This window comes from Salvelinus alpinus, chromosome 14 (assembly GCF_045679555.1).
Source record: "Salvelinus alpinus chromosome 14, SLU_Salpinus.1, whole genome shotgun sequence".
In the NCBI taxonomy this organism is placed as follows: Eukaryota; Metazoa; Chordata; class Actinopteri; order Salmoniformes; family Salmonidae; genus Salvelinus; species Salvelinus alpinus.
In genome coordinates, this window is record NC_092099.1 from 33619141 (window position 1) to 33867039 (window position 247899).

General features: G+C 43.2%; 3 protein-coding genes, 1 long non-coding RNA gene and 1 pseudogene across 8 annotated transcripts; 2 read left to right on the plus strand and 3 right to left on the minus strand.

Annotated features, from left to right (window-relative positions):
• Window positions 1-13429: 13429 nt before the first annotated feature.
• Window positions 13430-15095, plus strand: LOC139538816 (BTB/POZ domain-containing protein KCTD4-like). Its single transcript, XM_071341288.1, has one exon. The coding sequence runs from the start codon at window positions 13443-13445 to the stop codon at window positions 14364-14366; it is 924 nt and encodes a 307-aa protein (XP_071197389.1). The 5' UTR covers window positions 13430-13442; the 3' UTR covers window positions 14367-15095.
• A 30566-nt stretch (window positions 15096-45661) lies between these two features.
• Window positions 45662-110356, minus strand: LOC139538817 (uncharacterized). Its single transcript, XR_011667815.1, has 4 exons — window positions 109079-110356; window positions 50589-50723; window positions 49590-50430; window positions 45662-46853 (listed from the first exon to the last, which is right to left on the minus strand). It is a non-coding gene; the product is annotated as an uncharacterized lncRNA (long non-coding RNA).
• LOC139538815 (TSC22 domain family protein 1-like) lies at window positions 76522-175639 on the plus strand. Of its 5 annotated transcripts, none has more exons than XM_071341282.1 (3): window positions 76528-79869; window positions 172647-172698; window positions 174015-175639. In XM_071341282.1, the coding sequence occupies exons 1-3, from the start codon at window positions 77234-77236 to the stop codon at window positions 174288-174290; spliced, it is 2964 nt and encodes a 987-aa protein (XP_071197383.1). In that variant the 5' UTR covers window positions 76528-77233; the 3' UTR covers window positions 174291-175639. The 5 variants fall into 5 exon arrangements, with proteins under 5 accessions (XP_071197385.1, XP_071197384.1, XP_071197383.1 ...); XM_071341286.1 differs by lacking the exon at window positions 76528-79869 and adding an exon at window positions 159805-160078; XM_071341285.1 differs by lacking the exon at window positions 76528-79869 and adding an exon at window positions 171779-172107.
• Window positions 175640-184004: 8365 nt separating this feature from the next.
• Window positions 184005-189652, minus strand: serp2 (stress-associated endoplasmic reticulum protein family member 2). Its single transcript, XM_071341289.1, has 3 exons — window positions 189434-189652; window positions 184680-184752; window positions 184005-184475 (listed from the first exon to the last, which is right to left on the minus strand). Exons 1-3 carry the CDS (start codon window positions 189515-189517, stop codon window positions 184435-184437), a joined length of 198 nt encoding a protein of 65 aa, XP_071197390.1. The 5' UTR covers window positions 189518-189652; the 3' UTR covers window positions 184005-184434.
• A 50554-nt stretch (window positions 189653-240206) lies between these two features.
• On the minus strand, window positions 240207-246682 carry LOC139538246 (purine nucleoside phosphorylase LACC1-like; annotated as a pseudogene).
• Between the last annotated feature and the right edge of the window lie 1217 nt (window positions 246683-247899).

Consider the following 247899-nt stretch of genomic DNA (forward strand, 5'->3'; position numbering starts at 1 on the left):
CAGACATGTGACTGACAGAAATGGAATAATGTGTTCCTGAACAAAGGGGGGTGTCAAAATCAAAAGCAACAGTCAGTATCTGGTGTGGCCACCAGCTGCATTAAGTACTGCAGTGCATCTCCTCCTCATGAACTGCACCAGATTTGCCAGTTCTTGCTGTGAGATGTTACCCCACTCTTCCACCAAGGCACCTGCAAGTTCCTGTACATTTCTGGGGGGAATGGCCCTAGCCCTCACCCTCCGATCCAACAGGTCCCAGACGTGCTCAATGGGATTGAGATCCGGGCTCTTTGCTGGCCATGGCAGAACACTGACATTCCTGTCTTGCAGGAAATCATGCACAGAACGAGCAGTATGGCTGGTGCCATTGTTATGCTGGAGGGTCATGTCAGGATGAGCCTGCAGGAAGGGTACCACATGAGGGAGGAGGATGTCTTCCTTGTAACGCACAGCATTGAGATTGCCTGCAATGACAACAAGCTCAGTCAAATGATGCTGTGACACACTGCCCCAGACCATAACGGACCCTCCACCTCCAAATCCATCCCGCTCCAGAGTACAGGGCTCGGTGTAACGCTCATTCCTTCGACGATAAACGCGATTCCGACCATCACCCCTGGTGAGACAAAACTGCGACTCGTCAGTGATGAGCACTTTTTGCCAGTCCTGTCTGGTCCAGCGACGGTGGGTGTGTGCCCATAGGTGACGTCGTTGACGGTGATGTCTGGTGAGGACCTGCCTTACAACAGGCCTACAAGCCCTCAGTCTAGCCTCTCTCAGCCTATTGCGGACAGTCTGAGCACTGATGGAGGGATTGTGCGTTCCGGGTGTAACTCGGGCAGTTGTTGTTGCCATCCTGTACCTGTCCCGCAGGTGTGATGTTCAGATGTACCGATCCTGTGCAGGTGTTGTTACACGTGGTCTGCCACTGCGAGGACGATCGGCTGTCCGTCCTGTCTCCCTGTAGTGCTGTCTTTGGCGTCTCACAGTACGGACATTGCAATTTATTGCCCTGGCCACATCTGCAGTCCTCATGCCTCCTTGCAGCATGCCTAAGGCACGTTCACGCAGATGAGCAGGGACCCTGGGCATCTGTCTTTTGGTGTTTTTCAGAGTCAGTAGAAAGGTTTCTTTAGTGTCCTATGTTTTCATAACTGTGACCTTAATTGCCTACCGTCTGTAAGCTGTTAGTGTCTTAACGACCGTTCCACAGGTGCATGTTCATTAATTGTTTATGGTTCATTGAACAAGCATGGGAAACAGTGTTTAAACCCTTTACAATGAAGATCTGTGAAGTCATTTGGATTTTTACGAATTATCTTTGACAGACAGGGTCCTGAAAAAGGGACGTTTCTTTTTTTGCTGAGTTTATATGCAGCTCTTTAGTATGTAGTCTGATGTCTCTCCTGTTTGCAGTTACTATTAGCAACTTGTTTTTCAATTAAAATGCCTGACTTAATGCATCAACAGTCACAGTATTGTAGAAATTGTTTTTATTTCTTTTTTAAAATTTATATTAATGAGTATGTAAAACAAATAATTAAGTTGAGTTGTTATAGAATTAATTGAAATGTATTTAACGTAACTTTTGACACACAACTTTAATTCATATTGGGAAATCGACCATGTGAATGGCATTTGACTGGCCAGTTCATTCAGCATCTTCATGAATGATATCGCCACGCAGGTTACACAGGGCAGCACAGATTCAAAGTATTTTGTCCATTTTAGATGAGAGGTTGATTGGCAGTGTCTGTGAGATGATTCTAAACCGTTTGAGCCTTTGAATTATGCGTTCCACATGAACCCTCATGTTAGCTATCCATCTTGTACATGTGCTGTCCTCTTACAGCTGTGCGTCTCTTTTTGTGAAAGCTGGAATTGTTAATTTGACCTTCCTCTCATGTAGCAGATCAAGGATTGTGAAGCACCGGTCAGCCATGACCTCATTTGATTTTTGCATTTGATTTAACTTCACTAGGGTAGAGGGCAGCATTTGTAATTTTGGATGAAAAGTGTGCCCAAATGAACCTGCCTGCTACTCAGCCATAAAAGCTAGAATATGCATATAATTAGTAGATTTGAATAGAAAACACTCTGAAGTTTCTAAAACTGTTTGAATGATGTCTGTGAGTATAACAGAACTCATATGGCAGGCAAAAACCTGAGAAAAAATCCAACCAGGAAGTGGGAAATCTGAGGTTTGTAGTTTTTCAACTCATTGCCTATCGAATATACAGTGTCTATGGGGTCATATTGCACTTCCCAAGGCTTCCACTAGATGTCAACAGTCTTTAGAACCTTGTTTGAGGCTTCTACTGTGAAGTGGGGGCGAATGAGAGGGGATTGAGTAAGGTCTCTCCCAGAGTGCCATGAGCTGACCACGTGCGTTCACGTGAGAGATAGCTTGCGTTCCATTGCAATTCTAAAGACAAAGGAATTCTCCGGTTGGAACATTATTGAAGATTTATGTTAAAAACATCCTAAAGATTGATTCTATACATCGTTTAACGGACTGTAACGGAACTTTTTGATTTTTCGTCTGCACCTAGTAATCGCGCCTCATGAATTTTGATTACTGGGCTAAACGTGCGAACAAAATGGAGGTATTTGGACATAAATTATGGACTTTATCGAACAAATCAAACATTTATTGTGGAACTGGGATTCCTGGGAGTGCATTCTGATGAAGATAATCAAATGTAAGTGAATATTTATAATGCTATTTCTGACTTCTGTTGACTACACAACATGGCGGATATCTGTATGGCTTGGTTTTGTGTCTGAGCGCTGTACTCAGATTATTGCATGGTGTACTTTTTCCCGTAAAGTTTTTTTGAAATCTGACACAGCGGTTGCATTAAGGAGAAGTTTATCTAAAGTTCCATGTTTAATACTTGTATCTTTTAGCAATGTTTATTATGAGTATTTCTGTAAATTGATGTGGCTCTCTGCAAAATCACCGGATGTTTTGGAACTACTGAACATAACGCACCAATGTAAACTGAGATTTTTGGATATAAATATGAACTTTACCGAACAAAACATACATGTATTGTGTAACATGAAGTCCTATGAGTGTCATCTGATGAAGATCATCAAAGGTTAGTGATTAATTTTATCTCTATTTCTGCTTTTTGTGACTCCTCTCTTTGGCTGGAAAAATGGCTGTGTTTTTCTGTGACTTAGCTCTGACCTAACATAATCGTTTGGTGTGCTTTCATCGTAAAGCCTTTTTGAAATCGGACACTGTGGCTGGATTTACAACAAGTGTATCTTTAAAATGGTGTAAAATACTTGTATGTTTGAGGAATTCTAATTATGGGATTTCTGTGGTTTTGAATTTGGCGCCCTGCAGTTTCACTGGCTGTTGACGAGGCTAGCGTCCCACATACCCTAGTGAGGTTAACCTTTAAATAAATAAGGCAAGTCAGTTAACTTCTCTGGGATAGGTGGGACGGTAGCGTGCCACTTGGCCAAAATTCAGAAAAAATGTAGCGCGCCAAATTCAAGTATATTACTATAAAAATCAATCTTTCATGAAATCACACATGATAGACACCAAATTAAAGCTACACATGTTGTGAATCCAGCCAACATGTCTGATTTCAAAAAGGATTTACGGGGAAAGCACACCAAACAATTATGTTAGCTCAGTACATAGCCACAGAAAAACACAGCCATTTTCCCAGCAAAAGATAGTAGTCACAAAAAGCAGAAATATAGATAAAATTAATCACTAACCTTTGATGATCTTCATCAGATGACACTCATAGGACATCATGTTACACAAGTTTTGTTCGATAATGTGCATATTTATATCCACAAATCTCGGTTTACATTGGCGCCATGTGCAGAAATGCCTCCAAAATATCCGGAGTAATTGCAGAGAGCCACGTCAAATAACAGAAATACTCATCATAAACTTTGATGAAAGATACATGTTTTACACAGAATTAAAGGTACACTTGTTCTTAATGCAACCGCTGTGTCAGATTTAAAAAAAACTTTACGTAAAAAGCACACCATGCAATAATCTGAGACTGCGCTCAGATTTAACAAAATTTCTCCGCCATGTTGGAGTCAACAGAAATATGAAATTACATCATAAATATTCCCTTACTTTTGATTATGTTCATCAGAATGCACTGCCAGGAATCCTAGTTCCACAATAAATCGTTGTTTTGTTCGATAATGTCCATTACTTATCTCCAATTAGCTACTTTTGCTAGCATGTGTAGTACATGTGTCCAAACGCTCGAGCAGATGCAGACAAACGTCGGACGAAAACTTCAAAAAGTTATATTACAAGTCTGAATAAACTGGTCAAACTTAGTAGAGAATCAATCTTCAGGATGTTGTTATCATATATATCGAATAACGTTCCAACCGGAGCATTTCTTCAGGTCTGTATAAGTAATGGAACGCAAGGCGATATCATGAGGAAAGCGTGTGAGCAAGAACTGGCAATTTGCCAGACCAATGACTGAAACACATCCCATCCGGCCCCACATCACACTAGAGGCTTCATTCAGCGTTCTACAGACTGTTGACATCTAGTGGAAGGCGCAGGAAGTGCAAACAGATCCATATATTACAGGGAATTGAATAGGCGATGACTTTAACATTGACCAGTCTCAGAATTCTCACTTCCTGTTTGGATTTTTTCTCAGGTCTTTGCCTGCCATATGAGTTCTGTTATACTCACAGACATCATTCACACAGGTTTAGAAACTTCAGAGTGTTTTCTATCCAATAGTAATAATAATATGCATATATTAGTATCTGGGACAGAGTAGGAGGTAGTTCACTATGGGCATGCAATTCATCCAAAAGTGAAAATGCTGCCCCCTATATCAAAGAAGTTAAGAACAAATACTTATTTACAATGACGGCCTACCCCGGCCAAACACTAACCCAGATGACGCTGGGACAATTGTGCACAGCCCTATGGGACTCCCAATCACGGCCGGTTGTGATACAGCCTGGAATCGAACCAGAGTCTGTAGTGACGCCTGTAGCACTGAGATGCAGTGCCTTAGACCGCTGCGCCACTCTGGAGCCCCCTCATCACTTGGACAGAGGTACTCCAGGAACCCAGAATCTCCATACGCTGAGGAGATGAACATCACTAGACCACAAGGTGCAATGGACACCAGGTACTTGATAGTGCTCTGGGCGTAGTAATTTTCTGAATGACTCCCCCCTTGAATGCAGATTCTTGCACTTCCTAAAGAGTTTTCTGAGCAGTCAATAATGCAGGTTGTTCCTGGGTAGTGGTCCTTAAAACATTGGGGAATTGTAGCACATATGGTCTCCCTTGGCAGCCATGGAATGTACTCCCTCAGATTCTCTTCCATCATGTCAATCCAATAACTAATCACAAAAAAATTCTAGGTTACCCCAAACTTTTGAACGGTAGTGTACATCTCGTGTCTGAGCCGTTGAATTGCGACTTCACTTTGTCTCTGTACTGACATTTTGCCTGTTTGATTGCCGCACGGAGGGAATGACTACACTGGTTCGTATTCAACCATATTCCCAGTCACCTTGCCATGGTTAAATACGGTGGTTTGCGCTTTCAGTTTTGTGTGAATGCTGCAATCTATCTACAGCTTCTGGTTTGGGTAGGTTTTAATATTCACCGTTGGAGCAACATCCCCTATACACTTCCTGATGAACTCAGTCACCGTGTCCGTGTATGCGTCAATGTTAAGCGTAAATGTTATTCTCAGAGGCTTATCCCAGTCCCCGTTATCAAAACAATCTTGAAGAATGGATTCCGAATGGTCAGACCAGCGTTGAATAGACCTTAGCACGGGTACTTCCTGTTTGAGTTTCTGCCTATAGGAAGGGAGGAGCAAAATGGAGTCGTGATCTGATTTGCCAAAGGGAGGGCCTTGAAGGCATCTCGAAAAGGCGAGTAGCAATGATCTAGTGTTTTCCCTAAACGAGTATTACAGTCAATGTGTTTATAGAACTTCGGTAGCATTTTCCTCAAATTTGCTTTGTTAAAATCCCCAGCTACCATAAATACGGCCTCCGGATATGGCTTCCAGTTTGCATAAAGTCCAGTGTAGTTCCTTGAGGGGTCGTTGTGGTATCGGCTTGAGAGGGAATATACACGGCTGTGACTATAACCGAAGACAATTCTCTTGGGAAGTAATACGGTCGGCATTTGATTGTGAGATATTCTAGGTCGGGTGAACAAAAGGACCTGAATTTCTGCATGTTATCACAATCACACCATGAGATGTTAATCATGAATCATACACCCCCGCCTTTCTTCTTCCCGGAGAGTTTTTTTTATACCTGTCTGCATGATGAACTGAGAACACAGCCGGCTGAATGGACGGGGACAGTATATCCCAAGAGAGCCATGATTCTGTGAAACAGAGTATGTTACAGTCCCTGATGTCGCTCTGAAAGGAGATCGCCCTGAGCTCGTCTACTTTATTGTCCAGAGACTGAACATTAGCGAGTAATATACTCGGAAGCGGTGGATGGTGTGCCCGCCTCCTGAGTCGGACTAGAAGTCCATCCCGAATCCGTCTTTTCCGCCGACAGCGACTTGGAGCAGCCTCTGGGATAAGTTCAATTGCCCTGCGAGCAACGAACAAAGGATCCAATTCGGGAAAGTCGTATTCCTGATGGTAATGCTGGTGAGTTTCCGCCACTCTGATATCCAAAAGCTCTTTCCCGGCTGTATGTAATGACACAAAAAAACGTTCTGGGCCAATAATGCAAGAAATAATGCACAAAAAAACTAAATATTGCAAAGTTGCCTTGGAGTTAGAAGCAGACTTGCCATGTCTGTTGGCTCCATCTTACTTGATCATCCCCACAACATGATGCTGCCACCACCATGCTTCACCGTAGGGATGGTGCCAGGTTTCCTCCAAGCGTCACGCTTGGCATTCAATCTTGGTTTCATCAGACCAGAGAATCTTGTTTCTCATGGTCTGAGAGTATTTTAGCTGCCTTTTGGCAAATTCAAAGCGGGTTGTCATGTGCCTTTTACTGAAGAGTGGCTGCCTTCTGGTCACTCTACCATAAAGGCCTAATTGGTGGAGTGCTGCAGAGATGGTTGTCCTTCTGGAAGGTTCTCCCATCTCCACAGAGGAACTCTGCAGCTCTGTCAGAGTGACCATCGGGTTGTTGGTCACCTCCCTGACTAAGGCCCTTCTCCCCCGATTGCTCAGTTTGGCCGGGCGGCCAGCTTTAGGAAGAGTCTTGCTGGTTCCAAACTTCTTCTATTTAAGAATGATGGAGGCCACTGTGTTCTTGGAGACCTTCAAAGCTGCAGAAATGTTTTGGTACCCTTCCCCAGATCTGCGCCTCGACACAATCCTGTCTCGGAGCTCTACGGACAATCCCTTCGACAATCCCATGGCTTTGTTTTTGCTCTGACATGCACTGTCAGCTGTGGGACCTTATATAAACAGGTGTGTGCCTTTCCAAATCATGTCCAATCAATTGAATTTACCACAGGTGGACTCCAATCAAGTTGTAGAAACATCTCAAGAATGATCAATGGAAACAGGATGCACCTGAGCTCAATTTTGAGTCTCATAGCAAATACTTTTGTAAATAAGGTATCGTTTTTTTATTTGTAATACATTTGTAATACATTTCTAAAAACCTGTTTTTGCTTTGTCATTATAGAGTGGTGTGTGTAGATTAATGAGGAAAAAAATCTAATTTAATACATTTTAGAATAAGGCTGTAACGTAACAAAATGTGGAAAAAGTCAAAGGGTCTGAATACTTTCCAAATGCTGCCAAAATTATAATATTTGGTTATTCTGTCTGTGCCACTTGACTAAATCAACACAGAAAGAGGTGAAATAGGTGGCACCACCCGAGCTGAGTACTCCACAGCCAACACTCCAAAACCCCACTCATCAACTGCCATTGGAATGCTCATCAACAGCTTGACATTTCAAACTGTAGTGATTCCTCTGTTTGGGTTTTTCTTTGTCATGAAGTGTGTGTGTGTGTATGTGTGTGTGTGTGTGTGTGTAACAAGGGGGCGGGGATAGGTTCACAAGATGGTATGACACACTTTCATACAGAGATAAGGAGATGGATACATTCTGTCGAGACTTCGCCCAACACACGTTCAAGAACAGCCAACAGCCACTGAAGTCCAGTTGGTGTCCGTTGGCGTTAGTTGGCTAAACTCATGTTTTGTTCTACTGAAACAAAATGTCCAGTTTTCGTTTGCTGGTGCAGTTAAAAATCTGCAACTTTTACCAGGTGGCTCCGGATAAATCACTTTACAGTCAAATGTCACAGATCTCACTCACTCACTAATATCCATTACTCACTGTTTTCACAAATGGACACAATTATGTGCAATTACTGCATGATAAGTGCTGGAACACTTGTCGGTGCATCTCCATAAACACACCTACACACAAACGCATTTTTCAACTTCAGAGCAGCCTGCCTCCAACTATCCTGCTAGTTACCCACAGTGGCTAGGGTCACCTGGGTCAGGGTCATATAGGAGAGAATAGTATAGATCTCCTCTAAAGGCTCACTCTTATTTTCACTCTCTTCCCATCTTCTCCCTCTCTCAAGGCTCCCCCTCTCCTTTTCCATCCTTTCTTTTCCTGTCTTTTGTCTCTAAATCTATCCCCCTCTCACTAGACTGCTCATGCCTCTTCTCATGTAGGATTGTTCAAGACTGGGAGTGTTACGGATTTATGTCAGTTTAGCGTGGAAGGACATTGGTATGTAGGAGAGCAAAGCTGCACATGCAGAGATGGAAAGAGGGATGAAGTGGAGCAGAAAGAAAGGAGATCAGAATGAGAGGAGGAGTAGGAGTAGGAAGACTCAGTGAGGTGGAATTGCCACAGCACTTGTTGCTACAGGCTGCCGAGCAAAGAGGGAGAGGAACGTGAGGAGAGAGAAGAGGGAGAGGAACAGGAGGAGGGAGAAAGAGGGAAAGAGAAGAAGCTTCCGCTCCCTCCCTCATCTTCTCCCACAATCTCTAACCTCTTATCTGCTCCAAGGACCTTCCTTAAAGCGCACGCACACACACACACACACACACACACACACACACACACACACACACACACACACACACACACACACACACACACACACACACACACACACACACACACACACACACACACACACACACACACACACACACACACACACACACACACACACACACACACACACACACACACACACACACTGCCCCCACTCCCACCACAACCTAATACTTATCCCCAGACACCTCCCTCTCTGTATCTGAATATTCCAGAAGAGAATGAAATTGTGAGCCTTCAGATTTCTCAAGCCTCTGGTGAATCTCAGATAGACTACCAAAAACCATCAGATAGAAAAGTGTCTCAAAGGAATATGTTGAAAACTGGTAAAGGTGATAGTCAGATGATTGCGGTATTTATCCTTGAGGTGACAAGAAAAGAGATAGAGGAAACCTGTTGACTAGATCGACTACTACCATCAGCCTGCGTACAGGAATAAGAGACAGCCTTATGATCTCTCAGATTACACAGTAGTGTCTAACCTGAACCCTAACCTGCACCTGCTCATTATTCAGTTTAAATGTTGTTTTATTTAAACAGGGAATCCCATTGAGACCAAGGCCTCTTTTACAAAGGAGTCTGCACACAATCATACAAATTCCAAATATTTACAATTCCAACACAATAAAAACATTTTAAAAACAACTTAAGAAAAGTAACTTACAAAACACCATCTTGAAGAAGAAAAAAAACATTAAAAAGCGGCACCAAAACATCCGTGTTCTGGAGATCGTTACACAAGGTGCAAAACCCCCCCGCAGATCTAGCTAACTCAGTGGAGACCAAAGGGAGTTATCCATCCCTGTGATCGGGTCTTGTCTGGTGACTCGTCTGTAATTTAACAATGAAGTAAGGTATGGCAGAAGTTTGCACAAGAGTGATTTATAAACTAAAAGAGAGAAGTGCACTGATCTACGAGACTTTGAGAGGGTCAGCCTACTTCCTGATAAAGAACGTAGTGATATGTACTGAACCCATCGCCCATAATAAGAGTATGCTCTTATAAACTGTGTCCAATTGCTTCAATAGTGGCAGCTGCATTCATACAGACAATGTCGCCATAGTCTAAAGCCGGAATGAATGTCGACTGAATTATTGGTTTTCTGCTATTTAACGAAAGGCATGCCCTATTTCTGAAGGAAACCCATCTTAATTCTTAATTTCTCAACTAACTCATCAATATGCTTTTTGAAAGATGGCTTTTCGTCAATTCAGATATTCATGAGCGGGGACATGATCAATGTGGGCACCATCCAATGTACATATGCTTTTTGGAAAATAACAGTTTTACCTGCATTAAGTACCAATTTCAGTTCAACAAAGATGTTAGCCATATTGCATTTTTTTGTTCTATTGACAACCCACACAACACTATCTTACTATCCTACACAACACAGCCTTGGAAGAGCAGCACTATTCTTAAGGCTGTAATGTCTCTCAATAGTGGAAGAGATGTAGGGTGACTGCATGCCCAAAGCGATCTCTCTGTAAATACACTATCTATAAATGATTGGGGGGGGTACTCAGAAGAGGGAAGAGAAGACATCTTTATCAACAATCTGCTGTGAAGGGCTATTAATTTACTCCATTACCTGTATCAAAGATACTAGACAACATTTTCAGCACCCTAGGAGATGTTTCCTAAAAAATAGCCAACATCAGAGCGTGTTTGACATAGAGAGAACCCATGTGACTGACAGAGTTTGAACCCAGGTTGTCTGTACATATCTAAACCGTGTTAGCCTGCTGAACTAAAGCCTAGGCATTAGCTTGGGGAGCTTAACGCAAGTCTACAGGTCTCAGGCAAGGCTACCTTACCACCTCCGCTACACACACACACACCACATCTATGTTCCTCAAGTTTACAGGTCTCAGGCAAGGCTACCTTACCACCTCCGCTACACACACACACACCACATCTATGTTCCTCAAGTTTACAGGTCTCAGGCAAGGCTACCTTACCACCTCCGCTACACACACACACACCACATCTATGTTCCTCAAGTTTACAGGTCTCAGGCAAGGCTACCTTACCACCTCCGCTACACACACACACACCACATCTATGTTCCTCAAGTTTACAGGTCTCAGGCAAGGCTACCTTACCACCTCCCCTACACACACACACACACACACCTCATACACCACATCTATGTTCCTCAAGGCTACAGGTCTCACGCAAGGCTACCTTACCACCTCCGCTACACACACACACACCACATCTATGTTCCTCAAGGCTACTGTTGCTATGCGAGCTTCACTGCAGTTTGTGTTATAGCTCTGTCTTGGCCAGTAACATTATGAATAATTCAATATCTTTAATGAAAAGAGACAAAGTGATTTTACTGATGGGACAATACCGTTCTCAGTACTTTCTGAGGAAAAAAAGAAAAAGAAATGAAATAGATTCCGACATGAAGTTGAACAATTATCCAGGGTAACAATGGTGTGAAAGGGCTGGGAAGGAAAGCAGTTCACCCACCCACCATCTCTTCTCTGCTGTTCTTCCATTCGCTGTTCCACTGTCTCATTTGCAATTCTAATACAGGGATGATTCCACTAATCATATTATGATTAAAAAGCACCACGGTACGGTAGAGCCGCCTCGTTGATCGCCGACGTGCCACTCAGACGTCACCATGGTGAGCTGTCGCACCGGAAATGAAATGAACGGAAAGGGTTGTCAGACTGTCACACTGATTGTCCACAGGTACGTTCATTGAAGGGGACGGGTGAATGGAAGTCGGGCCTCCACTTCTGGAGATAAGACAGAGGGGATATTCTATTTGATAGGTTGTGTCTCTATCAAGGCTGTGTGGGAATGTTCTACACCTGGATTCTGGGGTGATTGCTTGGTTTAATTACAATTTTAACAGCAGCATACACACACCAAAGCCTTCTGTATAACTGTGGACAACACCAGACCAGCTCCATCAAACAGACTTCACACTGAGAAAAGACAACCTAATTACACATCTATCTCACTGTTTACTATAATGACACTTCTGCTCCCAAGGGAGAATGTATGCTAAAGGGAGAGAAGGAGGGGTTGAGAAACATCACTGTCTGTCTGTGACAGCCCATCACCTGCAGGACACTCTCTCACCTCTGGGAGCAAAACTGTCAAACACACACGTCCCTATTTGTTACAATAAGTGTCAGGCGAAGACATTGTCCAGACAGTTTGTCATGGTCAGCCCATGTAGAAAGAAATATTGTACTGTATTATACAGTATTGATTTAAGCTCCTTGCACCATGTTCTGGAGCCTAACAATATGAGTCTATGACTCACCATAATAATACACAAGGCCTTTATACACATCACAAGCCTCTCTTCCTTATAGAGAAGTAAGAGACATTACCCTCAGTTTAGACCTAATTACCTTCCAGTCAACTTCCAAGGCTGTGGGTGGATACAGGAAGATGTGGACTAATCAAAGATCCTGCAGGCTCAGACCCTGCCTGCCTGCATTCACCAGTAATTAGGCGCACACACACACACACATCTCTGAGGGGTTTACTCTCAGGGAGATCTTAACCAACTGCATGCAATCTTTGAGAGAAATCAGGCATTTGTGTAAATACACTCTCATTTACATAAATACCCACAATCTGCCCACTTATCCCTATCTCTCTATCACACTGCCAGTGAATGTGCCCACCAAGCTGCCAGTAAATGCCCACAAGCTGCCAGTAAATGCCCACCAAGCTGCCAGTAAATGCCACCCTGGACAAAGCTGTAAACATGGTTTGTAGCACACTGCAGAAAGTCTCTACAGCAGAGATACTTACACAACTACAGTCTATCTACACCAACAGGTTCCTAGGATGGGGTTGGGGAGAGAGGTTCCCTGCCACGACAACCTCCTGTGTCTGTGTGTGTGCATATAGGGTGTGTGTGTGTGTGTGCATATAGGGTGTGTGTGTGTGTGTGTTCAGGGGCCTCCTGTTGTCTCACGTGGGGAAGCACAGCTGGGGAGCTTTTTCATCAGCGAGAAAAGAGGGCTAATTACTAAGATTGGGAGAGAGAGAGATGGGTAGAGAGAGAAAGAAGAAAGAGGGAGGCTGGAGGAGAATGAGAAAGGGGGAACGAGAGAAGATGGTGAGAGAAAGGGGACAAGACAAAGGGGAAAGAAAAGAGGGGGTGTAGAGAGTAAGGAGAGAGCGGTAAGGAGAGCACCTGCCACCCTTTCTACTCATCGCTTTCTCTCTCTCCAATGCACACACACTCCCTCTCCTCCCACCCTGTGACAGAGGGTGGCCCCCCTCTTCCTCCAGCATAGATGCAGAGAGAGAGAGAGAGAAATAGAGAGAGGTAAAAGGGAGGGAGGGATGTAAGAGGGAGGAGAGAAAGGGAGAGGCAGACTCATTATGCTACCAGTGCGCTCTGCGCTCCTCTCTATGCCAGTACCTCTCCGAGTGGCTCCCACACACACACTCACTTTTTACTGCACGTTACACACACTTATCCTGAGGACCGCAGACACAGACAAAGAGACTGTGCGGTTGTTGAGCGGGAGCGGCATGGAATGGAACCTCAGAAGGATGGACAGTGAACTTAGACAGATCAACTCGGACCTGCTGCAGCCCAGTAAGAGCATCAAGAAGCCCTCGTCAGGCACCATCACCCTCAACGTGGGGGGCTTTCTGTATGCCGCGCACCGCACCACTCTCAGCCGCCACCAGGGGTCAGTGTTGGAGGAGCTGGCCAGCGGCAAAAAGACCGTCCAGCACACTGACTCCATGGGCAACCCCTTCATTGACCGTGACGGCCCTGTGTTCCGACACATCCTCAACTTCCTGCGGACCGGAGACCTGCAGCTACCCGACGACTTCCGAGAGGCAGGCCTTCTGAGACGGGAAGCAGAGTTCTACCGCCTCAGCGGATTGGTGGAGGCCATTTTGGAGTGGGAGGAGCTGCGGGCAGTACAGCGGGAGCCCGCCTTCCTGGAGGTGACTGACGAGAGGTCACAGGGCTTCAAGGTGTATTGTAGTGACCCCACTTTCATTGACAAGGTCAAAGGTCGCCTGGTTCAGATCTCAAAGAGCCGGCTGGACGGCTTCCCGGAGGAGTTTGAAGTGTCGTCCAACGTGATCCAGTTCCGCCACTTCATCAAGTCAGAACCGGGCTCCAGGCTGGTGCTGAAGCAGGACAGTACCTTCGTGTGTACTCTGGAGTGTCTGAAGCTAGAGACGGTGATGCTGGCTCTGAAGGCTGGCTTCTCTATCATCACCTCTCTGGACAGCAGCAAGGGATCTGTGGTGGCCGCAGAGGCACTGCACTTTGTCAAGTAAGAGAGGGAAGAGAGGGGAAGAGGGAAAGATGGGGGAGAGGGATCTGGTAGAGAATGGACAGGGAGGTGCAAAGAGAAGGGAAGAGAATGGGGCAGGTAACAGGCAGGTAGAGGGGAACTAGAGGGAGGAGAAAGGTGTCTGATTCCAGATTGAGCCCTAACCCCTGGGCTGGAACTGATGCAGGACAGCCCGTTTCTCTTCACTGCTGCAGGACAGAACACACACTCTCAGAGGAACAGTCTCCTACTGGATTGCATCAAGCTGCTTTTTCCATCCTGTCTGCTCCCCCTTCAAACCAGCCTTTGTGTGCACAGTGAGGTATTACAGTGTGTGTGTTCAGTTGCTGTGTTTAGTTGCTGTGTTCTAGTATTTAGTTGTGTGACCAAGCCTTTTTCTGGATCCTGAGGGGAGTGGTAGAGTGGAAGAATGTACTGACTGACCTACTGACGGTTGCTGATTATTGTACAAAAACAATTGTTTTATTCCAGAAACTTCTCACACATAGCCTGACTGGATGAGAGGTGTGCTTTGGAGAAAATATACACGTAGGGTTTAGACCCAAGGGTTCAAATCTAGCATGATGCATGTGCAGTGAAGATTTTCAAATCAGAAAACAACTTTGTGATTGTTTGATCGCCTGTGCAGTGAGTGAGTAAGTAACAATGTGTTCATTTGGATATGTGAATGTTTTGTTTTACACACAATAAAAGTAATGAATATTGTCAGTCATTACATGATTATCTTGTTAAATATTACAGACATATAGCATCTGCAAATTGGTTTGGAATATTTCTTCCACAACACATGGAATTTGTGTTCATTCTATTATATAGTACAAGGGGACTTGGAAATACAGTGCATTCGGAAAGCATTCAGACCCCTTCCTTTTTCCACATTGTGTTACGCTACAGCCTTATTCTAAAATTGCTTAAATTAATTATTTTCCTCATCAATCTACACATAATACCCCATAATGACAAAGCGAAAACAGGCTTTTAGAAATATTTGTAAATTTATATTTAAAAAACTACAACTTAAATACCTTATTTACAAAAGTATTCAGACTCTTTGCTATGAGACTCAAAATTGAGCTCAGGTGCATCCTATTTCCATTGATCATCCTTGAGATGTTTCTACAACTTGGAGTCCACCTGTGGTAAATTCAATTGATTGGACATTATTTGGAAAGGCACACACCTGTTTATATAAGGTCTCACAGTTGACCGTGCATGTCAGAGCAAAAACTAAGCAATGAGGTCAAAGGAATTGTCCATGGAGCTCAGAGACAGGATTGTGTCGAGGCACAGGTCCAAAAAATGTTTGCAGCATTAAAGCTCCCCAGGAACACAGTGGCCTCCATCATTCTTAAATAAAACACGTTTGGAACCACCAAGACTCTTCCTAGAGCTGGCCCCCCAGCCAAACTGAGCAATCGGGGGTGAAGGGCCTTGGTCAGGGAGGTGACCAAGAACCCGATGGTCACGCTAATAGAGCTCCAAAGTTCCTCTGTGGAGATGGGAGAACCTTCCAGAAGGACAACCATGTCTGCAGCACTATACCAATCAGGCCTTTCTGGAGAAACCTAGTAATAGCTGTGCAGCGACTCTCTCCATCCAACCTGACAGAGTTTGAGAGGATCTGCAGAGAAGAATGGGAGAAACTCCCCAAATACAGGTGTACCAAGCTTGTGGCGTCATACCCAAGAAGACTCTAGGCTGTCATCGCTGCCACAGGCCCTTCAACAAAGTACTGAGTAAAGGCTCTGAATACTTACTGTATGTGAAATTTCAGTTTCTTTAATAAATTTCAAAGAATTCTAAAAACCTGTTTTTACTTTGTCATTATGGGGTATTTTATGTAGATTGATGAGGGAAAAAACTATTTAAAATCAGTTTTAGAATAAGGCTGTAATGTAACAAAATGTGGAAAAAGTCAAGAGGTCTGAATACTTTCCGAATGCACTGTATTTATTTGCATCAATATTATGACAGCTCATTAATGCAGAAAGATTTTACCATATGGATTTAATAGAACAGACAAGTAACTAATGCTGTAGACGTAGAACTATAATAGAGTTAACTACTTCTACTTTCCTTATTAACTGTAATGTAAGCTTACTGTGTTGGAAAATGCATCAGCGCCCAACAACCCAGAGCAGTTACTTCTAGCCAAACCCTCAGACAGGTTATTACGTCATGTCAAAAACAATGCATATTTATAAGAATCTGAATTTGATCAGAATTCCTATATTAATCTAAGACTCTTGTTTCCCATTTCATGATTTTTATAATCTAACATTTCTTATAGGAAGTGATCACTGGTGAGAAAGATCAGTGACTGACAGTTGCGCTGGTGTGTCTTCTACTCCCCAGAGTTTGGAGACTGGTGATATTTAAAGAAGTGGGTCAGAAAGGCAATTCAATAAGCGCTGCTCTCTTCCCTCAAGGTGGACCTCTTTTTAAATCCATGTCTCAATGTTTTACATTTGTAGTACTATCAATTACTTCACTTTCAATTTGGGCCATGTCTACATTTGACAACAAGACTAAACATATTGAATATTTCATTGTGTAGTTATTTTCCAAAACTCTGCAAAAGGGGTTGTTGTTGATCAGTATGTACGTATTGTATTCTATTACATTGTTGTACAGAGCACAAGTGGTAGAGTATGATATGGTGTGTCTCTGCCTAACCAGACACATTCCCTTTAGTTTGGACTTAGAGTTAGGCTACTTGGTAATCCCCTGCCTCCCAGTGCTAATTGCTTTACCATCTTGTAATTAATCTCTGCCAGAACCCTTCTGACACAAGGAAACAGATGGTGCGAGACTAGAACATTAGGAACTAAAATAAGTCAACTCAGTCTATGCTTGAAAAACAGTAGCTGTAGTGTTTAGCACATATGGAGTCGCCCACCTCGATTCAGCCTGAGTCTCAAACACCCCAAAAACCATCTGTTGCAGCCAGGGCTCTAAATTAACATGAGTCATTGGTAGCATTGGTGCTCCCAATTCTTTTAAAGTTAGAAGCACAAGAAAGTCTAGCAGCGCCAGATATATTATAGGATTCTAGCTTCTTTTGAAGCACATGTTGTGCTCTAGAATCTAATATTTAACCCTGTAAAAACATTTGTTTATTATAAAAAGCTAAAATATTGATACAAAAACAGTTGTGGTTTCCACTAATGCAATGCTGCTGATTGTTGGGAACCACCAAGACTCTTCCTAGAGCTGGCCGCCCGGCCAAACTGAGCAATCGGGGGGAAAAGGGCCTTGGTCAGGGAGGTGACCAACAACCTGATGGTCACCCTGACAGAGCTCCAGACTTCCTCTGTGAAGTTGGGAGAACCTTCCAGAAGGACAACCATCTCTGCAGCACTCCACCAATCAGGCCTTTATAGTAGAGTGGCAAGACGGAAGCCACTCCCCAGTAAAAAAGGCAAATGATAGTCCGCTTGGAGTTTGTCAAAAGGCACCTGAAGGACTCTCAAACTCTGGTCTGATGAAATCAAGATTGAACTCTTTGGCCTGAATGCCAAGCATCACATCTGGAGGAAACCTGGCACCATCCCTACGGTGAAGCATGGTGGTAGCAGCATCATGCTGTGAGGATGTTTGTCAGCGGCAGGGACTAGGAGACTAGTCAGGATTGAAAGAAAGATGAACGGAGCAAAATACAGAGAGATCCTTGAAGAAAACCTGCTCCAGACCGCTCAGGACCTCAGACTGGGGTGAAGGTTCACCTTCCAACAGGACAACAACCATAAGCACACAGCCAAGACAACGCAGAAGTGGCTTCGGGACAAGTCTCAATGTTCTTGAGTGTCGCAGGCAGAGCTCGGACTTGAACCCGATCGAACATCTCTGGAGAGACCTGAAAATAGCTATGCAGTGATGCTCCCCATCCAATCTGACAGAGCTTGAGAGGATCTGCAGAGAAGAATGGGAGAAACTCCCCAAATACATGTTTGCCAAGCTTTCAGCGTCATACCCAAGAAGACTCAAGGATGTAATCAATGTCAAAGGTGCTCTAACAAAGTACTGAGTAAAAGGGTCTGAATACTTATGTAAATGTGAAATTGTTTAATTTTTAATACATTTGCAAAAATGTAATACAATTTAGAATAAGGCTGTAAAGTAACATAATTAAGAAAAAGTCAAGGGGTCTGAATACTTTCTGAATGCACTGTAGATCCACAATATGACAGATCAGTCTATGAACTCTGTTTGTGGCCTCGCTCTCCCTCCTCCTGTCTGTCCATGGATATCAACATGGCTGCCTCTCTCTTGCATGAAGTTAATACATGCAATATATCCTCTAGACCAGGGATGGGCGCTGAACATGGAATGAGAGAGTGATCTACAAACTACAAACAAAAAAATATTTATTTAAAAAAAAAAATATTAGCCTACCTGTTTAATTTGGATCCCGCGATGCAGTTGGCCTCAGTTGCTGGGACCACTACCATCTGTCCCGGGATACTGCCAAACCGGAAAGTCTGAAGAGCTGCTGCTTGGCAAAGCAGCTAGCCTAGCTGCTCACTATCAAGCTAGCCAGGCTTCCATGATAGTTTGAACACAACATGTGAAGCAGTTAGCCCTTGTGACTGGGACTACATATAGTTTCAGGCTTCTGGCTGTTTAAATTCTTGCTGTTTATATCCCTGCAGTTTCAATCGACCCTGCGATTTGTGCTGGCTGGAACTGCATGGAGTACCAGCATTAGCCTACGTTGCTACCATCATGCCGCCCAAAGTTAAAGAAGCTTGGAGTAATGGGGATCACAGGTGCGTGATCTTTTAAATCAACAACAAGATGTCTACAAGCAATTGTTACAGCAATAGGAAAATAGCTTCAAGAGCGTTGTCCAAATAGTTGTGGACTCAACTAACAAAAGAATGGACGATCTGACCAGAGAGGTCCAAGACCTTAAGAAAAGTTTGCAGTTATCCCAGGGAGAGGCGGACGTCATGAAAGAGACTTCCAGCAAGATGACAACTAACTGTAAGTCCATGCGAGATGACATGAGCACTGTCTGTGAATTATTATTACAGATGACTGGGAAAACAGAATATCTAGGAGGGACAATCCAGTAGGAATAACATTGTTGTGGATGACATACCAGAGAGTTCACATGAGACCTGGGCGGAATCTGAGGAGAAAGTGAGAAAAATGTTCAAGGAAAAGCTCAAGGTCTGGAAAACCTGTAACGAGCCCAAGTGACAGACCCAGGGCAATAGTGGTCAAGTTTCTAAGATTCAAGGACAAGATGGCTGTTCTGGAGAGAACCATCTTCCTAAATGAGGACTTCTCTGAAGCTGTGCGCCTGAGGCGGAAAGAACTTAGCCCAGCTATGAAAACGTCCAGAGAGCGTGGGGACATTGCTTACATCCGCAACGACAAGATCATTGTCCACCTTCCCTCCCAAAACCCTGGGAGGAGTGAGAGAGCCAAGCTTTTGGGTCAGTATCTTCAGACCAACACACACACACCAACCGACATTCACAAGCACCTGATTGATTGACTATTAGCTAAACATGTTTTTGTTTTTTAATAGCCATATAATGTCTGTCTATCTCCAGTAAGCTACCCAGGAAAGGGCTAAGAATAGCCCATATTATTATACTGTATATAGCCTTAGAAATAAGGTTAATGAAATCAATAACTTGCTAACATCGGATAACATTCATATACTGGCTATCTCTGAAACAATAGCATTACAAGGATATAACATTTACAGAAAAGACAGGAATGCCTACGGGGGAGGTGTTGCGGTACTGTATATGTTCAGAGTCATGGTCCTGTAAAGCTTAGAGAGGATCTCATGTCAAATGTTGTTGAAGTGTTGCAGTTTCAAGTTCACCTGCCTCATCTAAAGCCTCTTCTTCTGGGGTGCTGCTATAGTCTACCAAGTGCGAACGGTCAGCATTTGGATAATATGTGTGCAATACTTGATAGTGTGTGTGTGATGTTAACCGAGGTTTATTCTCTGGGTGAACAGAACATTTATTGACTGCATAGCAACTAGCTGTCATCTCAAGAGGAAGCGTCTAACTGTGACGAATACCTGTAATATGACCCAAATTATTACTCAACCAACTAGAGTGCATAGCAACATTTACATTTAAGTAATTTAGCTGACGCTCTTATCCAGAGCGACTTACAATTTGGAAAGTTCATACATATTCATCCTGGTCCCCCCGTGGGGAATGAACCCACAACCCTGGCGTTGCAAGCGCCATGCTCTACCAACTGAGCCACACGGGACCAGTGTTGGATCTGTGACATTCACTTGTATTGATTATATTGTGGCAAAGGGGGCTGAGTGATAAATGGCAGATATGTGAGGGCAGAACTAATAAACGGGCTCTGTCCTCTCACTAAAATGTCCACCCTGACAAGAACTACAGATCACAAAATGGTCGATCGCCCAAAACTACAATCCCGAGAGGCAATGGAACACTCGGAAAGTGGGGCCGACCCACAGATAAGGGGTCAGGACAAACCAGGAAGAGAGAGAGAAAGGGGCTTGGGGATCTGTGAACCATAGCGAAAGAGACAATATATATCGGCTGGATTTACCGTGCATGACCTTTACTGTTTGGACTTACCTGTTGGCATTTGGACCTGGACCTACCGAGAACCTGATTTGTGTACCGAACCCTGCTATGCTTGACCACGACGGAGAAACCAACATACAGGTACTGTCCTGTTCAAAATAACTCTCATTCTGGGGTGATTTTGGTGACGCTCTCCTGCTTAATTTGTGACAAACTCACATAACTTTGTAAGTTGTGGCAGGTGAAACAGTTGAGGACATCGGTTTAGCATCCTCAGACGGACGGGCTGGTTGAGAGATTCAACCACACCCTGAAGTCAATGCTCAGAATGGTAATCGATAAGGATGGGAAAAACTGGGATTGCATGTTGCCGTATCTGATGTTTGCCATTAGAGAGAGGTTCCCCAAGCCCCAAGGTTTCACCCTTTGAGCTGGTATATGGGAGGCACCCCCGGGAAATCTTGGAGCACCAATCCACCCCTTATACTAGTGTTATAGAGCATGTCACGGCAATGCAAGACAGGATAACCACAGTCACGCCGATCGTCAAAGAGCACGAGGCAAGCACAAGAGCACCAGCTTATAATCGGCAGGCTACCCTGAGGGAATTTCACCTGGGAGATAAGGTGTTAGTTTACACTCTACCGTGGGGAACAGCACTACTAGCCACATGGAAAGGACCATATGAAGTGCTGGAGAGAATAGGAGAAGTTAATTATCAAATCTGACAGCCAGGTCGCCGGCCCCCGGAACAGGTCTATCACATTAACCTGTTAAAAGCATGGAGAGAGAGAGAGAAACACTAATTGTCAAGTACCCCACGCCCACTCAGGAGGCAGCCGAAGTGCATGTTTCACCTACTCTGTCCCCAGCACCAGTACAGGAAGTAAAGACCCTGATCCCGCAAAACAGAGATGTGTTTTCAGGGATACCAAGCCAAACTGAGGTTATGGCTCATGATATTGTTTCCTTACCAGGGAGAAAAGTGAGCATGAGGCCATATCGGGTACCCGAGGCTCGACGAGCCGCGATTACAGCAGAGACTGAGAAAATGTTGGCAGATGGAGTAGTCGAAGAGTCACATAGTGAGTGGTTCAGCCCAATTGTGATGGTCTCCAAGCCCATTGGTCTTTGCGGTTTTGTAATGATTTTCGGAAAGGTAAATGAAATCTCCAAGTTTGATGCCTATCCCATGCCTCGAGTATATGAATAGTTGTAGAAAATTGGTAAAGCTCGGTACATTATGACCCTGGACCCAGCCAAAGGTTACTGGCAAATTCCTCTGACCCCCAGAGCCAAAGAAAAGACAGCATTTGCAACCCCTGATGGTTTGTTTCAATACACTGTCATGCCATTCAGCTTACACGGGGCCCCAGCCACCTTTCAACGGCTAATGGACCAGGTTCTAAAACCGCAGCAAGCTTACTCCACAGCCTATTTAAATGACGTGTGGTTCTACAGCCCAGATTGGGAATCCCACTTACCCCGGGTACAGGCAGTGCTAGACGCCCTTAGGAAGGAAGGGCTCATGGCGAAACCTGCCAAGTGTTATGTGGGGTTAGAGGAACCCGATTATCTGGGAAACACTGTGGGAAGAGGGTTAATCAAACCCCAACTTAAGAAGGTTGAGGCAATTAGAGGATGGCCGAAACCAGTAAATAAGAAGCAGGCTCGAGACTTCCTAGGGTTGACCGGTTACTACCGGAAGTTCATCCCAAGTTATAGCACAGTGGTCGCCTCACTCACCGACATGACTAGAGCCAGAGGGCCAAACATGGAAAAATAGGATGAAAAGGCCACCAAAACATTTAGAACATTACAGGAGGCTCTCTGTTGTAATCCAGTGCTGGTGGTACCAGATTTGAATGCAAGTCATTGTTCAGACAGATGCATCAAAGGTTGGCTTGGGAGCCGAGATGTAGAAGGGGTGGAACACCCCATCCTGTTTTTTAAGCAGGAACCACACAAGACCCACTACTCAGTTGTTGAGAAAGAGGCGTTGGCAGTAAAGTGGGCTCTAGAAAGCCTGAAATACTCATCAGTGACCATGTCCCACTCACCTGGATGCATGGGGCTAAAGAGAAGAACGCTTGGGTGATGCAGTGGTTTTTGAGTCTCCAACCGTTTCACTTAAATAAAACACAGAGCAGGGAAGGAATTGTGGATGGGTTATCCCACATGTACGCCTATTTTGCTGCGGTAGCCTGACCTAGGGGGTCGAAGCTAGGGGGGAGATGTGTGGCAAAGAAGGGGACCGGGGGATAAATGGCAGATATGTGAGGGCAAAACTAATAAATGGGCTCTGTCCTCTCACTAAAATGGCCACCCCGACAAGAACTACAGATCACAAAATGGCCGACCACCAAACTACAATCCCCAGAGGCAAGGAGAACACTCGGAATGTGACCCACAGATTAGGGGTCAAGACAAACCAGGAAGAGAGAGAGAAAGGGGCTGGGGTCTGTGAACCATAGAGAAAGAGACAATGTATATCGGCTGGATTTACAGTGTATGACCTGGACTGTTTGGACTCGGACCTACCGAGAACCTGATTCGTGTACCGAACCCTGCTATCCTTGACCACGATGGAGAAACCAACATACAGGTCCTGTTTGAAATAACTCTCATTCTGGGGTGATTTTGGTGACGGTCTCCCGCTTCATTTGTGACAAACTCTCCTAACCTTGAAGAGGCTTGTCACAATAGCTTCACTAATGATGCAGAGAATCACTCCATTGTAGCAATAACAAGGAAAGCCAAAGTGCCAAAGGTTGGGCCTAAAGCAATTTATAAGAGATCGTACAAAATGTTGTTTCTCATGACTCTTTTGTTGAATAATGTAGGTCTGATGTGTATGAGGAGGTTCATCTAGATTCTAGATGCAGCGTTGGTAGTATTTGTAAAATTATTAATGCCAATTGTTGAGAACTATGCACCTGTTAAGAAATTAACTGAGAACTGTTCGAGCCCTCTGGATTGATGATGAATTAAAAAATGGTATGGTTCAAAGAAATTATGCAAAAGAGGTGCCAACAAGTCAGGCTGTTCAGCTGATTGGTTGACATACTGTACATTGAGAAATGTTGTGACTAAACTTAACAAAAAGATTAAACGATTACCAAACCAAGAAATGACATATACTTAACAAAAATATAAATGCAACATGTAAAGTGTTGGTCCCATGTTTCATGAGCTGAAATAAAAGATCCCAGAAATCTTCCACACGCACAAAAAGCTTATTTCTCTCAAATTCTGTGTACAAATTTGTTAACATCCCTGTTACTGAGCATTTCTCCTTTGCCAAGATAATCCCTCCACCTGACAGGTGTGGCATATTAAGCAGATTAAACAGCATGATCTTTACACAGGTGCACCTTGTGCTGGGGACAATAAAAAGGCCACTGTAAAATGTGCAGTTTTGTCACACAACACAATGCCACGAATGTCTCAAGTTGAGGGAGCTGTTGCCAGAGAACTGAATGTTATTCTCTACCATAAGCCGCCTCCAATGTCATTTTAGAGAATTTGGCAGTACGTCCAACCGGCCTCACAACCACAGACCATATGTAATCACGCCAGCCCAGGACCTCCACATCTGTTCTTCACCTGCGGTATGGTCTGAAACGAGCCACCCGGACAGCTGATGAAACTGTGGGTTTGCACAACTGAAGAATTTCTGCACAAACTGTCAGAAACAGTCTCAGGGAAACTCATCTGCATGCTCGTCATCCTCACCAGGGTCTTGACCTGACTGCAGTTCAGCGTCGTAACCGACTTCAGTGGGAAAATGCTCACCTTTGATGGCCACTGGCATGCTGGAGAATTGTGCTCTTCCCGGATGAATCCCGGTTTCAACTATACCAGGCAGATGGCAGACAGCGTATGGCGTTATGTGGGCGAGCCGTTTGTTGATGTCAACGTTGTGAACAGTGCCATGTGGTGGTGGGGTTATGGTATAGGCAGGCATAAGCTACGGACAACGAACACAATTGCATTTTATCGATCGCAATTTGAATGCACAGAGATACCGTGACGAGGTCCTGAGGCCCATTGTCGTGTCATTCATCCGCCGCCATCACCTCACGTTTCTGCATGATTATGCACGGCCCCATGTCGCTTGGGTCTGTACACAATTCCTGGAAGCTGAAAATGTACCAGTTCTTCCATGCTCTGGATCGACGTGTACGACAGTGTGTTCCAGTTCCCGCCAATGTCCAGAAACTTCGCACAGTCATTATAGAGTGGGACAGCATTCCACAGGCCAGAATCAACAGCCTGATCAACTATGTGATGGAGATGTGTCACGCTGCATGTGGCAAATGGTGGTCACACCAGATACTGACTAGTTTTCTGATCCATGCCCCCATCATTTTTTTAAGGTATCTTTGAAATTGTTGCATGTTGCGTTTTATATTTTTGTACAGTGTAAAACAATGGAAAAAGACTTGAGTAGCTTAAATTATATCATAGGCAGAATTCACTGCCAGCTTTCATTGAAGTTGATGGATCATTTATAACAAAACCTTTCAATATTGCGAATAATTTCAATGACTATTTCACTAGTAAAGTGGAAAAACTCATGCTGTTTTGAATTTGGTCAAGTTGGTGTAGGAGAGGTGGAAAAACTATTGTTATCCATCACTAATGATAAACCACCAGGTATAGACAACCTTAATGGGAAACTATTAAGAATGGTAGCAGACTGTATTGCCACACCTATTTACTATATCTTTAACCAAAGCATAAAGGAGGTTGTGTCCACAGGTGTGGAAAGAAGCTAAAGTAATTCCACTGCCTAAAAATTGTAAAGCACCCAATCAGTTTGTTGCCTACTCTTAGTAAACTGATGGAGATAATTGGTTAAAAGAAATGGATAATAACATGATAGTTGGAGCTGTATTGTTAGAGGATGTTATTGACCCAAAAAAAGAAATTCACTTGCTATGGCGTTACATCACCTGCCATCACATGGTTGGGGAGTTATTTATCCAATAGAACCCAGAGAGTGTTCTTCAATGGAAGATTTCGAACATCAGATATGTACAGTGCGGTGTCCCTCAAGGCAATTGCCTTGGGCCATTCATCTTCTCTATTTTTACAAATGATTTGCTACTGGTCTTACACAAAGCTATAATGACTATGTATGCGGATGATTCCACACTCTACATGTCAGCACCTAAAGCCAGTGAGCTCACTGAAATTCTAGATAAGAAGTTAGTCAGTATCAGAATGGGTGATTAATAATAAACTGGTCTTAAATACATCTAAAACTAAAAGCATTTTATTCTGTTCAAAACATTCTCTATGACCTAAACCTCAACTGTAGTTGTGTATAAAGGGTGTGACCATTGAACAAGTTGAGGAAGCTAAACTCCTAGGTATAACATTGGATGGTCAATTATCATGGTGAAGTCATATTGACAAAGTTGTTGTGAAGATCGGTAGATGTATGTCATAAAAATATGTTCTGCGTTTTGACAACTGTGATAATTGTTACGGCTCTGGTCTTGTCCTGTCCAATTTTGATTACTGTCCGTTAATATGGTCCACCTTGCAAACAAAACATTTTAGCGCCCTCCCTTGACATCGGAGAGAAATTGTTTTATTGTTAATTTCCTGCAATTCTACACATTGTGCCATGGGCCATAGAGAAAATGTTGCATTTTTAAATCAAGTTTGCTGCAGTTCGACACATTTTGACATTAGGTGGGGAGAAGTTTTAGCAATTTAAATACATTTCATTCAATTCTACTCATTTTGCCATGGTGCGGAGAGAGATCTTTGCAGTTTTTAATATATTTGAGTGAGAGTGACCCCCAGTCAGTAATTTGACCATGATTGCTACAAGTTTAGATAGTCAAGCAAGTTATTTTACCAAATTAAGAAATGTTAGATAATTGAGTGACTGTCAGTGACTGACACAGCAAAAACAAAAACTTAAGATGCACAACCAAATTTTGAAATTGCACCAATAATTTGAGATCCTGATTAAATCTGGGGGGGGGGGTGGCATTTCACCTGCTGCTAACATTGGGGGAAGGGGGGTGCATGTCCCCCCATGGCTCCTACACCCTGTTTTTGTGGACAGATTTTGGGTGGAGTAAACCCTCTCTTCCTTTCTGACAACATGCAACAGATCAGTCATTCATTCATTGCTATGATCATTGATCTTCTAAAGAAGCTATTCCTTTTACTTTCTTTCTGTGCCCCCAAATGTTTGGATATACTGGTAAAGTAACCAGGTTGTTAGCTAGCTAGCAAACTAGCTAGGTAATGAGGTAACATGACTGAACAAAATGTAAACAAATGCTGTGAGTGGTTTTGGAACGACCTGCAACATGGTTTATTAACAGGACCTAAAACAAACGTTTTGGTCCACCCGCCACTGTGGCAGGTACAGTACATTCGGAAAGTATTCAGACCCCTTTTTCCACATTTTGTTACATTAACAGCCTTATTCTAAAATCTATTACATCGTTTTTTCCCCATCAATCTACACACAATACCCCATAATGACAAAGCAAAAATGGGTTTTGAAATTTTTGCAAATGTATTAAAAATAAAAACTGAAATAACACTTACATAAGTATTCAGACCCTTTACTCAGTACTTTGTTGAATCACCTTTGGCAGTGATTACAGCCTCGAGTCTTTTTGGGTATGACGCTGCAAGCTTGGCACACCTGTATTTGGGGAGTTTCTCCCATTCTTCTCTGCAGAGCCTCTCAAGCTTTGTCAGGTTGGATGGGGAGAGTCGCTGCACAGCTATTTTCAGGTCTCTCCAGAGATGTTCGATCTGGGTTCAAGTCCGGCCTCTGGCTGGGACACTCAAGAACATTCAAAGACTTGTCCTGAAGCCACTCCTGCGTTGTCTTGGCTGTGTGCTTAGGGTCGTTCTCCTGTTGGAAGGTTAACCTTCGCCCCAGTCTGATGTCCTAAGCGCTTTGGAGTAGGTCTTCATCAAGGATCTCTCTGTACTTTGCTACGTTCATCTTTCTCTCGATCCTGACTAGTCTCCCAGTCCCTGCCGCTGAAAAACATCCCCACAGCACGATGCACCATGCTTCACCGTAGGGATGGTGCCAGGTTTCCTCCAGACGTGACTCTTGGCATTCAGGCCAAAGAGTTCAATCTTGGTTTCATCAGACCAGAGAATCTTGTTTTTCATGGTGGAGTTTGACAAAAGGCACCTAAAGGACTCTCACAAGTGGGCTGCCATGTGCCTTTTACTGAGGAGTGGCTTCCGTCTGGCCACTTTACCATAAAAGACCTGATTGGTGGAGTGCTGCAGAGATGGTTGTCCTTCTGGAAGGTTCTCCCAACTCACAGAGGAAGTCTGGAGCTCTGTCAGTGACCATCGGGTTCTTGGTCACCTCCCTGACCAAGGCATTTCTCCCCCGATTGCTCAGTTTGGCCAGGCAGCCAGCTCTAGGAGGAGTCTTGGTGGTTCCAAACTCAAGAATAATTGAGGCCACCGTGCTCTTGGGGACCTTCAATGCTGCAGGCATTTTTTGGTACCCTTCTCCAGATGTGTGCCTCAACACAATCCTGTCTCGGAGCTCTATGGACAATTCCTTTGACCTCATGTCTTGCACTGTCAACTGTGGGACTTTATATAGACAGCTGTGTCCCTTTCCAAATAATGTCCAATCAATTGAATTTACCAGAGGTGGACTCCAATCAAGGATGATCAATGGAAACAGGATGCACTTGAGCTCAATTTTGAGTCTCATAGCAAAGGGTCTGAATACTTATGTAAAATACACATTCTTATCATACATTTGCAAGAATTTCAAAAACTTTTTTCGCTTTGTCATTATGGGGTATTGTGTATAGATTTGAGAAAATATTTTTAATCCATATTAGAATAAAGCTGTAATGTAACAAAATGTGGAAAAAGTCAAGGTCTCTGAATAGTTTCCTAATGCACTTTATATATTTATATACAGTGAGGGAAAAAAGTATTTGATCCCCTGCTGATTTTGTACGTTTTCCCACTGACAAAGAAATTATCAGTCTATAATTTTAATGGTAGGTTTATTTGAACAGTGAGAGACAGAATAACAACAAAAATATCCAGAAAAATGCATGTCAAAAATGTTATAAATTGATTTGCATTTTAATGAGGGAAATAAGTATTTGACCCCTTCTCAATCAAAAAGATTTCTGGCTCCCAGGTGTCTTTCATACAGGTAACGAACGGAGATTAGGAGCACACTCTTAAAGGGAGTGCTCCTAATCTCAGTTTCTTACCTGTATAAAAGATACCTGTCCACAGAAGCAATCAATCAATCAGATTCCAAACTCTCCACCATGGCCAAGACCAAAGAGCTCTCCAAGGATGTCAGGGACAAGATTGTAGACCTACACAAGGCTGGAATGGGCTACAAGACCATCGCCAAGCAGCTTGGTGAGAAGGTGACAACAGTTTCTGTGATTATTCGCAAATGGAAGAAACACAAAAGAACTGTCAATCTCCCTCAGCCTGGGGCTCCATGCAAGATCTCACCTCGTGGAGTTGCAATGATCATGAGAACGGTGAGGAATCAGCCCAGAACTACACAGGAGGATCTTGTCAATGATCTCAAGGCAGCTGGGACCATAGTCATCAAGAAAACAATTGGTAACACACTATGCCGTGAAGGACTGAAATCCTGCAGCGCCCGCAAGGTCCCCCTGCTCAAGAAAGCACATATACATGCCCGTCTGAAGTTTGCCAATGAACATCTGAATGATTCAGAGGACAACTGGGTGAACGTGTTGTGGTCAGATGAGACCAAAATGGAGTTCTTTGGCATCAACCCAACTTGCCGTGTTTGGAGGAGGAGGAATGCTGCCTATGACCCCAAGAAACCATCCCCACCGTCAAACATGGAGGTGGAAACATTATGCTTTGGGGGTGTTTTTCTGCTAAAGGGACAGGACAACTTCACCGCATCAAAGGGACGATGGACGGGGCCATGTACCGTCAAATCTTGGGTGAAAACCTCCTTCCCTCAGCCAGGGTATTGAAAATGGGTCGTGGATGGGTATTCCAGCATGACAATGGTCCAAAACACACGGCCAAGGCAACAAAGGAGTGGCTCAAGAAGAAGCACATTAAGGTCCTGGAGTGGCCTAGCCAGTCTCCAGACCTTAATCCCATAGAAAATCTGTGGAGGGAGCTGAAGGTTCGAGTTGCCAAACGTCAGCCTCGAAACCTTAATGACTTGAAGAAGATCTGCAAAGAGGAGTGGGACAAAATCCCTCCTGAGATGTGTGCAAACCTGGTGGCCAACTACAAGAAACGTCTGACCTCTGTGATTGCCAACAAGGGTTTTGCCACCAAGTACTAAGTCATGTTTTGCAGAGGGGTCAAATACTTTTTCCCTCATTAAAATGCAAATCAATTCATAACATTCTTGACATGCGTTTTTCTGGATTTTTTTGTTGATATTCTGTCTCTCACTGTTCAAATAAACCTACCATTAAAATTATAGACTGATAATTTCTTTGTCAGTGGGCAAACGTACAAAATCAGCAGGGGATCAAATACTTTTTTCCCTCACTGTATTAAATGACTGTTTCGGCATCGCTAACAGTACAAAAGCATTCCCATGCCGCTACGTCTTCAGAAAGTTGCAAGAAATACAAATCACTGAAGTCTTTACATGTAGGCTTTGGAGTGAATCAATCTGTGCTCGCTTTTTTTCTCTACAGCCCCCTACTCATGACTCACACACACACACACAATCCCTCATGTGCACACACACACATTCTTCTGGCGCAGGGCAAACATGAAGCTGCCGAAGCCAGCAGTGTGCTGAGGGCGACATCAAACCTGAGAGCTTTTTAATTGCAGATCAGACCCATCCATATTTGATGATACCACTGTGCCTATTAGCTTTTGGCTCAGACTGATGAATATCTAACCCACAGGTGGCAGGGAGAGAGATTAAGGGAGATGGATGGAGAGAGACAGAGGGAGAGGAAAAAGTAGGGGGAGGAGAGAGAGGTGGGGGTTAATACAGAAAGAGAGAAGAACAGAGATAGAGAGAACACACTTAGCTTATTCAAAACAGAGGCAACTAGGGCTGTGGCGTTCATAACATTTTGTCAGCCGGTGATTGTCAAGCAAATAACTGCCGGTCTCACGGTAATTGACCGTTAATCAACAAACACGTTTTGCATTTCCTGGCTTCCACACATAGCCTACAAGCCACTGATGCAGACCTTTGGAACATCTACATTTTTAAAAGTATAATAAATCCATTTTAATAGAGCATACACCATCACAATACATAAATTATTTATTTTAAGCCTAAATAAACATGATATGAAAAAAATGTACTCTATTTCAAAATAACAGAATAGGATACTCTGAGTTGTCCTTGTTAGGCCCTGATCTGGCTATGCCATATGGCTGTGGGCTACAATAGTTAATTTAGCAGACAAGATTTGCTTAGAATTCTGTGGCAGTATTTTACATTATTTCATAGTATGACGAATACAATTGAGCTGAATAAAAGAAAGGATATTTTCTCCAAACGATTTCAGAGGTAGTGCGTACATGCAGCTATTCTGTGTTGAGCAGTTAACAAAGAAACAGGTCCTCCTATATGCTTAATTTAGAGTTATTTATGCAACTTTAGTTGTGATAGCCCAACGTTTGTATGCTTTGATTTTGAATACATTCTAAGGCTGCATGATGCGACTCTAATGATGAGCTCTGCCTTGTTTCAGCCTGCACACACTAAATCAGTCCCTGCTTCACAATTTGACAAGCGCTTGATAATATTCTCACCAGGCTTCGAATTTCGTTGCGGCATCCTCCTTGTGTGGCTGTAATACCCCGAAAAAAATCCATGCCTTTTGCGGCCAAAGTGGCCAATGTTCTGAATATAATAATTATAAATTCCCTTCTCCCGGCTGGCAATTGCCTCTCACTCACATAGCTTTCTCAGATATCTCAATTCTTATTAGCCACCAATACCCACCAGGTGATCGGGTCCTTCTCACAAGCATCTCAGCTCCAAAGTAGGCTACAAGTGAAGACAGACACGTCGGGAACGCAGCTGCTCGGTCCTTTTAAACAAATTCTGAGGCGCATATTGAAGATGTTAGAACTGTCCACACTTACTTTTTGCCAGCCAACAAGATGAGTAGGACTAACGAACAGCAATGCACTAGTCTATGTCAATCTATCCCCCCATAGTACACTGGTTAACCTATTCTATTGGTCAACTTGTCATTCTGTGAGAGAAAGAAATATTCCAAACATAGTCTGGGACAGTTGTGGGATGTGATAGATCCCAAATCAATACCACCACTCGCATCAAAAATCTTTTAAAAGCAATGAGGCTGACACAACAGATCGAAACGTTTCGGCTATTTCTACACATTAAAAGCGTAGCAATGCGCACACGCCTAAGTAGGCTATAAGCACAAATGTTTCAAAACGCAATCAATTAGTGGGAAAACACTGTTCTCAAAAGTGACAGCAAATCCGATTATGCATGTAATGCTTTTATTATAAAGGTGCATTTTTATGGTGAAAATTATCTTCCCCAAACTTGAAACTCATGTGTTGCCTATGTAGGACAGTTAGGCTCTACACCAGTTGTAAAACGGAATAATGTGCTTAATTTTAAGAAGTTATTTGGCAACTTTAGTTGTGATACAACCCTTATCAAAACATATAGGCCTATGGGCTAGGCTACATGAGGTGTGCGACTATGATTTTGAAAAAGTTGCAAAAAAAGGCATGCACTGTTTCTTGCCTTACTGCACGCTCTGGGAAACAATTTGGCTGTGTGCTCATTCCACTTCCTCAACAAGCAACCCACCATGGAACACCCCTATCTGGAATTGTACCTCGGGTACGACTGACCTGTTGGGAAGAAGAGGAGGAAACTTGATAGTCTGTCCAGCGGAATCGGTATCAACAGGTAATTATAGTTATATGGACATCATTAACAAGTGATTGCCTAATACATCATGCACAAGTGATAGGCTAATGTCACCCATCAGACTATGCTAATTTAATCAGATCTTTACATCTACTAGATAATATACACTATGCGTGAAATTAGTTTTGATTTAGAATGGACCACTGTCATGCACCTGTCTCGGAACAGGGCAGGGGAAAAAATACATGTCATCTATGCACTTAAATAGAAAATGGAGGACGCTTTTCCCATGGTTCATTTTCATGCCAGCCAGGTAGGCTATACTCCGACTGTAAAGTGAAGCAATGTGCTTAATATTAGGAAAGTTGAGAAATAAATATAGTAGGCCTAGCATATAGAAAGAGGATGGGATCCTCTTTTTAAGAGGCCATCAAAACTCTGTTTTCTCACGCAATTACATAGCCTATAGAAATGTTGCGCAACATGAGCTCATGGATTTTCTATCACATTTGCATTGATGAGTGATTAAAGGGGCAATAGAGTGCTGAGTACCAGGCAGTTAGCAAGTTAGGTAGGCTACTAACGACCATCAGCATCAAAGCTTGGAAAAGCCTAGTTAATGTGAACGGCCACGTGGAAATTGACTGCGGTAATAATGTCACTAACAGCCCTAGAGGCAACGCATTAACAGATTAATGTTCACCGATTTTTTTTTTTTTTTTTTAAATGTTGTATTTTTATTTTTGTATTTTTTTTGCTCTCACCAGGCAAATTAAACTCCTACATCACACTCCACGCTGACTTTCTTCTCTCTAATACACACACACACATACACTCCTAGCCTGTTCCCTGTGGCAGTAGGTGTCTCCATGGCTATAGGAATCTTAGTGGTTTCCCTTAATTTACATAACTATCAATACATTCCTCATCCCTGGAATGACTCTTTTAATGGATGGGTCAACTACAGCTGACCTAGACTGAAGAGTAGCCAAGGCTAGGCAAGGGTAGAGGGAAAATAGGCACAGAGAGAAGAGGAGAGGCAGAATGAGGCGGGGCATAGAGAGGATCAAGGGAGAAGAGGCAGAAAGAGGAGAGGCAGAGAGGAGAGAAAGAAGGAAGAGAGCGAGAAATGCAAGGAGATAGGAATGGCAGAGATGACAGACAGAAAGAAAATAACAAGAGAAGAAAAGAGAGGCAGGGGGAAAGAGAAAGATGACAGGCAGAGAGAGGCAGAGAAAAAGAAAGCCAGCTGACTCAATCAATCCGCTCCTCTCCCCCGACAGCATGGCTGAGAGGAGTGAGTGCCACATCTCAACAAGCTGAACTAATAATATCAGCTATTATTCTGACGCTATAACAGATGACTGTTCACACACACGACCTAAAGACCAACTGAGTGTTTTGACTTAAGAAATAATGCAAATTAGACTTTCTCTTTCTTGTAGCCAATGACAACCAAAGAATAGGAATGGACTGACGTCACCCTTCCCTGGAGAACACTGCAATACAGAATTTCACCATGGTCTTACGCCAGATTGTGGCGATTCCGCCTGCAATAATTGAGGTACGAGCGTTGCGTAGGAGTGATGCCATCTGACGTAAGACAATGGCGTCTTACATTATATTCTGCTACTGTAGTTAGAACACAAATCTAATGACAGTCGAGACACTGAAGCCTTGACAACAGTTCTCTTAGCAGGTTGAATGAGAGATGTGACATTGTAGTTGCACATTCCCCACATGCTGTGGTCTCTCAAATAAATCATCAGCCTTCATTCAGCACTCTACAGAACATCTGTACATTCTAAAGAATTTCTACATTCCAATTAATATCTCTGTACATTCCAAATAATATTATGTTCTAAACATACCCACTATCTACTTGTGCATTATCTGCATTATCCACAGATAATGCACCTGTACATAGCCCATCTGTAAATAGCCCATCCAACTACCTCATCCCCATACTGTTATTTATTTTATTTATTGTGGTCGTTTGCACCCCAGTATCTCTACTTGCATACTCATCTTCTGCACATCTATCACTCCAGTGTTTAATTGCTATATTGTAATTATTTAGCCACTGGCCTATTTATTGCCTTACCTCCCTTATCCTACCTCATTTGCACACACTGTATATAGACTATTTCTATTGTATTATTGACTGTATGTTTGTTTATTCCATATGTAACTCAGTGTTTGTCGCACTGCTTTGCTTTATCTTGGCCAGGTAGCAGTTGTAAATGAGAACTTGTTCTCAACTAGCCTACCTGGCTAAATAAAGGTAAAATTAAAAACAGAATACACATACATGTTTCTTTATATTTTAAAGAGTATGTGTACTGTACATTCCATCCTGGGCTTAATGGGCCTCATCCTGGGCCTTATTCTACAATGTAGAAAATAAAGAAAAACCTTTGAATGAGTAGGTGTGTCCAAACGTTTGACTTGTACTGTATAACCACCTGTTCCAGCAGTTTCAGAAGGTACGGTAAACAACAGAAAAGCCAGAACAGAGCAGAGAGATTGCACTACAGATCATCTTTAATAACACCTCTCTCTGTACTCTGCTGTTACTGCAGACACGAAGTCAGACTGTCTGGAAGAAACCATACTGCATTACATACATCAGAAAGAGAAGTGTTCTGGAAATAACTCCAGCCCACCTGTTGTGGAGTGAATGAGTGATGCTGATATACACACACAAATATGGAACGCTGTTTGGGACTTTGCGTGTCAAAAAAGATGCATGTCAAATAACACTATTTATAGCTTTCTTGTGAGTGCGTCTCTAATTGTTTTAAGTAAAAGTTCAGCACTAGCATTAGCAACGTCATCAAAATTGTTGCAACAGTTGGACAGTGGATGAAGATACTCTAAACGTTTTGAATGTTTATAATCCATTAGATATTGACTGAATTGTAGAACATAAAACATTTTACTGGCACGGACAAATAATGAGTTCAGGGATTTTGGTGGAAATTCAGATATTCAATTTATTGTAAAATTTCCCCTTTCCCCTGGTATATACAGTTGAAGTCTGAAGTTTACATACACCTTAGCAAAATACATATAAACTCAGTTAACAATTCCTGACAATTAATCCTAGTAAAAATGCCCTGTTTTAGGTCAGTTAGGATCACCCCTTTATTTTAAGAATGCGAAATGTCAGAATAATAGTAGAGAGAATGATTAATTTCAGCTTTTATTTCTTTCATCACATTCCCAGTGGGTCAGAAGTTTACATACACTAAATTAGTATTTGATAGCATTGCCTTTAAATTGTTTAACTTGGGTCAAACATTTCGAGTAGCCTTCCACAAGCTTCCCACAATAAGTTGGGTGAATTTTGGCCCATTCCTCCTGACAGAGCTTGTGTAACTGAGTCAGGTTTGTAGGCCTCCTTGCTCGCACATGCTTTTTCAGTTCTGCCTAAAACCTTCAAAAGGATTGAGGTCAGGGCTTTGTGATGGCCACTCCAATACCTTGACTTTGTTGTCCTTAACCCATTTCGCCACAACTTTGGAAGTATGCTTGGGGTCATTGTCCATTTGGAAGACCCATTTGCGACCAAGCTTTAACTTCCTGACTGATGTCTTGAGATGTTGCTTCAATATATCCACATAATTTCCCTTCCTCATGACGCCATCTATTTTGTGAAGTGCCCCAATCCCTCGTGCAGCAAAGCACCCCGACAACATGATGCTGCCACCCCCGTGCTTCACAGTTGGGATGGTGTTCTTCGGCTTGTAAGCCTCCCCCTTTTTCCTCCAAACATAACAATGGTCATTATGGCTAAACAGTTATATTTTTGTATCATCAGACCAGAGGACATTTCTCCAAAAAGTATGATCTTTGTCCCCATGTGCAGTTGCAAACCGTAGTCTGGCTTTTTATGGCGGTTTTGGAGCAGTGGCTTCTTCCTTGCTGAGCGGCCTCTTCCTTGCTGAGCGGCCTTTCAGGTTATGTCGATATAGGACTCGTTTGACTGTGGATATAGATACTTTTGTACCTGTTTCCTCCAGCAACTTCACAAGGTCCTTTGCTGTTGTTCTGGGATTGAATTGCACTTTTCGCACCAAAGTACGTTCATCTCTAGGAGAAAGAACGCGCCTCCTTCATGAGCGGTATGACGGCTGCGTGGTTCCATGGTGTTTATACTTGCGTACTGTAGTTTGTACAGATAAACGTGGTACCTTCAGGCGTTTGGAAATTGCTCCCAAGGATGAACCAGACTTGTGGAGGTCTGCAATTCTTTTTCTGAGGTCTTGGCTGATTTCTTTTGATTTTCCCATGATGTCAATCAGAGGCACTGAGTTTGAAGGTAGGCCTTGAAATACATCCACAGGTACACCTCCAATTGACTCAAAAGAGGCTGAATGCCCATGCCCATCTGCTAGCCGTGGCCCGCTAGCTGTCTAGAGCATATTGGACTGTTAGCTGAAGAGGCCCATCGGGCAAATTCTTTGGCCACTATACATATTTTGCCAATTGGCCTGGAGCCTTTTACCACACGGAGCCCTGCTGATCCACGACGACTGGTCTGCCGACGTAACAGCACGAGGGGGCTACAACAGACTTCTTCCATCACGACGTCCCTCTAAGGCCCTTCTGCTAGCCCCGGCCCTCTAGCTGTCTGAATCGCCGTGTCTCCAGCCCGCCGAGGTACTCACTGGACCCCTATGATCACTTGGCTACGCATGCCTCTCCCTAATGTCAATATGCCTTGTCCATTGCTGTTTTGGTTAGTGATTATTGCCTTATTTCACTGTAAAGCCTCTAGCCCTGCTCAATACGCCTTAGCTAACCCTTTAGTTCCACCTCCCACACATGCGGTGACCTCACCTGGTTTAAATTATGTTTCTAGAGACAATATCTCTCTCATCGACACTCAATGCATATGTTTACCTCCACTGTATTCACATCCTACCATACCTTTGTCTGTACATTATGCCTTGAATCTATTCTACCGTGCCCAGAAACCTGCTTTTACTCTCTGTTCTGAATGTACTAGACGACCAGTTCTTATAGCTTTAGCCGTAACCTTATCCTACTCCTCCTCTGTTCCTCTGGTGATGTAGAGGTTAATCCAGGCCCTGCAGGGCCTAGCTCCACTCCCATTCCCCAGGCGCTCTCCTTTGTTGACTTCTGTAACATAACATTAGAAGCCTCCTCCCTAAGTTTTTGTTTTATTCACTGCTTTAGCACACTCTGCCAACCCGGATGTCCTAGCCATGTCTGAATCCTGGCTTAGGAAGACCACCAACACCCCTGAAATTGACATTTTCCGCCAAGATAGAATTGCTAAAGGGGGTGGAGTTGCAATCTACTGCAGCGAGAGCCTACAGAGTTCTGTCTTACTATCCAGGTCTGTGCCCAAACAATTTGAGCTTCTACTTTTAAAAATCCACCTTTCCAGAAATAAGTCTCTCACTGTTGCTGCTTGCTATAGACCACCTTCTGCCCCCAGCTGTGCCCTGGACACCATATGTGAATTGACTGCCCCCCATCTATCTTCAGAGCTCGTGCTGTTAGGTGACCTAAACTGGGACATGCTTAACACCCCGGCCATCCTACAATCTAAGCTTGATGCCCTCAATCTCACACAAATTATCAATGAACCTACCAGGTACAATCCCAAATCCGTAAACACGGGCACCCTCATAAATATCATCCTAACCAACCTGCCAACCAGCCCTAACCAACCTGACACCTCTGCTGTCTTCAACCAGGATCTCAGCGATCACTGCCTCATTGCCTGCATCCGTAATGGGTCTGCGGTCAAACAACCACCCCTCATCACTGTCAAACGCTCCCTAAAACACTTCAGCAAGCAGGCCTTTCTAATCGACCTGGCCCGGTATCCTGGAAGGATATTGACCTCATTCCGTCAGTAGAGGATGCCTGGTTATTCTTTAAAAGTGCTTTCCTCACCATCTTAAATAAGCATGCCCCATTCAAAAAATGTAGTACCAGGAACCGATATAGCCCTTGGTTCACTTCAGACCTGACTGCACTTGACCAGCACAAAAACATCCTGTGGCGTACTGCATTAGCATCAAATAGCCCCTGCGACATGCAACTTTTCAGGCAAGTCAGGAACCAATATACACAGGCAGTTAGGAAAGCAAACAGAAATTTGCATCCTGTAGCACAAACTCCAAAAAGTTCTGGGACACTGTAAAGTCCATGGAGAATAAGAGCACCTCCTCCCAGCTGCACACTGCACCGAGGCTAGGAAACACTGTCACCACCAATAAATCCACGATAATTGAGAATTTCAAAAAGCATTTTTCTACGGCTGGCCATGCTTCCACCTGGCTACCCCTACCCCGGTCAACAGCCCTGCACCCCCCACAGCAACTTACCCAAGCCTCCCCCATTTCTCCTTCACCGAAATCCAGATAGCTGATGTTCTGAAAGAGCTGCAAAATCGGGACCTCTACAAATCAGCCGGGCTAGACAATCTGGACCCTCTCTTCCTAAAATTATCAGACGAAATTGTTGCAACCCCTATTACTAGCCTGTTCAACCTCTTTCGTATCGTCTGAGATCCTCAAAGATTGGAAAGCTGCTTCGGTCATCCCCCTCTTCAAAGGGGGAGACACTCTAGACCCAACCTGCTACAGACCTATATCTATCCTACCCTGCCTTTCTAAGGTCTTCGAAAGCCAAGTTAATAAACAGATCAACGACCATTTAGAATCCCACCATACCTTTTCCGCTATGCAATCTGGTTTCCGAGCTGGTCATGGGTGCACCTCAGCCACGGTCAAGGTCCTAAATGATATTATAACCGCCATCGATAAGAGACAATACTGTGCAGCTGTATTCATCAACCTGGCCAAGGCATTCAACTCTGTCAATCACTGCATTCTTATCGGCAGACTCAACAGCCTTGGTTTCTCAAATGACTGCCTCGCCTGGTTCACCAACTACTTCTCAGACAGAGTTCGGTGTGTCAAATCGGAGGGCCTGTTGTCTGGGCCTCTGGCAGTCTCTATGTGGGTGCCACAGGGTTCAATCCTCGGGCCGACTCTTTTCTCTGTATACATCAATGATGTCGCTTTTGCTGCTGGTGATTCTCTGATCCACCTCTACGCAGACGACACCGTTTTGTATACTTCTGTCCCTTCTTTGGACACTGTGTTAACTAACCTTCAGACGAGCTTCAATGCCATACAACTCTCCTGTCGTGGCCTCCAACTGCTCTTAAATGCAAGCAAAACTAAATGCATGCTCTTCAACCGATTGCTGCCCACACCTGCCTGCCCATCCAGCATCACTACTCTGGACGGTTCTGAGTTAGGTATTTGTAGTTGTCCACATATTCTAGGTGTCTGGTTAGACTGTAAACTCTCCTTCCAGACTCACATTAAGCATCTCCAATCCAAAATTAAATCTAGAATTGGCTTCCTATTTCGCAACAAAGCATCCTTCTCTCATGCTGCCAAACATACCCTCGTAAAACTGACTATCCTACCGATCCTTGACTTCGGCGACGTCATTTACAAAATAGCCTCCAACACTCTACTCAGCAAATTGGATGCAGTCTATCACAGTGCCATCCGTTTTGTCACCAAAGCCCCATATACTACCCACCACTGCGACCTGTATGCTCTCGTTGGCTGGCCCTCGCTTCATATTCGTCGCCAAACCCACTGGCTCCAGGTCATCTTTAAGTATTTGCTAGGTAAAGCCCCGCCTTATCTCAGTTCACTGGTCACCATAGCAGCACGCACCCATAGCACGCGCTCCAGCAGGTATATTTCACTGGTCACCCCCAAAGCCAATTCCTACTTTGGCCGCCTTTCCTTCCAGTTCTCTGCTGCCAATGACTGGAACAAACTGCAAAAATCACTGAAGCTGGAGACTCATATCTCCCTCACTAACTTTAAGCACCAGCTGTCAGAGCAGCTCATAGATTACCGCACCTGTACATAGCACATGTGTAAATAGCTCATCCAACTACCTCATCCCCATACTTCTATTTATTTTGGTCCTTTGCACCCCAGTATCTCTACTTGCATACTCATCTTCTGCACATCTATCTCTCCAGTGTTTAATTGCTATATTGTAATTCTTTCGCCACTATGGCCTATTTATTGCCTTACCTCCCTTATCCTACCTCATTATCACACACTGTATATAGACTTTCTCTATTGTATTATTGACTGTATGTTTGTTTATTCCATGTGTAACTCTGTGTTGTTGTTTGTCGCACTGCTTTGCTTTATCTTGGCCAGGTCGGAGTTGTAAATGAGAACTTGTTCTGAACTAGCCTATATGGTGAAATAAAAAAATAAACATTTGCCTATCATAAGCTTCTAAAGTCAAAACATCATTTTCTGGAATTTTCCAAGCTGTTTAAATGCACAGTCAACTTAGTGTATGTAAACTTCTGACCCACTGTAATTGTGATACTTTGAATTATAAGTGAAATATTATGTCTGTAAACAATTGTTGGAAAAATTACTTGTCATGCACAAAGTAGATGTCCTAACTGACTTGCCAAAACTATAGTTTGTTAACAAGAAATTTGTGGAGTGGTTGAAAAATTAGTTTTAATGACTCCAATCTAAGTGTATGTAGACTTCCAACTTCAACTGTATATATTTTCTTATTCTATCAGGTATTTTTTCATGTTAAAATAAGGGTATCATATGTATCTAATTTGCATAAATACACCAGGTGTATTCGCATATATGATTACATTAACATAAAGGGGTGGACCAGGGCTGCAACCACCAAACACCTGTCTCTGTCTACCCTACCTGTGTTGTCTAGACGGCCTCATTAATTAGGGTTGTCACATTCTCTTGCTTAATTCAAAAAGTGTGTCAATAGCAGGAAACCCTCAGATGATAAAAAAATCAACACGCTTAACTCTAAATTACATCTATCTAAACATACTTGATATTCGACTGGGGCGATATACCTTAGGCTGGGGCGATATACCGGGGTATTTCGAAATCCACATTTGTTTACATCCCTCTTGGTGAGCATTTCTCCTTTGCCAAGATAATCCATCCACCTGACAGTTGTGGCATATCAAGAGGCTGATTAAACAGCATGATCATTAAAGGTGCACCTTGTGCTGGGGACAATTAAAGGCCACTAAAATGTTCAGTTTTGTCACACAACACAATGCCACAGATGTATCAAGTTTTGAGAGAGAGTGCAATTGGCATGATGACTGCAGGGATGTCCACCAGAGCTGTTGACAGAGAATTTAATGTTAATTTCTCTACCATAAGCCGTTGTTTTAGAGAATTTGGCAGTACGTCCAACCGGCCTCACAACTGCAGACTACGTGTAACCACGCAAGCCCAGGACCTTCACATCTGGCTTCTTCACCTGCAGGATTGTCTGAGACCAGCCACCCGGACAGCTGATGAAACTGTGGGTTTGCCAACCAAATAATTTCTGCACAAACTGTCAGAAACCGTCTCAGGGAAGCTCATCTGTATGCTCATCATCCTCACCAAGGTCTTGACTTCACTGTAGTTTGGCATCGTAATCGAATTCAGTGGGCCAATGCTCACCTTCGATGGCCACTGACACGCTGGAGAAGTGTGCTCTTCACGGATGAATCCCGGTTTCAAATGTACCTGGCAGATGGCGGGTATGGTGTCATGTGGGCAAGCCGTTTGCTGATATCAACGTTGTAAACAGAGTGCCCCATGTGGCGGTGGGGTTGAGCAGGCATAAGGTACGGACAACAAACACAATTGCATTTTATCGATGGCAATTTGAATGTACAGATACCGTGACGAGATCCTGAGGCCCATTGTCGTGCCATTCATTTTCTGCCATCGCCTGGTGTTACAGCATGATAATGCACAGCCCCGTGTAGCTAGGGCAGTGGTTCTTAACCTTGTTGGAGGTACTGAACCCCACCAGTCTCATATGCGCATTCACCGAACCCTTCTTATTAATTGGAAAAATAAAATATGATTTTTTCAAATTCAAAACATAGGTATATATTTTACTGGTGCACAAAATGAACCGTGCATCAACATCAACACCGTGTGTTCAAAGAACAAAATCATCAAAACATGATTTTCACACAAAAACAAAAACATAATAATGAATATTTACTGCAAATCATTGTAAATCATATTTACTGCAAATCACTTCTGCTGTTGTCTTTCAGAGACCAGTTCAGAAATGCGCGGCTTCACCTTGGCAAGTGCCACTCTCATGTCATTTTCACAACAAAGTCTGTTCCTTTTCTTCGTTTTTATGTCCAGCATCCTCGAAAAGGATTGCTCGCAAAGATATGTTGTAACAAACGGTATGAAAATCTCCAGAGCTTTCTTAGCAATAACAGGGTACGTTACCATTTGTTGACACCAAAACGTTGAAAGCGTTGTTGTTCAGAAGAGTTGCTGTTGAACCTGGCTCTGCTGAATTTCAATGATTTCATCGAGGTAGTCATCATTGACATCTGTTGTCTCAACACTAAACGTGGACGGCTGTCTCACCCATGCTGGATATGACTCTCTTGTAGGGAAGTATCCGTCGAGAGACTTTGCAAGCTCATCTAAGTGCGTGGCAATTGCTTGCTTCAGTTCCGCGGGTACAGAAATGTCTCCGATTCCAGATACATTCCAGATCTTACTTACACAGTCGTCCAGCAGGGGAAAGTTTGCGAAGTTATCGTTCTCTGTTCGTCGTTTCCATAACGGTAGCTTTTTTTGAAAAGCCTTCAGGTTTTCCTCCGCTTCGATGATGTTGACTCCACCGCCCTGCATCTTTTGATTGAGATGATTGAGAGCTGCGAAGATATCAGCCATATACGCTAAAATGAGAATGAACTGAGAATTTTTGAAGCAATCTGCATGACAATGTTGGTGCTCTTGCAAAAACAGGGCTAATTCCACACGCACGGCAAAAACAGGATTCAGCACCTGTCCCCGGGATAACCACCGAACGTTAGAATGGTACAGAAGTACCTCGAATTCAGAGCCCATTTCTTTACACAGCTCACTGAAGATGCGGTGCCTCAGAGCACTAGTTCGCACATAGTTCACGCATTCCACTACAATTTTTAATATTTCTGCCAGTTTTGGAGGCAAGGTTTTTGTTTCCAACGCATGCCTGTGCAGAATACAATGCGTAACAATGATGTGTGGTGCATCGGCTTTCACTAGCGCACCAAAACCAGACTTTCTTCCCAGCATGACTGGAGCTCCGTGCGAACAAACTGCAGAAACCATATCCCACGAAAGATTGTTGTCTTTGAAAAAGTCATCCACAAGTTTCTTCACATCGGCTGCCTTAGTTGTTGTTGTAAGAGGCTTACAAAATAAAAAATCTTCCTTTATCACGTCGTCTTTCACATAGCGCACAAATACAGCAAGCTGGCTTAGATTGGAAACGTCTGTGGTCTCGTCGAGTTGAAGGCTGAATTTTGCCGGGCTTGAAATCAGATCTGCAACTACTTGAGCCAAGATGTCTTTGCTCATGTCCTCTATTCTGTCGCTGATGGTGTCATTTGAAAGAGGAATTTGGGATAACTTAACTTCAGCCTCTTTTCCCAGCATGATATTCGCCATCTTCAACACAGCTGGTTTTATGAGTGTTTCACCAATGGTGTGTGGTTTGCCCTGCTTTGCGATCAGGTAAGCAACTTCGTACGATGCTGTGAGGATCGGTTTGTTGATGGGTACAAAGCCGAGAACAGGCAGAGTAGCCTTTTCATCGAATCTGGCTCTCTTCACCTTGAATTCAGCGAGCGTTGTGTTCTTGTATTTTCCATCTCCATGCAGCTTAAGGAAGTGTTCTCTTAGTTTTGCCGGTGCTAGACTAGAATTGCTCAACTTGGCATTGCAAATCATGCAGTTAGGACGCTGACTCCCATCACGTTCCGTTATACATGTGAATCCATATTGTACATATTCGTCCGACCACTTTCTTTTTTTGCTCGACATAGTAAGTATGAAGGGATTAAAATATTAAGAAAGAAATCACAAGACGTACCATCACGACAGTCACAAGTCGACTACTGAGCGCACCAAATTCCCTGCAGCACAGATAGGCCAAGCGATGTAGCGTGATCACCTGCAGCCAATGATGGCCAAGCGGGGCGTGTCATCACGAATCATATGAGTCGGATGTGTGTCTTGACCTCCGCCGAACCCCTGAGACTGACTCACCGAACCCCTGGGGTTCGATCGAACCCAGGTTAAGAACCACTGAGCTAGGGTCTGTACACAATTCCTGAAAGCTGAAAATATCCCAGTTCTTCCATTGGCCTGCATACTCACCAGACATGTCACCCATTGAGCATGTTTGGGATGCTCTGGAGCGACGTGTACGACACCGTGTTCCAGTTCCTGCCAATATCAGCAACTTCACACTGCCATTTGAAGATGAGTGTGACAACATTCCACAGGCCACAATCAACGGCCTGATCAACTCTATGTGAAGGAGATGTGTCGCACTGCATGAAGCAAATGGTGGTAACACCAGATACTGACTGGTTATCTGATCCTTGCCCCTAGCTTTTTTTTAAAGGTATCTGTAACCAACAGATGCATATCTGTATTCCCAGTCATGTGAAATCCATAGGTGACGGCCTAATAAATGTTTCAATTTACTGATTTCCTTATATGAACTGTAACTCAGTAAAATGTTTGAAATTGTTGCATGTGTGTTATAATTTTGTTCAGAGAAGTATTGTAGTTCCTAATTCTATGAATTCAATCCCCTCCTGGATCAAGGTCCCTGTTGCCTAAATAGTTTTGTGTGTCGTAAAAAAAAAAAATGTAATTACAAAATTAAATAACGCCCATTGTACATTCTGTATTAACATATACCCAGATATGGTACAGAAACGATATGAAAGTCTGCATACCGCCGAACCCTACTTTACATTGTTTGAGAGATTAGACATAATATCACTATAATCTGCGTATTCATTTTCGGACGTTACTTTTAACTCATTTAATTTGTAAACATTTCAACTGCACTAAATTATTACTTTTTTTCAATTGCCCAAACAATTAACACCCATCAAAAAAAGTGCTCTTTCTTGTGATGTAAGTGTCGAGACGGTGCGTTAAATCCCAGATGAAGCTTTAGTGTTTTTATAGATACAACGGAAAGACAATGTATTCCATTTAGCCCATTTCAGCCATTACCGGGGTGTGCTTGACAGGGTGTTACAAACATTTCTGTGGACACAAATTGAATGGGAAAAAATGATGGGCACAAGCTAGGGAATGAAATAGTCGCAGCAACAAAATGAAAGCAATCAATCCAGTGAGATTTAACTGACAAATGGATTTTGCACCCCTCAAACACAGAAAATAGATGCCTGAAAAAGACAGATCCTCAGGTGGGTGGGGCATGCGCATTGCTACTGTTGCTAATGTTCTTCAGGGTTGGAGTGTGTCTTTGCCGAGCCTCTAGCTCTGTGAGGCAGGATCTGAGGCAGCTTGTAGGAAATGTAGCCGTCTGGGTCGGCTGTGTGTCTTCAGTCCAACTCCCTGTGCGAATCACTGAGCATTCCACCCGAACACCTCTCAGCACTGGGAGTGAATCACAGGATTTTTGCCATTGATTCATCCCCCTCAGACCTGCTCTCTTATCTGTCTCTACTGGAGCGATCATGTGACGGTTGTCAGGCCGAGAGCTGTGCTCCTGTCGGTTCTGTCCATGTCTGTAATGAGAGGAGAAGCCAAGGTCAGGGCCTAGGTGGGTGGGAGGGCAGACGGCTTGTTACCTGCCCTCTCCTACTGACCCTGTCTCTACTCATCTACAACAGTCTAACAGTGTTTCTCCCACCCAGCTCTAGATAGAGCACTTCATTCAACTCAACCCAAGGTTTGGTGATTAGTTGTCTAGTTAAATCATGTCCTGCTGGTGCTGGAATAGAAGATGTATGTAGCGTCTGATCAGCTGAGAGGCTGGGTGGATTTGCTGAGATTGGTGTGAAAGCTACCAGCCCAGGTCCATGTGGACATCATCCAGCCAGCAGCAGCATATTGTTCAGGCAGGAAAAGTAATTGTTGCTCAGAGATCCATTCGTGTCCTGGAAGAGAGACAATGTCACCCTCTGCTTTGCTCTCTCACAAAGGATGCACGTGTTGCAAGTAATAATCAGTAGAAAATGTTCACACAGAGACCAGGCAGCTGACTGTATAACTGCCTGCCTTATTTAGAATAATAGTGAACATCAAAACTAATGAAATAGCACATATGGAATCATGTAGTAACAAAAAAAAGTGTTAAACAAATCAAAATATATTTTATATTTGAGATTCTTCAAAGTAGCCACCCTTTGCCTTGACAGCTTTGCACACTCTAAACATTCTCTCAACCAGCTTCACCTGGAATGCTTTTCCAACAGGCTTAAAGGAGTTCCCAATATGTGACTCACCACCTGGATTCCCTCCTATGTAGCAAAATGTGAAATGGTGTTTTTTTACATTTTTACAAGTATAGACTCAGAGCTACAACATTGTATATCATACACAGCATTTGAGGAACAATGGGAAAGTAATTCTGCTTTGAAAGTTAATCAACTTGTAAACTCAATTTCGAGAAAATGGCCTTTGAATGTTTTGGTATCTAGTGAAGAGCTCTTCGTCTACACCCATTCAGCATCGTTCACACCATCTTAATAAGCTTTAGCCCTACCCATCTTGTTTCGCTCTCGGAGTGCACACTTGACACTCTGGCCAATGATTTGTTTCCCTCTGGATAACATGAAAACAACCTAACCAGCTCTCCTGGAAACAATTTAATTACACTTTTTTGCAGACGTTTACTGGCACCGGCCATATTATAACGGAGATCATCCGTTCACCTACGCTGCGTCTCACAAAGACACAGCGGTTGGAACCAAAAATCTCACATTTGGACTCATCAGAGCAAAGGACAGATTTTGACCGGTCTAATGTCCATTGCTCGTGTTTCTTGGACCAAGCAAGTCTCTTATTATTATTGGTGTCCTTTAGAAGTGGTTTCTTTGCAGCAATTAGACCATGAAGGCCTGATTCACGCACTCTCCTCTGAACAGTTGATGTTGAGATGTGTCGGTTACTTGAACTCTCTGAAGCATTTATTTGGCCTGCAATTTTTTAGGCTGGTAACTCTAATGAACATCCCCTGCAGCAGAGGTAACTCTGGGTCTTCCTTTCCAGTGGCGTTTCTCATGAGAGCTTGATGGTTTCTGCGACTGCACTTGAAGAAACTTCTAAAGTTCTTGAAATTTTCCGAAATCACTGTCCTTCATGTCTTAAAGTAATGATGGACTGTCGTTTCTCTTTGCTTATTTGAACTTCTTGCCATAATATGGACTTGGTCTTTTACCAAATAGGGCTATCTTCTGTATACCACCCCTACCTTGTCACAACACAACTGATTGGCTCAAGCGCATTAACACCTGTTAATTGAAATGCATTCCAGTTGACTACCTCATGAAGCTGGTTGAGAGAATGCCAAGAGTGTGCAAAGCTGTCATCAAGGCAATAGGTGGCTACTTTGAAGAATCTCAAATATAAAATATATTTTGAATTGTTTAACACTTTTTTTTGGTTACTACATGATTCCATACGTGTTATTTTATAGTTTTGATGTCTTTAATGTTATTCTACAATGTAAAAAATAAAATAACTTGAATGAGTAGGTGTGTCCAAACTTTTGACTGGCACTGTAGTTTCACCCCTGACCAATTTCCTTTCAGGAGGGTTAAGAGAGAGAGAGAGAGAGAGCAGGAGGGCTGACAGTGAAAAAGAGAGAGAGAGCATGGGGGTTGGCAGAGAATTAGAGGGAGAAGGAGAGAGCAGGAGGGATGAGGGAGAGAAATGAATGGCTTTCTAACAGTACAGTACAGCTGAGCCTATTCACTGCTTCTGTAGCGAAGCTTGTTGCTAAGCAACCACTTAATCAATACCTGCTGCATGCCAGAGTTGGGCACTAAGCACAAAAAAAATAAAACACTTACATATGAAATTACATGAACCAACTACTACTGATATTCCGTGCATGGCTTCTGTAGGAATGACATCATTAACAGACGCAATTAGCGCTCTGTGTGTGTATACGTCGATATATTTGCGCCTATGGATGTTCCCATTCTGTGTTCTTTCTGAAAATCATTCAACAGATCATTATAATACATGTACAGTATGTGGGTGTGTGTAGTTGTACATGTGGGTGCATGTGCTGACACTATGTGGGTGTGTGTAGTTGTACATGTGGGTGCATGTGCTGACACTATGTGGGTGTGTGTAGTTGTACATGTGGGTGCATGTGCTGACACTATGTGGGTGTGTGTAGTTGTACATGTGGGTGCATGTGCTGACACTGTACGCACATGAGAAGGCGTTAAGTGTTACAGTAGGCTGTTTTAAAGTTGGGTAAATCTATTTTATGGGATGAAATGTTTAAATACAATTAAGAAATTGTGATAAAATAAAATCAGTGTGTTAGAGTAATCGTAATAACTCTGTACACAATAGAGCAAGGCAAAATCAGGAGAGTATAAAATAGGCTTTTGTTGACATTTCAGCTACAGTTTTTCAAGACAAGTAAAATGAAATAAGCCAAATGAGAAGTCTTGATTATAAATCTCTCCATTTCTCCATGACATGTCAAAGAGAGTTCTTGAGCAGGACACCCAAATCTAATCTGATTAATCTCAAGGAGTTTCATTTCTTGATTATTTATGATTAATCAACTGATGCAGCATATTGCGTCAACTCAAATTAACCATACCGCCATGGTGTTTTACCAGTATTAGAGCAGGGCAGTTGACTGTTACCTGCAGAGCTTTCAGTGAACACAGCCAGAGTCTTTCCCCCTACACTGTGCATGGTCATTGGATGGTCCCGTGGGGCTCGTACCGATGCTGCCTTCTCCCCAAATGCAGACAGGCTGGTCAGGTCCTCATTCAGTGTGAACGACACCCGAGGGACACACCACAGACCCATGAATCAGCTAACATCTCAGCATGGGTGCAGGCTTTTGTTCCAACCAAGCAGTAACACGTCTGATTCAACTAATAATATTCTATGAATATATAAACATGACATCCAATAATTCAACTTATATCCAATAATACAGCTAGTGTTTTCTAGAATACTTCCAAAAGTTGGAGGTATTAGAGGATGAGGAACAGTGTATGGGTTTACAGTGACACCATGTGGTGACAAGTACCAGACTTACATCTGCTTTTCCTTGTTTCCTGTTGGACAAAATACAAAAAGGAAACTACAACAGACTACACACATTTTCTCATTAGACAACTGACTCCTGAAAAAAACATGTTACAGAATTTAGGACATTGATAACTGACTAAACTCAACACCATGGTGATGGAAGTTTTGATGAACTCCACCAGAAACGTCCTTCACCATGGAGTTGAGATTAGTCAGCTAAGACATTAAGACCTATTTACATGCAACATCACCAACTACCCAATTGAGCATGATGTCTACTGCAGAATTCAACATTTCTCTTTTTGGCATTGTTGGAGCCCTCTGAAAATACATCATGTTTTCTGTAAAGAACAAATGTGGAGTTGTAGCCAAAGGCCAGTTCTTACTTTCCAACCTCTCATTTTCCTGACGCGTTGGCGCACTGCTGGGCTAGGTACTGGAAACCTGATCAGGTAAAACAAAAGTGAAAAAGAGACCGGGGAAGAGGTGGTACTGTAGTTTAGCTAGCTAAATACTAGGCTAGGTCCTCAAGAAAACTGACAAGTGTGACCAATATGTTTATGGATATGACTTATCGTTCAAATACATTTTAGGCAACAAACCTTTACTAGCCATACGCCGTGGTTTTGCTTAGCTCCGGTTAAATCAACCTCAGATTTTTCAGACATAGCAGCAAATCCTTTGATTATGTTCTTCACGTGCAGTTGATAACAGTGGAGTCACAGACAGTTGACGACCTGAAGGGGGGAAAAACGCTGAAATTTGATCAATGACTACTGCAGCGACATTAAGTTACCACCCATCGGTGGTTGAGAGTAAAAAAATATATATATATATTTTTTTATTATTAAACTTAAAATTGTTCAAACATATACGACACTTGAATAATACATTCAAAATGCATATTTTGTAAAGAACATAACCAAGCACACATACAGTGGGGCAAAAAAGTATTTAGTCAGCCACCAATTGTGCAAGTTCTCCCACTTAAAAAGATGAGAGAGGCCTGTAATTTTCATCATAGGTACACTTCAACTATGACAGACAAAATGAGGAAAAAAAATCCAGAAAATCACATTGTAGGATTTTTTATGAATTGATTTGCAAATTATGGTGGAAAATTAGTATTTGGTCACCTACAAACAAGCAAGATTTCTGGCTCTCACAGACCTGTAACTTCTTCTTTAAGAGACTCCTCTGTCCTCCACTCGTTGCCTGTATTAAATGGCACCTGTTTGAACTTGTTATCAGTATAAAAGACACCTGTCCACAACCTCAAACAGTCACACTCCAAACTCCACTATGGCCAAGACCAAAGAGCTGTCAAAGGACACCAGAAACAAAATTAAAATCACAATGTGATTTTCTGGATTTTTTTTCCTCATTTTGTCTGTCATAGTTGAAGTGTACCTATGATGAAAATTACAGGCCTCTCTCATCTTTTTAAGTGGGAGAACTTGCACAATTGGTGGCTGACTAAATACTTTTTTGCCCCACTGTGTGTATATATATATATATATATATACACAAAAACAAACGTCAGAGGTCTTATACTGTACATTCAATTATACATATCATATCAGCTTGTATGTATCAAAGGCAGCACTGCGTTTCAGGACATGTTTGTTTTTAACAAATCTTAATGATTGCACAAAAATATCAAGCTAACTTAAAAAATCAATAATAAGGGGGTAGTCTTCAAAAATCTACATTTGTGTACAAATAATTTGTCTAAAACAATTATATTATTGACCAGGAAATTGAAATCGTTATCATCTTGAAATAAACCAAATTTTATGTGAACTTGTCAATATTAATATTCTTTGAAATTAATAAATCATGTAACTCCACCCAGAATGTGGTAATATGATTACAATAAAATATGTTCAGTAGCTTCAATGTCATTCCCACAAAATATACAGTCATTACGCTTTACATTGAATTTTGATCTTTAAAATTCATTTGATGGATAAATATAATTTACAATTTTTAAATGATTCCCTTTGGCCTTGGTTGTTATAGGGAAAGATAAATATTTTGTTCTTATTTTCTTTGTTACAGATACATCAAAAAATGGACAGATATAATTGATTTTTTAGCTGTTTTGTTTTTTTTCTTCTAACATGTTTATTGTTACACTTCTTATCCCACAAACAACAGCCATCTATATACAAAGGCAGTAGGCAAGGAGAGACATCTGAACATAACATCACCTTTCACCAGCAGTACAAGACTAGAAGAAATAGCATTTATGACTGTACAGTATTGCTTAGGGCAACAAGGAAAGTCATGTTTTATCATAAAATCATTATAGCGGAGGATATTACCACTTTCATGTAAAAGAGCTGTAACAGACCAAATATGTTTGTTCATCCATTCTTCAAAGTATATGGTCTTGTTATGGTACAGAATACACCTATTATTCCACATTGGTGTGTTATGTGGAGTAAAGTTGTGTTTTATATGCCAATTTCTAATATAATAACACTTGTTGGTGAAATGCAGAAAGTTTCACAGGTAATTTGTTAATATTGAAGTTACATCTAAGCAAGAAATCTATTCGTCCTATATTTTTTTTAAAGAAAGTGGGGACACTGAACCACAGGCCATCCATATCACAGAGAAAAGACTGTAACCACATTAGTTCATACATTCATTCATACATTCAAAATCAATAACATTCAAGCTCCAATCCTTGTATGGTCTTAAAACATCACCCTTTCCTATGCAATGAAATGAATGGATGGTCATGTATGGCCATAAGCTCAAATGTATCAATACTGTATAAAAATTGTGAAATTGGACAGCTTTGTCGAATTACACGATTAATGTTGAATCGTGGAGCGGTATAAAAATAAAGAGAGTCACACACTCCATATGTATAACCTCCCAGTAATGTATTGGGTAAAAAACCACCAATGTTTCAGCTTCACTGTACCGCCTTCGGGGTAATGTCATGAATGCTTGAATCAGGTTATGTAGACAAACAGTGCAATTACTGTAACCAATGACAATAGTGAGGGGTGTGTCGTAATTGGGTGGTTGATCAGAATGAATTGAGCGACACTGTTAAAAGACAATAGCCCACAGCATATTGAATATATTATGCCATTGTTATCATTGAGGTAATATGTACATGTCGGTAGAGTTATTAAAGTGACTATGCATAGATGATAACAACAACAGAGAGTAGCAGCGGTGTAAAAGGGGGGCAATGCAAATAGTCTGGGTGGCCATTTGATTAGATGTTCAGTAGTCTTATGGCCTGGGGGTAGAAGCTGTTTAGAAGCCTCTTGGACCTAGACTTGGTGCTCCGGTACCGCTTGCCGTACGGTAGCAGAGAGAACAGTCTATGTCTAGGGTGGCTGGAGTCTTTGATAATTTAGTGCCTTTCTCTGACACCGCCTGGCATAGAGGTCCTGGATGGCAGGAAGCTTGGCCCCAGTGATTTACTGGGCCGTATGCACTACCCTCTGTAGTGCCTTGCGGTCGGAGGCCAAGCAGTTGCCATACCAGGCAGTGATGCTACCAGTCAGGATGCTCTCGATGGTGCAACTGTAGAACCTTTTGAGGATCTGAGGACCCATGCCAAATCTTTTCAGTCTCCTGAGGGGGAATAGGTTTTGTCATGCCCGACTGTTTTGGTGTGTTTGGACCATGATAGTTTGTTGGTGATAGTTGTTGGTGATAGTTTCAGGTGTCTCCTTCTGGAGACACCTGAAACCCCACCTCTTTAAGGAATACTTAGGATAGGATAAAGTAATCCTTCTAACCCCCCCCCCCCCCCCCCCCCCTTAAAAGAGTTAGATGCACTATTGTAAAGTGGTTGTTCCACTGGATATCATAAGGTGAATGCACCAATTTGTAAGAGCGTCTGCTAAATGACTTAAATGTAAATGTAAATGTGGACACCAAGGATCTGAAGCTCTGCCTCGCAAAACTCTTTCAATTCTAAATCTATTGTAGGAATATGGCTTTTAATTTAAAAAAAAAATCATTGCAGTTATTGGGGGAGTAGGATGAGGAATATAAATGTACAGTTGAAGTCTGAAGTTTACATACACTTAGGTTGGAGTCATTAAAACTCATTTTTTAACCTCTCCACAAATGTCTTGTTAACAAACTATAGTTTTGGCAAGTCGGTTAAGACATCTACTTTGTGCATGACACAAGTAATTTTTCCAACAATTGTTTACAAACAGATTTTCACTTTTAACTCACTGTATCACAATCCAGTGGGTCAGAAGTTTACATACACTAAATTGACTGTGCCTTTAAACAGCTTGGAAAATTCCAGAAAATGATGTCATGGCTTTGGATATTGACATAATTTGAGTCAATTGGAGGTGTACCCGTTGATGTATTTCAAAGCCTACCTTCAAACTCAGTGCCTCTTTGCTTGACATCTTGGGAAAATCAAGAAATCAGCCAAGACCTCAGAATTTTTTTTGCAGACCTCCACAAGTCTGGTTCATCCTTGGGAGCAATTTCCAAATGCCTGAAGGTACCATGTTCATCTGTACAAACAATAGTACGTAAGTATAAACACCATGGGACCACGCAGCCATCATACCGCTCAGGAAGGAGACGCATTCTGTCTCCTAGAGATGAACATACTTTGGTGCGAAAAGTGCAAATCAATCCCAGAACAACAGCAAAGGACCCTGTGAAGATGCGAGGGAACAGGTGCAAAAGTATCCATATCCACAGTAAAACGACTCCTATATCGACATAACCTGAAAGGCCGCTCAGCAAGGAAGAAGCACTGCTCCAAAACCGCCATAAAAAAGCCAGACTACGGTTTGCAACAGCACATGGGGACAAAGATCGTACTTTTTGGAGAAATATCCTCTGGTCTGATGAAACAAAAATAGAACTGTTTGGCCATAATGACCATCGTTATGTGTGGAGGAAAAAGGAGGAGGCTTGCAAGCCGAAGAACACCATCCTAAACGTGAATCACGGGGTTGGCTGCATCATGTTGTGGGGGTACTTTGCTGCAGGAGGGACTGGTGCACTTCACAAAATAGATGGTATCATGAGGAAACAAAATGATGTGGATATATTGAAGCAACATCTCAAGACATCAGTCAGGAAGTTAAAGCTTGGTTGCAAATGGATCTTCCAAATGGACAATGACCCCAAGCATACTTCCAAAGTTGTGGCAAAATGGCTTAAGGACAACAGAGTCAAGGTATTGGAGTGGCCATCACAAAGCCCTGACCTCAATCCCATAGAAAATTTGTGGGCAGAACTGAAAAAGCATGTGCGAGCAAGGAGGCCTACAAACCTGACTCAGTTACACCAGCTCTGTCAGGAGGAATTGGCCAAAATTCACCCAACTTATTGTGGGAAGCTTGTGGAAGGCTACCCAAACGTTTGACCCAAGTTAAACAATTTAAAGGCAATGCTACCAAATACTAATTGAGTGTATGTAAACTTCTGACCCACTGGGAATGTGATGAAAGAAATAAAAGCTGAAATTAATTATTCTCTCTGCTATTATTCTGACATTTCACATTCTTAAAATAAAGTGGTGATCCTAACTGACCTAAGACAGGGAATTTTCACTAGGACTAAATGTCAGGAATTGTTAAAAACTGAGTTTAAATGTATTTTGCTAAGGTGTAAACTTCCGACTTCAACTGTATAAATATTTATTATTTCTGTAGCAATCAACTTTGGTTCTGACCTTTTATATTAACATACTATGAATTTATAGCGTTCCTTTCCTCAAGTCTGCTAAAGTAAGTGTTTTCTTTTCTCCTATCCACTTTGCCTTTGATCTGTTGGCCTTCTTTATGTTAACATCATCCAATTTGGATTGTAACATTTTTATCTTATTTTTGTCATCAACAGACAAATCTGACTTGTTACAAAATATATTGATTTCGTTAACCAAATCAAACTCTGACTGTCTTTTACACTGAAAAACCTTTTTACTAAAAGAAAATTCGCATATCTTAAATTTGAGATATTCCCATTTACTTCTGTACGCACATAACTCTCATCCATAAGAAAATCAGCGTTAAATGTCCAGATTTATGAATTGTAGGTTTTAAATCTAGAGATGTGAGAGGAGAAGCTGAAACGGAAGTGTTACAGACATAGGTGGCTAAATTATTTGAAATAAGTCAATAATCAATTCTTGATTTACTGGGACCATTGGGTTTGAACCATGAAAATTGCTTAATAGCTGGGTTCTGAACTATCCACACATCCATTAATGCATAAGAGTCACAAAAGTTGGAGATAAGACTATTATAATGCACATAATATCTGGGGGGGATATCTATCAGTTGACTCATCTGGGGCCATGTTGAAATCACCCCCAACAATTATATTCTCTGTAGGATATAACCCTTTTAATTCTGAGATAAGATATTTCAGCTTGTTAAATGGGATTAAGTTTTGGTTGTTGTTATTATAGCCATACACATTCATCATAGTAAAAAAAAGTCCCTTCAACATTCAGTAACACAGCTAACCATTGACCATTTTCCATCAACTTTGTTGAATGAAATAATTGTATTTTATTTGTCAACATGTCACACCAGGGTAAGCCTACACGAAACACAGACCTTATATATGAAGTACCGTAGTTCTCAAATCCCAGACGCAAAAATTACTGGTGAAAAAACTTGGAAGCATTACTGGGTTTTACCGCTAGGTTTTATGGGTATTATGATGCTTCCACTGTGCCAAACTATTGTGCAATTGTGAAAAGCTTTCATGGTGAATTTGGTCAATTTTATTTATTGAAATATATTTTAAAGAGCACACTAGCTCTTAGCGTATTGATAAAGTTGTAACTATATATGGACCAGGTATTTGATTACAGTAAATACAGAGTTTAATTCTAGATGGGATGAGTTCTGGTCACTCAATGATTTATTGACATTACTAATCTATCACTAAATAGAGCTTTTCCACATGACTAGATCAAGGGAACAACTTCCTTCACAATTGGGGTGATTAGGCAGATACAGTATGTAGGCCTAGTCTACATGTAGGCTATTTATGTGGATAACCTGAACATTTTATGTTCTCAAATATAACAAATGTTTGAGGTCAGACCACCAGGTCAAAACACTGTCCCCTGTTGCTCGTGTTGTTGATTAGACACATATCCTGTTTTCCTCAGCGATCTCACCACATTGTGACCCAGCAGCACCATGTCCTGGTCCACACAGACCTCTGACTCCTAAACGACGGCTCTCAGAGCCTCTCAGCCTGACTACCGTTCATCACCTTCACATTTACCCTTCACCACATCAGGGCACTTCACCCACAGACTTCCTTCAGCCTGGCAAGACTTATCTTCCTTATGGGAAAGTGTCGAAAGGCTATGAACAAGGACAGAGTTAGAGGCCAGCAGATCATGTGGTTACTGTACAGTAGTATCCACATAGGCACTCCCTCAAGCTCGAGCACACACACATTGTGCATGCGTGTGTGCGTTCTTACACTAATCTCAATACACATGCTTTCAGGACCAGTCGGGTCGATGCATCAGAGAGTGATTAGCAGTATGGAGAATCCCTAGTGTACTCTAAGTTCCTTCCTATTCAGTAGATTCCCCACACACTTTTCTCAGGGCTCAGATTTCACTCTGACTGTGTCACAGGGGTCTTAAACCTGAGAGAAGTGTTGACAGGCCTCTTGCAGAACGTCAGAAACAGCTGAAAGATCCTCTATCCCATGTTTTCATCACGAGCAAATGAACACTGCCATGGCTATGACATAGGGCTTTGATTCTCCTGTCAAGGTCAACATTATTTTCAGGTTTACATTTATGTAATTGTTTATTTCACTTGCTTTGGCAATGTAAACACATGTTTCCCATGCCAATAAAGCCCCTGAATTGAATTGAGAGAAGTATGGATAGGAGAAAGAACAGATAATTCACCACTATTGTTGCTTTGATCATAAACTCTCTCTGTTCTATCACTCACTGCCCAGCACCCAGTAGAAGGATGGAGCATTCATAAACATTATTAGATTCAGTTAGCTAGGCAGCGTAACAGGATGATGCAATACATCCCAGTCTCATAAATCTACAGAGAAGGGGCCAAATTTAATCATGCTATGGCCACTTAACTTACTGTTAAAAGGAGAGCAGTGTTGTTTAACACAACTAAATATTTGTTTAGTACGCTGTTTGGCACTGTTAACTGTAATAGTCTTGTTATTTTAAAAACTATCAGTCAGATATTGTTTATCCAATTCATTGACTGACATACAGTGGGCTGTGCGTGACAAGTCAGTGATATGTGAAATGTACAAGTGCTGCTCTGTTAGCTGTAAGAGATGTGTGTTTATGAAGTGGCACCATAGAAGAGCTTTAAAAGGTTGTTTCATGTGTGTTCAACTTACCTCTGTTCATGGATCATCTAACAAAGATGTAATATATCCCTGTCACTCAGTTAAGCCCCTCACTCAGATAAGCTCCTTCCTCCTCTGGGCTAGAGAGACAGGACCAACGGGCAAGAGTAGAGCAGTTTTCACACCCTGATCTGTTTCACATGTCTTGTGCTTGTCTCCACCCCCCACCAGGTGTCTCCCATTTTCCCCATTATCCCCTGTGTATTTATACCTGCGTTTTCTGTTGCCAGTTTGTCTTGTATTGTCAGGTCGTCCCAGCGTGTTTACTGGTTTTCACTGCTTCTAGTTTTTTGTTTCTAGCATTTCCGGTTCTGACTTTTCTCCCTGCCCTGACCCTGCCTGCCGTTCTGTACCTGCCTGATTCTGATCTGGTTTATGAACTTCTGTCTGCCCTGACCCTGAGCCTGTCTGCCGTCCAGTACCTATTGGACTCTGATCTGGTTACGAACCTCTGCCTGCCCTTTGCCTGCTCCCCGTGTTATAATAAATTATCTGAGAACTGAACCATCCAGCTCCTGTGTCTGCATCTGGGTCATATCCTGAGTTGTGATAGCAGTATGTGTAAGTGACTGGAAATTAATATACAGTCCCTTCAGAAAGTATTCTCACACCCCTTGACTTTTTCCACATTTTGTTGTGTTACACCCTGCATTTAAATTTCAATTTTTTTGTCACTGGCCTACACACAATACCCCATAATGTCAAAGTGGAATTATGTTTTCAGGGATGTTTACAAATTAAAAATGAAAGTAAATAAGTATTCAACCCCTTTGTTATGGCAAGCCTAAATTAGTTCTGGAGTAAAAATGTGCCTAACAAGTCACATAAGTTGCATGGACTCACTCTGTGTGAAATAATAGTGTTAACAGAGGGAAGACAGTGATCATGTTCTTTGCCAGAGTCAGCTTGTTAGCACTAGATGGGTAACTGGAAAGAGGGAGAACACTGTAATTACCAAACCACTTCTGATGACCAATAATTCACATTAACCTCCAGACCAGGGGATGCCCAAGCTTTTGGACTCAGTAATCAGCTGCAGCCCACACTTTGGGCAGCCCTGCTCTAAACAAATCAAAACATTCTGGGCATGTAATGGCCACTCCAAAACTGAAAATAAACATTGACAATGTGCTCAGTAAAATGACAATCCAATATCTCTTCTTCACAAGGATCTTCCTGGATGCAAGGGACAGTGTCCCGGAAGTCTAGTCTGCCAATATATTTGGGGCCTTCATTTGAATCAGTGCCTTTGTAACGTAGACGCAGGGAGTTGGAAAGCAAGTGCAGTTAGTGAGTTTAAACATGATTTTTGAAAGACTACCTCACACATACAAGAAAAAAAGTCTAATTATTCAACCAAAATTCATGACAATCACTGGATTAGGTTGCACATCAAAATATCTTGAATCATGGATTCCTGCTTGTACATGTTACATGAAACAACGTATTTCTTGAATACCAGATGTTTATTATACTTAATGGCCCAGTGCAGTCAGAAGGTTTCACAGTGCAGTCAGAAGGTTTCACAGTGCAGTCAGAAGGTTTCACAGTGCAGTCAGAAGGTTTCACAGTGCAGTCAGAAGGTTTCACAGTGCAGTCAGAAGGTTTCACAGTGCAGTCAGAAGGTTTCACAGTGCAGTCAGAAGGTTTCACAGTGCCTTCAGAAAGTTCTCACACCCCTTGACTTTTCCACATTTTGTTGTGTTACAAATTTAAAAAATTCTCAACAATCTACACAACATACTCTTTAATGTCTGTAAGAAAAATTAATAAAAAATATATAAAAAATGATGAATGAACAATAAAACGGTAATACATACAGTACCTTCAGAAAATATTCATACCCTTTGACTTATTCCACATTTTGATGTGTTACAACCTGAATTCTACATGGTTTAAATCAATTTTTTTCTCACCCATCTACATGCAATGCATTTTTATTTTTAGAGAGATTTTTGCACATTTATCGATAATGAATTAAAGAAATATCTTGTTCAGACAACTATTCACATCCCTGGGTCAATACTTTATAGAAGTGCTTTTTGCAGTGAGTACAGCTGTGTGTCTTTCTGGGTAAGTCTAAGAGCTTTGCACATCTGGATTGTACAATATTTGCCCATTTTTATTTTTATACTCTTCAAGCTCAACCAAGTTTGTTGTTGATCATTGCTAGACAACCATTTTCATGTCTTGCCATAGATTTTCAAGCCGATATAAGTCAAAACTGTAACTAGGCCACTCAGGAACATTCAATGCCGTCTTTGTAAGCAACTCCAGTGTATATTTGGCCTTGAGTTTTAGCTTATTGTCCTGATGAAAGGTGAATTTGTCTCTCACTGTCTGTAGGAAAGCAAACTGAACCAGGTTTTCCTGTAGGATTTTGCCTGTGCTTAGCTCTATTCCATTTCTTTTTATCCTAAAAAAACTCACTTATCCTTGCTGAAGACAAGCATATCCATAAAATGATGCAGCCCCCACCATCCTTGAAAATATGAAGTGGAACTCAGTGATGTGTTGTATTGGATTTGCCACAAATATACAGTGCATTTGGAAAGTATTCAGAGCCCTTGACTTTTTCCACATTTTGTTACGTTGCAGCCTTATTCTAAAGTGGATTAAATAAAGAAATATCCTCATCAAGCTACACACAATACCCCATAATGACAAAGTGAAAACAGGTTTTTAGAACTGTTTGCACATTGAAAAACAAAAACAGAAATACCTTATTTACAGTGCATTTGGGAAAGTATTCTGACACCTTGACTTTTTCCACATTTTGATACATTACAACCTTATTCTAAAATCCAAATCAAATCACATGTGTCACATGCGACGAATACAACAGGTGTAGACCTTACAGTGAAATGCTTACTTACAAGCCCTTAACCAAGTTAAGATTTTTTTTTTTATAAATGTTAAGTTGAAAATAGAAAATAAAAGTAAAAAATAATTAAACAGCAGCAGTAAAATAACAAGCAAGGCTATATACAGGGGGTACCAGTACAGAGTCAATGTGCGGGGGCACCGGTTAGTTGAGGTAATTGAGAGCATGAGCATAAGCATAAGATTAAATTATAGCATAGATTATAAACAGAGAGTAGCAACAGCGTAAAAGAGGGGTCTGGGTAGGCAGTTGATTAGCTGTTCAGGAGTCTTATGCCTTAGGTCCTTAGGTCCTTTTGGACCTAGACTTGGCGCTCTGGTACCGCTTGCCATGCAGACTTTTTTTTAGGGCCTTCCTCTGACACCGCCTGATATAGAGGTCCTGGATGGCAGGAAGCTTGGTCCCAGTGATGTACTGGGCCGTACGCACTACCCTCTGTAGTGCCTTGCGGTCGGAGACCAAGCAGTTGCCATACCAGGCAGTGCTGCAACCAGTCAGGATGCTCTCGATGGTGCAGCTGTAGAACCTTTTGAGGATCTGAGAACCCATGCCAAATCTTTTCAGTCTCCTGAGGAGGAATACGCTTTGTCGTGCCCTCTTCATGACTGTCTTAGTGTGTTTGGACAATGATAGTTTGTTGGTGATGTGAACACCAAGGAACTTGAAGCTCTCAACCTGTTCCACTACAGCCGCGTCGATGAGAATGGGGGCGTGCTCGGTCCTCCTTTTCCTGTAGTCCACAATCATCTCCTTTGTCTTGATCACGTTGAGAGAGGGGTTGTTGTCCTGGCATCAGTAAAAGGTAGCCCTCTTGGAGTTTGCTAAAAGGCACCTGAAGGACTCTTAGAACATGAGAAACAAGATTCTCTGGTCTGATGAATCCAAGATTTAACTCTTTGGCCTGAATGTCAAGAGTCACGTCTGGAGGAAACCAGATACCGCTCATCACCTGGCAAATACCATCCCTACAGAGAACTATGGTGGTGGCAGCATCATGCTGTGGGGATATTTTTCAGCAGCAGGGACTGGGAGACTAGTCAGGATCGAGGGAAAGATGAATGGAGAAAAGTACAGAGAGATCCTTGATGAAAACCTGCTCCAGAGTGCTCAGGACCTCAGATTGGGGCGAAGGTGAATGTCCTTGAGTGGTGAATCTCTGAATGTCCTTGAGTGGTCCAACCAGAGCCCGGATTTGAACCTGATCGAACATCTCTGGAGAGACCTGAAAATAGCTGTGCAGTGACACTCCCCATCTAACCTGACAGAACTTGAGCAGATCTGCAGAGAAGAATGGGGGAAACTCTCCAAATACAGGTGTGCCAAGCTTGTAGAGTCATACCCAAGAAGACTGTAATCACTTCCAAAGGTGGTTCAACAAAGTACTGAGTAAAGGGTCTGAATACTTATGTAACTGTGACTTTTCAGTTGTTTTTTTATGAATTTGCTAACATTTCTAAAAACATGTTTTTGCTTTGTCATGATGGGGTATTTGTTGTGTGTAGATTTATGAGGGGAAAAACATTTAATCAATTTTAGAATAAAGTTGTAATGTAACAAAATGTGGAAAAAGTCAAGGGATCTGAATTCTTTCAAAATGCACTGTAAGGCTTTTCACTCAGTCATTTAGGTTTGTATTGTGGAGTAACTACAATGTTGTTGATCCATCCTGAGTTTTCTCCTATCACAGCCATTAAACTCTTTAACTGTTTCAAAATCACCATTGGCCTCAGGCTGAAATCCCTGAGCGGTTTTCTTCCTCTCCGGCAACTAAGTTAGAAAAAACGCCTGCTTCTTTGTAGTGACTAGGTGTATCGATACACCATCTAAAGCGTAATTAATAACTTCACCATACTCAAAGGGATATAATCTTTAGGAGTCTATTGACGCACCTGTGCATTAATTTTATTAACATAATACAAAAATCCCCATCAAAATCCTTCAGTTTAACTAGAGATATCTTTGTCTCAAACCACTGCATCTGCCTATGTCGGCCTTCCGCTTCTGCAATGGAAAGTTTGTTAGAAAACGTCGGTAGCATCCAAACAGTTTGGCCTACATACTATACTGAACAAAAATATAAACGCAACATGCAACAATCTCAATGATTTTACTGAGTGTCCAATTTCAAATAGGCTTTACGGCGAAAGCGCCACAAACGATTATGTTAGGTGAGTGCCTATTCACAGAAAAACACAGCCATTTTTCCAGCTAAAGAGAGGAGTCACAAAAAGCAGAAATAGAGATACATTAATCACTAACCTTTGATGATCTTCATCAGATGACACTCATAGGACTTCATGTTACACAATACATGGATGTTTTGTTCGATAAAGTTCATATTTATATCAAAAAATCTCAGTATACATTGGCGCGTTATGTTCAGTAGTTCCAAAAACATCCGGTGATGTTGCAGAGAGCCACATCAATTTACAGAAATACTCATTATAAATGTTGATGAAAATACAAGTGTTATACATGGAACTTTAGATAAACTTCTCCTTAATGCAACCGCTGTGTCAGATTTCAAAAAAGCTTTCCCGAAAAAGCAAACCATGCAATAATCTGAGTACGGCGCTCAGACAACAAATCAAGCCAAACAGATATCCGCCATGTTGGAGTCAACAGAAGTCAGAAATAGCATTGTAAATATTTACTTACCTTTGATGATCTTCATCAGAATGCACTCCCAGGAATCCCAGTTCCACAATAAATGTTTGATTTGTTCGATAAAGTTAATAATTTATGTCCAAATACCTCCTTTTGTTAGTGCATTTGGTAAACAAATCCAAACTCACGGCGCGCGTGCAAGCGGAAAGTACTTTCCAGCGGAAAGTACGGACGAAAAGTCCAAAAAGTTATATTACAGGTCGTAGAAACATGTCAAACGAAGTATAGAATCAATCTTTAGGATGTTTTTAACATAAATCTTCAATAATGTTCCAACCGGAGAATTCCTTTGTCTGTAGAAATGCAATGGAACAGAGCTCGCTCTCACGTGAACGAGCGTGGTCAGCTCATGGCACTCTGCCAAAGCCCTGACTCCTTCCCCTCTCATTCGCCCCCACTTCACAGTATTTTTATTTTTTTATTTTTTTATTTCACCTTTATTTAACCAGGTAGGCTAGTTGAGAACAAGTTCTCATTTGCAACTGCGACCTGGCCAAGATAAAGCATAGCAGTGTGAACAGACAACACAGAGTTACACATGGAGTAAACAATAAACAAGTCAATAACATGGTAGAAAAAAAGAGAATCTATATACAATGTGTGCAAAAAGCATGAGGTAGGCAATAAATCGAATAATTACAATTTAGCAGATTAACACTGGAGTGATAAATCATCAGATGATCATGTGCAAGAAGAGATACTGGTGTGCAAAAGAGCAGAAAAGTAAATAAATAAAAGCAGTATGGGGGGTGAGGTAGGTAAATTGGGTGGGTAGTTTACAGATGGACTATGTACAGCTGCAGCGATCGGTTAGCTGCTCGGATAGCAGATTTTTAAAGTTGTTGAGGGAGATAAAAGTCTCCAACTTCAGAGATTTTTGCAATTCGTTCCAGTCGCAGGCAGCAGAGAACTGGAAGGAAAGGCGTCCAAATGAGGTTTTGGCTTTAGGGATGATCAGTGAGATACACCTGCTGGAGCGCGTGCTGCGGGTGGGTGTAGCCATCGTGACCAGTGAACTGAGATAAGGCGGCACTTTACCTAGCATAGCCTTGTAGATGACCTGGAGCCAGTGGGTCTGACGACGAACATGTAGCGAGGGCCAGCCGACTAGGGCATACAGGTCGCAGTGGTGGGTCGTATAAGGTGCTTTAGTAACAAAACGAATGGCACTGTGATAAACTGCATCCAGTTTGCTGAGTAGAGTATTGGAAGCTATTTTGTAGATGACATCGCCGAAGTCGAGGATCGGTAGGATAGTCAGTTTTACTAGGGTAAGTTTGGCGGCGTGAGTGAAGGAGGCTTTGTTGCGGAATAGAAAGCCGATTCTTGATTTGATTTTGGATTGGAGATGTTTGATATGAGTCTGGAAGGAGAGTTTGCAGTCTAGCCAGACACCTAGGTACTTATAGATGTCCAGTAGAAGCATCAAACAAGGTTCTAAAGACTGTTGACATCTAGTGGAAGCCGTAGGAAGTGCAACATGACCAATATCCCACTGTGTATTCGATAGGCCAAGAGTTAAACAATTACAAACCTCCGATTTCCCACTTCCGGGTTGGATTTTTTTCTCAGGTTTTTGCCTGCCATATGAGTTCTGTTATACTCACAGACATCATTCAAACAGTCTTCGAAACTTCAGAGTGTTTTCTATCAAAATATACTAATAATATGCATATCTTAGCTTCTGGGACTGAGTAGCAGGCAGTTTACTCTGGGCACCTTATTCATCAAAACTAGAGACGTCTGTGGCATTGTGCTGTGTAACAAAACTGAACATTTTAGAGTAGCCTTTTATTGTCCCCAGCGCAAGGTGCACCTGTGTAATGATCATGCTGTTTAATCAGCTTCTTGATATGCCACACCTGTCAGGTGGATGGATTTTCTTGGCAAAGGAGAAATGCTCACTAACAGGGATTGAAACAAATTTGTTTACAAAGAGAAATAAGATGTTTGTGCATATAGGACATTTCTGTGATCTTTTATTTCAGCTCATGAAACATGGGACCAACACTTTATATGATGCGTTTACATTTTTGTTCACTATAATATGACCTTGGCCTCCCGAGTGGCGCAGCGTTCTAAGGCAGTGCATCGCAGTAATTGAGATGTCACTATAGACCCGGGTTCGATCCTGGGATGTGTTGCAGCCGGCCGCGACCGGGAGACCGATGAGGAGGCGCACAATTGGAACAGCGTCGTCTGGGTTAGGGGAGGGTTTGGCCGGCGGGGATATCCTTGACCCATCGCGTTCTAGTGACTCCTGTGGCGGGCCGGGCGCATGCACGCTGATACGGTTGCCAGTTGTATGGTGATTCCTCCGACACATTGGTGCGGCTGGCTTTGCAACGATGGGACAAGACTGTAACTACCAATTAGATGGTAAATTGGGGAGAGAAAGTACAAAAGTTTAATATGAACCCACTTTGGACACGGGAGACTCTCACGAATACGATTGTATTCTCCATTTTGCTCCACGACCCCACAACTCTCACGGGACTCGTCTGAAGGTAACCTGGTACCGGTTTAGAAATAATGAATGGAAGTATAGAGGTAGTTTTAGTGCCAACAAAACAAAAGGGTTAAATACAGTGACTTCAGAAAGTATTGACACCCCTTGACATGTTTCACATTTTGTTGTGTTACAGCCTGAATTTAAAATGGATTGAATTGAGATTTTGGTCACTGGCCTACAGACAGTACCCCATAATGTCAAAGTGGAATTGTGTTTTTCAAAATGTTTACAAATTAATTAAAAATTAAAAGCTGAAATGTCTTGAGTCAATATGTATTCAACCCCTTTTGTTATGGCAAGCTGAAATAAGTTCAGGAGTAAAACTTTGCTTAACAAGTCACATAATACAGTATATTATGGGTATGCTTGTAATCGTTAAGGACAGGAGAGTTTTTCAGGATAAAAAATAAATGGAATGGAGCTAAGCACAGGTAAAATCCTAGAGGGAAACCTGATTCAGTCTTCTTTCCACCAGACACTGGGCGATGAATTCACCTTTCAGCAGGACAATAACCTTAAACACAAGGTCAAATCTACACTGGAGTTGCTTACCAAGAAGACAGTGAATGTTCCTGAGTGGCCGAGTTACAATTTTTACTTGAATCTATGTCAAGATCTGAAAATGGTTGTCAAGCAATGATCAGCAACCAATTTGACAGAGCTTGAAGAAGCTTGAAAAGAACAATGGGCAAATATTGTACAATCCAGGTGTGGAAAGCTCTTAGAGACTCATAGCAGTAATCGCTGCCAACGGTGCCTACAAAGTATTGACTCATGGGTGTGAATACTTATGTGAATTAGATCTTTCTTTCCTTTTCAATACATTTGCAAAATTTTCTAAAAACATGTTTTCACATTGCCATTATGGGGTATTGTGTGTAGATGGTTGAGAAAAATAATTATTTCATACATTTTCAATTCCTTCTGATTTTTTTGGGACTGTCTGTTTTTTCATTTATGAATGTGTTATTCAATGTGTTTCTATGAGCTATAGTAGTAAATATATATTTTTTCATACCTACATTGGTCCTAAAATTCCAAACCAAATAGCTAAATGATCCATGGTATGACCATCTTTAAAATTCCATATGTTAGCTTAGTAGAAACCCCCCTCCACACTACGAGGTTGGAATAATACTGTGTAATGATTTGATATTGAGATAAAAACCGATGCATTGGCCCTTTAAAGCACTATGAATTACTCATGATTTGGGTCTGACCAAATCATGGGCTGGTACCACCAAGTGTAAAAGTTGGTGATACCAGTGGAAAATGTTAGTCTGGAGCCTTGTAATAGTAATTAACACTCATGGAAGGTGTTGATTCAGGGGAACATATATGACAGGCACTAATTTGCAATATAGCCTAAGTCGTTAGCTTGACGTTGATAACGTATAAGGCTTAAGCAGACAGGCAGAGAACAAGAAGAAGTACATAGTGACAGCAGAGAATATGCTGAGACAGACAGCACAACAGGGAGGCAGACAAACTGTCTAGAGCAGAGGAACAGTTATAGTTGTGAGCTGTATCTCCAGTGGTGTTTTTACATATTGTATTAGTTTTAAACATGAGCTAGATAAAAAAGTGGAGGTCCCTCTCACCAGTCACTTGTACAGAAATGGTTGAGAAACACTGTACAGTAATTTTATGTGTCAGCACTACTGCCTGTGTCTAAAGGTGTATAGTGTCAGGGTGTATGTGTGGGGATGGGGTGTTTGTGTTTGGCTGGTGGCCCACCGGGGGTATGGAGGTGATATGAGTTGACGGTGCACACAGTGATATGGGATGGTGTAGATAAAATGCTGAATTTTTGTCCCAGTCCGCCCCTGTGCTATTCAACTAAAGAATTGATAAAGATACCAAATATTTTAGTATATTCTGTAGCACTGTAGCAGTGGGGCTCTATATACTACACTAGTCAGGGCTATAGCCTACGTGAGAAGAAAAAGTAATGAATGAATATGCGGGGCCATAGGGTATTTAAAGTACTGACACATTTTCTGGTAGGCGGACTGTTCAACAAATAAGCCATTGGTTCCCATTCTCTCTCACTCTCACTCTCTCTCACTCTCACACACACACACACACACACACACACACACACACACACACACACACACACACACACACACACACACACACACACACACACACACACACACACACACACACACACACACACACACACACACACACACACACACACACACACACACACACACACACACGAGAGGTTGAGTGCACACAAGGTCTAGACAGAGGGCCTGGGACTGGCACTGACACTCTAGCCCGTATCACTGGGCATTGCCCGCTCTTCTCCCGACCCTAAGCCCCTGTTGTTTCAGGAATTCCTCTTCTGTTCACCAGTATGCTGAACTGAACTACATCCACAACAGCCTCCCTAATATCAAGAGCTGTGAAATGCAGTATAGCCTATTGGTTTGCCTTTGAACACATTGAGGTGTTATTTCTTGTGTCCAGCAACGTGTTGATTGACTGACTGTCCTGTGAAGGTTAAAAACCTGGGTTACAGAGGTGCCCAATTTACAGTAGACCTACTGTTGTGTTGCATGTTGAGTAATACATCACAGAGATCATACATGTACAGCACAGGAACACCTTTGTCATTCTTATCAGAGAAATTAGTGTTTACAAAATGAAAGCCGTGCCAGGTGTATACATTGAGCATTATTGTTAGGGCAGGACAATAGTGCTCAGTGTGTTTTGTTGTGGAGTGCCAGTGTGATTTAAAGCTGCTGACTGCACCAGACGCTTACATTGCACTCGCCTCTCACTGGCTCTCTCTCTCCCTCCGTCATTTGTATGGATGGACACAGTCTGTCTGCCTGCACGGTTTGGTCATAGCCTGCTGTTGCCTGCCTGCCTGCCAATCACCCACAATGGGCACATGTTCTCTCCCTCTCTCTCTTTGTCTCTGTCTCGCTATCTCCCCCATATTGCATTTCTCTGATTCTCTCATTATTTCATTCACTCACTTAATTTTCCTCTCTCTTCTCTCTCCTCCAAACACATACAGTATCTCTCTCGACAACTCGCTCATATGCTCCATAAAGCATCCCACAGTGTAACAATCCGAAAGGCCTTCTGGTGTTTTAATTAACTAGTTGGTGGCTGTGACTGAGTTAGGGATGGGAGGAGGTGAGAGGAAAGAGAATAGGAGGAGGAGAGGAGAAGGAATAGGAGGAGAGGAGAATGTCTTGACGAAACAATAGTCAGAGAGGGTTGCCAAACAAAGCACATCCAGATGGGATCAGACTATCTGCTGTTATTCACTAAGACATTCACAACAACAGGTGGGTCTGTTCTGATAAAGCAGAAAGCACAGGAACGCAGGGAGGTTGAGGCACACACACACACACACACACACACACACACACACACACACACACACACACACACACACACACACACACACACACACACACACACACACACACACACACACACACACGTACACATGCACACACGCACACACACACGCAGGCACAAATACACACACAACCTGAACACACTTCCTGGCAATGGGAGGGGTTGTTGACCTGGAGTACCTACACAACACACACACACACACAATACCTCAGCCTGGTCTCATAGACTACACGTAACATAGTAAATGTAAAGCCAAGATGCTCAAATTAGTATATGTTACGTTTGGTTTTGTTACATAAGCTCCCGCTGGGCTCCCGAGTGGCGTAGCGGTCTAAGGCACTGCATCTCAGTGCAAGAGGCGTCACTACAGTCCCTGGTTCGAATCCAGGCTGTATCACATCCGGCCGTGGCTGGGAGTCCCATAGGGTGGTGCACAATTGGCCCAGCATTGGCCGGGGAAGGCTGTCATTGTAAATAAGAATTTATTCTTAACTGACTTGCCTAGTTAAATAAAGGTTAAATTAAAAAATATATATATATACAAAAATAAGAGATGGTTACGAGTGTGAGTCTCATCACGGACAAATGTAGCATTTTAGCTAATTAGCACCTTTTCAATTACTTATTACTTTTTTGCGACTTTTGCAACTACATGTTAGCTAACCTTAACCCTTTTAGCTAACCCTTCCCCTAACCTTAAAACCTTTTAACACAGGGGTGGGGAATTCCAGTCCTTGAGGGCCTGATTGGTGTCACAGTTTTGCCCCAGCCCCAGCTAACACACCTGACTCCAATAATAGCCTAATCATGATTTTCAGTTTAGAATGCAATTTGATTAATCAGCTGTGTTTGCTAGGGATGGAGAAAAGGTGTGACACCAATCAGGCCCCCGAGGACTGAAGTTGCCCACCTCTGCTTTAACCTATCTCCTAAACTTAACCCTAACCTTAAACCTAACCCCTAGCCTAGCTAACGTTAGCAATGTAGCTAGAATTCATAACATGATACTTTTTCAAAATTTGTAACATATAGTACTTTTGCAAATTTGTAACATATCATACGAATTGTAATTCGTAATATATTATACGAAATGGGTGATGGACATCCACAAATGAATACATACCATACGAAACTTAACATATCTACCCAAGGACGTCAGAGGACAAAAATCAGTTAACCGCCTAACTGAGGAACTCAATTTAACCTTACGCAATACCCTAGATGCAGTTGCACCCCTAAAAACTCAAAACATTTGTCATAAGAAACTAGCTCCCTGGTATACAGAAAATACCCGAGCTCTGAAGCAAGCTTCCAGAAAATTGGAACGGAAATGGCGCCACACCAAACTGGAAGTCTTCCGACTAGCTTGGAAAGACAGTACCGTGCAGTATCGAAGAGCCCTCACTGCTGCCCGATCATCCTATTTTTCCAACTTAATTGAGGAAAATAAGAACAATCCGAAATGTATTTTTGATACTGTCGCAAAGCTAACTAAAAAGCAGCATTCCCCAAGAGAGGATGGCTTTCTCTTCAGCAGTAATAAATTCATTAACTTCTTTGAGGAAAAGATCATGATCATTAGAAAGCAAATTACGGACTTCTCTTTAAATCTGCGTATTCCTCCAAAGCTCAATTGTCCTGAGTCTGCACAACTCTGCCAGGACCTAGGATCAAGGGAGACACTCAAGTGTTTAAGTACTATATCTCTTGACACAATGAGGAAAATAATCATGGCCTCTAAACCTTCAAGCTGCATACTGGACCCTATTCCAACTAAACTACTGAAAGAGCTGCTTCCTGTGTTTGGCACTCCTATGTTGAACATAATAAACGGCTCTCTATCCACCGGATGTGTACCAAACTCACTAAAAGTGGCAGTAATAAAGCCTCTCTTGAAAAAGCCAAACCTTGACACAGAAAATATAAAAAACTATTGGCCTATATCGAATCTTCCATTCCTCTCAATTTTTTTTGAAAAAGCTGTTGCGCAGCAACTCACTGCCTACCTGAAGACAAACAATGTATACGAAATGCTTCAGTCTGGTTTTAGACCACATCATAGCACTGAGACTGCACTTGTGAAGGTGGTAAAGGACCTTTTAATGGCGTCAGACCGAGGCTCTGCATCTGTCCTCGTGCTCCTAGACCTTAGTGCTGCTTTTGATACCATCGATCACCACATTCTTTTGGAGAGATTGGAAACCCAAATTGATCTACACGGACAAGTTCTGGCCTGGTTTAGATCTTATCTGTCGGAAAGAAATCAGTTTGTCTCTGTGAATGGTTTGTCCTCTGACAAATCAACTGTACATTTTGGTGTTCCTCAAGGTTCCGTTTTAGGACCACTATTGTTTTCACTATATATTTTACCTCTTGGGGATGTCATTCGAGAACATAATGTTAACTTTCACTGCTATGCGGATGACACACAGCTGTACATTTCAATGAAACATGGTGAAGCCCCAAAATTGCCCTCGCAAGAAGCCTGTGTTTCAGACATAAGGAAGCGGATGGCTGCAAACGTTCTACTTTTAAACTCGGACAAAACAGAGATGCTTGTTCTAGGTCCCAAGAAACAAAGAGATATTCTGTTGAATCTGACAATTAATCTTGATAGTTGTACAGTCGTCTCAAATAAAACTGTGAAGGACCTCGGCGTTACTCTGGACCCTGATCTCTCTTTTCAGGAACATATCAAAACTGTTTCAAGGACAGCGTTTTTCCATCTACGTAACATTGCAAAAATCAGAAACTTTCTGTCCAAAAATGATGCAGAAAAATTAATCCATGCTTTTGTTACTTCTAGGTTAGACTCCTGCAATGCTCTACTTCCCGGCTACCCGGATAAAGCACTAAAAAAACTTCAGTTAGTGCTAAATACAGCTGCTAGAATCCTGACTAGAACCATAAAATGTGATCATATTACTCCAGTGCTAGCCTCCCTACACTGGCTTCCTGTTAAGGCAAGGACTAATTTCAAGGTTTTACTGCTAACCTACAAAGCATTACATGGGCTTGCTCCTACCTATCTTTCCGATTTGGTCCTGCCGTACATACAGTGGGGCAAAAAAGTATTTAGTCAGCCACCAATTGTGCAAGTTCTCCCACTTAAAAAGATGAGAGAGGCCTGTAATTTTCATCATAGGTACACTTCAACTATGACAGACAAAATGAGAAGAAAAAAATCCAGAAAATCACATTGTAGGATTTTTAATGAATTTATTTGCAAATTATGGTGGAAAATAAGTATTTGGTCAATAACAAAAGTTGATCTCAATACTTTGTTATATACCCTTTGTTGGCAATGACAGAGGTCAAACGTTTTCTGTAAGTCTTCACAAGGTTTTCACACACTGCTGCTGGTATTTTGGCCCATTCCTCCATGCAGATCTCCTCTAGAGCAGTGATGTTTTGTGGCTGTTGCTGGGCAACACGGACTTTCAACTCCCCCCAAAGATTTTCTATGGGGTTGAGATCTGGAGACTGGCTAGGCCACTCCAGGACCTTGAAATGCTTCTTACGAAGCCACTCCTTCGTTGCCCGGGCGGTGTGTTTGGGATCATTGTCATGCTGAAAGACCCAGCCACGTTTCATCTTCAATGCCCTTGCTGATGGAAGGAGGTTTTCACTCAAAATCTCACGATACATGGCCCCATTCATTCTTTCCTTTACACGGATCAGTCGTCCTGGTCCCTTTGCAGAAAAACAGCCCCAAAGCATGATGTTTCCACCCCCATGCTTCACAGTAGGTATGGTGTTCTTTGGATGCAACTCAGCATTCTTTGTCCTCCAAACACGACGAGATGAGTTTTTACCAAAAAGTTCTATTTTGGTTTCATCTGACCATATGACATTCTCCCAATCTTCTTCTGGATCATCCAAATGCTCTCTAGCAAACTTCAGACGGGCCTGGACATGTACTGGCTTAAGCAGGGTGACACGTCTGGCACTGCAGGATTTGAGTCCCTGGCGGCGTAGTGTGTTACTGATGGTAGGCTTTGTTACTTTGGTCCCAGCTCTCTGCACGCCATTCACTAGGTCCCCCCGTGTGGTTCTGGGATTGTTGCTCACCGTTCTTGTGATCATTTTGACCCCACGGGGTGAGATCTTGCGTGGAGCCCCAGATCGAGGGAGATTATCAGTGGTCTTGTATGTCTTCCATTTCCTAATAATTGCTCCCACAGTTGATTTCTTCAAACCAAGTTGCTTACCTATTGCAGATTCAGTCTTCCCAGCCTGGTGCAGGTCTACAATTTTGTTTCTGGTGTCCTTTGACAGCTCTTTGGTCTTGGCCATAGTGGAGTTTGGAGTGTGACTGTTTGAGGTTGTGGACAGGTGTCTTTTATACTGATAACAAGTTCAAACAGGTGCCATTAATACAGGTAACGAATGGAGGACAGAGGAGCCTCTTAAAGAAGAAGTTACAGGTCTGTGAGAGCCAGAAATCTTGCTTGTTTGTAGGTGACCAAATACTTATTTTCCACCATAATTTGCAAATAAATTCATAAAAAATCCTACAATGTGATTTTCTGGATTTTTTTCTCTCATTTTGTCTGTCATAGTTGAAGTGTACCTATGATGAAAATTACAGGCCTCTCTCATCTTTTTAAGTGGGAGAACTTGCACAATTGGTGGCTGACTAAATACTTTTTTGCCACACTGTATCTACACGTACGCTACGGTCACAAGACGCAGGCCTCCTAATTTTCCCTAGAATTTCTAAGCAAACAGCTGGAGGCAGGGCTTTCTCCTATAGAGCTCCATTTTTATGGAATGGTCTGCCTACCCATGTGAGAGACGCAGATTCGGTCTCAACCTTTAAGTCTTTACTGAAGACTCATCTCTTCAGTGGGTCATATGATTGAGTGTAGTCTGGCCCAGGAGTGTGAAGGTGAACGGAAAGGCTCTGGAGCAACAACCGCCCTTGCTGTCTCTGCCTGGCTGGTTCCCCTCCACTGCGATTCTCTGCCTCTAACCCTATTACAGGGCCTGAGTCACTGGCTTACTGGTGCTCTTCCATGCCGTCTCTAGGAGGGGTGCATCACTTGAGTGGGTTGAGTCACTGACGTGATCTTCCTGTCTGGGTTGGTGCCCCCCCTTGGGTTGTGCCGTGGCGGTGATCCTTGTGGGCTATACTCGGCCTTGTCTCAGGATGGTAAGTTGGTGGTTGAAGTTATCCCTCTAGTGGTGTGGGGGCTGTGCTTTGGCAAAGTGGGTGGGGTTATATCATGCCTGTTTGGCCCTGTCCGGGGGTATCATCGGATGGGGCCACAGTGTCTCCTGACCCCTCCTGTCTCAGCCTCCAGTATTTATGCTGCAGTAGTTTGTGTCGGGGGGTTAGGGTCAGTCTGTTATATCTGGAGTACTTCTCCTGTCTTATCCGGTGTCCTGTGTGAATTTAAGTATGCTCTCTCTAATTCTCTTTCTCTCTTTCGGAGGACCTGAGCCCTAGGACCATGCCTCAAGACTACCTGGCCTGATGACTCCTTGCTGTCCCCAGTCCACCTGGTCATGCTGCTGCTCCAGTTGCAACTGTTCTGCCTGCGGCTATGGAACCCTGACCTGTTCACCGGACGTGCTACCTGTCTCAGACCTGCTGTTTTCAACTCTCTAGAGACAGCAGGAGCGGTAGAGATACTCTTAATGATTGGCTATGAAAAGCCAACTGACATTTACTCCTGAGGTGCTGACTTGTTGCACCCTCAACAACTACTGTGATTATTATTATTTGACCATGCTGGTCATTTATGAACATTTGAACATCTTAGCCATGTTCTGTTATAATCTCCACCCGGCACAGCCAGAAGAGGACTGGCCACCCCTCATAGCGTGGCTCCTCTCTAGGTTTCTTCCTAGGTTTTGGCCTTTCTAGGGAGTTTTTCCTAGCCACCGTGCTTCTACACCTGCATTGCTTGCTGTTTGGGGTTTTAGGCTGGGTTTCTGTACATCACTTTGAGATATCAGCTGATGTAAGAAGGGCTATATAAATACATTTGAATATCATACTAAATGGTATTTCACAGATTTACGTACAGAATAATACGAAATGCTCTGAGACCAGGTTGCAGCCCTGCATGTAGAATAATCCTCAATGCAGTGAACACATGTGTCTGGTAGCTCCATTCTGTCTGCAGAATAGTCCAGAACCTCTCTGCATGCCTTTTGTTTCACAGTAAAAACACAACTGATCTTGTTGTTTGTGTTGTTCAGACCAAAACATTTCCTTTTGTTCTTTTGGTCAGACATTAAAGGGAAAACAAGTCTATAATAACTGCATAACTATACATGGCTGATGGAACACATATATACATTGAGTGATTGATCACCTCATGTTGATACTCTTGTCTACTGTTCATGAAAATAATGTGATTGGCATGATGACACGGATAATAACACATTTCCCTATCCATCTCATAAGCCTATTTGAAATTATGTTAACCACATAAAATTTTATCCAGTAAAGTTTCCCAAGGATAATTGGAATATTCTGCAAGAGTCATTTAGTCCCATCGTCTGTGTCCATCGGTATTTTCCGGAACACGATCTATTCTAGGTCTTCTGAAGCGAGTTGCCTGCCTGTCTCTCCCCTGTTCTCCCCCACCCTCTTATCCCCAGACTGCTTTATGTCTGGCTAGTCTGGGCGTCAGTGAGCATGCGCGGTCGCCATGTTAGCAAGTTCTCTCCTCCCCCTTCGGTCTCGTCACACTCCTTCAGCTCGAGTCACAGTGCAAGAAGGCGGACTGGCTGTAGATAGCTCTTTGAACAGGGAGTGATACAGCAAACATTGGACTATAACAAAGACTTGTCTGAATGGATTAAACTGTTTTGCGAGACATTTAAGTGGATATATTCTCCTAAGGATAACCTTATATCGGTAAAAGATTGCTTGTTACATTTTTTTGCTTCTGAGAAATTAAATAATGCGACTCTCCACAGTGTGTGGATAGTGATGGAGCGAGCTAACGTTACACTTCTATCTCAGCTCTCGCTTTGGATGTGTACTGCATACTCTCTTTGTGTTATTATAGCAATTTATTTTAGATAGCTACCTATTGAGATAAGATATTAAACGACGAAATGCTGGCTTGTGTGTGAGAACATACGCGTATGTGACTGGATAACAAGCCCATCAGCTGACGTTAGCCCAGCTAACTAGCTTGTTAGCATTTCTGCTCGCCAATCGACTGTCAAACGCGAGCATTCTCCGTCACGAGAGGGGACGTTTATATACCCATAAAAGCTAAATAATCGAATCTTGTCTTTAAGACGGATTTATTTATTGTCAGCTGATATTATATTGTTAAATATCAGTCTTTTGACCTAATCTTTGTCAAAACGGCGACCCCAAAACATTGTAACGTTAGACGAGACTATCAGAGGCTAGCCGCTACCCCCTGGAATCTTTCAAAATGCACCATCCTGATTCTGCAGGAGACTCTGGCAGCGTCAGAAAGATGGCGCACCCGGCGAATTTTCCTAGAAGGGGTAGTAACATTAACACTGGCGCCGGGAGTGGCCACCAGTCAACACCAGCTAGTTCGGCTGTTAGCAACAGCCACGTCCCCGCTGAAGACTACCAATCCCCCCTCCTGATGCAGTCTCAACCCCTTGTTGGATCATCCTCCCCCGGGCCTCAGCACCCTCCCCACAGCCTGAACCTGCACTCCCAGCCACAGCCCCAGGCTCTGTCCTCTGGGTCACAGGTGAAGAAGAAAAGCGGCTTCCAGATCACTAGCGTGACCCCAGCCCAGATTTCTGTTAGTACCAACAACAGCATAGCAGAAGACACAGAGAGCTATGATGATCTGGATGAGTCTCATACGGAGGATCTTTCCTCTTCAGAGATCCTGGATGTCTCCCTCTCTAAGGCCAATGACATGGCTGGAGGTGAGAGGAGTTCCTCGGAGGAGACACTGAATAACTTCCATGAGGCGGTCACACCCGGGGCAGTCTCCCCCAACCAGCCTCCCCACTCCTTAATCCAGGGACCCCAGCACGGAGGGATGGTTAACGGGAATGTGCACCACCACCATCATCACCACTACCACCATCAGCAGGGGCAACATAATCATCCTCACCAGGCCCTGGCTCAGCCTCCTTCCTCAGCCCCCCACTCAACCCCCACGTCTGGAGGAGCTGGTGGTGGCTCAAAGATGCCTTCTGCCATGGGGGTCCTTCTGGAGAATGTTTCAGTGGGTTCTGCCAGTGTTGCTGCTCAGCCTGTAGCAGTTGTCCCTCTCCCTGGAATGCATGGCTCTACTGCTGGTGCTACCATTAGCATAGCTAATCCCCTGACCAGCAATATTAGTATTTTGGATATGTACATCTCTTCCAATGTGCCTGTGATGGGGGGTGTTAGCACCAGCGCTAGCAGCAGTGGTGGTGGCTTCCCCCCTAGTGTGATGAGTAGCAGTGGTGGGGTTGGAGGTTTGATGGGGAGTAACTTTGGCAACACCAACCCCAATATCAATTTGATACAAAATCAAAGCTCTGGAACTGTGAACTCGAGCATCACTATGAATTCTGCTGCTGCCACTGCCTCCGTGGTGTTGGGGCCCTCCAGTGGCACCCAGGGTGGAGGAGCTGCCATGCCCCAGCCAGGGAAGAGCTCTGGCATGGCTTCAGCCTCAGTCCCCTCCTCCCAGCCAGCCCCAACACTAGCTCCTGCCACCACCAGCTCCCGTTTCAGAGTGGTCAAGCTTGACTCCAGCTCGGAGCCTTTTAAAAAGGGCAGATGGACATGTACTGAGTACTATGACAAGGAGACCCCAGGTTCAGCCCCTGCCCCCTCGTTCTCTGAGGTTTCTCTTCCTAGTGGACGGGGTGTGGAGAGCATGCGACCGTGCGGGCCTGAGATTGTGACAGGGGGGTCGGAGAGAGAGGGCATCAGTGGGAGTTCAGTGAACAGCACAGTCAGCACACTGAGTCACTACACAGATAACGTTGGCAGTGGAGAGGCCGGAGGCACCCCATTACTCCAGCCCCAGTACCAGGACTACTCCAACCCCCCTAAGACCTTCCAGACCTCCCACCCCAGCTTCCCCATGGGGGTGTCCCAGCCTCACCTGCTGACCACTGTGGGTCCCTCAGTCCCCGCCAGTGCTCATCAGCCTGCCCCCATCAACATGGCTGGCCTCAAGACCACCCTAGGCCACCCTACCACTCCCATGCCCCAACAGCCGCTCACCTACGCCCAGGCAGCCTCTATCCAAGCCCCAGCCTCAGCTCAGGGACTAGTGGGGCTGCATCAGCAGCAGATGAGCTATGCTCTTCCCCAGCAGCCTTCAGTCCCTTCCCATGCAGTCCCAGTGCACAGGCTGAGCCAGGTTGGAGGTATGCATCCAGACTACCCTCATCCCCAGGCAGGCCTACCCCAACCTGCTCTCCCACAGGCCCTGCCTGGACCTGGGCAGATGGGAGTCCCGCAGCAGCAGGTGGTTGGCTCCATACTCCAACCCCAGGGTCTTCAACAGCAGCCCCAGCAGACCTCTCTCCAGGCCTCTGCAGCAGGAACGGGGCTAATGCCTCAGATGGGCCCAGGAGTGCCCGGGTTTGGGCAGCAGCCACAAGGACACCCTCTCTCCCTGGACCACCAACATCAACAACAGCAGCAGTCACTCCCAGGCCAGGCCCAAGGACTTGCCACCCAGCTGCCTGTCCCCCCTAACCAGGGCTGCCTAGCCTCCATTGTGCCTCATTCTAACCCCCAGAACGACCCTCAGCCCCAGAACAGCAGTGGACTGGCCCAATCTCAACTCCAGTCCCAGCCACCCAGGGTCAGCATGCCCCAGGCTGTGGCTACCCAGGCCAGTGCCCTGTATGCCAGCCTGCCCTCCTTCACCACCACCCAGCTGGAGGATGCCCAGCGCCTGCTCTTCCAGCACCAGTCTGCCTTGCTGGCACAGGCCCTGCCCAAGCTGGCTGGGGAGGGTGGCTCTGAGATAGGCACAGGGCTGGGGACTGAAAGTAACCCTGCTGCCACCGCGGTCAGTGCCTTAACCGCTTCTGCCGGACTCTTCAAAGCTGTGGACGGAGACGATGATGGGTGAGTCCCAAATATAAGCCTTTAGTATAGGTTTTTGATCAATTGATTGCTTGATTTGATTTTGGGGTATAGAACAATATTTCTTAAACATATCCACTAATCCACTACAGTAGTAGGCCTGCTGATACAGACAATATAACTAAAGAGATGGTCCCATGTTTTCTCATTTATCCGCAGCAAACAGTTTGTTCCCTAATGTTGTTTCTGATGTGCTGAATGGCATTTAGACCATGAAATGTTTAGTCAGTGTTGGCCTTAAAACACAGTGTTCTGATCATGACATTGCATTCTAGCCTTGTAGCAGTGAGTGCACTTTTTAGAGAGGAATCGGGCAACCAGGGTACTCCCAATTATGTATATTTACACTAGATGACTGATTGGGCGCGCTGTGTTGAATCCACGTGCCTCCATCTTGGCACTCCCCCACCGAAAAAAAAAAAAAAGACAAATGCAATTGTCTACTTTAGTTTTTGCCACATGTGTTCTATTACAGACACCTTAATGCATGCTTTAAAATGATATAACGTGAGCTAAACATCAAATAAAACACATAATATATAATAACATTTTCCTTAAAAGTATTTTGTTTATTTTACTGTCCCCAATACAACAACAAATACTTAAATACATGTAATTTTGTCCTTTAAATGTTGAACTGAAATACTGTAGAATTCCATTAATTCCTACTGGGGAGTGTCAATATGGCTGACCGGTGGTTTCAAAGCCTCTCAATGGCCAATACATGGCTTCGACAATCCAGGGTTTATATACAGTACTTTCGGAAAGTATTCAGACCCTTTAACTTTTTCCCCAAAATGTTATGTTACAGCCTTATTCTAAAATTGATTAAATTAATAAAATAAAAATGATATCACATTTACTTAAGTATTCAGAGCCTTTACTCAGTACTTTGAAGCACCTTTGGCAGCGATTACAGCCTCTACTTCTTGGGTATGACGCTACAAGCTTGGCACACCTGTATTTGGGGAGTTTCTCCCATTCCTCTCTGCAGATCTTCTCAAGCTCTGTCAGGTTGGATGGGGAGTGTCGCTGCACAGCAATTTTCAGGTCTCTGGCTTGGCCATTCAAGGACATTGAGACTTGTCCCGAAGCCCCCCCTGTGTTGTCTTGGCTGTGTGCTTAGGGTTGTTGTCCTGTTGGAAGGTTAACCTTCGCCCCAGTCTGAGGTCCTGAGTGCTCTGGAGCAGGTTTTCATCAAGGATCTCTCTGTACTTTTCTCCGTTAATCTTTCCCTCGATCCTGACTAGTCTCCCAGTCACTGCCCCTGAAAAACATCCCCACAGCATGATGCTGCCACCACAATGCTTCACCGTAGGGATGGTGCCAGATTTCCTCCAGACGTGATGCTTAGCATTGTCTTGGTTTCATCAGTCCAGAGTAGAGGTCGACCGATTATGATTTTTCAACGCCGATACCGATACCGATTATTGGAGGACAAAAAAGCCGATACCGATACCGATTATTGGAGGACAAAAAAAGCAGATACCGATTAATCGGCCGTTTTTTAAAATATATTTTTATATATATATCATACATATATCATACACACACACACACATTTTTGTAATAATGACAATTGCAACAATACTGAATGAACAATGAACACTTATTTTAACTTCATATAATACATAAATACACACACACACACACAGCTCTGAAGTGACAATGATACTGAAGAGTCTGCTTAGGAGACAAATACTCTCAACTGTTTGAATAAAAATACAGTTTAAGTTACCTGTGATGAATGTTGAAAACAAAAAATGTCATTTCTATATGCAGGAAATCCTATTTTAATAATGGGCATGGTAAGAATTGACAACCAAAGTGCGAGTCATAATTCCCATGACACCTAGCAAAATCTGAAAAGCGGTTCCTTCATTTATTCCATAGGATATTTTTAGATTCACTTAAAAGGCGGTTTAAGCCTGCACGAAACACAGACCTTATTTGAAGTAGATCAAGACATTCTCTATGGAAGACATGAACGGTAAAATAACGAAGGAACCCCTTTCAAGTTCAGCCGCAAGTTATTACAGGAATTATAACGCGTCGACTATTTCTCTCTAAACCATATACCTTTGACTAATCCGGAAACTATCACCTCGAAAACAAAACATTTATTCCGTTCCGTATTTTATCTAACGGGTGGCATCCATGAGTCTAAATATTCCTGTTTACATTGCACAACCTTCAATGTTATGTCATAATTACGTAAAATTCTGGCAAATTAGTTCGCAAAGTGCCAGGCGGCCCAAACTGTTGCATATACCCTGACTCTGCGTGCAATGAACGCAAGAGAAATGACACAATTTCCCTGGTTAATATTGCCTGCTAACCTGGATTTCTTTTAGCTAAATATGCAGGTTTAAAAATATATACTTCTGTGTATTGATTTTAAGAAAGGCATTGATGTTTATGGTTAAGTACACATTGGAGCAATGACAGTCATTGATTGATTGTTTTTTATAAGATAAGTTTAATGCTAGCTAGCAATTTACCTTAGCTTACTGCATTCACGGCACAGGCAGGCTCCTCGTGGAGTGCAATGTAATCGGTGTTAGAGCATTGGACTAGTTAACTGTAAGGTTGCAAGATTGGATCCCCCGAGCTGACAATGTTAAAGATCTGTCGTTCTGCCCCTGAACAAGGCAGTTAACCCACCGTTCCTAGGCCGTCATTGAAAATAAGAATGTGTTCTTAACTGACTTGCCTAGTTAAATAAAGATTAAATAAAGGTGTAAAAAAAATAATAATAATAATAATAAATAAAAAAACATCGGCAAATCGGCGCCCAAAAATACCAATTTCCGATTGTTATGAAAACTTGAAATTGGCCCCGATTTACTCGGCCATTCCGATTTAATCGGTCGACCTCTAGTCCAGAGAATCTTGTCCTTTAGGTGCCTTTTGGCAAACTCCAAGCGGGCTGTCATGTGCCTTTTTACTGAGAAATGGCTTCCGTCTGGCTGGTCTACCATAATGGCCTGAATGGTGGAGTGCTGCAGAGATGGTTGGCGGCCAGCTCTAGGAAGAGTCTTGGTGGTTCCAAACTTCTTCCATTTAAGAACGATGGAGGCCACTGTGTTCTTGGGGACCTTCAATGCTGCAGACATTTTTTGGTACCTATCCCCAGATCTGTGCTTGGACACAATCCTGTCTCTGAGCTCCATGGACAATTCCTTTTGACCTCATGCCTTGGTTTTTGCTCTGACATGCACTGTAAACTGTGGGACCTTTTATATAAACAGCTGTGTGCCTTTCCAAATAATGTCCAATCAATTTAATTTACCACAGGTGGACTCCAATCAAGTTGTAGAAACATCTCAAGGATGATCAATGGAAACAGGATGCACCTGAGCTCAATTTTGAGTCTCAGCAAAGGGTCTGAATACTTATGTAAAGTTATTTGTTTTATATGTTTAATAAATGTGCCAAATTTTCTAAACCTGTTTTCGCTTTGTCATTATGGGGTATTGTGTGTTTTTTAAGGGGGAATTTTTTTTGTATACATTTTAGAATAAGGCTGTAACTAGAGGTCGACCGATTTATGATTTCAACGCCGATACCGATTATTGGAGGACCAAAAAAAGCCGATACCGATTAATCGGACGATTTTAATTTTACATTTATTTATTTGTAATAATGACAATTACAACAATACTGAATCAACACTTATTTTAACTTAATATAATACATCAATAAAATCAATTTAGCCTCAAATAAATAATGAAACATGTTCAATTTGGTTTAAATAATGCAAAAACAAAGTGTTGGAGAAGAAAGTAAAAGTGCAATGTAAAAAAGCTAATGTTTAAGTTCCTTGCTCAGAACATGAGAACATATGAAAGCTGGTGGTTCATTTTAACATGCGTCTTCAATATTCCCAGGTAAGAAGTTTTAGGTTGTAGTTATTATAGGAATGAGGTTTTAAAATATATACTTCTGTGTATTGGTTTTAAGAAAGGCTTTGATGTTTATGGTTAGGTACACGTTGGAGCAACGACAGTCCTTTTTCGCGAATGCGCACCGCATCGTTTATATGCAACGCAGGACACGCTAGATAAACTAGTAATATCATCAACCATGTGTAGTTAACTAGTGATTATGATTGATTGATTGTTGTTTATAAGATAAGTTTAATGCTAGCTAGCAACTTACCTTAGCTTCTTACTGTGTTCGCGTAACAGGCAGGCTCCTCGTGAGGCAGGTGGTTAGAGCGTTGAACTAGTTAACCGTAAGGTTGCAAGATTGAATCCCTGAGCTGACAAGGTAAAAATCTGTCGTTCTGCCCCTGAACAAGGCAGTTAACCCACCGTTCCTAGGCCGTCATTGAAAATAAGAATGTGTACTTAACTGACTTGCCTAGTTAAATAAAAAACATATATATATATTTTTTTTACGGCAAAATCGCAGTCCAAAAGTACAGATTTCCGATTGTTATGAATTAATCGGCCATTCCGATTAATCGGTCGACCTCTATCTGTAACGTAACAAAGTGGACAAAGTCAAGGGGTCTGAATACTTTCTGAATGTACTGTACATCATTGGGTACTTCCTAGTGGAATGGTGCAACCTGCTGAGTGTCTGTGGTTGCTAGGACTTGTGCTGTGGTGGTTGAGCTAGTTTGGATTGGGGAATCCAGGTCGCCACGGCAGCACCGTGTGTGGGTGAATGAGATGGTAGACAAAACATTGTGTGTGCGCACCCACTGTCTGAGAGAGCTTTATGCTAACCTGCCCCTCCTTCACCTTAGACACTAGACAGTGCAGTGCTCAGCTGGAGGTGACATTTTGACTACTTCGGACTGCATTTCAGTGTATGTATGTATATTTCTATTTTTATATATATATATATATATATATATATATATATATATATATATATATACACACACACACACGTGCTTACACACTCATAGTGCCCCAGTCGTGTCAGCTTTTGACAGACATCACAGACAGATCCATCCTTGTCTGCTGCACAGACCACTTTCTGCTACCACAATATTGTTTTCACCCTTTCCAATCAGTGCAGATGAGAGGAAACAAGGAGAGGTTTGATTGCCATACACACTCAGCACTTTGATGTCTTACTGCAGGGAAAAGGTGGTTTAGGGTCCATGAACATTTAATGATCTGATACAAGCCATTTAATGATCTGTTAGAGGTAGGATAATGCAGGTGGATGCAATACTGGAGGGAAACTTGCTACTTATGTTATGTTAAATAATGTAATGTTGTTGATTTGAATGTAAAGCTTTGCACACTAGCAGACATAATCTTTCCTGCTTCATCTAGAAGACCATTGAATTAAAAGGTGGTCACTCAGACCATTGGTCAGTGGCAGCGGTATGAGTGGGAGGGAAAGTAAATGGAATTTCACTCTTTAATACGTTTAGAAGTCCGTGTTTGAGATTAGTGTGAATTATTTTTTATGTGCTTTGCAGCTGAAATTTAACAGATTTTAGGTTACCAACTTTCTTAAACTTTTTTTACTTTGTCTGGAGCCGGAGTTTAGGTGATAGTTCTGGAATATGGTACCTCTGTGATCAGTTTAGAGCACGCCAACTTTGTAGAGAAGTGTAGTGAACCAGGGTTTTGGACCAACAATAACTTTGTCTTAATCGTTTTGAGTATTCTACAGCCAGCTAGACGTGGTCATATGGAGGTCTTTGCTACTGTTAGAAACCCCTGGGCTGCGGCTCACCTCCCCAGCCGTAGCTATATTGGACCTGAGGGATGGCTACTGCTGTCACATGATGGTGTACTCTGAGGAATGTGTAATCTAGGAGGATAATGTGGATTATAGTCTTTAATAAATGCAGCATTTGAGCTCGCAGCCCAAAGCCCTTTTCACAAATGAGCAGATTGTCTTGGTGAATTAGCCTCCTAACCAGCGGTTTACCTTCTGTAAATAATGAATAACTTTACATTGACTTGTATTGAGTTTAGCCTTAGTCACCTCCAGGATAATCAAGGAGTTTTTGACAATAAATACAATTACATTTTCTGCAAATGGGGGTAGGATGGTCATTGATGTTGGTTAGATGTATAGGCCTAGTTTTTTTTCAGTACTTGACAGAGCTTACTGTAACAGATGTCAGTAGGATGATGTTGTTGATAATGATGACTGGCTGTGTCAGTAACACGCCTAAACAGCCCAGGCAGCTCCGCTGTCAGAGTTAATCAGCACAACCAACCAGCGCAGGCAGCGGGAAGGAATGAATGCTCACTCAGTGTAGGGTTGGGCGATGTCAAACTTTGTCCCATTGTGATTTAAGTACCCATAAAACATTGATATATGAAGGTATCGCCCTATATTGGCCAATATTTGTTTGGTTAAAAACGAAACAGAAAAAGACATCTTAAAAGGACCGCTAGCACAAGCTCGCATGCTACGGGCGGGACTAGAAAAATCATGACAAAATATATTTTGGAGCCAAATCTTTTTTTATTAGCATTCCTTCTTTTGGAGCTGTAGCACGAAAGAGGTGTGTGTCTGTGTGTGCTGACCTGCAAGTGACAGTCAAGAAGCCTAGCTGGCTGTGTGATGGGTTGTAAATCATCAAGGTCCCGGCTGCAGGCAAGCAACTCTGATTTCCCCAGAACTGGATAATTATTCAATGATTTGCATTTCCTCTCTTATCAGGCCTTATTGCCTAATTCTATACGTGGTAGGTAGGTTGTAGCCTATATTACTAATAGTAGGCTATGGAAATAGGCTGTGTAGAGTTGGCCTTTAATCAACAAAACATTTTTGTCACATGCTTCGTAAACAACAGGTGTAGACTAACAGTGCTTACTTACGAGTTGAAAGTAAAGATAAAAATAATAATTGAAATATTGACACAAGGAATAAATACACAGTGAATAACGAATAGCAATAACGAGTAAAAACATGGCTATATACAGGGAGTACCAGTACAGAGTCGATGTGCAGGAGTACGAGATAATTGAGGTACCTATGTTCATACGGTGCCTTCAGAAAGTATTCAGGCGCCTTTTTGCAAATGTATAAAAACAAAAAGTTATGTCAAAATGGCATGTGTATATTGATGAGGATTTAAAAAAAAATCTGTAACATAATACCCCATAATGACAAATGTTTTTTAAATACATTTGCAAAAATGTATAAAAAAGCAAAAACAGGTTCATTATGGGGTTTTGTGTGTAATTGTTTTCTTAAATCCATTTTAGAATAAGGCTGTAACGTAAGAAAATGTGGAAAAAGTCAAGGTGTCTGACGGCTTTACTTTTTCCCCATTCTGTTTTTCTCAGAAATATACCCACAATACCCCCTAAATGACAAAACATGTTTTTAGACAAAAAAACATACCTTATTTACGTAAGTATTCAGACCCTTTGCTATGAGACTCAAAATTTAACTCGGGTGCATCCTGTTTCCATTGATCATCTTTGAGATGTTTCTACAACTTAATTGGAGTCCACCTGTGGTAAGTTCAATTGATTGGATATTATTTGGAAAGGCACACACCTGTCTATATAAGGTTACACAGTTGACAGTGCAGCATTGAAGATCCCTAAGAACAGTGGCCTTGATCATTCTTAAATGGAAGAAGTTTAGAACCACCAAGACTCTTCCTAGAGTTGGCCGCCCGGCCAAACTGCGCAATCGGGGGAGAAGGGCCTTGGTCAGGAAGGTGACCAAGAACACGATGATCACTCTGACAGAGCTTCAGAGGTCCTCTGTGGAAATGGGAGAACCTTCCAGAAGGACAACCATCTCTGCAGCACTCCACCAATCAGGCGTTTATGGAACGACAGCCCGTTTGGAGTTTGCCAAAAGGCACCTAAAGACTCTCAGACCATGAGAAACAAGATTCTCTGGTCTGATGAAACCAAGATTGAACTCTTTGGCCCGAATGCCAAGCGTCATGTTTGGAGGCAACCTGGCACCATCCCTACAGTGAAGCATGGTGGTGGCAGCATCATGCTGTGGGGAGGTTTTTCAGCGGCAGGGACAGGGAGACTAGTCTGGATTGAGGCAAAGATGACCGGAGCAAAGTACAGAGAAATCCTTGAATAAGACCTGCTCCAAAGTGGACCTCAGACTGGGGTGAAGGTTGACCTTCCAACAGGACAATGACCCTAAGCACACAGCCAAGACAATGCAGGAGTGGCTTCTGAACAAGTATCTGAATGTCCTTGAGTGGCGCAGCCAGAGCCCGAATTTGAACCCGATCTAACATGTCTGGAGAGACCTGAAAATAGCTCTGCAGCAATGCTCCCCATCCAACCTGACAGAGCTTGAGAGGATCTGCAGAGAGCAATGGGAGAAACTCTCCAAATGCAGGTGTGCCATGCTTGTAGTGTCATACCCAAGAAGATCGAGGCTGTAATCCCTGCCAAAGGTGCTTCATCAAAGTACTGAGCAAAGGGTCTGAATACTTATGTGAATGTGATATTTCACTTTTTATTTATTTTAAATTTTTATACAATTGCAAAAATGTGTAAAAACGTGTTTTTGCTTCGTCATTATGGGGTATTGTGTGTAAATTGATGAGGGGGAAATAAAAAATAAAAATAATTTCAGAATAAGGCTGTAATGTAATAAAATGTGGAATAAGTCAAGGTCTGAATACTTTCCGAATGCACTGCAGATAATAGAAAGTAGAAACAGCGTATGTGTGTGTGGCGTCAGTATGCATGTGCGCGCATGTTATGTGTTTCAATGCAGTTATCCCGGATAGCCATTTGATTAGCTATTTAGCAGTCTTGTTTAGCAGTCTTATGGCTTGGGGGTTAGAAGCTGTTCAGTGTCCTGTTGGTTCCAGACTTGGTACATTAGTACTGCTTGCCTTGCGGTAGCAGAGAGAAGTCTATGGCATGGGTGGCTGGAGTCTAGGGCTGGGCGATATATTGAATTAATTCGCACAACAACCACGACGAAAGATCACTTCTTCCTCTCTGACAACAAGCAGTTTAAACTCTATTTGCTTTTGAGGTTTGGTCCAACAGAAACAGTCATATGGACACTGAAACAGAGACATTATTTTACTGTAATAGAGAAGTTAACCTTTCTAATGATACCCTTTTTATGTAGAGCAGACATACCAAAACGAGAGTATGAATGAACATGTTTGTGGAAAATGTACTCAGTTTCTGTTGCGCGTGGTATTGCGCTACCACGTACCACTAGCAGCATTTTTGCCATAGACTTATATGCTAGCTGTCTAGTCAGTGTTTTTATAAATATGCAATGAGTAATAAAATACTAATTTATATCAGGAATTGGAAATCTGTTCTAATTCTGAGAAATAAGCATCTTCTTATCCAGGTAGGCCACTTGATTTCAACAATCTAAACAAAGTGAACAGGCTATGTTGTTCGAACAGTTGGAGACCGACAGGAGGATGTAAGCCTATTCATAACAGTTCAACTGTTCTACCTTGTTAGCAAGCGAATATATCAAAGTTGGCTTGACTTTAAATATAAAGATTGTCTGGCCCATCACTAGCACGTTAGCTTGTGCTTGAGAGATTGTTTGAGACCTGTGTTCATTTTCTATGCCTGCTACAAGACGTTGGTCATCATTAGTGGATGTGCATGGTTCTGGTTAAATTTGTAACAAAAGTTGTCCTTTTCATAGACTTAAAAGTAAGATCAGTGATTATTGCAAAAAAGCAGGTTAAGCTATTTTGATAAAATCATTAAATGATTAGTGGGTCTTATGGTTGAAGGGTTATACACTGCTCAAAAAAATAAAGGGAACACTTAAACAACACAATGTAACTCCAAGTCAATCACACTTCTGTGAAATCAAACTGTCCACTTAGGAAGCAACCCTGATTGACAATAAATTTCACATGCTATTGTGCAAATGGAATAGACAAAAGGTGGAAATTATAGGCAATTAGCAAGACACCCCCAATAAAGGAATGGTTCTGCAGGTGGTGACCACAGACCACTTCTCAGTTCCTATGCTTCCTGGCTGATGTTTTGGTCACTTTTGAATGCTGGCGGTGCTTTCACTCTAGTGGTAGCATGAGACGGAGTCTACAACCCACACAAGTGGCTCAGGTAGTGCAGTTCATCCAGGATGGCACATCAATGCGAGCTGTGGCAAAAAGGTTTGCTGTGTCTGTCAGCGTAGTGTCCAGAGCATGGAGGCGCTACCAGGAGACAGGCCAGTACATCAGGAGACGTGGAGGAGGCCGTAGGAGGGCAACAACCCAGCAGCAGGACCGCTACCTCCGCCTTTGTGCAAGGAGGAGCACTGCCAGAGCCCTGCAAAATGACCTCCAGCAGGCCACAAATGTGCATGTGTCAGCATATGGTCTCACAAGGGGTCTGAGGATCTCATCTCGGTACCTAATGGCAGTCAGGCTACCTCTGGCGAGCACATGGAGGGCTGTGCGGCCCCACAAAGAAATGCCACCCCACACCATGACTGACCCACCGCCAAACCGGTCATGCTGGAGGATGTTGCAGGCAGCAGAACGTTCTCCACGGCGTCTCCAGACTCTGTCACATGTGCTCATGTGCTCAGTGTGAACCTGCTTTCATCTGTGAAGAGCACAGGGCGCCAGTGGCGAATTTGCCAATCTTGGTGTTCTCTGGCAAATGCCAAACGTCCTGCACGGTGTTGGGTTGTAAGCACAACCCCCACCTGTGGACGTCGGGCCCTCATACCACCCTCATGGAGTCTGTTTCTGACCGTTTGAGCAGACACATGCACATTTGTGGCCTGCTGGAGGTCATTTTGCAGGGCTCTGGCAGTGCTCCTCCTTGCACAAAGGCGGAGGTAGCGGTCCTGCTGCTGGGTTGTTGCCCTCCTACGGCCTCCTCCACGTCTCCTGATGTACTGGCCTGTCTCCTGGTAGCGCCTCCATGCTCTGGACACTACGCTGACAGACACAGCAAACCTTTTTGCCACAGCTCGCATTGATGTGCCATCCTGGATGAACTGCACTACCTGAGCCACTTGTGTGGGTTGTAGACTCCGTCTCATGCTACCACTAGAGTGAAAGCACCGCCAGCATTCAAAAGTGACCAAAACATCAGCCAGGAAGCATAGGAACTGAGAAGTGGTCTGTGGTCACCACCTGCAGAACCATTCCTTTATTGGGGGTGTCTTGCTAATTGCCTATAATTTCCACCTTTTGTCTATTCCATTTGCACAACAGCATGTGAAATTTATTGTCAATCAGGGTTGCTTCCTAAGTGGACAGTTTGATTTCACAGAAGTGTGATTGACTTGGAGTTACATTGTGTTGTTTAAGCGTTCCCTTTATTTTTTTGAGCAGTGTATTTAGCCTAGTTATAATTTTACAAGCCCTGAATTCATTACATTATTTCTGACTGTTTGAAATGCAGTGTATTGACCTTTTAATTGTGCAACAAAGCTTATTTGGAGCGAACGTTAAAAATCTAGATCTAGAAAGTATTCATAACCCTTGTCTTATTCCACATTTTGTTGATACAGCCTGAATTCAAAATGGATACAATTATTTTGCTCACCCATCTAAACACAATACCACACAAGGACAAATTGAAAACATTTTTTTATATATTTTTTTAATGTTTGCTAATTTATTTGAAATGTAGTAAAGAAATCTAATTTACATAAGTTTTCACACCCCTGAATTAATACATGTTAGAATCACCTTTGGCAGCAACTACAGCTGTGACTCTTTCTGGCTAATTGTCTTAAGAGCTTTCCACACCTGGATTTTACAATATTTGCCCATTTATTATTTTCTAAGTTCTTTAAGCTCTGTCACTCAGGAAGATTTTCTGTCGTCTTGGTAAGCAACTCCAGTCTAGATTTGGCCTTGTGTTTTAGGTTATTGTCCTGCTGAAAGGTGAATTCATCTCCCAGTGTCTGGTTGAAGGCAGACTGAACCAGGTTAACCTCTAGGATTTTGCTTGTACTTAGCTCCATTCTGTTTCTTTTTTATCCTGAAACTCTCCTGTCGTTAACGAATGCAAGCATACCCATGTCATAATGCAGCCACCACTATGCTTGAAATTGTGGAGAGAGGTACTGGCCCCAAACATAACACTTTGTACTCAGGACAAAAAGGTAATTGTTTTGCCACATGTTAGCAGTATTACTTTAGTGCCTTGTTGCAAACAGGATGTATGTTTTGGAATATATCTATTCTGTATAGGCCTCCTTCTTTTCACTCTGTCAATTAGGTTAATATTGTGGAGTAACTACAATGTTGTTGATCCATCCTCAGTTTTCTCCTATCACAGCCATTAAACTCTAACTGTTTTAAAGTCACGATTGGCCTCATGGTGAAATCAATGTGCGGTTTCCTTCCTCTCTGTGTCTTTGTAGTAACTGGGTGTATTGATACACCATCCAAAGTGTAATTAATCACGTCACCATGCTCAAAGGGATCTATTTTAATCAATTTTAAATTCATGCTGTAACACAACAAAATGTGGAACATTTCAGGGGTGAGAATACTTTCAGAAGGCACTGTATATATTGTGAATTACTCATAAATTTGATCAAATTTAGATATGATTTTCAGGCCATATCGCCCAGCCCTACTGGAGTCATTGACACTCTCTGACATCGCCTGGTATAGAGGTCCTGAATGGCAGGGAGCTCGGCCCCAGTGATTTACTGGGCCGTACTCACCACCCTCTGTAGCGCCTTGCGGTCGTGTGCCTTGCAGTTGCCGTGGTGATTCAGCAAGTCAAGATGCTCTCAATGATGCAGCTGTAGAAGTGTTGATGATCTGAGGGTCCATACCAAATCTTTCCAGCCTCCTGAGGGGGAAGAGGCGCTGTTGTGCCCTCTTCACAATTTTGTAGGTGTGTTTGGACATTAGTGATGTGGACGCTTGAAGCTCTCGACCCGCTCCACTACAGCCCCATCGAAGTGTGCTCGCCCCTCCGTTTCCTATAGTCCACGATCAGCTCCTTTGTCTAGCTGACATTGAGGGAAAGGTTGTTGTCCTGGCACAACTCTGCTAGGTCTCTGACCACTTAAAAAAAAAAATTAGATGCTGCCTCGTCGTCGGTGATCAGTCCTACCACCGTCGCATCGTCAGCAAACTTGATGATGGCGTTGGAGTCCTGTGTTGTCATGCTGTCGTGGGTGAACAGGGAGTACAGGAAGGGACTAAGCAAGTGATGAACTTGGAGGGGACTATGGTGTTGAATGCTGAGCTGTAGTCAATGAGCAGTGTTCTTGCATAGGTATTCCTTTTTTCCAGGTGGGTGAAAGCATGTGGAGTGAGTGAGTCATCTGTGGCTCTGTTGGGGTGGTATGGGAATTGGAGTGGGTTCAGGGTGTCTAGGATGATGGTGTTGTGAGCCATGACAAGCCTTTCAAAGAATTTCATGGCAAAAAATGTGATTGCTATGAGGTGATAGTCATTAGGCAGGTTACCTTGGCGTTCTTGGTCACGGGGACTATGGTGGTCTGCTTTGAACAAATTGGTATTACAGACCGGGTCAAGGATAGGTTGTCAGTGAAGACACTTGCAAGCTTGTCAGCGCATGCTTCAAGTACCCATCCTGGTATTCCGTTTGGCCCGCGGCCTTGCGAATGTTAAGAAATGTTTTTTTTCTCTCTCAATGTCTGTTGATCTGGGCCATATAGCTGAAACCTATTACATGTCTTTTTATAGTGGACACTCCAGAGTCTAATTATTTGAAATGCCTAATTTTGTCATTTTTATTATAGTCTAAGCTTTGCTTCATAAGCTTTGCTCAGCTTTTACTTGTCCATATATTTTTCCATCTTGATATTTTTTGCTCAATTTCACATCTTGTTGCATGTGATATTTGTCATTCAAAATAAAGCTGTGATAGAGAATCGCCTATAGACTCTGACTTTCACAATTGTTCCCATTTGAAAGCTGCAACTTGAAGACACTAAACACTATTAGAATAGACTATTTGGGAAATGCTCTTAACTTTACCTTGTCTTAATGCTTTTGATAAGCTATTTTATTTAGTATGGCTTTTGGCCATCTGGTTTGCAACGACAAGTAAGGGGGATGCATGCATCATTTCTTGTATTGTAGACTGTGCTTTGCTCAACTGTAAGGTTTTTTCTACTTCTCTCATTATTAAGGGAAAGGGGGATACCTAGTCAGTTGTACAACTGAATGCCTTCAACTGGAATGTGTCTTCCGCATTTAACCCAACCCCTCTGAATCAGAGAAGTGTGGGTGGCTTCCTTAATCGACATCCACGTCTTCAGTGCCCGGGGAACAGTGGGCTTAACTGCCTTGCTCAGGGGCAGAACAACAGATTTTTACCTTGTCATCTCAGGGATTCGTTCCAGAAAACTTTTGGTTACTGGCCCAACGCTCTAACCACTAGGCTATCGTGTTTTTAGGTTATTCAAAAGCGACTTAAAACTTTCTGAGAGCGCTTAGCTCGCCGTTAGATAAATGTATTGTTTGATCATGAAGTATCACGGCCGGAGAAAGTCAGCATGCATAACAACTGAAGTCATATTCGTATCCAATGGAGATAAAATACAACATTTGACTTTTAAAATAAGTAGACACTTGAGCGTCCACAAAACAAACAAAAAAAAGGTTCCAACTATATGGCCCAGAACATCTGACATTGAGAGAAAAAACAGAACACATTTTCTGACTGGAAATTTTGCGCTGCTTTGGTGAAAATCTTAGCTCTGTGTACATTGTTCTGTTGCATTCTGCTCTTTACTGCATGGTGCCAGTCAAGTTGAAATAGGCTATTCATCGTCTGTCACATCACAATGTCGTCACCATCGACGATGGCTGTCAATCATCTTTGATATCTGAAACTACTATAATATTGTTCAACCCTAACTCAGTGGTAACCTCATTACATTTGCTGCACTCTCAACCAGGGTGTTAGTGTTAGGAGAGAGAGAGAGAGCAAATGACTGCCTACTAGGACTGTTCTGCCTCTATTGTACTAGATGACTGTTCTGAATGACTGTTCTGCCTTGATTGTACTAGGCTAATTGACAACATGCCTTCCACCGTTTTCCCTCTTGTCCTCGTAATGCTCATAGTGGCCTGATTTTTACCACCGTCAAATGCAAGGCATATTGAGTCATATTGCTGATGTTTTTTTCTGTTTAGTTGGACCCCATTCAAAACACAACGTTTCATCGCGTTATCATATTTTTGGTTGCAAACCCTGCAAGTACCCACAGCTCTTGTCCTTAGCCAATAATAGACACATTGGATTGTTCTTGTGCCGACAGATTCCTCAATTTCACTGATATGCATCACTTTATTAGGACCAGGATTTTTTCCACAACATTCACAGCCCTAACTCTGTTGGACATAATGATGATAACCTCTCACAGTGAATTGCGGTGTTGTTAGGTTGGGCTATTTTGAAGTTTCTTCTAGTTTACCATGACTGATACAAGTGGCAGTCATTGTTTTGTAAAGGACATGTCACTCCTCTTCCATGTAGACCAGAGCTGCCCAACCCTCTTCCTGGAGATCTACTGTCCTTTGGGTTTTCAGTTCAACCCTAATTTAACACACCTGATTCTACTAATTAGCAGATCAACAAGATCTTAACTAGCTGAATCAGGTGTGTTAAATTAGGGTTGGACTGAACCTCAAGGACAGTAGATCTCCAGGAAGATGTTTGAGCAGTCCTGATGTAGGCTAATGGTGCTGTAAAAACCAATTAAGGCATAAGAAGAAAAGGTCACCTGAAGAAGACCTCTGTGATGCAAGTGTTTCTCCATGTAGACTATAAATTACTGTCGTAGAGCAGCCAGCAACACTGTCATAGGCCAGGACTCCTCTTTGTTCTAATGAGCAGAGCCAGGCCATTCGGTCTTTGTCCGGTCCAACAGATTAATGACCGCTAGACAGCCAGGCAGGACAGGGCAGGCAGCTTGTAATGTTTGTTTTAATGGTCTGCTCTAACCTCACTGTTGCTCATCTACAGTCCACTGTTAGTGTCTTGTCTTCATGTGGGGATCTCTCCTCTCGCTCTCTTTCTCTTCCTCTGAGTCACTATGTAGATTTGTGAGTGTTGCATGATGTGTGTGACTCTTAATACTACATTAAGAGGTGGTTAATGGAAGATGTTGTAGACTGAAAGTGGTATGTAAACTCAGCAAGAAAAGAAACATCCTCACTGTCAACTCTGTTTATTTTCAGCAAACTTAACATGTGTAATATTTGTATGAACATAAGATTCAACAACTGAGACATAAACTGAACAAGTTCCACAGACATGTGACAAACAGAAATGGAATAATGTGTCCCTGAACAAAAGGGGGGTCAAAATCAAAAGTAACAGTCAGTATTTGGTGTGGCCACCAGCTGTATTAAGTACTGCAGTGCTTCTCCTCCTCATAGACTGCACCAGATTTGCTAGTTCCCGCTGTGAAATGTTACCCCACTCTTCCACCAAGGCACCTGCAAGTTCCCGGACATTTCTGGGGGGAATGGCACTCGCCCTCCGATCCAACAGGCCCCAGACGTGCTCAATGCAATTGAGATCCGGGCTCTTCGCTGGCCATGGCAGAACACTGACTTTCCTGTCTTGCAGGAAATCATGCACATAATGGGCAGTATGGCTGGTGGCATTGTCATGCTGGAGGGTCATGTAATTACACTTAATCATGGAATTACTTAAAAATCTTAATGTATTCGTTTTCTTCCAGACCCCCCCAAAAATGTAAGCGTTGACATGAAATCAGAAAATCCAATTTCATTGTTTCACTATGAACAATTGTAATTTTAAGAGTGAAAAACAAAATCTTAAACCATATATATTTTCCCAAAATATGTTCAGTAAAAATGTAATATAATTTTTGGCGATATGGCCAAAATATATGGTGTTTTTCAAATTTGACAGTATTTTATGTTTTTGATTAATAAAAGTTCTACATTTGCTCTATGAGGCACATATTGTGACAGTGTGCATTTCCATCAATTTCTGTATTTCCTACACTCATTTGAGATCATTTCCACACTGTCACAATATATATATATATTCTAAATTATTTCAATGGATCTTTCTCCATTCAGCTTGTTTTATACTGTTAAATTCAACTTCAACCTTAAATCATTTCCTGCATTTCCATCAATTTCTGCATTTCCTGCACTCATTTGAGATAATTTCCACACTGTCACAATATGGGCAAAAATACTAGGCCTTATTTTTAACCAAATGTTGCAATTGCGATTTAGATAAAAAAAATACTTGGGTGAACTTTTGGAATCATGGAAATATAATGTTTATTATAATTCTATAGTTAGAATATAAATAATAGTGGGCACTTTGAATATAGTGTTTGACATGAGAAGGAATGAAAATACCATGGATGAGTTATTGTGACAGGGTAGGAATCTTAGTGATGTTCAGTGTTTCCTATGGGACCCTATAGTCTTTGGCTACATTAAATCTTTATTCATGCTTTGCCTATTCCTCTTTGATTTAGAAGATACTCTTGCACAAACAACATGCTGATTTAGGCCTCCACCAGTACTGGTGTCAGGCTGTATTAGCTAGCTACGTTTGCTCTGGATCAGTACTTTTATTAGCTAGCCAGCTAACTAGCGATTAGCATTAGTGGCTAACACGATTTAGCTTAACTTGCTAAGAAAATACAATCTAGCTGTTTGCAGATGTAAAAAAAGTAACTTCCATGCTAGAGAAGGTTGGAGATCCCTGGTCTAGTGAGTGTGCGTAGTTCCAGTGCAAGATGGTCAGTGCAGATAGTTTGGGTTCCGTTAATTGACTATCAGTTTATGGCTTGGGGCCGAGAGCCGACGCTTCTGTACTGTTTCCCGGGCAATAGCAGAGTGAACAGTCTGGCTTGGGTGGCTGGAGTCTTTAGAAATGTTTGGACATTGCCTGGTATAGAGGTCCTGGATGCCAGGGAACTCAGCCCCAGTGATCTACTGGGCTGTCCTCACCCCTCTGTAATGCTTTGTGGTCTAGGGCAGTGAATTTGCCATACGAAGCGTTGATGCAGCCAGTCATGATGCTCTCGATGGTGCAGCTGTAGAACTTTTTGAGGATCCGAGGGCCAAATCTTTTCATCCTCCTGAGGAGGAAGAGGCGCTGCCGTGCCTTCTTCGTGACTGTGTGGGGGTGTGTGGACCATGTTAAGTCCTTAGCAATGTGGACACTAAGAAACTTGAAGCTCTCTACCTTCTCCACAACATCCCAGTTGATGTAGATGGGTGCGTGCTCTAACCTCTTTCTCGTATAGTCCACGATCAGCTCCTTGGTCTTAATGACGTTGAGGGAGAGGTTGTTGTCCTGGCACCACACTGCTAAGTCTCTGACCTCCTCCCTGTAGGCTTATTCATCGTCGTCAGCACACAGCACACAGTCCTGGGTGAACAGGGAGTATAGCAGGTGACTAAGCACACACCCCTGAGGGGCCCCCGTGTTAAGGGTCAGCATGGTAGAGGTGTTGTTACCTACTCTTACCACCTGTGTCTGACCTGCCAGGAAGTCCAGGATCCAGTGTCAGATAAAGGGGTTCAGTCCCAGGGTCCCAAGCTTGGTGACAAATTTGGAGGGGACTATGGTGGTGAATAGGGAGATGCTTATCTGTGTTGTCTCTGTTGTGAATGTGATGTGGCAGTAGGGCAGGGAGCCATAGGAGTGAGTCTGTGTGAGGCTGTCATTGTGTGGAGATCATCTAGATTAGCTCCCAAATTAACACCAGGGACAGAGAGAAAGTGGCTTGGTTCAGCCCAGTTTGGACCAGTTTAGTCCAGTACTGAGAACTTGGAACAGACTGGAGTGAAGTGGGGAGCATGTCATCAGATGGTCACTAACTGAAATATGCTTCTATTAGCCTACTAGTTGGTAGGTGTCGCCTACCATGAAGCTTTGCGGCTTCACCTACCACCTAGCTCTGAATCACTTCCACTCTGTCATTCAACAGATAAGAATAGATGATCTGACCCAGCAGTAATTGTCTGACTGAGGCCACAGCCTCATCTGTTTCCCTTTTTAGAATGCTAATCCAGCAAATGAAAATGTATTTGTCATATGCTTTGTAAACAAGTGTAGACTAACAGTGATGGAAGAAAAAAATAATAACACAAGGAATGAATACAGAGTAAGAAAAACATGTATACAAGAGGTAGCAGTAACGTGTTGCTGTACGAGGTAATTGAGGTAGATATGTACATATACAGTTGAAGTCGGAAGTTTACATACACTTAGGTTGGAGTCATTAAAACTCATTTTTTCAACCACTCCACAAATTTCTTGTTAACAAACTATAGTTTTGGCAAGTCGCTTAGGACATATACTTTGTGCATGACACAAGTAATTTTTCCAACAATTGTTTAGAGAGATTATTTCACTTATAATTCACTGTATCCCAATTCCAGTGGGTCAGAAGTTTAAATACACTACGTTGACTGTGCCTTTAAACAGCTTGGAAAATTCCAGAAGATGTCATGGCTTTAGAAGCTTCTGATAGGCTAATTGACATCATTTGAGTCAATTGGAGGTGTACCTGTGGATGTATTTCAAGGCCTACCTTCAAACTCAGTGCCTCTTTGCTTGACATAATGGGAAAATCAAAAGAAATCAGCCAAGACCTCCACAAGTCTGGTTCATCCTTGGGAGAGCAGAAGTTTACATACACTCAATTAGTATTTGGTAGCATTGCCTTTAAATTGTTTAACTTGGGTCAAATGTTTCAGGTAGCCTTCCACAAGCTTCCCACAGTAAGTTGTGTGAATTTTGGCCCATTCCTCCTGACAGAGCTGATATAACTGAGTCAGGTTTGTAGGCCTCCTTGCTTGCACATGCTTTTTCAGTTCTGCCCACAAATTTTCTATAGGATTGAGGTCAGGGCTTTGTGATGGCCACTCCAATACCTTGACTTTGTTGTCCTTAAGCCATTTTGCCACAACTTTGGAAGTATGCTTTGGGTCATTGTCCCTTTGGAAGATCCATTTGCGACCAAGCTTTAACTTCCTGACTGATGTCTTGAGATGTTGCTTCAATATATCCACAATTTTCTTTCATCATGATGTCATCTATTTTGTGAAGTGCACCAGTCCCTCCTGCAGCAAAGCACCCCCACAACATGATGCTGCCACCCCCGTGCTTCACGGTTGGGATGGTGTTCTTCGGCTTGCAAGACTCCCGCTTTTTCCTCCAAACATAACGATGGTCATTATGGCCAAACAGTTCTATTTTTGTTTCATCAGACCAGAGGACATTTCTCCAAAAAGTACGATCTTTGTCCCCATGTGCAGTTGCAAACCGTAGTCTGGCTTTTTTTATGGCGGTTTTGGAGTAGTGGCTTCTTCCTTGCTGAGCGGCCTTTCAGGTTATGTCGATATAGGACTCGTTTTACTGTGGATATAGATACTTTTGTACCCGTTTCCTCCAGCATCTTCACAAGGTCCTTTGTTCTGGGATTGATTAGCACTTTTCGCACCCAAGTATGTTCATCTCTAGGAGGCAGAACATGTCTCCTTCTTGAGTGGTATGACGGCTGCGTGTTCCCATGTTGTTTATACTTGCGTACCATTGTTTGTACAGATGAATGTGGTACCTTCAGGCGTTTGGAAATTGCTCCCAAGGATGAACCAGAACTGTGGAGGTCAACAATGTCTTTTTCTGAGGTCTTGGCTGATTTCTTTTGATTTTCCCATGATGTCAAGCAAAGAGTCACTGAGTTTGAAGGTAGGACTTGAAATTCATCCACAGGTAACCCTCCAATTGCCTCAAATGTTGTAAATTAGCCTATCAGATGCTTCTAAAGTCATGACATCATTTTCTGGAATGTTCCAAGCTGTTTAAAGGCACAGTCAATTTAGTGTATGTGAACTTCTGACCCACTGGAATTGTGATACAGTGAGTTACAAGTGAAAATCTCTTTGTAAACAATTGTTGGAAAAATTACTTGTGTCATGCACAAATTCGATGTCCTAAATGACTTGCAAAACTATAGTTTGTTAACAAGAAATTTGTTGAGTGGTTGAAACACATTAAAACTAGTTTATGTTAACTTCCGACTTCAACTGTACGTACGGTCACTGTAGGTCGAGGCACCGATAACTGACTGATTTGGTAAACTCCTCAATGTTATCTGATGAATCCCTGTACATATTCCAGTCTCTGCTTGCGAAACAGTCCTAAAGCTTAACATCCGCTTCATCGGACCACTTCCATATTGATCGCGTCACTGGTACTTCCGGTTTGATTTTTTTGTTTGTAAGCAGTAATCAGGAGGATATATTTATGGTCGGATTTGCCAAATGGAGGGCGAGGGAGAGCTTTGTATGCATTTCTGTGTGTGGATTAAAAGTGATCTAGAGTATTTTTCGACTCTTTGCACAGGTGACATGCTGATAAAAGTGAGGTAAGACAGGTTTCAGTTTCCCTGTGTTATGGATACAGGTATCCTGGGGGGTATTTGTATTTCTCCTCTGTCCTAGTAACATGTGGCAGTCATCAGTCGCATCAATCTGAAGACACACCTCCTCCTGTTTCCCTTACCCAATCACATCCCCTTTCCCTTGGTTTAAAAACCCAGTCAGTTGTTTTCCCAGAGTCTCTCGCTCTCTCGCTCTTTTAATTTGCTGAAGGCCACATTCTTTCATACCCCACAGTTTAGTTTGTTTGTGTGGATACATCTCACATTGTCTGTTATCATGTGAGTATGTACTGCTGTGGTGTATTATTGTTGGTTTGTTGGTGGGAAAAGGGGATAACCAGCCAAGTCGCCCTTGGGCATACATTACCCGAAGGAAAACTTTGTCTAAATACCCTAGTTAGAACTGGGCGGACCCACCCACTGTATTTTATTGGTTAGTTTGCTAGCTGTTCTGTACCCAGTAAGACTAGCTTAGGGGTTTTTGGATATTTATTATTTCTTTTTCCCACACCCCATTACCGTGTGTTTGACAATAAACCTAAAGTTTTTGACGGTAGGTTTAGATTGTCTGTGGGTTTCTTTCCGTTCTCACTGTTGTGATTTACATGAGATGTTACGGGTCTCGTTTCCCTCCCCCCCCCTAGACTGCTGGGAAAAGGGGGTTCGTAACACCCTGCTTTAAAATCACCGGCCACCAGGAGCGGTGGTTCTGGATATCCTTTTTCTTGTTTGCTTACGGCCGTATACAGCTCGTTGAGTGCAGTCTAAGTACCAGCATCTGTTTGTGGTGGTAAATAGACGGCTATGAAAAATGTATTTCTCTGTAAATATTATGGTCTGCAGTTTATCGTGACGTATTCTAATTCAGGCGAGCAAAACTGTGAGACCTTTAATTTTAGAGATTGCGCACCAGCTTTTGTTAACGAGATACACACCTTACCCGAAGCTGCCGTTCAGTCTTGACGAGACATAGAAAAACCAGCTAGATGTGTATTATCCATTTCTGTGTTCAGCCATGACTCTGAGAAACATTGGATATTACAGTTCCTTACGGTCCTGTTAATAGGATAGTCTTGAACGGAGCTCGTCAAGTTTGTTCTCTAGTGATTGTATGTTCGCCAGTAGAACAGACGGTGGAGGCAATTTTTTTACTCAAAGTAGTCTCGTCAGGGAGCCAGCTTGTTTGCCTCTCTCGCTCCATCTCTTTCGAGTCCTTTCGAGTCCTAGGGATTAGGGCCTGGTCCAGGATGAGCAGTACATCCTCAACTGCCGAATCGTTGAAGTAGAAACCAAATCGAGGTTAGCGATCGCTGATCTGATGTCCAGAAGCTGTTTTTGGTCATAGAAAATTATAGTGGAAATATTATGTACAAAAAAGTTGATCAGCGTAAAAAACACAAAATAGCAGAATTGTTTAGGAAGCCTGTAAGACGGCAGCTAACCATCTCTGCAGCGCCATCTTTTTTTAGTCAGTGGGAATGTCTTCAGTCATATTCACATTTGTTTCACTCAGAGGGGGTTGAAGTCATCTCCCAATGATGCAAATGTGACTGTGTGTGTGTCTGAATGTGTGTCCATGTTTTCACCTCCGCTACAGACACTCTCTGTGGGTCTGAAAAGAGCTTCCTGTCTCTGCTCTCCCAGGAGCCTTTGCTTTTCAATGATGTCATTGGGTCCATCTCTTCCTGGTGTCTTTTGTTCCCGCTGCTCTGAGGTGTGTGTTCGTGCGCGCCATTAGCTTTCAGAAATCAAAATTTTCAAAATGCAGACCATCAGAATAACATTTCACCTGCGTTTCATATTGAAAGTCAAGTGTTTTTTTGTTGCTTCAATAGAGTGATAAGGGGTATGCAACTAGTTTTTCTAATACATTAGTGAAATGCATTTGGCAGATAATCGTTTTCATAAGATGACAACAGAAGTCCAATGCTATTTGGCGTTCTTCGCAAAAACAGTGCATGGCCATCATAGAAAGAATGTAGCCTGCTCCATGTCCTAATGTTTCCTTGAAGTTAATCTTGCATTTATCTTGCTACCGGAGAAAACTAGCCTAGTCCGAGCGCTGTCTGTTGATCCAATGATGAGAGAAAATATATTTCATCTGAGTGGAAATGTGCAACTGAAGCACAAAATGTGTCCTTTTACATGTATGACTTGATTTGGAGACTGAAGCAGAGTCGAATTTACAATAAGAAGCATTTTAGATCTGCGTTTATCAAACGCAGCAAGATCTTTTTTTCCTGCGATTTATCTTTCCTTTTCAGCTTGAAAACACAGAATCCTGAGTTAGGCTAACACAACCCATGGTCTGTGTCTGGCTGTGTGTGTCTTTGTTCCTGGAGCGCTCTAAGACAAATGACTGCTTTATCAGGACTGAAACATGATCTGGGACCCAAAATGGCATCAGCAGTCTCTCACTGTCACCTGTCCTGACTGTCTTGTCCCAGCTGTGTGGACCGCAGTATTGGATTTTATAAGCTGATTTATGTGTTTACCTCTTATGTTTAGATCCCTGGCTTTATACTAATTATTTCCTCTGCTTTATTGGATACTAAAAAACTTGTCATGGTCTGCAAACATTGATTATAGGCCTCCTACTAAGCTACCATAGCAGCATGCACATTGTGCTTGGTAATACAGGGTGTAGTGGCTAGAGACTCCCTCATGCTATATTTATGGTCCTAGTTGGGAAATAGTTTTGGGTTATTTATCTTCATGCAGCGTACGTGTTGCTCTCTGTAAGTATTCTACCAGTTTCCGTTTGCCAGTAATAGCCGGCTTTTGGCCTATTAAAAAATGAAATGGCCAACAAATTAAACTGCCGCCGGCCAATTGTCCGGGAGAAGAAAAAAATCCCATTGCAAAATAATGCTTTTTTGCCTATTAATTGATGGAAATAACAGTCGATGTAAATACATTTGTTTGGTCATGCTTATCAGTCTATAGGTTAATTTGCATAATTTAGTGGAATTAAATTGGCATGTGTGTAGGCTACAGTGTATCTTATTTCACACCCATACAGCAAACAGAGCCTTTGAGTGGAAAATCTGTCAGACAGTGATAGAGCTGCTGCAGCATCTCAAATGGCAGCAGAAGGCAGTCTTCATCAATGCGTCACGCACCACTTTGCAATGAGCTGCTGGCAGTAGGCTATGCATTTTGAAAATGTATACTTATTTGTTTGAAACCTGCATGTTTTCATACATATTATGTGGCATGTCTTACCTTGCTTCAAAGTAACCTATTATTAGATATCCTCTCTTTCTAAACACACGTTATTCAATCATTGCATCCAAACTGCTTGCGCGTGTCAATGAGCATCTGCGTAGCCAGGCGCTAAAATGGTACTTGGTTATATTTTTGACGCTGCAAGTCCCGCCTCTCCCATCTCCTCATTGATTTTTAGGAGCATATACCCACGTGGCTGATTGAAAGTTGAACTGAGGTTCACACTCTAGTCCAGTTGTTGGTGGAAATGCACCTTAAAGTTGGTTGCCGACCGCCATATAAAGTCCAAAGATTAAGATTTCAATAAGGAGAGATTACTAGAAACTAACTAGGTTTACTGTTTTATCTGTGGATTAATTGTCGGAGTAGAGGACCTTGTGCATTTCAGGTAAAATAACGACCCGATGTTTATATCCCAGGACAAATTAGATAGCAACAGCAAGCTAGATAAATTGCCATGAATGTTTCATGCGTTTTGACTTGTCCCCAAATTAATATAGTTGGTTCAGAGTTAGTTTTGATATTTCAATCTGCGTGTCCTGATTGCATCTGGTGTGGATGGACAAAACAACATGCGTGCGATGGCGCATGCGTACGGGCGCGCGTGCCCGGTCTACACAGCATGTCAGCTCGTCTGGGCATGGACTCTACAGGGTGTTAAGTGTTCCACAAGGATTCTGGCCCATGTTGACTCCAATGCTTCCCACAGATGTATCAAGTTAGCGGGATCTCTTTTGGTTGGTGGACCATTCTTATTATAAGAGTGCGCAAAGCTGTCAAGGCAAAGGGTGGCTACTTTGAAGAAATATATATATTTTTTTTTTTGTTTAACATTTGTTTGGATAGTACATGATTCCATATGTGTTATTTCATAGTTTTGATGTCTTCACTATTATTCTACAGTGTAGAAAATAGTAAATATAAAGAAAATCCGTTGAATGAGTAGGTGTGTCCAAACTTTTGACTGGTACTGTATTTGTTTACATCCCTGTTAGTGAGCATTTCTCCTTTGCCAAGATAATTCATCCACCTGACACGTGTGGCATATCAAGAAGCTGATTAAACAGCACGCTAATTACATAGGTGCACCTTGTGCTGGGGACAATAAAAGGCCACTCTATAATGTGCAGTTTTGTCACACAACACAATGCCACAGATGTCTCAAGTTGAGAGGGAGTGTGCAATTGACATGCTAACTGCAGGAATGTCCACCAGAGCTGTTGCCAGAGAATTGAATGTTAATTTCTCTACCATAAGCTGGTTTTAATTTAAGGTATCTGTGACCAACAGATGCATATCTGTATTCAAAGTAATACAAAATCCATAGATTAGGGCCTAATACATTTATTTCAATTGACATATTTCCTTATCTACTGTGACTCAGAACAATTTCAAAGATTTTACTATGTTGTTTCTATTTTTGTTCTGTGTGTGTCAGAGAGATATTGATATAATTTTTTTAATGGGTTGGGGTCACCCCCGCCTCACGGGGTTGCGTGCTACGCACCTGCCTATATCAATAAGGTAATTATAACTATAAGAAATCTATAAATTATATCCAGCTCAGGGCTCCAGCTATGCATTTGGTTTGCCAACTCAGCCTTTTTCTTAAAGTATGGGTCGCGTCCCAAAATGGATTGCGACGTGTCAGAGTAAATTCATAATTATTTCATTTATTACTGGAATTGATTTGGCCAAGTGCATCAGCGCTCTCTGTCCAGTGCGCTCTCTGCTCAACAGCGCTCTCTGCTCAGTTTGGCAGCTGCGCGAGTGACTTACCGGATCTTTTTTTCTGCAGTTTTCTTGAAGATCACTCCGCAACATATACATGCAGCGCTGTCATTCAGCAGCAGATGATGCGCTGTCAGCCACTGACATATCATTCCCACTCGCCATCACTCACCGCTGTCATCAAATGGACTCATGCTAGCCACAAGTTCTGACTGAGCTCAATTGAATGAACCGCAAATACAGCGATGAGTTTCTTTCATACAAACTTATAACGAGGAGCGCCCACAATGTGTTTTGTTCGGGGTAGTGCTTCGACAGTGGAAAAGTAAGTCAGCTAGCAAGGCGTTGTCATTTTAACAGGTGATGATAAGCAGAAATAAGGGAGTACTAACTAACTCTCATAGTAGTTGAAGTGAGTTCTTCTTTCAAACAATCCCCCTGGCCTTGTACACAGCTAATAGCTAACATTAGCCAAAGCAAGCTAGCTACTGTGCAACCCTTAGTAACAGTATAGATGAAAAATGATCAGGCCTACTGTAGATCTTACTGTAGAAATTATTGTTAAGTTAGTCTAGGTTGGAACTGTTGCTGTTAAAATACAAGTACATTTGATTCTTAACTGGAATAAACTGATTGAAGCAAGATGCTTTTTGAGGCAAACCCACTCACACAGTTCTGGGTTGCACATCTACAGCAGGAAGCGGTCTCCTGACTGAGAAAGCAGTAGATGTTCTGATCCAGTTTGGCACCACATACCTATGCGAGTCAGTGTTGCACTGTCAAAAACAGAGCTCAGAATAGACATGCTTGTTGAAAACTTCAACCAGCCACACACCTCTCATTAGGACTGTGTGTCGTGTGTGTCTGGTCTACATCTGTGTGATGTGATCTTTCAGTTTATTCCAGTTCAGAATAGAAAATATGTGTTGTATTTTAACAGCAACAGTTCCAACCTAGACTTTCTTTCAACAATAATTTTTACAGTAAGCTGTACAGTAGGCCTGATAATTTTTCACCTAGACTGTTACTTAGGGTTGCACTATCAAAAAGCTTGTGTGTGCTGTTATTCATCTGTGTGATGTGATCAATCAGTTTATTCCAGTTCAGAACGAAAATTATTTATTGTATTTTAACAGCAACAGTTCCATGCTAGACAGATATGTTAGTGTTTTTAATGGGGGAAAATAAACATGAATATATATTTATATGGATATTTAATTTCATTGTTATTTGTTTTTGTCTATATTGCATTCATTTCGGGCATAAGTGCAAGATGAAGGAAAAAGGAAACCGCACACTGCTCTTGATAGTATCACTGATCTTTAATAAGCTTACGTATCGGCCTCACAGCCTTCGTCAGAGCTTTTGTGAGTAAAAAAAAAAAATTGCACCATTAAGTAGACCTAGCCCCACCCACATCTGTTCCACGCATCGAAAGGGGTTGGAGGTGAAGGGAAAGCTTCCAAATATAACAATATGCATTTCATAAATATTCAAATAAAGTGTGTAAATAAGACATATTAAACACGTCTGTAAAACCACAATGAGGGCATATCAAGTTTTCATTAATCATTGGGTACATCGTACGAAAAACATCAGAGTAATCTTAAGTAGGGGCATAATTCATGTTCAAATTCACAACATAACATAGGCATTTCATCATTAAGACCTTTAGGAAATAATATCTGGAGGGTGAAAATCCAAAAACATTCTCTTTTACTCAGAGTATTATTAATATCACCTCCACTGTCTGAGATCTTAACTTTCTCTATGCCACAAAATTTAAAGGTAGAAATGTCATGCTTTAGGTCATTAAAATGTACTGTGACTGGATAATCCCTGTCATTTCTCCTGATTGAACTTTTATGTTCACTGATTCTCTGTTTGAGAGCCCATATGGACATTTTTGTGGAGCCCATCAATGTTCCATTCGTTTGGAGGTAGTTTTCATCATCAAACCTGACATAGTTATACGTCAAAACATATTCAGCCAGCTCTAGAATAAAGTTTGTTGGTGGATATTCATTAGTATCTCTGTCTCCCAAATAGTGAGCTAGTACTGCCAGCCACCCCACATGGGGAATGCTGGTATATAGACTTTCGACATCTAATGTGACCAAAGTACAGTCTTCTGTTAAACCCGTTATTGGTGAGATCTTGTTTATGAAGTCTATGGAGTCTTTCACATATGATGGCAATGCTTGCACATGAGTTTTAATAAAATAGTCTACAAAGATCAACAAGGGCTCTAGCATTGAGCCTATTCCTGCAACCACTGGTCTGCCTGGATAATTGCCTTGTTGTGTTTTAGGTTTGTGTAATTTCGGTAAAATGTACAGGCATGGACATATTGCAGATTTGCAGCAAAGATATTCAGGTTTTGAGATAAGGTTGTTTTAATAGAGCTTGCTCCAGATTAGAGCATATTTCCCTTTGGAACACCTGTGTGGGAACAACACTCAGTTTTCTATAGAAACGTTCATTGCTGAGTTGTCTCTGAATTTCTTTATTTTTCATAAAACAACCACCGCACCCCCCTTATCTGCAGGTTTAATAACCAAAGATGAATCGTTCATTAATTCATTGAGTGCCTGTTCTTCTGTTCGTATATACTGACATGGCTTCTTGTTCAACTAACCTACAATAGGTATTAATCGAGGAGTTGTTAACCATAGGACAGAATTTGCCTTTGTGCTTAAAATGGGTACCAGTTCTTTGATGTGTTTCTAGGCCCGAAACAGTGTTTTGCGAAAACACATGCTTAAGTTTAATCTTGCGAAAGAATTTAAACATCTACTTTCGTATCAAATGGTTTATCTGTACAAGTAGGTAGAAAAGAGAGGCCCTTAGATAAGACTGAGACTTGTGCCTCAGTAAGGTCTTTTTTGGAGAGGTTAATTACCGTGTCCTGCTGTAGCTCCGTGTCCACGGCCTGTGTTCCTAGTCCCCTCTTCGACCATTTACCTCTCCTACATTGTTTATTTTCTTTCATGGAGTCTTGTGTTGCTTCCGGGCTAATAAAAACGACTGTGTGCGACGGTAGCTGGAGTCCCTGTCTGTAGGGAATTCGCTCTCAGTGGATGCCTCTGTGTCCAAGTTTCCTTGTCCTCCCGCTTCTGCGTCCCCCGATCAGTGGTGAGTCCCTAAGTCGGCCTCTCTGTGCTCCTGTATTTGTGCCTTCCCATGCGTACACCTGGTTGAGCTGGTAGTCCTCTGTGTCTCGCTGATATTTCTTGATCTTTGTTGCTTGTAGAAAGTCTCTGTATTTCCCAATGGACTGATTGATCGTGTCGTCTATGGCTGAGAAATTGACCTAGAATCTCCTTCATTATAGCCTCATGTTCGCTAATCTTAACTTCAACTTCTTTTACTTCCTTCGACACATGTTCAACGATTAATAGCATTAAATCTAAAGAACATTTGTTGAGGATTTCACCCCATTTCTGAACAAAAGTTTTGTCGTTTTTCCACTATGGTAGGCTCCTTCTGTATTCTCAGTCCTCTTGGAATGTGCTTGTTGCGCAAATACTCGCTAAGAGTGGTGCCATGCAGGAACAAACAAGTTTCTTTCTCTCGGAGTCTCTGGAGTTGGATTTTAAGTTCAACAGTCGAGTGCGGAACTGGGTTGTCCATGTTGGAGGTAGGGAAAATAATCTTGTTGGCATCTTGTGTGAATGAAAGTGTACTCGCACAACGCGTGGTAAGTGAGTTGATCTCTGATAGCGGATCCATTGTATACTTGGTACGTCTTTTCCTTTTTCCGTATACTTACAAGATTTCAGAGTGCAAAACAGTCATTCAAAAGGCACTCGCACATCTGAGCAATCTTTTTTGCAGGTGCATGGGTAACGTACGCTAACCCCATTCCGTACAAATGTGCGCAACCGCAACATTTAAAAGAGGCTGCAAAGAAAACAACTAATGGGACTGTAGCGACTGTGTTGACATCAAAATCTGGGGTGTGAACTACGTTTGTATTCAAGCGTTGATTGACATGGTAATGGCTCTATAGTATTGGAGAAAAGTTGAAAAAACTGACCCTTCCGGCGCTGTACGTTACTGTACGTGACGTGACGTGTCATGGCGTAACGTACAGCACGCATAAAGCAACTAATTCTGTCTTACAGCCTCTCTTCACCAGGTGTAGAACTTCTCTCACCGTTTAAAAACAAGACAGGGTAAGCGGGTTACCTAGTAATTTTTTGCGTCATCACTACAAGCCATCATGACTCTCAAAAGCCGCTGTTTACTTCTGAAGATCACTTTAGCACCGCCCTAAAAACTCGACTCAAATTCGACACAAACCTTCAAATAGGTATGTAATGACACATTATATAAATGCTTTATAGTGTATTATTTACATTTTAGAGGCGATAAGTTGGACAGATCGAGTGAAAAAATCCGTTGCCCCACACGACATCTTTCCTTCTCACTATCACGCAATAGGTTTGGCTTCCCCACCCGCCATTTAAAAAAAAGACCCGACGGAGCTCATTGCCTTCTTGAATCATGCAGAGATGGGCATCATGAAGGGCTCGTCATTGATTTTGTTTGGAAAGGGGAGAAATTGTGCTTTACAATGGTATTAATATTACAGTTGATCTGGAAGTATTACGTTTTTTGGGCGCTAAAATAAGGTAAATTGTATGGACCAGCGCGATGTACAAAAGTGAGTGAGTTTACGTTAACAGTTGAACAAGATGAAGGAAAAAGGAAACCGCACACTGCTCTTGATAGTATCACTGATCTTTAATAAGTTTACGCATCGGCCTCACAGCCTTCGTCAGAGCTTTTGAGTTTTTTAAAATTAGCATCCTTATGTAGACCTAGCCCCACCCACATCCGTTCCACGCATCGAAAGGGGTTGGAGGCGAAGGAAAAACAAATAAGTGCTAAGGCCGTGAGGCCGATACGTACGCTTATTAAAGATCAGTGATACAATCAAGAGCAGTGTGCGGTTTCCTTTTTCCTTCATCTTGTTCAACTGTTACCATGCACATGCAAAAATGATTGCTCAGATGTGCGAGTGCCTTTTTGAATTTAGGCATAAGTGCAATGAAATGTACTGGTATTTATGTATAGTTGCTTATTTTCCTAAGCTTGGGTCCCAGGAAAACACAGAATTTCTAATTTGGGTCCCAGGCTGAATTAGTTTAATAACCCTTGTGCTGGCTAAGTGGCTAGATGTCAAGGTCAAGCTTCTTGATTACAGCAGAGAAATTAGCAGAGATCCTATTAAATTACTATTAATATTCTAATTCTTAATTCTGTGCATTAAACCACCACCTGGATCGAAATCCCTGTTGCCTAGTTTTGTGCGTCTCCACAATTTAAAAAATAAATAAATGGTGCCCCTTGTCTGCACATTCGGTAAAACCGTATACCCCGGTATGGTACAGAAACGGTATGAAAATGTGCATACCGCCCAACCCTACTAAGTACTCTCGGCCAGGAAACGCCATTGGTGTGTCTTAGCCCTAAGTACTGTTATAATACTCCACTGTCTGTGCTGCTGCAGGGCTCTGTTAATAGAATCAGACCTAACCAGCCTCTCTCTTTGGAAAGCGCTTCAATGTAAACAACATTTATTATGCTGAAGCCTCTCTCTCTCTCGTCGTCGCTCCCTCTTCTCCTATACAACACAGCCCAGAGAACACAGCAGAGCAGCAACGTGTGTGTCTGTGTGTTGCATTGTATTAGTAGACAATTATTACCACTATTTGATCCAGGTGCAGATGTGCCTTTGCTTTCTGATGTTTTATCTCTCTCTCTTTTGATGATTTCTGTTTTTATTCTAGCCATTAAGGGGATCAATTGGTGTGCGGTGTGTAGGCCTTGTTATTGCTAATGGGTTATAATGGACAATAATGGCCTGTGTTTGTAGTTGACCTTTCATCTCAGAGGCCTTAGAGCTTTAGATAGCATAACACCCTCCTTCACCAACAGATAGGAGTAGGAGGAACCACCTTTATATCAAGTAGATGTGGGACACCATTTTAGAGTCAAGCTTTTCAACAGGCACAGCTCCTCCTTTTAGGCCTAGCCTTTTTCCTCCTTGATGGGGTTTGATCACATTGTATTGGAGCTCTTCTAATTTGAGCAGTGTTTCATTTAAACTTCAGTTATTGTGAATAAAGCTCAGGTGTCAGTCATTCGCTCTGTCCCCTCTCTCGGTGTCTGTCTCGCTCTCTGTCTCGGTCTCTCCTTCTGTTGCGCTCTGGTTCTGTCTCGTTCTGTCTGGTTGTTGCGCTCTCACTCTGTCGTGGTCGCTCTCTGTCATCGCGTCTGTGGTGGTCCGCTCTGTCGTGCGGTCGCTCTCTCCCTCTGTCATGGAGACAGAGCTCTGTCTCCCATGCCCTCTGTCTCCCATGCCCTCTGTCTCCCATGCCCTCTGTCTCGCTGTCTGTCGCTCTTTCTCTCCCTATATTAGTATTGAGAGGTGTTGATGGACTCTACTAGTCTGTCAGCTTTCCGAACATGCTGTAATGTGCTGAATCATGCCTGAAATTCCTGAAATTCCTGTGACCAATACGCTGTCCAGTTAGGACCAGGAATGTACACACACAGGCACACACACCTGCAATTAATGACTTTGCACATCACACACTGTCTCGATCCCCCCCCCCCCCCCCCCGTCTCTGTCTCTGTGAATGTGCTGCAGCCTTAAATGAGTGCTCATGTGGCTCTGCTGCTCTAGTGAGCAGGCACAATGACATTTCTCCCCGTGTCACTGGCTGGACAGGCCCAGTCTAACCAAGCCAGGGAGCCCTCCTTAACGGCCTGTCCTGCCCTGCCCGGCCCAGCCTGGCCCAGCCATATGAAATTAGGTCACTGGGAGACAATGGCTTGGTCTGGCACAAAATGATTTTATCCCCCTCTTTCTTCCTCTCCCACTCTTGTCTCTCATTGCCTAACCTATAGTCCAAGAAAGTTATTCTGAATTTGCAAACTCCCATATTTTCCCTCCTAAATGAGCTGCTTCAAATTGGTAGTACGTAGTCACACATTCTTGAAGACCTGTTTGGGTTTTAGCTGCCATTTAGATATTAGCTACCACGTCATCAAGCAACAGAACAGTGTACTGTCTACACTCGGTTTGTTGTTTTTATGAAATAGTTTTCATTTAATGGTTTTTAATCATAGCTGAAGTTTGTATTGCTACTGGTTCTGCGACGTGGTCCGCCTTTACAGCTGGGAACGCAGGATTGTGTCCGGGATTCCTGTTAAGTAGCAGTTAGTGTTAGCCTGCTCCATTTTCATGATGGCTAACAGCTATCTGTCCTAGCCCACCAGTGTTTTTATCCATGGCTGGGCACAAATGCTTCAGGTGTGAGATGATTTCCACACAATCACAAGATGCAGATAAGGTGGAACTGGAAAATGGACAGGGATTTGTCTGCCCTAAATGCACCACCATCAAGCATCTTAGGGAGAGATCCTCCGGCTGTTAGCTCGGCTGAGAGAAAAGGAAAACCTGCTTTCTAAGTACACCGACCTTGCCGTAACCCAGGCAAACCCAATATCAGTGTTAAATTCCTCCTATAGCAAAGCTTTTGAGTCCAGCGGTGTTGATCTGTCCCAATCAAACGCTTAGATGTTAAGCTTGGAGACTGGACACTCGCAAGTGGTAGGAGATCAGGGAGGCAGTCTTGGCCACCCATCTATCCAAGAAGATCCGGTCCAGCTATCAAACAGCCTTGCCTGGCTTGAGACAAACCTACCATCCCCGGAAGTCAGCACGGCTCCTAGGTGTATACCAGCCGCCGGCCGCCCAGTGGCACCCTTTTGGCCTGCTTACTGTCTGTAGACTGACCCAGGAGCACGTGTTATTGCCCACAGTTCTGACCAACTACTCCAATATTGACACCATCGTCACTCACACGGGTTTTAACAACCTTTGTTTTAGGCGATCTGAGGGTGGACTACAAACATATTTTTTAACGACGCTCGCTAGCACAAGGAATAATTTTTTCTGGCCCCCTCTCATGCTACCCGAAGGGGTTCGGAACGCTTTAGCTGACTCTTTGCCTTAAACGAGTACCTAAAGAAACTTTGGAATGATAGGAATGTATCTTTTTGTGTCAACTTTGATTTGCTGTGGGAGCAACCAGCACTTTTTAAAAGAGACCAGCAACATCACAAACTGTTTGATAGTGCTACAGTTCTTTGTCAGAATAAGCAACAGAGGACTTGGAAACCATATCAACTCCTATATAAATGGCACTATGGTTATTGTGAGTGACCTAATTTATGTTCCTAGTGAGTTTATACAAACTCATCTCTTACCATTCTGATAGATTGAAGACGGTCAAAAAACGTGGTTGTAACGTTAATTATTTGGTTGTTATTCTATTGGTTACCTCGAGGCAGATACCACAGAAGCAAAGTGGGGCCCACTCATTGAATATGGCACTGTCAAATGTTAGAGCAATCACTAGTTAAACCATTCTCGTGAATGACCTCATTACTGAGCGCAAAGTTGATTGCGTGTTTTTAACTGAAACATGGCTGTCTTCAGACTGTAGTGCCGCTCTTATTGAAGCCTCGCCCCCGGACTACAGCTGTTCATACTCTAACAGAAACGTTGAAGGGCTTTAAGGGCTTTTCATTTGGCGACTTTTGATCTTTTGAGCATCTTGCTTTACTGTTTAAATATCAGCCATTGCTGGCCATAACCTTGTATAGGCCACCAAAGCACTGCAAACTTTATTGATTTCTCTGAACTATTGGCTATTGTCCTTGAGAACTATGATGAAATCATTGTTGGGCGATTTTTAATATTAATGTTGACAAAGAGACTAACTCCAAGGCCATTGGATTTATGAATCCTTTGAGCTCCATGGACTTTATCCAACATGTTATTGGGCCCAACCATAACCGCAGCCATAATCTGGACCTGGCTATTACCAAGGGGCTTTCTACTGACATATCCTCTATTGTTGATGTTGCTTTATCTGATCACCACTGTCTTTTTTACTAGCTTGTAGCCCACAGCACAGGGTATTACTTAACACATTATTAAGAAACACTATCTTACCTCTGAAGGTACTACATATTGTATTGAGTGTATGAAGAATACTCCATGACCTATTCTGCCTTCCTCTTGTGATGATTTATTTAACTTTAATAGGAATTAAAGGTAACTGTTGATACCATAGTTCCAGTAAATTTGAAAAAGGACACATCCAAACGGAGACTCCTTGGATGAGTGAGGAAACTAATCAATCAAAGAGAAATTGCAGAAAAGCAGAGTGGAAGTGGAGAAAGTCAGTTACAGGTCCATTATGATATTCTGAGAAAGCAACGTGGCATATACAGTACCAGTCGGAAGTTTGGACACACCTACTCATTTTACATTGTAGAATAATAGTGAAGACATCAAACTATGAAATAACACACGTGGAATCATGTACTAACCAAAACAAGGGTTTAATACATTCGATTTTAGATTCTTCAAAGTAGCCACCCTTTGCCTTGATGACAGCTTCGCACACTCTTGGCATTCTCTAAACCAGCTTCACCTGTAATGCTTTTCCAACAGTCTTGAAGGAGTTCCCACATATGCTGAGCACTTGTTGGCTGCTTTTCCTTCCCTCTGCGGTCCAACTCATCCCTAACCATCTCAATTTGGTTGAGGTCAGGTGATTGTGGAGGCCAGGTCATTTGATGCAGCACTCCATCACTCTCCTTCTTGGTCAAATAGCCCTTACACAGCCTGGAGGTGTGTTGGGTCATTGTCCTGTTGTTAAACAAATGATAGTCTCGCGAAGCGCAAACCAGATGAGATGGCGTATCGCTGCAGAATGCTGTGGTATCTAAATAAATCACAGACAGTCTCACCAGCAAATCACCATCACACCTCCATGCTTCACGGCGGGAACCACACATGCGGAGATCATCCGTTCACCTACTCGCCATTTTACAAAAACACGGCGGTTGGAACCAAAAATCTCAAATTTGGACTCATTTGGACTCCACTGGATTTCCACTGGTCTAATGTCCATTCCTCTTGTTTCTTGGCCAAAGCAAGTCTCTTCTTCTTATTGGTGTCCTTTTAGTAGTGGTTTCTTTGCAGCAATTTGACCATGGCCTGATTCACACAGTCTCCACTGAACAGTTGATGTGTCTGTTACTTGAACTCTGGACGCATTTATTTGGGCTGAAATTTCTGAGGCTAGTTAATCTAATGAATGTATCCTCTGCAGCAAATCAAATCAAATTTTCTTTGTCACATACACATGGTTAGCAGATGTTAATGCGAGTGTAGCGAAATGCTTGTGGTAACTCTGGGTCTTCCTTTCCTGTGGCGGTCCTCACGAGAGCCAGTTTCATCATAGCGCTTGATGGTTTTTGCAACGGCACTTGAAGAAACTTAAAAAGTTCTTGAATTTTTCCGTATTGACTCGAGGTCGACCGATTATGATTTTTCAATACCGATACCGATTATTGGAGGACCAAAAAAAGCCGATACCGATTAATCGGCCAATAAAAAAAAATATATATTTTTTTATTTGTAATAATGACAATTACAACAATACTGATTGAACACTTATTTTAACTTAATACATCAATAAAATCAATTTAGCCTCAAATAAATAATGAAACATGTTCAATTTGGTTTAAATAATGCAAAAACAAAGTGTTGGAGAAGAAAGTAAAAGTGCAATATGTGCCATGTAAAAAAGCTAACGTTTAAGTTCCTTGCTCAGAACATGAGAACATATGAAAGCTGGTGGTTCATTTTAACATGCGTCTTCAATATTCCCAGGTAAGAAGTTTTAGGTTGTAGTTATTATAGGAATGATAGGACTATTTCTCTCTCTACCATTTGTATTTCATATACCTTTGACTATTGGATGTTCTTTTAGGCACTTTAGTATTGCCAGTGTAACAGTATAGCTTCCGTTCCTCTCCTCGCTCCTACCTGGGCTCGAACCAGGAACACATCGACAACAGCCACCCTCGAAGCAACGTTACCCATGCAGAGCAAGGGGACCAACTACTCCAAGTCTCAGAGCGAGTGACGTTTAAAACGCTATTAGCGCGCACCCCGCTAACTAGCTAGCCATTTCACATCGGTTACACCAGCCTAATCTCGGGAGTTGATAGGCTTGAAGTCATAAACAGCAGAGCTGCTGGAAAATACACGAAAGTGGTGTTTGAATGAATGCTTACGAGCCTGCTGGTGCCTACCATCGCTCAGTCAGACTGCTCTATCAAATCATAGACTTAATTATAACATAATAACACACAGAAATATGAGTCGTAGGTCATTAATATGGTCGAATCCAGAAACTATCATCTCGAAAACAAAACATTTATTCTTTCAGTGAAATACGGAACCGTTCCGTATTTTATCTAACGGGTGGCATCCATAAGTCTAAATATTCCTGTTACATTGCACAACCTTCAATGTTATGTCATAATTACGTAAAATTCTGGCAAATTGGTTCGCAACAAGCCAGGCGGCCCAAACTGTTGCATATACCCAGACTCTGGGTGCAATGAACGCAAGAGAAGTGACACAATTTCACCTGGTTAATATTGCCTGCTAACCTGGATTTCTTTTAGCTAAATATGCAGGTTTAAAAATATATACTTCTGTGTATTGATTTTAAGAAAGGCATTGATGTTTATGGTTAGGTACAGTCGTGCAACGATTGTGCTTTTTTCGCAAATGCCCTTTTGTTAAATCATCCCCCGTTTGGCGAAGTTGGCTGTCTTTGTTAGGAAGAAATAGTCTTCACACAGTTCTCAACGAGCCAGGCGGCCCAAACTGCAGCATATACCCTTGACTCTGTTGCAAGAGAAGTGACACAAAGAAGTTCATGTTAGCAGGCAATATTAACTAAATATGCAGGTTTTAAAAATATATACTTGTGTATTGATTTTAAGAAAGGCATTGATGTTTATGGTCAGGTACCTTTTTCGCGAATGCGCACCGCATCGATTATATGCAACGCAGGACACACTAGATAAACTAGTAATATCATCAACCATGTGTAGTTAACTAGTGATTATGATTGATTGTTTTTTATAAGAAAAGTTTAGTGCTAGCTAGCAACTTACCTTGGCTTCTTACTGCATTCGCGTAACAGGCAGGCTCCTCGTGGAGTGCAATGAGAGGCAGGTGGTTAGAGCGTTGGACTAGTTAACCATAAGGTTGCAAGATTGAATCCCCGAGCTGACAAGGTAAAAAATCTGTCGTTCTGCCCCTGAACAAGGCAGTTAACCCACCGTTCCTAGGCCGTCATTGAAAATAAGAATGTGTTCTTAACTGACTTGCCTAGTTAAATAATTGCCTTGTTAAATAATTGATTGTTATGAATCTTGATATCGGCCCTAATTAATCGGACATTCCGATTAATCGGTCGACCTTTAGTATTGACCTTCATGTCTTAAAGTAATGGACTGTCGTTTCTCTTTGCTTATTTGAGCTGTTATTGCCATAATATGGACTTGGTCTTTTACCAAATAGGGCTATCTTCTGTATACCCCCCCTACCTTGGTCAAACGCAAATGCATTCCAGGTGACTACCTCATGAAGCTGGTTGAGAATGTCAAGCTGTCAAGGCAATGGGTGTCTACTTTGAAGAATATTAAATATATTTTTATAACACTTTTTTGATTACTCCATGATTGCATATCAAATCAAATTTTATTTGTCACATACACATGGTTAGCAGATGTTAATGCGACTGTAGCGAAATGCTTGTACTTTTAGTTCCGACAATGCAGTAATAACCAACGAGTAATCTAACCTAACAATTTCACAACAGCAACCTTATACACACAAGTGTAAAGGGATGAAGAATATGTACATAAAGATATATGAATGAGTGATGGTACAGAATGGCATAGGCAAGATGCAGTAGATGGTATCGAGTACAGTATATACATATGAGATGAGTAATGTAGGGTATGTAAACATTATATTAAGTGGCATTGTTTAAAGTGGCTAGTGATACATTTTTTACATGTATGGCAGCAGCCACTCAATGTTAGTGGTGGCTGTTTAACAGTCTGATGGCCTTGAGATAGAAGCTGTTTTTCAGTCTCTCGGTCCCTGCTTTGATGCACCTGTACTGACCTCGCCTCACTACCCTCTGGAGAGCCTTACGGTTGTGGGCGGAGCAGTTGCCGTACCAGGCGGTGATACAGCCCGACAGGATGCTCCCGATTGTGCATCTGTAAAAGTTTGTGAGTGCTTTTGGTGACAAGCCGAATTTCTTCAGCCTCCTGAGGTTGAAGTGGCGCTGCTGCGCCTTCTTCACCACGCTGTCTGTGTGGGTGGAACAATTCAGTTTGTCCGTGATGTGTACGCCGAGGAACTTAAAACTTTCTACCCTCTCCACTACTGTCTCGTCGATGTGGATAGGGGGGTGCTCCCTCTGCTGTTTCCTGAAGTCCACGATCATCTCCTTTGTTTTGTTGACGTTGAGTGTGAGGTTATTTTCCTGACACCACACTCCGAGGGCCCTCACCTCCTCCCTGTAGGCCGTCTCGTCGTTGTTGGTAATCAAGCCTACCACTGTAGTGTCGTCTGCAAACTTGATGATTGAGTTGGAGGCGTGCATGGCCATGCAGTCGTGGGTGAACAGGGAGTACAGGAGAGGGCTCAGAACGCACCCTTGTGGGGCCCTAGTGTTGAGGATCAGCGGCGTGGAGATGTTGTTACCTACCCTCACCACCTGGGGGCGGCCCGTCAGGAAGTCCAGGACCCAGTTGCACAGGGCGGGTTCGAGACCCAGGGTCTCGAGCTTGGAGGGTACAAGGGTGTTAAATGCTGAGCTGTAGTCGATGAACAGCATTCTCACATAGGTATTCCTCTTGTCCAGATGGGTTAGGGCAGTGTGGTTGTGATTGCGTCGTCTGTGGACCTATTGGGGCGGTAAGCAAATTGGAGTGGGTCTAGGGTGTCAGGTAGAGTGGAGGTGATATGGTCCTTGACTAGTCTCTCAAAGCACTTCATGATGACGGAAGTGAGTGCTACGGGGCGGTAGTCGTTTAGCTCAGTTACCTTAGCTTTCTTGGGAACAGGAACAATGGTGGCCCTCTTGAAGCATGTGGGAACAGCAGACTGGGATAAGGATTGATTGAATATGTCCTTAAACACACCAGCCACCTGGTCTGCGCATGCTCTGAGGACGCGGCATATGTGTTATTTCATAGTTTTGATGTCTTCACTATTATTCTACAATGTAGAAAATCGTAAAAATAAAGAAAAACCCTGGAATGAGTAGGTGTGTCCATACTTATGAATGGTACTGTATAACAATGCAATTAGAAATGCCAGACGGGCTCATTTTTCACTCAATTAGTGCTCTTCTCGACCATTGATGTCCTGATAAATCCTTCCCCCGCAAACCTATGTGAACTTTCCTCCACATCTAAATGTAATGATTTTGCAGCATATTTCAGAGATAAGATGACAAACATTCGGCTGGGTATCAGTCAACCAAGACCTGCCCTAGCCTACCACGCAAAGGCACTATGGATTTATTTTCCCTGGTTGACACGGACATGCTCAGCAAGGTGATATCACAAATTAAGCCTGCCTTTTTCGTTTCTATCCCCTTCACCCACTTTAACAGCTTTTAATTGCATATCTGAAGAAGTGCAAGCTACTGTTAATCACTCCTTTTTCACAGGCACGTTCCCCACTGCACTAAAACCTTCTAAGGTGAAACACCTTCCAGAAGAAAAGTAATCTAGATTATTCAGCTCTTAAAGTGGTAAATGATCTTTGAGCCAACACAGAGGCCTAACAGCTCTCTGTCCTTGTGCTCTTGGTTTTAAGGGCTGCATTCAACACTGTTGACCATGTCCTTCTGGACAGACTGGAGAGGTGGGTTGGCCCTTCTGGTCCAGTTCTAAATTGGTTTAGGACCTATAACCGGTTGATAGTTTCCTGTCACCCTTGGTGAACATTACTCAGAGAAAATAAAAATCACGTGGCGTTCCACAAAGTTTGATTTTGGGTCCGGTACTGTTCAGTTTATATGTTACCCCTTGCCTCCGTTATCAGAAAGCACAGCATTGATTTTCACTGCTACGCAGACGATACACAACTTTACATTTCTTGTCACCAGAGGATTTTAGCACCACGTATAAATTATTACTGTATTAGTGATTTAAATACTTGGATGGCTCACAACTTCCTCTAGCTAAATCAAAACCAGACGCGGTACTTACTGTTGGAGGCAAAGCACAGAGATAGAATCTGGTCGCACGTTTTAATTCACGGGTAATAAAGACAAAACACCAGGTAAAAAACCTAGTCGTTATTTTAGATTCCGAATTCCATTTCGAATCCCACATTAGGAATGTGACCAAAATATATTTTACCATCTGAGGAACATTGCCAAGGTGCAGCCGTTTCTCTGGCCTTTTAACTATCCCAAAGCCTATGACAAGGAGGCATGGAGAAGCATCCTTTAGTTACTGTGCCCCCAGCCTCTGGAATAGGCTGCAAGAGAACCTGAGGGGCTCTGGAAAAGGCTGCTAGAGAACCTGAAGGGGGCCAAAACTGGACATATTTAAAATCTCTTAAAACACGTATTTTTAACATGTCAGCATTATCATACAGCGCAACCATCTCTACATTAGCCTTTAGCTTACCTCTCTGTAGCATGCTCATCCCTTGTTCTTGCCTTCAGCACTGAGTAGCCCTTGTTCTAGCCCTTAGCTTAGCATTCAGTCATTGTTTTAGTATCAGTGCTGTGGCTGCCAGGTCCTCACCCTTCACCACACCACTGACTACCCACTCTTTCTCCCTGGCTGGCCAGCACTGCTCCATACCCCTTTGTCTGTGTCTCCAATGACACCCTATTCCACATATAGTGCACTACTTTTGACCAGAGCCATATAGGGCAAAACATTTTGTGCACTATATGAGGGATAGCTAGTCATGAGTTTTTTCAGCCTGTCTGAATGAGGTAAGATGGCAGTGGGACAGACTGTCTGTCTGTCTGACTGGCTGGCCTAAAGCCCCTAGCACAGCCATTCTCCAGCCAAGAGTGACTGCATCACCCTCAACAAGCCTCTACACACACACACACACACACACACACACACACACACAGAGGCAGCAGCACCACCTCTCAATGTCCCAATCACGCTTCATGCAGAATGGAAAATCTCCTGGATTATGTTTATGCATAGTGTATAGACGGGTGGGTTGTTTAGCAACAAAACCGATGCGTGCACAACAGTGGAGAAAAACAGGCGCGGTTGGCTTAGAATTAAAGGACTGTTGACAACATGTAAACTATTTCCTCTCCAAATCTGTATTGAAACCATAAATACATTTGCATAATGATCACTTGTTGTCTCAAATACATTGTTACGGAGAGGGGGAGTGAAGAGGTGCTTCAGGGATTTGTTGGCTGCTTGTCCTCATAAGAAGGCAGGGAAACCTATGTGTGTTCTGCCATGGCATGTTCAAAGTTTAAAAGTGCGGCAGCTTCTATTCTTCTACAGTATATCTTCAATCGCTTGGGGATTGTCAGCCATCTGACCCCCATCTAAACTCCAACCCTTCAGAAGCCTGTTCAGTGAGTCAGCAGGTTTAACCAGCCTCTGATGATGATGATGATGACAGGGCTGTTCTGTCTGTCTATGCCGGCATAGGTCTCTCTGACAGGTGCCATTTACTGTAGCGTTGCCCCGGGTACATCCCCGGGTACACCGTACCTGCTTATCTGGGCTCTCTGCCGAGTTTGTTTCTCCCATACTTCCTCACATCCTGTAATTACCTTTTTATTTGTTCTTTCACTCAGGTGCTTTCCACCGCTGCAACCGCAACTGCTTTGAGTTATTATCTAAATTAAGAGGGTGGTGACCGCTTCTGAATAACAGAAGGCAGGACAGTCATTCTGATCTTTGCACTGCAGTGGTGTGTGTGTGCGCTGGGTCATAAATTGAGATAGGAACTTTTCAATCAATTGTCATCGTTTCTGGTTCCATAGCAGGTGTTATCTGGCTGTACCCAGGTCCTGGAGCTCTTCATATTTAGAATGTATAAAACCACATGTTCTGTTATTTTACTCTCAGTTTATTGTTATGATGACTTTTTTGCATGGTACCCAGTCTCTTGTGCCACATCGTACACATACGTACGCAGACACACTGACATTCAGAGCTCCAGTGCCAGTATCATGCAGTATTGATGGGGGGGGTGAAGCTATCAACAGATATAAAATATACATCACCTCAGCTGCTCTTTCACAACTGTTTAGTGTTGCATCAGATACACATGACTAGGAACAGGGTGTATGTAGGCTATGTCCTGCAATAACCACGATACAGGTTGTTTTCTTAAAGCTACTGTTTAGTCTCAACCACACACTGACGTCATTGGCAGTGAGTCGTGCTGACCTCAGTCAGAGCTCGTTAAAGTCCTAATATTACACAGATCCATTGTCAGAAATCATATGTCCCAACCTGGTTCATTCTTAGTGGTGTGAGTGAGAATGGGTTTTGTTTGTACATGTCTTTTCAGCTGACAGAACACACCCACAGGCATAGAGCAAACTGAAGGCACTGGGTTCTTTTCTAAATCTGCATGGATTGGACACACAGAGAGGTGTATGTAGTAGAGGAGCGGGATTCCCCCTCTCATGTCTCGGATTCCCCCTCATGTCTCGGATGGATGTGTTGTGTTCAGAACAAGGAGACGTTTTAACATTAGACTTTTTAGGGCCGGGACGGTACCAGCAATCGCGGAACCAAACATGTCATCCTTTTATTTATTTCCCAAGCTGTATCAAACACTATTTTACATACAGCAGGTTTTTAAAGAGCAAAAGAGTGAGATCTGCTTCGTGTTTTCATTTTTGCCATGGAAACGATATTGTGACACTGATATTGTCACAGCCTTATTACTTTATTTTTGTTTTGGAACCAGCTAGTTCAGGTTACATTACATCATCCTGTACTTACTCATGCGCACATGAATAGTCAGTGAAATTATAGTTCTTCAAAACGTTCATGCATCACCTACACTGAGTACACAAAACATTAAGAACACCTGCTCTTTCCATGACATTGACTGATCTGGTGAATCCAGGTCAAAGCTATGATCCCTTATTGATGTCATTTGTAAAATCCACTTCAATCAGTGTAGATGAAGGGGATGAGACAGGTTAAAGAAGGATTTTTAATCTTTGAGACATTTTAGACATGGATTGTGTGTGTGCCGTTCAGAGGGTGAATGGGCAAGACAAAATATTTAAGTGCCTTTATGGTAGTAGGTGCCATGTGCACTGGTTGAGTGTCAAGAACTGCAACGCTGCTGGGTTTCTCACGGTCATGTTTCCCATGTTTATCAAGAATGGTCCACCACCCAGGCACCCAAAGGACATCCAGCCAACTTGACACAACTGTGGGAAGCAGTGGAGTCAACATGGGTCAGCATCCCTGTGGAATGCTTTTTATACCTTGTGAAGTCCATGCCCTGACGAATTGAGGCTGTTCTGAGGGCAAAACGGGGGGTGCAACTCAATATTAGGAAGGTGTTCCTAATGTTTTGTACACTAAGTGTAAATGCACAACAACTCTAATGAACTATTTAGTGAGTTTTATAAAGGCACGGTGATGCATTACCTTGCCGACTCTTGCTTAGGTCTCTGTTACTATAACTCTTTTCACTCATTACATGTGCTACTGCTTATTATCTATCCTGCTGCGTAGTCACTTTACCCCTACCTATATGTACACTACCGTTCAAAAGTCACTTAGAAATGTCATTGTTTTTTTAAAGAAAAGCACGTTTTTTTTGTCCATTTAAAATAACATCAGAAATAGTGTCGACATTTAATGTTGTAAATGACTATTGTAGCTGGAAACTGCAAATTTTTAATGGAATATCCACATAGGTGTACAGAGGCCCATTTATCAGCAACCATCACTCCTGTGTTCTAATGGCACGTTGTGTTAGCTAATCCAAGTTGATCATTTTAAAAGGCTAATTAATTGTTAGAAAACCCTTTTGCAATTGTTAGCACAGCTGAAAACTTGTGCTCATTAAAGAAGAAATAAAACTGGCCTTCTTTAGACTAGTTGAGTATCTGGAGCGTCAACATTTGTGGGTTCAATTACAGGCTCAAAATGGCCAGAAACAAATAACTTCTGAAATTCGTCAGTCTATTATTGTTCTGAGAAATGAAGGCTATTCCATGCGAGAAATTGCCAAGAAACTGAAGATCTCATACAGAGCTGTGTACTACTCCCTTCACAGAACAGCACAAACAGGCTCTAACCAGAATAGAAAGAGGAGTGGGAGGCCCCGGTGCACAACTGAGCAAGAGGACAAGTACATTAGAGTGTCTAGTTTGAGAAACAGACACCTCACATTGGCAGCTTCATTAAATAGTACCCTCAAAACACCCGTCTCAACGTCAACAGTGAAGCGGCGACTCCGGGATGCTGGCCTTCTAGGCAGAGTTGCAAAGAAAAAGCCATATCTCAGACTGGCCAATAAAAATAAAATATTAAGATGGGCGAAATAACACAGACACTGGACAGAGGAACTCTGCCTAGAAGGTCAGCGTCCCGGAGTCGCCTCTTCACTGTTGACGTTAGGACTGGTGTTTTGCGGGTACTATTTAATGAAGCTGCCAGTTGAGGACTTCAGGCCCCTGCACTCGGTGCTGATACCCCTTGTATATTACCAAGTTCTCATTACTCATTGTGTATTTCTTCCACATTTTATTATTTTTCTATTTTTACACTGAACTAAAATATAAACGCAACATGTAAAGTGTTGGTCCCATGTTTGATGAGCTGAAATAAGATCCCAGAAATTGTGCAGAAATTTGTTTACATCCCTGTTAGTGAGCATTTCTTCTTTGCTAATATAATCCATCCAACTGACAGATGTGGCATATCAAGAAGATGATTAAACTGCATGATCATTACACAGGTGCACCTTGTGCTTGGGACAATAAAAGGCCACTAAAATGTGCAGTTTTGTCACACAACACAATGCCACAGATGTCTCAAGTTGAGGGAGCGTGCAATTGACATGCTGACTGCAGGAATGTCCACCAGAGCTGTTGCCAGAGAATTTAATGTTCATTTCTCTACCATAAGCCGTCTCCATCGTCGATTTTGTAAGTACGTCCAACCGCCTTCACAACCGCAGACCACATGTATGGCGTCGTGAGCCAGCGGTTTGTTGATGTCAACGTTGTGAATAGAATGCCCCATGGTGCCAGTGGGATTATGGTATGGGCAGGCAAAATCTATGGACAACAAACACAATTGCATTTTATCGATGGCAGTTTGAATGCACAGAGATACCGTGATGAGATCCTGAGGCCCATTTTTTTTTAAAGGTATCTGTGACCAACAGATGCATATCTATTCCCAGTCATGTGAAATCCATAGATTACAACCTAATGAATTTATTTCAATTGACTGATTTCCTAATATATGTACTGTACAGTGGCTTGCGAAAGTATTCATCCTCCCTTGGCATTTTTCCTATATTTTGTTGCCTTACAACCTGGAATTAAAATAGATTTTTTGTGGGGGGGGTTGTATCATTTGATTTACACAACATGCCTACCACTTTGAAGATGCAAAATATTTTTTGTAAATAAAAACAAGAAATAAGACAAAAAAGCAGAACTTTAGCGTGCTTAACTATTCACCCCCCAAAGTCAATACTTTGTAGAGCCACTTTTTGCAGCAGTTACAGCTGCAAGTCTCTTGGGTTATGTCTCTCTAAGCTTGGCACATTTAGCCACTGGGATTTTTGCCCATTCTTCAAGGCAAAACTGCTCCAGCTCCTTGAAGTTGGATGGGTTCCGCTGGTGTACAGCAATCTTTAAGTCATACCAAAGATTCTCAATTGGATTGAGGTCTGAGCTTTGACTAGGCCATTCCAAGACATTTACATTTTTCCCCTTAAACCACTTGAGTGTTGCTTTAGCAGTATGCTTAGAGTCATTGTCCTGCTGGAAGGTGAACCTCTGTCCCAGTCTCAAATCTCTTGAAGACTGAAACTGGTTTCCCTCAAGAATTTCCCCGGATTTAGCGCCATCAATCATTCCTTAAATTCTGACCAGTCACTGCCGATGGAAAAAAAACATCCACACATCGTGATGCTGCCACCACCATGTTTCACTGTGGGGATGGTGTTCTCAGTGTGATGAGGTGTTGTCTTTGCACCAGACATAGCGTTTTCCTAGATGGCCAAAAAGCTTTTAGTCTCATCTAACCAGTGTACCTTCTTCCATATGTTTGGGGAGTCTCCCACATGCCTTTTGGCGAACACCAAACGTGTTTGCTTATTTTTTTCATTAATCAATGGCATTTTTCTGGTCATTCTTCCGTAAACCCCAGCTCTGTGGAGTGTACGGTTTAAAGTGATCCTATCGACAGATACTCCGATCTCTGCTGTGGAGCTTTGCAGCACCTTCAGGGTTAGCTTTGGTCTCTTTGTTGCCTCTCTGATTAATGCCCTCCTTGCCTGGTCTGTGAGTTTGTGGGCGGCCCTCTCTGGCAGGTTTGTTGTGGTGCCATATTCTTTCCATTTTTTAATAATGGATTTAATGGTGCTCTCTGGGATGTTCAAAGTTTTGGATATTTTTTTTAACGCAACCCTGGTCTGTACTTCTCCACAATTTTGTCCCTGACCTGTTTGGAGAGCTCCTTGGTCTTCATGGTGCTTGGTCGTACCCCTTGCTTAGTAGTGTTGCAGACTGGGGCCTTTCAGAACAGGTGTGTATATACTGAGATCATGTGACAGATCATGTGACACTTAGATTGCACGCAGGTGGACTTTATTTAACTAATTATCTGACTTCTGAAGGTAATTGGTTGCACCAGATCTTATTTAGGGGCTTCATAGCGAAGGGGGTGAATACATATGCACACACCACTTTTTATTCTTTTTTATTCTGTGAAACAAGTAATTTTTTTCATTTCCCTTCACCAATTTGGACTATTGTTTTGTGTATGTCCATTACATGAAATCTAAATAAAAATCAATTTCAATTACAAGTTGTAATGCAACAAAATAGGAAAAATGCCAAGAGGGGTGAATACTTTTGCAAGGCACTGTTGTTGCATGTTGCGTTCATATTTTTGTTCAATGTATATATATTTCTCTGCACTGTTGGGAAGGGCCCGTGTAAGTGAACATTTCACTTTTAGTCTACACCTGCTGTTTACAAAGCATGTGACATTGATTTGATAAAGGTTGGGTAAAATGTAAAATCGTTCACAAAATGTCTGTTTGGAGAGAGGAGCATTTTGCTAATGTGTAGAGTGGACTGGGTCTGTAGGGTCAGTAGAGCTTTTAGGTACAAGGTCAGTATTATCCGCAGACTCGACAGGACTCAGAGACTCGGAAGGTAATGGATCTATGACAAGGCAGGACTGAGGAGAGACCAAGGTAATGGGTCTCATTTCAGCCATGAGTCACTTCTCTACTGAAACGTGTGTGTTTGGTAGTCTCTGGCGACATCTAGTGGTTATTTGTCTGTCAGGATTCGGTTTTTTTCCTAAGCAAGCAAAATGCATTGTTGGCTCAAGTTAGTGGTTCTCAAACCATTCTGCATTGTGACTCATCTAATGTTCCTAGTCAAAGCTTGAAGCCATAAATGTCTCACCACCTGAATGAATCAGTGACTGTTGTTCAAGCGCTATTACTGTTTGTACAAGTGATTGGAATTGTTACCCTGGTCATTTTTTATGTGAATTGGTAATGTTATCCTACATAACTGTACCTACATGATTATTTTGTTTTCCATTGTCCTCTAAAACCTCGGTTTTTATCATTGGCAGAAATCTTGGGCTTGAGAGATCAAGTTGATGTTGGCAGGACAACCATCGTGTGTGTCATTGTCATCTAGGGGAGAACGACTGCCCCCTCTCATTGAAGCCACGGGTGTACAAGGCCAACCGCGGTACTGCAGGCATTGTTAGCAGAAAACAGAATCCCGCAGTATAGTGAATGGAAAAATGGCACTCTTCATGTACATTTTTTGTTTTTAAGACAATCATGGTATCAATAATTGCTTCCAATTCACCAGATGTATGTCCTTGAACCAATTTTATTTTAAAATCGTACACAGAAGAAGTTAAAAGGATAATTTATTGCTAATGGCAGTCTGCAGTACCCTGGTCGACCTTCAACTACTCAATGAGAGGGGGGCACTGAGCTAGCCTGCAACGTCACTTCCTGGAGTAGCTCAAACTGCGCATGTTATGTCTCCATGACACACCGTAACCAACTTAATTTAGCTTCAATGCGCTATTGAGTCTTCACAGAAATAAATTGTGGCATTGTCCATTCATACAGACGGGTTGGTTGTTTAGCAATAAAAAAGACGCGTTCGCAACTATGGGGCAAAACAGATGAGGTTGGCTCAGATTGTTGACAACATGTAAACTGTTTTGTCTCCAATGTTTATTGAAAACATAAATATGCACAATGAGCACTTGTTGTCTCAAATACATTACAGTTGTTGGTTAGCTAGCTATCAAATCTGAGCCATATTGGCATAATGTGACATCATTCAAAACACCTGAAAACAAGATAAAACTAGTTGAAATAAGCCACCTACGATTCCCCATATGGCAACTTCTTGGCATTCTGGGTGGCCAGATAGCTAGCAACAATCGCTCAACACACAGACTTCTGCCCCATTGAAGCGTGCACATCGCTTTCATTGACGCTATTCAATCCATTGGCGATTTTAGCATGTACATCTTGGTGGGGCAAACAAAACAAAAAAATGGGGGATGCATGCCAGCAAAGCCACTACACAACACTAAACAATACATGAATTGCACTAGAACGGTGCCCACAAACTGTTAAGGCCTACATAAAGCTGTCCCAACAGCAGTCCCAACATCTTACCACTGCTGCACCTGGCTATCAGCGGAGCCTTGTCTGGCAGGGAAGTAGTTCATTCAGCTTAATTTACTGCCTTTAAAAAAAACATACAGTGGGGCAAAAAATTATTTAGTCAGCCACCAATTGTGCAAGTTCTCCCACTTAAAAAGATGAGAGAGGCCTGTAATTTTCATCATAGGTACACTTCAACTATGACAGACAAAATGAGGGGGGAAAAATCCAGAAAATCACATTGTAGGATTTTCTATGAATTTATTTGCAAATTATGGTGGAAAATAAGTATTTAGTCACCTACAAACAAGCAAGATTTCTTGCTCTCACAGACCTGTAACTTCTTCTTTAAGAGGCTCCTCTGTCCTCCACTTGTTACCTGTATTAAGGGCACCTGTTTGAACTTGTTAGCAGTATAAAAGACACCTGTCCACAACCTCAAACAGTCACACTCCAAACTCCACTATGGCCAAGACCAAAGAGCTGTCAAAGGACACCAGAAACAAAATTGTAGACCTGCACCAGGCTGGGAAGACTGAATCTGCAATAGGTAAGCAGCTTGGTTTGAAGAAATCAACTGTCGGAGCAATTATTAGGAAATGGAAGACATACAAGACCACTGATAATCTCCCTCGATTAATCCTACAATGTGATTTTCTTGTTTTTTTCCCCTCATTTTGTCTGTCATAGTTTAAGTGTACCTATGATGAAAATTACAGGCCTCATCTTTTTAAGTGGGAGAACTTGCACAATTGGTGGCTGACTAAATACTTTTTTGCCCCACTGTAGCTGATAAGGCTGACTTGCTTTAACAAATGTGCTTTCTACTGACAATTGAGATGTACAAACTATGGCATAAATGGACCACAAGTGGAAAAGAGGCAATCTGTTTCAATTAAGACATTAATGAGCTAGCTAGGACAATCGTAGACAATATAACTATTTATTCAGCACTTTTGAAACGTACAGTGACAGAATTCAGAACATGGGCCGTTCTTAGTGTTCTCCCTGTACACCAAGTCAGAACCGTAGGATAAATAAAGGTGGCATATAAGCAGACAATGAAAGCTCTTAGAATATTCAATGATTGCATTTCTCTAAAATAGGTTAAAAGCTACATGTAGTGGTGCAACGGATCACAAAACTCACGGATCGGATCACGGTTTTGAGTCACGGATCAGATAATGTTTTGGATCAGAAAAAAATGGAGACAAATATAACTTTGCTTTCCATTTATTACTTAAAGAACACTTACAGCAAGGAACTTTTCGATGTTTAAATAAAATATTAAAATAAAATATTCAATACTCAATTGTTAAATTAAAGTGCAATATGAGGCATGATACCTTCCTTTGAACAACAGTGAATGAAAAAAATAGCCTGTGTCTACATAGAAAAAAAAGTTTAAAAAAGAAAGAAAGCAAAGCAGACCTGAGCTTATAACTTCAAATAATTTTTCAAAAAGATGAGGATTTCTACATTGTCTGGGGAGAGGGTAGACTTCTTTGCAGTCACTATATCCCCTGCCGTGGAGAACACCCTCTCGCTGGGAACTGAAGTGCCAGGCACAGCCAAGTAGCTTCTTGCCATCATAGCAGGCAATATGAGGGTATTTACACTCCATTGCTTTTCCACCATGCCAGTGGATCGCCATCCACTGGAATGCGGCTTGCTGCCTTGTAGGATGCCACCTCCTCTTTGATGGTGTTGGCAAACGTGTTGCCTGTGTCCTTGCTCGCAAAGGTCTCTCCGAAAAGCTCCTTCATGGCCAAATTATTTTGTGGAGATCTGAGTTTGCTCCTGTCGGCTCTGTGGCTTGACCCTGCAGAAAAAATTACTTGATCTATTAAACTAACTAATTATTTATTTTCATATTTCATAGAACTATAATTATTGCAATAACATTTAATACAATTTCAAATAAAATAATAATAGCAATAGCATAGACTAAGATTAGATAGCAGTATATTTATTATTTAAGTAATTCACTCTTGTTTTTTTTTGCCTTTTCAGTGGCCACAATCTCAGTGGTGAGATCACTATGTCCTCCGCCATAGGGCAGGGTCTAGGTGAGACAGGGACTTGAACCTCGGATCCAGTGCAGTAGATCTATGAAGGTCGTCCTGTACATTAGGGGGGTATCTGGGGTTCAGGGCTCTAATGGCAGCCTTGACATGTCTTGTGATGGTGCTGTCTTCCTCACTTGGGGCCATGGATTGTAGAATCCTTGTTTTCAGAGGTAGGATCATGGACAAAGACGGTGCAGTTTCAGTGCTCAATAGGGTTGTAACCGGTTTGAGCACCTGGAGGACCTCCCCTGCCACTTTCACGTCATCATCAGACAAGGTGATATCTTAATTTTTTTTCAGGATCTTGTCTGTCAGTAAAGAGTATACAGCTGCCTGCTGTTCAAGATAGCGCTCCAATATGTTATTCCATCTTGTTGTGACATCCTGTAGCACAAACTCCAAAAAGTTCTGGGACACTGTAAAGTCCATGGAGAATAAGCGCACCTCCTCCCAGCTGCCCACTGCACTGAGGCTAGGAAACACTGTCACCACCGATAAAGCCACGATAATCGAGAATTTCAATAAGCATTTTTCTACGTCTGGCAATGCTTTCCACCTGGCTACCCCTACCCCGGTCAACAGCTCTGTACCCCCCACTGCAACTTGCCCAAGCCTCCCCCATTTCTCCTTCACCCAAATCCAGATAGCTGATGTTCTGAAAGAGCTACAAAATCTGGACCCCTACAAATCAGCTGGGATAGACAATCTGGACCCTCTCTTTCTAAATTATCTGCCGCAATTGTTGTGACCCCTATAACTAGCCTGTGCAACTTCTCTTTCTTATCGTCTGCAATCCCTGAAGATTGGAAAGCTGCCCCGGTCATCCCCCTCTTCAAAGGGGGTGACACTCTAGACCCAAACTGTTAGACCTATATCTATCCTACCCTGCCTTTCTAAAGTCTTCGAAAGCCAAGTTAACTAACAGATCACCGACCATTTCGAATCCCAACGTTTCTTCTCCGCTATGCAATCTGGTTTCCGAGCTGGTCACGGGTGCATCTCAACCACGCTCAAGGTCCTAAATTATATCATAACCGCCTTCGATAAAGACAATACTATGCAGCCGTCTTCATCGACCTGGCCAAGACTTTCGACTCTGTCAATTACCGCATTCTTATCGGCAGACTCAACAGCCTTGGTTTCTCAAATGACTGCCTCGCCTGGTTCACCAACTACTTCTCAGACAGAGTTCAGTGTGTCAAATCAGAGGGCCTGTTGTCTGGGCCTCTGGCAGTCTCTATGTGGGTGCCACAGGGTTCAATTCTCGGACCGACTCTTTTCACTGTATACATCAATGATGTCGCTCTTGCTGCTGGTGATTCTCTGATCCACCTCTACGCAGACGACACCATTCTGTATACCTCTGTCCCTTCTTTGGACACTGTGTTAACTAACCTTCAGACGAGCTTCAATGCCATACAACTCTCCTGCCGTGGCCTCCAACTGCTCTTAAATGCAAGCAAAACTAAATGCATGCTCTTCAACCGATCGCTACCCGCCCGTCCGTCTAGCGTCACGACTCTGGACTAAAGGTCGACCGATTATGATTTTTCAATAACGATACAGATTATTGGAGACCATTAAAGCCAATACCGATTAATCGGACGATTTCTTTTATTATTATTTTTTTTTTAATAAATGTATTTGTAATAATGACAATTACAACAATACTGAATGAACACTTATTTTAACTTAATATAATACATCAATAAAATCAATTTAGTCTCAAATAAATAATGAAACATGTTCAATTTGGTTTAAATAATGCAAAAACAAAATGTTGGAGAAGAAAGTAAAAGTGCAATATGTGCCATGTAAGAAAGCTAACGTTTAAGTTCCTTGCTCAGAACATGAGAATATATGAAAGCTGGTGGTTCATTTTAACATGAGTCTTCAATATTCCCAGGTAAGAAGTTTTAGGTTGTAGTTATTATAGGAATTATAGGACTATTTCTCTCTTATACCATTTGTATTTCATAAACCTTTGACTATTGGATGTCCTTATAGGCACTTTAGTATTGCCAATGTAACAGTATAGTTTCCGTTCCTCTCCTCGCCCCTACCTGGGCTCGAACCAGGAACACATCGACAACAGCCACCCTCGAAGCAGAGTTACCCATGCAGAGCAAGGGGAACAACTACTCCAAGTCTCAGAGCGAGTGACGTTTAAAACGCTAGTTAGCGCGCACCCCGCTAACTAGCTAGCCATTTCACATCAGTTACACCAGCCTAATCTCGAGAGTTGATAGGCTTGAAGTCATAAACAGCTCAATGCTTTAAGCATTGCGAAGAGCTGCTAGCAAATGCACGAAAGTGCTGTTTGAATGAATGCTTACAAGCCTGCTGGTGCCTACCATCGCTCAGTCAGACTGCTCTATCAAATCATAGACTTAATTATAACATAACACACAGAAATACGAGCCTTTGGTCATTAAAATGGTCGAATCCGGAAACTATTATTTCGAAAACAAGACATTTATTCTTTCAGTGAAATACGGAACCGTTCCGTATTTTATCTAACGGATGTTATCCCTAAGTCTGAATATTGCTGTTACATTGTACAACCTTCAGTGTTATGTCATAATTATGTACAATTCTGGCAAATGAATTACGGCCTTTGTTAGGAATAAATGGACGTCACACAGTTCGCAATGAGCCAGGCGGCCCAAACTGCTGCATATACCGTGACTGCTTGCACGGAACGCAAGAAAAATGACACAATTTCCCTAGTTATAAGAAATTCGTGTTAGCAGGCAATATTAACTAAATATGCAGGTTTAAAAATATATACTTGTGTATTGATTTTAAAGAAAGGCATTGATGTTTATGGTTAGATACATTGGTTCAACGACAGTGCTTTTTTCGCAAATGTGCTAGTTAAATCATCACCCGTTTGTCGAAGTAGGCTGTGATTCAATGAGAAATGAACAGGCACCGCATCGATTATATGCAACGCAGGACATGAAAATAAGATTGTGTTCTTAACGGACTTGCCTAGTTAAATCAAGGTGTTGTTTTTTTTGTTTTTTTATCGGCAAATCGGTGTCCAAAAATACCGATTACCGATTGTTATGAAAACTTGAAATCGGCCCTAATTAATCGTCCATTCCGATTAATCGGTCAACCTCTACTCTGGACGGTTCTGACTTAGAATATGTGGACAACTACAAATACCTAGGTGTCTGGTTAGACTGTAAAATCTCCTTCCAGACTCGCATTAAGCATCTCCAATCCAAAATTAAATCTAGAATCGGCTTCCTATTTCACAACAAAGCATCCTTTACTCAAGCTGCCAAACATACCCTCGTAAAACTGACTATCCTACTGATCCTTGACTTTGGCAATGTAATTTACAAAATAGCCTCCAACACCCTACCTATTGGATGCAGTCTATCAGTGTCATCCGTTTTGTCACCAAAGCCCCATATACTACCCACCACTGCAACCTATATGCTCTCGTTGGCTGGCCCTCGCTTCATATTCGTCGCCAAACCCACTGGCTCCAAGTCATCTATAAGTCTTTGCTAGGTAAAGCCCCGCCTTATCTCAGCTCACTGGTCACCATAGCAGCACCCACCCGTAGCGCGCGCTCCAGCAGCTTTTTTCCCACTGGTCACCCCCAATGCGAACTCCTCATTTGGCCGCCTTTCCTTCCAGTTCTCTGCTGCCAATGACAGGAACGAATTGCAAAAATCACTGAAGCTGGAGTCTTATATTTCCCTCACTAACTTTAAGCATTGTACCTGTACATAGCCCATCTGTAAATAGCCCACCCAACTATCTCATCCCCATGTTATTATTTTTTTTGCTCCTTTGCACCCCAGTATCACTACTTGCACATTCATCTTCTGCACATCTATCACTCCACTGTATAATTGCTAAATTGGAATTGTTTCGCCACTATGGCCTATTTATTGCCTTACCTCCCTAATCGTACTACATTTGCACACACTGTATATAGATTTTTCTGTTGTGTTATTTGACTGTATGTTTGTTTATCCCATGTGTAACTCTGTTGTTTGCGTCGCACTGCTTGCTATCTTGGCCAGGTCGCAATTGAAAATGAGAACTTGTTTATTTAACTACCTGGTTAAATAAATTTGAAATGAAAATGAAATGTAACATGGTGTATGAGCTTGTGGGTCGGTAGCTGTAACATTTCTTGCTTGGTCTTAAGCACATGAGCGGCTGTTGTGCTTCGGTGGAAAAAGGAAACCACCTTCCTGATCCTCTCAAGGAGGCAGTCCATCTGGTTCACTGAGATTCCCCTTTAGGATGCTAAATTGATCACGTGTGCAAAGCAAGCTATGTGTGGCCCCAATCCAGCCTCTCTCACTGCATTTACTTGGTTCTTGGCATTATCTGTGGTGATTGGTATATTGCTATTGGGCCCCTCTAGCTTCTACTCCTAGCAGTACATGCAGCAGATTTGTGCCTGTGTGACTCTCATAGAGGGGGCGTGTCTGTAGCACCGGACTTCGCATCTCCCACTTCTCTGTGGTGTAGTGAACAGTCACGTAGCTTTCCGTTGCCCTGGAGGTCCACCCGTCTGTGGTGAGGGCAACAGAGGATGCCTTGGATAATTCGTCGACAATTGATCTTTTCCTGTTCATAAAGATCTGGCATGATCTTCATATTGAAGTGGGTGCGCCAGGGGATTTCGTAGCGTGGCTCAAGCACTTTCACCATGTTTTTAAACCTGTTGTTTTCCACAACAGAGTATGGCCTCATGTCTGCAGTGATAAACATCCCAATAGATTTGTTGATGGCTTTAGCCCAGTCTGGATCTGCAGCAAAGGGCTTAAATGTCACGGTGAGAAGTTGTCTCATGGCTGAGTTGGCTTCTGTCACTGACACACCAGGGTGATGACGCTTTAAATGTGTGGCCATGCTCTATGTATTTCCATGATCATACAGCTTTCTTGTGGCACAATGCCTACGCACCCTAATGGTGTTGTCTACCACCCTTCTTCCGTCATCATATTTGACAGGGAAGCCAAAATACTGCCGTACATGAGACTTAAATGAAGCGGGAGGCTTTTCCAGTTCTTCAGCTCCTCCGCTAGTCATGGCTATCACTGCTCTTATTTCTTCTTTGCTTTTTGCAATGCGAGCATCCAGGATTGATTCAACATGCCCTGTTCACGTGAACAGTACACACAACTGCTTTAAAAAATATCAAATCAATATCAAATCAACTTTCAGGCTTCAGAGTAAAACACAGCACGCTTCTGTCTTTATCTTTTCACTGCAGCTCTGCATCGAGATTTAGGGAATAATTACTTTAAAAAGTAACAGCGGCAGTAAAACTGTATCTTAGAACACTAAGATGGTTAAACTTTGCAATTGATCCGCAGTTGACATGCGTGCTGAACCGTGGGGGGGTGATCCCGACGGATCAACTACGGTCCGTTACACCACTAGCTACATTTGCACCACCAAGTCAGAACAGTAGGTGAAATTAAGAGGTGAAAATAGACCAAATTATTAGGGTGAGGCACATGGGCTACTTACAGCTTACTACACAACATACACTTAATATTACTTTCTTAGCAACAGTATACATATCTCTCAGGCATATTACATAATTTATGCAGCAGCATACAATACATTTTAGGACTCACCTCGTGATGCTGTGCTCACTTGAACAGGAAGGTGGCACGGCGATCCCTCATGGGCAAATTTTGTCATCAATCTCAGGCATTCTCTGTATTTATGGTGCTTTCAATACAACCGGGAACTCTGGGGGGGAAAAAACAAGATTGAATCATGATGACGTCAGTGATCTTCAAGTCGAAACTCTAGAAAGAGGCCCGAGTTTCCATTTCCGAGTTGGAGGACCGTTCAAAATGTATGTTCCCAGTCGGAACTCGTTTTTTCCCCAGAGTTCTCATTTGTCTTGAACTCACTGAAGTCAGATTTCCCAGTGAAGTTGTTTTGAGCACGGCACAATTCATGGCCAATGTTGAATGTTTATAATTTTAAGCTTGGAAAAGAGACCCTTAATCCCAGACTTAGGACCACACAGCCACTCCACTGAATAGCAGGCTGGTGATTGCTTTGCAATGCTTGCAGTTAGCCACTGATTCCTTCCAAACAACTCATTGTTGAATTTGTGATTTCCAACTTATTGTATAATGTTTATGGCCGATGAGCACCGATATGTTGTATCTATATTTCTCTTCATTATTTATCTTCATATGACAAGTATTAAAAAGGATTTGCCAGTAGATGTCAGTGTCAACTTAATTCACTCCAATCAAGTCCAATCAAAGCTACTGCAGATATGTGATTTGACTTACATTTACATTTACATTTAAGTCATTTAGCAGACGCTCTTATCCAGAGCGACTTACAAATTGGTGCAGTCACCTTATGATATCCAGTGGAACAACCACTTTACAATAGTGCATCTAACTCTTTTAAGGGGGGGGGGGTTAGAAGGATTACTTTATCCTATCCTAGGTATTCCTTAAAGAGGTGGGGTTTCAGGTGTCTCCGGAAGGTGGTGATTGACTCCGCTGACCTGGCGTCGTGAGGGAGTTTGTTCCACCATTGGGGTGCCAGAGCAGCGAACAGTTTTGACTGGGCTGAGCGGGAACTGTACTTCCTCAGAGGTAGGGAGGCGAGCAGGCCAGAGGTGGATGAACGCAGTGCCCTTGTTTGGGTGTAGGGCCTGATCAGAGCCTGAAGGTACGGAGGTGCCGTTCCCCTCACAGCTCCGTAGGCAAGCACCATGGTCTTGTAGCGGATGCGAGCTTCAACTGGAAGCCAGTGGAGAGAGCGGAGGAGCGGGGTGACGTGAGAGAACTTGGGAAAGTTGAACACCAGACGGGCTGCGGCGTTCTGGATGAGTTGTAGGGGTTTAATGGCACAGGCAGGGAGCCCAGCCAACAGCGAGTTGCAGTAATCCAGACGGGAGATGACAAGTGCCTGGATTAGGACCTGCGCCGCTTCCTGCGTGAGGCAGGGTCGTACTCTGCGAATGTTGTAGAGCATGAACCTACAGGAACGGGTCACCGCCTTAACTCAAGGGGCTTGAATTTTTTAGCTCTACCCTTAGACTTGGCGGTGACATAGTGTCCCCATGAGTGACAACACTGAGCCAATCACGGCGCAACTAGAGAACATTACCAACACCTACGCTGCGTATTTTCCGCTGGCTGCCCCAACACCACAGAAAGCACTGAGCTAGGCTGAAACACCTGCATTTTGTAGCTGCCTTATTCAAGAAAGCAAAAAAGAGACAATGGTTGGTATGGGCTTTTATTAACTCAATGATTTAAAAACATATATATATTTTTTTTTACATTGTTTGCAAACTGATATGTGACACGTATCAATGCCAAAATAACATTAATACGTTAATAACATTATTTATTTTTTAGCTAAAAATATGGGGCTCAAATGACTGGTCGCCACTGATCCCATCTACAGTGCCTTCGGAAAGTATTCATACTCCTCGACTTTTTCCACGTTCGTTTACGTTACAGCTATTCCAAAATGGATTAAATAAATAAATATACTAAGCAATCTACACACACTACACCATAATGACAAAGCAAAAACAGGTTTTTAGAGTGTTTTGCAAATGTATTAAAAATAGAAATACCTTATTTACATAAGTATTTAGACCCTTTGCTATGAGACTCAATTTAGCTCAGGTGCATCCTGTTTCCATTGATCATCCTTGAGATGTTTCTACTACTTGATTGGAGTCCACCATTCAATTGATTGGACATTATTTGGAAAGGCACACACCTGTCTATATAAGGTCCCGCTGTTGACACTGCATGTCAGAGCAAAAACCAAGCCATAAGGTCGAAGGAATTGTCCGTAGAGCTCCGAGACAGGATTTTGAGGCACAGATCAGGAGAAGGGTGACAAATGTTCTGCAGCATTGAAGGTCCCCAAGAACACAGTGCCTCCATCATTCTTAAATGGAAGTAGTTTATAACCACTAACACTCTTCCTAGAGCTGGCCAAACTGAGAAATTGGGAGAGAAGGGCCTTGGTCAGGGAGGTGACAAAGAACCTAATGGTCACTTTGACAAAGCTTTAGAGTTCCTCTGTGGAGATGCGAGAACCTTCCAGAAGGACAACCTTCTCTGCAGCACTCCACCAATCAAGCCTTTATGGTAGGGTAGAATGGCCAGATGGAAGCCACTCCTCAGTAAAATACCCTTTGAGAGGATCTGCATAGAAGAATGGGAGAACTTGTAGTGTCATACCCAAGAAGACTCAATGCTGTAATCGCTGCCAAAGGTGCTTCAACAAAGTACTGAGTAAAGGGTCTGAATACTTATGTAAATGTGATAGTTGTTTTTTATTTTGAATAAATTATCAAACATTTCTAAAAATCCAGTGTTTGCTTTGTCATTATGGGGTATTGTGTGTAGATTTGATGAGGGCAAAAAACTATTTAATCAATTTTAGAATAAGGCTGTAACATAACAAAATGTGGAAAAAGTCAAGAGGTCTGAATCATTTCCGAATGCACTGTGTGTGTATATATATATATATATATATATATATATATATATATATATATATATATTGCTGTCATCGGAAAACTCTAAACTGTGCTGTTACCTCTAACGTCCACCAGATGTCAGTGGCATTCCTTTAATCAGCCTCCTCCCTCTGCTGTTCACTGGAGAATCTCCCTGATGGGTTGAGTTTGCCTGCTGGTTTTGGGGAGGGAGAGAGAGAAACGTAGACTTATTCTGTGTAAATATTCCCCACTGGGTCTGTTGAAGTGGTTTATAAAAATAAATAATTATGTATGCCATTTAGCAGATGCTTTTAAGCGACTTGGTCATGTGTGCATAGATGTATTTCTTTAAGTATGGTTAGAGAGTTGCTGTACTGGTGTGAAGTGGGAGGAGACCAGTGGACAGTTACCTAATGATGTTACTTTGAGTAACAATGACAACCACACCACGGCCTCTGAATGTATGGAACACATAGCCTTACCTAGTCATGGCCTAGAGGTATAGGCCTGTTTATGGCTATGGTGTAGTGTTGATTTAGATTAGGCTGGGTGAGGATAGGCCCTAAGGCTCTGGGTTGAATGTGTCAGCAGGCTTGGTGACTATAGAGAAACCGAGAGAGGGAGCAAGAGGGTGTGCGTGTGTGGGGTGACTTGTGGCACGGGTATCTATACTACTATGGGCATTTATTAGGAAGATATTTTCTATTGTGTAACCGTATAATGTAGCCTACACACAGGCTCTACCAATAATTGTTTTGCTATACCCTCCCTTTTGGCCTAGTCACTGTTCCTGCCCTAACCTTCACCTTGACTAACCCCACTATTTACCTGTGTATTACTTACACAGACAGTCACACACACAGACAAAATATAATTTGATTTGATTTGAGACACACAGACACACACACACACACACACACACACAGAGAGCCTACATTCACTGTAAACCTACAGTGCATTCGGAAGGTATTCAGACCCCTTGTCTTTTTCCACGTTTTGTTACGTTAGTCTTACTCTAAAATTGATTAAATCGTTTTTTTCCCCTCACCAATCTACACACAATACCCCATAATGACAAAGCAAAAATAGGTTTTTACGACAGGTGGACTCCAAGTTGTAGAAACATCTCAAAGATGATCAATGGAAGCGGGTTGCACCTGAGCTAAATTTCGAGTCTCATAGCTAGAGTTGCACATTTTGGTGAATATTCAGAAGTGGAAACTTTCTGTGGGAATTAATGGGAATTACCGTGAATATATGGGAATTAATGGCAATATATGCAAATTGTTATTAATACCATTTAAATGTAGATGTTTTTTGCATTGGATATATGTACCATTTCATATGGAGACAAACATAAGCCGTTTACCTTATCATAAGTAGACATAATTGCAAATTATTAAATAAAAAACAATTTAGTTACGAATTGAACTTTATTTAAATGAGTTGACTATTCACATGGGACGATTTTACTGAATAACAAAAGAAAGGGAATATTGAATGATCCCCAATGGTCCATCTGAACGTTTTTAACATCTGTAAAATGATAGTCTAGAAACTAAAGCTTTGGTTGTCTTCCTCTCTGACTTCCATGTCTTCTGTACCTCCTCAATGTCCACCTCTTGAACATCAGACTCTGAGGCCTCATCTTCACTGTCACTTTCCAACCTTGTTGCGGATGGCTCGTTGTCATGCTCCAAAAGCCTCAAATTTGCCCGGATGGCCACCAATTTTTCAACCCTTGTATTGGTCAGCCTGTTGCATGCTTTGGTGTATGTGTTCCCAAACAAGGACCAGTTGCGCTCTGAGGCAGCTGATGTTGGTGGGATTTGGAGGATGATGGCGGCAACAGGGGAAAGAGCCTCAGATCCACAAAGCCCCTTCCACCAGGTGGCTGATGATATATGTTGGCATGACTGCCATTTTTCATCTCCATCCCAAAGCCCTTGCTTGGAAGTGTACTTCACCAGACTGCCAAGAACCTTGTCCTCATGTAGACCAAGGTGGTGAGACATGGCCGTGTTGATCTCTGCACCAAACAGGATGCTCGGGCCAGCATACTTGGGGTCAAACATGTACGCTGCGGCATGTATGGGCTTCAGGCAGATGTCTTTCCGCTTTTTGATGTATTTCAGAACTGCAGTTTCCTCTGCTTGGAGCAACAGTGAAGTGGACAGGGCAGTACGGATTTCTTCCCTTACATCTGCAAGCAGAGTCTGAACATCAGACATGATGGCATTGTTTCCCTCAATCTGTGCAGTGGCTACTGCTATAAGTTTCAGGAGTTTGAGGCTGCTTACCACTCTCTCAAAAATACATCATCCTGAAGGACCCTCATTTCTTGGAGAGACTTCTTCCCCTCCAGGAGACTGTCAAACATGATGACACCACCCCCAACGGGTGTTGCTGGCCAGCTTCAATGTGGTGCTCTTATTCTTCTCACTTTGCTTGGTGAGGTAGATTGTTGCTATAACTTGATGACCATTCACATACCTAACCATTTCCTTGGCTCTCTTGTAGTGTGTATCCATTGTTTTCTGTGCCATGATGTCCTTGGAGCAGATTCAATGCATGAGCAGCACAGCCAATGCGTGTGATGTGAGGGTAGGACTCCTCCACTTTAGACCAAGCAGCCTTCATGTTCGCAGCATTGTCTGTCACCAGTGCAAATACCTTCTGTGGTCCAAGGTCATTGACTGCGTTCAGCTCATCTGCAATGTGGAAACCGCTGTCTGTTGTCCCTTGTGTCTGTGCTCTTGTAGAATACTGGTTGAGGGGTGGAGATGTAGTTAAATATTCCTTGCCCATGAACATTCGACCACCAGTCAGAGATGATTGCAATAGTCTGCTTTCTCTGATTTGCTTGACCTTCACTTACATTTAACATTTAAGTCATTTAGCAGACGCTCTTATCCAGAGCGACTTACAAATTGGTGCATTCACCTTATGATATCCAGTGGAACAACCACTTTACAATAGTGCATCTAACTCTTTTAAGGGGGGGGGTTAGAAGGATTACTTTATCCTATCCTAGGTATTCCTTAAAGAGGTGGGGTTTCAGGTGTCTCCGGAAGGTGGTGATTGACTCCGCTGACCTGGCGTCGTGAGGGAGTTTGTTCCACCATTGGGGTGCCAGAGCAGCGAACAGTTTTGACTGGGCTGAGCGGGAACTGTACTTCCTCAGAGGTAGGGAGGCGAGCAGGCCAGAGGTGGATGAACGCAGTGCCCTTGTTTGGGTGTAGGGCCTGATCAGAGCCTGAAGGTACGGAGGTGCCGTTCCCCTCACAGCTCCGTAGGCAAGCACCATGGTCTTGTAGCGGATGCGAGCTTCAACTGGAAGCCAGTGGAGAGAGCGGAGGAGCGGGGTGACGTGAGAGAACTTGGGAAAGTTGAACACCAGACGGGCTGCGGCGTTCTGGATGAGTTGTAGGGGTTTAATGGCACAGGCAGGGAGCCCAGCCAACAGCGAGTTGCAGTAATCCAGACGGGAGATGACAAGTGCCTGGATTAGGACCTGCGCCGCTTCCTGCGTGAGGCAGGGTCGTACTCTGCGAATGTTGTAGAGCATGAACCTACAGGAACGGGTCACCGCCTTGATGTTAGTTGAGAACGACAGGGTGTTGTCCAGGATCACGCCAAGGTTCTTAGCACTCTGGGAGGAGGACACAATGGAGTTGTCAACCGTGATGGCGAGATCATGGAACGGGCAGTCCTTCCCCGGGAGGAAGAGCAGCTCCGTCTTGCCGAGGTTCAGCTTGAGGTGGTGATCCGTCATCCACACTGATATGTCTGCCAGACATGCAGAGATGCGATTCACCACCTGGTTATCAGAGGGGGGAAAGGAGAAGATTAATTGTGTGTCGTCTGCATAGCAATGATAGGAGAGACCATGTGAGGATATGACAGAGCCAAGTGACTTGGTGTATAGCGAGAATAGGAGAGGGCCTAGAACAGAGCCCTGGGGGACACCAGTGGTGAGAGCACGTGGTGCGGAGACAGATTCTCGCCACGCCACCTGGTAGGAGCGACCTGTCAGGTAGGACGCAATCCAAGCGTGGGCCGCGCCGGAGATGCCCAGCTCGGAGAGGGTGGAGAGGAGGATCTGATGGTTCACAGTATCAAAGGCAGCCGATAGGTCTAGAAGGATGAGAGCAGAGGAGAGAGAGTTAGCTTTAGCAGTGCGGAGCGCCTCCGTGACACAGAGAAGAGCAGTCTCAGTTGAATGACTAGTCTTGAAACCTGACTGATTTGGATCAAGAAGGTCATTCTGAGAGAGATAGCAGGAGAGCTGGCCAAGGACGGCACGTTCAAGAGTTTTGGAGAGAAAAGAAAGAAGGGATACTGGTCTGTAGTTGTTGACATCGGAGGGATCGAGTGTAGGTTTTTTCAGAAGGGGTGCAACTCTCGCTCTCTTGAAGACGGAAGGGACGTAGCCAGCGGTCAAGGATGAGTTGATGAGCGAGGTGAGGTAAGGGAGAAGGTCTCCGGAAATGGTCTGGAGAAGAGAGGAAGGGATAGGGTCTCAAGATCACTTGATCTCTGTTGAACTCTGCATCCAGCAAATGAGTAGATAAAGCATGTCTGGTTGGAGGGGTGTGTGCTGGGCGAAGAACATTCAGAAATCTCTTCCAATACACATTGCTTGTGAGCATCAAAGGTGAACCAGTTGCATACACAGCTCGAGCAAGACATTCATCAGCATTTCTCTGACCACGTTCCTCCATTGAGTAAAAAAAAACTTCTGATTCCAGGAGGACCATGAGCTGTTGCTATCGATAAGGTGTCCAATTCATCATTTTCATCTAGAATAGAAGTAGAGGGAATTTTGTCAGGTTGCTTGTTGTGAGCACTGAGGGAACTATGCTCTTGGCCAGATGATTCTGCATCTTTGTTGCGTTCTTCACATATGATTTGGCACAGTATTTGCAAATGTACACTGCTTTTCCTTCTACATTAGCTGCAGTGAAATGTCTCCACACATCAGATTGTGCACGTGGCATTTCCTGTAAAGATTAGAAGAAAGATAAGTTTAAAAAAAAACGGAAGTCCATGTACAAATAAATTAGTTAAACAGTTAGATTAAACAACTCCTTTGTAAGATGTTTTAAAATTAAACTTGTATGGAAACAAGTGAATTAACACTCAGTTAAAAGGGTCATGCAAGTGAAAACCCACATGGTAGCAAAAACTAACTAGCAGAAATTGTTAAGTTATAAATGATTTGAACACACTTTGCTGTAGGCTGCTATTTACTAGTTTACAAAGAATCATGTATGTCATATAAAATATATTCACCCCACCCAGTATTGTAATCAAAACTTGCCAGAAAGCATGTAGTCCTTGGCTCAGACAGTGTAGTAGTGTGGGCTCAATAGCATCTCATTATTGTGCAAGATCTTGAGAATCTGTACATGTGATGGAAGAATGCACTGTGCATGCAGAGGGTTGCAATTCCATTGAATTTGGGATAGTTTCACCAAAATATGCCACAACCTAGAATTGCCTTGTGTATCCCTCAAAAAAGGTTCACTATTATAAGTAAACTTTTTGATGAATTTAAGCAAAATCCCAGGCTTAACTTCCCATCAAAAATTTCTGGAAAAATTCCAGAAATTTACTGGAAAGTTTCTGACCCTTTGCAAAGGGTCTGAATACTTATGTAAATAAGGTATTTCTGTTTTAAATTTTTAATGTTGCAAACATTCCTAAAAACCTGTAGATTGATGAGGGAAAAATTACATTTAATCCATTTTAGAACAAGGCTGTAACGTAACAAAATGTGGAAAAAGGAAAGGGGTCTGAATATTTTCTGAATGCACTGTATACCAAATGGTGTTCAGAAGTGACTTGTGACAGCCACACCCTTGTTGAACTTTGAATCGTGTGGATGTATGTATGTACTATACTGTATGTTAATCTGTTGTTTTGTCTTCCTTCCCTCCATGTTCTCTCCTGACCTGCCCTTTTGCTGCCCACCTGTAGGTGAGTTCCCTTATGCCATTACATTAAACAGTGAAATATGTAGTTAGTAGGGTCGTTTCACAAATGAGTGCCTTTTGTGTCCCTTTGATATTATAAATAGAAATTGTGCACCAATACTGCATTCCAAAAGCCTGTTATATTAAATAGTGCCCTTTAATATAGACCACATGGAAAGTTCAATATTCAATATATGAATAAAGGCTTGGTAAAGTGCAAAAATTGCAGCATTTTCACATGTCCCTCCATCAACCCTGTCAATATTTTAATCCACTTAATCCCAAAATGTCTCTAAATTTGACCGTCACTGTAAAGCCTTAGTTATTTTGTTGCTTTGACAGTAATTTCTGAAGATTATTATTTATTTAATGTGATTAGTGATTCATTTATGTCTGTCCCTTATTTTAAGGTCAACCCTGTTACGTGAACTGAACTCTCGTTTTAATATGGTGAAACTATACATTTTTAAAAAGGAAATTGGAAAGAAACATCGAACATATTATAGTCTAATCATTGAGTAAAAGCAGGTGAGCTGGTTCTATGCTTTTCGGCAATTTTGTGGCGGAAAACTGAGCGGGTCGAGCATAACACGTCAAATCTGTTGCCCGTTGATACAGGCTAGAAATGTTTGAACAATTTCATTTTTTGACCATAGCTGTGTTTGTATAATCATGCTAACTGCACTAACCTTACTATTTGTCACCTAAATTGAGTATGTAGTATGCTTATTGGTCATAGTATGGATATAGTAAGTATGCCAAAAGTTCCCGGATGTCGTACTACATATACAAGCAGTGGGCACTATATTTCCGTGCTTTTAGGGCCCATAATGCAATTCTTAAGGCAATGAGCGTAGCTTCGCAATATTTTCGGATTTGAAGAAAATTGAGGTAAATATGCAGCTGAAGTCCGATGAGAGCGGATACAAATTCATTGCTTTAACTAATTATGACAAATGTTAAGAAAATGTTGAGCAATGAAATAAACTAATGACTTTTGAAGTAAGTTACATTATGTTGACTGACAATTTGTTAGCTACGCTAGCCTTACAAACCGCATAGCATGTCATTACAGCAGTTGCTTGGTATGTTAGCTACTAATACATCAAACTTGCCAGTTTAACTATATGCTATGTAACTGCCCAAAGTTTATTCAGTTGAATATTCACGTAATTCTTAGCTTAGCTAAGTGGTATATTTGTTGTGCGTTCTCAATGGACATTGTTAATGAAGTCGTAAGATGTCTAGCTAGTAATTTGTTATGGTAACAAGCTAGCAAGAAGTTGCATAGCAACAGCATCAACTTCCAGTTGACAGACGAAGCGCTAGTACACTCAACTGAAAGGATACCGTTTGTTTACAGTATACTAAAATGAACTAATAGTATGTAGTGTATATACTCATCAAGTATGTAGAATACAGTATGGGTATTTGAATACAGCTCATGACAATGTTAAAATCTAACTTTTTTTTTTACACTCCTCAAAAGACACCAAATTGGTGAAATGAGCCAGTAATGTTAAGACTTCACTCTGACCACTTGACTGTAGTTTGGCAGGGTTGACCAGTGATGGCATTAGATGGTAGCCTAAATGGCCACAAGCCCCATCCAGCCCTGTGCTAATACTTACTGCTGCGGGCATCTGGTTAAAGCATCCTAACTGGCCTGCAGTGTTGTGATGCTGTAATAGGGCCTGTCCTTTAGAACAGTCAGTCACAGCTGACCGGTTCAAACCTGTTCTGCTCTGCATCTGCCCCCGCACCACAGCTATATCTCTCGCTCCATCCTTCTAGCTTTCTCTTTCTCTGTTCCTCTCTCTTTCTTTGTCCCTCTGACCTCTGGGCTTTCAATATCATAATATAAACAAACTCTGAAATGCGCACAGCGTCTCCATTGGCCTCAACAGTAGTATCCAGGCTAGAGGTTGTATCTGTGAGTGTGTTACTGCCCAGGACACAGGTCAGTCTGAGTTAACTAGCACAGGAAGACCTTTCTGAAGGTTTCTGTGAAAGTAGCATATCCGGAGATGGACTCACTCTCCTCTGTGTTAGTGGTCCAAAAATAGTGCATTAGTATAGTGACCCCTTGACTTTTGCCACATTTTGTTACGTTGCAGCCTTTATTCTAAAATGGACTAAACTGGCAATGGATTAAATAAAAATGTCCTCATCAATCTACACACAATACCCCATAATGACAAAGCGAAAACCGCTGTTTTGAAATTAACAATTATTATTTATTTTTTTAAACATGAACTTATTTACATAAGTATTCAGACCCTTTACTATGAGACTCAAAATTGAGCTCAGGTGCATCCTGTTTCCATTGATCATCCTTGATGTTTCTACAACTTGGTTGGAGTCCACCTGTGGTAAATTCAATTGATTGGACATGATTTGGAAAGGCACACACCTGTCTATATAAGATCCCACAGTTGACAGTGCATGTCAGCAAAAACCAAGCAATGAGGTTGAAGGAATTGTCCGTAGAGCTCCGAGACAGGATTGTCGGCACAGATCTGGAGAAGGGTACCAAAAATGTTCTGCAGCTTTGAAGGTCCCCAAGAACACAGTGGCCTCCATCATTCTTAAATGGAAGTAGTTTGGAACCACCAAGACTCTTCCTAGAGCTGGCCGCCCGGCCAAACTAAGCAATCAGGGGAGAAGGGCCTTGGTCAGGGAGGTGACCAAGAACCCGATGGTCACTTTGACAGAGCTCCAGAGTTTCTTGGTGAAGATGGGAGAAACTTCCAGAAGGACAACCTTCTCTGCAGCACTCCACCAATCAGACAGAAGCCAGTCCTCAGTAAAAGGCACATGACAGCCTGCTTGGAGTTTCCCAAAAGACACCTAAAGGACTCTGACCATGAGAAACAAGATTCTCTGGTCTGATGAAACCAAGATTTAGCTCTTTGGCCTGAATGCCAAGCGTCACGTCTGGAGGAAACCTGGCACCATCCCTACGGTGAAGCATGATGGTGGCAGCATCATGCTGTGGGGATGTTTTTCAGTGGCAGGGACTGAGATGAACGGCGCAAAGTACAGAGATCTTTGATGAAAACCTCCTCCAGAGTGCTCAGGACCTCAGACTGGGGCAAAGGTTCACCTTCCAACAGGACAATGACCCGAAGCACACAGCCAAGACAACGCAGGTGTGTCTTCGGGACTAGTCTCTGAACGTCCTTGAGTGTCCCAGCCAGAGCCCGGACTTGAACCCGATTGAACATCTCTGGAGAGACCTGAAAATAGCTGTGCAGCAGTGCTCCCCATCTAACCTGACAGAGCTTGAGCGGATCTGCAGAGAATAATGGGAGAAACTCCTCATATACAGGTGTGCCAAGCTTGTAATGTCATACCCAAGAAGACTCTAGGGTGTAATCGCTGCCAAAGGTGCTTCAACAAAGTACTGAGTAAAGGGTCTGAATACTTATGTAAATGTGGTATTTCAGTTTATTTTGAATAATTGGTTAAACATTTCTTAAAACCTGTTTTTGATTTGTCCTTATGGGGTATTGTGTGTAGATTGATGAGGGGGGAAAAATTCATCCATTTTAGAATAAGTATGTAACGTAACAAAATGTGGAAAAAGTCAAGTGGTCTGAATACTTCCCGAATGCACTGTACACACTCAAGGTGTGTATATCCCAGTCCATGTATGGATCTGCAGCCACTGAGCTATGTGTTTTCTGTAGGATTAAGCGGTGCTTATGTTAGCCCTCTGTCATCACTGCCTTTGGCCTGATGCAGTCTCTCTAGTTATTCCACTCGCTTCTTCCTCTCTCTCTGAACATCTTATAAGATACAACAGCACACACGGGAAGGAGAGGGGTCAGGGCCTGTAGTCCTACAGGCCAGGGTTTAGCTGTATATCCGCACAGAATGAACTTCCATGATCAACTTCTCTGAAGCGGCAGATAAGCAAAGCTCAGGTGTTGGTCAACTGATGTCTTTAACTCAAGACCAGAAACAGAGAGAAAGGATAATGGTTAGAGGTCTGTACTACACACCTTTTATAGTTAGCATCAATCATCCAATTTCCTGAAAGGGCTATTCAAGTGTGTTAGTTGGTGCTTAAGTGAAAGTGTAGCAGTTGTCACACTAACAACTACTCTATAGGTTTACACCTACAGATACACACGGGGAATACCGGAGGATTTGAGGGAGAAGTAATGACTCTAATTTGGAAATGATGTAATTTCTCCTATATTCTGGGATGACAGACACCTATGGAGACGGGGGTATTGGAGCTCGTAATCAGTAAACTCGTTCAGGGAGCTAAGCGCTATTATTATATAACATGGACCACCGCTTGTTTCATTACTGTACACTATTTGCTACTAGCATTAGGCCCTTAGTTAACCCACTTCATGTCAAGTCCCTGTCATATAATGTGCAGATAGTTACTCATTATTAGGCTATACTGTAGCATGTCAGAGAAGCAGTGAGGAAAAAGCCATATTCAAATCCTCTCAGAAGAGATGCTCTGCATGCTGTGGCTTTTTATCTGCACATTATAGGACGTGTGTTTGTGGCTCTGGGCAGTAGCTCATGTGTTCTGTCTGTGTGTGCATGAGTATAGTCTGATAGAGCCATAAGGGTGTATATCACTGAGCCCCAGCAGTTCATGTCTCTGTGAGAGGGTATGGATGGGTAGGGCTGGCTGGTAAGCTGGCAGTGGACAGAAGCTAGGTCCTCTCTACCCTCTGCTCTCTGCTGTGTCATGGAGCTGTAGGTTGGAAAGCTCTTTGGCTGTGTCTTTCTCTCTCTCTCCCTCCCTTTCTTTCTCTCTTCTTCCAAACCGGATTGTTGCTGTTCCCCACCACTGTTCCAGTCAGAAGATGGAGAGAGCAGTCATCAGCTGACCAGACAGATAGACAGCTGAGGAGCGGGATGGATGGGAGGGAAGCAGGGGGAGGTTGTTGAGTGGTTGTGGGAAAACAACATACACTACCGTTCAATAGTTTGGGGTCACTTAGAAATGTCCTTGTTTTTGAAAGATAAGCACATTTTGTTGTCCATTAAAATGACATCAAATTGATCAGAAATACAGTGTAGACATTAATGTTGTAAATTACTATTGTAGCTGGAAACGGCAGATAAAAAAATATATATACTTTTTAAAGGGAAAATCTACATAGGCGTACAGAGGCCCGTTATCAGCAATCAATCAATCAAATGTATTTATAAAGCCCTTCTTACATCAGCTGAGGTCACAAAGTGCTGTGCAGAAACCCAGCCTAAAACCCCAAACAGCAAGAAATGCAGGTGTAGAAGCACGGTGGCTAGGAAAAACTCCTTAGAAAGGCCAGAACCTAGGAAGAAACCTAGAGAGGAACCAGGCTATGAAGGGTGGCCAGTACTCTTCTGGCTGTGCCGGGTGGAGATTATAACAGAACATGGCCAAGATGTTCATAGATGACCAGCACGGTCAAATAATAATCACAGTGGTTGTCTAGAGTGCAACAGGTCAGCACCTCAGAAGTAAATGTCAGTTGGAATTTCATAGCCGATCATTCAGAGTATCTCTACTGCTCCTGCTGTCTCTAGAGAGTTGAAAACAACAGGTCTGGGACAGGTAGCACGTCCGGTGAACAGGTCAGGGTTCCATAGCCGCAGGCAGAGAAGTTGAAACTGGAGCAGCAGCACGGCCAGGTGGACTGGGTACAGCAAGGAGTCATCAGGCCAGGTAGTCCTGAGGCATGGTCCTAGGGCTCAGGTACTCCGAGAGAAAGAAAGAGAGAAAAGGAGAGAAAGGGATCATTAGAGAGAGCATACTTAAATTCACACAGGACACCGGATTAGACAGGATAAATACTCCAGATATAACAGACTGACCCTAGCCATCTTTAGACTAGTTGAGTATCTGGAGCATCAGCATTTGTGGGTTCGATTACATGCTCAAAATGGCCAGAAACAAAGAACTTTCTTCTGAAACTTGTCAGTCTATTCTTGTTCTGTGAAATGAAGGCTATTCCATGTGAGAAATTGCCGAGAAACTGAAGATCTGGTACAACGCTGTGTACTTCTCCCTTCACAGAACAACGCAAACTGGCTCTAACCAGAATAGAAAGAGGAGTGGGAGGCCCCGGTGCACAACTGAGCAAGAGGACAAATACATTAGGGTCTAGCTTGAGAAACAGATTCCTCAAGTCCTCAACTGGCAACTTCATTAAATAGTACCCGCAAGACACCAGTCTCAACGTCAACAGTGAAGAGGCGACTCCGGGATGCTCTGGCCACCCTTCATAGAGTTTAAATGTATTTGGCTTGTGTGTAAACGTATGTAAACTTCCCGACTCTAGATATTCCATAAAGAAAATCAGCCGTTTCCAGCTACAATAGTCATTTACAACATTAACAATGTCTACACTGTATTTTTTTTATATGTTTTTTTTTAAGTTTACCCCCTTTTCTCCCCAATTTCGTGGTATCCAATTGTTAGTAATTAATATCTTGTCTCATCGCTAAAACTCCCGTACGGGCTCGGGAGAGACGAAGGTCGAAAGCCATGCGTCCTCCGAAACACAACCCAACCAAGCCGCACTGCTTCTTAACACAGCGCGCCTCCAACCCGGAAGCCAGCCGCACCAATGTGTCGGAGGAAACACCGTGCACCTAGCTACCTTGGTTAGCGCGCACTGCCCCCGGCCCGCCATAGGAGTCGCTGGTGCGCGATGAGACAAGGATATCCTTACCGGCCAAACCCTTTGTGCGTCGCCCCACGGACCTCCCGGTCGCGGCCGGCTGCGACAGAGCCTGGGCACGAACCCAGAGTCTCTGGTGGCACAGCTAGCGCTGCGATGCAGTGCCCTTGACCACTGCGCCACCCGGGAGGCCTCTACACTGTATTTCTGATCAATTTAATGTTGTTTTAATGGGCCAAATATTTGCTTTTATTTAAAAATGGACATTGGCAAGCGACCTCAAACTTTTGAACGGTAGTGTAAATCTGGTAGTTTAGTAAGTGTTGGGACAATAGGGGTTAGAATGGGGACGTTCTAGTTGAAGAGATTACAGATCAACACTAGAACTTTCTGTAAGGACTGGCCTCACTTCTCTGAAATATCAGACTTTGGACTTTACAGTCAGTGTACTTCACTAACTTCACTATTCTGTCTTCTCTCTTGTGTATGTGAGTGGGGGAGGGGCTGTGTGTTTTAGTGCAGTATTTATGCTCTGAAGCTGCTCTCTGTTACCAAGAGGGATTACTCTTGTTCAGTAGAACATGAGCTGCACAGGAGTACACAGCACATCACACAAACATGAACAGCCACACGCATGAACACACATGCATTAACACACACACCTCATTTAACAGAGAAACATTCCTTATGCAGGAACACAATGTCCCCAATTTATAGGACATTTGACGCGTGTCTCTATTGCATTTCAGTGGATATGGGTAAAGCTGTTGGCTGGTTTACACTCTACATGAACTGTACACGTCTGCCCTCCGATTAACCCTCTTATGGCAATATGAATGTAAGGGATGTGTGTGTGAGAGAGCCTGTGTGTGGCGCATTGGTCTGTGAATCTGTGTGAATCCTATCAGTTGATTACTGACAGTATATTGATGAGGACCTGTGCTATGTTACATCACTTACAAATACTGTTCTTTTTTGATGACTTTTCAGCTTTTATATTCCAGGAAATAAAAACTATTGATAGTGTACAGTATGTACTAGATGGTGGATTATGATCTGTTATCTGGTAGTGTGAAGTCCTGGTCTGTTTGGAAACAATCAAACCACCCATCTGTCCCATCTGTGTTTGGGTATGTGCGGACAGTAAGTGTCCTGAAGATAAGTGTGTGTGTGTCTCCTGAGGTTAATAGTGTGAAAGTGCCAACCAATCATGTTTGATTAAGACTATCATGCCGGGGGTCCACATAACGCACTATAACATGACTATGTGACTGACCCAAACAGCACATAGTCATGTGATTGTACAGTAAGTGTACAGTATCATACATCCAGCTCAGCCCTCCCAGTTCACTCAACTGCTGGAGTGGAAGTAATGTTCTGGCTTGACTAGCCGTCTGGAGCTAGAACATCATGTTCCAGGCCAATGTACAGATCCCCCTCCTCTCTTCCTTCTTTCGCTTTCCTCTATCCTCATTGCCCCCTCTTTCTCTCCCATCGCCCCAAATTGGACAGCTCTGCTATTGTCTCTGGGGATAAGCCCCAGTTCACACCGCAGTGACCGCACACACGCACAAACACACACTAGAGTGGTCCAGCCGTGTTGATGGTTGCGTGTGGAGGGGAACATCAGTTGGTTCTAGGCTCCAGTAAAGGCTTCTAACATCATCCCCCCCCATGTGTCACTTCTCATCAACAGCCCAGTGACTCCACACAAAGACTGATGAGGGAGACTACTGTTACAGCCGCAGGCACGACTGACTCTCGCTCTCTTTCTCCCTCTTTCTGTCCCCCTCTCATTCCCTCTCCCTTTCTGTCCCCTCTCTCTGTCTCTCTCTGCTTTCTCTATATTCTGTCTTTTGCCCCTCTTTTCATGGTTCATGTAAGAATCTCTAGTCTTTCTGCAGCTTTCTCTTTGAGCGTATTCAAAATGTCTTTGAGCGGTGCATTGTGCCCCAGAATGATGTGTGGGAGTGTTTTGTGTGTGTTAGACCTGCTAATGCCTGGTTTCACTTTACATTAGTCATACCTGTGGCCTTTGTTTTTCTCACACACATCTATGTAATGGCCGCTGTGTGGATCAGCACACGCTTTGTCAGACACCTCTCATTGGGCTGAGAATTGCTAGGGAACTCACGATACAATATTGTCACGATGCTTACAGTTGAAGTCGGAAGTTTACATACACTTAGGTTGGAGTCATTAAAACTTGTTTTTCAACCACTCCACAAATTTCTTGTTAACAAACTATAGTTTTGGCAAGTCGGTTAAGACATATTCTTTGTGCATGACACAAGTAATTTTTACAACAGTTGTTTACAGAGATTATTTCACTTATAATTCACTGTATCACAATTCCAATGGGTCAGACGTTTACATACACTAAGTTGACTGTGCCTTTAAACAGCTTGGAAAATTCCAGAAAATGATGGCATGGCTTTAGAAGCTTCTGATAGGCAGATTTACATCATTTGAGTAATTTGGAGGTGTACCTGTGGATGTATTTCAAAGCCTACCTTCAAACTCAGTGCCTCTTTGCTTGACATCATGGGAAAATCAAAAGAAATGAGCCAAGACCTCCACAAGTCTGGTTCATCCTTGGGAGCAATTTCCAAACGCCTGAAGGTACCACGTTCATCTGTACAAACAATAGTACGCAAGTATAAACACCATGGGACCACGCAGCCGTCACACCGCTCAGGAAGTAAACGCGTTCTGTCTCCTAGAGATGAACGTACTTTGGTGTGTGGAAAGTGCAAATCAATCCCAGAACAACAGCAAAGGACCTTGTGAAGATGCTGGAGGAAACGGGTACAAAAGTATTTATATCCACAGTAAAACAAGTCCTATATCGACATAACCTGAAAGGCCGCTCAGCAAGGAAGAAGCTACTGCTCCAAAATTGCCATGAAAAAGCCAGACTACGGTTTGCAACTGCACATGGGGAAAAAGATTGTACTTTTTGGAGAAATGTCCTAAGGTCTGATGAAACAAAAATAGAACTGTTTGGCCATAATAACCATCGTTATGTGTGGAGGAAAAAAGGGGAGTCTTCCAAATGGACAATGACCCCAAGCATACTTTGAAGTTGTGGCAAAATGGCTTAAGGACAACAAAGTAAAGGTATTGGAGTGGCCATCACAAAGCCCTGACCTCAATCCCATAGAAAAGTTGTGGGCAGAACTGAAAAAGGGTGTGCGAGCAAGGAGGCCTACAAACCTGACTCAGTTACACCAGCTCTGCCAGGAGGAATGGGCCAAAATTCACCCAACGTATTGTGGGAAGCTTGTGGAAGGCTACCCAAAATACTTGACCCAAATTAAACAATTTAAAGGCAATGCTACCAAATACTAATTGAGTGTATGTAAACTTCTGACCCACTTGCAATGTGATGTTAAAAATAAAAGCTGAAATAAATCATTCTCTCTACTATTATTCTGACATTTCACATTCTTAAAATAAAGTGGTGATCCAAACTGACCTAAGACAGTACATTCTTACTAGGATTAAATGTCAGGAATTGTGAAAAACTGAGTTGAAATGTAGTTGGCTAAGGTGTATGTAAACTACCGACTTCAGCTGTAGGTGCCAATACAATATTTATTGCGATTCTCTCGATTCCGTATGTATTGCGACTCGATATTGCGATTTGATGTTTCAAACATATTGTTCACTATATGTTTGACGAGAGAGCATGAGAAACGAGTTTTGATTAGTGAAGTAAATAAAAGTGCTGCAAACATGTTGGCTTAATATTTAAAAAGAAGATGAAGTACATGCTATAGGATGAAACATACTGGCGTTTTTGCACATGTACAGCCGAATAGCTTACGCTACCTAATCATCCCCAGCTTACAATCAGCTCATTCATCGCCCCTCTCCCCTGTAACTATTCCCCTGGTCGTTGCTGTAAATGAGAATGTGTTCAGTCAACTTACCTGGTAAAATAAGGGTTAAATAAATAAACCTACAGTAGCAAGTTTATTATTTGTATCTTTCTTTTTTATATAATCGATACTTGGAGTAAGATATCGATATATCATCCCGAAATAATATGACGATATGTAACTATCGATTTCTCCCCCCCATCACTACTATCCAGTGATCCCTATCAGACCATACATACACATAGCAGAGCACCTTTGAGAACTCAGCTTAGTAAACCTGTACGTATCTTAGTAATGTTTGGGGATATTTGTTGAATGGTGGGCTGTAAAACGCCATCTGAACCTTTTCATGAACTATTGGATCCACTTGACCACATGTTACATATGGGAATTACTATAAACTAGGAATGTAACATTTTACCCGGTTTGTCCCCGGTTCAAATGTTTAAGAGATGTCTGTGGGAGCCCAAACCAATCCAAATTAAGCATGCATCGGTCAGAAAACAGATTATTATATTAGGAATTGACCGTTTTTACTCATTCAGATTTTATTTAGGTTGTTCAGGTTCACAGTAAGAAAATAGTTTTGGTAATTTTGCTTTAAACAGTTTGTGTATTTGGTCATTTTTACATGTACAGGGTAATTTCGTAAAGGACAGCTATAAATTTGCTTTCACGGAACAAGCTCTCCTAACTTTACAAACGTTCTAACCATTCGCTTTCGAGAACAGGGTAAAATCCAAAGGTGCATTATATGAATTGGCTAAATTCCATGCTAATTCCTAAATATAAATATTGACTTACTGTAATACTATCTCAAAACATTTTCAATCTGCAAAAATGACAAGTTAATCAGTGGGTGATGGCGAGACAATAGTGGTAGGCCTGATTACCAACAATGATGAGACGGGGAGGTGAGAGCCCTGGCGGAAGGGTGCCAGGAAAATAACCTCTCCCTCAACGTCAACAAAATGAAGGGGCTGATTGTGGACTACAGGTGATAGCAGAGAGAGCACACCCCATCCACATTGACGGGGCCGCAGTGGAGAGGGTCCAAGCTTCAGATTCCTCTGTGTGCACATTACTGACAACCTGAAATGGTGCCTTCATGCAACAGCGCCTCTTCAACCTCAGGAGGCTGAAGAAGTTCAGCTTGGCCCCTAGGACCCTCACAAATTTTTACACCATTCAGAGCATCCTGTCAGGCTGTATCACCGCCTGATACAACAATTGCACCGTCCGCAACTGCCGTGCTCTCCAGAGGCTGGTGCGGTCAGCCCAACACATCGCACGGGGAACAGGATCCATGTACTTCATACACATCTATCTCTCTCCGCCTCTCTGAGATGGTGTAACGTGCTGATGCGGTGTATCTGGTCCATTCTTCTTTGTTGAGAGAGAGCTGGAGAGAGCAGGACTCAACTCTGTTGTGTGACCTGCTGCTCTCATTCCAAATATGTCGAATGGCACCTGTCTCTCTCCTTCTCCCTTTCTACATCTATTTCATGTAGAAGCTGATGGACATTCTCCAAATCTCTTTCACAAAATAAATGGCATCACCATCATAGTCAGTGAATGGTTTAGGACTTGCTATTTATAAACTGGTCGTTGTGTAAGAAGTAGGCTACACATTCATACACGTTGGGTTGACATATATACACACACACACACACACACACACAGATGGTAAGGATCAGACTGGCAGATCAGGGGTAGCATCTTTAGCCCACTATTTCCCAAATCCCAAATGTACCAAACAATAGAATATGACTGGATCAATCCCCTCAGGGTTAATTTAACCAGGCATAATCAGCAACACAATTACAATACAGTATGTTGCTCTATAACATACTGTGTTCCACCCCATCACCATCTGTGGGCCTTCACTTGAGTTTACCAACCAATCACAGCACTTGTAGACATAAAATGTGTCTTAATCAATATGGTATAAGTTATTAGATGGCTTATTAAGTGTGTGTAGTCAGTTGCGTGTGAAAGAGGTTGATGTCCCATCATGGGTCAAGTCTGTATTCTTCAGGCTAATGTAAACTGCCCCAGTTGGACATCTGAACAATAGAAAGCCCACTCTGACTCAGGCCTCAGTGTATTTGAACAGGTAAATCCCTCTGCTTTGTCCTTGTCTGTGTTGTTGTTCCCCTAACCCAGGCTGCTGGCTGACTAAGTTTGCAGACGCGTGTGTGTGTGTTGTACTCTTTCTGTGTGTGCAGGCGTTAAGCCCCCCATTAGCTCACCCTGTTGATGAGAAGTGACAGGATAAGACCTGGCTCAAATACAGGGGCCAGACTCGGCCCTCCTGACATACCCTGCCTTTGGGGGGGGGGGGGGGGGGGACAGGGGAGGCCAGGGGTCTCCTAAACACAGAGGGGGGTCCAAAACCACCCTGGAGGAAGGGAGAGGGCGAGTGAGAAGAGGTGAATGTTTGGAGGACGGTGGAGTAGCGTGAGAATGGTATCCACCTCTTGTCTGTTGGAGGGTAGTAGACCCAGGGCTCACCAGGGAGGGAAGGAGAGAGGGAAAGGGGAGGATAGGAGGAGGAGAAGTGCTCATCAGGGAAGAAGCTAATCTGTTTTGATGGTTTATGTAACACTAGGTCACATGACTGCACGCAGTACTGTGATGTCACAGGTGCCCTACTCTTGTTTTTGCTCAATCAGTCGCTAGTTCGCCTGCCTTGGAGAAGCACACAGAGGCTAGAGACATACATACGCAGCCCTGGCTTGTCCCCACATCTGCACCAATTCTCTCCAGACTGGTGGAACTCAGAGAAGGAATATACAGTGATTTTAAGAGAGAGAAAGGGACCAAGGGACTAGAAAATAGGAATATATCTGATTCTATTGGAGGAGAGTTGACGGACAGCCCGATGAGAGAGCTGGTGGTCCGGGTGCAAAGCCGGGACGAGATGGCCATGAAGCTGTTGTTCAGGGAACTGGAGCAACACCTCAAGAGGTAAACGAAGACTCATACTGGAGCTAAACAATGCTCACTTAGTCCTCCCTTACTGGAGCTAGTCTACTGTTGACAATACCTACCTAGTCTCTTTGTCTACCGTGTCTGCTAACAACAGGGTTAGTCTCTTAATACTGTAACTGAAGAGGTATAGACTCTGTCTGTCTGCTCCAACTGTACAGGAGTCTGGAAACAAGCCAATGGAAGGAAGACACTAAGCTGCATTGTCTCTATTGCTCTTGGCTTTGTCAGTCTAACCAGTGGTTTAACGATTGGTATTACTTATTCGATTTGAAACATGGATGGTGATTTAGATTTAATACAGTTGTAGAATTGGAATGTGCGCATGTCAGTATTTAAAAAAATTGACTGTATGATAATGTTATGGAAAAACTATGTATGGTACATAGTAAAGATATTATGTAGGGTAAGGGTAAATTGTTTGTCATGTTTTTTACAGAACAAAATTAACTTAAGCAGGGCAGATATTGTGTATGCTTTTGTGTGTTGATAGTTGTGTGCATGTTCAGTTGTTTTAGTAGTTGCATGGTTTAGGGGACTGATGTTGTCACTTTGTCAGTTGACAGTTTGATGGTTGCTTAGTTGTTGCCTGCTGGTTGCATGGTATTGGTCAGTATGTAGTTGTTGCATGCATGCATGATGTAGGTGAGTCTATTGGATTGGGGCCAGATCAGATCCGTACTGTGTCTTCAGTAGGTCTTCTACCTAACCATGTACGATGCAGCAATATGGCACAAAGTACATCGTCAAAATGTAGGTTAGCTTATCTTAGATATGTGTTTAACATCATCTACCATGCCACCATCACATTGAATGGACAAGAGAAGCAATATTGTCAGAATTGGTGTGCGAGTACATTAACTAAGTTAGTAAGTAAGCCTTGTCTGAGACATTAACTGTTTGTAATTTTTCTATTATATATATTCTTGGAGTTAAGGGTAGGGTTTATTTTATACACAGTTTAAGTCGGAGGTTTACATACACCTTAGACAAATACATTTAAACTCAGTTTTTCACAATTCCTGACATTTAATCCCAGTAAACATTCCCTGTCTAATGTCAGTTAGGATCACCACTTTATTTTAAGAATGTGAAATGTCAGAATAATAGTGGAGAGAATGATTTATTTCAGCTTTTATTTATTTCACATTCCCAGTGGGTCAGAAGTTTACATACACTCAATTAGTATTTGGTAGCATTGCCTTTAAATTGTTTAACTTGGGTCAAATGTTTTGGGGAGCCTTCCACAAGCTTCCCACAATAAGTTGGGTGAATTTTGGCCCATTCCTCCAGGCAGAGCTGGTGTAACTGAGTCAGGTTTGTAGGCCTCCTAGCTCGCACACACTTTTTCAGTTCTGCCCACAACTTTTCTATGGGATTGAGGTCAGGGCTTTGTGATGGCCACTCCAATACCTTGACTTTGTTGTCCTTAAGCCATTTTGCCACAACTTTGGAAGTATGCTTGGGGTCATTGTCCATTTGGAAGACCCATTTGCGACCAAACTTTAACTTCCTGACTGATGTCTTGAGATGTTGCTTCAATATATCCACATAATTTTCCTGCATCATGATGCCATCTATTTTGTGAAGTGCACCAGTCCCTCCTGCAGCAAAGCACCCCCACAGCATGATGCTGCCACCCCCGTGCTTCACAGTTGGGATGGTGTTCATCGGCTTGCAAGCCTCCCGCTTTTTCCTCCAAACATAACGATGGTCATTATGGCCAAACAGTTCTATTTTTTGTTTCATCAGACCTGAGGACATTTCTCCAAAAAGTACGATCTTTGTCCCCATGTGCAGTTGCAAACCGTAGTCTGGCTTTTTTTATGGCGGTTTTGGAATAGTGGCTTCTTCCTTGCTGGGCGGCCTTTCAGGCTATGTTGATATAGGACTCGTTTTACTGTGGATATAGATACTTTTGTACCCGTTTCTTCCAGCATCTTCACAAGGTCCTTTGCTGCTGTTCTGGGATTGATTTGTACTTTTCGCACCAAAGTACGAGGAGACCGAACGAGTCTCCTTCCTGAGCGGTATGACGGCTGCGTGGTCCCATGGTGTTTATACTTGCGTACTATTGTTTGTAGAGATGAACGTGGTACCTTCAGGCGTTTGGAAATTGCTCCCAAGGATGAGCCAGACTTGTGGAGGTCTACAATATTTTTTCTGAGGTCTTGGCTGTTTACTTTTGATTTTCCCATGATGTCAAGCAAAGAGGCACTGAGTTTGAAGGTAGGCCTTGAAATACATCCACAGGTACACCTCCAATTGACTGAAATTATGTCAATTAGCCTATCAGAAGCTTCTAAAGCCATGCCATCATTTTCTGGAATTTTCCAAGCTGTTTAAAGGCACAGTCAACTTAGTGTATGTAAACGTCTGACCCACTGGAATTGTGATATAGTGAATTATTAGTGAAATAATCTGTCTGTAAACAATTGTTGGAAAAATTACTTGTGTCATGCACAAAGAAGATGTCTTAACCGACTTGCCAAAACTATAATTTGTTAATAAGAATTTTGTGGAGTGGTTGAAAAACGAGTTTTAATGACTCCAACCTAAGTGTATGTAAACTTCTGACTTCAACTGTATTTTTTACCTTTATTTAAGGATCTGATCTGGCAAGTCAGTTAAGAACAAATTCTTATTTACAGTGACGACCTACCAGGGAACAGTGAGTTAACTGCCTTGTTCAGGGGCAGAATGACAGATTTTTACCTTGTCTTCTCTGGGATTCGATCCAGCAACCTTTCTGGCACAATGCTCTAACCACTAGGCTAACTGCTGCCCCAGGTAGAAAAAAGCACTTCTGTGATTGGAAAATGCTGGGACCAGGTAGTTACAGCCGACCTCCATTATATGTTGCTTGTCATTGGCTGGGGACCTACAGGTCAGTGAACAGAACATTGGTTAAGCACAGCTTCCTGGAAGCCTGTCCTAGTATGGCCCTAGTGCTTTATGAATGGAGCCCAGTATAGCTCAGGGCGAAGTAGCTTTGGTCGCTGTGTGTGTGTGGACTGAGGTCAGGCTGAGCACTTCCCAGGTATATATTTGGGTCTGTGTAATAGGTTAAAGCCACCTCCAGTCAAAGAGGACAGGAAGAGAGAACAGCGCATTGAGCCTCTTACTGAGCTGCAGGGCCTCAGTGGGAACAGTGCTGCTGTAATTAGGATCACTGTTGGATGGACTCAGTACAGTACTGGGCACCTCAGGCTAACCACAAGCCAAGTTCTGCTGAACTAGATAAGGTTTTGTGAATTGTGTGTAAAGATGGACGCCTTTCCTATGACTGAAGAGGGCACGACAAAATCTATTCCCCTCAGGAGACTGAAAAGATTTGGCATGGGTCCTCAGATCCTCAAAAGGTTTTACAGCTGCACCATCGAGAGTATCCTGACGGGTTGCATCACTGCCTGGTATGGCAACTGCTCGGCCTCCGACCGCAAGGCACTACAGAGGGTAGTGCGTACGGCCCAGTACATCACCGGGGCCAAGCTTCCTGCCATCCAGGACCTCTATACCAGGCAGTGTCAGAGGAATGCCCTAAAAAATTGTCAGACTCCAGCCACCCTAGACATAGACTGTTCTCTCTGCTACCGCACGGCAAGTGGTACCAGAGCGCCAAGTCTAGGTCCAAGAGGCTTCTAAACAGCTTCTACCCCCAAGCCATAAGACTCCTGAACATCTAGTCAAATGGCTACCCAGACTATTTGCATTGCCCCCCTCCCCCTATGCTGCTGCTACTCTGTTATTACCTAGGCATAGTCACTTTAATAGCTCTACCTACATGTACATATACTCAGCAAAAAAAAGAAACGTCCTCTCACTATCAACTGCGTTTATTTTCAGCAAACTTAACGTGTAAATATTTGTATGAACATAACAAGAATCAACACCTGAGACATAAACTGAACAAGTTCCACAGACATGTGACTAACAGAAATTGAATAATGTGTCCCTGAACAAAGGGGGGGTCAAAATCAAAAGTAACAGTCAGTATCTGGTGTGGCCACCAGCTGCATTAAGTACTGCAGTGCATCTCCTCCTCATGGACTGCACCAGATTTACCAGTTCTTGCTGTGAGATGTTACCCCACTCTTCCACCAAGGCACCTGCAAGTTTCCGGACATTTCTGGGGGGAATGGCCCTAGCCCTCACCCTCCGATCCAACAGGTCCCAGACGTGCTCAATGGGATTGAAATCTGGGCTCTTTGCTGGCCATGGCAGAACACTGACATTCCTGCCTTGCAGGAAATCACGCACAGAACGAGCAGTATGGCTGGTGGCATTGTCATGCTGGAGGGTCATGTCAGGATGAGCCTGCAGGAAGGGTATCACATGAGGGAGGAGGATGTCTTCCCTGTAACGCACAGCGTAGAGATTGCCTGCAATGACAACAGGCTCAGTCCGATGATGCTTTGACACACTGCCCCAGACCATGACGGACCCTCCACCTCCAAATCGATCCCGCTCCAGAGTACAGGCCTCAGTGTAACGCTCAGTCCTTTGATGATAAACGCGAATCCGACCATCACCCCTGGTGAGACAAAACCGTGACTCAACAGTGAACAGCAGTTTTTGCCAGTCCTGTCTGGTCCAGCGACGGTGGGTTTGTGCCCATAGGCGACGTTGTTGCCGATGATGTCTGGTGAGGACCTGCCTTACAACAGGCCTACAAGCCCTCAATCTAGCGCCTCTCAGCCTATTGCGGACAGTCTGAGCACTGATGGAGGGATTGTACATTCCTGGTGTAACTTGGGCAGTTGTTGTTGCCATCCTGTACCTGTCCCGCAGGTGTGATGTTTGGATGTACCAATCCTGTGCAGGTGTTGTTACATGTGGTCTGCCACTGTGAGGACTATCAGCTGTCCGTCCTGCCTCTCTGTAGCGCTGTCTTTGGCGTCTCACAGTACGGACATTGCAATTTATTGCCCTTGCCACATCTGCAGTCCTCATGCTTCCTTGCAGCATTCCTAAGGCACGTTCACGCAGATGAACAGGGACCCTGGGCATCTTTCTTTTGGTGTTTTTCAGAGTCAGTAGAAAGGCTTTTCAGTGTCCTACGTTTTCATAACTGTGACCTTAATTGCCTACCGTCTGTAAGCTGTTAGTGTCTTAACAACCGTTACAGAGGTACATGTTCATTAATTGAACAAGCATGGGAAACTGTGTTTAAACCCTTTACAATGAAGATCTGTGAAGTTATTTGGATTTTTACTAATTATCTTTGAAAGACAGGGTCCTGAAAAAGGGACGTTTCTTTTTTTGCTGAGTTTATTACCTCAATTAGCTCGACACCGGTGCCCCCACACATCAACTCTGTACCAGTACCCACTGTATATAGCCCCGCTATTGTTATATTACTGCTGTCTTTAAATATTTGTTTTAGGTATTTTCTTAAAACTGCGTTGTTGGTTAAGGGATTGTAAGTAAGCATTTCACTGTAAGGTCTACACCTGTTGTATTCGGCACATGTGACAAATAAAATGTGATGTGATAGATCTGTGAATAACTGGATGAAATGGTGGCCTTACTATGTAGTAGCCTGTTTTGTACATTTAGTATTGGATCTTAGTGCAGTTAAAAAAACTTGATTGTCCTGTGTTCTTTATATATATTTCCACACTGGGGTTGAAATAATACTGTTAAAATGATAATGTACTATGGTGGGATGGAGTTTTGGCGAGGGTAAATTAGTTAATAGACCAAATAAGAAAGAGCGTTCCAAACCCCTCTGCCAACAACAGCTAGTTTTCACTTTTCTCCTCCAGACCACTCCCAGAAAGTTCTAGTAACATTATTGCTTAAAAATGTATCTTTGCTAAAAAGCTATTTTTGTTTTCAATTAGTATGGTAAAAAAGAAAATCACAGTAATGTACTTAATTGTTACCCTGAAATTATTTGATGTTGAGATCAAAATTGCTGTATTGGACCTTTTTATATCCTGTGATGATATTGCACCACTTCTGTGCATGCCCAAACACACTTGAGCCTTTGTCTTTCCTATGAAACCATACGACCCTACATTCTATTCTCTGTGTGCAAGACTCTGGCTCTAGTGTGCCTGTAACTCTGTGTCTCTGGTATTAATCCCTACACCCTGCTGGAAGGATTGACCATTCTTCAATAGCAGCAATACCTTTCCCTCCCTGTACCCCACCTTTACTCTCTCCCTCCTTTCCTCCCAGGTAGGGTGTGTAAAAGAGGGCATCAATAAATCACCCCAGCTCCGCCTATACACAGCGAGGTCAGATTTCTTGTGTGTGGAATGTAAGAGGTGGGTTGGGTTGAGGTGTGAATGGAATCTATATATGAGAAGTGTTATGGCTGCATGTAGGGGTAATGTGTGTTTTTGAGGTACAGTTGAAGTCTGAAGTTTACATACACCTTAGACAAATACATGTCAACTCAGTTTTCACAATTCCTGACATTTAATCCCAGTAAAAATTCCCTGTTTTGGGTCAGTTAGGATCACCACTTTATTTTAAGAATGTGAAATGTCAGAATAATAGTAGAGTGATTTATTTCAGCTTTTATTTCTTTCATCACATTCCCAGTGGGTCAGTTTACATACACTCAATTAGTATTTGGTAGCATTGCCTTTAAATTGTTCAGCTTGTGTCAAACGTTTCGGGTAGCCTTCCACAAGCTTCCCACAATAAGTTGGGTGAATGTTGGCCTATTCCTCCTGACAGAGCTGGTGTAACTGAGTCAGTGTACTCACACACACTTTTTCAGTTCTGCCCACAAATGTTCTATAGGATTGAGGTCAGGGCTTTGTTATGGCCACTCCAATACCTTGACTTTGTTCTCCTTAAGCCAATTTGCCACAGCTTTGGAAGTATGCTTGGGGTCATTGTCCATTTGGAAGACCCATTTGCGACCAAGCTTTAACTTCCTGACTGATGTCTTGAGATGTTGCTTCAATATATCCACAATTTTCCTGCCTCATAATGCCATCTATTTTGTGAAGTGCACAAGTCCCTCCTGCAGCAAAGCACCCCCACAACATGATGCTGCCACCCCTGTGCTTCACGGTTGGGATGGTGTTCTTCGGCTTGCAAGACTCCCGCTTTTTCCTCCAAACATAACGATGGTCATTATGGCCAAACAGTTCTATTTTTGTTTCATCAGACCTGAGGACATTTCTCCAAAAAATTACGATCTTTGTCCCCATGTGCAGTAGCAAACCGTAGTTTTGCTTTTTTTATGGGGGTTTTGGAGCGGTGGCTTCTTCCTTGCTGAGCGGCCTTTCAGGTTATGTCGATATAGGACTCATTATACTGTGGATATAGATACTTTTGTACCTGTTTTTTCCAGCATCTTCACAAGGTCTTTTGCTGTTGTTCTGGGATTGATTTGCACTTTTCGCACCAAAGTACATTAATCTCTAGGAGACAGAACGCGTTTACTTCCTGAGCGGTGTGACGGCTGCGTGGTCCCATGGTGTTTATACTTGTGTACTATTGTTTGTACAGATGAACGTGGTACCTTCAGGTGTTTGGAAGTTGCTCACAAGGATGAACCAGACTTGTGGTCTACAATTTTTTTCTGAGGTCTTGGCTGATGTCTTTTGATTTTCCCATGATGTCAAGCAAAGAGGCACTGAGTTTGAAGGTAGGCCTTGAAATACATCCACAGGTACACCTCCATTTGACTCAAATTATGTAAATTTGCCTTTCAGAAGCTTCTAAAGCCATGACATCATTTTCTGGAATTTTTCAAGCTGTTTAAAGGGACAGTCAACTTCTGACCCACTGGAATTGTAAGTGAAAAGGTCTGTCTGTAAACAATTGTTGGAAAAAATACTTAATTTTTCTTCCCCCCCAGTAGTGTTAAGATGGCAATACTCAAGCCTTGAAGGCCTTTTCTGCTGCACATATGTAGGCCAGCCATAATGCTCATCCACATCATTCTCATTTTATAGTTTGGATTGCATTCAAATGAATATAGAAACTAGGATTTCTACACTACAGTTGTATGGTTCACTCAATCATTTTCTCAGCCAAAACTTTTAGCAAACGAACAGAAGCTTTTTCTTTGACTAACTCCAGGCTATTTTACTGACAGTTACTGTAGATGGATTACCACAAATGTCATATTTAAAGACAACCTTTAGGCCTTTACTGTAACTTCTGTGACGAGCAAGGCGTGTCCATGTGTATTCTGCACATCCTAGTACTGAAGTTATATAACAAGAAAACTTATATTTATTTGACTTGCACTCAGTGGCCAGTTTGAGGTACACCCATCTAGTACCAGGTCGAACCCACCTTTGCCTCCAACACAGCCTGAATTCTTTGGGGCATGGACATGTTGCTCAATTGGTATCCAGGGACCTAACGTGCGCCAGGAAAACATTCCCCATGCCACTGCCACCAGCCTGTACCATTGACACCAGGCAGGATGGGGCCATGGAATCATACTGCTTACGTCAAGTCCTGACGCAACAAGAACCGGGATTCGTCGGACCAGGCAATGTTTTTCCACTCCTCAATTGTCCAGTGTTGGTGATCACGTGCCCACTGGAGCAGCTTCTTCTTGTTTTTAGCTGATAGGAGTTGAACCCAGTGTGGTCGTCTGCCGCAATAGCCCATCAATGACAAAGACTGACGAGTTGTGTGTTTCCTGAGATGCCGTTCTGCACACTACTGTTGTACTGTGCCGTTATTTGCGGCTTGCACGATTCTTGCCATTCTCCTTCGACCTCTCATCAACTAGCTGTTTTTGCCCACAGGACTGCCGCTGACGGGATATTTTTTGTTTGTAAATCCTAGACACTGTTGTGTGTGAAAAGCCCAGGAGACCGGCCGTTTCTGAGAGATGCTGGATTCGGCCCGCCTGGCACCAACAATCATACAACGCTCAAAGTTGCTTAGGTCACTCGTTTTGCCCATTCTAACGTTCAATTGAACAATAACTGAATTGCCTCAATGCCTGTCGGCCAACTTTATATAGCAAGCCACGTCCACGTGACTCACTGTCTGTAGAAACCATTTTCGTGAACGGGGTGGTGTACCTAATAAACTGGCCACTGAGTGTATATTTCTATAGTTTGGTGTAGTTAAGAATCCACTGTATCAGCAGCACTGAACAGATATTATCCTATGATGGCTGATGTGTGATGAGCTTTCTCTGGCGTAAAATTAAGCAATAAGGCACGAGGCAATGCTGTATCATCAATACAATCACAGGTAAATGGTGTTATTCAGCCCAACGTGATAGTCTTATTGCTTTAATTGAACTGTTACCAACATATTAAATAACAATGAATTGCGTATTTTCATTAATGGTATTTTGATAAGTAAATGAGCTAATAATGTTTAATTCTTTCACCAGAAGATACAGTATGGACAAAAATCTGGTTCTTAGTTCTTTCGGTCAGGTTGCTACAGATGCGACCCAGTCGCTGATTATTTTTGCATAGTTGATGTGCAAAAAGACTGGTCGTCCGTTCTAAACAAAATGGTATGCAGGCTGGATATCGTTCTTGTCACTTGCTAGCTAGCCAGCCAAATTCCGCTAACTCAGTCACGTCAAATTTAACCTGGGATGTCGGTATGCACTAGCTGCATTTCCGTTTGAGTTTTTTTTTCTGTTGGCATTTATTTGGACATGTCCCATGATAATGACGATGTGTAATTTCGATTGGCTCAGAAAAAGTTGTCTTGTCTGGCACCGTTCACTCTGTATGGTACTACAGAGATCTAAATTCAAAAGTGAAACATTGTTTCCGAGGTCGGACAGGCAGATAGTGAGGCTTATATTACCTCCGCTGTACCAAACTAAATGCTAGGCTGGAAGCAAGGGGAAATAATGTGCAAGTTGAGATAAATACAAGAGATGATTCAGACAGCAACATTAACATGATATTCTTATGGAGGCGCAGTGATCATTTTCAGATGGAACTGTTAGCAGGCATAGGTGTCTGTGATGGCCAATACACCACGGCTTGAAACGCTGCTTGTCCAATCAGCATCCAGGATCCAAACAACCAGTTGTATTATGGCTACCATGACATCACCCAGTTGCTTGCTACACTGAGGTGTGTTTCTTTGCCCCATACAATAAAAAGTGCTTGGCGCATCTGAACAAGTGCTATTTAAAACTAACCCCTTAATTGAGTTAATGGACATCTCTTACTTTAGACTGAAAATATCTAAAGGCTAGCTATAGCTTGGGGTCAGGGAGAAGCCACAGGCACTAGCCTATAACATAGTTTCTGAGTCTGTAAATACGAGGAAGTGAGCAGAGAACCAGAAATTTGATTTAAAACTGCTAAATGTTCTCTCAGCTCCATTTGTAGAATTGCATGAAATGTTTTAAAATTGCAACATTTTCTCTCAGCTGTATGGCAAAATGTGTAGAATTGCAGGTAATTTGCTTTAAAACGTAAACAATTTATCTCAGCTCCATGGAGAGATGTTCTGTAAAATTCAGCCTGCCACACCCGCCACCTAAGCTTTTTGTTCCAGAAAAAAACCCTGTGATGTACTGTACATGGCTAATTTATCGAATGATGTGATTGACGATTAGGTGACCACTTTGGATCAACTTTGCTAGTTCTGGAATACAGAAAATAAGTGTACAGGCTCGGAGTGCTCAATGAGATGTATGGAAAACACTGGTTCAGTTTCTACGTTTTTCTCCAGAACATTAATAAAGTTATCCACTATCCATCTTGCCAGTCAAGTCACTTACCCACTTCTTAGTGTTTTGCTCACAGTCAACAGGTATTTTGTGAGGCTACATTGTTTTTGTTTGGAGACTGACGCACGACATCTCTTCTCCTAATTTCTGAAGCACTAAAAAATGTAGCACATGCGTCTCTGGCTTGTCTCAGTAATTTGAGGCATGATGGATGGAGGGCTTCCCTCACGTGAATTGAGTTAGTGTCTGACTCATCTATAGTCAGTCTGGCAATCCTGTGTACCAGGTAGACATACACAACTTGTGCTGGAAGAGATCTGAATGAATCTGTTTACTTGTTGTTATTGGTATTTTGTTAATTGGTTGGAGTAAACCCTGTGTGGACTGTCACTGGAGTGTTATCTTTTTCATACATTTTAACTCTGCATTGTTGGGAAAGGGCTCATGAGTAACCATTTCACAGTAAAGTCTACACCTGTTGGATTCAGCACATGTGACACAATTTGACTTGATCCTTGTCTTGTGTGGGACTCTTGTTCTCATAGTAACCGCCAGGGGGTGGTGTGTTAACATTGAAGTCTTTTTTTGTTTTTGCACCTGCAAAGGTCTTGAAATGTTATTTTCTACTATATGTAAATGAGTTCTTAGTTTTTGTTTATAATATCCACTTTCATCGGGTTTACAGTCATTTTGGTTGTTGTAAATGCACAAAATACATCCGTTCATTGTCACCTTTCTCGTGTTGTGGCTGCCAGTAATTCATGGTATTCAGCCAATTGTTGGTAGCCTAATTCTCGACAAGTAAACATCCCTTTGTGTCTTGGAGGGACTGTTGTGTTCCTTCTCATCTCATCCGGTTTTTCCCAGTTTCTGCGGGTGAGGGCGCATCTCTGAATAATTTATGATAATGTATCGGCTGAGCCGCAAGTAGGGGCGTTCCTACATATATTATGCTAATATCAGTATCCCTCCACCAATGGGGTGCATCGGAGCCCTGTTTTTCTTAGATAAATTATGCAAATATCTCAGGCTGCAGATTTTCTGCTGAGATGAACTGACCTTGGAGATTCTTTGTGGTGCAGCGGTAGATGTACAGGCTCCCCGGGATAGGATGATTTTCTGACGGGACACAAAGTGCCTAATACCGCCTCTCCGAACCACGGAAGTAGAGAATGTGATACACGATAATCGTCGAGTTTTCCGTTGGTTAAAGCTTAGTTTATCTGTGATATAGCATGAATACTCCGTGCTATACAACAGTGGCGATGGATCTCGGTGTTTGCCAGCTAAGGAATTTTTCTATTTCGTTTTTATCTTCGTTGCTGAGCGCGGATAGTTCGCCTGTCAGGCTCGACAATAGGTAAATATAGCAGTGACTTGCTGCAAGGAGGATGCCTAGTGTGGGCAGTTTATAGTCTGTATGCTGAAAGAAACCCTCGTTTATACACTGAGTCAATCTATTATAGAGAACTTTATCATTGAAATACAAGTATAGCCTAATGATGCTGCCATTTTTTATTGGGTTCAGTAAGAGAGAGAATGTGACTTGTCGTCCTGATGCATTACCGGGTTGGCTTCGCTTACTGTTGCCTCGGGAGATGCTGTACCTTAAATGTACACATCACCCATGGTTAATTTTTACATGGATGACAATGAAATAACATATTCGTATTATTTAGGAGGAATATTGTCTACGGTCATTTCAGTACACCCTGAACACTTTGCTCCAGAATGGTCTTTAGCGGAAGTGGTCACCTGTATAAGGATATTTTATACTGTATTCCACTGTGTATTGAAATGGCTGGTATTAGATCTGCAACATCGACAGTATGCCTACCTTTTAATCATTCATTCTTACCGATGCAGTGTGTTAAGACTTTTTTCTTTTCATTCTTCCAGTTCGTCAGGAGCCAGTGTGGTGGCCATAGACAACAAAATCGAACAGGCTATGGTAAGTTGATATATTATATTAACTCAACTTTCTTGTCTGCTATCTATACTACATAAATCACATGCATATATAACGTTTTTCGAAGAACACATGCGGAGAATGATCAGTTCAGAAGAAAACGTTGCATCAATCAGTTTAATGAATGGATTACATAACCAGTAACCGACCAGAACTGGGAAGTCACGCAAAATACAGACGTATTGCTGATTCTCTTTACAATATGTCTACTACTGCAGTTAAAACATCATGTCGCTCTTGATTTCCTCGTTTCTTTGTAACCAATTTTTTGGCGCTGTTACGTAGATGATGGCTCGTGAATACCTTGATGCTCTGGCAACTATGTAGCAGCATATGGTGTTATGTGCCTTGACGTCAGTTTAATACGTCGTTTGCCAAAGTGTATCTATGGGGGCATTAACGTTAGCCAGGTATCATCATTGAAAGTCGTATCAAGATGACATGCACTTTTACCATCCAGTTTACCGTGGTAGCACAATCACTTTATTTAAATTTTGGTAATCTTTAGCAAGGATTCAGTTCTGTAAAACATTCAGTTTCGATTTCTACCTGAAGCTACCATTTATTTGAATAAACTCGTTGACACAGGGAGATGAGCGTGCGTGCAGACTTTTATTTTCAGTTCTTCATGGTTCTAGTGTTTTATTGTCCCTGGATCCCCGCCTGCTGAGGACGCTCTCTCTCTCACGCCATCCCGTGCTTGGCATGCCGTTGTTGCTAGGCAAACAAAGTCTTTGACGCCTGGGTATAAATATCGCGGGCTCCGATTGGCTAAAGCCTATATGTGGGCCGGCCATTTTGTGTGTTTGGTGACGTTGCGTCCTGGCTTAGAGGAAGGGGAGGTTTAGACCCTAGGACTATTTGTTTTATTATCTACAGAATCTTTCTTTTGATTTTCACCACATGTTCAACAGATTGTGTTAACATCAGACTCACTTCTTATATTAAAACAGACCACAGAAGCTAGCTACAATAATACACAATATGTTGTATTACATAGTAATTCTCATAGAAAGGGCAGTAGTAATGCTATGCTTACATTTTTATCATCATATCAAGAGTATGATATAGGTTTTAGGTCATTTGAAGAAAAAACACACAAAAAAAAATGTGGGTTTGTAATTATGGTCACATTATGCATTTCATGTATGGGTGGCCCCAGGAATCAAACCCATAATCCTGGTGTTATAAAGTGACATTCCCTACCAACTGAGCCATACAGGGCCTTTGTATTTTTTTGTGTGTGTAATTATTGCCATGTTAAACTCTGTGTTCTCTGTTCCTCTCTGTGCCTTTAGGACCTGGTGAAGAGCCACCTGATGTATGCAGTGAGGGAGGAAGTGGAGGTTCTGAAGGAGCAGATCAAGGAGCTGATTGAGAGGAACTCTCAGCTTGAGCAGGAGAACAGCCTTCTAAAGACCCTGGCCAGCCCAGAGCAGATGGCTCAGTTCCAGGCCCAGACCCAGGCGGGCTCCCCTCCCACCTCCACACAGCCATCGGCCCAGACCCAGGCACCAGCCCTACCCCCAACTCAACTGCAGCCAACCTCACACAACTTTGGACCCTCCGCATAGCATCACCGCCTACCCCGGGAGAGGGGTGAATGACGCAACCTATCAACCAACCAGGGTCTGACTGACTGTCCTCAGACATATTCTGTTCTAACACTGCAGAACAACCAGGCCTCCACTGCAGGAGGCTACGCTGTTAAGACAAGAATTTGCACATATTTAACTCTGGGAGCGGCGACGGGTGGTGTCGTCGTTTCAAGGCGCTTTAAAACACACTATCAAAGACAATCTACCTAGGAGAGGAGAAAAGGAGGCTGTTATAGGAGAATGAACATTGTCCAAAAATACATGGAAGAAAAAGTGAACATGACTCAAAGAATCACTGTGCCTGTATCAATGGATTTTAGGTGATGTCGACTTCAGTGGTAAAAATGATGGAGGGAAATAGTGATGGGAGTCACCGTGCTTCGCTGAATCCTAATAATGTAAATAAATGCAGCTGTTCTCTTTTTTTCTGTGCGATACAGAGAGGGACAGACAGAGAATAGAGCATCTCTCATTGTGACAACTTCAATAATCTCTGAGGATTTATCATCGTGTAATAGTCCCCATCTGGCATGGGGCGAGAGGAGAGGAGGTCTAGAGGGAGAACACAACACTTTCATTGACGTCATCATTTTAACTGTGAGGTTGAAGGGAGTTGTAGCCTACATTTGCTTATTAAAGGAGGGATGATGATAATGAGGGTTTTTCCCTGTATTTAAGTTTGAGCCCCTCAGCCCTGCACCCTGTTATTTTGGTGGATTCTCTATTCATGTAATGAAGCTAAGGGGTTGAGATGTTAGGCTAAGCTGCATTTTCAAAGATGAGTTGATGGCCTTTCTACATGATGTATATCTCTGTATATTTAGTGTAAGTACTGTGTAATATAGTGATATAAGGAGAGAAGACCAGATGCTATGTAGGTGAAGTACAAATGAAGAGGGAGCTAGTAATGGGCTGGCCTGAAGATTTGTGCAGTCTCTTTATAATGCTGTAATTCAGGAGTATGGCGAGCTGTGGAGGTTATTTAACAGACAGATGACTGTATCCACTATTCATATCCTGGGTTACAACATTAACGGTTACTGTAAACCATTGTTCACTTGAAGTATTGCACCCCTCGTGAAGTTTTATTTCAATTGATTTCATTTTTTGACAGTGAAGTACTTCCTGATCAACTCTTTAACTTAACAAACACCATACTCTGAATATCATAAAGAAAAACAAATGGATTTTTTGCTTTCTATGTATAAGTTGTAAGCTCATGGTCTGTGCATGTTTCCTCAAACCAGATGAGGTATTGTAAACATACATAACACAATTACAGTTGCACTTCACAACTTTCAATAAAAATGTTAAAGGAATCAGAATCCACTTGTTCATGTCTCTTCTTGCGATTCATGCTTCTATAGTTAAATAGATAACCTTAATTTACATATGTAGTTTAAATAATTTACCTTATTTAATCTGTAGGATATTTTTTGTCAAAGTCTGTCTCGTGAGATTTGCGAGAGGATTTTTTTTTTTTAAGTCTTTTTTTTGTGAGTTTATTTTATTCCTGCCCACAGCTTGCAGCACCCACGTAATCAATTAGGAGCGCAGCCGATGGAAATGCCCATGGTCAATTTGGTTGGACATTCGATATCCCTATGGGGCTAGTTAGGAACCAGCAGTAAATTACACAATTTCAAAATCGCCAAATTTCAATGACTTAAAAATATCAAACCAACTATAAATTGTAGAAATTCTTATCCAAATATTGAAAGTGTTTAGTGAAACAACTAAAAGATGTGCAACATGAAAATATTGTCCCATTTTACATTGTGTAATGTATTGACGGTCCCTAACTATCCCTAGAGAGGGGCTATCCAAAGTCCAGGGTTGGATATTTTTGCTGGTAATGGATAACAGTTACTGTTTATTTGTAAACCCTTACATGTAACGGATTACATGTAACGGATTACATGTAAAGGTTTACAAAAAAACAGGAACTGTAATCTGTTACCAGCAAAAATATTGTAATCAGATTCCAGATACTTTTGAAAACCTAGATGAGTACTGAGAGGATTACTTTTAAATTCAGAAAGGATGTTTGCGAGTCTGACCACAAGTCAGAGACTACTATGATGACACCAAATGTGTTTGATCATTTGCGGGAAAAGAGAACGAATAGGCTTTTGTAGGCTACAGTCCAAGCTATATCTTCCAATTGTGTGACTGCTGTCAGCATCCAAAGATTATGCAGTGGTGTAGTCTACTGCGATACGGATAAACAGTTGAAGTCGGAAGTTTACATACACCTTAGCCAAATACATTTAAACTGTTTTTCACAATTCCTGACATTTTATCCCAGTAAAGATTCCCTGTCTTAGGTCAGTTAGGATCACCACTTTATTTTAAGAATGTGAAATGTCAGAATAATAGTGGAGAGAATGATTTATTTCAGATTTCATTTATTTCATCCCATTCCCATGGGTTCAGAAGTTTACATACACTCAATTAGTATTTGGTAGCATTGCCTTTAAATTGTTTAACTTGGGTCATACGTTTCGGGTAGCCATCCACAAGCTTCCCACAATAAATTGGGTGAATTTTGGCCCGTTTCTCCTGACAGAGCTGGTGTAACTGAGTCAGGTTTGAAGGTTTCCTTGCTCACACACCCTTAAGTTCTTCCCACTAATTTCCTATAGGATTGATGTCAGGACTTTGTGATGGCCACTCCAATACCTTGACTTTGTTGTCCTTAAGCCATTTTGCCACAACTTTGGAAGTATGCTTGGGGTCATTGTTCATTTGGAAGACCCATTTGCGACCAAGCTTTAACTTCCTGACTGAGGTCTTGAGATGTTGCTTCAATATATCCACATAATTTTCCTGCCTCATAATGCCATCTATTTTGTGAAGTGCACCAGTCCCTCCTGCAGCAAAGCACACCCACAACATGATGCTGCCACCCCCGTGCTTCACGGTTGGGATGGTGTTCTTCGGCTTGCAAGCATCTCCCTTTTTCCTCCAAACATAACGATGGTCATTATGGCCAAACAGTTCTATTTTTGTTTCATCAGACCAGAGGACATTTCTCCAAAAAGTATGATCTTTGTCCCCATGTGCAGTTGCAAAACGTAGTCTGGCTTTTTTTATGGCGGTTTTGGAGCAGTGGCTTCTTCCTTGCTGAACGGTCTTTCAAGTTATGTCCATATAGGACTCGTTTTACTGTGGATATAGATACTTTTGTACCCGTTTCCTCCAGCATCTTCACAAGGTCCTTTGCTGCTGTTCTGGGATTGATTTGCACTTTTCGCACCAAAGTACGTTCATCTCTAGGAGACAGAACGCGTCTCCTTCCTGAGTGGTCCCATGGTGTTTATACTTGCGTACTGTTGTTTGTACAGATGAACTTGGTACCTTCAGGTGTTTAGAAATTGCTCCCAAGGATGAACCAGACTTGTGGAGGTCTACCATTTTTTTTATGAGGTCTTGGCTGATTAATTTAGATTTTCCCATGATGTCAAGCAAAGAGGCACTGAGTTTGAAGGTCAGCCTTGAAGTACATCCACAGGTACACCTCCAATTGACTCAAATCAGGAGCTTCTAAAGCCAAGTTAAATAATCTGTCTGTAAACAATTGTTGGAAAAATTACTTGTGTCATGCACAAAGTAGATGTCCTATTTGACTTGCCAAAACTATAGTTTGTTAACAAGAAATTTGTGGAGTGGTTGAAAAATGAGTTTTAATGACTCCAACCTAAGTGTATGTAAACTTCCGACTTCAACTGTAACCACATAGCGCATTGATGTGAATCACACTGCTGCTCTCTCATTTAACTATTTGCGCCTTAGGGATTGTGGTTGTTGTGGATGGCTGTTCACACATCTAAATGTGTATTTGAACCCAATAATGGTTGAATTCAAGAAGTTTAAGCTGCCTATCAATCATTGTTTTTGAAACCAGCATAGTGCTGTCGTGTCTTTGGCTATGCCAGATTAATTGCTATGACATGCTATTCTATAAAATTAATATCACCTGATTGAACTAATCATGTAAATGTAATTAACTAGAGAGGGACACCATGAAAGAATATTTATAGAGCTGTTATCTTCCGAATAAACTCTTAAAGATGTAGTAATATTTTACATCCATAGCCGTCAATATTAATCGTCATCTTACTTCAGTCTCATATTCTGAAAGTTGTAAATTCTTGGTTATCTGCAAGAATCCTGGATACAGTCATCTGTCTGTTAAATAACCTCCACAGCTCGCCATACTCCTGAATTACAGCATTATAAAGAGACTGCACAAATCTTCAGGCCAGCCCATTACTAGCTCCCTCAAGAAGTTGAATCAGCAATACAAAATTGGGTTTAATTATTTATTTACTAAATACCTAACTAATCACACAGAATCACACATACACAATTAAATCATAACTTGATTACAAATTGCCATCATAAAGGAAAACGTCCCTAGCGGGCGGAACAGATATGACAGCTTGTTACACAAAGGAAAGGGGCGGGATTTTTGTGAAAGAGCGGGAGACTGGAACAGAGGGGAAGCTGTGCTATCGTAAATACAGTATCTTATGCATTCTAAATTACCGCCCATTTGGAAAAGGAAAATGCAATAAATATTTACTCTGAGCTGCGCTTCAGTAGGTTGGTGGTAGATGGAAGACCGGGTTGCCAAACCGAGTCCTCTGTCCTTTGAAGAATGTCTCTGGTGGTCACTGTCGTAGTAACGTCGTTGTGTAGTAGACGGGATACTCTGACTGTCCTTCCTAACCTGCGTTTGTAGCAGCTGTTGCTAACTCAACGGCTAGGAGGTATCACTTCTGTAGTGAATACGAGTTCAAAGTTCATACCATTCACAACCAAAGTCCATGCTGATGTTGGCTTAGTTCTGTAGTTATTATCTGAACCATTCTGACATCGGATCGTCATCCTAATGTAGCCGGAACAGAAAGTTATATTTTTGTCAATGGCTTTATATAGTGGAGGGAGAGGGGTGTGTCTGAAAAGTTTATTACCCATGTCTCTTCACAGGGCCGGGCCACTGGTTGAGCAGAGGCCCAAACTTATGAAAACCCAAATCTCTCATTTGGAAGCTAAAATTACATTTCATCTCTTCACAAATAATTTAATATTCAAACATTTGAATTAAACAACAATTCCATGTGAATCCGATACCTCTGATGTTTAGACTTTCCACAGTAGAGTTTATGTCATTCTATCATTGATGAGAATGTGTCAGAGGGCAACCGAACTGACATAATATACCTTAAGTACCACCGCATATGTTCAGTTGGTCGGATTACCAGAATATAGTTCATTTCCCCCCAACTTCTGATGTTCCCTGAATCTCTATGTTAACCAAGGGGTTTTCTTATGTCACATCAGTAGGGAAGAGGAACGGGGGAGGGGGGAAAGAGGTATTTATGACTGTCATAAACCTACCCCCAGGCCAACGTCATGACAGTGCGGATCCCAGCCTATGGAATAAAAGTGGGGCTTTTATTGCTCAATCTAATTCATGCTGATAAAATAAATGAATCCATAGGCCTAATGGACACATACTCAAAATTGCACACTTTTTATAGACTTAAAGGGGCAATCTGTAGTTGCTACATCCATTTTTGGACTTATAAATTATATATATATATCCATTGATTCTTGAAGAATATAATTTATAAATGCATCATGCTTAGTTGAACTGTCACACTCCACGAGAACCCAAAATATAACCTTGTTTTTCTCCAATGTTTGTAAACATTGTAAATGTAAACAAACACTGTGTAGCATAACATGGTTAAAACAATCATTTTGATATCATGGATGGTCAGTCCTTGCATCCATAGCTCTGTCTATTAATCTGAGAGTGGTTACATTTCTCCAGGGCCATCCCTCAGAGGCGGGACGCCCATTTTGTTATTGCTCCATCTGGATTTGCCCTTTAAATAGCTGCATATTATCAAGATATCAAAGTGTCACCAACAAAAAGGTCAACAATAGGCCTATAGCAAATGCAGCATATGTCATTCATTTTTCACATGTAAAATCATTATTTCACATATAAAATTTCAGTAGTGCTCAGCGCATGCCATTCCATGAGCGCAGCATTTATTTTTGAACTCGAAGCAATGAGCCCAATCAGTCCTCTATGACAACAAAATCATAAACAAGAGTAGAGCTGGCTAATAAGTCCTTAGTTTTGGGGTTATGCTCAGGTAAAATAATTTGGCCTATCTATGCTTCCATATTCCAAATCCTAGTCTTGAAGATCTTAGGTTTTTATTGTAAAGATATCATTTAATCGTATTATTATATGTAGTAGAAAACGATGGGTTAGAAGAAGTCTATATAACCAACCCATAAATTAAAATGTATCATCCATATATGGCCAGCTATGTAAACTTTAACATTGATTTATCCTGCAATAGATGTTGTTCACTTGGTAACATACATATTTGTCTTCTTCTAGTGCTTCTTATGTGGAAAGTAATCTAAAAGTAACTAAATGTAATCAGATTGTTACTGAGTTTGGGTAATCCAAATGCTACGTTACCGATTACAATTTTGGACAGGTAACTAGTAACTGTAACGGATTACATTTAGAAAGTAACCTACCCAACCCTGCCAAAGTCACACCAACTTTTCCACGGTCGCACACCAGCCTGGTTGAAGCTAATTGGCGAAATGATTTGGTTAACTATTCCCAGCTGCGAACACACACAAGACACCCGCATCAAACCACACCCCGAAACTAACTCGCGTTTGAATTCAGTCATGGCAGCTAGCATGAACCAAATCTAAAACGAGGCCAAATCAGGAAGTCACCCTTTAACCATTATGGAGGGAAAATGTAAAACTGGCCTTAGATCAGTGTCTGGACTAGAGCAACATCATCCTACTGTACACTGAAGAAAGAATATATGAAACAGACTGCTGCACTGCCTGTATACTGAGAGCTATTGGTTGAGCTCTTCCTTGCTTCCTGCTTTTCACCAGGGTCGGCCTTAGCTAGCAGCTGCATAGATTACATGGTCCACAAATCACCCCAACTTCCGAACAACTGGGAATGAAAAGCGCCTTGCTCAGGCTGATGATTCATGTGAACAAACAGCGATTGTATAACTCCACACCTCACTGAACAGCATTCCATTCAAATGAAGATCTGCCACCTGCCTTGAAGTAGGATGGTTTGGGGAGACCAATTGTGTAAAGTACTTAAGTAAAAATACTTTAAAGTACTACTTAAGTAGGTTTTTGGGGTATCTGTACTTTACTATTTATATTTTTCACAACTTTTAATTTTACTTCACTACATTCCTAAAGACAATAATGTACTTTTTACTCCATACATTTTCCCTGACATCCAAAAGTACTAGTTACATTTTTAATGCTTATCAGGACAGGAAAATGGTCCAATTCACACAATTATCAAGAGGACATCCCTGGTCATCGCTACTGCCTCTGATCTGGTGGACTCACTAAACACAAACGCTTCCTTTGTAAATGAGTGTTGGCGTGTGCCCCTGGCTATCCGTAATATTTTTTTAAATTAAAAGATAATTGTGCAGTCTGGCTTGCTTGATATAAGGAATTTAAAATGACCTATACTTTTACCTTTGATACTTAAGTATATTTTAGCAATGACATAAACTTACGTATCAAAAGTAAATGTAATTGCTAAAATATACTTAAGTATCAAAAGTTAATTTGAAACCAAATACTTCAAAACTTTTATTCAAGTAATATTTTACTTCGGTGACTCACTTTTACTTGAGTTGTTTTTTATTAAGGTATCTGTACTTTTACTCAAGTATGACAATTGGGTACTTTTTCCACCTCAGAAGGAGACATAAGGTTGAGAAGCTGAGTAATAAGACATACCCGTTTCATACAGATACTGCATGTTAGTTGGAGAAAGGGCATGACATTAGAATCCTGTTAATTAGTCATGGTAATTTAGCACCTGGAATTTAGACACCTGCATTCCGCAAGGGTGTGGTTCCATGATGATAAGTTACAGTGCATTCGGAAAGTATTCAGACACCTTGACTTTTTCCACATTTTGTTACGTTACAGCCTTATTCTAAAATGGTTTCAATTGTTGTTTTCCCCCCTCATAAATCTACACATGATACCCCATAATGACAAAGCAAAAACGGGTTTTTAGACATTTTAGCAAATGTATTAATACAAAACTGAAATATCACATTTACATTAAGTAAAGTAGACCCTTTACTCAGTACTTTGTTGACGCACCTTTGGCAGCAATTATAGCCTAGAGTCTAATTGCGTATGATGCTAGAAGCATGGCACACCTGTATTTGGGGAGATTCTCCCATTCTTCTCTGCAGATCCTCTCAAGCTCTGTCAGGTTGGATGCGGAGCGTCGCTGCACAGCTATATTCAGGTCTCTCCAGAGATGTTCAATTGGGTTCAAGTCCGGGCTCTGGCTGGGCCACTAAAGGACATTAAGAGACTTGTTCCAAAGCCTCTCCTGCGTTGTCTTAGCTGTGTGCTTAGGGTCGTTGTCCTGTACGAAGGTGAACCTTCATCCCAGTCTGAGGTCCTGAGCGCTCTGGAGCAGGTTTTCATCAAGAATCTCTTTGCACTTTGCTCCGTTAATCTTTCCCTCAATCCTGACTAGTCTCCCAGTCCCTGAAAAACATCCCCACAGCATGATGCTGCCACCACCATGCTTCACCGAAGGGATGATACCAGGTTTCCTCCAGACGTGACGCTTGGCATTAAGGCCAAAGAGTTCAATCTTGGTTTTATCAGACCAGAGAATCTTGTTTCTCATGGTCTGAGTCCTTTAGGTGCCATTTGGCAAACTAAGCGGGTTTTCATGTGCCTTTTATTGAGGAGTGGCTTCCGTCTGGCCACACTACCATAAAGGCCTGATTGGTGAAGTGCTGCAGAGATGGTTGTCTTTCTGGAAGGTTCTCCCATTTCCACAGTGGAACTCTGGAGGTCTGTCAGGGTGACCATCAGGTTCTTGGTCATCTCCCTGCCCAAGGCCCTTCTCCCCCGATTGCTCAGTTTGGCCAGGTGGCCAGCTCTAGGAAGAGTCTTGGTAGTTCCAAACTTCTTCCATTTAGAGACCACTGTGTGCTTGGGGACCTTCAATGCTGCAGAAATTTTCCGGCACCCTTCCCCAGATCTGTGCCTCGACACAATCCTGTCTCAGAGCTCTACGGACAATTCCTTCGATCTCATGGCTTGGTTTTTGCTCTGACATGCACTGTCAACTGTGTGACCTTATATAGACAGGTGTGTGCCTTCCAAATCATGTCCAATCAATTGAATTTACCACAGGTTGACTCCAATCAAGTTGTAGAAACATCTCATGGATGATAAATGGAAACAGGATGCATTTGCGCTCAATTTCGAGTCTCATAGCAAAGGGTCTGAATACTTTTGTAAATAAGGTATTTCTGTTTTTTATTTGAATTAAAACCAATTTTCGCTTTGTCATTATGGGGTATTATGTGTAGATTGCTGAGGATAAAAAAAATTAAAAAAAATTAGAATAAGGCTGTAACGTAACAATGTGGGAAAAGTCGAGGGGTCTGAATACTTTCCGATTGCACTGTATATAACACACGTACTGTACACACACCAGGAAACAAATAGCTAGGAATCCCCAAATTAACCACACTGTAAACAGGCTTAATTTGCAGACAACATGCACTGGGATAGGAGCAGCCAAAGTGGAACTGAAACCAGACATTTCCCAAACAAAGTCACATTTATTTAAAAAAAGGTTCTCACGCAACACAGATAAATATAGAAACACAGCAGTATGGCACATTGTCAGCAGCCAGTCACATCTTGGACTGCACACACTCTCTCACACACACATACACTCACACATATGAGCAGTTAGAAGACACACTGTACAGGGTTCATCCAGCCAGTTGTTGTGGTTCAAACTGTCAGTAGAAAAGCTTTCATCTTCCTGCCCTGGAACTCTGTAAACGTGATCGAGGACGGCAGGGGCAAAAGGGGGTGGTCCATTCCTCTCCCAGGCCTTCCCTGATGGACAAAGAGCTGTCCTGAGTCAGGCCTCCTGGAGGTGTTAGGGACGTAGGGTGGCGAGCAGCCCCAGGTCTGGTGAAGGGGTGTGAGGGGGAAAGGGGAGTCTGGTGGGGCCTCTGGATCACATTCCCATCCTGATGCTCTGGATGATCTGAAAAATGGCTGAGAGAGAAAGTGGCTGTTGTTACACAGAACAACATCCAGTCAGGTGAAGTCACTGAGCAGAAAACTGAAGAGACCCTGAAATCTGGTTAGTTCCCTATGTGAGTAATATCAAGGCTAATGTGAAACAGAAAGTTGAACTCCTGATTGAATGAATGAGTTTCCACAGCTCTCTCACACATCTCCACAGAATCTGGGCATTACCTGATCCACAGACGACGAAGACGAACAGAGCCAGGAGCCACGGCCCCACGGGATACTTCTCCTCCTGAGGTCGCTGAGAGGCAGTGGGGAGAGAAAACAACAATGTTCAACCACTGAGACATATAGGTCAAATGTCATTAAAACGTCACTATGTGATATGTGTTGTCTTTGGTGCTGAGCGATTAGTGCCATTTGAGGTCGATTCAGTTTAGATTATTACAAATTATCACGGTTTTTCGATTTGTTTCAATAATTGTTTTAAACATTAAATGCATTATGTGGGTTGAATGCTGTAACAACACAGAATAAAACTATTAATACAAGTCCATGACGGTAGAGTAGGGTATTCATTTATTAATCCCAACTTGGGAAATTGTTTTATCACAGCATGCATCATCAATAACTTACAAGGACAGGACACGTAACAATGACGGACACATAAAAAAAACACATTGACACATGAAGGTATATGCACCTCAGTATCTGTAAAATAATAAAGTCCATTTCAAGTGCTGTTTTCTATCTTACTCAGGAGGAAAAACAAGCAAAAACACCATTCACAATAGGAAGACATCAAACTGTTAATCAATTACACTCGTTATAAAGCCTCATGGCTGTGGGTAAAAATGGCCATCTTAACCTCTGTGGAACTTCTGGGCAGGATGAACCTGCTACTGAAGCTTATCCTGTGTTGCGTTACGAGTGCTGTGGAGTGGGTGTGTGTCATTGTCCATGATCATGTGTGTTTTTGCTTGCAGCCTTTTTATAAACATGTCCCGCATTGATTCCAGGCTGCAGCAAGTTGTAGCACTGGCATTCTTGATGATTTTGTCAAGCTTGTTTAAGTCCTCCTTGGCTAAATTTCCTTTCCAGCACACAATGGAATAGCTCACTACACTCGCCACAACACTGCTGTAGAAAATCTGACCATTACTCCTTGTCACTTATTGACCATCAGTTATTCACATTACTTTAATAAAATATTTATGTTGTGTTCTATTACATGTGTTTTATTTGATGACTTTATTATTTAATTCCAAGTCATCATCTCATCTCTATAGAGAGGCTGCCTACGCTGTCTGACAAAATCACTATTTTTAGTAGTTCTTCGAAGTAAATAAGGCATACTTTTATGACGGCTGATTACCAACTATCAACACTTAGATCATGTATTTTCAGGTAGACGCCTCGCAAAACAACAGCTCTCAATCCCACTTTCTTCTATCTCCTCTCCCTCCGTGTCTTCCCCACACTAAGCGAATGTAGCAGGCATAAAAGAAACACATGGGACGTGTTCGATAGCTTCTAAACTGTGGCGTATCATGGGTAAATTGTGACAGACTGACTAATCTACAAATAATATTGAGTAGTTATTTACGATACAAGGTGATTTGTAGATCAATCAGTCTCAATTCGCCTTTAAAGTCGGCTGCAATGATGAACTCGCCCACAGACTGGCCAGTAGGCGCGCAATGGATTATGGTCATTGTAGTTAATTACCACGTTTTCTGTGCTAAACTATGTAGAATATTGGCCTGTTGGAAACTACAATTCAGTTGGGCATGATCTGATTTATCTCTAGAGAAACTGTGCAATGTGCACATTGCGCTCATAGAAAAAAGAAAAGAAAAATTGAATTCAAATAATTGAACCTACGTCAGTCAATTAGTTGTTTAATTAGTTGTTTAAAACCCCCAAAATGTTGGTTAATGTTGGCCACACACACCGAACACAAGGTCGGACATAAGGTTAAAGTTAGTATGACGATCAAGGCCAGACGTTGTTTAAGGGCGGTCAAATCATGGCAGAATATGGCCCTGCAGGAAACAGAACTTGGTGGAGGAAGACCAACCAGGTTGAACAAACATCCAAGGGAGGAAGGTTCTTACAATGTTATTATCTCTAGACTTACATCAAGAGCAAGTGCTGAATAGGGCAAGTTTCCGACCAGGTTATAAACCCTGCACTCATCACTGTGTAGGTGTTTTTTACACAGTCACACCAGAATAGGCCTGAGTGGATCTAATAATAATCTGAGTTATGCAGAGTTAGCATGGCTGTCTAGACCTGTAGCACATGACTCGCCAACATAAACTATTGGTCTGGTCTGGGTGATGTCATACAGTTGGACAGCACTCATGTGCTTTGTGATGGTGGTGAGGTATTATTGTGGATGACACTGTTGACAGAAGAAAAGCAGGTATCTCAAGGAGCACCAGTAGAACAAATCAGCCAGCCTTAAAAGGAATGTTAGAGGGTGGATAGATTGGGAACCAAATACTGTAACTTTATATTCAGCAGTTATGACAATTAGGGATGCACGATATATCGGTTAGCATATCGGAATCGGACGATATTCAATAAAAATGCCAACATTGGCCCAATGTCTAGTTTAACGCAGATCTGCAAAACCGATGTCAAAGCAAACGTGCATACCTATATAACGTAGGTAGATGATGTAATGACGCCACAAAAAATACAGCGCTACACAGAACAAAAGCAGAAAAATACTAGGCGCACACTTCCAACAACTTAACAAGTTCAAGTCCAGCAGTCATTTGAAAGAGTAAGAACATTTCAGCGAGACAACTCAAAGGCGAAATCCACTAACGCCAAGATAATGGAATTCATTGCCCTTGACAATCAACCGTCCTCTGTCGTGGATGATGCTGGCTTTTGCCGACTGGTCGATCCCCGGCATACACTATTTTTCAGATGTTGCCCTACCGGAGTTACACAGTATTGTTGAAACGTACATCTATGAGCTACTTGCTATGGGCGTAACTGTTATTAGATTCACGACTGACAGTTGGGCCAGCGATGTCAGCCCCATGAGCATGCTGAGTTTGACAGCACAATGGGTCGACAAGGATTTCATACTGAGGAAAGCCGTATTGCATGCTCAAGAATGTGCTGGTTCTCATACCGCTGCTGCCATTTCAATGGCATTTGAGAACATGTTTGAAACTTGGAAACATGAACACACTCCTAGCGCCATTTGAACAACTGACTTGAGAAATAAGCTCATCAACTGCGTCTGCAGCAGACGTGATACCCTCTGTCATGGCATTGACACACCTGCTCAACAAAACTGCAGACAGACCGTGGGGTTAAAACATACAAAAGTATTTGAGGCTGTGAACAAGCGATTCGGTGGCATTCTCTCTGAGCCTTTTAACTGTGTCGCCACCATGCTGGATGCTAGGTACAAGGACCGCTACTTCGATGCAGACAAGAAACAGGGTTTACGTGAAATGTTACATACACAGCTGGACAAGATGGAAACGGACACAGTGACAGTGCGCACCGAGGAAGAGAGGCCACAGACAGACAGAGCTGAAACTTCACTGCTTGACATTTATGATGAAATCCTGGTTGAGAATGAAACGACTGAACAAATGAACAACGAAACAGCAAGTAAGTGAAATAAATAGGTTTTGATGATGTTTTACTGGTAATGGGGACATACGTAAATGACAACAAAATAACTTTTTTGTCGGTGTGGTGTGTGTGTGGGTGTGTGCGTAACCTTTATTTAACAAGGCAAGTCAGTTAAGAACAAATTCTTATTTACAATGAAGGCCTACCCCGGCCAAACCCAGACAAAGTTGGGCCAAATGTGCGCCGCCCTATGGGACTCCCAATCACGGCCGGATGTGATACAGCCTGGATTTGAACCAGGGACTGTAGCCTCTTGCACTGAGATGCAGTGCCTTATTCCGCTGCGTCCATGTGTGTGTTAACTATTTAACTGTACTAGAATGCTTAAAAGGCCACTAAAATTTTCAATGTCGGGTATCGATATCAGGGTTTTTTTGTCAAGGAAAATATCGGACATCGGTATCAGCCAAAAATGTTCTATCGGTGCATCCCTAATGACAACGTAATAAAATGACTCACACCTCCCATTTCCCTAAGGCTATAGGCTATTACAGCACACAATTTAACAAGTGTACAGTATCTCTATCTAAACTAATACAGGACAGTGTAACCTATTCATATCAGGAAGGGAAACCTACATTCCAGGGTTACATAATAATCAGTATCACTATCTGTCATATATCCTTTGTGTGTGCCCGTATGTATGTATGTATGTATGTATGTATGTATGTATGTATGTGTGTGTGTGTGTGTGTGTCTGTGTGTGTGTGGGGGGGACCTGGTCAGGATACAGATGGACCATAGAGTTCATCAACAACCTCAGGCTCTCTTTATGGACTGAACATCCAGATGATGACACCATCCATATTGACAATCTAGACGGTTATCTACGTGGCATTGATTTGTCATAAATTATTGATCAGGAGAATCCCGGGCTGTAAACCGTGTGGCAAACCTCCGGTTTGAGCATGAAGACCACCAGACCATAAAGGAAACATACAGCCATCAATGATCAACAAACCAACACGTTAACCTATAGCCCATGAATAACAATACATGGAGAAGGGCTTAAACTCACGTTTATTGCGCCCTGTGGTTTGTGATTGATCAGAACCATTTAAAATTAATCATATGAAATACAACATGCCGAGTCTAATGTGACGAGAGACATGAGCGGCGTTATCGATAGCCAATTTGAGCCATAACATAACATCAGATACACAATTAATAATTTATCATTATGAAATGGATGGGTCACATTTATTGAAATTATGCCATTCTAAGTGACGATTAACTGAATCGGTGTCATCATGCTTGCACCCCCTTCGTCTGACGACGGAACCCACACAGCCTGAAGAAAAGCGGCGCCTCACCAGGGTCTTTGCAACGTTGCCTCTCTGCGTGATGTTTTTGCTGTGCTTTTCGTTTGCCATACGGATCCTTTGTTTTGCTACCATCTTTTGAGAATGTTATATTGATGTAAAAGTATTATATACCGGCGTTATTTTGATGCAGTGATGATGAAGCCACGAGACCTCACTTCTCTCTGTCTGCACCTGCTGACGTGCGCGTGGACGGAAGTGCGCTTCCATGGAGCTGGGCGCACGCGCGCTGCTAAACTATTTTTTTTCTGCCTCACCTCTCAAGCTAATCAGCCATTTAGTCAAACTATTTATTGTTGAAAAATGTAATGGATTAATAGTTATGCCATTTGCCAGAGAAAAACACGTTTAACTGTCAGATTTGACGGCTATCCTCATCAGTTTGTTATGGACTCGAGGCTCACCTTACGGCTATCCTCATCGCAGTTGTCACCAATGCACAATCAGTGGTCTATTAAGTTCTTCTACCTTTCTCAGACAGAAGCTGTTGTCAGGGCCTTGCCTTTGAGCTGCACATGCCTGGGGTGTCTGGAGAAAGAGCATCATGTGTTTATTTGACAAACCTTACATACAGTACAGGACAGTGACTATGGTGGTCTAGAAAATGATGCAAAATTAGGTTAGAAACATTTAAGTGACCTGTTTCTTTTATTTTAAATACACAATAGTTTAAGTCTGAATTTCAACCCTCTTCACCACTTATAACTAACAGCTTCTGTTTTTTTAATACTCACAAAATGATATCATATCTTTAGATGTGATTATGTTGGTAAAGTAGGGGTACAGCTTTAAAACACCGAAGTGCATTATGGGCAACGTAGTAATTTAACTTTAGTTTTGACCCAGTTGTTGTGGTGGTGGAGATGTAACCAAACTGTGAGCTACGCGCTTTTTGCTCCGTTTGCCCACTATTTTATTTTGTCATTCAGACTTCCTCACATGGTGTACAAGTTTAATAAATGTCAACACTTAAGTGGAATTCCAGACTAACTTGTCATTAGCAGCGGATAAGATCCACAAAGGTGGGAATTACCCCAGAGCATCTGTGAATTGCTCTGGCCCTGGAGCTAGCAAGTGAAGGCTCCCCTGAGCCGTCTCGACTGCGGTCAGGAGGCGAGGCAGGAAAGGTAACACTGGGGGCTCGTCCAGGATGAAGGAACCAGAAGGTCAACTGGCGAAGTGGCTCGAGAAGTTTGGGTAGTATAACTTACATCGTCCAGGACGCCACCACGAAAATGCTAAAGTCCTGTTCAGGAGGCCCTGCCGCCAGACTTGCCCCTGCACTATACAGGACCAAACCCAGAACAATGACTGTTTCAGGCACCAGGAAGTGCAGTGTGGCCTCGGCCCCAGCATAGCTGATTACACTGTGGAATCAATCAATCAAATGTATTTATAAAGCCCTTTTTACATCAAAGCCCTTTTTACATACAACATGCCGAGTCTGATGTGACGAGAGAGATGAGCGGCGTTATCGATAGCCAATTTGAGCCATAACATAACAACATCAGATACAGATACACAATTAATAATTTATCATTATGAAATGGATGGGTCACATTTATTGAAATTATGCCATTCTAAGTGACGATGAACTGAATCGGTGTCATCATGCTTGCACCTCCTTCGTCTGATGATGGAACCCACACAGCCTGAAGAAAAGCATCGCCTCACCAGGATCTTTGCAACGTTGCCTCTCTGCGTGATGCCGCCAGACTTGCCCCTGCACTGTACAGGACCAAACCCAGAACAATGACCATTGCAGGCACCAGGAAGTGCAGTGTGACCTCGGGCCCCAGCATAACTGATTACGCTGTGGAATCAATCAATCAAATGTATTTATAAAGTTATTTTTTACATCAGCCGATGTCACAAAGTGCTATACAGAAACCCAGCCTAAAACCCCATACAGCAAGCAATGCAGGTGTAGAAGCACGTGGCTAGGAAAAACTCCCTAGAAAGGCATGAACCTAGGAAGAAACCTAGAGAGGACCCAGGCTCTGAGGGGTGGCCAGTCCTCTTCTGGCTGTGCTGAGATGAGACTATAATGGTACATGGCCAAGATGTTCAAACGTTCATAGATGACCAGCAGGCTTAAATAATAATAATAATCACAGTGGTTGTAGAGGGTGCAACAGGTCAGCACCTCAGGAGTAAATATCAGTTGGCTTTTCATAGCCGAGCATTTAGAGTTAGAGACAGCAGGTGCGGTAGAGAGAGAGAGTCGAAAACAGCAGGTACGGGACAAGGTAGCACGTCCAGTGAACAGGTCAGGGTTCCATAGCTGCAGGCAGAATAGTGGAAACTGGACAGGGCCAACCAGGCAGGATATAACCCCACCCACTTTGCCAAAGCACAGCCCCCACACCATTAGAGGGATATCTTCAAACCACCAACTTACTACCCTGAGACAAGGCTGAGTATAGCCCAGGAAGATCCCCCCCTCGGCACGAACCCGAGGGGGTGCCAACCCAGACAAGAAGATCACGTCAGTGACTCAACCCACTCAAGTGGCACACCCCTCCTAGGGACGGCATGGAAGAGCACCAGTGACTCAGCACCCATAATAGGTTAGAGGCAGAGAATTCTGGTGGAGAGAGGGAAACTGGCCAGGCAGAGACAGGAAGGGCGGTTCGTCGCTCGAGTGCCTTTCCTTTCACCTTTACACCCCTGGTACAGACTACACTCAATCATAGGACCTACTGAAGAGATGGGTCTTCAATAAAGACTTAAAGCTTGAGACAGAGTCTGGGTCTCTCATAAATAGGCAGACCATTCCATAAAAATGGATCTCTACGGGAGAAAGCCCTGCCTCCAGCTGTTTGCTTAGAAATTCTAGGGACAATAAGGAGGCCTGCGTCTTGTGACCGTAGCATACGTGTAGGTATGTATGGCAGGACCAAATCGGAGAGATGGGTAGGAGCAAGCCCATGTAATGCTTTGTAGGTTAGCAGTAAAACTTTAAAATCAGCCCTAGCCTTAACAGGAAGCCAGTGTAGAGAGGCTAGCACTGGAGTAATATGATCAAAGCTACTTCTATGAAGCTCCACTCAGTGGGGGTAGATGGCTGACTCTGACATGGGCCCCATCAAGAGGTGGCTTGAGAAAGGACAGGAACGCCAATCGTGGGGGGATGTGTCGCCTTTCGGGCCAGCGACTAATGCCTATTGGAGCCAGTGGAAGAGACTGTATGTCAAGGATGGGATTCTCTTACGGCGCTTCTACTGTATCGAAGGTGCAGTGTTTTACAGACAGATACTCCTACCTCGTGTGTTCCGGACGGACAGAATGAAGCAGATGCATGACGGCCCAGTAACCAGTCACTTTGGCGTGGAACGCACACTTGCCCGGCTGCAGACAAGATACTACTGGTACCGAATGAGAGAGGATGTCACACTATGGTGTCGTACATGTACCAGCTGTGCCGCTAAAGCCAGACCTTTGACGAAGCCCCAACCACCTATGGGCACTGTTCTCGTGGGAGTACCTATGGAGAGGATTGCCCCATGAACAAGACAGAACGCTAGAATCGCTACATATGGTGGTTCAAGACTATTTCACAAAGTGGGTGGAAGCCTACCCTCTACCCAACTATCAAGCTGCAACAGTGGCAGAAGTTCTGACAGCTGAATGGGTGTGTCGCTATGGAGCCCCACAGACACTCCACAGCGACCAAGGTTCCAACTTCGAATCTGAAGTCTTCCAAAGAATGCGTGAACTGTTAGGAATCGAGAAGACTCTCACAACCTCTTTCAGACGGCAATCTGACAGGCAAGTCAAAAGATTTAATGCCATTCCACAGAAGATCTTAGCCACTACCACAGAACGTTGTCATTGGGACTGGGACCTCAAACCCCCTGAAGTATGTGAGTCTGTAAATTGTGACTGTTTTATATTCTATGCATTGAGACGTGGGCCATGTTTTGGGAACGGTGTTATTTTGTATGGGAAGAAAGACAGGTATTTTTGTAAACAGAAGGAAACATTTTTGAAATATAACAGTTGTTGTAAGTTGCAAGTGCTAACCTTTTTCCTTTTCAGGAGAGATAAATAGGGGTCCTGCATTCACACTGGAATTACATGTGCAAGCCCCACAGTGGACTGCTAGGTACTGGAACCACTGACTTGCCTTCCTTTCTCTAGGTATCCTCACCTGAAACCAACAGCCTTTGGGGTGACAGGTAGCCTAGTGGTTAGAGTGTTGGACTAGCAACCAAAAGGTTGCCAGATCGAATCCCTGAGCTGACAAGGCAGTTAACCCACTTTTCCTAGGCCGTCATTGATAATTAGAATTTGTTCTTAACTGACTTGCCTAGTAAAGTTAAAATAAATAAAACGTGCTACCCACCGCTCCATGTGCTTTTAGGGAATATGGACTGTATAGACTACTGTATAGACAGGACAGGACAAGTTCAGAGGACTTTATTGACTGAAAATAATAATAATTTAAAAAACATTGTTCTGGCAGGAAAGGTAACAATTTGCTTAAGTACTGAGAAAGAGAGGAGAGAGAAGAAGAAGATGAGAGCAGAGAAGATATAATGGTGCCAGAAGGGATGGCTGATGTTTTAAGGGCTCCTAACCAACTGTGCTATTTTGATTGTTTTTTCGCATTGTTTATAACTTATTTTGTACATAATGTTGCTGCTACCATCTCTTATGACCGAAAAGAGCTTCTGAACATCAGAACAGTGATTACTCACCTCGAACTGGAAGAAGATTTTTATTTAATGAGTCCGACGCGAAGGATATACTGCTTTGTCAAGACAAGGCCCAAATCTCCATCATCAGCGTGAAGAAAAGACGGAAAAGGAAAAGGAGAAGGAGGGTGGGGTGCCTTGTAAGAATTTGCAGACGAGTAGGTAAATCACCACTTCCCTGCGTATTATTGGCCAACGTGCAATCATTGGAAAACAAACTGCACAATCTACGATTAAAACCTCTTTGGGCAAGGTGGGACGCTAGCGTCCCATCTGGCCAACATCCGGTGAAATTGCAGAGCGCCAAATTCAAATTACAGAAATAGTAATAATAAACATTCATGAAAATACAAGTGTTATACATCGGTTAAAAGATAAACTTCTTGTTAATCCAGACGCTTTTTCAGATTTCAAAAAGGCTTTACGGCGAAAGCATACCATTCGATTATCTGAGGACAGTGCCCCGCTTACAAAAGCATACAAAAGCATACAAACATTTCCAACCAAGTAGAGGAGTCACGAAAGTCAGAAATAGCGATAAAATTAATCACTTACCTTTGAAGATCTTCATCTGGTTGCAACACAATAAATGGTTGTTTTGTTCGATAAAGTCCCTATTTATATCCCAAAAACTCAGTTTTGTTGGCGCGTTTTGTTCAGTAATCCACTGGCTAAAAGGCGGTCAAAACATGCAGACGAATACATCTTAATAGTACCGGTAAAGTTCGTCATAACATGTCAAACGATGTTTATAAGTAATCCTCAGGGTGTCAATATCTAAATAATCGATAATATTTAAACCGGACAATAGCGTATTCAATAGAAAGGAAAAACAACGAAGAGTGCGCACACAGTTACGCGCGCAAACCTGTACTGCATGATTCCATAGTCCCCTGACCAAAAGGTCTCATTCTTCTTAATTTTTCAGAAAACAAGCCTGAAACCATGTCTAAAGACTGTTGACATCTAGTGGAAGCCATAGGAACTGCAATCTGGGCCCTAACCCATTACATAGTCAATAGGCATTCAATGGAAAACCCACTCACATAAAACAAATCCCACTTCCTGGATGGATTTTCCTCGGGTTTTTGCCTGCCATATCAGTTCTGTTATACTCACAGATATTATTTGAACAGTTTCAGAAACGTCAGAGTGTTTTCTATCCAAATCTACCAATTATATGCATATCCTAGCTTCTGGGCCTGAGTAACAAGCAGTTTACTTTGGGCACGCTTGTCATCCAGACGTCAAAATACTGCCCCCTAGCCCAAATAAGTTTTAAGACTATCCTACCATTGGGACATAAAAAAACTGTAATCTCTTATGTTTCAACGAGAGGTGCCTGAACGACGACACCGATAATGTAGAGCTGTCTGGCTTATTCGTGCATCGGCAGGACAGAGCAGCTACGTCTGGTAAAATGAGGGGCGGAGGTGTGTCTCCTGATTCCTGCTAACAAGCAAAAACTAAATCAGGAAGTACCAGTGACTCGCTCAATATGAAAGTGGTCAGATGACACGGATGCTGAGCTACAGGACTGTTTTACTAGCACAGACTGGAATATGTTCCACGATTCATCCAATGGCATTGAGGAGAGTACCACCTTAGTCACTGGCTTCATCAATAAGTGCATCGACGACGTCGTCCCCACAATGACCGAACGTACATTTCCCAACCAGAAACCATGGATTACAGGCAACATCCGCACCGAGCTAAAGGCTAGAGCTGCCACTTTCAAGGAGCGGGACACTAATCTGACTCTTATAAGAAATCCTGCTATGCCCTCAGACGAACCATCAAACAGGCAAAGCGTCAATACAGGACTAAGATTGAATCCTACTACACCGGCTCTGACTCTCGTCCGATGTGGCAAGGCTTGAAAAATATTACAGACTACAAAGGGAAACCCAGCCCCGAGCTGCCCAGTGCCGCGAGCCTACCAAATTAGCAAAATGACATTTATGCTCGCTTCGAGGCAAGCAACATTGAAGCATGCATGAGAGCACCAGCTGTTCCGGACGAATGTGTGACCACGCATAGCCAATGTGAGCAAGACCTTTAAACAGGTCAACATTCACAAAGCCACGGGGCCAGATGGATTACCAGGACGTGTACTCAAAGCATGCGCGGACCAACTGGCAAGTGTCTTCACTGACATTTTCAACCTCTCCCTGACCAAGGTTGTAATACTTACATGTTTCAAACAGACCACCATAGTCCCTGTGCCCAAGAAAGCAAAGGTAACCTGTCTAAATGATTACCACCCCGTAGCACTCACGTCGGTAGCCTTGAAGTGCTTTGAAAGGCTGGTCATGGCTCACTTCAACACCATCATGCCAGAAACCCTAGACCCACTCCAATTCGCATACCACCCCAACAGATCCACAGATGACATAATCTCAATTGCAGTCCACACTGCCCTTTCCCAACTGGACATAAATAACACCTGTGTGAGCATGCTGTTCACTGACTACAGCTCAGCGTTCAACACCATAGTGCCCACAAAGCTCATCACTAAGCTAAGGACCCTGGGACTAAACACCTCCCTCTGCAACTGGATCCTGGACTTCCTGATGGGCCGCCCCAGGTGGTAAGGGTAGGCAACAACACATCTGCCATGCTGATCCTCAACACGGGAGCCCCTCAGGGGTGCATGCTTAGTCCCCTCCTGTACTCCCTGTTCACCCACAACTCTGTGGCCAAGCACGACTCCAACACCATCATTAAGTTTGCTGTTGACACAATAGTGGTAGGCCTGATCACCGACAACGATAAGACAGCCTATAGGGAGGAGGTCAGAGACCTGGTCGTGTGGTGCCAGGACAACAACCTCTCCCTCAATGTGAGCAAGACAAAGGAGCTGATCGTGGACTAAAGGAAAAGGGGGACGAACAGGCCCCCATTAACATCGACAGTCCTGAAGTGGAGCGGGTCCAGAGTTTCAAGTTCCTTGGTGTCCGCGTCACCAACAATCTATCATGGTCCAAACATGCCAAGACAGTTTGAACGAGGACACGACAACACCTTTTCCCCCTCAGGAGACTAAATAGATTTCAGAAAGTTATACAGCTGCACCATCGAGAGCATCCTGACCGGTTGCATCACTGCCTCGTATGGCAACTGCTTAGCAACTGACCGTAAGGCGCTACAGATGGTAGTGTGTACGGCCGTGTACATCACTGGGGCCAAGCTTCCTCACACGCCAGTCACCCAAGTCAAAGACTGTTCTCTCTTCTACCGCACGGCAAGCAGTACCGGGGCACCAAGTCTAGGACCAAAAGGCTCCTTAACAGCTTCTATCCCCAAGCCATAAGACTGCTGAACAATTAATCAAATGGCCACACAGACTATTTACATTGACCCCCCCAAATTACCTCGACTAACCTGTACCCCCGCACATTGACTCGGTACCGTACCCCCTGTATATAGCCTCCTTATTGTTATGTAATTTTCTTGTGTTACCTTTAGATTCATTTTTATTTTATTTTTTACTTTCATTTAGTTAGTGAATATTTTCTTAAGTCTATTTCTTGAACTGCATTGTTGGTTAAGGGCTTGTAAGTAAGCATTTCACGGTCAGGTCTACACCTGTTGTATTCGGCGCATGTGACAAATAAAATGTGATTTGATTTGATTTGAGATAACGTCAGTGTAGTCAGCAGTGCTACAATGGGACCCATGGTGCTAATGAGTGGTTGCCTAGCAACTGCATCTAGGGGTGGGCCAGCCAGGGTTTCACAGCAGCACTGTGCCTGGGCAGGGAGGACTTCAGACATAGCTCAACCCATGGATGGATTCCATTCTATTTACTTTACTTTATTTATATACAATTAATAAACGTCTAATAACATTGTTTTGTCTATTAAAAGTCTGTTACAGCCTATGTAAGATTTCCAGTAATTTGAACCAATGAATTGTGTGTTCTGTGTTCACAGTGTATAATGTGGACTCTGTTTTATTAATCGTGTTGTTCTGGTGTTGCACAACTGAACATTGTTAAGTCAAATGCATCAGTTGACTTTGCAACAACAGTTTGTCTCCTCTTCCCCACAGTATCTGGGCCTATATTCAGACAAATTGCAGCGCAACAACCTCCAATAGGAAGAACTCAGCTTTGACACACTTAGATGTGTTGTTGTGTGATTATTGTGACTATGCAGTGAGTGTGTGTGGTCTACCTTGCTTCTGTATGTGGAGGGCAGTCTCAGCCCAGCCCAGCCCAAGGACACACGAAAAGCAGAGGACAGGGTTAAAGGAGAGGAGAGCAGCAGACGAGGTGAGGAGATCAGGGGAAAGGAGGGAGGGGAAGAAAGAGGAGAGGGGAGGAGAGGAGTGAGCAAGGAAAGGTAGAGGATAAAAGGCCGCACTGAGAGATGAGAGAGAAAGCGAGAAAGAGCGAGGGAGAGAGAGACATAAAGATAGAGGGAGAGAGAGAGAGACATAAATAGAGAGAGAGAGACAGAGAGAAAGAGAGAGAGAGAGAGAGAGAGAGAGAGAGAGAGAGAGAGAGAGAGAGAGAGAGAGAGAGAGAGAGAGAGAGAGAGAGAGAGAGAGAGAGACAGACAGATTGGAGATTGAGGTCCTACATGCCTGCTCCTATTGAGGATCCATTACTATATTGGTTATTCTACTCAGGCATGTCCCAGCCTACCTCAGCAATGAGGAGCATGCCAATGACTCCTCTCATGTACAGAGAGGCTGAATGTGACCCCTGTGAGTTTACCTTGTGTGTTTGAACCATATGAATTCAACATGCTTTGGCAGGAAGTCATTATATCTGTGTCCCAGGGCTCTAATCAATGGGAATGAGGATGGATTTCACAGCAACATACTGTGTTGTTATTGTGCTAGTAGGACCCTCTCACCTGGTTTAACAGACTCACATAATAGAGTAGAGTCATTGCCTGTGGAAATCATCTCATTGGCAGTCTGAACATTGTTAATGCTTGATGGTATGTTGGCCAACAGAAACTCAACCCTGGTTTTGTGACAGTTCTATAAGTAGTCAGTGAGGTCGTCTTTCAACCTGTAGTTCCCTGTAGCCTTTGTTGTCTCTGATCGATGGCTGTCAGACCTTTTATTTACTATATGACTGCTTAAATCCCATTCTAACCCCTCTAACACTATGGAATGAGGCCAACTCTAGTATGGTACTTTGTCACAGAAAACAAAATACCTGCAGGACAGGAGGTGTAACCTGTTATAGTGTGCACATCCAGACCCATAGACCCCACACGCATGCATGCACCACACACACACACACACACACACACATACGCACGCAGGCACGCACACACACACACACACACACACACACACACACACACACACACACACACACACACACACACACACACACACACACACACACACACACACACACACACACACACACACACACACACACACACACACACACACACACACACGCACACAGGAATGTTGACATGCAGAGCTAATAACACACTATACAGTTCAACCCCATCCTTTGTGACAGTAAAACCCTGTCATTGTAAGACAACTCCACCCTCTATAGTACACCATCTATTTCTGCAGTGAAACAGAGAGAATACCTGACCCACTTTCAGACCAGTTTACCTACAATTTACCCCCTAATTATGCTGCTGTTGCTCCCCCATTCTACAGACATCTGTGTATATGTATGCACAGCATATGTACACTGAGTGTACTAAACATTAAGAACACCTTCCTTTTGCCCGCTGAATAGCCTCAATTTGTCTTTACAAGGTGTCGAAAGCTGGCCCATGTTGACTCCACTGCTTCCCACAGTTGTGTCAAGTTGGCTATGTGTCCTTTGGGTGGTGGACCATTTTTGATACACATAGAAAACTGTTGAGCATGAAAAACCCAGCAGCGTTGCAGGTCTTGACACAAGCCTTGCACTACCATACCCCGTTTAAAGGCACTTTAATATTTTGTCTTGCTTGTTCATCCTCTGAATGGCACACATACACAATCCATGTCTCCTCCCCATCATCTACACTGATGGAAGTGGATTTAACAAGTGTTTATGTTTTTACTACAGGATCAGAGAGGAAGGTAAATAGCAGCTGCTGCTAGCTAAACACAGGCCTGAAACAGGAGAGGAATCCAGGTAATGTTAGGCAGATATGCAGGATATGTGTGTGTGTGTGTGTGTGTGTGTGTGTGTGTGTGTGTGTGTGTGTGTGTGTGTGTGTGTGTGTGTGTGTGTGTGTGTGTGTTTGTGTGTGTGTGTGTGTGTGTGTGTGTGGGTGTGGGTGTGTGTGCTTGTGTGTATATGTGTGTTTGTGTGTGACAGGATGGTAAGGGGTGAAGGTGTCAGATGTACAGAATAGCTAGGTCTCTGAATAGTCACACACACACACCCACACCCTCACCCTCACCCACACACACACACACACACACACACACACACACACACACACACACACACACACACACACACACACACACACACACACACACACACACACACACACACACACACACACACACACACACACACACACACACACACACACACGCACATACACCCACACACACACACACATTCACACACACTGTCCCTCTTTCCAGGGCTAAATGCTACAGTAATTGCTTGGGGATCATATAATACCCCCAGTGACTCAGATTACATTTTAAATGTCACACACACACACACACACACACACACACACACACACACACACACACACACACACACACACACACACACACACACACACACACACACACACACACACACACACACACACACACACACACACACACACACACACACACACACACACACACACACACACACATGCTATATGATGATCTGAGAGAAATAATGTTTTTTTTTTCTCCTTCACTTTCCCAATTCCTATCCAGCATTGTAATTGGGAAGGAAGAAAGGCTTTCTCAGCTTCTGCCTGCTGTATTGTTTGAGCTAATCTTCTTCATCATGTCTCTGTGTGCTGCTCTCCCCAGACCCTGTATGGAAGGCTACTCTGCTCTAGTGATGAATAAGAGATGACATAAATGCAGCTCCAGCTTTTACGTGCTGCTGTTCTATTCTGTCTCTCAGTACTCTCGTGTCCTGGGTTCAACCTGCCACACTACCACACTGGCTCTGCATCCCACTATGCCACATTTTTTGTTATTAATTAAGTGCATTTTCCGATGTTTTTCTGAATTGAGAACTGAGTTAACCCCATGGAAGCATTGAAGAGAACTACAGAGAGAGAGGGAGGTAAGGGGAGAATGAGGAAAATAACAACGTATGTGTGTCAGGTATGACATAAGCTAGTGACTGTTTTGGCCTACTTTTGAAGTTCTACAGCTCTCTTCATGTACAGTGTTTCTCAACAGGACACAACTTGTCATTATCCCTTTTCATAAGGCACTCAACAATATCCTGAGCTAGACCACCACTTCTAACCACTCTGTGCCTGCAGGCACAGCCATCCACTGTGGCACCATCCTTTGATTGAAAATTAATCTAACTTGAAAACTAAAAACCTTTCCGCTCCCTTACAAACCTTTCTGCTCCCTTACTTCACGTGTCTGAAAACCACATGTATTTGTTTCTCATGTTAAAAACGTACACATGAAAACATGAACATGCGAAAAATCCACTTGAAACTCCACACGTGTCTGAAAACCGCATGTATTTTTTCTCACATGAAAAATTCACGTTCTTTTTTTTGTAAGGGGCATAGCCAAATATCCAGAGAGAATCCACAGTCTCTCTCCCATTGTCTCTTGGCAGTTACATCTGGGACGCAGCAGGCTAGTAAAGAGAAGACAAGCAGATGCAGCAGATATTTAGGTCAGAAGTGGAAAGTGGGCCAAGTGTTTCCATCAGACCCCCTCCCACCCCTCCCTTGGGTGTCTATCCACTGTGGATTATTCTCTCTTATGGCCATTAGGGGCTTAATAGAAAGCTGACAGGCTGATGGTACACGTGCACCATGTCCTGTACTAGGACCTGGAATGGGCTTGTTTGGCTACAGGTGATTGACTGGACTGGAGCTAGTGCTGTGACTGGAGATGGAGCTGGGGCTGCAACCACAAACACAAAGCTTTCTACATGTACATATGGCAGCTGACAGACAGGGCAGTCAGTCCTAGTTAATAGAGGGTTTGCTAGTGAATGTTATTGTTACGATAGCTGAAGCCGTCGATGATGAGTTGTTAAGGCTGTCTGGGTGACAGAGCGGAATGCGGCTAATCTTAAAAGAGGGTACATGTGGATCATACACAGGCATGCATAAACACCCTCCAGTGGCCCCAGACGTTTTGACTGAAGCTCACTTCACATACCAGTCACACAGGTACATGAGCGAGGAGAAAAAGGGTAGGAAAAAGAAAGAAAAACCGAATATGGGGTAAAGACTAAGGAGGGTACAGAAAACAAGGCCTAGGGCAGGTGACAAGGGGGAGAGAGAAAGAGGCGAGAGAGGGATGGGATGTTTAGGAGGGTGATTGAGGTCAGCGTTACAGAGGCCAGCAGGGTAGAGGAGATCAGTGTTCTAGTAGATTCAGTTACTTATTCATTAGTTACTGATTCACTATCTTCCCTCAGTCAGAGGCTGAATCAAACAGGTTCCTTCTGGAGCCACAACCAGATGGGCTAGTCTGTCTCTCCCTCTGTCTCTGTCTATGTCTCTCCCTCTGTCTCTGTCTATGTCTCTCCCTCTCCCTCTCTCTCTGTCTCTCCCTTTGTCTCTGTCTCTGTCTCTGTGTCTCCCTCTGTCTCTGTCTCTCCCTCTGTCTCGGTCTATGTCTCTCCCTCTCCCTCTGTCTCTCCATTTGTCTCTGTCTCTGTGTCTCCCTCTGTCTCTGTCTCTCCCTCTCTCTCTCTCTCTCTCTCTCTCTCTCTCTCTCTCTCTCTGTCTCTGTCTCTCCCTCTGTCTCTGTCTATGTCTCTCCCTCTCCCTCTCTCTCTGTCTCTCCCTGTGTCTCTGTCTCTATCTATGTGTCTCCCTCTATCTCTCCCTCTGTCTCTGTCTATGTGTCTCCCTCTCCCTCTCTCTCTGTCTCTGTCTCTGTCTATGTGTCTCCCTCTCCCTCTCTCTGTCTCTCCCTCTGTCTCTGTCTATGTGTCTCCCTCTGTCTCTTCCTCTGTCTCTCCCTCTTTCTCTGTCTCTGTCTATGTGTCTCCCTCTCCCTCTCTCTCTGTCTCTGTCTCTGTCTATGTGTCTCCCTCTCCCTCTCTCTCTGTCTCTCCGTCTCCCTATGTCTCTGTCTCTCCCTCTCTCTCCCTCTGTCTCTGTCTATGTGTCTCCCTCTCCCTCTGTCTCTGTCTATGTGTCTCCCTCTCCCTCTGTCTCTGTGTCTCCCTCTCTCTCTGTCTCTCCCTCTGTCTCTGTCTATGTGTCTCCCTCTCCCTCTGTCTCTGTCTCTGTCTCCCTCTCCCTGTCTCCCTCTCTCTGTCTCCCTCTCCCTCTGTCTCTCCCTCTGTCTCTGTCTCCATCTGTCTCTCCCTCTGTCTCTCCCTCTCCCTCTGTCTCCCTCTCCCTATGTCTCTCCCTCTCCCTCTGTCTATGTGCCTCTGTGAAGAGGGAACGTAACACCCTGCTACAACTCAACTCCCCGTGAAGTGAAAGTGGTATGGGACTGTAGGTGTGAGAAAGGACGACAAAAGGCAGAATTTACCGTTTACTAGGATTTTATTCCTTTACACGGTAATATGGGGAAAAGGGGCTGGACGGAACCAAAGCAAAGAAAGTAAATGTCAAAGCCCCCCCCCCCCCTCCTATCTAACCTGCCTACCCACTACTTACCTAACTTAGCACCACCTGGTGCGCTAACCAAAATACAGGGGGTGGTCCACCCAGGTCTTACCTAGTGTGCCTAGACATTGAATATACTACGGGTATATGTATGCCCACGGGCCTCTTGCCTAAGCACTCCCTAGGTGCCTTCCCCTTCCCCCCTGGGAACAAATGAAATAGAATATCAAACAATTACTCAAACAAACTAAGAAACCAAGGACATCAAATAAGCTCTATCTGATAATGCAACAAATTAACACAGTACATACCAAATCGCTTACTGAGAAACAACCAACACTATATAACCCTCAGCTCCCTGAAAAACAACCAACCCAGTTCTCAGCAATTTAATTCCCTATATCACAATCAAATTCTCTCTGCATTCCCTCTCTCTGCATTCTCTCTCAGCAAAAATCTCTCTCCCCTTAACAACAGAACACTGGCTTTTATAGCTTCAGAGGGCATTGGTAATTCGAGACAGCTGCGTCCTGACGAGGGGGCGGGGTCAGCTCTCCAATCATCAATTGGGGCCGACCAATCAGCTGCTTGGGGAGAATTTCAGGAAGCCATCTCCTGAAACACACACACTCAAATACAAACTACAACACAGAAACTGGGGAACGTAAGTCTCCCTCTCCCTCTGTCTCCCTCTGTCTCCCTCTGTCTCCCTCTGTCTCCCTCTGTCTCCCTCTGTCTCCCTCTCCCTCTCCCTCTGTCTCTGTCTCTCCCTCTCACTCTGTCTCTGTCTCTCCCTCTCCGTCTCCCTCTGTCTCTGTCTCTCCCTCTGTCTCCCTCTGTCTCCCTCTGTCTCCCTCTGTCTCCCTCTCCCTCTCCCTCTCACTCTGTCTCTGTCTCCCTCTCCCTCTGTCTCTGTCTCTGTCTCTCCCTCTGTCTCTGTCTCCCTCTCCCTCTGTCTCTGTCTCTCCCTCTCCCTCTGTCTCTGTCTCCCTCTCCCTCTGTCTCTGTCTCTGTCTCTCCCTCTCCGTCTCCCTCTGTCTCTGTGTCTCCCTCTGTCTCTCCCTCTGTCTCTGTCTATGTGTCTCCCTCTCCCTCTCTCTCTCTGTCTCTCCCTATGTCTCCCTCTCCCTCTCCCTCTCCCTCTCCCTCTCCCTCTCTCTCTCCCTCTCCCTCTCCCTCTCCCTCTCCCTCTCCCTCTCCCTCTCCCTCTCCCTCTCCCTCTCCCTCTGTCTCTGTCTCTGTCTCTGTCTCTGTCTCTGTCTCTGTGTCTCCCTCTGTCTCTGTCTCTCCCTCTGTCTCTGTGTCTCCCTCTCCCTCTCCCTCTGTCTCTCCCTCTCCCTCTGTCTCTGTGTCTCCCTCTGTCTCTCCCTCTGTCTCTGTCTCTGTCTATGTGTCTCCCTCTCCCTCTCTCTCTGTCTCTCCCTATGTCTCTGTCTCTGTCTCTGTCTCCCTCTCCCCCTGTCTCCCTCTCCCTCTGTCTCCCTCTCCCTCTGTCTCCCTCTGTCTCTGTCTCTGTCTCTCCCTCTGTCTCTGTCTCTGTGTCTCCCTCTGTCTCTGTCTCTGTGTCCCTCTCTCTCTGTCTGTCCCTCTGTCTCCCTCTGTCTCTCCCTCTGTCTATGTGTCTCCCTCTCCCTCTCCCTCTGTCTATGTGTCTCCCTCTCCCTCTGTCTCTGTCTCCCTCTCCCTCTGTCTCTCCCTCTGTCTCCCTCTGTCTCCCTCTGTCTCTGTCTCCCTCTCTCGCTGTCTCTGTCTCCCTCTGTCTCTGTCTCTCCCTCTGTCTCTGTCTCTGTCTCTCCCTCTCCCTCTGTCTCTCCCCCCTTTCTCTCTCTCTTCACTTATCTGAGTAAAGACAGGCTTGTAATGATCCATGTGAAACCACAGTGGATCATAAATGAAATGAAACAAATTCAAAAAAGTTCTGGGACACTGTAAAGTCCATGGAGAATAAGAACACCTCCTCCCAGCTTCCAACTGCTCTGAAGATAGGAAACACTGTCACCACCGACAAATCCACTATAATTGAGAATTTCAATAAGCATTTTTCTACGGCTGGCCATGCTTTCCACCTGGCTACCCCTACCCCGGACAACAGCACTGCCCTCCCCTCTGCTACTCGCCCAATCCTTCCCCATTTCTCTTTCTCCCAAATACAGTCAGCTGATGTTCTAAAAGAGCTGCAAAATCTGGACCCTTACAAATCAGCCGGGCTAGATAATCTGGACCCTTTCTTTCTAAAACTATCTGCTGAAATTGTTGCCACCCCTATTACTAGCCTTTTCAACCTCTCTTTCGTGTCGTCTGAGATTCCCAAAGATTGGAAAGCAGCTGCGGTTATCCCGCTCTTCAAAGGGGGGGACACTCTTGACCCTAACAGCTACAGACCTATATCTATCCTACCCTGCCTTTCTAAGGTCTTCGAAAGCCAAGTCAACAAACAGATTACCGACCATTTCGAATCCCACCATACCTTCTCCGCTATGCAATCTGGTTTCAGAGCTGGTCATGGGTGCACCTCAGCCACGCTCAAGGTCATAAACGATATCTTAACCGCCATCGATAGGAAACAATACTGTGCAGCCGTATTCATTGACCTGGCCAAGGCTTTTGACTCTGTCAATCACCACATCCTCATCGGCAGACTCGACAGCCTTGGTTTCTCTAATGATTGCCTCGCCTGGTTCACCAACTACTTCTCTGATCGAGTTCAGTGTGTCAAATCGGAGGGTCTGTTGTCCGGGCCTCTGGCAGTCTCCATGGGGGTGCCACAGGGTTCAATTCTTGGACCGACTCTCTTCTCTGTATACATCAATGATGTCGCTCTTGCTGCTGGTGATTCTCTGATCCACCTCTACGCAGACGACACTATTCTGTATACTTCTGGCCCTTCTTTTGACACTGTGTTAACAACCCTCCAGGCGAGCTTCAATGCCATACAACTCTCCTTCCGTGGCCTCCAATTGCTCTTAAATACAAGTAAAACTAAATGCATGCTCTTCAACCGATCGCTGCCTGCACCTGCCCGCCTGTCCAACATCACTACTCTGGACGGCTCTGACCTAGAATATGTGGACAACTACAAATACCTAGGTGTCTGGTTAGACTGTAAACTCTCCTTCCAGACTCACATCAAACATCTCCAATCCAAAGTTAAATCTAGAATTGGCTTCCTATTCCGCAACAAAGCATCCTTCACTCATGCTGCCAAACATACCCTTGTAAAACTGACCATCCTACCAATCCTCGACTTCGGTGATGTCATTTACAAAATAGCCTCCAAAACCCTACTCAATAAATTGGATGCAGTCTATCACAGTGCCATCCGTTTTGTCACCAAAGCCCCATATACTACCCACCACTGCGACCTGTACACTCTCGTTGGCTGGCCCTCGCTTCATACTCGTCGCCAAACCCACTGGTTCCAGGTCATCTACAAGACCCTGCTAGGTAAAGTCCCCCCTTATCTCAGCTCGCTGGTCACCATAGCAACACCTACCTGTAGCACGCGCTCCAGCAGGTTTATCTCTCTGGTCACCCCCAAAACCAATTCTTCCTTTGGCCGCCTCTCCTTCCAGTTCTCTGCTGCCAATGACTGGAACGAACTACAAAAATCTCTGAAACTGGAAACAATTATCTCCCTCACTAGCTTTAAGCACCAGCTGTCAGAGCAGCTCATAGATTACTGCACCTGTACATAGCCCATCTATAATTTAGCCCAAACAACTACCTCTTTACCTACTGTATTTATTTATTTATTTTGCTCCTTTGCACCCCATTATTTCTGTCTCTACTTTGCGCTTTCTTCTACTGCAAACCAACCATTCCAGTGTTTTAAGTTTTATTTTACTTGCTGTGTTGTATTTACTTCGCCACCATGGCCTTTTTATATTTTTATTTATTTATACATATATTTGTTTGCCTTCACCTCCCTTATCTCACCTCACTTGCTCACATTGTATATAGACTTATTATTTTTTTCACTGTATCATTGACTATATGTTTGTTTTACTCCATGTGTAACTATGTGTTGTTGTATGTGTCGAACTGCTTTGCTTTATCTTGGCCAGGTCGCAATTGTAAATGAGAACGTGTTCTCAATTTGCCTACCTGGTTAAATAAAGGTTAAATAAAAATAAAATAAAAAAATAAAATAAAAAATAAAACACACACACGTCTGGAATGAATATTTAATAACAGGCGAGAAAACTGCCTCAGCTGCTACTCAGAACAACTGACAGATTTTAAACTTCCACTTAAAGAGAGAGAAAGAGAGAGAGAGAGCGAGAGGAGGAGAGATGAGGGTGAGAAAAAGTGGTTAGCATCAGTAGCATCTTCATACGTGCAGCAGCAGCAGTCTTCCATGTGAGCAGCAACAGGGGCTCAGATACTATAATCAGCTAATAGAGAGCGAAAGAGAGAGACAGAGACAGAGAGCGAGAGAGGGAGGGAGGGAGGGAGAGGGAGAGAGAGAGCATAGACTGGGGTCTGAACAGATAGTACAGTGCTTTTGCTCTTTTCTATAACCTGTAAGTAACAGAATATATGGTGTATACTTGGCATGTAGGTTTCTCACTTATGGGTGGCACAATTTGTGATTTGGGGGAGGGAAATGGGCAGGATGTGTATGCAAATTAAATACTGTAGAATTTTCTATATTTAAAAAGGTGTAGTGTTTTTTCTGACATTACTGTAGTATTTACCACAGTGCTTTTTTGCGGATTTTATGTGTGTGTAGACACTCAGATTTACACACACACACACACACACACACACACACACACACACACACACACACACACACACACACACACACACACACACACACACACACACACACACACACACACACACACACACACACACACACACACACACACACACACACTCAAATGCTGAAACGCTTGCACGCAGCATTGTATGGAAGGATGAAGCTAGCCATTACTGTGTGCGTTTCTCACCCTGTCTTTCTCCCCCTCTATCCAGGGTGTGTGCCAGTATAAACTGGGAGGCTGTCTGCTACTTTGATGTTCCTCCCTCAGTAAGACGAGACATGGCCTCTTTTGTACCTGTATTCACAACAGCATTCCTCTCGTTGTTTTCACTGTATCTCCCATCCCTTCTCTCTGTCCCTCTCTCTACCCATCCCTTCTCTCTGTCCCTCCCTCTACCCCATCCCTTCTCTCTGTCCCTCTCTCTACCCCATCCCTTCTCTCTGTCCCTCTCTCTACCCTATCCATTCTCTCTGTCCCTCTCTCTACCCCATCCCTTCTCTCTGTCCCTCCCTCTACCCTATCCATTCTCTCTGTCCCTCTCTCTACCCCATCCCTTCTCTCTGTCCCTCTCTCTACCCCATCCCTTCTCTCTGTCCCTCTCTCTACCCCATCCCTTCTCTCTGTCCCTCCCTCTACCCCATCCCTTCTCTCTGTCCCTCTCTCTACCCATCCCTTCTCTCTGTCCCTCTCTCTACCCCATCCCTTCTCTCTGTCCCTCTCTCTACCCCACCCCTTCTCTCTGTCCCTCTCTCTACCCCATCCCTTCTCTCTGTCCCTCTCTCTACCCCATCCCTTCTCTCTGTCCCTCCCTCTACCCCATCCCTTCTCTCTGTCCCTCCCTCTACCACATCCCTTCTCTCTGTCCCTCTCTCTACCCCATCCCTTCTCTCTGTCCCTCCCTCTACCCCATCCCTTCTCTCTGTCCCTCTCTCTACCCCATCCCTTCTCTCTGTCCCTCCCTCTACCCCATCCGTTCTCTCTGTCCCTCTCTCTACCCCATCCCTTCTCTCTGTCCCTCCCTCTACCCCATCCCTTCTCTCTGTCCCTCCCTCTACCCCATCCCTTCTCTCTGTCCCTCCCTCTACCCCATCCCTTCTCTCTGTCCCTCCCTCTACCCCATCCCTTCTCTCTGTCCCTCCCTCTACCCCATCCCTTCTTTCTGTCCCTCCCTCTACCCCATCCCTTCTCTCTGTCCCTCCCTCTACCCCATCCCTTCTCTCTGTCCCTCTCTCTACCCCATCCCTTCTCTCTGTCCCTCCCTCTACCCCATCCCTTCTCTCTGTCCCTCCCTCTACCCCATCCCTTCTCTCTGTCCCTCTCTCTAACCCATCCCTTCTTTCTGTCCCTCTCTCTACCCCATCCCTTCTCTCTGTCCCTCCCTCTACCCCATCCCTTCTCTCTGTCCCTCCCTCTACCCCATCCCTTCTCTCTGTCCCTCTCTCTACCCCATCCCTTCTCTCTGTCCCTCCCTCTACCCCATCCCTTCTCTCTGTCCTTCCCTCTACCCCATCCCTTCTCTCTGTCCCTCCCTCTACCCCATCCCTTCTCTCTGTCCCTCCCTCTACCCCATCCCTTCTCTCTGTCCCTCCCTCTACCCCATCCCTTCTCTCTGTCACTCCCTCTACCCCATCCCCTCTCTCTGTCCCTCTCTCTACCCCATCCCTTCTCTCTGTCCCTCTCTCTACCCCATCCCAACTCTCTGTCCCTCCCTCTACCCCATCCCTTCTCTCTGTCCCTCCCTCTACCCCATCCCTTCTCTCTGTCCCTCCCTCTACCCCATCCCTTCTCTCTGTCCCTCTCTCTACCCCATCCCTTCTCTCTGTCCCTCCCTCTACCCCATCCCTTCTCTCTGTCCCTCCCTCTACCCCATCCCTTCTCTCTGTCCCTCTCTCTACCCCATCCCTTCTCTCTGTCCCTCTCTCTACCCCACCCCTTCTCTCTGTCCCTCCCTCTACCCCATCCGTTCTCTCTGTCCCTCTCTCTACCCCATCCCTTCTCTCTGTCCCTCCCTCTACCACATCCCTTCTCTCTGTCCCTCTCTCTACCCCATCCCTTCTCTCTGTCCCTCCCTCTACCCCATCCCTTCTCTCTGTCCCTCTCTCTACCCCATCCCTTCTCTCTGTCCCTCCCTCTACCCCATCCGTTCTCTCTGTCCCTCTCTCTACCCCATCCCTTCTCTCTGTCCCTCCCTCTACCCCATCCCTTCTCTCTGTCCCTCCCTCTACCCCATCCCTTCTCTCTGTCCCTCCCTCTACCACATCCCTTCTCTCTGTCCCTCTCTCTACCCCATCCCTTCTCTCTGTCCCTCCCTCTACCCCATCCCTTCTCTCTGTCCCTCTCTCTACCCCATCCCTTCTCTCTGTCCCTCCCTCTACCCCATCCGTTCTCTCTGTCCCTCTCTCTACCCCATCCCTTCTCTCTGTCCCTCCCTCTACCCCATCCCTTCTCTCTGTCCCTCCCTCTACCCCATCCCTTCTCTCTGTCCCTCCCTCTACCCCATCCCTTCTCTCTGTCCCTCCCTCTACCCCATCCCTTCTCTCTGTCCCTCCCTCTACCCCATCCCTTCTTTCTGTCCCTCCCTCTACCCCATCCCTTCTCTCTGTCCCTCCCTCTACCCCATCCCTTCTCTCTGTCCCTCTCTCTACCCCATCCCAACTCTCTGTCCCTCCCTCTACCCCATCCCTTCTCTCTGTCCCTCTCTCTACCCCATCCCTTCTCTCTGTCCCTCCCTCTACCCCATCCCTTCTCTCTGTCCCTCTCTCTACCCCATCCCTTCTCTCTGTCCCTCCCTCTACCCCATCCCTTCTCTCTGTCCCTCCCTCTACCCCATCCCTTCTTTCTGTCCCTCCCTCTACCCCATCCCTTCTCTCTGTCCCTCCCTCTACCCCATCCCTTCTCTCTGTCCCTCTCTCTACCCCATCCCTTCTCTCTGTCCCTCCCTCTACCCCATCCCTTCTCTCTGTCCCTCTCTCTACCCCATCCCTTCTCTCTGTCCCTCCCTCTACCCCATCCCTTCTCTCTGTCCCTCCCTCTACCCCATCCCTTCTCTCTGTCCCTCCCTCTACCCCATCCCTTCTCTCTTTCCCACTCTCTACCCCATCCCTTCTCTCTGTCCCTCCCTCTACCGCCCCGTCTCTCTGTCAAATCAAATCAAATCAAATGTATTTATATAGCCCTTCTTACATCAGCTGATATCTCAAAGTGCTGTACAGAAACCCAGCCTAAAACCCCAAACAGCAAGCAATGCAGGTGTAGAAGCACGGTGGCTAGGGAAAACTGCCTAGAAAGGCCAAAACCGAGGAAGAAACCTAGAGAGGAACCAGGCTATGAGGGGTGGCCAGTCCTCTTCTGGCTGTGCCGGGTGGAGATTATAACAGAACATGGCCAAGATGTTCAAATGTTCATAAATGACCAGCATGGTCAAATAATAATAATCACACTAGTTGTCGAGGGTGCAACAAGTCAGCACCTCAGGAGTAAATGTCAGTTGGCTTTTCATAGCCGATCATTGAGAGTATCTCTACCGCTCCTGCTGTCTCTAGAGAGTTGAAAACAGCAGGTCTGGGACAGGTAGCACGTCCGGTGAACAGGTCAGGGTTCCATAGTCGCAGGCAGAACAGTTGAAACTGAAGCAGCAGCACGGCCAGGTGGACTGGGGACAGCAAGGAGTCATCATGCCAGGTAGTCCTGAGGCATGGTCCTAGGGCTCAGGTCCTCCGAGAGAGAGAAAGAAAGAATTGTCCCTCTCTCTCTACCCCGCCCCCTTCTCTCTGTCCCTCCCTCTACCCCGCCCACTTCTCTCTGTCCCTCCCTCTACCCCGCCCCTTCTCTCTGTCCCTCTCTCTCTACCCCACCCACTTCTCTCTGTCCCTCCCTCTACCCCGCCCCGTTCTCTCTGTTCCTCCCTCTACCCCGCCCCCTTCTCTCTGTCCCTCCCTCGACCCCGCCCCCTTCGCTCTGTCCCTCCCTCTACCCCGCCTCCTTATCTCTGTCCCTCCCTCTACCCCACCCCTTATCTTTGTCCCTCCCTCTACCCCGCCCCTTATCTCTGTCCCTCCCTCTACCCCATCCCCTTCTCTCCTGTAGTAGTATCCAACCACTGAGTTCAGTTTAACATTCCTTCTCTTAACAATAATAACACTTTTATTGTATCAAATATGCCTAGTTGGCATGACTGGTAAAGGAACAAGCTTTGATTGAGATATTACACTGCCCTCCTGGGTTAACTGGTCTAGGTTTAATGACCTTATGAATATGTAACAGCTCAACACAGACCTCCCTCCCCTCTCTTGCAGTCTGCAATATCATTATTTCTGCAATGGTATCCTGTCACGCTGTGTGTGTGTGTGTGTGTGTGTGTGTGTGTGTGTGTGTGTGTGTGTGTGTGTGTGTGTGTGTGTGTGTGTGTGTGTGTGTGTGTGTGTGTGTGTGTGTGTGTGTGTAAATCTGAGTGAATCTCTATGTGTGCATGTGTGCGTCTGGAGGTGTGTGACCATGTCTGAGTTTGTCACCGTGTGTGTGTTTTCAAAGACCCTGCTTATCATTCTGCAGCCATGAGGCAGTACACACAAACCCACCATGATCAGATACCTAGATTTGCTCAGAGACACATCAGACAGGCAGCCTCTCTAACAGACAGAAATAGCAGCAATAACAAAATTAGCATCAGATTGGAGAAATAGAATTACAATGAGTCCCTGTGTGTGTCGGTGTGTTTTAGGTAAACAGACTGGTAAATGACTTCCCTCCGTGGCCCTGCCCTGCTGTAAAATGCTGAGGCCTGTTCAAAGGCAGCTGGATCTCTTACAAGCAGCCAAGGTCAACACACACACACACCATGCAGGTTTCCACAACACACATGCGTGTGTGCCAGCCTTGGTGAATGACCCGCTGTCCCTCTGTTAGTGCTGACCATTGGTGCCAACCCACAGCAAGGAAACTGGGTCGAGCTCTGACAGGCTAAACACACACACATTCACACTTGTCTTGCACGCGTGAGGTGCAGAAATTCTTCCTGTTTTGTGTGTAGTGGATGATGTCCATCCAATGAAGTTGTCATGGAGAGATGATGTGTTTATTTCAAAATTATACTATTTATTTATTTCATATTTTATGGCAGAATGGAGCACACACTCGGACCCCTAATGCCATGTGTATGTTGCTGCACATGAGGCCAAGGTGAGATGGATACTGGATACTCTCATGGTTTCTCACTCTGTCTCCAAGCAGACAGTCCAGAGACTGTGACTCTGAGGGGTTTCAAAATAGGACACACAAAGGGAAGCTGATTCCAAAGATATCCCTTTTTAACCCTGCATTCAAGGATTCTCAGTAACACAGAGACTGAACCAAGACTTAACTTCCTCACTTCTCAGACTGTTTTAAAAACACACACCATCCTGTTTGCTGGACCAGTCGACCAGATCTTTCATGCCGGACAGCACTAGATATAAGTTGCCTGTAGATGCAGGGGCAGATCTAGGATCAGCTTACCTTCCCTGAATCAAGTCTAACATAAACACAGAACTGACTTAGACCCTCTCAACACTGTGCCTTCTGTCTGAAACATTTCGGAAACAATATTACATCGTGATGATGTCATGAGATGGTTAGGATGGTTGTGATCACCGGCTGGCTCATACCAGATTCTGTCACTCTCACTCTTGATGTGTGTGTGTGTGTGTGTTTGAAATGTTTGAACTGGCCATTCCTCATTGGGGTGTGAGAGGGGAACCATACACGGTGCACCAATGTGTGTAAATGGGACATGACAAAGGTATGTGACACTCCCCTCCCCACTCCTGCATGCCAGCTCCTGGAATGCCATACATGGGACGGCACGGGGCGGCAGGTAGCTTAGTGGTTAGAGCGTTGGGCCTGTAACCGAAAGGTTGCTGGACCGAATCCCAGAGCTGACAAGGTAAAAATCTGTCGTTCTGCCTCTGAACAAGGCAGTTAACCCACTGTTCCCCTGTAGGCCGTCATTGTAAATAAGAATTTGTTCAACTTCTCTGGGATATGTGGGACGGTAGCGTCATACTTGGCCAAAAGCCAGAAAAAATGTTGCGCGCCAAATTCAAATATAGACACCAAATTAAAGCTACACATGTTCTGAATCCAGCCAACATGTCTGATTTCAAAAAGGATTTACAGCAAAAGCACACCAAACGATTATGTTAGCTCAGTACATAGCCACAGAAATACACAGCAAAAGATAGTAGTCACAAAAAGCAGAAATAGAGATAAAATTAATCACTAATCTTTGATTATCTTCATCAGATGACACTCATAGGACATCATGTTACACAATACATTTATGTTTTGTTCAATAATGTGCATATTTATATCCAAAAACCTCAGTTTACATTGGCGCCATGTTCAGAAATGCCTCCAAAATGTCCGGAGAAATTGCAGAGAGCCACGTCAAATAACAGAAATACTCATCATAACTTTGATGAAAGATACATGTTTTACATAGAATTAAAGATACACTTGTTCTTAATGCAACCGCTGTGTCAGATTTAAAAAAAACTTTACGTAAAAAGCACACCATGCAATAATCTGAGACGGCGCTCAAAAATAACAACATTTCTCCACCATGTTCGATTCAACAGAAATACGAAATTACATCATATATATTCCCTTACCTTTGATCATCTTCATCAGAATGCACTCCCAGGAATCCTAGTTCCACAATAAATCGTTGTTTTGTTCGATAATGTCCATTACTTATGTCTAAGTAGCTACTTTTGCTAGCATGTTTAGTGCACATGTCCAAACGCCCGCGCAGATGCAGGCGAACTCGGACGAAAACTTAAAAAAGTTATATAACAGGTCGAATAAACTGGTCAAACTAAGTAGAGAATCAATCTTCAGGATGTTGTTATCATATATATCCAATAACGTTCCAACCGGAGCATTCCTTCATGTCTGTAGAAGTCATGGAACGCAAGGCGATATCATGAGGAAACCGCATGACCAGGAACTGGCATTCTGCCAGACCAATAACTGAAACACCTCCCATCCGGCCCCACATCACACTAGAGGCTTCATTCCACGTTCTACAGACTGTTGACATCTAGTGGAAGGCGTAGGAAGTGCAAACAGATCCATATCTTACAGGGAATTGAATAGGCGATGAGTTGAACATTGACCAGTCTCAGAATTCTCACTTCCTGTTTGGATTTCTTCTCAGGTTTTTGCCTGCCATATGAGTTCTGTTATACTCACAGACATCATTCAAACAGTTTTAGAAATTTCAGAGTGTTTTATATCCAATAGTAATAATAATATGCATATATTAGCATCTGGGACAGAGTAGGAGGCAGTTCACTATGGGCACGCAATTCATCCAAAAGTGAAAATGCTGCCCCCTATATCAAAGAAGTTTTAACTGACTTGCCTAGTTAAAAATGATTATTTTTAAACATGATAGGGCCGTGATGTATAGTGTTTCCACATGAACAGTAGTGGAATGTACTGCAATATGAATGGCCAGGTAATGTTCACCAAGGACTGATATGGCTGCAGGGAGAGACAGGGGGAGCTTTCTCTGCTGGTTTCCATCCGAAGGAGTCCTCATCTGCTATAACTGCTAATGGACTGCTGTATCAGGCAGAACCAGAACAGAACACACACACAGCCACCTGTTGATTTGATTGTAATTGTATGTGAGCTGGAAGAGTGCTCAGAACATTGTCTTCTCTGCTCAGTCATCTGAGAGGTTTTTCACACAGTCCTCTCTTTCAGACACGACAATACTAACCCTATTACCCACACCCTAACTCTCTGACAACCAGAATTACAAGAATTCAAGTATATATTTACTTGAACACACATGTAGCATGTATGCACCATTCTATATCAGGATTACCATTCTCAAAAAATAATAAACAAATATTATTTTATAGAGTTAGTTACTAGTTTATCTCTCTGGGACTGACAATTGAGTCAAGAGTTCTCAGGAAGGTGATGCCACTCACATTGATAGACAACCAGTTGACAACACACGCTACACGCTACAAACACACAAAAATCCTTCCTGCTAATTATCCTCCTGAGGTAAAACAGACCTACGTGTGTCTCCTCTGTAGTTGTACACTACAGGTCAAAAGTACAGGTCTAAGGGTTAGGTAGCACTGTGTGTGTGTTTATGGGATAGTATGTGAGTAGTTTATTGTAGGATTGTGTGTAGTAGCGTGTGAGGGATATTGTGCGTGCGTGGTCCCTGGGCCTGTGTTTAGTGACACCAGACACTGTCACTGATCACCCTAACAATCACATTGTGTGGGAACAGCTGATTAACACTAACACCCCCACCTGTCCTGCTTACAACAACTCTCTCTCTCTCTTTCATTTTAACTAAGCAGGTCAGTTAAGAACAAATTCTTATTTACAATGACGGCCTACCCCGGCCAAACCCGGACGATGCTGGGCCAATTGTGCGCCGCCCTATGCAACTCCCAATCACGACCGGCTGTGATACAGCCTGGATTCGAACCAGAGTCTCTGTAGTAACGCTTCAAGCACTGAGATGCAGTGTCTTAGAATGCTGTGCCACTCGGGAGCTCCTTTCTCTGTCTCCCTCCCACTCTCTTTCTAAAACCCAGACCTTCTGTTCAGCCTCTGATCTTTTATTTCTCCTACTCTCTCTACCTCTCTCTCTCTCTGTCTCTCTGTCTCTCTCTCTCTCTCTCTCTCTCTCTCTCTCTCTCTCTCTCTCTCTCTCTCTCTCTCTCTCTCTCTCTCTCTCTGTGTCTCTGTGTCTCTCTCACCCTCTCTCTCTCCCTCCCTCTGCCTCCCTCTCCCTCTCTGCCTCCCTCTTCCTAAGAGGAAGAATATAGATGTGACTATATAACTAATGGTGACATCATTTAGTGTTCCCTGAATTAGACAATGATTGACAGCTACAGTATGTGCAGAGTGGGCCAGTTTCTGTTTGCCTCACTATCCTTCCTCTCTTTCTCTCTCGTATAACATTTAAATGAGGGCCTGTGTGTCTGTGGAGACTATGACATCATTTATTGTTTGTCTTTACATTGAAGTCAAATTCCTTGGTACAGTTTTGACTTTGGTTGCATAGATACAGTCACACTCTCACAAACATAGACACACACAAGTACATTATTGTCCTCCACACCCGAAGGAATCCCGATGTGGCTGTGCTATTCTTCTTGCGTCAGACCCTAAAGTTCCCTCCCCAGTGCGGCAGACAGATGGACACTCTAACAAGGTAATGATAGGGATTCATATGATATGGAATCTAATCAATCTGATTGCTCTTCTTATCAGAGAGGCTCTCCCTCCAATTACACTCTCACTCATTACAGTAGATGACATTGATATAGACCTGCCCTGGAACGTACACGCACGCACGCACGCACGCGCGCACGCACGCACGCACGCACGCACGCACGCACGCACGCACACACACACACACACACACACACACACACACACACACACACACACACACACACACACACACACACACACACACACACACACACACACACACACACACACACACACACACACACACTAACTTATGTCATAAAGAGGTGGTTGTAAAGCATAAACTGAACTGTTGACTGTAGAGCCTGTGTGCAGTTGTGTATTGTGTGTTATGTGTTGTATATTGTGTGTTGTGTGTTGTGTGTTGTGTGTTGTGTATTGTGTATTCTGTGTTGTGTTTTGTGTATTGTGTGTTGTGTGTTGTGTATTGTGTATAGTGTGTTGTGTTGTGTTTTGTGCATTGTGTGGTGTGTGTTGTGTATTGTGTGTTGTGTTTTGTGTATTGTGTGTTGTGTGTTGTGTATTTTGTGTTGTGTGTTGTGTGGTGTGTGTTGTGTATTGTATGTTGTGTGTTGTGTTTTGTGTGTTGTGTGTTGTGTGTTGTGTGTTGTGTGTTGTGTCGGGTCTGGACCTAGATATTCCTAAACAGACCACTACACACACACACACACACATGCAACGCTTGCACGCGTGGGGTGGAGGGGGTGCATCTATAAGGGTTGTGGGACAGGAAAGAGAAGAGCGGACCCCCACCCTCAATATGGAGGCTCAAGTTGCTTTACCTTACGTTACAAAAAAAAAACATGACATGTCAGAAAAATACAGTTTGTGGGTCTGTTTGTTTTGGGGTATACAGCACATGTGACACTCTTTGTGGAAGTGAATTGGGGAAGAGAGGAGAGGAAAAGGAAGAGCCATGATGACAAGATATGCCTGGCCAGATGGGCAAACCCAGATGTGGCCATGCCAGGTGTCAGCCCAGGTCACAGAGCTGGAACACCGTGGTCCCTTCATCTCTTCCATCCCTACCTACCACCCCCTCACTCCATCCATCCCTTTATCCCTTCATATGTCTCGTGCTGCAGGATCTGCTGACAGAGAGAGAGAGAGAAAAATGGAGATAGAGATAGAGAGAGAAGGAGAGGTAGGAGAGAGGGAAAGAGGAAAAGGATTTACAGAAAAACATCCCTGGTGTGTTTACCCTCATTGCAGAACTGACGTGTGATGTGAGCCCTGCCACTGAGTCGGACCAGACACACACACACTCTCTCTCACTCTCTCTCTCTCTCTCTCTCTCTCTCTCTCTCTCTCTCTCTCTCTCTCTCTCTCTCTCTCTCTCTCTCTATCTCTATCTCTATCTCTATTCCTATCTGCAGTCTAGAGGGGGAGACATAGCTGAGTTATTGGGCTTTCCACCGGACTGTGTGTCTGCCAAAACGAACTTGATGACCTGTACACCCGCTCTCCTCCCCTCTCGCCTCTCGCCTCTCGCCTCTCGCCTCTCTCTCCTTCCTTCTCTCCTCTCGACGAGGACAGTGAGCAGTGCATACACGATGAGTCTCTCTGGGACAGGATCCAGAGTTTCTGTTTTATCTTCTGGTCTACTTACTAGAGAAAGCACAATCCGTCGCTTCAATTAGATATATGACATCCAGGGAAAAGACAAATATGTGCCTAATCTGTGCCGGTAAAATTCCAAATCTATATCTATACATTCAGTCTGTGTGTGTGTGTGTGTGTGTGTGTGTGTGTGTGTGTGTGTGTGTGTGTGTGTGTGTGTGTGTGTGTGTGTGTGTGTGTGTGTGTGTGTGTGTGTGTGTGTGTGTGTGTGTGTGTGTGTGTGTGTGTGTGTGTGTGTGTGTGTGTGTGTGTGTGTGTGTGTGTGTGTGTGTGTGTGTGTGTCGTTAGGGCAGCTCTTCTCCTGCAGGTGTGTTGAAGCTGCTAGCTACTGCCTCAGCATTAGTTAGAGAGGGGAAGTGGAAAGATCCACACTGCAGCCCAGCCAACATATCTATACCACTGTACCATTGTACCCGGTCCAAGACTCTACTGCAGTGTGCAGTGAGGCCCTCCTTCTCTCTCTAGTCAGGCCAAGCCCAGTGTATGATGCCTAGCCAGGGTATAGAGTTAGGGCTGCAGACAGTAAGTTCTATATAAGAGGAAGTTGAAAGTCTAACAATACCTAACACTCTAAAGAAACACTGTTTCCTGGCTACTCCGTGCAGACAGGCAGAATGTTGAGGAATTTAGAACTTCATCTAAGAGTTCTAACTTCTCTAATCTGTCTCAGCATTGGCACAGCTTCTTATTTGAGACCATTTTTGTTATTTGAACTTTCGGAGCTAGCACATTTGGTTTCTTGGAAGTTGTGGGAATGTACGTTTTCGGTTCCCAATTGGTTCTAGGAATGAAGCTATGTTTCCTGACCGGTAAAACGTTCTGAGAACGGAAGTAAAAACATTGCCTGTTCTGGCAAAATGTTTTAGTAAGACTGCTGGCTTATGTTTACTGTTCTGAACTCCAACCACAGACAGGACCCATGGACACATCAGTGAGATTTAAACCTAGGATCTTCTGTTCTTTATACATGGAATTAGTCCACTGCCCCACCAGGATGAGCTACGGTAGCATGCCATGTTATTTTAACATAGACAAAGCTGTTCATTTTAGTCTATTCAGACCCCATTTCAAAGGAAACAAGCACTCCTTAAGATCTGAAAACACTTAACAAGATAGAGGACAGAGAGTTTTGTTGATGATGAGAATCAAATGTATATGTTTTTAAGTAACATTCTTAGAAAGTTCTCTGAATGTTACTAATGTTTTCTGGAGTTTTTTTTTTTTAATGTTTTCTTAATGTTCTCGGAACCATATGAGAACATGACTTTAAATAGAACCATGAGGAAACCTGTAGGAAACTTTATACTGAAGTACTGAAATTCCCACAGAAGAACGTTGTTTCTAGTGTTCTCTAAACTATTTGAGAACATCCCCAATATCAAACCAGTTGGATAATGTTCCTAGAACATCACCAATATCAAACCAGTTGGATAATGTTCCTAGAACATCCCCAATATCAAACCAGTTGGATAATGTTCCTAGAACATCCCCAATATCAAACCAGTTGGATAATGTTCCTAGAACATCCCCAATATCAAACCAGTTGGATAATGTTCCTAGAACATCCCCAATATCAAACCAGTTGGATAATGTTCCTAGAACATCCCCAATATCAAACCAGTTGGATAATGTTCCTAGAACATCCCCAATATCAAACCAGTTGGATAATGTTCCTAGAACATCCCCAATATCAAACCAGTTGGATAATGTTCCTAGAACATGACCAAAATTGACATTAAATGTAATTTTTTTACTTTTGGGAAACGTTCTGTTAAAGCAGCTGTGTCAAACTCATTCCTCTAAGGGCCGAGTGTCTGCAGGTTTTTGTTTTTTACTTTCAATTAAGCCCTAGACAACCAGATGTGGAGAGCTCCTTACTAATTACTGCCCTTAATTCATCAATCAAGTACAAGGGAGGAGCAAAAACCAGCAGAGACTCGGCCCTCCGTGGAACGAGTTTGACACCTGTGTGTTAAAGTAATGAAATTCCAAGAAAATTATGTTTTTTTTGTCAAGTTCCTTATTATGTGCGGAAAATGTTCTAATGAAGCAATAAGGCCTGAGGGTGGTGTAGTATTTGGGCAATATACCATGGCTAAGGACTGTTCTTAAGCACGACGCAACGCGGAGTGCCTGGATACAGCCCTTAGCCGTGGTATGTTGGCCATATACCACAAACCCGCGAGATGCCTTATTGCCGTTATAAACTGGTTACCAACGTAATTAGAGCAGTAAAAATACATGTTTTGTCATACCTGTGGTATACGGTCTGATATACCGTAATCCTTCTAACCCCCCCCCCCCTTAAAAGAGTTAGATGCACTATTGTAAAGTGGTTGTTCCACTGGATATCATAAGGTGAATGCACCAATTTGTAAGTCGCTCTGGATAAGAGCGTCTGCTAAATGACTTAAATGTAAATGTAATATACCACGGCTGTCAGCCAATCATCATTCAGGGCTCGAACCACCCAGTTTATAATGCCAAGCAACTATTCTGCGCCATTCCCAGAAAGTTTTGTGAAGGTTGTATGCAACATAACTATAGAACAACCACGCTCTCGCCAAGCTCTAAGAAACATATGGTTCTCAGAACGTTATGTGCTAGCTGGGTTGTTTGAATACACAGATGCAAACATACGGTGTTCACACAGTGTAATGTATTGTTTATGACTAATCCCAGGAAACCGGGTGACAGAGTTCCATTAAATGGTGAGTAATATTGATGTGGTTGTGATTGTGACTTCAGTGGGAGGTTGGAGTGGAGATGGAGTTATTTATATAAAGCTGTGAGAACATTGTGAGAAGGTGGGAGGTAGCAGGGAACTAGGAACAGAGCCATGAAACAGTACAGAGGTGTTGCTGGGTACGAGGGAGTCTATCTTTATATCACTAACTCATGCCACATCGGCAGTGGAGGAAAAAGTACTCAATTGTCCTACTTGAGTAAAAGTAAAGATACCTTAATAAAAAATGACTCAAGTAAAAGTGAAAGTCACCCAGTAAAATACTACTTGAGTAAAAGTCTAAAAGTATTTGGTTTTAAATATACTTAAGTATCAAAAGTAAATGGAATTGCTAAAATGTACTAAAGTATCAAAAATATAAGTATAAACCATTTCAAATTCCTTATATTAAGCAAACCAGACGGGACACAATAAAAAATATATTTGCTGATAGCCAGGGGCACACTCCAACACTCACACATAATTTACAAACAAAACATTTGTGTTTAGTGAGTCTGCCAGATCAGAGGCAGTAGGGATGACCAGGGATGTTCTCTTGATAAGTGTGTGAATTGGACCATTTTCCTGTCAAAATGTAACGAGTACTTTTGGGTGTCAGGGAAAATGTATGGAGTAAAAAGTACATTCTTTCCTTTAGGAATGTAGTGAAGTAAAAGTAAAAGTTGGCAAAAATATAAATGATAAAGTACAGATACTCCCAAACAGTAGTACTTTAAAGTATTTTTATTTAAGTACTTTACACCATTGCACGTTGATATGTTTAAAGATAAAAAATTTACTTTATGCGTATGCACCCTGCTGCCATCCACATATAACTGATCCTGTGGACAGAGAGACACCTCAACAGACTTAAACTGAGAGAAAGGAGGGATAGACAAGAAGACTCTTATAAAATACTTTGCATGTCTGTTTCATTCCTGTGGTTAGGGAACACCTTAACGCACAATCCTAGACCACCTTTACTCCACACACAAAGAAGCATACAGAGCTCTTCCTCACCCTACATTTGGCAAATCTGACCATAATTCTATCCTCCTGATTCCTGCTTACAAGCAAAAACTAAAGCAGGAAGCACCAGTTACTCGATCAATAAAAAAGTGGTCAGATGAAGCAGATGCTACGCTACAGGACTGTTTTTCTAGCACAGACTGGAATATGTTCTGGGATTCTTCCGATGGCATTGAGGAGTTCACCACATCAGTCACTGGCTTCATCAATAAGTTCATCGATGATGTTGTCCCCACAGTGACTGTACGTACTGTGGCGTACAGCAGGTCAGCCACCAGGGGGAGACTCGTCGAGGCCTGGTGACAGACGGAGTATACATCACGAGGCGATGGCTCCATCTGCTGGACATGCCAGATTTTGACGGGCTCTCGGGCCAGGACTAATTGGGTCTGATTGGGGATTTGTGAGTAATCAAGGGCTGATTGCTCACCAGCTGTACAAGTCCCATAAAGCTGCCAGAAGGGCAGCACACAGGAGAGAGACTGGGGGAGGAAAGGACTCCCGTATAGTTGGGGACGGTAACAGAAGGGAGTTCAGTTTTTGATTCCACAGAATACAGCAAGACGCGGAGACCTTTTCTTTTGGACTTTTATTTTAATAAACACCTTTGAAACTGAGCTAATCCTACTCTGTCTGTGTCTGATCTGTGTAAACATTTTGACCCAACCCCCTGGTCTGCCACAGTACATTTCCCAACCAGAAGCCATGGATTACAGGCAACATCCGCACTGAGCTGAAGGGTAGAGCTGCCGCTTTCAAGGAGTGAGACTCTAAAACGAAAGCTTATAAGAAATCTCGCTATACCCTCCGACGAACCAGGCAAAGGGCAAATACAGGACTAAGATCGAATCGTACTACACCGGCTCCGACGCTCATCGGATGTGGCAGGGCTTGCAAACTACAGACTACAAATTACAGACTACAAAGGGAAGCACCGCCGCGAGCTGCCTAGTGACATGAGCCTACCAGACGAGCTAAATTACTTTTATGCTCGCTTCAAGGCAAGTAACACTGAAACATGCATGAGATCATCAGCTGTTCCGGACGACTGTGTGATCACGCTCTCCGTAGCCGATGTGAGTAAGACCTTTTAAACAGGTCAACATTCACAAGGCCACAGGGCCAGACGGATTATCAGGACGTGTACTCCGAGCATGCGCTGACCAACTGGCAGGTGTCTTCACTGACATTTTCAACCTCTCTGTCACGCCCTGACCTTAGAGAGCCTTTTTATTTCTCTATGTGGTTAGGTCAGGGTGTGATTTTGGTGGGCATCCCAATCAGAGGCAGCTGTCTATCGTTGTCTCTGATTGGGAATCATACTTAGGCAGCCTTTTTCCCACCTGTGTTTGTGGGTAATTATTTATTTTCTGTGTGTGTTTGTGCGCGCCACGGTTGCGTCACATAAAGGTTTCACTTTATTAAAGATGTGGAATTACAAGCTGCGCCTCGGCTCATTTATGACAGGGAGTTTGAAGACAGCGATCGTGACACTCTCCCTGTCCGAGTCTGTAATACCAACATGTTTCAAGTAGACCACCACAGTCCCCTCCTGTACTCCCTGTTCACTCATGACTGCACGGCCAGGCACGACTCAACACCATCATTAAGTTTGCTGATGACATAACAGTGGTAGGCCTGATCACCGACAACGATGAGACAGCCTATAGAGAGGAGGTCAGAGACCTGGTCGTGTGGTGCCAGGACAACAACCTCTCCCTCAACGTGATCAAGACAAAGGAGATGATTATGGACTACAGGAAATGTAGGACCGAGCAGGACCCCCATTCTCATCGACGAGGCTGTAGTGGAGCAGGTTGAGAGCTTCAAGTTCCTTGGTGTCCACATCACCAGCAAACTATCATGGTCCAAATACACAAAGAGAATCGTGATGAGGGCATGACAAAACCTATTGACTCTGTACTGGTACCCCCTGTGTATAGCCTCCTATTGTTATTTTACTACTGCCCTTCAATAATTATTATTATTACTTAAAAAAAAATGTGTATCTATTTTTTACTTAACACGTATTTTTCTTAAAACTGCATTGTTGTTTAAGGGCTTGTAAGTAAGCATTTCACTGTAAGGTTTACACCTGTTGTAAACAGGTTTGATTTGATCATGGATATCACCTATGCTGTAGTGTAGACCCATACACTAACCTCTAACCCCCTGGACTGAGTTCCAGTTCAATGACCCGGACTTCCTATTAACCTCTGATTAGAGCCCTAGGGCCTCGACCTCCCCCCTGGCTGTTTACAGTAAAACACTCAAGTGTATGAATGTTGCGATGCGTGACACTGAGATGTGTGTGTGTCTATCTGTGTTTGTGTGTGTCTGTGTTTGTGTGTGTCTGTCTGTGTTTGTGTGTGTGTGTGTGTGTGTGTGTGTGTGTGTGTGTGTGTGTGTGTGTGTGTGTGTGTGTTTGCCTGTCTGTCCGTTGCCTTGCGTGCCACAGGCCGGTGCTGTGAGATGCTGGCTGTGTGTGTGCGTGTCTGTCTGTCTGTGCGTTGCCTTGCGTGCCACAGGCCAGTGCTGTGAGATGCTGGCTGTGTGTGTGCGTGTCTGTCTGTCTGTGCGTTGCCTTGCGTGCCACAGGCCGGTGCTGTGAGATGCTGTTTGTGTGTGTGCGTGTCTGTCTGTCTGTGCGTTGCCTTGCATGCCACAGGCCTGTGCTGTGATGCTGGCTGTGTGTGTCTGTCTGTCTGTGCGTTGCCTTGCGTGCCACAGGCCTGTGCTGTGATGCTGGCTGTGTGTGTCTGTCTGTCTGTGCGTTGCCTTGCGTGCCACAGGCCGGTGCTGTGAGATGCTGGCTGTGTGTGAATGTGTATCTTAACCTCCTAATCCACATTCTTTCCTAAACAAAAGCAGCCAGGTTGGTATTTAGGAAACACTTCGTGGTTTTCAAATTCCTCTCACACCACACGCTGGAAACTCATGGCCAGGGTCAAGAGGCCTGTTTGAGGGTACATAGAGGAGACAGCGTATACAGAGTTTGTGAGTGTTTATGAGAGTTTATTTGGTTATGATTATTATATGAGGAGAGAGAGGGAAGGCAGTTATGACAGATGGTGTACGTAAGTCAATTTCTATTTGTATGTGTGTGCACTGTGTACGTGTGGAGCAACAGAGGAGAGAGTATGTGTGTGCACTGTGTACGTGTGGAGCAACAGAGGAGAGAGTATGTGTGTGCACTGTGTACGTGTGGAGCAACAGAGGAGAGAGTATGTGTGTGCACTGTGTACGTGTGGAGCAACAGAGGAGAGAGTATGTGTGTGCACTGTGTACGTGTGGAGCAACAGAGGAGAGAGTATGTGTGTGCACTGTGTACGTGTGGAGCAACAGAGGAGAGAGTATGTGTGTGCACTGTGTACGTGTGGAGCAACAGAGGAGAGAGTATGTGTGTGCACTGTGTACGTGTGGAGCAACAGAGGAGAGAGTATGTGTGTGCACTGTGTACGTGTGGAGCAACAGAGGAGAGAGTATGTGTGTGCACTGTGTACGTGTGGAGCAACAGAGGAGAGAGTATGTGTGTGCACTGTGTACGTGTGGAGCAACAGAGGAGAGAGTATGTGTGTGCACTGTGTACGTGTGGAGCAACAGAGGAGAGAGTATGTGTGTGCACTGTGTACGTGTGGAGCAACAGAGGAGAGAGTATGTGTGTGCACTGTGTACGTGTGGAGCAACAGAGGAGAGAGTATGTGTGTGCACTGTGTACGTGTGGAGCAACAGAGGAGAGAGTATGTGTGTGCACTGTGTACGTGTGGAGCAACAGAGGAGAGAGTATGTGTGTGCACTGTGTACGTGTGGAGCAACAGAGGAGAGAGTATGTGTGTGCACTGTGTACGTGTGGAGCAACAGAGGAGAGAGTATGTGTGTGCACTGTGTACGTGTGGAGCAACAGAGGAGAGAGTATGTGTGTGCACTGTGTACGTGTGGAGCAACAGAGGAGAGAGTATGTGTGTGCACTGTGTACGTGTGGAGCAACAGAGGAGAGAGTATGTGTGTGCACTGTGTACGTGTGGAGCAACAGAGGAGAGAGTATGTGTGTGCACTGTGTACGTGTGGAGCAACAGAGGAGAGAGTATGTGTGTATATGTGGTGGTTATGAAACAGAGATGTATAGTTACACAAGAGAAGACTCTGATTGTCTAACACAACTACAACCCTACTGGCTGCCTAAACTAGATAAAAACAGATAGAGAGATAGCGAGAGAGGAAGCAAAAGATTAAGAGAAAATAAACTAGAGAAGCAAAAGAGAGTGAGAGAAAGAGAAAGCAAAATAGAGAGATTGTGAGAAAAAGGTCAAGAAAAAGAGATTGAAGGAAAGAGAAAAGGCAGAAGCAAAAGACAGAGGGGGATTAGGTTCGGATTTGTCTTGAACTTGCTGCTCTCTGGCTGTCTGTAACTGTTCTGTACTGAGTCATGTATTTGTACGTTTGATGTGGACCCCAGGATGAGTAGCTGCTGCATGTGCAGTAACTAATGGGACGGATCATTCAGAATCACTGTGTTCACATTAGAAGTGGTAGTTCATACTCCACTCCTCTTCTCCTTTCTTATTTCCTCCCCCTCTCCTTTTAATCTCTGCTCTTCCCTTTCTTTCCCCTACTCTCCACTCCTCTTCTCCTTTCTTATTTCCTCCCCCTCTCCTTTTAATCTCTGCTCTTCCCTTTCTGTCCCCTACTCTCCACTCCTCTTCTCCTTTCTTATTTCCTCCCCCTCTCCTTTTAATCTCTGCTCTTCCCTTTCTTTTCCCTACTCTCCACTCCTCTTCTCCTTTATTATTTCCTCCCCCTCTCCTTTTAATCTCTGCTCTTCCCTTTCTTTTCCCTACTCTCCACTCCTCTTCTCCTTTATTATTTCCTCCCCCTCTCCTTTTAATCTCTGCTCTTCCCTTTCTTTCCCCTCCCCTCTTCCCCATGTGGGACAGTCAGAGCCAGTTTCCTCAGTCTCATGATGGTCTGCAGACCCAGAAGAACAGAGAGAGACAGAGAAATCTGCAGACACAGAGAGAGAGAAGTCTGCAGACAGAAAGAGAGAGAGAGAGAGAGAGATATCTGCAGACAGAGAGAGAGAGATGTATGTATACTTTGACAATGTAAGTAATAATAACTTGCCATGTCAATAAAGTCAATTGAATTGAATTGAATTGAGAGAAGTCTGCAGACACAGAGAGAGAGAGAGAGACATCTGCAGACATAGAGAGAGACATCTGCAGACACAGAGAGAGAGACATCTGCAGACATAGAGAGAGAGAGACATCTGCAGACATACAGAGAGAGAGAGACATCTGCAGACACAAAGAGAGAGAGAGACATCTGCAGACACAGAGAGAGAGACATCTGCAGACACAAAGAGAGAGAGAGATATCTGCAGACACAGAGAGAGACATCTGCAGACACAGAGAGAGAGAGAGAGAAGTTATTTTGGAACTTCTGAGTGTAATGTTTGCATTTTTTATTGTTTATTTCACTTTTGTTTTATCTATTTCACTTGCTTTGGCAATGTTAACATATGTTTCCCATGCCAATAAAGCCCCTTGGATTGAAAGAGAGAGAGAGACATCTGCAGACACAGAGAGAGAGAGAGAGACATTTGCAGACACAGAGAGAGAGAGAGAGAGAGAGAGGGACAGAGAGACATCTGCAGACACACAGAGAGAGAGAGAGAGAGACATTTGCAGACACAGAGAGAGAGAGAGCGAGAGAGACAGAGAGACAGAGAAATATGCAGACACAGAGCGATACATAGAGAGACCCAAAATGCCCTATATCCTAGATTGAACATCCTCACAGCAGAAATGTGTAATCTCTTCATTACTAGGAAATGCTTACTACACTCTTGACTACCGAGTAGTGAGGTGAGGTGTAGGCCTACATCCCTATGTGATGTGAAGTCAGAGACATCAGAGAAAAAACAGTTGAGAAAACAATTGTTTTGTTGCTGGATTGAATTTAACTCAATCAATTTGATCAAAACAATGGTTTAATTTGTAGGCCAGTGCTTGTTCCCTACGTAGCCTTGTGGTGGAAAAAGTACCCAATTGTCATACTTGAGTAAAAGTAAAGATAAAATAATAGAAAATGAGTCAAGTAAAACTGAAAGTCACTAGTAAAATACTACTTGAGTAAAAGTCTATCAGTGTTTGGGTTTAAATATTGTGTCGAACCGTAGGTTAGCCACCAGAGGGAGACTCGTCGAGGCCTGGTGTAACGGCTGTCATATTCTTCCTCCTCCTCGGACGAGGAGAGGCGAGACGGATCGGACCAATACGCAGAGTGGTTAGTGTTCATAATGATTTATTATAACGAAAACTGAACACTGAAATACAAAACAAATAAACGAAGTGCAGAAACCTATACAGTACCGTGTGGTGAAAACACTAACACGGAAACAAACACCCACAAAACACACGTGAACCCCGGCTGCCTTAGTATGATTCTCAATCAGGGACAACGATTGACAGCTGCCTCTGATTGAGAATCATACCAGGCCGAACACAAAATCCCAACATAGAAAATCACACATAGACAAACCCACCCAACTCACGCCCTGACCAACTAAATAAATACAAGACAAAGGAAAACAGGTCAGGAACGTGACACCTGGTGACAGACAGAGTCTACATCACGCAGCGATGACTCTGCTGCACGTGCCAGGTCTCAACGGGCTCTCTGGCCAGTACTAATTGGGGTTGATTGTGGTTTGTGAGTATTCAAGGGGCTGATTGCTCACCAGCTGGATGAGTCCCATAAAGCTGCCAGAAGGGCAGAACACAGGGGCGGGGACTGGGGAAGAGAGTTTACTCCCGAATAGCCATGCGCAGTACCAGAGATAACGGAGGGAGCTCGGTTTTGTTCCCCACAGGATATAGTGAGACCCTGGAGCCCAGAAGATGGTATCCCAGAGGAGTTTTCTCTTGGTTTATTATTTAAATAAACACCCTTGAAACCAAGCTAATACAATTCTGTCCGTGTCTGATCTGTGTAAACGTCTTGATCAAACCCCCTGGTCTGCCACAAGTGGTGGATAATGCGGGCATTCTGATAATGTGGTCAGATCAGGGCTGACGTTTACGAAGCATCAGCATGCACGAGTTGATAGCTCAGTTTGTCCGGGCCCAACAAGCGCAACAGGCAGTGCAGGAACAAATGCTGGAGGAACAGCGGCTACAAAATGTCTGCCTCGTTCAGTAAATCAGGAAGCTACAAGGAGGAGCGCCTACTGAATTGCATCCTAACCAGTTTTTAATCAAGCTAACGGGGGACAACGACATCAAAACATACCTCTGCACATTTGAACGGACAGCACTATGGGAAGTATGGCCAAGCCTGAAATGGGCAAGTCTGCTGGCCCAGTTCCTGTCCAGGAATGCCCAAAAGGCATATTGTGACCTACTGCGCATCACCAGGACATCGTTCCTAAATGACGTATCCACCCTCTCCATCATAGACAAAGTGGTCATGGATCGCTTCTTATGGGCGCTACCCCACGACATGAAGAGGGCAGTGAGTCTACGCGTGCCCCAGACCTTGGAGGACCTCCTGGGAGCAGTGGAGACACATCAGAACACTGACGCCTGGGCCGAGTCGGGGACCCTTCCGAGGGAACAGAAGGACACCCCCACTGCCGTATACCCTGGACCAACAGTCAGTGGGGCCAAAGGGCCGCAGAACCGTGGAGAGATGACCGGGGAGAGCCGACCCACCACCGCCGACGAACCCAAGGTAGATGGAGACCAAAGGAAGTGTTTTGAGTGTGGCGCCCAGGGGCACCTTGCATGGAATTGCCCAGCTTGAGAGGAGTCAGTGCCATCAGAGAACCCGGGAGGCGAGGTGGGCCACGCAGTGAACTACATCACCTCCTGTTGGGCGCACCGCAGACCTATGGTCCCGGTGAAAGTCGACTGACACGACACCGAAGCTCTATTGGACTCCGGGAGAATGGATCCGCTCGTAGCCACGAGCCTGCTGTCCCAGGGGACTGAACATGGCGGGGAGATATCAGTTTCCTGTGTCCATGGTGACCCCAAACGGTATCCGAACATACAGGCCAACATCGTGATGCCACAAGGGAGCTGCCAGATGATGGTGGGTGCCGTATCCGAGTTGCCGGTACTCCTCCTCGTGGGACGAGATTGTCCGTTGTTTGAGGCAATGTGGAGGCACGAGCTGAGGGTGGAGGCACGAGCTGAGCAAAAAGGTACGAGCCAGCGGGAGACAAGAGCGAGGATGGCCCATTTCCTGCGTGGCCCAGAAGCAAACGGTTGACAAACCCGTATCTAAGTGTCCATAGTTGGAGTCCGAGGGGGCGCCGGAAACCGACCGCCCTGGTGAACAACTGGAGGAGGAGCCCATCCTCCCCCTCATCGATTTCGAGGGACCAGCTGAGACACCCACCATGGGCCAACAGAGGGGACAGTTTGGGACTGCCCAGTGGAGGAGCCGAACTTGATAGCTGCCGCAGCCCAAGTGATAGCGGTGGATGGCCAGCTACTTCCGGGGGTGAGTGACTGGGGATACCCCCATTTCCAAATCAAGGATAACCTTTTGTATCAGGTGTTGCGCCAACAGGGTGAACTTTGAGAGGTACTGTTGCTGCCCTGAAGGTACATGGGAACTGTTCTTCAGCTGGCCAACACCCATCTGTTGGGGGCGCACCTAGGAATGGAGAAGACCCAGGAATGGATCGCCGCCCAGTTCCACTGGCCTGGGATGAGGAGGGCCGTGGAAGACTATTGTCGCAGTTGCCCGGAGTGTCAAATCACTGCCCCAAAAGCACACTTCCAAAACCCACTGGTCCCCCTACCGATCATCGGGGTGCCCTTTGAACGCATCGCCATGGACATAGTGGGACCCCTGGTAAAAACAGCACGAGGAAACTGGTACATCCTGGTAATAGTAGATTATGCCACCCAGTATCCCGAGGCCATCCCCCTACGGGCGGCGAGTCCCATACAGCTGCCAGAAGGGCAGCCCATGGGGGTGGGGACTGGGGAAGAGAGGTTACCTGTGTGTAGTCGTGCTGAGTACCAGAGATAACGGAGGGAGCTTGGTTTTTGTTCCCCACAGGATACAGTGAAACCCCGGAGCCCTGAAGCCGGGTTCCCGAAGAATTCTCTTGGGTTATTATTTAAATAAACACCCTTGAAACCAAACTAATACAATTCTGTCCGTCTCTGATCTGTGTAAACATCTTGACCAAACCACCTGGTTTGCCACAATATACCTAGGTATCAAAAGTAAATGTAGTTGCTAAAATATACTTATGTATCAAAAAGGAAAAGTATAAATAATAAAAAATTCCTTATACTGAGCAAACCAGACCTCACCATTTTTAAATGTATGGATAGCCAGGCGCACACCAACGCTCAGACATAATTTACAAACAAAGCATGTGTGTTTAGTGAGTCTGCCAGATCAGTGGCAGTAGGGATGACCAAGGATGATCTCTTGATAAGTCTGTGAATTGGACCTTTTTCCTGTCCTGCTAAACATTCAAAATGTAACTAATACCTTTGGGTGTCAGGGAAAATGTATTGTCAGGGGAAAACATTCTTTAGGAACGTAGAGAAGGAGAAGTCAAAAATATAAATAGTAAAGTACAGATACCCCAAAAAACTACTTAAGTAGTACTTTAAAGTATAAGTACTTTACACCACTGTGGAAAAGAGCGTTCAATCATAAAGGAGAAGATTGGGAGACAAGGACAGGGGAATCCTGGCAGGGGCTCTTCTAAGAAGGCCTCTACTCATTTAAACGCAAACTAGCAAGGATTTAACACTGATGTCTGAAATACTGCAACAATGTGTCCTTCCAATAGTAGATGGATTTACATAAATTCACATACACATGCAACAAACACACATACATGCCACACTAGTCCAGTCAGTCATGCAGTCAGTAATTACACTGGCAGATTAATGATTCAAGATGTGGACAGGTCCTATTACACCACAGGTGCTAAGGCCTGATCGGGTCACACACACACTTCATGGGATCTGCTCTGTATGTGTTTGTGTGAGAGAGACATCCTATGCTGTTCTGTCAGGATGATGGTGTGATAGACTCTATCATTAAAGGGGTAGTGCAGTCAAAAATAGGTTTTGCCTGTGTTTTATATATTATACAACAGCTGATGAAACTAACGCTGTAAAAATGTTATTTCCTGATAGTTGCTGATTGAAAATACAATCTACACGGGACCTGACATCACCATGCGATACATTGGTTAGTTGACCAATAACTGTTCCAGACCCTCGTTTTCATTTCCCCTCCCCACTCCCAGACAGTCCTAGCAAAACTCTTGCTTGAGAAAAGTTTTTTTTTGTTAAAAAGCAATTATTGCCCATTTTAATGGAAATCTATTACAGTAAGGTAGGCTACTCAATTGTTACCCAGAAATGATTTGATATCAATATAAAAATGGCTGCACTGGGCCTTTAACACTGACACATCTTAACTTACACACTGTCATCTGACACACTTGAGAGAACGTTCCCTTAGGAGTCTAATTAGGCCATTACCAAAGGTTTACATAGGAATGTTCCAGTGATGTCAAACAGAACTTACCAGAACGTGATTACCATGTTCTCAGAATATTCAATATTAATGTTCTAGACACGTTTCACGGGAACGTTGCAAGAACATTCATGTGTCCAGTTTTCTGAGGGTTAGGAGAATATTTAATCAACGTCACACCAAACACACAAAGAACATGGTTGCCATGTTCTCAGAATATAAGATATTAAAGGAATTATCTGGTACATTTCTATACTTTTTAACCAGATGGATATGTTGGTGGTGGTTGGTGCCGTTTAAGATTAGGGAGGGCAAAAATAAAATGATGAGCATGGCCTTACTTCTATTACAGCATATTGGATGACTGTCATTCATATTCCATTCACCCAGCTCAATGTAACGTCAATAGGTTTAGGCTACTACATGATGCTCAAATCATGATGCTCAACCTAGCCTACAAATTAAAGTTTATAACGTGGGTGCACAGGTTGAGAGACAAATTGGAGTAATCATGGTGACAGACAGTGACGTCCTAAAAACGTCTTAACTCAATGAGTCCCATCGTGACACTGTCAACATTTGGAATTTGAACCTTCTTTAAATATCTTGTGTTGATCTACAGACTTCTGGGTTGTATCATTGGATTTGTCTATTTCTTCTGCATCCTAATGGTACCACCCATTAGTCTGTGTAATTAACAGGGGCTGAGCTAGGGCCGTGTTTGTGAGACAAGTGCCGGGTCTTTTTATAAAAATGTCTGTAGAGTCCGAATGGTTTGATCTACGGTATCTATGAAAAGCCGAGACTGTCATGCACATGTAACGTGTTTTCCTCTATGACGCTCACAAGCTACACAAGAGTCGTTAGAAGGTAAGCAACTTTGATGGGGGTGTGGCCACAAAAAATGTGAACTCATCATGAGAGGCCGCAGTGGCTCATGGGTCAGCGTGCCCACATCCATACGCACCTCCATACGTTTTACAGTTAATTTCCTGTAATTCTACATATTTTGCCATAGGGTGGAGAGAAATGTTTGCAGTTTTTAATATAATATCTGACTGAGACTGAATATGATAACAAGTTTAGATAGCTGGCCGCAAAATTAACTTAGCAATCTAAAAAGGTTAGCTGACTGACTATCAGTGACGGACATAACAAGGGTAAAACTGCTGATGCACAACCACATTTTGAAATTGCACCTTGTTTAGTCTACTATAAAATTGTTTTGGGGGGATTTGATCCGAGGGCCTTCAAAAGGGGGGCCGCCAGTTGCCCATCCCTGTTCTGCACAGAAGATCATAGGAAATCCAAGGACATAGTGTCTATAATACTGTAATAAGCTCACATAGTTGCTGTCACTTACTCCACACAGTTGTCACTGACTAGTTGGATATTCATTTCCCACTGAGAAAACCATTTCTATACTTAGGAATTCATTAATGTTGCTTTGGTGGACCTTATTTTTTTTATTGACATTTGTCAATAAAACAAATGAATTCAACTGTTTATGTCAACTTGTTTTGTGTTCTACTTGTAGTCCTGGTTGTCCTGAAAAGAAAAGAAATGGTGAAACACTTCATTGTGCGGCTAAATATAAGGGCCGGAGATACAGTTTACATACACCTTAGACAAATATATTTAAACTCCGTTTTCACAATTCCTGACATTTAATCCTAGTAAATATTCCCTGTTTTAGCTCAGTTAGGATCACCACTTTATTTTAAGAATGTGAAATGTCAGAATAATAATTGAGAGAATGATTTATTTCAGCTTTTATTTCTTTCATCACATTCCCAGTGGGTCAGAAGTTTACATACACTCAATTAGTATTTGGTAGCATTGCCTTTAAATGGTTTAACTTGGGTCAAACATTTCGGGTAGCCTTCCACAAGCTTCCCACAATAAATTGGGTGAATTTTGGCCCATTCCTCCTGACAGAGCTGGTGCAACTGAGTCAGGTTTAAAAAAAAATATATATTTGTATTTATTTCACCTTCATTTAACCAGGTAGGCTAGTTGAGAACAAGTTCTCATTTACAACTGCGACCTGGCCAAGATAAAGCATAGCAGTGTGAACAGACAACAACACAGAGTTACACATGGAGTAAACAATAAACAAGTCAATAACACAGTAGGAAAAAAAACAAAATGAGTCTATATACATTGTGTGCAAAAGGCATGAGGTAGGCAATAAATAGGCCATAGGAGCGAATAATTACAATTTAGCAGATTAACACTGGAGTGATAAATCATCAGATGATCATGAGCAAGTAGAGATACTGGTGTGCAAAAGATCAGAAAAAAACAAAATAAAAACAGTAAGGGGATGAGGTAGGTAAATTGGGTGGGTTGTTTACAGATGGACTATGTACAGCTGCAGCGATCGGTTAGCTGCTCAGATAGCAGATGTTTAAAGTTGGTGAGGGAAATAAAAGTCTCCAACTTAGTCTCCAAAAATAGAACTGTTTGTAGGCCTCCTTGCTCGCACATGCTTTTTCAGTTCTGGCCACAAATTCTCTATAGGATTGAGGTCAGGGCTTTGTGATGACCACTCCAATACCTTGACTTTGTTGTCCTTAACCCATTTTGCCACAACTTTGGAAGTATGCTTTGGATCATTGTCCATTTGGAAGACCCATTTGCGACCAAGCTTTAACTTCCTGACTGATGTCTTGAGATGTTGCTTCAATATATCCACATCATTTTCCTGCCTCATGATGCCATCTATTTTGTGAAGTGCACCAGTTCCTCCTGCAGCAAAGCACCCCCACAACATGATGCTGCCACCCCCGTGCTTCACGGTTGGGATGGTGTTCTTCGGCTTACAAGCCTCCCGCTTTTTCCTCCAAACATAACGATGGTCATTATGGCCAAACAGTTCTATTTTTGTTTCATCAGACCAGAGGACATTTCTCCAAAAAGAATGTTCTTTGTACCCATGTGCAGTTGCAAACCGTTGTCTGGCTTTTTTTATGGCGGTTTTGGAGCAGTGGCTTCTTCCTTGCTGATCAGCCTTTCGAGTTATGTCGATATAGGACTCGTTTTACTGTGGATATAGATACTTTTGTACCTGTTTCCTCTAGCATCAACACAAGGTCCTTTGCTGTTGTTCTGGGATTGATTTGCACTTTTCGCACCAAAGTACGTTCATCTCTAGGAGACATACTGCTCTCTTTCCTGAGCAGTATGACGGCACAACGGCACATGTTAACCACATTCTGGTTAAGTTCTGTTTGACATTTAAGGGAATGTTTTCCTAACTAACACAAAAGCATGCTAAATAGGTTATTAGAATCAGAATCCCCTTTATTAATTAACACATACTCAGAATTTTACTTGGTGATATGGTGCTGCTAGTGATAAACAACATTTAGAGATACAATACAGACAACAGAGTTCAAACAAAGTTTACATACATGATGTACAACTAGGTAGAGTGAGCATAGAGCTACAGTATGAGAATGAGCAGAAATACACATGTACAGTGGGTATACGGTTGATATACAGTGGATATACACATTTACAGTGTCAATATATGAATCTGAGTTTAATCATTTTTTTTACAGGGACAGTGTACATTAATCAACGTTTCAGTAAAGTGCCAGTTTTAGCCAGCCGGCTAATTTTCAACCGCCACCCCTGGGCAGGTAATTAAAAACAATTACAATTCAGACAAACAATGAGCAGTGAGCACATGCAGAACAACATAGAACAAGCAACACGTAGCATGCAGATAGAACAACATAGGACAAGAAACACGTAGCATGCAGATAGAACAACATAGAACAAGCAACACGTAGCACGCAGACCGAGAAATAGCTCAAAAAGCAACAAAACAAAATAAATAAAAGCAACAGTGTTTCCACACCTCACAAGCTACAGACAAGATGTAAAACGACAATACACAGCTAGGGATTATGTTCACAAGTCTGATTGGCCCTTAGCCATGTCTTTATGTTTTTTGTGTATGTGCGATTGGTGGTGCAGTTATGTGTGTCTGATGGCAGTGTGTTCCAGACATGGGAAGCTCTCACAGAGAAAGCAGATTGACTAAAGGAGCTTTTCCTTATAGGAACTATACAGTCACCTCTCATGGCAGACCTTATGGATCTGCTGCGATGGGTTTGGGTTTTCTGTTTAACAAAAGTACTAATTGGAGGGGGGAGAGAGATGGACGGAGTGCAATGCAGTATATTGTAGTTATTTTTGCTTGAGATGGCTTAATTCGGTGTGCAGCATAGAGTGCATAGTCCTTTAGTCTCTATGGGCCAGATGGCCGGTTGGTGAGGGCCACAGCATAGTCCTTTAGTCTCTATGGGCCAGATGGCCGGTTGGTGAGGGCCACAGCATAGTCCTTTAGTCTCTATGGGCCAGATGGCCGGTTGGTGAGGGCCACAGCATAGTCCTTTAGTCTCCATGGGCCAGATGGCCGGTTGGTGAGGGCCACAGCATAGTCCTTTAGTCTCTATGGGCCAGATGGCCGGTTGGTGAGGGCCACAGCCCGGGGGATGAAACTTTTCAGGTGGCGGGAGGTTTTGGTCATGAGTGACCCGAACTGCCTGCCTGAGGGGAATTTTTGGATGATCGGGTTGGGGTCGGCAATGATCTTTCCTGCACGCTTCCTTGCCCTGGAGTCGTGCAGGACCTTGGAGGGCAGGTGGCAGCAGATGACCCGCTCTGTAGACAATGCGTTGCAGTTTGGTGATGGAGGAGGTGAAGATGGACTCAACGATTGATGCGTAAAATCGGATCAAGGTTGACTTGGAAATATTGAGCTTTTTCAGATGCCGCAAGTAGTACATCCGCTGGTGTGCCTTATTGGTAATGTTGTCCTCCCACTTGAGGTTGTGGCAGATTATGGTCCACAGGAATTTGACTGATTCAGCCGTGCTAACAGCTGAGCCATCAATCTCGAGGGGGAGAGATGTTAGGGGGCGCTTTCTGAAGTCAATCACCATTTCCACGGTTTTGTCTGTGTTGAGTTCCAGGTTATTGCGACTACACTAGGCCACTCCACGGTACATGGACTCATTGCCGTTGGTGATGAGACCGACCAGATTGGTGTCATCTGAAAACCTGAGTGGTTGGACAGATGCGTTGTTGGAGGTGCAGTCATTGGTGTAGAGTGAGTAGAGGTGAGGTGAGAGCAGCATCCTTGCAGCTCTTCGGTGCTGAGGGATAAAGAGTCTGAAAGGTGTTTTCCCAGCTTCACGTGTTGTGTCCTGTTGGTCAGGAAGTCAGGGATCCGCTGACAGATGGAGCTGGACACATTCAGCTGGGAGAGTTAGTTCTGTAGAAATTCTGGGATGATTGAGCACAGAGCTAAAGTCCACAAATAATATCCTTGCATAGGTCTTGTAGTGTAGGCCCATGTTGACAGAGTCATCCACAGACCTGTTAGCTCTGTAGGCAAACTGCAGTGGGTGGAGGGAGGCATCAGTGAAGGTTTTCAGATGGGACAGTACCAGGCGCCCAAAGGTTTTCATGATGATTGAGGGGAGCGCTACAGGTCTGGACACCTTTTATTTTGTCGGGACTAGAACAATGATGGAAGAGGTTTTTGCCAACATACTGTAGAACTGGACTCAAACATTATGGGAACATTACGGGTAACATTACAAAAATGTTCTCTCTCCCTAAAATTGTTAGCTAGGATATCCCCGTGTCTAATTCTCCCAGCAAACACACTACTAGACTTATAACACAGCTAAGACTGCCCCCTAGTGTCCACCATCTACAACAACACAACCTATAGACACTGTAATACGTCCTCTCTCGCTCTCTGCCTTCCCCCTCCCTCCACCTCTCTCTCCCCCCTCTGTCTCTGTGTGGTTATTATGTTAGGACAGATTAGGCACAGCAGTTGGTCTTAATTAGTCAGGTTTAATTAAAGTAGCTGGTGTGGAACTTCACAACGCAGTTAAGACGTGTTTAGCAGTAGCTTTAATAGAGCGTGGCGTCATAAAACACACACTAAAGTGATACAAGATATGAACTAGTGACTTTATATGCCTTGCTATTCAGTTTCTTTAAATTAAACGTTCTATATTGGGTTTTCATTTATGTGCACGCCACGTAAGCTATTCATTATGACGTGATTCCTGAGATCTTTCAAATATAGAGATTGAGACAAAGATAAACAAACAAAGCTTTATCGCCACCCTTTGAGAGTTACTGCTACCGTATTACACGATGACGGGAACATGAAGTGAATATAAATTGCCTAGTTAAATAAAGGTTAAATAAAAAAAATTTTGAAAATGTTTTATTCTGGAATATACCCTTTTTGTGTTGGCTGCAACAGACAGATATGGCTGAATGTATATTTAATAAAGGTCTAATATACATTTACTCAGTGTTCACAACAGTCAGTAGTTCCAGTTAGTCCATCCACAGGAAGCCCACCTGTGTTCCAAAGTTAAGCCCGTCCCTGACGCGGGAGAAGAAGGCCTCAGGGTGAGAGGATGTGCATAGGGTCACGCTCGGCCTGTCATTCACCGTGTCGTCATGGATACGCTCAGACAAGACCCCACCCCTCTGGAGAAGTATTCTGGAATGGAGAACATGGAGGTTTAAAAACACAGGGGGAGAGGAAAGGAGACCCTGAACAATGTGGAGATGATTCTACGTTCTGTATACAATGGTCAGCAGCATGACCCTAGGGGGAAACATTCAGAACAAATGCTGCCCCTTTAGTTTAACTCTCCATCCTTCTGCTGGTTAGATTGGTAATCCATTAACCTGATGGAGGTAATGATAATTTCACTCTAACAGTATCACCACACACAACCAGTATCCAATCACAGAGATCGCTCCCAGGTCATGACCTTTGTGTATTCAATCAGATGAGTGGCTGCGGGGTAACTCATGCTATGGTAATGAATCATGGAGAGCGGTAACCCGGTGACAACCTGTAGGATGTCAATCAGGAGACTATCCAGCAGCACCTATCATAAAAACCACATCATAGTTTGACCTCACAGTGACCTCATTATTAACCCTGTGGTTCTTAAAACTGGGATTCAATGCTTTTTCTCAGTGATTAAAGGGCAATAAGTCACAAAAAGACAATAGTAAGTCTTTGTCTAAACTTTGCACAGTTGGCCACACTTACCTGGTGGCTAGTCGTATGTTGACATGAGGCATGGTCTCCGCCATGCCAAGAACACAGTCAAGGTAGATAGAGTACAACAGCCTGCTCTCTCTACAGCGTAAAGCAACAGGCCCCCACCGATGGCCCGATCACCACAGTGACATCCCACATGCTGCTGCCGAACCCGGTCACCATGGCGTTGACTGTAGCCATGGCAACTTCCATCTGGGTTCCTTTCCATCCTGAGAGAGGGAAACACAGAGGGGGACACTTTAGACTGATGCACCGGGCATGTTTCTGGGGAATATTACTACTGTATTACGGTATCTAGACCCTCACGTTTGTGAACAGTTCCAATGACCTTGGCCTGGGGGTCAGTGAAGAGGAGGGGCCCGCAGTCAGCTCCTGTTGCTGCTATGACGACATCTCTCAGATTGGTCACAATGCCGTCAAAACTCTCTGGCTCCTCCTCCCTCCTGATCAACTATACGTCAGTGCCGTAGTTAACCTGGCAGAAACAACCAATCAGCATCAACCACTCAATGATGTCAGTGATGTTTACTACAACCTACTGGAGTGAGTGATATACAATGTACTGGACAAGTGCAATACCTCCCTGTGCCATAACGGTCCAGACCTCAATTAATCAATCAAATGTATGTTTAAAGCCCTTTTTACATCAGCAGCTATCACAAAGTACTTTACAGATGCCCAGTCTAAAACCCCAAAGAGGAAGCAATGCGGAGGCAGAAGCACATGGGCTAGGAAAAACTACATATGTTGGACCTTAATTTGATCACTCTTTTGTCATCTAAAATGTTTCCTGTGCATCACGAAATTCCGTGTCAGCATGGGTTTGATTCCAGCCCACGCCCCTTCTGGCACATATTGTTCAAAAACTGCTGTGGTAAACAAGGAAATACTTTATTTCAATTGTACGGAATGTTTGTCAAAAAGCTAAATCACCCTTAGTCTGTTCAAAAAGGACTAACTTGTTCCTATGATAATACCAACCAGAGGGCGAACATATCTTGAAAGACTTCGGTTGCAAGCAGGACTAAGGTAAGAGCGACATCATCTTTTAATGAGTTGACCAATAATGGTTGTAATTGACATCAGCTATGTGGGTGAATTTAGCGCCATTGATGGTTTAACGAGACAGCAGCTGGTGATAGTCTAGTGCCAACTATGGTTGCAATAGACCCCTTGTTATTTGATTATATTCCAATACATTCTGTAGTCTACCTGTTAGCCTATCCATTGTCACATAATGAAAGGTGTGACAACCGATAATAGCTTACTGTTTGTGTTTCCCTGGCTAAGTTGATGAGCTAAGTTGGCTAAGTTGGCTGACCTGGCTAAGTTGACAGATGTAGGCCTACTGTAGAACGATAAACTTTCCTTCAGTGTGGATGCTCACCCACGTTTTATAGTTAGGCTATAATTTGTCAATATGTTGTTGGTCACCTACTGTACATTGGTATACAATAAGTGTGATTTCCATTGCTAAGCTGTTATGTGCCGGCTACAGTTACAGGCCTACTGTACTATCAGTTTGATGTTGGCATTTGAAGTTTGAGAGAGAGAGAGAGAGAGAGAGAGAGAGAGAGAGAGAGAGAGAGAGAGAGAGAGAGAGAGAGAGAGAGAGAGAGAGAGAGAGAGAGAGAGAGAGAGAGAGAGAGAGAGAGAGAGAGAGAGAGAGAGAGAGAGAGAGACACACACACAGAGACACAGAGACACGGGAGAGGAACGAGGAGAGGAAAGAAGAGATGTTGACTGGCTGCTGATGATACAGATCTCAGATGGTTAGGCCTAATATTACACTACAGTAATAGATAATGCATTACACACACCCAACTAAAATGAGTATGGAGATGTCTCCTTAAGCAGGTAACTGTTGCAGAAAGCTCCTGACCTCTCTGACGTTACTGACAGGTAGTGCGAAAGGTGAGCCGCAGGGCACGTGACCAGGGCACGGGAGGTCATTGGATGTAACCACATACTCAAATGTATACACTGCCGTGAAAAGTTGCTCCTGGTTGAATAATAATTACTGTATAAATGAACATGCACAATGTAATGATGTATGTCAAAGTGTGTCCAATATGTAAATTGAAAACATTGTATTTTAAAAGCACTGTTTGTGTGTGTGTGTACGTCCTCCTAACCTTTCCAACAAACAAAGAGCTGTGAGTGAATCAGTGGTTCACCAATCTGGGCCTTGATGGGCTCGGCAACAATATCAAGGGATGGTGTGTAAAAGAACACATTTTCCGGAGAACGTTTCTTTGGGACCATCAGGCGACGTCCTAAAAACGACTTTAGGGCTGTACAATGGAACTAGCTGGGATCTAGACATAAACCTCCAGGGGAACAGAACCTCCCTGACTTTGACACATAAATGTTCTTTCAACGTTCCCATGAAATGTGCCTAGAACATTACTATTGAAAATTCGGAGAACATGGTAACCACATTCTGGGTAAGTTCTGTTTGACATTAAGGGATAGTCTCTTTGAACAGTCCTTGCATTTCACTCCTACGGGAACGTTCTCTAAAGTTGTGGGAACGTTTGTGGTTAGATGAGATGTCAGGTGATCATGAACAACCTTATCTGTCTTCAGGTCTCAAAATTGATTGATAGGTAATTGAAACGTATCATATATATATATATATACACTACTATATGGACTATCAAAAGTTTTAGAACACCTACTCATTCAAGGGTTTTTCTTGATTTTTACTATAATCTACATTTTAGAATAATAGTGAAGACAAAAACTATGAAATACCACATGTGAAATCATGTGGTAACCAAAAAAGTGTTAAACAAATCTAAATATATTTTAGATTTTAGATTCTTCAAATAGCCACCCTTTGCCTTGATGACAGCTTTGCACACTCTTGGCATTCTCTCAACCAGATTCATGAGGTAGTCACATGGAATGCATTTCAATTAACAATTAATTAATTAATTTCAATTAAAAGTTAATTTGTGGAATTTCTTCCTTCTTAATGCATTTGAGCCAATCAGTTGTGTTGTGACAAGGTAAGGGGTATACAGAAGACAGCCCTATTTGGAAAAAGACCACGTCCATATTATACCCTAACTGTCATGCCCTGATCTTAGTTTTCTATATTTTCTGGATTATTTTGGTCAGGTCAGGGTGTGACGAGGGTGGGTATGTGTGTTTTGTCTTGTCTAGGGTTTTTGTTTATCTATGGGGATTTTGTATGACTAGGTAATGTAGGTTTATGGTGGCCTGAATTGGTTCCCAATCAGAGGCAGCTGTTTATCGTTGTCTCTGATTGGGGATCCTATTTAGGTTGCCATTTTCCATTTAGGTTTTGTAGGTAGTTGTCTATGTGGAGTTGCATGTCAGCACTCGTTCTATTTAGCTTCACTTTTGTTTTTGTTACTTTGTTAGTTTGTTCAGTGTTCTTCCTTTATTAAAAGAAGAATGTATTCATATCACGCTGCGCCTTGGTCTCCTCAATACGACGAACGTGACACTAACCCTAAATAGTACCTGCAAAACACTAGTCTCAACGTCAACAGTAAAGAGGAGACTCCGGGATGCTGGCCTTCTAGGCAGAGTTGCAAAGAAAAAGACATATCTCAGACTGACCAATGAAAAGAAAGATTAAGATGGGCTGTTTCTCAAACTAGACACTCTAATGTACTTGTCCTCTTGCTCAGTTGTGCACCGGGGCCTCCCACTCCTCTTTCTATTCTGGTTAGAGCCAGTTTGCGCTGTTCTGTGAAGGGAGTAATACACAGCATCTTCAGTTTCTTGGCAATTTCTCGCATGAAATAGCCTTCATTTCTCAGAACAAAAAAAGACTGACGAGTTTCAGAAGAAAGGTCTTTGTTTCTGGACATTTTGAGCCTGTAATCGAACCCACAAATGCTGATGCTCCAGACACTCAACTAATCTAAAGAAGGCCAGTTTTATTGCTTCTTTATTTTGCACAACAGTTTTCAGGCTGTGCTAACATAACTGCAAAAGGGTTTTCTAATGATCAATTAGCCTTTTAAAATGCTAAACATGGACTAGCTAACACAACGTGCCATTGGAACACAGGAGTGGTTGCTGATAATGGGCCTCTGTACGCCTATGTCGATATTCCATAAAAAAATAGCCTTTTCCAGCTACAATAGTCATTTGCAACATTAACAACGTCTACACTATATCTCTGATCAATTTGATGTTATTTTAATGTACAAAAAAATTGCTTTGCTTTCAAAAACGAGGACATTTCTAAGTGATCCCAAACTTTTGAATGGTAGTGTATATGTTTACAGTATTATAAGTCATGTATCTGTATAATTGTCACGTCTGCTCCTGCTCCTCCTCTCCGGCGTATGACATCGCCAGAGTACTAACCACCGGTCCTGGGATTCATCATTACGCACACCTGGCACTCATCATTACGCGCAATCATTATGATTCACACCTGGACTCCATTACCTTCATAATTTCCTACCCTTTATATGTCACTCTCCCATGTCCACTCAGCAGTTGGTATTGTTCTTGTGTATCGGTGTTCTGCCATATGTTAGTGTCGTGTTCTTGTTTTTGTTGTTTTATTAAAACGTTTCACCTGCTTCCGACTCACTGCCCCATCATTACAATAATAGAAAATCTTTATCTTAGTTTTCCCCCAATTTCTAATTGTGGCAGCAGATTTAGTTCTATGGAAATGTCTGGTTCCATCCTGTGGAAGACTTGGCTGTGGAATAAGAGCATGGGTTGACAGGTCCAGGCCATCACATGAAGTGGCCAGCTGACAGCATAATTTCCAGCAGAAATGTGTTTGTGTGTGTCTGTGTGTATGCATGTGTGTATGCCTGTGTGGGTGCCTGTGTGGGTGCCCATGTGTGTGTGAGAGATGGATGTAGTTAGCTGACAGCCTAATTTCTGGGGAGCAGATCTAGTGTGGCTGGGTGAATTGCTCGTCACAGTGCATTACATGGCCAGCCTCAACATCTCTCTCTCTCCCGTCTCATCCCCAGCCACAGCCGTCTATCACAGGCTACAGTCAGCCCCCCCTTATTCTATCTCTCTCTGACACTCTCTCTCTCCCCCAAGCCCCAGTCCTCTTCAAGTAGCAGCAGAGAGAGAAAGACCATTCTAGCATGAAATTGAGGACCATCATGGTTGGTAGGATCTCTCTCTCACTCTCTCTCCCCACCCTTGGTGGATGTGTCTAATGTTACAGTTGATTTAAGGCTAGTGATTTAAGATGCAATTCCGAATACACTGATTAAAGAAAAGCTACAAACATTAGCCACAAACGGACAAACAGACAACACACATCGATTAACAGAACCACAACCAAATAGCAATATGAGACGAGAGATAGATAGAAACAAACAATATCAACAACACTGTTATGTTTGGGGTTCATAGAGCCTACTATCAACATACAATCTGTTATTAGATTCCCACCACTGCTGGAAATAAATATGACAGACTACAGAGGAATAGTTTTATTCATTGTCTGCCTTTTTTAGAGTCTGTTTTCCATCTGACCAAATAACCCATTTTACTGGACATGTGAAAGCTGTTCTCAAATCTACCACTAGGGGGGGCAAGTTACCAGATAATATTTTCACATTTAGAAGGTGGCTGTTGTTAATTCCATAGCATTTATTTATTTATGATATGAAGCCTTCTTTTGAGATCCACATCTCTGTGGACAATCAATGGAATGTTTGTATGAAGATTTCATCCACATTGAAATCATTACCTGCTGTGCCATTCTACGAATATCCCGCAGACAGTTTCTATAGCTACAGTATCCTGTGAGGTGTGTGTGTGTGCGTGCGTGCGTGCGTGCGTGCGTGCGTGCGTGCGTGCGTGTGTGTGTGTGTGTGTGTGTGTGTGCACGTGCGTGTGTGTATGTGTGTGTGTGTGTGTGTGCCTGTGCACATGTCCTCCAGGGATCATGCCTGAGGGAGGGGAGAGTCATCTGTATTGTCAAGGTTACTGGAGGTGTGGAGGAATCTATTTACTGTGTTCCTAATTCATACATATTAGATCACATTTCATATATTTCCCATTAGATTTTCATGTAAGAGTTGTTGGTTGTTATTATACGGCAGAACTGATGTGATATGCCAGGTATTGTTGACTGCTTGGTTGTTGTTGCCTCTGCCATTCAAATTTAATTTGAGTGACAACATCAATGTCAACCAACCTGTAAACTGACCTTTTTCTAGAAATAAATACAAATAGCAGAGCAGGTATTGTCATTGACTGTGATTTGTCAGTGTGTAGAGAGATCGACGCCCCCCTAGGTGAGATAAGCAGCGGTAGGTGGCCTATTATCTAATGATGATAAACACAGAGCGATGTAACGGATCTGATATAAAACCCCAGGAAGAAGATTGATTAGGCTGCTGCAATATCTGCAGCTAACCGTTATACATCACTATATATACAAAAGTATGTGGACACCCCTTCAAATTAGCGGATTCGGCTGTTTCAGCCACACCCGTTGCTGACAGGTGTATAAAATCGAGCACACCGCCATGCAATCTCCATAGACAAACATTGGCAGTAGAATGGCCTTACTGAAGAGCTCAGTGACTTTCAACGTGGCACTGTCATAGCATGCCACCTTTCCAACAAGTCAGTTCGTCAAATTTCTGCCCTGGTCAACTGTAACTGCTGTTATTGTGAAGTGGAAACATCTAGGAGCAACAACAGATTTTAGCAGTGAAGTGGTACGCCACACAAGCTCACAGAATGGGACTGCAGAGTGCTGAAGCACATAAAAATCGTCTGTCCTCGGTTGCAACACTCACTACCAAGTTTCAAACTGCCTAATCGCCCAACATTAGTGCCTGACCTCACTAATACTCTTGTGGCTGAATGGAAGCATGTCCCCGCAGCAATGTTCCGACATCTAGAGGAAAGCCTTCCCAGAAGAGTGGAGGCTGGTATTGCAGCAAAGGGGGACCAACTCCATGATTT

Bases quoted from the DNA above. Each gene is read 5' to 3' on its own strand.
- LOC139538816 (XM_071341288.1), top strand. From the start codon at position 13,443: ATGCTACCAGTGCGCTCTGCGCTCCTCTCTATGCCAGTACCTCTCCGA.
- serp2 (XM_071341289.1), bottom strand. From the start codon at position 189,517: ATGGTAGCAAAACAAAGGATCCGTATGGCAAACGAAAAGCACAGCAAA. The intron at 184,753-189,433 runs GTGAGGCGCCGC...ACTGCCTCTCAG, and splicing joins GCAACGTTGCAAAGACCCTG to CGACCTCAGGAGGAGAAGTA. The intron at 184,476-184,679 runs GTAATGCCCAGA...TTTCTCTCTCAG, and splicing joins CTTCGTCGTCTGTGGATCAG to CCATTTTTCAGATCATCCAG.
- LOC139538815 (XM_071341282.1), top strand. From the start codon at position 77,234: ATGCACCATCCTGATTCTGCAGGAGACTCTGGCAGCGTCAGAAAGATG. The intron at 79,870-172,646 runs GTGAGTCCCAAA...TCATTCTTCCAG, and splicing joins GTGGACGGAGACGATGATGG to TTCGTCAGGAGCCAGTGTGG. The intron at 172,699-174,014 runs GTAAGTTGATAT...CTGTGCCTTTAG, and splicing joins ACAAAATCGAACAGGCTATG to GACCTGGTGAAGAGCCACCT.